Source organism: Schistocerca cancellata, chromosome 6 (genome assembly GCF_023864275.1).
Source record: "Schistocerca cancellata isolate TAMUIC-IGC-003103 chromosome 6, iqSchCanc2.1, whole genome shotgun sequence".
NCBI classification, from domain to species: Eukaryota; Metazoa; Arthropoda; class Insecta; order Orthoptera; family Acrididae; genus Schistocerca; species Schistocerca cancellata.
In genome coordinates, this window is record NC_064631.1 from 476,575,645 (window position 1) to 476,864,002 (window position 288,358).

A 288,358-nucleotide genomic window follows, 5' to 3' on the forward strand; every position below is an offset into this window, starting at 1 on the left:
AATAACAATAATAATAGACTAAAGGTAGAATTTAAGAAATATCAGGATTACTATAAAGATCTTCTGCTAGAAACTAAAAGTAAATATGTAGCCACAATGTTAAGAAACTCTACTAAGACAGGTTTAGCTGTTTGGAAAGTAATAAATAGCTTTAGGGATTGTAAGGACAGATCAACAAGTGATTTTACTATAAACCATAAAGGGCATATAATGAAATGTCAACGTCAGATTGCAAATGTTTTTAATGAGTACTTTTCTTCTGTTGGAAAATCTGTCAATTACCATTTTAAGAATCTTCAGCATAGATATAGGGGCATTCCAATCAAACAAAGAATATACTTGGCCCCAACGAATAAATCAAAACCATAGTAGTCATTAAAAAATATAAAATCAGCAGGCTATGATGGATTGTCTATCAGTACACTGTAAAGATGCACAGGCAACATATCTGATGCCATGGCCACAGCAGTAAATGATGTAATTGCATCAGGTTGTTTCCCAGATAGTCTAAAGACAGCACAAGTAACCCCGATTTACAAGAAAGGTGATAAATCTAAAATTGAACACTACCGTCCCATCTCAATCTTACCTGCATTTTCTAAGGTAATTGAGAAAGTTATTTATACTAGACTAATGACATTCCTGAGTCAACACAATTTAATATTTGAAAATCAGAATGGCTTTATGAAAAACAAGTCAACATCAGTAGCAGCAGCACAATTAATAGACAAAATAATAACGGCCATAGAGAACAAGGAGTATGTAACTGGAGTGTTCCTTGGCCTAGAAAAAACTTTTGATTGTGTCATCATCACCATATTACTTGACAAGCTGTGGAACCTGGGTATCAGAGGAACTGGCTATGAGCTAGTAAAATCATATATGAGCAATAGAAAACAATTTGTCTTGGTTAAAAGAAACAGTGGGTCTTACAAATCTAAAATTACTGATATCAAATATGGAGTGCCTCAAGGTTGTGTCTTGGGACCCCCTCTTTTCTTGATTTATGTTAATGATTTAAAGTATTATTCTCCTAACTGTACAAAAATATTGTATGCAGATGACACATCAATAGTGTATAAACACAATGACTATGAGAGTCTGGAGGTACTGTGCAACAGTGTAACTAATGAAATAGTCAAGTATTTTAATGAAAGCCATCTAAATGTAAGTGCTTCAAAGACTATAATGATGGAATTTAACACAAGGAAACAAATAGAATTTGACATGAAATTATCCATAGGAAATGACATTGTAATAAAGGAAAAATGGACAAAGTTCTTGGGAATTACAATTCAGGACAGCCTCAAATTGGACATGCGTATTGATTCCTTAGCATGTAAGCTGTCGAAGAATGTGTTTGCTATAAATATGATTAGCAAATATTGTAAGGACATGTGTGTACTAAAAACTGCTTATCATGCCCTATTCTCATCAAACTTAAACTATGCTGTAGAAATATGGGGTGCTACAACTCGAGCCAAACTAAGTACATTATTAATACTACAGAAAGAAGTTATCAGAATTATTTGTGGTGCCAAACCTCGAGAATCATGTCGGAATCTGTTCCCAAAATTAGGTGTGCTTACCATTATAGGTGTATACATATTGAAAGTTATATTGCTTATGAAAACAACTGTGACCTGCACCAGTACGATATAAGGCAAAAGTTCAGATACCATCTAAATAGCCACAGAACAGCTTTATATGAAAAAATACACTTCATGCTGGGCTGAAGCTAGCCAATGCCCTAACAAAAAAATCTCACAACCCTTCCTACTAACAAATTAAAAGATCAGCTAAAAAGAATTCTAATTGAAAACCATTTTTATTCCCTAGACGAGTATTATATCTGTATGGAAAGTGCTTCATAAGTATGTCAAGCTCATAGTTTTAAGTAACCTACAATTAATATAATGTTGATAAAAACAATATTTGTAATATTGTCATTGTATACTACCAAATGTAAAATCCATCAAAATGTGAAATTTATTAATACAAACAAATCTTTAGTTTGTAATTTATAAACTGACGTATTCAGAAGAACAACCTGTACGATGTCCTGAAACTGTATTATTTCTAGGGATTGTATTTGATTATTTGATGTTGAATAAATATTATTATTATTCCAGAATGAGATTTTCACTCTGCAGCAGAGTGTGAGCTGATATGAAACTTTCTGGCAGATTAAAACTGTGTGCTGGACCGAGACTCGAACTCGGGACCTTTGCCTTTCGCGGGCAAGTGCTCTACCAACTGAGCTACCCAAGCACGACTCACGCCCTGTCCTCACAGCTTTACTTCTGTCTGCGAAAGGCAAAGGTCCCGAGTTCGAGTCTCGGTCCAACACACAGTTTAAATCTGCCATGAAGTTTCATTATTATTATTATTATTATTATTATTATTATTAAAATCTTTAAAAACAAAGCATTCTAGTGGTTACGATGAAATATCAACAAAGTTAATTAAGGCATCTTCTTGCGAGTTTAGTACAATTCTAAGTTACTTGTGTAACCAGTCAATTATAACTGGGGCATTTCCTGATTGGCTAAAATATGCAGATGTTAAGTCTCTATTAAAAAAAAAAGGGGGGATAAAGAGATACCATCAAACTACAGACTGATTTCACTTTTGCCAGCATTCTCAAAAATTTTAGAAAAAGTAATGTACAGGCAGCTTATCAACCATCTGACCACAAATAACATATTATCAAGAACACAGCCTGGATTTCTTAAGGGTTCTGATATCGAGAAGGCTATTTACACCTACAGTGAAAATGTACTTAATGAATTAAATAACAAATTATAAGCAGCAGGTATTTTCTGTGATCTGTCAAAGGCATTTGATTGTGTGCACCACAACATCCTTTTAAATAAATTAGAATTCTATGGTGTCACGGGCAGTGCTGCAAAATGGTTCAAGTCATACCTCGCTAACAGGAAACAAAGGGTGTCAGTGCAAGGTACTAGTGAATTAAGTCATCAGTCATCATCAGAATGGGAAGAAATTACATGTGGTGTCCCACAAGGATCCATCTTAGGGCCATTGCTTTTTCTTGTGTACATTCATGATCTCTCATCAGTTACACTGCCAGAAGCAGAGTTCGTTTTGTTTGCAGATGACACAAGTATTGCAATAAAAAGTATGTTGAGTGTAGTTCAAGAAAGATCTGCTAATGATATTTTCATGGATATTAATAAATGGTTTAAAGCCAACTCACTGACATTAAACTTCACAAAGACTCACTATATGCCATTCAGAACCTGTAAGAAGTTACACCCAGCATATGCATAAAGTATGAAGAAGAGCAGATAGAAGAGGTTGACAGTCTTAAATTCCTGGGATTACAACTTGATAATAAATTCAGTTGGGAGGAGCACACCACAGAACTGCAGAAACGCCTTAACAAATCTGTATTTGCAATTCGAGTGTTAGCTGAGATAGGCAACATAAAAATGAAAAAGCTTGCATACTTTGCCTACTTTCATTCCATAAAGTCATATGGTATAATATTTTGGGGTAACTCTTCAAGTCAAACGAAAGTTTTCAGAGTACAAAGGTGTGTAATACATATTATTTGTGGAGTAAACTCATGGATGTCCTGTAGAAACCTCTTCAAAGAACTGGGTATACTAACTACTGCCTCTCAGTATATTTGCTCCTTAATGAAATTTGTCCTAAATAATATATCTCGTTTTCCAACAAACAGCTCAGTTCATACATACAATGCCAGGAACAAAAATGATCTGCACAAGGACTTAAAAGCACTTACTTTAGATCAAAAATGGGTCCACTACTCAGGAACACTCATCTTCAATAATTTGCCAGCAAACATAATAAATTTAGTTACAAATAAAGATCAGTTTAAAAGGAGCCTGAAAGACTTACTAGTGGCCAACTCCTTCTACTGACTGTCAAAGGCATTTGACTGTGTAAATCACAATATCCGTTTAAGTAAACTAGAATATTATAGTGTAACAGGAAATGCTGCAAAATGGTTCAAATCTTATATCTCTGGCAGGAAACAAAGGGTGTTATTAGGAAAGAGACATGTATCAAGCTATCAGGCATCATCCAAATGGGAACTAATTACATGTGGGGTCCCACAAGGTTCCATTTTGGGGCCCTTTTTCTTGTGTATTTCAATGACATTTCATTAGTAACATTATCAGATGCCAAGTTTGTTCTGTTTGCCGATGATAAAAACATTGCAATAAATAGCAAATCAAGTGTAGTCTTAGAAAGATCAGCCAATAAAATATTTGTTAATATTAATCACTGGTTCCTAGCCAATTCTTTGTCACTAAACTTTGAAAAAAACACACTACATGCAGTTCAGAACTTGTAAGGGATGTCCCAAGAGTATATGTCTAACATACGATGACAAGAAGATAGAAGAAGTGGACAGTGTTAAATTCTTGGGATTACAGCTTGATAATAAATTCAACTGGGGGGGAGCACACCACAGAACTGCTGAAGCTTCTTAACAAATCTCTGTTTGCAATGCGAATTTTGTCAGACATAGGGGATATAAAAATGAAAAAGCTGGCATACTATGCTTACTTTCATGCCATAATGTCATATGGGATTATTTTTTGGGGTAATTCATCAAGTCAAGCTAAAGTTTTCCGGGCACAAAAACGTGCAGTAAGAATTATATGTGGTGTGAACTCAAGAACATCCTGCAGAAGCCTGTTTAGGGAACTAGGGATACTAACTACTGCTTCCCAATATATTTATTCCTTAATGAAATTTGTCATTAAAAATATATCACTTTTTCAAACCAACAGCTCAATTCATGGAATCAGTACTAGAAATAAGAATAATCTTCACAAGGATTTAAAGTCACTTAGTCTTGTACAAAAAGGTGTGCATTATTCAGGAACACACATTTTCAATAACTTGCCAGCAGCCATAAAAAAGCTTAACAACCAATGAAATTCAGTTTAAGAGAAGCCTAAAGGATTTATTGGTGGCTAACTCCTTCTACTCCATTGATGAATTTCTTAGTAAAACCAACTGATTTGTATATAAGTACAACATAACTTCTGCACAATTTCAGTGCAGTGATGTGTTCATTGAAAATTTGTGTGTGTGTGTGTGTGTGTGTGTGTGTGTGTGTGTGAGTATAATCTAACTTCTGCACCATTTCAGTGAAGTAATGTGTTCATTATAAATAAGTATTGCAGTAGTTGTATTACATGTTTATTACCTTATAAATAAATAAAAAACTTTTTTATTTTAAATTCAGTGCATTAGTATTTGTAAAATGACTCTTAGTGTTCATTAAAAAAAGACGATCATTCCACTTGGGACCTGTGGAATGGTACATTAGCTTATTTGTTTTAGTTGTAAATATTTGTCATGTATTGTTTTTCTGACATGTTCCACATCCTGGAGGACCTCCTCACTAGGGATCAATTGGAATGAAAGTAAATCTAATCTAATCTAATCTACTCCATTGACGAATTTTTTAATAGAAACAAATGATGTATTGTATATATTCATACTATTAGTATTGTTATTTCAGCTTAAAAAAAATATTGACATGTTCCACATCCACAAGGATCTCCTCAGCACAGATCTATGGAACAAAAAACTAATCTAATCTAATCTAATCATGTTACAGCTTCAAATGTGTAACGCCTATCCATGTCTACTACTTACTAATGAAAGGAATATATTTTAAAGTTTGTCATTGCAAGTTTAACTGTGATTCACCAGTGAACTTTCCCAGGAAGCAATGGAAGATGATAAATTTACACCCCACTTCACATTCAGTGATGAGGTCACATTCCATATACACAGTCAAGCGAATCATCCCAACTTCCACATATGGGGCATGGCTAATCCCAATGTTGCAGAGGAGACTGAAAGAGATCCTCTGAAGGTGAATGTCTTCTGTGCTGTTTCAAATAGCAAAGTGCATGGGCCCTACTTGATTCCTAAGAAAACCATGACAGGCACAATATACCTACACAATTTATGAGACTGGTTGTCTCTGGAGTTGACAGATGATATCCCAGACTTTGTATTCCAAGACAGAGCTTTGCCTCACTGGCATCACTGTCTGAACAAGGAGCTTCCAAACCAGTGGATTGGGCACTGCACTCAGGATGGTTTGGCAATCTTTAAGTGCCTTAAAGTATCCTGACCTTATGGTTGTGAATTTTTTCTTTGGGTATACAAGAAAGACAATGTTTACTGCCACCTTTGCTGGCAACTCCATGTCTGCATCACCATTATATAATAATTTGTATGAAACCTGACTGTACTTTTCCATGCAGTGTATATCATTCCCTATTTTGTATGTAATAATTTGTGAAACACAGTTATTGAAAACCCATGAATCTTTTGTAAACACATTGTTTATACATGTGACACACTGTTATCTATATCTTGATGCCAGATACGGAATTACTGCATTTCTATTATTGTTATACAAATGCACAAATTGTTAAAATTATTCATTGAATAATCTGCATAAGACTGCTAAAATAAAGATTTCTTTACTTACTTGAGGGGGTTATTCCATTATCCTCTTGATCCATATACTTATTTAATGAATTTTTGGTAACTTAAGGTACTTATGATAGTCATTTGACTAAAGTAGGACAGCAGAGCCAAGGTGAATGAAGTTGCCAAATTGACTATGTTTTCTGCAGTTCTATTTGTGACAAATTAAACTGAAAAAAAACTGATTTTGCTACATGTATAACTGAATAATTGGATCAAGGTAGCTAATCAACCAAGAGTATTCATTGTATATATTTGAATTGTATAAATGTGATAATACACTCTAAAAAAATAAATTAAATAAAAAATGTGATCCACCACAAAGTAATTATCTGAATGGGACAGAAATTGATGTCTGTAATGTACATATGCAGACAACCAAATCATTACAATGTGAGCAATGTCTTTCATGGCATGTCGTGGAAATCGGGTTTTCTGCCGGATATCTGCATCTTCCAAACACGATATTTCGACGTCGTTACTTGACGTCTTCATCAGGTGTCCCCTGAGACTGGCTGCTTGCTGGACCGGGTTGCATATATTGCCTGTCTGGTGCCTGGTATTCTGTTTGCCATTCCCTAGTCGGTCCGCACCCGTTCTAGTCATTTGGCCAATGTAGGACATACCGCATTCACAAGGAATATTGTAAATGCCAGGCTTCCTTAAGCCCAGGTCATCTTTGACTGTTCCAAGTAAAGCCCTGATTTTGCTAGGTGGGCAGAAGACACTCTTGATGTTATGTTTCATTAGTATTCTGCTGATCTTGGCAGAAACAGGCCCGGCATATGGTAAAAATGCCAGCTTCTTGATTTCTTCTTCTTGCTCGTTCTCCGGTGTATCCTGACGTCTGGCGGGATGTAGAGCTCTGCGGATGTCCCTGGATGAGAATCCGTTATTAGCAAACACTTTTTGAAGATGTTCAAGTTCCCCTGCCAGGCTGTCAGAGACCGACAGTGTCTTGGCTCGGTGTACAAGTGTTCTAAGCACCCCGGTCTATTGAGCTGGGTGGTGGCAGCTATCAGCCTGTAGGTATAAGTCTGTGTGTGTTGGCTTTCGGTACACACTGTGGCTGAAGGTGCAATGTCTTTCATAACTGCACTGTTGATAAAACATTCTCAGAGTTCTTGTCACACCATTTCAGGGTAAAACCTTGAGCATTTAATGATTACCTCCATCGTCTCCATCAGGAGCAACTGACTGTCAAAACTAGTGCTGTGGTGGTCTTATACAGACCATTAGCAGTTACTGATGGGTCAGAAATTCCATCGTGCTGTCGCAGATGATGGCAACATCTGTGCTGGTGGCGCCCCTGCTCCCGTTGGAGCTTGAACATTGTACTCAATATCTCTGGCTCTTCTCTGCATCAAGAGCTCACTTCCATGCACCACTAAGATTATATCTGCTGGCATGGTTGAAGATTTTCTCACACATTTTTATTTCTTCAGCCTCTTTAATTACATAGTCCCAGTATGTAGGAGCCAGAGACAAAACATTTATTTGTATTTTATGTTTTTTTGTGAGACTGTGCTCAGCAACTGCAGTTTTTCCAGTTCCCAATTTTTAAGCTACTGATGTTCTGCACAGCAGTCAGAAATGGTGCAGATGGACTGATAGATGAAATTACTTCTGCAATCACAAGGGATGTTGTAAATTGCAGGGATCCTGGGGCCAAGACTGTCCTTAACAGGGCATAGCATCTCCTTTATCTTCTTATGAAGTCAGAAAATAGATTTTATACTTCATGTTCCCATACTCTGCCTATGTTGTTGGATGTAGTGCCGCAGAAAGGAAGGAATGCAATTGGTGGCTCATCACACGTGAATGTTCAACATTTTCACATTTCCTTTTCATGGAGAATCCTGACTTCATATCATGTAACCCATAGCAGTTTCTTTCAGAACACATACTTCAGATGATTAATTTCAGAACCCAGGTGGTCCTCATCAGAAACAGTTTTTGTTCTGTGTACCAGTGTGTTTAAAACTGCTCTCTTCTGGAGTGGATGGTGAAAACTCTGGACACTAAGATACAAAGCAGTGTGCATTCACTTAGAGTACTTTGAATGGCTGAGATATCCATTCAACTTTTGTATTATAAAAACCTCTAAAGTGGCAGCCTTTCCTCTTTCTCTGTCTTGGTGGTAAACTGGATATTTGTGTGCATACTGTCCATATATCCATGGAAGTGCTCAAGGTATTCTGTGCTGTGTAGTCAAACCATACTTGTATCATCAATATAATAATAAAATGAAGATGGATGAAGGGGTGCCAAATTTAATGCACATTCCTCAAAGTGTTCGATAAAGAATTGGCTATTGCTGGAGACAATGGAAAACCCATAGTCATTCCATCCATTATTTCATGAAATTTACCACCATGCAAGAGGTACATAGTCATCATAACATGTCAGAAAAACTTTATTGTTTCAGGAGGAAAATTCTCTGCCAACAGTTTCAGTGTGTCTTCCACAGGAACTTTTGTAAATAATGAGACCATGTCTAGGTTGACTAAAATATCATTTGGGCCAACTTTAATCTGTTTAATTTTCTCAATGAACATCTGAGAGTTTTTGATGTGATGTTTACAGTGGCCAGCTGTCGGGGTCATCAACTTAGTTAAATATTTGGCCAACATGTTGGTAGGACCAATAGTGCTAACAACTGGCTTCAATGGAATACCTTACGTGTAGCATCAGGTAATCTGTACAGGTTAGGAGGTCTAGAAGGTTGTGTTCTAAGATTTTTGATGACATGCTCTGGTGGACCAGAATTCTTCAGCAACTCCACCATTTTTCTGCTGTATGTCAGAGTTGAGATCTGTTTTATGCATTTGTATGTGCTATCTTCCAACAACAATTCCACTTTGTTGTGATATGCTGTAGTATTAAGAACAACTGTGGCATTTTCCTTGTCATCTGGAAGTACCACAAGACCTTCATCTTTCCACTCTGCACGGAGCCCCTCTTGCTCTGCTCTGCTGATGTTAAATTTAGGCAGCCTGGCTGGGACTAACAAGCAACTGGTCATAAGTCTTATGTTGTTGGTGTCATCTTGTGAGAGATGCTGCATCACCACTAATGACCTCCACACTAGGTAAAGTGTGTGGAGTAGGAGTGAAATTCAATCCTTTATTAAGGGCTGAGAGGCTCCTTCATCCAAGTTCTTCTCTGACAGATTGATGACAGGGTGTGCCATTCCATGGGATGATCCTGATCTTCACATGGTTGTAAGGCACTGAAAGAAAGGATATGGCATGCAAGGCGTGAATGGGATACTAATGCATACAGTTTATACAACTGCCATCTTTTTATATCTGCAGTTCTCACATCCTTCAAATGGGAGTGGGTTGATATGTTGACAGTGGCTCATCAAAGAGCTCACCATAGCAATGCAGTGGCCAAACAAACAAAGAAATTTGAGCAATTTGAGTGTCTGCCCATGGAATGGATAAAGGAGCCAGCTCAGCCCTTAATAAAGGATTGACTTTCGCCCCTACACCATGCTCTTTATCCATCACGGAGTTCATAAGTGGACTGCAGCATGTGGTGTGGCATCTCTCACAAGATGATCCTGACAATGGAAGACTTACCACAAGTTGCATTTTAGCCTCAGTCAAGCTGCCCAAATCTAACATCAGCGGAGCAGACAGAGAGGGGCTCCATGCACTGCACAAAAATGAAGATCTTATGGTACTCCTGGCTGCCAAGGGAAATGCCCTAGTTGTTCTTAAGATCACAGAATATCTCAACAAAGTGGAATTGTTGTTGGAAGATAGCACATACAAATGCATAAAACAAGTCTCAACTCTGACATACATTAGAAAAATGGTGGAGTTGCTGAAGAATTCTGGTCCACCACAGAATGTCATCAAAAATCTTAGAACACAACCGCCTAGACCACCTAACCTGTACAGATTACCTGATGTTACAAGTAAGGTGTTCCATTGAGGCCAATTGTTAGCATTATTGGTCCTCCTACCTACAGGTTGGCCAAATATTTAACTAAGTTGATGACCCCGACAGCTGGCCACTGTAAACATCACATCAAAAACTCTCAGATGTTCATCGAGAAAATTAAACAGATTAAAGTTGGCCCAAAGGATATTTTCATCCTGAAACAATAAAGTTGTTCCGACATGTTATGATGACCACATACTTCTTGCATGGTGGTAAATTTTATGAAATGATGGATGGAATGACTATAGGTTATCCATTGTCTCCAGCAATAGCCATTTTTTATCGAAAATTTTGAGGAACACACATTAAATCTGGCACCCCTTCATCCATCTTCATTTTATTATTATATTGATGTTATGTTGTAATCTCCCACTCCAAAATTCGTTGTCATTGTCGCTACTATTGCCAATTTTATGGTCTCTTTCTCAAAACATACAAGAGGAGTAAGGTTTACAATAAACCTTTTACTTATCTTCTTTTCTCATAATTGGCTCCAGTTCTTGATGTCTATGGGCTGCTGATTCTTGAAGCTGAAATTTTCATATTATAGGATCTCATGGTACTAATTGACATAATTAACTCTGAAGTAAGTCTGTGCTGTATTTTATTTTTTTCTTCACAAAAATTTATTCTCTTACTTTTGTCTATATCACACCGTCTTTTTAATTTTCACATTAACAAAACCAAAATTATATTGTTATTTCAAAATATAAAAGGATTACAAATCTTCTTGACAAATGAATTTCTATTAATTTATATTATTATTTTATAAATGAATCCAGAAATAATCATAATAAACAGTACTAAATTGTGTAATTAATTACAGAAATTTTAAGTGTGCCAAATACTTCGTAATTTCAAATGGTTCTAAAAAGAATAATTTCAACTGTACATTCAGAGATAGTACATATCAATTGCAACAAAGAAAATAAAGTAATTTCTTTTTGCAGATTTTAGCCTAAAATACAACACTTTGTGTACAAAATCATATGAACATTTTTTAGAAAAGCAGCGTAGATAATATTAACCTATACAAAATTCAAAAATATTTTTGGTATTGACTACTTCTGTTGACGAAAAGTAATGCTAGAGGAGATGTCCCTTTACAATATCCCACTCACAAAATTTGTAAACTATGTGTTTACAATATTTTGTGATATACTATAAGGTTTGCCAAATGGTGCACAAAATTATGCCCAAAGATAGAATACAGATGTATAGAAGTATCTGATACATAACATCTTACAGAAAAATATCTACAATGCAAGTCATAATTTATACATATATCAGAACATGGCATTCATATTTTCAGACCTGTGGAACATTATGTCACAAGACAAATGATACAAAATACCAGAACATGGCATTCATATTTTCAGACCTGTGGAACATTATGTCACAAGACAAATGATACAAAGTCAAAAATAACATTGCAACATTAAACTATAGAAATAAGTTCAGACACAACATAAATTACAAAAAATGGTTCAAATGGCTCTGAGCACTATGGGTCTTAACATCTGTGGTCATCAGTCCCCTAGAACTTAGAACTACTTAAATCTAATGAACCTAAGGACATCACACACGTCCATGCCCGAGGCAGGATTCAATCCCGCGACCCTAGCAGTCGCGCGGTTCCGGACTGAGCGCCTAGAACCGTTCAAGCACCGCGGCCGACTCATAAATTATAAATTGCAAGTTTGCATCCATAAATTCACAACTTCAAAATCTTCAAAAGAAAAGAGAAAAAAAATTCAGAGCGTAAAGATATACACCAGAGTATTTAAGGGTATGTCTCATAAAAGGACAACATAATGAAAAATATTAGGGCCTAAGCTTACGATGTGGGGACTGACCCATGAATCCAAACCACACTGGGTACAAACCAGCAAAAAATGTTTTGACACAACAAAATGAATAAAGTTCATAATCATGTCAATACGTTTAATCATATGTAAAGAGTAATTATAGGAAGCATTTAGCCTCAATCAATAGTTGCACGCTCTCCTTGAGTACACATGCACAGTCGCGATGACCAGGGATACCCAAAGCAGAGTTAAGCATGAGTTTGCCCACAACTCAAGTTCCAATGAGATTCAATATTGTAGTACTCAGGATAAATATAGGTAATCAGAGTCATAAATAGCTTTGAATTATGATATAATTAAGTAGCTTGGAGACCAAATTCAGTGTATGAAATCAGACATGTATACTTCTTGTTATACTGTCTGTACTAGTAAATGGCTTTCACTCTATTTGCTAATTGTTCATACAAACAAACCTATGTACACAGAGGCCTAGAAGATTCATTTACAATTGATAAAAAAACACACACACACTGATTTAAAGTTACATAATGTACTGGGAAGTTGATCCCCCTACTTGAAAAAACATACATTTATGTGGAATAACACTGTCTTTGGAAGTAACTGTTTTTTTTTTCCTAAACAAATAGTTCAACAAATTTTTCATATAGGATAATTTCTTGGCTAACAATTCACAAATCCCTGTCACAACACTGATGTAGTTGACAGATTCTTGAGTACATCCACCCATGATCTCTTGTAAGTCAACTGGACCAGCAGGGTACAGCCATACAGAATTGTGGAAGTGGATCCACCCAAATCTTTCAGTTTCCTCTCTAGATTTCTCACCACACAGCCCAATGGATAGGAAACTCCCTGTCTAGCATTCACATCAAATCCTGAAACATTGTTCTGTGTACTATATGTGCAGTTCAATACCTTCCTCACATCACATGGCATATGCTCTCCCTGTTTATATTGCAAAAGCAAGTTTGGCTCTGAGCACTATGGGACTTGACATCTCTGGTCATCAGTCCAAAAGCAAGTATATATGATTTACATCAGATAGGATTAAAAAGGGTTCACATATGAAACTTTTATACACAGAGTTAGATGCAATGAAAAAATGAAGTAGTAAGGTGATAAAGCACAAATATATTAAAGTTCAAGTCTTGGTCCAGCACACAGTTTTAATCTGCCAGGAAGTTTCATTTCAGTGCACACTCAACTGCAGAGTGAAAATCTCATTCTGGACACAAATATATTATAAAACATAATTATATAGTTGTATGAATCTGCAAATATAGTGTATCATAGATTCAAACTCAGTCAGTAGATAAGACAGAACTTTAGAAATCACATCATCTTACATACTACATTCCTGACATGGGAGAAAGAAAAGGAAACAAAAAAAAATTAGATACTTACTGATCATGTCTATAAGTTTTCAGTTCAGTGATACTGCGTAATCCAGACTACTTCTTAGATTTAGGATACACAAGTATGTATGCATTAGGATGTGGATTTTCAAGAATTTCGAATGGTCCTATATAAATATCAAAAAATTTCTTTATCTCAGCTGTCAACACTTTAGATTTCTCTTTGGCTTTCACCAACAAAAGATCTCCTACCTCAAACTTTAAAAATTTGCCTTTACCATCATGTGTCTGCTTTCTCCTCCCCCTACTTTTTCATCGTCTCCCTGACACACTCTTCCCTCTCTTGCAGTTACAGAATTTTACATGGAGGGAACTCAGCATTCTCAGAAATAAAAAGTTATTTGTTCTGTGATTAAACATGATTTCAGTTGGTGAAAAACCTGTTGAAGAATGTTATAACCTGTTCATAATATCCTCAAAATCACTGATGTAATCTATCTAACTGGTATGATTCTTACTACAATATATTCTAAACAGGCTTCCAATTTCTCTCATATATCTTTCTGCAGGGTTCTTCAATGGGTGGTTAGAATATGCCTTCTTTTGGGGTTACCAACAAAATCTTTCCAAGCTTGTGATGTAAACAGAAACGTAATGTCAGATAAAATTGTTTTAGGAACACCCATCTGATGAAAATATGTATTTTCAAACTTAGAGATGATTTGCTTACTGTTAGGTTTCTTAAGAGGAAACAGCTTTATGAACTTCGAAAATACATCAACCACCACAAAAACATAACAAAATCCATTCTCAGACTTAAGCAAAGGTCCATAAGTGTACAAAGACATGAGATCTAGATTACTATTAAGCAGTCTGTTTTGCATTTGCCCTCTACTTGTTTGGTTACTTACCTTCACTCTTTGACATCTGACACAGCTGGCGGTCTTCTTCTTGACTCTCCTTCGTATGCTATAAAAACAAATGTCTTCCTGAATATTTTATGTGCATTTGGTTGATCCACAATGACCAAAACTCTCATGTGTATAAGTAATTATAGTAAATATAATAGAGAGAAACATTCCACGTGGGAAAAATATATCTAAAAACAAAGATGATGTGACTTACCAAATGAAAGCGCTGGCAGGTTGATAGACACACAAACAAACACAAACATACACACAAAATTCAAGCTTTTGCAAGCAATGGTTGCTTCATCAGGAAAGAGGGAAGGAGTGGGAAAGACGAAAGGATGTGGGTTTTAAGGGAGAGGGTAAGGAGTCATTCCAATCCCGGGAGTGGAAAGACTTACCTTAGGGGGGAAAAAGGACAGGTATATGCTAGCACACACACACACACACACACACACACACACACACACACACACACACACACACATATCCATCCGCACATACACAGACACAAGCAGACATTTGTAAAGACAAAGAGTTTGGGCAGAGATGTCAGTCAAGGCGGAAGTACAAAGGCAAAGATGTTGTTGAATGACAGGTGAGGTATGAGCGGCGGCAACTTGAAATTAACGGAGGTTGAGGCCTGGCGGGTTACAAGCAGAGAGGATATGCTGAAGGGCAAGTTCCCATCTACGGAGTTCTGACAGGTTGGCGTTAGTGGGAAGTATCCAGATAACCCGGATGGTGTAACACTGTGCCAAGATGTGCTGGCCATGCACCAAGGCATGTTTAGCCACAGGGTCATCCTCATTACCAACAAACACTGTCTGCCTGTGTCCATTCATGCAAATGGACAGTTTGTTGCTGGTCATTCCAACATAGAAGGCTTCACAGTGTAGGCAGGTCAGTTGGTAAATCACGTGGGTGCTTTCACACGTGGCTCTGCCTTTGATCGTGTACACCTTCCGGGTTACAGGACTGGAGTAGGTGGTGGTGGGAGGGTGCATGGGACAGGTTTTACACTGGGGGTGGTTATAAGGGTAGGAGCCAGAGGGTAGGGAAGGTGGTTTGGGGATTTCATAGGGATGAACTAAGAGGTTACGAAGGTTAGGTGGATGGCGGATAGACACTCTAGGTGGAGTGAGGAGGATTTCATGAAGGATGGAGCTCATTTCAGGGCAGGATTTGAGGAAGTTGTATCCCTGCTGGAGAGCCACATTCAGAATCTGATCCAGTCCCGGAAAGTATCCTGTCACAAGTGGGGCACTTTTGGGGTTCTTCTGTGGGAAGTTCCGGGTTTGAGGAGATGAGGAAGTGGCTCTGGTTATTTGCTTCTGTACCAGGTCGGGAGGGTAGTTACGGGATGCGAAAGCTGCTTTCAGGTTGTTGGTGTAATGGTTCAAGGATTCCGGACTGGAGCAGATTCGTTTGCCACGAAGACCTAGGCTGTAGGGAAGGGACCGTTTGATGTGGAATGGGTGGCAGCTGTCATAATGGAGGTACTGTTGCTTGTTGGTGGGTTTGATGTGGACGGACGTGTGAAGCTGGCTATTGGTCAGGTGGAGGTCAATGTCAAGTAAAGTGGCATGGGATTTAGAGTAGGACCAGGTGAATCTGATGGAACCAAAGGAGTTGAGGTTGGAGAGGAAATTCTGGAGTTCTTCTTCACTGTGAGTCCAGATCATGAAGATGTAGAAGGCTTCCTCTAAGCGACCCATAAATACACTCCTGGAAATTGAAATAAGAACACCGTGAATTCATTGTCCCAGGAAGGGGAAACTTTATTGACACATTCCTGGGGTCAGATACATCACACGATCACACTGACAGAACCACAGGCACATAGACACAGGCAACAGAGCATGCACAATGTCGGCACTAGTACAGTGTATATCCACCTTTCGCAGCAATGCAGGCTGCTATTCTCCCATGGAGACGATCGTAGAGATGCTGGATGTAGTCCTGTGGAACGGCTTGCCATGCCATTTCCACCTGGCGCCTCAGTTGGACCAGCATTCGTGCTGGACGTGCAGACCGCGTGAGACGACGCTTCATCCAGTCCCAAACATGCTCAATGGGGGACAGATCCGGAGATCTTGCTGGCCAGGGTAGTTGACTTACACCTTCTAGAGCACGTTGGGTGGCACGGGATACATGCGGACGTGCATTGTCCTGTTGGAACAGCAAGTTCCCTTGCCGATCTAGGAATGGTAAAACAATGGGTTCGATGACGGTTTGGATGTACCGTGCACTATTCAGTGTCCCCTCGACAATCACCAGTGGTGTACGGCCAGTGTAGGAGATCGCTCCCCACACCATGATGCCGGGTGTTGGCCCTGTGTGCCTCGGTCATATGCAGTCCTGATTGTGGCGCTCACCTGCACGGCGCCAAACACGCATACGACCATCATTGGCACCAAGGCAGAAGCGACTCTCATCACTGAAGACGACACGTCTCCATTCGTCCCTCCATTCACGCCTGTCGCGACACCACTGGAGGCGGGCTGCACGATGTTGGGGCGTGAGCGGAAGACGGCCTAACGGTGTGCGGGACCATAGCCCAGCTTCATGGAGACGGTTGCGAATGGTCCTCGCCGATACCCCAGGAGCAACAGTGTCACTAATTTGCTGGGAAGTGGCGGTGTGGTCCCGTACGGCACTGCGTAGGATCCTACGGTCTTGGCGTGCATCCGTGCATCGCTGCGGTCCGGTCCCAGGTCGACGGGCACGTGCACCTTCCGCCGACCACTGGCGACAACATCGATGTACTGTGGTGACCTCACGCCCCACGTGTTGAGCAATTCGGCGGTACGTCCACCCGGCCTCCCGCATGCCCACATACGTGTGGTCCCGTACGGCACTGCGTAGGATCCTACGGTCTTGGCGTGCATCCGTGCGTCGCTGCGGTCCGGTCCCAGGTCGACGGGCACGTGCACCTTCCGCCGACCACTGGCGACAACATCGATGTACTGTGGTGACCTCACGCCCCACGTGTTGAGCAATTCGGCGGTACGTCCACCCGGCCTCCCACATGCCCACTATACGCCCTCGCTCAAAGTCCGTCAACTGCACATACGGTTCACGTCCATGCTGTCGCGGCATGCTACCAGTGTTAAAGACTGCGATGGAGCTCCGTATGCCACGGCAAACTGGCTGACACTGACGGCGGCGGTGCACAAATGCTGCGCAGCTAGCGCCATTCGACGGCCAACACCGCGGTTCCTGGTGTGTCCGCTGTGCCGTGCGTGTGATCATTGCTTGTACAGCCCTCTCGCAGTGTCCGGAGCAAGTATGGTGGGTCTGACACACCGGTGTCAATGTGTTCTTTTTTCTATTTCCAGGAGTGTAGGTTGGCGTATGAGGGGGCCATCCTGGTACCCATGGCTGTTCCCTTTAGTTGTTGGTATGTCTGGCCATTGAAAGTGAAGAAGTTGTGGGTCAGGATGAAGCTGGCTAAGGTAATGAGGAAAGAGTTTTAGGTAGGGTGGCAGGTGATCAGCGTAAGAGGAAGTGCTCCATCGCAGCGAGGCCCTGGATGTGCAGAATATTTGTGTATAAGGAAGTGGCATCAATGGTTACAAGGATGGTTTCTGGGGGTAACAGATTGGGTAAGGATTCCAGGCGTTTGAGAAAGTGGTTGGTGTCTTTGATGAAGGATGGGAGACTGCATGTAATGGGTTGAAGGTGTTGATCTACGTGGGCAGAGATACATTCTGTGGGGGCTTGGTAACCAGCTACAATGGGGTGGCCAGGATGATTGCGTTTGTGAATTTTAGGAAGAAGGTAGAAGGTAGCGGTGCGGGGTGTCAGTGGGGTCAGGAGGTAGATGGAGTCAGGTGAAATGTTTTGTAGGGGGCCTAAGGTTCTGAGGATTCCTTGAAGCTCCGCCTGGACATCAGGAATGGGATTACCTAGGCAAACTTTGTAAGCAGTGTTGTCTGAAAGCTGACGCTGTCCCTCAGCCACATACTCCCGACGATCACCCTCTCCAAACCTTCCAGGAATTTCTGACTTCCAGCCTTGCCACTCAATCCTTCTTAAAAAACCTTATTCCTACTCCCAACATCACCACTGCTGAAGCCCAGGCTACCTGTGATCTGAAGGCTGACCGATCCGTCGTCATTCTTCTGGCGGACAAGGGTTCCATGACCGTGGTACTTGATCGTCGGGAGTATGTGGCTGAGGGACTGCGTCAGCTTTCAGACAACACTACTTACAAAGTTTGCCAAGGTAATCCCATTCCTGATGTCCAGGTGGAGCTTCAAGGAATCCTCAGAACCTTAGGCCCCCTACAAAACCTTTCACCTGACTCCATCAACCTCCTGACCCCACCGACACCCCGCACCCCTACCTTCTACCTTCTTCCTAAAATTCACAAACGCAATCATCCTGGCCACCCCATTGTAGCGGGTTACCAAGACTCCACAGAACGTATCTCTGCCTATGTAGATCAACACCTTCAACCCATTAGATGCAGTCTCCCATCCTTCATCAAAGACACCAACCACTTTCTCGAACACCTGGAATCCTTACCCAATCTGTTACCCCCAGAAACCATCCTTGTAACCATTGATGCCACTTCCTTACACACAAATATTCTGCACGTCCAGGGCCTCGCTGCGATGGAGCACTTCCTTTTACGCCGATCACCTGCGAGCCTACCTAAAACCTCTTTCCTCATTACCTTAGCCAGCTTCATCCTGACCCACAACTTCTTCACTTTCGAAGGCCAGACATACCAACAACTAAAGGGAACAGCCATGGGTACCAGGATGGCCCCCTAATACGCCAACCTATTTATGGGTCACTTAGAGGAAGCCTTCTTGGTTACCCAAGCCTGCCAACCCAAAGTTTGGTACAGATTTATTGATGACATCTTCATGATCTGGACTCACAGTGAAGAAGAACTCCAGAATTTCCTCTCCAACCTCAACTCCTTTGGTTCCATCAGATTCACCTGGTCCTACTCCAAATCCCATGCCACTTTCCTTGACGTTGACCTCCACCTGTCCAATGGCCAGTTTCACACGTCCGTCCACATCAAACCCACCAACAAACAACAGTACCTCCATTATGACAGCTGCCACCCATTCCACATCAAACGGTCCCTTCCCTACAGCCTAGGTCTTCATGGCAAACGAATCTGCTCCAGTCCGGAATCCCTGAACCATTACACCAACAACCTGAAAACAGCTTTCGCATCCCGCAACTACCCTCCCGACCTGGTACAGAAGCAAATAACCAGAGCCACTTCCTCATCCCCTCAAACCCAGAACCTCCCACAGAAGAACCCCAAAAGTGCCCCACTTGTGACAGGATACTTTCCGGGACTGGATCAGATTCTGAATGTGGCTCTCCAGCAGGGATACAACTTCCTCAAATCCTGCCCTTAAATGAGATCCATCCTTCACGAAATCCTCCCCACTCCACCAAGAGTGTCTTTCCGCCGTTCACCTAACCTTCGTAACCTCTTATGGATAGTTTTTATGAGGCACTCTGTGATGTAGTTGTTAGAGCAAAGGACAAGGACAGCGTTCTGCTAATGGGTGATTTTAACGCCAGGATTGGAAATCGAACAGAAGGGTATGAAAAGGTTATGGGTAAATTTGGAGAGGATATGGAGGCCAACAGGAACGGGAAACAAATCTTGATTTCTGTGCCAGTATGGGCTTAGTAATCACAAACTCCTTTTTTAAACATAAGAACATTCACCGGTATACTTGGGAAAGCAGGGGAACCAGATCTGTCATTGACTATATAAAAACAGATCAGGAATTCAGGAAGGCTGTGAGGGACACATGTGTATTCAGGGGATTCTTTGATGACACTGATCATTATTTAATCTGCAGTGAAATTGGGATTGTGATGCCGAAAGTGCAGGAGGTCAGGTCCATATGTAGGAGGATAAGAGTGGAGAAACTTCAGGATAAGGAAATCAGGCACAAGTACATAACAGCGATCTCAGAAAGGTACCAGCTAGTTGAATGTAGTCAATTACAGTCATTGGAAAAGGAATGGACAAGGTACAGGGACACAGTACTAGAAATGGCTAAAGAATGTCTTGGAACAGTAGTGTGTAAAAGTAGGATGAAGCAAACAGCTTGGTGGAATGATACAGTCAAGGCAGCCTGTAAAAGGAAAAAGAAGGCGTATCAAAAATGGCTACATACCAGAACCCAGGTAGACAGAGAAAGTTATGTTGAAGAAAGAAACAAAGCCAAACAGATAATTGCAGCATCCAAGAAAAAATCGTGGGAAGACTTTAGAAACAGATTGGAGACTATGGGTCAAGCTGCTGGAAAACCATTCTGGAGTGTAATTAGCAGTCTTCGAAAGGGAGGTAAGAAGGAAATGACAAGTATTTTGGACAGGTCAGGAAAACTGCTGGTGAATCCTGTGGATGCCTTGGGCAGATGGAGGGAATATTTTGAAGAGTTGCTCAATGTAGGTGAAAATGCGATCAGTAATGTTTCAGATTTCGAGGTAGAATGGGATAGGAATGATGATGGAAATAGGATCACATTGGAGGAAGTGGAAAAAATGGTCAATAGATTGCAGTGCAATAAAGCGGCTGGGGTGGATGAAATTAAGTCGGAAGTCATCAAATACAGTGGAATGTCAGGTCTTAAATGGCTACACAGGATAATTGAAATGGCCTGGGAGTCGGGACAGGTTCCATCAGACTGGACAAAAGCAGTAATCACACTTTAAACATGGAAACAGAAAAGATTGTAACAACTACAGAGGTATCTCTTTAATCAGCGTTGTGGGTAAAATCTTCTCAGGTATTGTTGAAAGGAAAGTGCGAGTATTAGTTGAGGACCAATTGGATGAAAATCAGTGTGAGTTTAGGCCTCTTAGAGGTTGTCAGGACCAGATCTTTAGCTTACGGCAAATAATGGAGAAGTGTTATGAGTGGAACAGGGAATTGTATCTATGCTTTATAGATCTAGAAAAGGCATATGACCGGGTTCCTAGGAGGAAGTTATTGTCTGTTCTACAAGATTATGGAATAGGAGGCAAACTTTTGCAAGCAATTAAAGGTCTTTACATGGATAGTCAGGCAGTAGTTAGAGTTGACGGTAAATTGAGTTCATGGTTCAGAGTAGTTTCAGGGGTAAGACAAGGCTGCAACCTGTCTCCACTGTTGTTCATATTATTTATGGATCATATGTTGAAAACAATAGACTGGCTGGGTGAGATTAAGATATGTGAACACAAAATAAGCAGTCTTACTTATGCGGATGACTTAGTTGTGATGGCAGATTCGATTGAAAGTTTGCAAAGTAATATTTCAGAGCTAGATCAGAAATGTAAGGACTATGGTATGAAGATTAGCATCTCCAAAACGAAAGTAATGTCAGTGGGAAAGAAATATAAACGGATTGAGTGCCAAATAGGAGGAACAAAGTTAGAAAAGGTGGACGGTTTCAAGTACTTAGGATGCATATTCTCACAGGATGGCAACATAGTGAAAGAACTGGAAGCGAGGTGTAGCAAAGCTAATGCAGTGAGCGCTCAGCTACGATCTACTCTCTTCTGCTAGAAGGAAGTCAGTACCAAGACTAAGTTATCTGTGCACCGTTCAATCTTTCGACCAACTTTGTTGTATGGGAGCGAAAGCTGGGTGGATTCAGGCTACCTTATCAACAAGGTTGAGGTTACGGATATGAAAGTAGCTACGATGATTGCAGGTACTAGTAGATGGGAACAATGGCAGGAGGGTGTCCACAATGAGGAAATCAAAGAAAAACTGGGAATGAACTCTATAGATGTAGCGGTCAGGGCGAACAGGCTTAGATGGTGGGGTCATGTTACACGCATGGGAGAAGCAAGGTTACCCAAGAGACTCATGGATTCAGCAGTAGAGGGTAGGAGGAGTCGGGGCAGACTGAGGAGAAGGTACCTGGATTCGGTTAAGAATGATTTTGAAGTAATAGGTTTAACATCAGAAGAGGCACCAAAGTTAGCACTGAATAGGGGATCATGGAGGAACTGTATAAGGGGGGCTATGCTCCAGACTGAACGCTGAAAGGCATAATCAGTCTTAAATGATGATGATGATGATGATGATATATATATATATAAATGAAACACTAATTTTGAATTGAAAAGTAAAAACATTTTATTCAAAGTACTGACCATTGCTTTCTATACATTTTGACCACCTTTCAGGAAATTTGTGGACACCACACCAATAGAATTGCTCATCTTTTGAAGCAAACCAGTCAGACACCCAATTTTCGACTTCTACATCTACATCTACATCCATACTCCGCAAGCCACCTGACGGTGTGTGGCGGAGGGTACCTTCAGTACCTCTATTGGTTCTCCCTTCTATTCCAGTCTCGTATTATTCGTGGAAAGAAGGATTGTCGGTATGCCTCTGTGTGGGCTCTAATCTCTCTGATTTCATCCTCATGGTCTCTTCGCGAGATATACGTAGGAGGGAGCAATATACTGCTTGACTCTTCGGTGAAGGTATGTTCTTGAAACTTTGACAAAAGCCCATACCGAGCTACTGAGCGTCTCTCCTGCAGAGTCTTCCACTGGAGTTTATCTATCATCTCCGTAACGCTTTCGCAATTACTAAATGATCCTGTAACAAAGCGCGCTGCTCTCCGTTGGATCTCCCCTATGTCTTGTATCAACCCTATCTGGTACGGATCCCACACTGCTGAGCAGTATTCAAGCAGTGGGCGAACAAGCGTACTGTAACCTACTTCCTTTGTTTTCGGATTGCATTTCCTTAGGATTCTTCCAATGAATCTCAGTCTGGCATCTGCTTTACCGACAATCAACATTACATGATCATTCCATTTTAAATCACTCCTAATGCGTACTCCCAGATAATTTATGGTATTAACTGCTTCCAGTTGCTGACCTGCTATTTTGTAGCTAAATGATAAAGGATCTATCTTTCTGTGTATTCGCAGCACATTACACTTGTCTACATTGAGATTCGTAGGAATCGAAGTGTTTCTCAGCCAATGCGTGTCCCATTGATGAAAACAAATGGTAGTCGGAAGGGGCCAAGTCTGGTGAATACAGCAGGTGAGGTAGCAGCTCCCAGCCAATTGTTTTGATTGTATCCTGTACCAGTTTTGCTTCGTGTGCAGGTGCATTGCCATGTAAAAAAATTACTTTGCCATGTCTTCTGGCCCATTCTGGACTTTTTTTTCGATAAATGCATAGTTTAAATTGATCATTTGTTGTCTGTAGTGATTAGTATTCACATTTTCACTGGGTTTTAGAAGCTCATGATACACCACACCTTTCTGATCCCACCAAACACAGAGCATTGTCTTCTTGCTGAATCGATCTGGTTTTGCAGTTGATGTTGATGGTTGTCCCAGATTAACCCATGATTTTTCTCGTTTAGAATTCTTAAAATAAATCCATTTTTCATTGCCAGTAACAATTCAATGCAAAATTGATTTTCTTTCATGTCTTTGAAGCAAAATTCGACAAATGGTTTTTCGGTTTACCATCTGTCTTTCATTCAACTCATGTGGCACCCATTTTCCCTACTTTTGGATCTTTCCCGTAGCTTTAAAATGGTCAGAGTTTGTTTGTTGTGCAACATTTAGCATTGCTGCCATTTGCTTCTGACTCAAAGTATCATCTTCATCCAATATTGCTTGCAATTCGGCGTCTTAGAACTTTTTTGGTGGTCTTCTATGTTCTTCATTTCTTACTTCAAAATCATTATTTCTGAACCGTTGAAACAATCTTTTGCATGTTTCTTCTGATAGAGCATGATCACCATGTGCCTCGACAAGCATTCGATACGACTCTGCAGCACATTTTTCAAATGAAAACAAAAAATTAATGCTTTCCTCAAATCATCACTTTCTAGTACAAAATTCGACATTGTTAACACAATGAAAACATATGATGCTGTTTGTTCCCTGACTTGATGTATACTAAATATCATTGACAGATGTCATACCAACCAAACAAAAAAAAATTAAGGCTAATTCACAACAAATGTTCCCTATCGACACATTTGTATCTTAACGCTCATTTCACACCGCTACACCTGGTAATACAAAAAGGAAGAGACAAATCTGGTCTGAACAATATCTGACTTTGACACAACTGTCCTTTGATCTCATCAAAAGCATCCTGACATTCCTGATTCCAATCCCAAACAGTATTCTTCTTCAAAAACTCACACAGGCATGGCGCATTCAAAGATTTGCTGCTACAAAATTTTCTATAAAATCCAGTTAACACAAAAAGTGAAGTCGAAGTAGATACTCCGTGCGAATTGGTATGGGTGGAGGTTATACTTAACAGCCGAACTAAGTTAATAATTGGCTCCTTCTAATGGCCCCGAGACTCCGATGATATATTTGCTGAACAGCTCAGAGAAAATTTGAGTCTCATAACAAATAAATACCCCACTCATACGGTTGTAGTTGGTGGGGACTTCGACCTTCCCTCAATATGTTGGCAAAAATACTTGTTCACAACCGGTGGTAGGCAGAAAACATCTTCCGAGTTTGTCCTAAAAGCTTTCTCTGAAAATTATTTCGAGCAGTTAGTCCACGAACCCACGTGAATTGTAAATGGTTGCAAAAACACACTTGACCTCTTAGCCACAAACAATAAAGAGCTAATAGAGAGCATCATGACTGATACAGGGATTAGTGATCACAGGGTCATTGTAGCTAGGCTCAATACCGTTTCTTCCAAATCCACCAGAAACAAACGCAAAATAATTTTATTTAAAAAAGCGGATAAAGTGTCACTAGAAGCCTTCCTAAGAGACAATCTCCATTCCTTCCGAACTGACTATGCAAATGTAGATGAGATGTGGCTCAAATTCAAAGATATAGTAGCAACAGCAATTGAGAGATTCATACCTCATAAATTGGTAAGAGATGGAACTGATCCCCCATGGTACACAAATCAGGTCCGAACGCTGTTGCAGAGGCAATGGAAAAAGCGTGCGAAGTTCAGAAGAACGCGAAATCCCGAAGATTGGCTAAAATTTACAGACACGCGAAATTTGGCACGGACTTCAATGCAAGATGCCTTTAATAGGTTCCACAATGAAACATTGTCTTGAAATCTGGTAGAAAATCCGAAGAAATTCAGGTCGTATGTAAAGTACACAAGCGGCAAGATGCAGCCATACCTTTGCTGCGCAGTGCCGATGGTACTGTTACCGACGACTGTGCTGCTTAAGTGGAGTTACTGAACGCAGTTTTCTGAAATTCCTTCACCAGGGAAGACGAATGGAATATTCCAGAATTTGAAACATGAACAGCTGCTAGCATGAGTTTCTTAGAAGTAGATACCTTAGGGGTTGCGAAGCAACTCAAATCGCTTGATACGGGCAAGTCTTTAGGTCCAGATTGTATACCGATTAGGTTCCTTTCAGGTTACGCTGATACAATAGCTCCCTACTTAGCAATTATATACAACCACTCGCTCACCAATAGATCTGTACCTACAGATCAGAAAACTGCGCAGATCGCACCAGTGTTTAAGAAGGGCAGTAGGAGTAATCCATCAAACTACAGACCTATATCATTGACGTCGGTTTGCAGTAGGGTTTTGGAGCATATACTGTATTCAAACATTATGAATCACCTCGAAGGGAATGATCTATTGATACGTAATCAGCATGGTTTCAGAAAACATTGTTCTTGTGCAACGCAGCTAGCTCTTTATTCGCACGACGTAATGGCCACTATCGACAGGGGATCTCAGGTTGATTCCGTATTTCTGGATTTCCGGAAAGCTTTTGACACCATTCCTCACAAGCGACTTCTAATCAAGCTGCGGGCCTATGGGGTATCACCTCAGTTGTGCGACTGGATTTGTGATTTCCTGTCAGGAAGGTCGCAGTTCATAGTAATAGACGGTAAATCATCGAGTAAAACTGAAGTGATATCAGGTGTTCCCCAGGGAAGCATCCTGGGACCTCTGCTGTTCCTGATCTATATAAATGACGTGGGTGACAATCTGAGCAGTTCTCTTAGGTTGTTCGCAGATGATGCTGTAATTTACCGTCTAGTAAGGTTAACCGAAGACCTATATCAGTTGCAAAGCGATTTAGAAAAGAATGCTGTATGGTGTGGCAGGTGGCAGTTGATGCTAAATAACAAAAAGTGTGAGGTGATCCACATGAGTTCCAAAAGAAATCCGTTGGAATTCGATTATTTGATAAATAGTACAATTCTCAAGGCTGTCAATTCAACTAAGTACCTGGGTGTTATTAAAATTACGAACAACTTCAGTTGGAAACACCACATAGACAATATTGTGGGGAAGGCGAGCCAAAGGTTGCGTTTCATTGGGAGGACACTTAGAAGATGCAACAAGTCCACTAAAGAGACAGCTTACACTACACTCGTTCGTCCTCTGTTAGAATATTGCTGCACGGTGTGGGATCCTTACCAGGTGGGATTGACGGAGGACATCAAAATGGTGCAAAAAAAGGGCAGCTCGTTTTGTATTATCATGTAATAGGGGAGAGAGTGTGGCAGATATGATACGCGAGTTGGGATGGAAGTCATTAAAGCAAAGATGTTTTTCGTCGCGGCGAGATCTATTTACGAAATTTCAGTCACCAACTTTCTTTTCTGAATGCGAAAATATTTTGTTGAGCCCAACCTACATAGATAGGAATGATCATCAAAATAAAATAAGAGAAATCAGAGCTCGAACAGAAAGGTTTAGGTGTTCGTTTTTCCCGTGCGCTGTTCGGGAGTGGAATGGTAGAGAGATAGTATGATTGTGGTTCGATGAACCCTCTGCCAAGCACTTACATGTGAATTGCAGAGTAGTCATGTAGATGTAGATGTAGATGTAGATGTAGAAGCTGTTTTTTGTAGTGAGGAGTTGGAAAATTAGTAATAGCATCAAGTTTCTCTTTATCAGGTGCAATTTCTTTCTCAGATAAAACATGTCCTAAAAATTTAACCTCTTCCACACCAAATTTACACTTACCTATTTTCAGACTCATACCTCCTGATTCTAATTTTGAAACCACATCTCGTAACAGATTTATACTTTGTTCCCAAGTCTTTTCAGTGACCAAAATGTCATCAACATACACAATTTATTTTGAACTCATTTCACTTCCCAACACAGAATCCAGAACTCTTATGAATTCAGCTACAGATTTATTTAGCCCAAATGGCACCACACACTATTGAAAACACTTACCTCCATATAAAAATACCAATGTACTTTCTAGAGTTAGTTTACAGTGGGATTTGGTGAAATCCAGAGGTCAAGTTCAAACTACTCATGTTTTTTATGTAATAAAATTTGTCTAACAGCTCATCCATGTTCTCAGGATGGTCATTCTCTCTAATAAGAAACTTATTAAGATGTCTAGAGTCCAAAACAATTCTCACTCCACCATTTCTCTTACTTGCCACGACTAAAGGATTATTGTCAGCACTCCTACTTCTCTCAAATATCCCCCCCCCCCCTCCCCATTTCCATTTTGTGAATTTCTTTCTCAACAGCTTCCATTTTTGAAAATGGTATATTATATGGCTTGAGAAAGAAAGGTTGAGATTTCTAAGGTAAAGCATGCACTGATAGCCTTTCAACGCTTACCTTAGAATCTACTACACTTTCAAAATCCTGATCCTCAGTCTCATCAAAATCTATGTCTGCCCCTGGTAGCTGAGTGGTCAGTGCGATGGAATGTCATATCTAACGGCCCAGGTTCGATTCCCAGCTGGGTCAGAGATCTTCTCTGCTCAGGGACTGGTGTTGTGTTGTCCTTATCATCATCATTTCATCCCCATTGACACGCAAGTTGCCGAAGTAGCATCAACTCGAAAGAATTGCACCAGGCAAACGGTCTACCCAACAGGAGGCCATACCCTCAGGGCACTTCCATCAAAATCTGTATCATCATCAAACACCTGGTACTCGCCTTGGTTTACTATGTTTTGCAAATACTTACAACTTTTCCCACAGTTAAAAACACAGAAATTAGTTTTCACATAAGTATTACTTTTAGGTTCCAAAATAAACCATTTTCTAGCATTCCATTCACAACAAGCCTCAACTTTCCCTATCCAATCCATACTGAGAATCATATTTTCTTCCAGACTAGAGGTCACTAAGCATCCATGTTCAAAGGTTTTGTCTTCTATGCTAAAAGTTAAAAGTACCTGAGATTTTACCAATTTGCTTTTCTTGCCTGTAGCTTCTCTTTATCTTTACACCTACAATGGGCATTTCGACAAAATTCTATCTATGCTTAATCTTGTCTCTAAATTGATCAGATATACCACAAATCATGCTTCCTGTATCAATGAAACAGTTCCCTTCCCACTGATCAATCTTTATCTTAATGTAAGGACACCCAAAATCTGAATCATCTTCTCTGTTATCAGACACTTCATGTAAAAGATCACTTTCAGTTTCATCAAATGTTACATTCACACTGTCTTTACAGTGTTTTGTTAACTTTACTGGTATCATAGCATTACTTTGGTTACTCATGTTGTCAGGTAAAGATTGAACACAATAAATGGATTCCATGGCACAACTAACATCACTTGTTACAGAAGGAACACAAGACACATTATTGTCAAAATGACACTTCTTGCTTAGATCTTCTTTCACTTAATTCCACGAATTTGGATACAAATTTTGACTAACAACAGCTAACTTATTCCAGAATGTGCGTTTATCTATGTCATCATCAGTCTGATCCCAAACAAACTTCAAAAAGTTTTCACCTTTATTCTCTAATCTCACAGATAACTCACCTTTACTGTTTGGATCATTACTCTGCATGACATTAATGAGAAACTTTGTGACTGGACTGGTATTCCATGACACTCACTTACAATATCACATACATCACTTACCTTACCTGTGTTCTCAACATCATTCACAAATAACTCTGAAACTTCATTATTCTTAATCTCCACAAATACCTGATACTCAAAATAACCATATTCCTCCAAAATTACTTCATCAGCAACATCACTAACAACACAAGCCTCATCTCCCTTAGTCACTTACCTCACCTACATTCATTTGCAATAAGCTGCCAGTCTCAGACTTACCAACCTCAGTTACTTCACAGCTCTAATTCACATCTACATAAAAAATACCACCTAGTTCAGATCCAGTACAGTCGTTACCTGATTTACATACATCAATAACACTGTTTTCCAACCAAGAGAAGAAATCATTAGTACATAGTACATCAAAATTCTCACTACTCTCACATTCAGGTTTGTGATTAGTACCTACATCACCATAAACATAGTATCCCAAAACTTTTGATCAAAACATCAATGAGAACTTTGATATTCCTTCTGTTCAATTTTAGATACCTGTGCCACATTATTAATACTGTTATTATTGTCTAATTGTAAATGTAAATTGGGCATCCTGTCCTTGTTGTGCTTCCTTGCCCCAAAACTGTGGACTTTCATTGAGCCGAACTGCTGTTTCCCAAATAGTTACTCCTACGATTGCTTCTTCTATTAAAATTCCCACTGTTATCCCCATTATTCATATCCTGCTGATGTTCAAAATTTCCCTCTCTATTGACACTTTGATCCTGATAGAAGTTACTATTATCACTATTTCTGTAATTCTTCCCATTGTGATTTCTATCATTCCAATTATTATATCCAAAAACAAAGATGATGTGACTTACCAAACGAAAGTGCTGGCAGGTTTATAGACACACAAACTGTGGTGTCACTGCCAGACACCACACTTGCTAGGTGGTAGCCTTTAAATCGGCCGCGGTCCGCTAGTATACGTCGGACCCGCGTGTCGCCACTATCAGTGATTGCAGACCGAGCGCCGCCACACGGCAGGTCTAGTCTAGAGAGACTCCCTAGCACACGCCCCAGTTGTACAGCCGACTTTGCTAGCGATGGTTCACTGTCTACATACGCTCTCATTTGCCGAGACGATAGTTAGCATAGCCTTCAGCTACGTCATTTGCTACGACCTAGCAAGGCGCCATTATCATTCGCTATTTATCTTGTGATGCATGTACCGTCAGACCGATGTTCACCAATTATGGATTAAAGTTAAGTATTCCAACAGCTACGACCTTTTTTGCTAAAGTCTAACTCCAGACCTCATGCCAGCCTGCATGAGCTTAACGCGTGCCTTTTGGCTACCAATCATAGTGGCTTGGCTGTCTTGCCAAGTCACAACACAAACATACACACAAAATTCAAGCTTTCGCAACCAACGGTTGCTTCATCAGAAAAGAGGGAAGGAGAGGGAAAGACAAAAGGATGTGGGTTTTAAGGGAGAGGGTAAGGAGCCATTCCAATCCCGGGAGCGGAAAGACTTACCTTAGGGGGAATAAAGGACAGATATACACTCACACACACATACATATCCATCTGCACATATACAGACACAAGCAGACATATGTAAAGGCAAAGAGTTTGGGCAGAGATGTCAGTCGAGGAGGAAGTTCAGAGGCAGAGATGTTGTTGAATGACAGGTGACGTCTGCTTGTGTCTGTGTATGTGCAGATGGATATATGTGTGTGTGTGTGTGTGTGTGTGTGTGTGTGTGTGTGTGTGTGTGTGTGTGTGTGTGTGTGTGTGTGCGCGCGCGCGCGCGCGCGCGCGCAAGTGTATATGTGTCCTTTTCCCCCCTAAGGTAAGTCTTTCCGCTCCCGGGATTGGAATGCCTCCTTACCCTCTCCCTTAAAACCCACATCCAATCGTCTTTCCCTCTGCTTCCCTCTTTCCTGATGAAGCAACCGTTGGTTGCGAAAGCTTGAATTTTGTGTGTATGTTTGTGTTTGTTTGTGTGTCTATCAACCTGCCAGTGCTTTCGTTTGGTAAGTCACATCATCTTTGTTTTTAGATATATTTTTCCCACGTGGAATGTTTCCCTCTATTATATTCCAATTATTATGGTACATACTTCTCTCTACTAACGTAGCCAGCATATCAACATATTGTAAATATTGTTCAAGACAATCCTCAGGTCCATGTACTAAATCCCATTGCAACCTTTCTGGTAACATCCTTTTACATGCATCAAGCAAGATTATTTCATCAAATGGTTTGTCAAGGTGTGTTAATTTTTTAAGTAGGTTCTTACAAAACTCTTTCAAAGAAGCGTCCCTGTTCCTATAATTAGGACCATTCAAAAATTCACTTTTTATTCTCCCCTGTTCAGCTTCTGACCAAAATTCATTTAAAAAAACTTTTCTCAAAACTTTGATATGTTTCCCACTAACTTAAATTTAAATTTACCCATGATAGAACTTTGCCTTCAAGACATCTTTTAACAAATTTAATTTTTTTGATTGTCATTCATGCCTGGCACAAAACTCTCTCTACAGTGGTGCAGGAAATCCACTGGATGTGAATTGTCTGATGGAAAAATTTTGATAGGAGTGTTGGACAATGCAATACCGTTGTTTGCACACAGACATTAATTAATACATATATCCTGAACTGCTGAAATTTTTTGATCTTCTTCTTCATCTTCTTCATCTTGGACAGTTTCCAGCCACTGGCTGGGTCTGTCGGGAACACAAGCCTCTCCATCGTGTTCTGTCTTTTGGTCTAAAACAGTTAAATTAGTTTGCACTTTGTTTTCAACATTTAAAATTTTTTGGTTTAAACTGGGATGACTCTGACATCATCACAACATTCTTCAACTGTCTTACTGATTCAATCAATTCATTTTCCAAAACAATAAATTCATTTTCTAAAACATTGTCTTTTTCATTCACACTTTTTAACCCCTCTGACAACACATTTTTTAGCTCTGAAACTTGATTACTAAGTTGGTCCATTTTATCTTTTACCCTGCCCATTTTACAATCGTTTTCAGTTCTTATTTCAGTTAACTGATTATTAACTGCACTAAATTTGTTATTTGTCTTCATTTCCTCTAGTTTTACCAAAAGTAACTACAGAATATCAGTTTTTACTATTTCTTTGCTGACTACAATTTCACTCAGTTCAGACATGTCCTGAGTGGATCCTAAATCTTTCACTTCTAAATGCTCCTACCCTCATATCTATTCATTTTTTTAACAAGCACACAAGTCCACAAACAAATGAACTTCACAAATGGTTTGTACTTATCTTTACTTTTTGAAGTCCCTGGTTGTAGTTGTAAAGTCCTCTTTCATTTGATCAGGTCTGTCATTGTTGGTAATACCTCGTTGCTGTTGATACTATTTACTTTGTTGGGCAGCCTTCAGTCTTCTTTCTTTACGTGACCAGAAATCCTTTCATACATACACTGCAAATGTACAAATCACTTTCCTTTCTTCTGCAAACAGACAAAACTTCATAATTAGTCAATTGATCATGGACAATGCCACCACTTGTAATCTCCCACTCTTTCAAAATTTGTTGTCATTGTCACTATTATTGCTGATTTTATGGTCTCTTTTTTTAAAACATACAAGACGAGTAAGATTTACAATAAACTTTTACTTATCTTCTTTTCTCATAGTTGGTTCCAGTTCTTCATGTCTAGGGGCTGATTCTTGAAGCTGAAATTTTCGTATTTTAGGATCTCATGGTTCCAATTGACACAATTAACTTTGAAGTAAGCCTGCTCTGCATTTTTCTGTTTTCTTCACCATAAGTTATTCTCTCACATTTTTCTATATCACACTGTCTTTTGAATTTTCACATTAACAAAGCTGAAATTACATTTTTATTGACACAGAAACAAAGATAACAAGAGCAAAGAAGGCAATGAGATGACGTCAGCCAATAGCCCACCGAAAAGGACTGCACCACAACAGGAGCACCTTCTAGCTGATGAGAATATAAGCACTGCTCCTGCCTTGGCTGAACAGTATTAGCACAGTACTAGGAGAGCACTATGATAGCAATGATGTGTGACCCATATTAATTGCTTACAAGGTCCATGTATACAGCAAAGGACTTTTGATTGTTTGCATGTAGCCCATCGCTTGTGATACCACTGTACATTCAAAGTTAAGTATTGTCAATCTTCTTATTTGTAATAAGAACTATTAATGTCATTTGCTTGAATTGTTGTATAGCATTCCGAGACTGCAGTATCCTTTAGGCACCCTAATCCAAATGGGCAGGACCCCACATTTAGCAACGAGTATCTGCTGAACCCAGTGCCTGACGGCCATGGAATTTTCGTTTATATTGTGCTGGTGCCTTAATTCTCTCTTTGTCTTTACTTTGCAGGGGGCTTATTTGCTTTAACAGTTTCTTGTTGTTTTTGCTAATCAGTGTTTTCAGGTGGGCATTGCAGAAAATTTCTTTGCTTGCTTGCCTTGTCTGTTTGTTGCATTTGTGACTTCCAACATGCCCGTACCACCTGTCTCACCCCTGTTCAGATATCGCAGCCATAAGCATAGATGCCACACAGCTAATGCAGTTGTTTGAGTTCCACAACAGATCTCCACTTTACACAACACGGTGCAGCAGCTACTGGCCAACATTGCACGCCCAATGGAAAAAGCACCACCTACAGCAACAACTACTGCTATACTGCCTTTTTGACAGTTTAGTGAACAAGACGAGGAATGGCTTGATTGGTTGTCTCAGTTTGAAGCCCATGTCATCGCCCACAGTGTACCAAGTACTGTAAAACTTCCCTATCCATTATCTACAGTAGGAAATGACAAGTTCAGATTAATTCGAAAATGCCACTCCGAGTGAACTTGCATATGACAATGTTATCGACTCACTAACTAACTATTATGACCAACATGTGAATGTGATAGCAGCTAGGTATCAATTCTTTCATTGCAAAAAATGGTCAGACCAAACTTATCATGAGTGGGTAACAGATTTGCAGGATATTACAAGTAAATGCAAATTCAAATGTGCTTGCAGTGTTTTATATTCAGATGTCACGTTGTGTGATGCGATCATGTACAGTGTATGTGTTGTCACACTCAGAGAACAGATTTTGCAACAGTCTGATCCATCATTTCAGCAGGAAGTACTAATACTAGATCAGTATGATTCCGGTGCCTTATCGGTTCATACACTTGAACAGTCAGCTATTTGTCAGTTTGAGTCCCTCAGTTGCGATCGGCCCATTTGATGGCGGTAGCTGCTCACCACACTGAGTACACAACCTTCCACACCATGTAAGCAGTTTGCTACACAGGTGGCTACACAGGCAAACAGAATAAAGTCTTGCCCCGGGTGTTATTCACGGCACAAACACCAAGACTGCCCCTCCTGACAAGCTCAGTGTTACGCTTGTGGTAGGAAAGGACATGTACAATCCATATGTTTGCAACGGAACAAACATAAGAATTTGACTCACTCACAAAAATCTAGTCACAAGGCCCATGTCATTAATGCAGTATATTCCAAGTCTGCAACTGGCATTCGGACAACTAGCAAGTGTGCAGTTTCTTCAGTGATACGCCAGACAAACAAACATTTTTTTCATTTACTTTTTTGTGGGAAACATTTGAAATTTCAGTTGGACATGGGTGCCTCTGTCACATTGCTCAATCATCACACATATGAACTGTTAGGCTGAACTGTTAGGCTCCCCATGCCCGTCTAAAACTCGACTGTTGGCTCATAATGGACAAGACATTTCCATTCTCGCAACATGTACTTTGCTTGCCATGTATTGCTCGCATACACAAACAGTGACTTTTACAGTGCTACAGTCACATGAGTGTGAGAACATATTTCATCTTGATTCTTTTCATTTGTTTGGTTTTAATATTCAGGACAATAAGTTGTCAGTGTCTGCATTCAATGCAAAACACAGTGTAGCTAGCTTGCTAAAAGAATTCCCGGTACTCTTTTCTGAAGGTTCAGACAAGGCTAACAATTTTGTTGCACATATTACTCTGGAAGACATTGCTCAGTCAAAATTTTGCCGTGCCAGAACTGTTCCCATTACATTATGGGACAAAGCCGCTGCTGAACATAAAGAATTGCAAGATAGCAGAGTTATTGCACCCATCTCAGCTAGTCAATGGGCAAGTAACTGGTTTTGCTCCCCAAACCTTCAGGTTGCATTCACCTCTGTTCTTACTTTAAATCTATGGCCAACCGACAAACTGTGATTGATACTTATCCATTGCCATGCCCCGAGGATCTCATGGACAAATCAGATGCTGGATGCTACTTTTCAAAAATTGATTTGCGGGTGTGTATCTTCAAATACCACTTGATGAAGAATCTCGAAAAGTGTGTGTAGTAAATACTCAGTTAGGTTTGCTTAAATATTTGTGTTTGCCTTTTGGCAGTGCTTTCACACCTGCCATTTTCCAATGGTATTTGGAACAGCTGACTGCACAAGTGCCAAACTGTTTGGACAACATTGTCATAGCAGGTCATACACCTGAAGAACATATTGCAAATTTACGTGCTTTATTTTGTGTGTTGTTTGATGCAGGACTAAAGTGCAGACTGGACAAATGTGATCTTTTTAAACCTGAATTTCAGTATCTTGGTCAAGTCATAAACAGTCAAGGTATACATTCTCTGCAGTTGTATTTGTTGGCCATATGAGACTTGCCAGTTACTCGCAATGTCACAGCATTGCACTTAGTTTTAGGGAAAATGAACTATTATATTTGGTTCATACCAAATGCTGCACAATTGCAGCTCCATTGCATCACTTGCATTGCAAGAAAGTCCCCTTTGTTTGGACAGATGAGTGCCAAGTAGCTTTTCAAAAACTTAAAGATGCATTAATCAGTGATTGATGCTTAGTTCACTTTGATCATGACAACCCAGTTATATTGCAAGTTGGCACTTCCTCTTATGGAATCAGTGTAGTGCTTTCACACAGAATAGTTGATAAAGACAGGCCTATTGCTTTCACATCAAAACTGTTGTCCAAAGTCCAGTGTAACTATTCACAAATTGAGAAAGAGTCATTGGCTATTGTGTATGGTGTCACCAAATTTCACCACTATTTGTATGGCAGAAAATTCTACTTAGTAATGGATCACAAGCCTTTGCAGTCCTTGTTTCATCTGACAAAACCGGTTCCTTGTACAAACTGCCCAAAAATTGCAAAGATGGGCTTTGTTGTTGTCTCAATACCAGTACAAGATTGTGTATTGACCAACGGCTCAACATGGTAATGCGGATACACTTTCACATCTTCCAATTGGCCATGACACAGATTTTGACGCTTCTGCTGCATCTTGTTGTCACATCAATGCTCAGGATGCTGATTTGCCAGTCTTTTCCGCTGAACTACGGGAAAATTGCACAGGCCAAGGAAGCTGATTCCGATTTGAGCATTTTACTAAATTACATTTGCACATCTTGGCCTCACTCACTGAATAGCTTAAAGAACTCTGTTCTGCACCAATATTTTGCCCATTGACATAGCCTTGCTGTACAGCTGTACAGAAAGGTGTAATTCTTGTTCAAAATGACAGTGGACAGTCACGTGTGTTGATCCCTAAAGCTTTGCAAAAAGAAGTGTTGCAGTTACTTCACCAAGGACGCCAAGGGATTGTTCATACAAAATAGCTAGTGCGTCAACACAGTACTTGGCAAGGTATCGATGCCCAAATAGAACAGATGATGTCACAGTGTCATGCATGTGCAGGAAATCAGTCCACTCCACCACAAAAATTCTCCACTTGGCCTAAGTCACAATCACCATGGCAACGTGTGCACATAGACTTCGCAGAACCTTTTTGGAACACCCATTGGTTGATTGTGGTTGACTCATATAGCAACTTTCCTTTTGCTGTGCCACTGAACTCGATTATAGCATCACATAGCACAATTCAGGTGCTGTCATCAATTTTTTGCCTCGAAGGTTTACCTGAAGTCATAGTGGCAGACAGCAAACCTCCGTTCACATCAAATGAATTTGAAACATTCTTTGAACGTTATGGCATACGACATCTAACTAGCGCACCGCTCCATACACAGTTAAACAGGAGAAACAGAACATATTGTCAGAACCTTCAATCAGCAGATGGCCCAACTTTGCTCTGCACACACCAGGAATCAATCATTGCGGCTGCTTCTCACCTCATATCATTCACATCCACAAGAGCCGGCGGAACTGCTTCACTGCCGCCGCCATCAGACACTGCTCCACCTGCTCCACCCTCTTCAGCATCTGGCACCAAAGGAAGGCTGCAAGTATTGCTTTGCGCCACATGTTTTTTTTCTTCCCCCCCTGCAGACGATGGGTGTGAGGCAGGATCATCCATCGACTTGGCACTTGCAAGTATCTTATTTCAGGTCCAGAGGGTTTGCAGCACTGCCATCAAAATCAACTTCACCTCTGTCAAGTACACGATGATCTTTCAGTCTCTCTTCCTCCAGATTCACAAGTCCAGAGAGCAGCATTGCCACAACAGCTGCCAGAAGGTATCCTCACAACACTGCGGGATGACCCTGGGAGATGGACCCTTCTTCTCCTCCACCTCCTCTCATCCTACCAATGGGCCTGGATCCACCCACACCACGTCAATTGCTGCCTTCTTCATTTGGTTCAAGGCAGCAGGAGGTTGAAGTGTACCCTTCTGGTCATTTTCTGGGGGATGTTTCTGCCAGAGCGCAGGCCAGATGGCGGGGTACAACCAGAAGTTTGAAATCTCCTGCAGCCACAGTTTCCAGCCCGACGTTGCATCCACACTCCTGTCTCCCACACTGTGGTTGCACTCCCTACATGATGACAGTCCATTGCTTTGGGTGTGAGGAAAGTTCTGGCATATCGACAAGCGCTGGCACGAAGACGGAGATTGCAGGAGCAGAGGAGGTGGTGAGACGACATCAGCCAATAGCCCAATGACGAGGACCGCACCATGACAGAAATGCCCTCTAGCTGAAGAGAATATAAGCACTGCTCCAGCCAACCTTGGCCGGACAGTATTAGCACAGTACTAGCACTATGATAGCAATGATGTGTGATCTATATCACTTGCTTACAAGGACCTTGTATACAGCAAAGGACATTGATCGTTTGCATGTTACCCATTGCTTGTGACACCATTATAAATTCGAAGCTAAGTATTATCAGTCTTCTTATTTGTAATAAAAACTATTAATGTGATTTGCTTGAATTGTTGTATAGCAATCTGAGAACACAGCATCCTTTAGGGACCCTGTTCGAGATGAGTGGGCAGGACCCCACATTCCAAAATATAAAAACATGTCCAGTCATGTCAGAGGTATGCCCACTACATGGTAATAACATTCCAAAGGTATTATGAATTTTCTTGACAGTTGAATTTCTATTAATTTATATTATTATTTTATAAATGAATCCAGAAATAAACATAATAAAAAGTACTACATTGTGTAATTAATAATAGAAATTTTAAGCATGCCAAATATTTTATAATTTCCTATGTTCCTAAATAAAATTTCAACTGTACATTCAGGGCTAGTACACATCGATTGTAACAAAGAAAATAAAGTAATTTCTTTTTGCAGATTTTAGTTTGAAATACAACACATTGTGTGCAAAATCATGTGTACATTTTTTTTTAGAAAAACAGTTGAGATAATATTAACCTATTCAAAATTCAAAAACATTTTTGGTACTGACTACTTCTGTTGAGGAAAAGTAATGCTAGAGGAAGTTGTCCCTCCACAACATGTATGGCTTGACTACACAGCACGGAATCTCTTGAGCACTTCCATGAATATATGAACAGTATGCACCCAAATATCCAGTTTACCACTAAGATAGAGAAAGAGGGAAGACTGCCATTTTAGATGTTTTTGTTATACAAAAGTTGGATGGATGTCTCGGGCACTCAGTGTACTCCAAAAACTTGACACACACTGATTTGTATCTTAATGTCCAGAGTTTTCACCATCCATGCCAGCAGAGAGCAGCTTTAAATACATTGGTACACAGGGCAAAATCTGCTCCTGACAAGGACCACACAGGTTCTGAAATTAATCATCTGAAGTGTGTGTTATGATAGAATGCCTATAGGTCTGTGATATGAAGTCAGCATTTTCCATGAAAAGGAAGCATGAAAATGTTGAACATTCATGTGGTGAGCCACGAACTGGATTCTTTCCTTTCTGCAGCACTACAACCAATAACATAGGCAGAGCCCTGGGAAGACAAAGTATAAGATCTATTTTCTGACTTCCTAAGAAGCTAAAGGAAAACTTGAGATTTTATCCTGAATTGACATGGCAAGAAATCTGAGAATGTTTTATAGAAATCATTATAATTTCTGAAGAATTGTATGCCTTCTTCAAGAGAAAGAGCTTCACAAATTGAGCAACTCAGTAATGCATTGGCCCACCTGTCCCCCTTATGCAAGCAGTTATTTGGCTTGTCAATGATTGATAGAGCTGTTAGATGTCCCCCTGAGTGATATCATGCCAAATTCTGTACAACTGGCTTGTTAAATTATCAGAATCCTGATTTGGCTGGAGGGGCCTGTCCATAATGCTCTAAATGTTCTCAATTTGGGAGAGATCCAATGACCTTGCTGACCAAGGTAGGGTTCAGCAAGGATGAAGACGAGCAGTAGAAACTCTCACAGTTTGCAGGCAGGCATTATCTTGGTAAAATGTAAGCCCAGTATGGCTTGCTATGAAGGGTAACAAAACAGGGTGTAGAATAAGTCGACCTACCCCTGTGGTGTAAGGGACCTGCAGATGACAACCATGCTATGAAAAGAAATTGCTCCCCACTCCTGGTTGTCAGGCCGTACGGCGGTTGACAGTCAGGCTGGTATCCTACCACTGCTCTCTGCCGATCATCAGGGCATATTTCAAAGTGAGGCTCATCACTGAAGACCATTCTACTCCAGTCAATGAGATTCCAGGCTGGACACATACACTCTGACAGCCAGGAGTGGAAGTCTGGAATGCTATTTCTTTTCATAGCAGGACCCCTTTGGTACAACAATCTGTGGCGTCCTTACAGCACAGCAGTACAGTGATGACATTCTACATCCCTTCATGGCAAGCTGTCCTGGGCTTATAAATCAGCAAGATAATGCTCGCCTGCACAAGGCAAGAGTTTCTACTGCTTGTCTTTATGCTTGCCAAACCACTCCTTGGTGAGCAAGGTCACCGGATCTTTCCCCAACTGAGAAAGTTGGGAGCATAATGGGAGGGCCCTCCAACCAGCTTGGGATTTTGATGATCTAACACACCAATTTGTCATAATTTGGCATGATATCCCTCAGGGGGACATCCAACAACTCTAACAATCAATTCCAATCTGAATAATTGTTTGTATAAGGGCCAGAGGTGGACCAACATATTATTGACTTGCTCAGTTTGTGAAGCTCTTCTCTTGAATAAATCATCAATTTCTCTGAAATTGAAATAATTTGTTTGTCTGTAAATGATAATCACATCTACTTACTGATTTCCATCCCATTCAGATAATTGCTTCATTTCTTTTTTAATGCCCCTTATACATTCTGTCTTTCTTGTTGTTCTGTGTGAGTTACCTACAAGTTCAAATTTCTTGCAGTTCCCTTTCTTATTAGTGGCACTACCATAACTGTGTGTCCACACATCACTTGTATATTTTACATTAAAATGCATTCCTGCCTCATATTCTATGAGACATTCAGTTGTTGAAAAAACATTTACTGAGACTCAGTTTCAAAAAATGAAAAGATAAAGAATAATGACTTCAGCAGACCCCAATTTTGGGAACTGATGATGAATATACAGTTGTTCTAGCATTTCAATGCAATCTTACCATTTGAGCAAATTAGCAGACTACCATAAAGGCTCCAATGTTGGTAACCACCAGAGGACTGTAGCATTTACTGATATTTGTAAATGAATGATTTCTGACCAATCTAGAAATGTAAAGAGACTATGCAACTTTTTGAAATGATATTGGTACAGCACTGTTTTTAGAAATGTGGTTTTTTTCAAGGTTCTAGTCTGTGTGACACATAGAAAATAAAGTAAATAATTGCAACATTATGTTTCAAAGAAGTATATGTAGTAAGTTTAACTGCATTAAAGGAAAATTTAATAGAGAAAACTAATAAATTGTGAGACAGAATTCCTGGCCATTACTTACCCTCTAGGGGTGATTGTGTAGTACTAATGAAACACACACATAAAAAAGTGACAAACTATCCAGCTTTCGGAACTAGTAGTTCTTTTCTTGAGGATGAGAGAGGGATAAATTGGAGAAAGTTAAAAGGAGGAGTGGATCACTCAGATCCCAGGGTGAGAGGAACCTACCTGAGAGTAGACAAACGTGAAGTGGGAGGCCAAAAATGGTACATCGGTAAGGACATGGGAGGAAACGGTGCTAATGAAATAAGTCCAGGAGAATGTCAAGGATGAAAAGATGAAAAACTTCCTATCTTTGAGGATCAGGAATACTAGTATCAAGTGGAAGAATCCAAACATTAGTCATGTACCTTGAGCCATGCTTTGTAGTATGCCAAGCAACTGGATACAAGGTGCCCCCCAAAGTGGACAGCTCTTCTATGCCCATTCATGTGTTCAGCCAGTTTAGTGGTGCTCATGCCTATATAAAACGTTGTGTAGTGAACTGATGAAGGCTGTGGGCAAAAGCTTTCTGTAAGTGTCTTTTAATCATGCCTGCCTGCAACTTAAAATGTTTTCTTTGCAGTAAGTGGGAGTCTATCTTTTCCTACATTGTTGATATACAGCATTCAGGTTTAGAAAGAGAAACCAAATTGGTTTACAGCTCATGGGGATTACATGGTGAGGATTTCCAGGGGGCAATAGAAGATAACTCCAGTAGCTCTAGACCTATCATGAAGAAGAATGGAAGATTTGAAAGTGAAGTAAATATGCCATTTAGCATCTGCTCTTGGTGGTGGTTTGGATCAGAAGAGAGAGATGTTTTTTCGTCACAGCTGTGAGAGCCCTCAGTCTCACAAGTCAGGTGATCTTGTGATGTGATATGACTGGCAAGGCAGCTTTGCTGACAATGATTCGATCTATTCTGGCATGAACCGGTCAATTGTCACATCAGCTGAAAGGAGATGGACAAAATAGGTAGCCTCTTTGTAAAATTTAAATAATAAAAATTACTTACATTTGGCAACTGGGGGCACCTTCTACACTCCTCCACTCTCTCTCAAAGAGTTCACCACAGGTGAACTTGACAGTCTCAATGTGGCCACAAACCTAAGGGGTAAGAATATTTGATTTTCATTTAACAATGCAGTATTTTAAGTTCATCTAACTACTCAAATCTTGGAATGTTAATATAATTGTTATGTCATGATGCATGACTACAGTTGTTGACACAGGACAGTGATGGCTGTGGCATTACAAAGGTGGCTAAAGCTGGTTACAGAGACAGTTTTGAGGAGTACAAGTGACTGAAACATTTGTATGACAGTGCTGAGGATATAATGTAAAAATAATCAATGACAACTGGTAAACGAGACACTTCTAACTGTACTGACATGCATCTTATAAACAAATAATAAATCATTTACAATGAACACCTGAAGGGTGATTCATTTGATCCAAATTTACATAATTGCAAAATCAAGGTAATTCAGTCTGGTTTAACTGAATAGACAGATTGTAAAAATAGCCCATGACAGTGATTGAAAGTCACAAAAGTAAGCAAGTCATAAGACCAATACAAAATAATAGTTTTAACTAAATTAATAATAGTTTTAATTTTAAAAAAATACCAAAGTAAGATCACAAAATTATAGTTTGTGACAGTAGAAAAATAAAAGTTATCATTAACTTTTGCACTGGAACTTGGTTGAGACATATGGTAAACAGGATTGGCTGTATGTCTTCTACTACATAAATTGCACATGAAACACCAGTATATAGTCACAGTTTTCTACCTATATCTATCTCCACCAGATGCAATAGACTCTGAGGCTCTTACAGATCATGTGGAAAAACTATCATGATCATTTCTTCTACTGGAAGACTTCAATGCCCGTCATGTCTTGCAGGGCTTGACCTCTATTTGCCCTCGGAGTTGGGTTTAGGAACACTTCATGACGTCTCACAAGCTGTGCATCTTCAACACAGGTACTCACACTCATTTCTTCACTGCTACTGGGTCATTCTCAGTCATTGATCTCTCTTTCTGCTCTCCAAACCTTGCAGATTCTCTTCAATGGGAGCTCGCTGACGTTTTTCATTCCAGTGACCACTTCCCACTCCATGTTCACCTGCTGAATGGGCACTACCTGGAGTAACATCACTAACATGGTTGGGCAGCAGGAATAACTGGACACTGATCAGCCAGCTGGCTGTGTTTGAACAACGCAACAGCATCCATGGAAGGGTAGACCACATCATGCAAGTGATGCATCATGCCACTGACTTACTCATCCAAACGTTCTCAGATCATCTTAAGAGGCAACCTGTACCTTGGTAGACAGATAAGTGCCGTTCAGCCATCTGGGACAGATGTACAGCTCTTCAATGATTTAAATGCTGCCCTAAAGCAGTTAACCTCATAGCCTCTCAAGTTCCAAGGGCCAAGGCTTGACGTGTAATAAGGAGAGCAAAAAAGGTCATGGCAAGCATTCCTGGACTCCACCAGCCATTCCACTTGTTCTACAAAAGTATGGTAAGCCATCAGAAGGATTTATGGTAAACACATTCATTTACCAATAATAGCAGCAGTGATGAAACAGGGATGGCTCCAAACAGCTCCCAGAGACATCACTCAGACACTGGCAGAGAATTTTGCACAAACCACTGCCAATACCAGAGAGGATCCAGTGCTTCATCACTACCATACACCTGTTGTGAGGAGAAAATTGGACTTTAGATCCAATGATTTCGAGGCTTACAACCACCCTCTCTCCATGTGGGAGCTGGAATCAGCTTTGTCTGAGACTCATGATACTGCATCCAGTCATGGCCAAATCCTGTACTGTATTGATATAAGTAAGGCGTATGATTCTACTTGGAGACACTGTATTCTTGCACAGTTGCATCAATGGGGCTTCACATTTTTTATGGTTTTTCCTGTCTCACCAGCTTTTTATGACATGAGTTAGTGACTCACTGTCAGATCGATTTGAACAGAAGAATGGTGTCCATCAGAGCAGTGTTTTAAGTGTTACCCTCTTTGTCATTACCATAAACAGTATCAGTCTATGGTAAGGAATTCCGAATAGTGCTCATTTTTTGTGGACAGTTTTGCTGTTTACTGTTCCTCCACCACAGTTCCAACAGTGAGCTGCCAGTTGCAACTTACAGTGCAGCAGTTAGAGGAGTGGGCTGCAAAGATAGGTTTTCAATTTTCTGTGGAAAACTGTGATTGTGTTCATTTCAATCATTCTTGTCATATTTTTAATTTACCTTCCTTGCATATGGGGGACACCATCCTAGATTCTAGAGACTGGGCCTCATTTTTGATGCCATATTGTCGTGGTTGCCACACCTGAGGTACCTGAAAGCCAGAACCCTGAAGGCAGTGAATATCTTAAAGTGCCTTGCCACAGTTCTTGGGGAGCAGACAGTGTGCTTGTCATCCAGTTTTATAGGGCTTTCACGCATTCATGACTGGACTATGGGTGCAAGGTGTATGGGTCAACGAGGCCCTCTTATTTGTGGATCATTGACACTGTCCACCGTGGAGGATTCGGCTGGCCATGGGTGCTTATCGGACGAGTCCCATATCCAGCCTCTGTGCTGAGGCTGAAGAACCACCACTTACCGTCTGCTGCCAGTTCCTCATGGTGCATGAGGCGTGTAAGTTCTCTGCAGCTTTGACTTCACCTGCAGACCACACTGTTACTTGTCCCCCTCTGGAGAGTCTTTTTTCCAACCACCCACGCCAATGCCATTTTAGATCTTCTACTGGAATCACTTGGTAGGGAACCATTTCGACCCCAAATCCAGGGTTTTAACCATCTGCTGCCTTGGTTACTAGATTTTAAGTGATACAGAAGAGATAGCACTCCTGCTTCTGTTTTTAATGCGATACTTTCTGACTTTTATCTGAGACCCATAACTATGTCGCTGTTTTTGTAGATGGGTCGAAACAGGGATTCTGTTGGTTGCTTTGTTGTTTCCACAGATTGTGTCCTCATGGTCTGACTGCCTCAACCCTTTACTGTCTTTGATGTAGAATTGTATGCAATCTTGCGGGCACTGGAGTAGATGGGACTTTCTTTTTTGTCTGTTCCATTTCTGTGAGTGCCCTCCACTCTCTGAAACATTTTACTCAGCAGATAAAGTAGTCCAGACTAACCAGGATAGCCTCCAACTACATTGGCTGGGGAAGGAGGCGTCTTCCAATGTGTGGCACTTGTGGTGTACAGATCACTGTGTGCCACATTTTATTAGACTGCATTTTATTTTCTGACCAGCAGACCATGGTTGATTTGCCAATGGATCTGCTGCCTATTTTAGGTAATGATCAAATGACTGTGGTTTGAGTTTTAAAGTTTTGTGAATTATCCAATGTTTTCACCAAAATTTTAGGGAGTTGGTTTTAATATGTTCAAGAGGTGACTGGCTTGCCCAAATTTTACTTAAGTGGCCAGGCAGTGACATTTTCCTGTGCCTTTCTTTTAGTTCCTTTGTTGTTTTACTTGTGTTTTAGTCTCTTGTAAGGCATCTTTTAAACTTGTATTAATGTGCATGGTCACATTCATTACTTTTTATATGAATAAGGGCACTGATAACCTTGCCCAGAACACACAGTGCTGCACAGTGGTCAAACAGCATTAGCAATGTGGCTGATTTTGTTTAACAAAGTCCAGATGTCCATAACAGAAAGGCTACTGTCCATAGCAATAATTCAGTGGGGAATAAGTTCTGTGAAAGCAATAGTGACATCAAACTAAGATGTTTTAAAAAAACTATAAGGCACAGACTCAGCTTTACAATAAAGGCACATATGCAAAATACCAACTGACGTGAAAACACCACAGAATCATCAACATGGCTAAACAATAGATTGACATAGAAAATATTAACTCTATCTCCCATCTAAGATTTATGATAAAATTCATACTCAATCCCTAGATCATAAATTGTATGGAGGGGAGGAACATAAATAATAGGGATGTGAACTCATCAATTGCTATGTAACAGTTTTAATGTGCATTGGCATTTGCGCTGAACAGTTCTTTCTGAATTTTGCTAGAAGTCATTTCTTTTCTTTAATCAAGTTTACAAATTCACCTAGAATGAGGTACAATACTTCCCATCTGGCTCATGAAGATGTTCAATTTCAATTTCTACTTTTACAAGTGACATAACTGAGGTAGAATTTATGTAAACTGTTCTTTCAGGCTCTCCATTTTCTTGGTAAGCTGTTACCTTATCAGTATTTACTTCAGCACTTTGACAAGTATGGTAACCTGGGGAATTTTAATGTCTCTGACACAGGAATTATCTGTGCTGACTGGCAGAAACATACCCTCTTCTGTCGTTCTCATTCAAAATAAAGTGCACTTCAATGCATCTGTTTACTGTCTGAAGTTTCATTTCTAGTTAATAGCTCCACTAAGACTATGTCTCCCCTTAAAAAACTTTTTTGCACTTCTATTGAAACAATCTTCCTGGTACCATCTGATATTTTCTTGTTTTGTTGAACTTCAACACTGTGCTATGTGACTAAGTGGGTTGTTGGATCATGGTCATTCATACTGGACCTCTCAAATCCTTTTATTAGGAACACTACCAAAATGGTGGACATTTCCCTCAATTGGAACTCTTGCATTCAGAAGTTAACTACACTTTGAAAATGGTACAGGAAATCATTGCCTAAAATGATATCAGAATCATTGTCATGCTTCCAAACCACTTTGAATATGAATTTGTACTTACTTCTGTCTATTTGCAGTTCCACAGTCTGTAAACCTATTGGGTAAATTACCTTTTTCCCCGCTCCACTCAGTCTACAATGTAGCATTTTAATTCTTGACTGCAAGCAAATTTAATGAACAAAATGCTTACTTTCGTGCCTATATCAGTGATCAAGGTAGACTGTATACTACTGAATTTACCTTGTAAAGTTATGTTTGCCATCTGAGCAAATTCTAACTCTCTTACTGGATTCACTTTGCACAAGGGGAGTGAGGGGCTGTGGCAGAACCACTACCATACATGTTCCCTGTATTTACATTCCTTTGTGTATCCTGGTAACCTACTTCGTTACCCAAGTGATGCTGTGGAGACTGACACTTGCTCCCTCATGTCCAATCTTTCTACAATAAGCACATGCCAGTGCCAAACACTCATGAGCCTTGCATCCTGCTCATTTGCAGACTCCTGGTGTAGAAATGTGAGTCATACAAACTCCCTTAGTGCGCTCAGGAAAATACATTTTATGTCAAGATCTATGTGTGGGTCAATCCTGTGAACAAATGCATCTACACAATGAGTTTCTGCTTCATTGAGTATTATCTCCTTTCTTTTGTTACTCTCCCCTAGTATGTATGTACAACATGACACAGCCCTTATTCTGTCAACAAAGTGCTTTAAATCATCTCTGCAATTTTGGCATATGGTGGAAAGTTGGTCCCTATAATAACTAACACTTTGCTTATCTCCATATCTATCCACTAGCCCTTTTGCAAGGATGTCCAATATTCTGGTATTTCTGATTCCTTGCAAGGAATTTAAATTAGTGCATGCCTCTCCTTGAAACTTAAGGTTGGGAAGTCCTACCAATACTTCATAACTCCATGCAGACGGTTCCCCATAACTGTTATATTTCATATGAAAGTGTGGACATTTTTGCCTGTTTTACTCACAAAGGTGGGAACTAGTGAACCCATTGCAACATCAATTAAAGGCTGGGATAAAACTGGCTTTGAGAAACCTGAAAATGGGGAACTGAGGCTTTGTGGTATCACATTTACTAACCTTCATTAAGGTACCTTTGCTGGTCTTCATTCTCCACCCAGAGTTGCTCAAGCTTTGCTTGCATGTTAGGGTCCACCTCCAGCTGTTCCTGTGACCTGGTTGTGGCCATCACTTTAAACTACACACATCAAAACAAACAAAAAGTCTTCATCATCTGCTCTCAACAACACCTCAAGCAGCATCAGACTCTGGTGGCATCTTCTCCCAAAAACAAAGCTCGTAACTTAAATTTGTTGACTAACAAATGATGTGGCAGCATCAGGTCCCAACACAACAGCAGAGCATGCTGAGTCACAGCACCCACAATGTGGCCTTGTGCACAGCTGTAGTAGTGGTGGTAGCTCCAGGTAGACTGGGACAGACAACCTGGACAGAATTTGCTAAGTGCTCATGTGTTGTGTCACAGTTTTCAGATGCTTGTGGCTTTGTAATTTGTATAAGGCACCTTAAAGCTGACATCATGGTGAATTTGGCATCCTGAATCTGACATCAGTTTGTACAGCCTCTTGGAGGCGTAATCAGGATCAGAAAGCAGTGTGGTCTTGTAATTAATATACAGTACTCTGGTTTAGAGAAAGAAACCATATCGGGGGGGGGGGGGGGGGGGGGTGTTACATGGTGAGGATTGCCAGGGAGACAATAGAAGATAATTTCAGTAGTCCCAGACCCATCTCAAAGGAGAATGGAAGATTCAAAGGTGAAGCAACTAAACCATTTAGCTTCTGCTCTAGGCATCAGCTCGAAACAGAAGAAAGAGATGTTTTTTGGTTATGGCCCTGAGAGCCCTCAGTCTCACAAGTCAGGTGATCTTGCTACATGATATGATTTGCAAGGTAGCTTTGTTGATGACAATTAGACCAATCCAGACATGAACTGCTCAATTCTTATCAGCTGAAAGGTGATGGATAATATTGGTGAGCTCTTTGTAAAATTTAAATAATAAAAATTACTTGTAAATAATAAAAATTACAGCTGAACTTAATTGTTCGAGAAACTCCTTAATATGCTTCTTCTAGTTCAAGTTTTCATCAATGTGTACACCCAAAAATTTGAAGCATTCTATCATTCTTCCTCTTCAGGGGACACCGCCTTAATGTAGCACTGTCCATGAGCATGAGGAGGTTTGCGTGCTCCGGATCCGGAGGGCTATGCCGGTGGTAACACAGCTACCAGCAGGGTCACCCAAGCCAGACAGGCCAAACGGAAGGAGCCAGACAAAGTGTGTCCCACAATGACCAATCACTCCCCTTCCCTATCCCCAACCTGTCCTCAACTATTTGCTTTTTCCTGTCATTCCCAGGTATATGTACAAAAGGGCAGAAAGACCTCTATAGGTGTGGAGAAGCCAATCTTTCTACATGAGAAAACCTGATCCTCCAGGTTGGGGGTTGGTGACAGGATACCAATCTGTCCTAGAAAAAATAATCACCGGTACGAGCATCACAGAAGAGCCTCAGATAGACAGATGGAGAATCTAACTGTGGTGGTATGTGGTCCACTAGACCTGACAGCGTGAATGATGATGAATCTATCATTCTTACTGACTCCTGCTCGTATGCTCCATCAACTGTTGGTATGATACTATTTGTTCCACAGAACTGAATGTATTAGGTTTTTATAAAATTTGGGGAGAGCCCATTTTCAGAAAACTACTTAACAATTCTTTGTAAAATATCATTTACCAATCTGCTGCTTTCAATCTAATTGGATGTATTATAATACAAGTATCACCTACAAAAAGTTATCAGTTTTTCTTCTTGAAAGTTAAGTGACGGGTCATTCACATATATAAGGAATAGGAGTGGACCCCTGTGGGACTCCCTTTGTGATTTTACTGCCATCACTAAAATTTTCTGCCTTTCCGATATTGTCTGAATTACTCAGTACAACATTTTGCAGTCTGTCTGTCAAGTATGATTCAGACTAACTGTGTGTGAAACCAGCAGTTCCATAAAACATGAGTTTTTCTAAGACAGTATCATGATCTACACAATCAAATGCCTTGAAGAGACTGCAAAAAATACCAACTGGTGATATATTATTATTTAAGGCTTGTCCTATTTGATGAGTGAATGTATAAATAACTTTCTAGTTGAGCAACATTTCTCGAATCCAAACTGATATGTTAAGTACATTGTTTCCACGTTAGTCTGCAATTATTCTCGAGTGCATTACTTTTTCGAGTATATTGGAAAAAGGTGTCAGTAAGGAAAATGGACAATGACTGTTTAAGTCTGTCTTGTTGCCTTTCTTAATGAAGTTGTTTAATAATTGCATATTTTAATCTGTGTGGAAAAATTCCCTGTGCCAGTGATGCATTGCATATATCACTTAGGACATTACTTATTAAGTTGGAACAACTTTTCAGAATTCTGTTTGAAATTCCATCAATCCAATAAGGGCTTTTGTTTTGTAGAATTTTTATAATTGCATTAATTTCAGTAGAGTTTAACATGGAACAAAGTGAATTCTTTAATGCAGAAACTGAAAATTCACACATCTTCTGAACGCAATCTAGGATTGTGCTCTGGAAGTGACATAAGTACTGTAATAGATGATTGTTGATGTTTCATGTGAAGTAAATATTCCAATGGGCAATACTTCACATGCCCAAATAATAAATCATCCTGTTATCCAATTACATTACTGTTATGAAGTTTTCAAGCTTAGGAAGAAAGTATAAAAGATATTAAAACTTAACAACAAATGAACTTTAACAACGTATCACTGCAACCAAAAAAACAATCCAATGATTTAACAAAACTGACTACTAATTTTAACAGTTTATCAATGCAATGTAATGCCTTAACAGATGAAGTTTCACAACTTAAGACAGCTTATCATGGTCTTCAGGAAACCATATGTTCTCTATCAATGGAACTAACATAATTACAAAATACTGTAAGGAAGTTACAAACAAAGCTGATACACTTGTGGAAGAGATGAGGGCTAAAGTAAAAAACAATTTGACAATCAGTGCAAGCACACTGTTGCTGACTTTTCTTAAAGGATCTCACACAAAGATGTAGAACTCGGTAGCAAGCTTGACTCAGAATTAGAAAGTGTGGTAAATGAAACAGTCACAGTCACTATGTCCAAATGGGACAGTTCTGGTGAATCAAAGTCAGAATAAGCACATATAAAATCTACTTTAAGCAAAGATTTACCAGAATGTAATGACCAAGTTACAATGTTAATCACAACTGTGCAACAGGAATTCTTCCAATCCACATGTGGCATACAGCAAACCAGTGTTTAACAGTATTGATTAAAAACAATCTTGGTTGCAATTTTATTTTTTATTTTTTGATGCTTACTACCTCAGCCCCCATCTTACTCTGTTACTCGCTCCTGTGAACAGGAACGCGTTATGCAGATCTTGGTGCCTCTCGCATCCATCTAGAAAAGGTAATGATTTTACTATTTTATATTTCTAGTTTTTACCGAGTTTAACGAAGGTGATGTTGGCCTGATATATTTGATGATGCCCTTTGGCTACACTGACTAATGGACTCTTCTAATAAATACCAAATTAAGGTATTTGATCTGTTTGTACATGCTTATAGGTTATCCGAGTCTGTACAACGTGATCGTGATTCTTAAATAGATGTATTTGTTCTCTGTTTTCTATGTAGATAACCTCAAGATGCCTAAATAAGATGAAACGCATCATTGAAAAATAAAAAAACTACAATTGCATCCAAGACTGTTTTTAGCCAATAATGCAACAGAAATTGTCTGGCAGTCAGAAGAACAGTCCAAGTCATCCCACCAAAAGCTAATAAAACATATGATAATTACAATAGTCCTGCTGAGTATCATGCAACATATGGTAATGAAATGAATTCTGGTGATTTATCGCCAAACAGTGTACTGTGTGAAGTATGGGTTGCATCTTCACTATCCTCCATCCTACTTGAAGTAAGTTTACTTGAACACATATAAATCCAGGTCTTTTTGCCATGTAAACGTACCCCACGTCTAGTTGTGTTCATAAAGGCTTTCAAACATGTGCTACCTCAATCCTAGAGTGAAAAATAAAAGATTTGCACCACAGCTGGCTGTAATCAGGATTATGGTGCCTTTCGGGCAACTCAAATGACAGAATGTTGTCAAATGTTGTGTACTGTATGAAGTATGGGTTGCATCTTCACTATCCTCCATCCTACTTGAAGTAAGGTTACTTGAGCACATATAATTCCAGGTCTTTTAGCCAGGTAAATGTACCCCACATCTAGTTGTGTTTATAAAGGCTTTCAAACATGTGCTACCTCAATCCTACAGTGAACAACAAAAGATTTGCACCACAGCTGGCTGTATTCAGGATTATGGCACCTTTCGAGAACACAAATGACAGAATGTTGTCAAATGTATGAGCAGTCTGAGAGAGTATTTTTATCTAAGTATTGGTAAGGATGCCTGCAGGAAAGACTCAGCAAACAGATACTCAATCCTGAACCATTTCATGCCACAAAGGGTAGCTTCCACAGATATTTTGGGAAGTACTTAGACAAAGCACGCTATTGGGATGAGCCAGTTTCTCATAAAGATATGCTGACAATTCTAAAGGCAAAGTACATGTACCAGATGATAACATAGAATATTTTATGACCATACTTAACTCCACAGACCTTATACATGAAGATGTAAAGGCCAATCATAATACCAGCAACAGTTACAATAGCATACTACAGACAAATGAGCTGCATGCATAGATTCACATTTCAAGCCAAATGAACAGCTGTCGCTATGCCCATGTGGTGTCACATCCAATGTCACCTGTGTAATGATTCATGATGTACTGACCACTGTCCACCAAACCTGAATAATGACAAAGAAAGGTACAATATTCAGTTTCATCCTTGTTACCAAGGAAACAGGGCAGACAGTTCCATAGAAATAACAACGGTAACTGGAATTCATATAAAAGGAAGTAGAACCAGGGGAATATCAACAATACTCACCCACAAAGTAATCAGATGCACCATGGTCTGCCAGATACTAGTTGGCAAAATCGAGGCCCTTCAGTAAATATTACTGAAGTGATTAATGTGCTACAGCCTGCTACCATTCATCAAACGAATTTCAGCTACCTTAAGCCCTCCAATGATCAAAGTTTCACAGGTTGGGTGCAATCCAGGCAATCATGTTTTTATTACTATTGTCACTTCTTCTGGTGTAGGCAGCAGTCAGCAAAATATTTTCACATTTGGAGAAGAAAGTTTATAACTAAACTTCTGTGACCTGTTTTCGTTGCAATCAACAATGCTTTTGTTTTAATGAATGTCACCCCAACTCACATTTCATATCACTACAAAATGGGCTGTCCTTCTTTCAACATTTTCAGTGTCCTCCCTCAATCCAATCTGGTAAGGATCCCATACCAAATAGCGATACTCTAGAAGAGAATGAACAAGAGGAGTGTAGGAAGTCTCTTTAATAGAATTTGTGATGCTCTGCTTACCTAGCTCTTTTGTTGCACTCTGTTTTGAAAAATCTTGAGGCCTCATTTCACACTGAACTGTAAGGATACACTGAAAACTAATGTCAGGTAGAAAGTTTCCCAATGATGTAAACTGGATATGAAGTAATTTTTAAAAGTGTTTCACCCCAATATATTTGCACTGTGTTATATTTGCTAGGCAGATCCGGTTTCACAATTCACAGTACATGCAGGTAAATGGACATGCATCTCCTCCTTTGTAAACTGACAAATACGAAAAATCACCCATTTACCAAGCAACGACACAGATTTGGTTAAAGTTCAGTGTGGTAGAGTAAATGTATATTGACAGAAATATGATTGGAACATTGCACACAAAATATTTAGTAAGAGGATCACATAATTAATAAGACTGTCCCATTAATATTGTTAGCAGATTACTAGCACTCTGAAGTCACTAGTTTACAGTTTTACACAAGATATTCACGAGAGATGGTGTTTCACAATTTTATACACGTTACAAATGTATTTATTGCACATATTATGATGAAGTGCAGAATGTCACATTAACCAACATAGAAATGTGAGAACTGGGTGAGCAATATGCAGATTTTCATATGGCTTGACATATTGATACTATATGAGTAGGTGCTGATCACAAACTTTTAACGTGCACTAGCATAGAGATGTTAACTGTGTATGATTCAGATGGAGTCCCTCACATGATCCCACATAGAGATGTTGACTGTATATTGGTCAACTAGAAACTGGTGATTAAGGTGTCAACCATTTACAGAAAGGTGTAAGAACATGATGTGAATTTTGAAACTTGATAATCTTTTGAGAGTCTGTTAGCTTAGGTTCTAAAATTTAGTGTGAACTCTAACACTTTACTATTGTTTGGTTTATGAGAAATGTTTCAGGTTTTGTAAGTTAATCACTTTTATTTAATTTCAAATATGTTCTTTGAAAGTCAGGAATGTCTACTTTTCAGTGAGCGTTAATAATATTTACCCTGCTGCTTCTTGCTCACAAAATGTTTCCTTATTTGACACTGTTTTAGTTATCTGTGTCTTTTTAATTGGTAAGGCTTTCAGTAAAATTTATTACATTATTCTCTTTATGAACATAGATATAAATAACTGAGAAGTGAGTTCAAAAGTGAATGTGTATAAATAATAATTTTACGCAGTTCTGTACAGATGATGTATTACATGTGCACCTGCTTTATATACATAGCATGAAAAACAAGTTATTCTTGTGAGCAGAAAACTTAACAGATGGGTTAAATCCCAACTTGCTACAATTGTGTGTGTTGTGTCTTCTAAGTGGTCTGCCAGTGAAACGCAGTCTTTACTGCACCTCCTCCCTAACATTTTCTGTGTAATTGTAAGTCTAGGTATCTATGTGTTTAAACAATGAAAAGTCTAAGACAGGGCCGGCCAAATGCTGCACAGTGTGCAGACGTACGGTAGTGCTGCACATGTGCACACGTGTGCGACAGTGAGCGACAGCGACATCTGTTATTAGACATGTGTCCTCAATGAACAGCGGCAGCTCCACCTCCCTGTGGTACAAGCAAGAGCGCAACATATCCAGTCTCGTTTACCCCTGGTGACCGTAACCTTAACAGAGAAGTACTGAGAAATGGCAAGTACTGTGAAAAAGCAAATGACGGGAGATCTATGTTCTCAGTCGTTTAAAAATGACTGGGAACTACAATTCTTTTTTGCTTTTTTGCAGCCGTTGGTGAAAACTCACAGTGTTTGCTGTGCTGCCGAATAATAGGTGGCCAGCGTCAGTTTTCAATTGAAAGACACTACAATACATATCACAAAGACGAGTGTAGTGTACTCAACGGTGAAGAACGGCAAGTAAAATAAAAAGTCCTTAACAAAATGGATGAGACACATCAACTCGATTTTACTGTACGTCAAAGTAACTTATACTTCTTGAACTCTTAGTTTCTTGTGTTACATTTATGTCTGTTTTACTGTACACTGTACAATGTACTGTTTTCAATCTTCCAGAATGACAACCACACTAAATCTTCACTGCAAGCAAGTTTTAAAATCGCTTTAAGAAATGCACAATCTGGGAAACCCTTTTCCGAAGGGGAGTTTGTGAAAAGGTGTCTGATTGATGCTGCAGAACTTGTGTGTCCCACGAACGTTAGCAGGTTTCAAGAAATCAGTCCATCCAAACAAACAGTGACAAGAGGTATCAGTGCTATGGCTGGCAATCTGCACACCCAGCTAATAAATAAGGCTAAATACTTTGTTGCTTTCTCTGTCGCGCTCGATGAAGCAACAGATCTTACAGATACAGCCCAGGTTGTAATATACATACGAGGTGTCGATAACGCACTTTGTGTAACAGAGGAGCGACATCTGTGCGTAGAAACATGTACTACATGAACGCTGATAGTTGTGGCGTGCATGCTGTGACCCAGAAGTTGCACATGTGCAAGAGCACCGCACACGTGCAGAATTTCTGGCCGGCCCTGGTCTAAGATTTAATAACAACAGTATCATGAAAAGGTTGGATTGCTACTCGCCATGTAGAGGAGATGCCCAGTTGCAGATAAGCATGACAAAAAGACTGCTTTACATGGAAGATGTCAACCAAAAGGCCTTCTTCTGTAGTAGAAAACTTACAAATAGGCACACATGTGACCACTGTCTCTGGCTGCTGTGACTGGACTGTCATAGCTGCACCTGATGGGAGCAGCAATCCAGTGCATGTGGTGGTAGTAAGGAGGCGACCTGGGGTGAGGAGCGGGAGGGAGGGGAGGCAATAGCAGGGTGTGGTGAAGGAAGGTGTACTGCTGTTTGTGGGAGCATGCAGGAACTTGGGGCAGCCCTGTCTTGTTTTCATTAAGTTCCTGCACAATCCCATAAGTGCACTACACTCCCCGCCCCTCCAATCCCACACCTTGTCATACCCCAACCACCCACACTGGCTTGCTGCTCCCATCAGGCGCAGTTACGACTCAGTCTGGCCACTGAGGGCAGAGAGAGAGAGAGAGTGTGTGTGTGTGTGTGTGTGTGTGTGAATATACATGTGTGTGTGTGTGTTCTACTTCAGAAGAAGGCCTTTTCGGCAAAAGCTTAAATGTATATCAGTGTCCTTATTGTGCAGCTCAACTTTTCCTCTGTAAGAGAATAGCAAACTATCCTTTTCATAACAACATTGTTTAGCTATTTGGGTGAATCACAACATTCAAATTTTTGTGATTTAACTTTTTACTGAAATTTATTTATTTACTTATTTTGTACTCATACTGAGAACTTCACACATTGTATTGTATAGGTCATCACTTTTCATACCAGATGGATACAGCTATTATCCACATTATAGTTTTAAGGTCCAGACTGTACAGAAAAAAGTTAAAGTCTCTCTTTCCTGTACCTCAAAACGTTAAAAGTCCACAGCCTACGAATATGAAATTATTCAAATTGTTGATTTCACCAGATAACTCTTATTCCAAGTGTCTCACTCACGAAAAATCTCTAAATATGAAACCATCTCAACAAAATTCTACACCACCACTCACTCTCACGAAATTCTACAAGTATGAAATTCTATGTCCATGTATGGCAAATTTTTTTGGTCATTTATTATTTTACTAGATGGCCATCTGACATCATCATCAGCAAACAATCTCAGAGGACTGCTCAGATTGTGTTCTAAATCATTTACACATATTAGGAACAACAAGGGGCCTATAAAACTACAATGGAGGACCCCAGAAAGCACTTCTGCTTCATCTGATGACTTTCAGTTGGTTACTACAAACTGTGATCTTTCTGAGAGGAAATTGTGAATTCAGTCACACATCTGAGATGATACTCCATAGGCACGAAATTTGATTAGAAGTCACTTGAGAGGAATAGTGTCAAAAGCCTTCTGGAAATCTAGAAATATGAGTCAGCTTGAGATCCCATGTCAATAGCACTGATTATATCATCTGAACAAGGACCCTTTTGTGTTTCAGAGAAACAATGTTTTCTGAGCTCGTGTTGGTTATGTGTCAAAAGGTCATTTTCTTTGAGGTACTTCATAGTATTCAAACACAGTATACGTTACAAAAACTACAGGAAATCAATGTCAGTAGTATAGGTCTTTAATTTAGTATATTCTATTCCTGTATTGCGTTTGTTTAACCTGTGCAATTTTCCAGTCTTCAGGTACAGAGGTTTTTTAAGGGAATGGTTGCATATGACTGCTAAAAATGCTGCTATTTCATGAGCATACTCTGAAAGGAGTGCAACAAAATTCCGATAGGTTAATGATTTAGCATTCACCTAAGATACTTCTGATGGCATCTGCAGCAGTATCAAACCTAAGAAAACGTTTTTTCACATGTGCAGTTTTCAACACAGCAGGGAACATCTGCAAACACTAGTATTTTACACCTTCTCACGTAAAGGAAAAGGAATTCATCTGTCCTTAAACAAGAGAGATAGCAGTCATAAAAAAAAGTATTTTAATTGGGGAGTAAGGCCCTTATTGCTTTTGGAGCTATGTGAAGTACAGGATTTCTCACAAAAGAAGCCCAGGAGGGATCCGCGGGTCACACGGCACGGCCACTGGCTGTCGCCACCACATCTGCCGGCCGCCCCCACAGCCATCTCGCGGACGCAAATCTCCCAATAGTCAGCTGTGCATGAACTACCCCTGTGTTAAGCATATGCAATGTTGCCATTATTTACAGTAAGTGTTCAAAATGATGTCCCTCTGTACTAAGAGCAATCGGAAATCTCCTGAACACATTAGGAAACACTCTATGAATTTGGCTCCCAAAAGGTGGGAAATGACTAGCTGAACCCTATCTTCCAAGTCTTCGAGCATGTGGAGACTGGTTGCATAGATCTTGTCTCTTAATGCCCCCCAAAGTTAAAAATTGCACAGATTTATATCCGGAGCACAAGGAGACCAATCAACTATTCTATAATCAAAAACACTTCCTATTGCTGTCACAGAAGCACTGGTGATGTGTGGTCTCGCATTGCCCTGTATGAAATAACCACACATATTTTCATTAGAAGTTAGTTCTTGAGAGAGAGGAGGAGTGAAGGGGGGGGGGGGGGGAAGAAGTTTGCAGTATATTGTTCACATACCTGTCAGAACGTCCTGTTTCATGGAAAAAGATGGTTGCATAATTCATCTTACACTAATTGCACACCACACTCCTCTTTTCACATCATGCAGTGGATGTTTAAGTAATTCATAGAATTTTCGGATCTCCAACATCAATTGTTCTGAGAATTTATGTACCCTGACAAATACAGCTATTCTACATCAGAAAAAAAAACAAGCATATCAGAATCAACTTCCCCATCAAGCACAGACTGTAACAGCAAGCTGCAATAATGACATAGAGCAACAGTATCTGAATTCCTCAGTTGATGCACTACTGTTATTTTGTATGGTTTCAATTTCAGTTTGTGCACAGCTCAGTGAGCACATGCTCTTGACACACCAGTCTGAAGTGCCAAATACCACACAGATTTTCTTGGACTTCTATCCAAGGCCTCCCCTATCTCACCTAATTATTTCTGGTCAAAACAGTAGGTTCCGTAGGCGTTTGTTTGTGTAACACAGAGCTAGTCTCTTGAAATTTCTGCACTAATCTGGTATTGTTGAATCATTGGGAACATGCACAATGGGAAATTTTCGTATGAATTCAAGCCAACATTCCACATATGATTCTGTTTTACACAGTTCAATGCAAGAAATGCTTGTTGATCCTTCGTGTATACCATACCAAACAAAATGCCCGAACACTCAGTTGTGCAGTACAGAAGACTCAGGCATGGTGTTTCTGTTGCAATAAGAATGTCTAGCAACAATATTTGAAAAATTAAATGTGACAAAAAAACTAAAAAGAAAACACTCATATGTTCAGTCACACCGTGTAAGGGATATGCAAAGTTTTGGTGTCTGAGAACTACAAGAAGCGGCAACCAGCAGATGTAGTGGCAACAGCTGGCAAACATGCTGTGTGACCCACAGACCCCTCCCAGGTGTCTTTGATGAAGCACACTATACTCTGAGTGGTGACAGTTTAAAATCAAGGCAGAACATTAAAAAGGTCATAAACCTGATTACTGAATTTTAGTCCAGGATAATACTGTGCAACGAGAGGATTATTATGTTTGGAGCACACAAACATTCTAATTGCCTTTATTGTTAAATTACTCTTCTGGTGACAAATCACTGGAAACAGTAACTATTGTGAAAGACTTAGGAGTAATTATCTGGAATGAAAACACAAAACAAATTCTAGGAAAAGCATATGTAAGGCTGAGATCTGTTGGGAGATTCTTGAGGGAATGTATTCATCCACAAAAAAGTGGCTTGCAACACTCCTGGTTAACTGATTCTTGCATATTACTCATCAGACTGAAGCACTTACCAGGATTGATTAATAGAAGAGGCACAGAAGATCCAACAAATAGTGGTGCATTTTGTCACTGAATGTGTAGTTGCCACTACAGTTTTATGGAGATGCTCAAGAAACTCCACTAGCAGAAAGAGAGGCCTTGTGCATCACGGAGAGGTTTACCACTGAAATTCCTAGAGAGTATTTCCTGGGAAGACTCGTAATATTTTAGTTCCTCCCAAATATGTCTTGTGAAAAGAACATAGTGAGAGAATCAGAGAAATTATAGCTAATATGTAGATTGCCAACAAACATTCTTCCCATATGTCATCTGTGAATGGTACAGTGAAGGGAGAAAAACATGGTGCTATCAGAAGTACCCTCTACCACACACCTTAAGGTTGCTTGCAAAATATGAACAGAATCAAGATAGTCATGCTTTGTGGGTCCCAAAGTGGGTATTTGTGGTCTCTCATCATATACAAAGGAGAAGGGACAAAGACTAACAAAATGTATAGGGATATCCTTAATTAACTGAGACTGTAATGCCATTTATAAAGCACCTCTGAACAATCCCTGAACAAAGTAAGTGGCATTAATATAACCACAGAGTAAAAAAGTCATCATGGCACAAAATGGAACTGCACCAAGAACAAATTCTCCATTATTTATTAGGTAATGTTGTCATGAGAACTGGATCGTGCTGGATAATGAAGGTACTACTATTTAGACAAATCAATCTTATGGACATACGCTGACAAACTACAGTAAGGAATAACTGCAACAAGTTTTAATGCAGATCTGAGCTGCATCTAAAGTGTAATGACATAAATAGTACTCTCATTCTCATTCTGATAAATAGTGCTGTCCACACTAAGCATATATCAAATACAAAATATTTAAGTAAATACCATAATTTCATATTATTAGTGATAACTCCATTAGCCACATTTGATGCATGTATTCATAAAATTTTATTCTCTGTATCGGGTGATTTGTTAAAATGGGCAAAGTCTGAAATTTAGCCAGCTAATAAATTTATAGCAGATTTGGTGCCACCAATTAGGCAATGACTTTTCTTCAATATTTGAGTACTGCAAGATGTAATGAACTGAAAACATTTATAACAGCAGTGAAACAGATAGCAGAGAGAATCATATGTAGGTAGCTGGGAGGGCAATGTTTTTGGCTGTAGCTGCTGTAGGGATGGTGATGAGTAAGATACCGTAATCACATGTTATGTGTAAATAACAGCAATAAGAGGAGTAAAACAAATTTCTATATTTCCATCTATGATCAAAAACTTTTTAGGTCCTCAGACAGCTGGTTTTCGACCAGCAATGTTCTTGTTCAGATCTTGGTACTGATTTGCTGCTTTAGTTTACAGGGCCTTTTGATTCTGACATAAGCCTGACATGGTATTCATTTAAAATGCTGCGGCATGATTGCAAATCGAACCGTGATCCAGAAAGTGTAGAATAAATTTCTTTATTTCTGTCTGTGATCACAAATTTGTTAGGTCCTTAAACTATTGGTTTTGGGAGTGAAGACCATCTTCAGATCTCAGTATTGGTTTGCTGCTTCAGTTGCAGCTTATGAAACTAGTGCCATGTCTGGCTTACAACAGAGTCAAAAGGCTCTACAAACTGAAGCAGCAAATCAGTACCAAGATCTGAAGATGGTCATTTCTGACCGAAACTAGTAGTCTGAGGACTTAACAAGTTTGTGATCATAGACAGAAATAAAGAAATTTCTTTTATACTTTCTGGATCAATGTTTGATTCATGACCATGTCACAGCTTGTGGAATAAGATGAGAGATCAAGCCACACACCTGCAGAAAAATAACAAATTATCCAATTAATGATATGAATATAACAGAGGGAAACATTCCACGTGGGAAACATATATCTAAAAACAAAGATGATGTAACTTACCAAACGAAAGCGTTGGCATGTTGATAGACACACAAACAAACACAAACACACACACAAAATTCAAGCTTTCCCAACCAACGGTTGCTTCATCAGGAAAGAGGGAAGGAGAGGGAAAGACAAAAGGATGTGGGTTTTAAGGCAGAGGGTAAGGAGTCATCCCAATCCCGGGAGCGGTAAGTCTTTCCACTCCCGAGATTGGGATGACTCCTTACCCTCTCCCTTGAAACCCACATCCTTTCGTCTTTCCCTCTCCTTCCCTCTTTCCTGATGAAGCAACCATTGGTTGCGAAAGCTTGAATTTGGTGTGTGTGTTTGTGTGTCTATCAACATGCCAACGCTTTCGTTTGGTAAGTTACATCATCTTTGTTTTTAGATATAAATTATCCAATTAATCATATAAAATTGTAAGCGATGAATACAGATAAAATTTAGGTGATGCAATAAGCACTAATGGATGGACACCACTTATATCTTCACTATCGTTTGTATAATCTCTATAAAAGTGACAGAATTTAGTGAAATAATAATAATAATTATTATTATTTTTCACTATACTTTAATTCCCCCCAATGCTTTCATTATTACTTCCATAGTGTACCTTGCAACATTATGACAATCCGATGAGAAGTTTGTTTTGTAGTGTTCTTTGTCAATCTTGCCACATCTGCCAGTGTACATTTTTTGTTTTTCCATGCACGTAACCCTTTATCATAACCCCAAGCGTGTTCAATGGAGTTGAAGTGGCTGTGACATGATAGAAGTCTGAGAACCCTATAGTCCTCCTTTTTTTTCCCTTCATGTAGATATAAGGGTGTTTTATTTTGGACTGGGGACTCCAGTAATCTGCTATGTAGAAACAGCAGATGGGAGAGCTTTTTGTTATCGGTGGTCAATAATGTTTTGTTTTCTGGAAGTTACTGTAGGCACCTCATCAAGAATAATTGAATTATATGAGACGTGATCCACAACTATTACCAAAGTCTGTCAAAAGTGAGTCCTTAACCACCACTGAAATGTGTCCATTTATTTGTTTGTGGTAATCATCAGCTTTCTTTGATCTAGACAACAACAACAATAACAACAACATACAGTTTTACATGAACCCTTCTGATGTAATTGAATGAGAAGATCAGTCTGCAGCCTTTTCCAGTGGGTTGTGGTATGATACTAGTTACCGAATCTTCTCTACAGCCTGTACTCATTGAATAGCTTATATTTACCCATATTTTGTTGAACCAAACAATACCATCAAACTTTTCTTTTTATACTACCCTCAAAAATTGACACAGCAATAGAAACAGTTATGCCTTATTTGCATAAAAGTATAATAGTGCAGAAGCAAATGTGTGGAGCCATAGGAACAGCTGGGATTGGCTACTGTGCGGTCCCTACTACTCCACTCACTGAAGCATCAGTCACAATGTAATTTCAATTGGAATATAGCAAGCAATCCAGAAAATCAACAAGAGGAAAAAAACAGTACAAAAAAGTGTTTTCCCCCTTATAGAATTTGCTTTCTGAGTTGCATTTGTCCACTTCAATAAGCAAGGTGGTGGAAGAATATACTAGAGCTTCATATTGTTGTTATCAAGGAGACAATTTCAAAACATCAAATAGGATGAGTTCAGCACAAAAACAGCAGGTTTTTCATCTTCAAACACCAACCAAGGTGTCTGCTTGAATGGTATCATTTGCTCTACCTACTGTGAAAAAAAGAGACAGCAAAAATGTTTAAAAACTAAGATGAACAGAACGAAGAATGACAATATTAAATAACTATAACATGACTTTCACACAATTCTTATTATTAGTCTAAGTAATACAATGATAAATCAAGACCACCTTATGGTAGCAGCTCAGTCAAAGAAAAAAATAGTGAAAGATGATACAGAAAGTTGGAAAATAGTCTTCAATTGTTTCTCAAACAAAACCAGGATGACTAACACAGAGTATAAGACTTTGTTAGGCTGAATAGACTTTTTACATATTTTGTTCTACTAAGCAGCCATGGAATGGTGTTGGCACAATTTGTGCAACTTGACTGTGCCATTCAACAAATCATCACTTGATATCCAAACTTGGTTAGTTGGGTTTTCAATTTTTCCTCACTCGATGTTATAGCCCATTTACATTCACAAATAATGTAATGTACCTATCTCTGGATTTAAATCATTCAGTAAACACATACACACACAGACGGTGTATCTGCCTTGTTGACATGTGTAAAAGAAAGGTACATTTAAGGTGATAAAGTTTCTTTCAGAGTCCACAGACCTCTTCACTTCCATATTTCTCATTTTTAATTCAATATTAATCTAAGAAGTACAGGTAAACAGTTGGTCAACTTTTTCTCCACTAAGCGATTAAATGTTAATGTCACTGTTCATTTTATAAAAGATTCTGAAATCATTTTGTTAATGAAGAATACAATGTGGGTAGATGACAGGTGATGTCAATGGTTATCACATGATTCCAATTAGAAGGATAGGTCTCAGTTGATGAGTTTGATGGCTGGTCTGGTACAGGACATCTTGAATCAACTGGGTTTTCACTTGCTGAGGCATCAGGTGTTCAGCATGGGCCAGGTTTCATGGAACAATTGTACAGTAGGATCAGAAACATCCTTGTGCAACTCTTAGTGGCCATATTGAAATAAATGTTCTTATAACCAAATAATGCACTATCATCATGGGACATCATTTTATATATTTGTATTTCACAGTGATTTTTGTTGGATATTGTAGAGGATCTTACTAGTTCTTTAGTTATTCTGCACAACAATGTGTGTTTAATCTGTCTCACACATCACTAATGATCACAACAGGCACAACAAGTGTCCTGTTGAACCTAGCTTCAAATTGAATATCTTTTAGTAGGCTGTGGGCATGACACACAGCTCTAACAATCGAGTTTGTCTTGTGTCACTTGGAACGTCGAGTGGGCAATTTTAACACCCAGTTGGGAACAGAATAGTGGCTACTGCGTTCATGTGTCTGTGCATCTGGTACATCTTGTTGACCTGCTCACAGATATCCCTCTTCTACACATCGAACCACAGGCAACTAGCTACTCACAGGGTTGAACCTACGTAAGTGAAGTTTTCACTTTTGTAAAGCTCCTGCAGCAGAAAAATTATCCGGTTGCACTACGCAACACAACCATATCTCACGATCCCACTCACACATTAATCTGTCTGCCAGTTGCCTTATCCAAGTCACAAATGTTTAATTGTTCATAGGTACTCGCATAAATTTCACAACAGTTTTAACGCTTTTCACTATAAAATTCTGCCATTCATATTACAGAGACATGTTTCTAGGTCTTCCCTTAGCAGATCTAGCTATTTTTTAATGAGACACAGACACCTTTTTGTGATATATACATGAAGAATATTAGTTTTACATTTGTCTTTACAGTAGTTTTTTGTAACAGTATTATGAAAAGGATAGTTGCTACTCGCAGTTGGGCACAACAAAAAGACTGTCAGAAAGTGTACACGCGCGCGCGCGCACACACACACACATGCACACGCGCGCGCGCACACACACACACACACACACACACACCTGGATGACTACAATCTCTGGCTACTGAAACCAGACTGCAAGCAGCAGCAAATGATTGGAGAAGCAACTGAATGAATGGTGGGGGTAATGAGGAGGCTGGTGAGGAGATGTGTAAAATAGCTGCCATTTACTATTTGTTTTCCAGATTGCAGAACATTTTAGATGTGATATGGACGATACAGTTTCCACAACTAAATATTCCTGCAATGTCCTAACTTTCTATCACTGGTGTTCATTCTAATGCTGACAAGTTCATCGAGTGCATTTAGTGTATTCCTTGCCCTCTCCTCCAGCTTAGATTCTTCTCTAGGCAGGTGTGGCAGTGGATGCATCCAATCATTAACTTCTTTACTGTTAGTTAATAGATCTGAAGAGGTGTAAGGGACTGTGGAAATTGGCAAATTATTTAATAAGTGTTCAAAAGGTTCAATAAATTCCACCCAGCAAATATTTTCTGCACTTGCATATGTTTGTATAAATCAATTAAATTCTCTGAAAATACTTTCAGTGGGATTATTTTGCAGATGAGAATTATTGATATCAGAATGAGTTTAATGTCACAGTATTGTAGAAAGTCTTTCCATTTTTTGCATTTGAAGCTTGACACAGTATCTGTTAGGAGTGTGAAAGGTTTGCTAAATATCAGTATGTAGAGTCCACGAATTCTTCTCAGGATGGGAGATGCTGCTGTCGACTTGGTGGCATATAGCTTTATATATTTTGAAAAAAGATAATTAAGGGCAAACTAAGTACTTTATTCCATTTTTTACAAAAGGAATTGGATCAGCATCAACAGATACTATTTGTAAAGACTGTGTTGATCATACAGAATGCAGTTCTGTGCAGCAGCATTTGCTTGTGGGTTTTGTTTTCTAAAGATCAGACAAGTTTTCAACAAACATTCTGCGTATCTTCACATATTCATAAAATAACAATAAAGGTTTAGCTTTCTTAGACATTTCACTGCAGCATAATGTCCACAAACATAGTGCTTATGCAAAATTAAAGTGTTCCTGCAAGCAGTAGGTACATACACACACCAGTTATTGTTCTGAGCATTTTGTTTATAGAACAATATGTTAATTCTGAAATTTTTAGTGTTGTAGAAGTTTCTTAGATGAATTTTATGTGAGTAATGTCTTTACTTTGTTCCACCTAGGATCTGAAACTTGTGATGTGGCAATGATAGCACACATGTCTAGAGAGTATTGCCTATGTTCAGTGTCTTTCATTAAGAGAATCCAGAAATAAGGAATTTTTTCAGGTAAGTCCATAAGATCAGTTAAACATTGTGGTAGATGTGACAAGGCATCTGCTATTATATTGTCTTTACCTTTCATGTGCGTTATTTCAAAACTACATCCCTGAAGGAATGTTTTCCAACTTTTGATTCTTGCATGGAGTAACTTGCAGGTTAATGAAAAGCTCAATGCCTTATGATAACAAAATACTTTAGTATGTTTACTATTAATGTAGTATCGAATTTATTGGACACCCACTTTATGGCAAGAGCTTCCAGCTCAGTAGCTGAATGTTTAAGTTCACATTCTTAAAGTGCATGGCTTGCAAAAGTGATCAAGTTAACTTCAACTTTATTGTTCTTCTCAGGCATCTGAAACAGACAGACTCCAATTCCAGAAAAAGATGTCCCCGTTGCAGTACGAAAGTCCAAATTCATGCCACAATGACGTAAGATCTCAGAATTTACCAAAGCAATTTTTGTAAGATCAAAATCTGATTAACATGTCTCCATCCAAGACCATAACACATTTTTCTTTAGTAAATTTAACAGTGCTGGCCTATTGAGTGATTGGTTAAGAACAAAGTCGGGGGGGGGGGGGGGGGGGGGGGAGATAAGAAAAAGAAATTAACAGTGGCCAATGAATGTATTTAGCTGCCACTTTGTTCTAGGAGTTGGTAAATTCTTTATTATACTTACTTTACTAGAATCAGGTGTTATTCCTGAAGGGAATATAATGTGTTCTAGAAATTAAATTTTTTCCTGGTAAAATTTTGGTTTTTGTATGTTGGCTCTCACTTCAATCTGTGGAAATTTATAATGTTCTATCAAGATGTTCATCCCCTGTAGCAGTATAAATTAAGATAGCATGTACATACAGTGTCAGATCCAAATTATTATTAGTGTAACTATTACAGTGTAACTAGCACAGCAATAAATACACTGAAACATTTATCGAATCCAAAGGGTAATACACAAAATTGATGACTTCTGTCAGTATAGACAAAAGCCATATACCTCTTGCATTCTTAGGTAGTGTATGGACTGGCACAATTATTTTGTTAATAGAATGTGCTTTCAAGACTAACTTAATCCAGCCAATACACTTATCCACTGCTAGTAATTGTCTATGGTACAGGGAGTGAATTGGTTCATTCACATTCCAATGAACTAGTCATTTTATTTCTCGGGCAGCAGCCTCCCATTTCGTCTATGAGATGGAGTAAGATTTTCTGCGTCATGTGGTATGATGTCCATATGGTACACATATGTATTTATTATATCTTGTTTGCCATCAAATGTATGTGAATACTTTGTAAGTATGTTGCTTAATTGTAGACATTGTACTGAACTGTGACAGAACAACTCTGTTACTTACTGTAAGTAGCAATGTGTCTTTTCCTACATTGTTGATATTCCTACCTATAGTTTCCATTGTTTAAGGCGAAAGATGTGCTTACAATAATATGACTGAGCCTATTGTTGGAATTTTCAGTTCAATTTGCATGTATTTGGCACATATGTGTGGTCATTATTCTGCTATGAGCAGATGATACTATGTTTGCAGAATAGACAAAAATCTGTCGTCCAAGAATGATACAGAGCTGAGGCCATACAGAAACAAATCCCTAAAAAAAAAAAAAAATTGGCCTAAGCATTACCTAACCAGTCGTTCACTGAGACAAGTGTTGTTCTGTGCAATGTAAATATTTCTGTAAAGACAAAACAATGGAAAATCCAAGACAGAATGTAACTATACTATAAAAAGGGTAGCTGCTACTCACCATATAGTGGACATGCTGAGTCACAGATAGGCACAATGAAAAGACTGTCACAAAGTGAGCTTTTGGCTGACTTGGCCTTCATCGGAAATAGACTACACACGCACACACACACACACACACACACACACACACACACACACACACACAGTATCTGTCTACTGAAGCCAGACTGTGAGCAACAGTGCACGATGGGAGAAGCAATTGGGTGGTGGAGCTAAGGAAGAGGCTGATGTGGGGAGGGGGAGGGATAACAGGGTAGGGGTGGGGAACAGTGAAGTGTTGCTTGTGGGAGCATATAGGGATGAGGTGGAGAGAGGGTAGGGCAGTTAGGTGCAGCTGGACGTCAGACAAATGGCAAGGGGAGAGGGGGTTAGCAGAAAAGGAGAGAAGTAAAAATACTGTGTGTGTGTGTGTGTGTGTGTGTGTGTGTGTGTGTGTGTGTGTGTGAGGGTGGGTGGGTGGTTGGGTGTGTGGGATAAAGGTATGTGTAGTGTTAGAATTGGAACAGGGAAGGGGCTAGAGGGTAAGAAAAATGACTAATGAAGGTTGAGGCCAGGAGAGTTACAGGAATGTAGGACATGTTGCAGGGAAAGTTCCCACCCGCACAATTCAGAAAAGCTGGTGTTGGTGGGATGGATCCAGATGGCACAGGCTGCAAAGCAGTCATTGAAATGAAGTATGTCATGTTGGGTGGCATGATCAGCAACGGGGTGGTCCAGCTATTTCTTGGCCAAAGTGTGTCATTGCCATTCATGTGTTGGTTGTCACAGCCACATAAAATGAAACACAGTGGTTGCAGCTTATCTTGCAGATTACAAGACTGGTTTCATAGGTAGCTATGCCTTTGATGGGATAGGTGATGCTTGTGACCGGGCTGGATTAAGCGGTGGTGGGAGGATGTAGGGAACAGGTTTGCATCTAGGTCTATTAAAGGGATCTGAGCCGTTGGAAGCAAGGGTTGTGTAGGGATGGACAAGGATATTGTGTAGGTTTGGTGGGCAGCGGAATACCACAGTGGGGAAAGTGGGGGGGGGGGGGGGGGGGGGGCTGGGAAAAAGAATAGATAGGACATTCCTCATTTCACGGCATGATGAGAGGTAGTCAAAACAATGGCGAAGAATGTGATTCAGTTGCTCTAGTCCTGGATGGTAATGAATCATGATGGTGAATGCTCCTCTGTGGCTGCATGGTGGGACTTCGGGGATGTGGTGACCGGAGAGATAAGACACAGGAGACCCATCTTAGTATAAGGTTGGGAGGGTAATTATGGTCGGGTGAAGGCCCCCATGTGACCATCGGTATATTTCGAGAGGGACCGCTTGTCACTACAGACGTGATGGCCACTGCACTGCACTAGGCTGCATGTAAGGAACTTCTTGGTATGGAATGGGTGGCAGCTGTCGAAGTGGAGATATTGCTGCTGGTTGGTAGGTTTGATATGGATGGAGGTACTGATATAGCCATATTTGACGTAGAAGTCAACATCGAGGGAGATGGCTTGTTGGGTCGTGTAGGGCCAGGTGAAGTGAATGGGGAAGGAGGTGTTCAGGTTCTGGAGAAATGTGGGTAAGGTGTCCTCACCCTTGATCCAGATCATGAATATGTTATCAATGAATCTGAAGCAGGTATGGGTTTTGGGATTCTGGGTGTTCAGGAAGGATTCCTGTAGATGGTTCATGAATTTGTTGCCATAGCATGATGCCGCTCTGGTCCAGATAGCTGTACCTTGGATTTGTTTGTACATAATGCCTTCAAAGGAGAAAAAATTTTGGGTGAGGATGTAGTTGGTTATGGCAACTAAGAAGAAGGATGTTGGTCTGGAATCTGTCAGGCACTGCAAAGGTAGTGTTCCATTGCAGTAAGGTCATGGGTGTTAGTATAAAGGGATGCGGCATCAATAGAGACGAGCGAGGCACGATGTGGTAAAGTAACAGGAATTGTGAAGGTTCAATGGAGGAAACTGTTTTATATAGGAGGGTAGGCTGTGGGTAATAGGCTCAAGAGGTTGGTTCTCTCAATGGGGGCACAGAAACTGGCTGCAATGTGGTGTCCTAGGTGGTTGGGTTTACGGACTTTAGGAGGCATGCAGAAGGTAGGAATGTGGGGATTGGTAGGGGTGAGGAGAGTAATAGACTACGGAGAGAAGTTCTGGGATGGGCCTACGGATTTGATGAGAGACTGGAGGTCCTGCTGGACTTCTGGAATGGGGTCACTGTGGCAGGGCTTGTAGGTGGATGAATCTGACAGCTGGCGTAGTCCTTCTGCCAGGTAATCCTTGCTGTTCAAAGGACAGTGGTGGAGCCTTTGTCAGCAGGTAGGTTTACAAGGTCGGAAACAGTTTTTAAGTGGTGGATTGTGTTGTTTCTGCAGATGTAAGGTTAGTTCACATGTTGAGGGATTTGTGAAATGATGGCGAGGCAAAAATCATCCTATCTAAAAGATACCAACAATTTTCTCCACTAACTCTCCACAGTTCCTGTTCCTTTACCACATGGTGCTGTGATTATCACTACTGATGCCCCCTCTCTTTCCACTAACATCCCTAATGCCCATGGCCTCACCACTGTTGAACACTACATCTCCCAACACCTATGGTCTTCCCACTATTGAACATTACCTTTCCCACTGCCCGACAGATTCTAAACCTACAACCTTCTTCCTAGTCACCATGACCAACTATATCCTCAGCCAAAAGTTACTTCTCCTTTGAAAGCATTACCTATCGACAAATCCGGGGTACAGCTATGGGCACCTGCTTGGCAGCATCATATGCCAACCTATTTACGTGCCATCTAGAAATACCCAGGCTCAAAAACCCCTTTCCTGATTCAGATTCACTGAAGACTTTGTGATCTGGATCGAGGATGAGGACACCTTATCCACATTCCTCCAGAACCTCAGCAACTTCTTGCCCATTTGCTTCACCTTGTCCTACTCAACCCAACAACCCACCTTCCTTGATGTTGACCTCCACCTCAAAGATGGATACATCAGTACCTCCATCCGTATCAAACCTACCAACCAGTAGCAATACCTAAACTTCGACAGCTGCCACCCATTCTATAGCAATAAGTCCTGCACTTGGCCATTGCATCTGCAGTGATGAGTGGTCCCTCTCAAAATATACTGAGGGTCTCATGTAGGCCTTCACATAGTGAAATTACCCTCCCAACCTTGTACCAAAACACATCTTCTGTGCCTTCTCTCTCCAGTCACCCACCACCTCTCAAAATCCCACTGTCCGGCCACAAAGAGCGCTCCCCTCATGGCTCAGTACCACCCAGGATTGGAGCAACTCACTCACATTCTCTGCCACAGTTCTGACTACCTCTCATCATACCATGAAATTAGGATTGTCCTACCCACTATCCTTCCCACCTCCCAGCCCCCCCCCCCCCCCCTCCACCCACTGCTTCCACCACTGTGGTATTATCCATCGCTACTCAAACTTTGCTCCCAACCCCTTGCCTCATGGCTCCTATCCCTGTAATAGACCTAGATACAAGACCTGTCCCATATATCCTTCCACCACCACCTATTCCAGTCCAGTCACAAACATCAGCTATCTCATCAAAGGTAGAGCTACCTCTGAAACCAGTGATGTACTGTACAAGCTAAGCTGCAACCACTGCGCTTCATTTCACGTTGACATGACAACCCACAAGTTGTCTGTCCACATAAATGGCCACCAACAAACTGTAGCCAAGAAACAGCTGGCCCATCTGAGTGTGAAGCGTGCCGCCCAACACAACGTTCTTTTCAATTACTGCTTCACAGCCCGTGCCATCTGGGATCCTTCCCACGAACACCAGCTTTTCTTAACTGCACAAGTTGGAACTTTCCCTGCAATATATCCTGTGTTCCCATAACACTTCTGGTCTCAACTTTCATTAGTCATTGTTCTTACCCTCTAGCCCCTTCCCTGTTCCCATTCCAGTACTATGCAGCCCTCTATCCCAACGCACACACAGTCTTTTTACTTCCCTCCACTTCCACTATCTCACTCTCATCTTGCCCTCCATCTAACACGCCAACTGCACCTAGCCACCTTACCCCGCTACCCCTCCCCATCCCCAGCCCAGCCTCCTCCTTACCCCCACCATTCAGTTGCTTCTCCCTTCATGAGCAGCTACTCACAATCTGGCTTCAGTAGCCAAAGACTGTAGTCATCTAGTTGTGAGCTGCTTTTGTGTGTGTGTTTATGTAGTCTATTTGCCACAAAGACCTACTTTGCCAAAAGCTCACTTTATGACAGTTTTTTTGTTGTACCTACTCCACTATATGATGAGTAACAACTATCATTTTCGTAATACTGATAGAAAAAAAAATGTGAAGACAAATGTAAAACTAATATTTTTTATGTATATGTCACGAAAAGATTTTTGTGTCTCATTAAAAAATAACGAGATCTGCAAAGGGAAGAGCTGGAAACATGTCTCTGTAATATGAATGACAGAACTTTATGGAGAAAACAGTTAAAACTATTGTGAAATTTTTGCGAGTACATATGAGCAATTAAACATTTGTGGCTTTGATAAGGTAACTGGCAGACAGATTAATGTGTGAGTGTGATCTTGAGATATGTGTGTGTTGTGTAGTGCAACCGGATAATTTTGCTGCTGCAGAAGCTTTACAAAAGTGGAAACTTCACTTCCCTAGGTTCAACTCTGTGAGTAGCTTGTTGCCTGAGGTTCGATGTGTAGAAGAGGGATGTCTGTGAGCAGGTCAACAAGATGTACCAGATGCGCAGACACATGAACACAGCAGCTACTATTCTGTCACCAACTGGTTGTTAGCCCTGCCCGAACAACATTCCCAGTGACACAAGACAAACTCGATTGTCAGTGCTGTGTGTCGTGCCCAGAGCCTACTAAAAAATATTCAGTAAGAAGCTAGGTTCACAGGACATTGCCTGTTCTGATCAATAGTGATGTGCAAGGCTGATCAAACACACATTGTTGTGCAGAGTAATTAAAGAACTAATAAGATTCTCTACAATATCAAACAAAAATCATTGTGAAATATAAATTATATAAAATGCTGTCCCATGATGATAATGCAATTTTAGGTAATAATAACTTTTATTTCAACATGGCCAATAAGAGTTGTGAAAAGATGTTTCTGATCCTACTGTACAATTGTTCCATGAAACCTGGCCCATGCTGAACACCTGATGCCTCAGCAAGTGAAAACCCAGTTGATTCAAGATGTCCTGTACCAGTCCAACCATCTAACTCATCAACTGAGACCTATCCTTCTAATTGGTATCATGCGATAACCACTGACATCACCTGTCATCCACCTACATTGTATTCTTCATTAACAAAATGGTTTCAGAATCTTTTATAAAATGAACAGTGACATTAACATCTAATCGCTTAGTGGAGAAAAAGTTGACCAACTGTTTACCTGTACTTCTTATATTAATATTGAATTAAAAATGAGAAATATGGAAGTAAAGAGGTCCATGGTCTCTCAAAGGAATTTTATCACCTTAAATGTAACTTTCTTTTGCGTATGTGAACTAGGTAAATCCACTGTGTGTGTGTGTGTGTGTGTGTGTGTGTGTGTGTGTGTGTGTGTGTGTTTACACTGGATGATTTAAATCCAGAGATGGGGAAATTACATTATTTGTGAATATAAATGAGCTATAACAACAACAAGCAGTGAAAAATTGAAAATCCAACTAACCAAGTTTGGATATCGAGTGACAATTTGTTGAATGGCACTGTCAAGTTGCAAGAAGAACTATGCCAACATCATTCCAGGGCTGTATAAGAGAACAATATGCAAAAAGCCTACACATCCTAACAAAGTCTAACTCTCTTTGTTAGTCATCCTGTTTTTATTTGAGAAACAATTGAAGACTATTATTCAACTTTTCGTATCACCATTTCACTGTTTTTTTCTTTGACTGAGCTGCTATTGTAAGTTGGCCTTGTTTTATCAGTGTATTACTTTGACTAATATTAAGAATTGTGTGAGAGTCATGTTGTAATTATTTAATATTGTTATTGTTCCTTGTCTTCATCTTAGGTTTTAAAAATTTTTGAGCTTTACTGGTGAGCCTTGAGCTAAGTTGGATGTTTCTAATACATTGATGCTACTGAATGGGCAGTACTGCTGCAAATTTGAAAGTGTATCACACAGTCAATAAAAGAATGTGTATTTCTCCTACATTCCTGTGATGAAGTCCAGTACCTTTTAAACGAACTCTGAAATGAAAAGCAAATTCTGGCCCTTAATTACTGATATTTATCCTCACAGTCATGTATCACGCTGTTAGTGACCCCGATTTCTGGCTCAGCTTCCACCATTAACATAATTCTGCTTTTTATTCTTGCCAGTAATCAAATAAATTAATCTTTAATATTAAATTGAAGAGAATGAGGAGTTACTGGTGTCTCCTTCCGAAATATCAGTAGTTGTCAACGTCACCTAGCTGCATTCCCGTAAGGAACACTTTTTGGAGATACAAAGTAAACTGCAACATGAACCATGTATTTGTCAATAATTTAAATGTTTGTAGCTATGTATTTGCATGAAATCGAGGAATAATGTCGAGGTTTACATCTAACTATCCTCAACAGTAATGTTTTTCTCTGCTAGTTTTCTTTCATCCAGCATCGTGTACATGCCGCAGATCAATAAAGTTCTCATTGGTATTTGTTTTTTCACAGTAGGTAGAGCAAATGACGCCATTCAAGCAGACACCTGGGTTGGTGTTTGAAGATGAAAAACCTGCTGTTTTTGTGCTGAACTCATCCTATTTGATGTTTTGAAATTGTCTCCTCGATAACAACAATATGAAGCTCTAGTATATTCTTCCACCACCTTGCTTATTGAGGTGGACAAACGCACATCAGAAAGCAAGTTCTATATGGAGGAAAACACTTTTTTGTACTGTTTTTTCTTCTTGTTGATTTTCTGCATTGCTTGCTATATTCCAATTGACATTACATTGTGACTGACGCTTCAGTGAGTGGAGTAGTAGGGACCGCACAGTAGCCAATCCCAGCTGTTCCTATGGCTCCACACATTTGCTTCTGCACTATTATACTTTTATGCAAATAAGGCATAACTGTTGCTATTGCTGTGTCAATTTTTGAGGGTAGTATAAAAAGAAAAGTTTGATGGTATTGTTTGGTTCAACAAAAAATGGGTAAATACAAGCTATTCAATGAGTACAGGCTGTAGTGAAGATTCAGTAACTAGTATCATACCACAACCCACTGGAAAAGGCTGCAGACTGATTCTTCTCATTCAAGTACATCAGAAATGTTCACAGAAAACTGTATGTTGTTGTTGTTGTTGTTGTTGTTGTTTAGGTCAAAGAAAGCTGCTGATTACCACAAACAAATAAATGGACACATTTCAGTGGTGATTTAAGAACTCACTTACAGCCACCTTAAACAACTTTGGTAATAGTTATGGGTCACACCTCGTATCATTCAACTATTCTTGATAAGGCACCTACTGTAGCTTCCAGAAAACAATACATTATTGCCTAGTGACAACAAAAAACTTTCCCATACTAGACGACTGTAGAAACAGCACATTACTGGAGCACACGGCCCAGAATAAAACACCTTTACATCCACATGAAGGGGGGAATATGGCCGAAGGGTTCTCAGATGTCTACCATGTCACAGCCACTTCAACTCCTTTGAACTCACATGGGATTAAGATAAAGGGTTATGTGGCTGGCAGAAGTGGCATGATTGACAAAGAATGCTACAGACCCAACTTCATCAGATTGGCATAATACTGAAAGGAATAGTATGGAAGTAATAATGAAATCATGGGGGGAATTACTGTGTAGTGAAAAACAACATTGGATGACTTATTATTTCACTAAATTCTGGCACTTTTATAGAGGTCATACCAACGATAGTGAAGATATAAGTGGTTTCCATCCATTAGTGCTTATTGCCCTACCTGTATTTCATCTGTATTCATCTCTTACAATGTTCTATGATTAATTGGATAATTTGTTATTTTCTTGCATGTGTGTGACTTGATCGCTCATCTTATTCCACAAGCTGCGACATGGTCATGAATCAAACAATGATCCAGAAAGTATAGAAGAAATTTCTTTACTTCTGTCTATGATCACAAACTTGTTAAGTCCTCAGACTACTAGTTTCGATCAGCAATGACCATCTTCAGATCTTGGTACTGATTTGCTACTTCAGTTTGTAGAGCCTTTTGACTCTGTTGTAAGCCAGACATGGCACTAGTTTCACAAGCTCTGACTGAAGTAGCAAACCAGTACCAAGATCTGAAGATGGACACTGCTGATCAAAACCAGCTGTCTGAGGACCTAAAAAGTTTTTGGTCGTAGATGGAAAAATAGAATTTTGTTCTACTCCTCTTACTGCTATTATTTACCTACACCATGTGATTACGGAATCTCACTCATCACCATCCCTACAACAGCAGCAGCCCCAAACATTGCTCTCCCAACTACCTACAAAGATGTTGGCAACAGTCAATATGAAGAAAACTCGATTCTTTTTTGGGCATGTGCAACTTAAGATTGTACGAGCATGTGGAATGTTGTGTGTAGACAGAAACTCTACTCCCCACTACTGCCATCTGTCAATCACAAAATAATTATGATCACAGTATAGATGCTTATAAACCTTACAAACTCTTTCCCTCAAGTCACTGCATGTTGAAAATGCTATTGGCTCTGGCAACACTTGTACTTACAGTCTTTGCTCACAATTGTGAACCATGGACAAGATACATATGATTCTCTCAGCTACCTATTTCAATGCTGTTAGAAATGTTTTCAGTTCATTACGTCTTGCAGCTCTCAAATATTGAAGATAAGACATTGTCTAATTGGTGGCACCAAAGCTGCTATTAAATTATTGGCAACTAAATTTCATACTTGCCCATTTTTACAAATCACTCGATACAGAAAACAAAATTTTATTTGTAGATGCATCAAGTGTGGATAATGGAGGTATCAGTAATGATATGACCATACTGTATTTACTTAAATATTTTGAATTTGACATATGCTTGGTGTGGACAGTTCTATTTATTTATTTAACCTGATCACATTAGGGCCATCAGGCCCTCTCTTACATCGGACCAGTGTTTCACACATGCAGCATTTCACACATCAGAGTTACATCATGACAATAGTTTAAATAAGAAAATTAGATTACTCTAGTCACAATATGAATAAAGAGTAATGACTAAGACCTAATAAAGTAAGTACTGGCAGTATTTTTACAACAGGTGCTATACATACAAATTATGATAAAAGCAATAATAATAACAGTAAAAAAATCAAATAATAATGATAAACATGAGAAAAATTGGCAATAGTAACGAAGATTTGTGCAGATGTACATTAATATCTTGGTGTGTAAGGTAGATGTTTACTAGTATAGCGAGTTTTGGGGAAGGGAGATTTAAGGAGGGGGAAAGTGGGGAGTAATGAGGTGAAGTGCATTCATGTACAGAGGAAGGCATTACTGTTGCTTAAGTAGATAAGTCATTAACTGTTTTTTGAAGCTGGACATGTTTTTAAGTTCTCTAATATAACGAGGGAGGTTATTCCAAGAGTCGGATTCCCGCTACTGTAAAGGACTTGGAGAAGGTGACTGAGCAACGCAGTGGAACAGAGAGGATTTTATTATGATGGGAACGTGTGTTTCTGTCATGTTGTTCCGACATAAGCGTTAAGGATGAGCAGAGATATGAGGGACAGTGTACATTTATAAGGCAGTAAATGAGACAGAGTGTATGGAAATCTCTTCGTTTGTCTGCATGCAGCCAGGACAATTTTGCATATGCTGGTGAAATGTGATCAAAAAGTCGAACGTCACAGACATATCGGACACAGGCATTCATGACCAGTTCCAGAAGTCAAGAGTTTTCCTGAGAGAGGCCTTGTAGGATAATATCACTGTAGTCAATGATTGGGAGTATAAGCGTTTGTACTAGTTTCTTTTTCAGATCTAAAGGGAAAAGTTTTTTATATTTTTGTAGGACATGAAGGGATGCTGATGCTTTTTTGCACACTGTAGTTATTACGTGCTCTGTCCAATTTAGATTTTCATCTATAATTACTCCCGAACTCTTTGCTGAGGGAGAGAAGTTAATATTTGTTCCATTTAGGATAAGAGACGGTACAGATTCCCGATGGGCTAATGAGCTTAGAGTGACCAACCAGTACCACTTGGGTTTTAGATGGGTTTAGTTTTAGTCCTATGTCCTGTGCCCATTTTGATAGTGCATCGAGATCAGTATTGAAATTTTCAATAGCTTTCTTAAGATTGCTTGGTTTCACACTTCGATACAACTGAAGGCATCAGCATACATATGATATTTGCAATAAGTCAGAACCGATGACACATCATTGACATACAGGGAGAAGAGTATGGGACCTAGTACTGAACCTTGGGGAACGCCTGACACTACCTGCCGCCATTGTGATTTTATATTCCCGGACAGGACGCGTTGCTGACAAGATGTCATGTATGAGTGAAACCATTGCACTGCACTTGGTGAGAAATTTAGACCGCTAAGTTTGGCTAGTAAGATGTCGAAGTCGACACTATCAAATGCTTTGCTGAAATCTAAGAAGCAAATAATAGTCACTTCTTGTCCATCCATGGCAAGTTTCAGGCCATCTGTCACCTTTATCAGTGCGGATATTGTGCCTCAATGTTTACGGAAACCTGATTGGTATTCGTCTAGTAGGTTGTTACTAGTTAGGTAGTTGGTGAGCTGGTCATGGACTATAAATTCTAAGGCTTTTGATAGTGCAGGAAGAAGGCAGATGGGGCGGTAGTCAGAGGGTGCTGTGGCGATGTCCTTTTTAGGCAGTGGCTTAATTTGTCCCAGTTTCCAGGCCTCAGGGAAAACACTTGTGATTATTGAATTGTTGAAAATGTCTGTTATAGAGGGCAGTAGTTGATCAATAATAAGTTTTACCATCTGGATAGTAATGCCATCATGTCCAGTAGATGCTGATCTAATCCGCATTATGGCTTTCTTGACAGTATTGCAAGTGACGTGCCGTAGATAGAATTTTTCTTTGCTACAGCAGTCGTTCATCCCCATGAAGTAATCAATGATTCTCTGTGGTGTTTTTTTTTTTTTTTTTTTTTTTTTTTGCGGTTCAATTGTGGTTGCAGGTAATGTGAAGAATCAGTTTAGTTCTTCAGCTGGGACCATGGGATTTTCTGCAACTTTTATTTTGCCTAAATCGAGACTACGGAGATTTTTCCACAGGATAGCTGGTCTACATCTATTGTCAGCTAATGTACGGGCACGCCTGAGCTTAGTGTTTCTCAGTGCTTGACTGACTTTGTTTCGCTTCTGCTTCTATACAGTGTGATTTTCAGGTGTAGGGTGTATCTTGTATGCTCGATGTTCAGCGTCTCTGAGATTCATGAGCTGTTTTAGTTCATCAGTCAGCCTAGGTGCAGGTTTCCTTTTTACTTTTCTGGTCTTTATTGGAACTTATTTGTCATATAGTTGAGTAATTTTGTTAGTGAAATCTTGGAGTTTGTCGTTCATGACCATGAGGGGAGTAGGGGTTATCCCCCAAACTATTTCTTGTGCCTCAGTTTCGAGTTCAGGCAAATTTATGCATTTGAAGTCTCGGTATGTAGACAGTTTTTGTTTCTTTCTAGGACATTCTAGTGAATACGTCATGAAAACGATGTCAAGGGCAGACATGCCAGGCGCAGATATTTGAGAGGAGTGGATTATTCTGTTTGGAGATTTTGTTGCGAATATATCTATGAAAGTGTGACTGGTAGTCTTGTGATGAGTAGGTGCCAGCTGAAGTAGAGTCATATTTGAGGAAGAAAGCATCCTCTTAAATTTCCCAGTGGAAGGACTATTGCGCAGAAAATTAATGTTAATGTCACCTGCTATAATTACATGTTCATATGACGATTAGAGACTAGAGAGGGCAGTTTCGAATCAGGCGAACCCGCCTACTTTAGGAGGTTTGTAAAGGACACATATTAAGCACTTTCTGTTAAGGGATTTGATCTCTATGAACATATATTCCTCTTGTTTACCTACATTGTTGTCGGATGTGTGTAGTACAGTAGGTGACAAATCAGAGCGTATGTATGCCCCTACTCCGCCCCCTCGTCTGTTGCATTTTCGTGCCTGAGAAAGATATAGCCATCTAGGTTTACGGAAGTTGTAGGAATACTTGGTTTCAGCCAAGTCTCTAACAAAAGTATTACGTGCATATCAGTAGTCTGGAATATATATTTGAACTCGTCGAAGTGAGCTGGCAGAGATTGGACATTTGCATGTGCAATACGCAGCTTGGTGTGTTCGGGTGGGGATTGCCCGAGGAGACTGCCGACAGATGTTTGCGGGTCGTGGTTAGCGGTGACAAGAGGGTCTGGCATGAGGAATGCGGAAGGCATGTGAAGGAGAGGGCATGAGGGAGTGTCCTCCCAGTTCTGAGCACTGAGAGCGGCCGAGAGGGGGAGGGGGTGGGTCCCCGGGGAGGTAACGGGAACTGCGGCCAAGGTCAGCGAGGTCTGCAACGGGAACTGTGGCCAAGGTCAGTGAGGTCTGCAACGGTTCTGGAAGTAGCTGTGGGCTGGCAGGGGAAGGAATTTCGCTAAACGCAATGGAAGTAATCTGCACATAACGGTAGAGTTTGACATTAATTGCATTTATGAGGATAACAGCTAAAGTATGATGGTGGGTTGCTAATCAAAGATGGAAGTGAGACTACCTTATGTAATAATTAACAAAATTACATGAGAAAACAATTAGAGATGAAAATAGTTATGTGGAGAAACGAAAAGTTGATAATACAAATAATAACAAAATTACATTAGAAAACAATTAGAGATAAAAAAATGGTTGTGGAGAAACGAAAAATTTGATAATACATTAGTTAAGTTATGGTTGACAGTGTAAACAATATAAACATACAGGTTAGTGGCAGCAAGATTAGACATGATTTCGCTTCTAAAGCACAGGCTTTCGAGTTCATTAACACTGCAAATTGTTCTCTTTCCGTTTTCAGTTCTAACCATTATCCTGCCGTCATTTGTCCATATGTTCTGTAGCCCAAATTTTGAAATCGTTCTCTTCAAAATGTTTAGTCTTTCAGATGTCAGAGCCTCGCATACTGTCAGACCCGACTTTGCGAGATTCTTCTTTGCTCTGAAGATTTCAGATCTTTTCCTATAGGACACAAATTTCACTATTATAGGTCTTGGTTTTGTAGAACCTGGCGACCTATGACCCACTCTATGACTTCTGTCAATGTCACTCAGTGTCACCTGCACACCTAGCTTTTCTTGGACAAGGTTTATCACTAGTTCATCTGTGTTCTCTCTGCTGCTCTCTGGAATGCCAAACAGTCTGAGATTATTGCGTCTCTGATATTGTTCGAACTCGTCCATCTTCTCGATCAATTTCTGTTCAAGCAGTCGTGCTTTCTCCTCACTTGCTTTTAATGATGTGTCCAGTGCATGGATCTCGCTCACATTCACCTCCAGAGTTTTCTGTATTTTGTCCGTCACTGCTGCAGTGACAGCATCAGTGATGGTTTGAACAACGAGCCCGAGTGTCTCCTTAGCCTGCAGCGCGGCACTCACCTCAGCCTTAATGAGTGCGGCAATGTCAGCGATGCCGGGCAGAGCGCCCGCAATTCCCGGTGTAGATTCCACGCCTGCGCTGTCTCTGGCCTGGCTGTTTGCTGCACTGCGCGTTGTTCGACGATTTTCCATTTTAAGTGCGATTCCATGTAATTGGTGCTCAGTATGTGATGTAAAATACGACACTTGGCAGTAGATATATGGCTTTAGTATATGTAGACTAGCCTAACTGCTTAAAACACCTCCAGATTTCACGTAAACTTGCGAGCCAAGCTAACACAAATCACTCACTCGCCGCCATGTTACTTTGTGTCTTCATATCGTCTGTCATTACACTTGAGATGCAGCTCAGATCTGTATTAAAACTTGTTGCAGTTATACCTTACTGTAGTTTGTCAGTGTATGTCTATAAGATAGATTTGTCTTAATAGTGGTACCTTTATTATCCAGCATGCTCCAGTTCTCATAACAACATTACCTCATACATAATGGAGAATTTGTTCTTGGTGCAGTTCCATTTTGTGTCATGATGGCTTTTTTACTCTGTGGTTATATTAACATCACATACTTTGTTCAGGGATTGTTCAGAGGTGCTTAATAAATGGCATTACAATCTCAGTTAACTAAGGATGTCCCTATACATTTTGTTAGTCTTGGTGCTTTTTCCTTTGTATATGGAGACCACACATACCATCTTTGAGGCCCATAAAGCATGAATGTCTTGATTCTCAGCCTTACTCTTTCTAATGGTGGACATTACATCCATCCTCATCTATCTTGGTACAATATTGAATCTCTGTTGATTGTTACATATTTGTGTGGAGTGCACAAACACCTGAATTTTTTGTTGAAATTTTCCAGTACACACAAACTTTTGTTGAGCTCTGGTTGTTGATAACCTATAGGATCATAAGTGGGACTCTCAGAAAAGTGAAAGCACTCTTTTAGTATAAACAAACATGAAAAATTTAGAATCTATCAAAGTATCGGTGTAGCCATTATCGGGTGTTTTATCCAAAACATTTGGCAGTTTAGCCTCCTTACAATGCTTTGAAGTAATTTAGCAGCAATAAATACTCAAATTTTATCACTGGTAGTGTCTCTTCAATTAGAAATTTGATTATCTTTGGGGTAACTGTTTATCTCTGTAACTGTGATGGACACCAAATCATCATCAGTGAAGTAATGAATATAACCTTAAGGCATGCCATCACTAACACAATTGTGTTTCAGATTTTCCTGTGAATGTAAATCATGGAAGAGCAGGTGGTGGCATACCAGACATACTAAACTGATGTCATCCCTCGAGTATTCTCACCATGATTAATTAATGGTGTCATCAGTATCCAGGCATTGAGAACACGTAACAGCAAAACTCGCAGCACCTGAATATGATAACTGTATCAGTCACCAAAATATTGTGCATAAAATGAAAACAACAGCTCAGCAGAACACCCAGATGCACACCATTAATATACCTATTTCATGGCAATAGTGGTTGTGTCGAACAACCAGCTGGTGAACTGTTAAGGTTTTCACTGTCCAATATAATATCACAGCCTTTGTCATTTTCTAAGTTGTTACATTTAATATCAAATGCTCCATGACTATCCATTTTCAAATGCACTACATAAACATGAATACAAGACTAAAATCTTGCCTCTTACTGTCAAGTATAATAAACATGCAAATTATCAGGCTGATGTCTAGTGGCAACCACCGTAACAACACTCACTACTGAGCAAGAAGCATTAAATTGGATGCTCTCTCTACAACTATATTTTGCAAGCTACCTTAAGGTGTGTGGTAGAGGGTACTTCTGGTAGCACCATGTTTTTTCACCCTTCACTGTACCATTCCCAAATGACACATGGGAAGAATGCTTGTTGGTAATCTCCATATTAGCTATAATTTTTCTGATTCTCTCAGTATGGTCTTTCTGCAAACCATATTTGGGAAGAACTAATATATTGCCTGATCCTTGCCAGAACATCCTCTCTTGGAATTTCAGTGGTAAACCTCTTCATGATGCACAAGGCCTCTCTTTCTGCTAGTGGAGTTTCTTGAGCATCTCCACAAAGCTGTAGTGACAACTACAAACCCAGTGAGTGACAAAATGAACCACTATTCGCTGGATCTTCTGTGCCTCTTCTATTAATCAACCCTGGTAAGTGCTCCAGACCGATGAGCAGTACTCAAGAATCAGTTAACCAGGAGTGTTGCAAGCCACTTTTTTGTGAATTCCCTCAAGAATCTCCCAACAAATCTCAGCCTTACATATGTTTTTCCTAGAATTTGTTTTGTGTTTTCATTCCAGATAATTACTCCTAAGTCTTTCACAATAGTTACTGTTTCCAGTGATTTGTCACCAGAAGAGTAATTTAACAATAAAGGCAATTAGAATGTTTGTGTGCTCCAAACACAATAATCCTCTCGTTACACAGTATTATCCTGGACTAAAATTCAGTAATCAGGTTTATGACCTTTTTAATGTTCTGCCTTGATTTTAAACTGTCACCACTCAGAGTATAGTGTGCTTCATCAAAGACACCTGGGAGGGGTCTGTGGGTCACACAGCATGTTTGCCAGCTGTTGCCACTACATCTGCTGGTTGCCGCTTCTTGTAGTTCTCAGACACCAAAACTTTGCATATCCCTTACACGGTGTGACTGAACATATGAGTGTTTTCTTTTTAGTTTTTTTGTCACATTTAATTTTTCAAATATTGTTGCTAGACATTCTTATTGCAACAGAAACACCATGCCTGAGTCTTCTGTACTGCACAACTGAGTGTTCGGGCATTTTGTTTGGTATGGTATACACGAAGGATCAACAAGCATTTCTTGCATTGAACTGTGTAAAACAGAATCATATGTGGAATGTTGGCTTGAATTCATACGAAAATTTCCCATTGTGCATGTTCCCAATGATTCAACAATACCAGATTAGTGCAGAAATTTCAAGAGACTAGCTCTGTGTTACACAAACAAACGCCTACGGAACCTACTGTTTTAACAAGAAATAATTAGGTGAGATAGGGGAGGCCACGGAAAGAAGTCCAAGAAAATCTGTGTGGTATTTGACACTTCAGACTGGTGTGTCAAGAGCATGTGCTCACTGAGCTGTGCACAAACTGAAATTGAAACCATACAAAATAACAGTAGTGCATCAACTGAGGAATTCAGATACTGTTGCTCTATGTCATTATTGCAGCTTGCTGTTACAGTCTGTGCTTGATGGGGAAGTTGATTCTGATATGCTTGTTTTTTTTTCTGATGTAGAATAGCTGTATTTGTCAGGGTACATAAATTCTCAGAACAATTGATGTTGGAGATCCGAAAATTCTATGAATTACTTAAACATCCACTGCATGATGTGAAAAGAGGAGTGTGGTGTGCAATTAGTGTAAGATGAATTATGCAACCATCTTTTTCCATGAAACAGGACGTTCTGACAGGTATGTGAATAATATACTGCAAACTTCTTCCCCCCCCCCCCCCCCCCTTTCTCTTCTCCTCTCTCTCAAGAACTAAATTCTAATGAAAATATGTGTGGTTATTTCATACAGGGCAATGCGAGACCACACATCACCAGTGCTTCTATGACAACAATAGGAAGTTTTTGATGATAGGATAGTTGACTGGCCCCCTTGTTCTCCAGATATAAATCTGTTTGATTTTTAACTTTGTGGGATGTTAATAGACCAATCTCCACATGCTCGAAGAGTTGGAGAATAGGGTTCGGCTAGTCATTTCCCAGCTTTCGGCAGCCAAATTTGCCTACTACTTGCAAATGTGTTCAGGAGATGTCACGTTGCTCTTAGCACAGTGGGACATCATTTTGAGCAATTACTGTTAATAAAGCAAGCTTTAGTTAGTCAGATGGCAATGTTGTTTATGCTTAACAGAGGGGAAGCATGCGCACAGCTGACCACCGGCAGATAAGTGTCTGCAAGCTGGGCATGGGGCGGCGGCAAATGCGGTGGTGACAGCCAGTGGGTGTGCCGTGTTACCCCCCCCCCCCCCCCCTCCCCACCACCGGGCTCCAGGCTTCTTTCATGAGACACTGTACTTCACACAGCTCCAAAAGCAATGAGGGCTTTACTTCACCATTCAAATACATTTTTCATGACTGTGACCTCTCTTCCTTAAGGAGAGATGAAGTCTTTTCTCGTACATGAGAAGATGCACAATACTATTGTTTGCAAATGTTTCCTGTTGAGTTAAAAATTGCATATGACAAAAAAAGTTTTCTTAGGTTTAATACTGCAGCTGCCGTCAGAAGTATCTTAGGTGAATATTAAATTGTTAACCTATCAAAATTTTGTTGCATTAAAAGCTTCACTTTGTTATAGACCACTGTTAGGACATTAGTACAACTAAATACTAAACTAGTGACAACTTGAGTCACTCAACAAAGGCAAGTGTTCTGGTCCAGACTGAGTACAATTACACTCCTTTCAGAGTATGCTCATGAAATAGCAGCATTTTTAATAGTCATATACAACCATTCCCTTAAAAAACCTCTGTACCTGAAGACTGGAAAATTGCACAGGTTAAACAAATGCAATACAGGGATAAAATATGCTAAATTAAAGACCCATACCACTGACATTGATTTCCTGTAGTTTTTAAGATGTATACTGTGTTTGAATACTATGAAGTACCTCAAAGAAAATGACCTTTTGACACATAACCAACACGAGCTCAGAAAACATTGTTCTTCTGAAACAGAACTGGGTCTTTATTCACATGATATAATGAATGCTATAATATGTTTCACTAACTAACCAGAATGCAAGCTGATATAAATGTTTATAGATGGTGGCAGGTTGTCAGTCAACAACAGTAGATTACACTAGCTGTACTGAAGTCCAGTCACTGCTCAATCTAATATAAAAGCCTATTTGTACACCTATGAACGTCCAGCGGTTGATAGAATGCTGCATTTCACTAAGTCTCATCAGACAGAAGAGCAGCATTTAGTTCAGAAATAATAACAAAGTTCCACAAAGGTTAGACTCCGCCTGAGTTCCACAAAGTATCTCACAAATAACACAATTCCAACAGCAACCATTCACGTTGTAATTTTAAGGTCCTGACTATAGCAAAAAAAGTTAGTCTTTCTTTGCTATACCAAAGAACATTAAAAGTCAACAGCCCGTGAATGCAAAATTGTTTTAATTGTGGTTTCATCTCATAATTCTTATTCCAAGTGACTTCACTCATGGAAAATAAGCTCAACTTGACGAAAATCTACATCAACATGACTCACTCACGTGAGATTCTCTAAATATGGAATTCTACATCCTGGTGTTGCCTTTTTGTCATAGAGTGTCAACTTCTGCATCCTTTCACAGAAAAAATTTGAAGATGCCCATGCTTCCATGCTCTGGAAGTATATATTCTCGTTCGCAATACTTGTTAGCAAACTGACAATTTCTGCTAGGTAACTACTTTTTTATAGTGATTATTACACCTTAGGTCCTATATAAAAACTCAAACTACCAAAATATTGGCACTGATATCATATACTTAATATCTAAAGTAGTTATTCATTTACTGCATAATTGGTTGTGTTCATGTTCTTGCTACCCCCAAATAGTTTTGCAAAAGAAATTTCTAGTTAGTAATAGTACATAAACATATAAGACATCTACCCCATTTGATTCTTTTATTTTCTTTTGGTGGATGCCCATAGATGCATGGTATCTAGCATCACCTATTAGTTAATTACGCTGACAATGATTTCTAGTTTCTGGAGTTTTATATAACATGTTTAATCAACTTTAATCAGCCATAACTTATAAATAGGATAGACTGGGCATATATATATATCATTAAATCAGAGTCTAAATTTCTTTTCTTTAGCCAGCCTTCCATTTTGAATACTTCAGCTAGTTCAGTCTCCATATTGCCCCTTTCTACTAGAAAATATCGAAACTTGCCGTTTTTCAGTGTCTAGCTCGAGTGACCATAACTGCCCTCGCCACCAAAAAACCCTGAGTCCTTGCCCCTCTGGCTTACCTCCTCATGGTGGTTGCAGCATCTCAGATCACACCTTCTGATAGCTGTTATTCACCATATGACCTAACTGAAACCAGCGTGTGTCTACATTCTGGGTAATGCAAAACGGCCACTCTTAGACACACACAGAATCCTCGCATTTCACCACCAAGTCCGAAAACTTGTCACATCACAATTTTCCAAATTAACATCTGATTAGTCCAATTTTCTCCATATCTTTCCTCTGGTTTTGGTTCTAATATCAAACAATTTCATGGCTGTTGGTATGTTATATCTCTGCTCCTGTTTGATCTATATTTAAATGAATATTTCATTCATCATTGTGTGTGTTATATAAACAAATTTTCATTGTATTTTATTCACCAACACAGCATACACACAACAATATAAATTAACAAACATTTGGGACAAGCACTGATTCATGTAGGAAAAGCATGTATTAACAGTTAAGAGAAATAACAGAAATTTGATTTCCAAAATTACAAAGATAAAAAAATATGCTTTTCTTCTAAATATTTTTGCTTACACTTACATAAGCATTCCTAACATTTAACAGCAATAGTAAAATGTCAAGTTCCACTATTCAGAATCACGTTTTACAAAATAGTGGAGTGCAGCCAATCTTAGAACATTCAACTAATATGAGCAGCCCCAACAAGTTGCATAGTATAGTATGAATGCTCTGAGTCACTACTTATATGCCACATAGAACTGTGGCGTATAAAGTGGAGGATACACGATACCAAGATCACTCCCAACTTACAGTAAATCCTTATTACTAAAAAACATAAACATATTTAAAACAGGTATCAAATGATATCACAGCCTGACAAGAATGTGTAAGCTCAGGTTTTGTTGTTTTCCGAGAATCGATTACTTTTTGTTTCCTTTTAGGAAACTAATCATTTCTTGTGCTGCTATATGTGTTATGAATTATTTCTCAAACCTGTGCGCCTCAAGAATGACTTTGCCCATGAAACATTCAATTTTATGTTCCCACCATTTTCTTCCAGAAGACTGGGGTCATACTGCATTAACACTTGCCTTGCTGTCTCAATGACAAGGTAAGATGACACAGGTTCACCTGTTTTTACTATTTCTTGTATACACCGACGAACTTCCTCATCATATTTCCCCAACCTCATTGGCCTTCCACGTTGTCCATATCCCAATGATGTTACCTCCTTATTCAAAACCTTCTGATCAAATGTACAATGTTCACATTTCAATAAATATTTGTCTCTAAGTGTTCTCATTGTACTTGATGGAATCTCAACTCCGAGAACATGTTTGAAATACATACACGCCTGCTGACTTCCATGTTCTGCAGCGTATCTACCCATTTCAGCACGTAGTTCAGGGCTATATACACAGTAATTTCCTCGTTTACAGCCTTTAAAACTTCTTGACAACACTTTTTTTTGAGATTTTTTAGTAGCAACAGGGTTAGGTTTATCATCACCTTTGGTAACATCAGGAGCCTCTAAACCAGTCGACAAGTCTTTACTAGATGGAACTCTGACTGTACTTTTCAGTGAGTTATTAGCAGAGAGTGGTGTAGCCTTGGTACTAGACAAATTTTTTCTTGAATATGTTGTGTCTGTATAACTTGCTGCAGTACAGCTTAGGGATCCTTTACTTTTATACGAAAATGTTGTGTCTGTAAAGGTTGATGAATTTTTACTGTTTGATACTGGATTGGAATGTTTCACAATAGTTCTACTAGAGCTTATTTCAGGCAGGTTGTCCAAGAAAATGTGAAGTGCAGCAGATGTAGCTGTTGTAGTTGCTGAAGTATTAGTTAAGGATACTTCAGCCAAGTAGTCTAAAGAAGTACTCTTTGATGCTAAACAGTTTTTATTCAAAAGTGAGGGGCTTACAACTGTGGCAGTTGCTGAGGCATTACTAGAAGATATAATGGCATTATCTGATAAATTATTAGTAGAAGGTATTCTGGTATCACTACCTATGGAGCCTGTATAGCATGGGGATGAATTCCCTGGTTTTGGTGTTGTCAAAGAGTTTGAAGTGATGCAAGAATCTTGTGTAGATGTACAATTTGATCCAGTGTTGTTGCAAGGGACTGTAAGCTTATGACTCATTACTGGTGTGTTTGATGATGCCACAGTAATATAATTTAAATTATGTATTGTTGGAAGTGTCACAACTGGATTGTGTACCTCACCTTTACTTCTGCATGTAGTTAGATGTTTCGACTCTGTCGGAACCTCAGATCTACTTTCCATACCCTGCTTTTGTTTGTTGTGGTATTCAATGATGATGGGGATTTCCTCAGTACTTGATTGGACATTAATAGAGGTTAAATCTGGTAAAGAATTTACTGGTATTGCAGTGTCCACAGATGTTGAGCTTAATACTGTTGACACTTTAGGCCTGCATGCAGCTGCAGACTGTGAGGACATAACAATTACATGTGAATTTGTGGAAGCAGTTGTCACAGTGTGTTTAAAGTCTGATACAGCTGTCAAGGCCTGCACTGAAATTGTTGCAGCTGATGGTCTTGTGTCTGTGACAGGTGAGTTTGCTAACTCAGGTATCTTTGATGATGAGCCAGTTTTTGGACCACCAATATGAGCAACAGAACATGCTGGTCCCAAGAGATTCAGTTTTGCAGCTAACATGTTGGTATTTTGGACTGAAGAAGATACAGAGGTACTGTGATGAATGTTTTCTACAAAATTTGGTTTTGTTTGTGCAGTAACTACATGCATAATGGCACCTTCAGGAATGAGAGTCATTTGATGTGATGCCACCAAAGATGATAGTGGTTGTGAAACTGTGCCATGATTTTGCATTATTATTAAATTGTTCACAGAATGCAATGAAGATGAGGACCCTGCTAAAGGTGAAATTTTCTTCTGCATAGAGTTGAATTTGTTTTTAGCATGATCTGTATTTGAACCCGATGACACAGATGACATGACTGCCTTATCTATTGGATATACCAAAGAATCCCTGTCTGACAATTTTGACTGATTATCAGTGCTCTGATCTAGTGTTTCCTCTGAACTAACTAATGCCTTTAACGTTTTCACTTTTTCATGCTGGGAAACTGTATGTGCTGAATCAAGTTGATACACAGGAGACTGTTTTCCAGATGAGTGTGAATGACCAGTGATGACTGAGTTCTGTAATGGAGTTGATTCACTTAATTGACTGGGAGTAGGGTGGGATAGCACTGCAAGTGGGGGAATTTTCAGTCTTGAGTCCACTGTACAAAGTGTTTCTGTTACAGATGTTACTGGAAACACAGTCACATGTGAAGGAGACTGTCCAAGAGATATTTTTGACTGGGTAATAGCAACAAGAGGTGGTGGTTCCGTGAGCTGTGATTGAGAAAAGTACCTGAGAGGTAGCTTTATTTTCTTTTTTTCTTCTTGAGCAAGAGTTATTGCATAAGCAGATGCTACACTTTTTGTTGTAGTCCTTGAAGATGTGGTAGCTACAGTATACAATGGTGTTGCCCGGTTGACTGGTGATTGTACTAAAAAAGGGTGACTGGTGCTAGAAGACATGCTTTCCTTTAGCACTGATACAGAGCAGGAAGGATACATAGTAGCTGATGTATCCATTTGCTTCTCTTTGAACAAAGATGAAGATAAAGGTGTTGCAGGCTTCTGAGGAACATCAGCTGGCAATACAGATGGGTCTGATGTAACTGGTTTTATATTTTTTATTACCTCACATATCACTGATGATGCAGGTGTGATAGGTGTTTTTAAAGTTTTTTGAGTGACTGGTGCATTAGTGCTGCTTATTACAAAAGATAATGGTGATTGCTGCTCAGAGTTTTGAGAGCTCAGAGTACTTAGCGGTGGTGATGAGTTTAATGTGGCAGTTGTCTCATGTATTTGCAAGACATTTGTTACCTCTGGCTCTAGTGGTTGAAGTGTATCTGGTGTACACTGGACTGAATATAAATGACTGTTAGTAACATCAGAAGCTGGTACTGGAGATTTGGCACCTTTATTCAACAAAAACATTGATGAATTGGTGGAATTAGCTTCATGAACTGTCGACGGTCCAGATGGATATGGTACGTTGAGTGCTTTAACCTCATTACATTTGTTATATGTTGAAATATTACAATCTCCCCTAGGTGGCAGCAAAAAAGTGTTATTCTGGTCATCGAACAAGGTGTTCACACTATATTCAGTTGATGCTTTAGTACAAACATGACTGACAGAGAAACACGATGGACTGGCGTGCAACTGACAACTGTCACCTGAATATTTAGTGGTTGATATTGTGTCATTTGTATTTTCCCCTCCAGCTTGATCTGAATTTAACTGAATGGTAGCATTAGTCTCAGTCAGTTGTGGAATACCCTCTTGCTGGAAAAGGACATCTCCAGTTTGTGACAACACAGAATGAATTTGTGATACAAGTCTATCAGTGCCATGACTGCTGCAGTTTGATAGATGAAAACTCTGTTGTTTTCTGGGATGTGCTGGCATTCCATCGAGAGCAGATATTGTCTTATTAGCAAGCTCAGCATCAGAAAAATGTGACAATGGTGGTAGCTGCAATGAAGAAATGTAGTTGTTTCCTGAGATTGAGTTTATGTCTTCTCGCTGACTGTGTTCATTATAATATGAGTAAAGCTCATTATGCTGATACTCTTGGACAGAAATATTAGGATCATTTGAAACTGGGGTACTATCCACAATATGATTAAACTGGCTAGGGAATACTAATGATGATGAAACAACTGAGCCACTGCACTGGGTGTAAGGCTGTATATCAAGAACAGAACTAGTGTGTTGATCGAAGGAGGCACAGTTGGACGACGCAGCAGCTGGTGATGGAAATATAGCGTTAGGAGAGTCACTGAACTGAGGGTCATTTAGAACACTCATAGAACTTTGCAAAATATTTATAGTCTGCATTGCACTGACTGTGTCTGCACTTTGTACACAACTCTCATGAATGTGGTTTTGTGGAAAAGCCTGTTCCATCTGATGTTTAAAAGTATTTTCTTGGATGTTCAAATGTATTTGTTGTTGTGCTCTTTCATTCTGCAGTTGTTTTCCTTTCTGTTGAACTGCCAACTGCTCCTGTTTCTGCTTCCATTGAGACTGTTTTTCAAAAGTCTTTTGCAAATACATTTTTCGGAATCTACGAACTACAGTTTCTGTTATGGGATGACCAAATTTTCTTGAATAATGCTGTATAGCAGCACCAACAGTATATTTAAAAGCATAATTTCCTATCTCTTCTTTAAGTTCGTCACTGTAATGTCTTTTACGACTCACATTAGACCTTTTCTTGTTGATTTTCTTCTTTAGTTGTGTTGGAATTTGACTAAGATATAATCTTTTAAATTTGTGTACTATACCCAATCTTGTGGCACGTCCCAATTTCTGAGTGAAATGATCTGATGCAGCCTGAACACCATATATCACGGCATATTTTCCAATTTCCTGTTTCAGCTCTGGTGTGTAACTATTATGAATTTTAAAAATATTACGTATAGTACTTTCACTTACAACTCTGCCAAGTTTCTTTGAGAAATAGCGAGCAGCTTCACTAGCACCTTTTTCAGTAACATACTGGGCAATTTGTTCACGTATTTCTGGTGAATACTTATGGTATCTACCCCGTTTTCTTTGTTTCTCTCTGGCACATTCAAGCAACCTCTTAACACAAACAATTGTACTTGCACGTATTTCAGATGGTTGGCTGAATTTCACTACTTTTTGCAGCTGGTTTCTGTTTACAAGATGGGCTCTCCTTTCTGTGCCTGGAGCAGAACCTAAAGCAAAACAAAACAAAATACTGATCACATTCAAGGATTCTTACATTAAACATATTGCAGGAACTTCCAACTGTACAGAAGAGAATTTAGCAATACAAATGTAAAACTAATATTCACTGAAAACTTTGGAAACATGAAAAAGAAGATCAGGTGTTGATAGTTGGGACAGCTGGAAATATCCTGACTAAAAATGAAAAATACAGTATTAGTGGTGCCAAACACAAAATAGGAGCAGCTAATGAGCACACAAATTTAAGTTCTATGGAAGTTATGTGGCACCATGATAAGTCCTGGCTTAACTCTGTTGTTAAGCAAGTAAACAAGGAGCTGAGGCTCCTTCAGACAAATGCCATATCTTATATGGTTGCTGTTCTGGTAGTTGGTATAGGAAGATTGGGGTTGTACTTCTTATGGGTTACAACTGAATAGCAGAGGTAAGAACAAATTAGCAGATCTATTAGAAGACACAAGGGTGTCCAACAGTACACAAAGGCATATCCTTGTGGTTTTGGAATCAGGCGAGACACCAACTTTAGATCAAAATTCAGAATTCACCAAGACAGTATTAAGGGAACAAGCTGACAGAGAGTCCCATTTAGTCTTATAATAATAGAATGAAAAGAGAAATCAGTTTGCTTCATCAGAATATTATGTGGTAAAAAACAAAGTAAAGAAGTTGCTAATTTGCTTGCAAGCCCTTAGCAGCTGAAAAAATTGATGTCAATTGTCTGTCTGAGCAACAACAGGCACAGAAAACCTTCTCATAAGTGGTTATAAATTAGATGCATATTCATGTAGAGACAATGTGGATAATGGAGTTATCATCACATTAATAAAAAAATCAATGTAATACAAAAATGTAGAAATAAATAATTGTGTACAGATTAGGATAGAGAAGCATGTGCTTGTGGGTTAATATTGGGAAATATAATAATGTAATTGTTACAATATTATAAGAGGGAAAGTTGATACCATATAGCAGAGATGCTGAGTCGCAGATAGGCACAACAAAAAGTTGGTCATTGTGGCTGGTCACTGTGCCCCTGCTGAGAGAATCTCTGCTCTCTGCCTCCACTAATCTCTGCTCTTGTAGACTAACACCTTCAACCTATTACCCGGAACCTACCCTCCTATATAAAAGATACCTACTATTTCCTCCACTGACTCTCCACAGTTCCTGTCCCTTTACCGCATGGTGCCCTGCTCATCACTATTGATGCCAACTCCCTGTACACTAACATTCCTAATGCCCATGGCCTTACCGCTATTGAACACTACCTTTCCCAATGTCCGACGCATTCCAAACCAACAACCTCCTTGCTAAAAACACAGAATCCTAAGCCCTTCACCTGGTTCAGATTCATTGATGACATCTTTGCTATCTGGATCAAAAGTGAGGATACCCTATCCCATTCCTCCAGAACCTCAACAACTTCTCCCCCATTTGCTTCACCTGGTCCTACTCAACCCAACAAGCCACCTTCCTCGACGTTGACCTCCACCTCCAAGATGGCTAAATCGGTACCTCCATCTATATCACAAACCTACTAACCAACAGCAATACCTCCACTTTGACAGCTGCCACTCATTCCATCATTCCATACCAAGAAGTCCCTTCCATACATACATATGCTTGTGTGTGTGTGTGTGTGTGTGTGTGTGTGTGTGTGTGTGTGTGTTGACAGAGGCCACTGGCCAAAAGCTTTAAGTGTGGAAGTCTTTTTGTTGTGCCTATCTGCAACTCAGCATCTCTGCTATATGGTGAGAAGTAACTTTCCTTCTCATAATATTTTTCCATTCCATCCTGGATTTTCTATTGTTTGATAATGTGACTGTCATAATACACACATCTCCACTGGGTAACTAGGAAATATTCATGAAAAATTTTGATAGATTATCATGCTCTCTGTCATAGAAAAATAAGGCATTATTAATTTCCGGTGATTTTAATGTAAATTTTGTAACCAATCTTATAAGGCTCCCTAATCCAATTACCGTATTTACTCGAATCTAAGCCGCACCTGAAAAATGAGACTCGAAATAAAGGAAAAAAAAAATTCCCGAATCTAAGCCGCACCTGAAATTTGAGACTCGAAATTCAAGGGGAGAGAAAAGTTTTAAGCCGCACCTCCAAATCGAAACAAAGTTGGTCCATTGTAATATGAGACACAATTTAGGTTGAATGAATGACGATACAGCTACAGTAGTTGAGTTCGAGTCGTAAGCTTAGCAGTTAAGCTTTACCACATAGCCATTGCTATGCGTCAGGCGCTCCGTCCGTATTTATACGGGTACCCTTCCTTTTTCACGTGCTTCGTCTGGTTTGAGTCGATTGCTTATTTTGCTCTGATCTGATAAGTGTCGTTTTCTTTGTTATAGGTGTTTGCGTGTCACTCTAAGCTGAAAATGCATTACTGCACTGTGTCATGCATTGTTTGTCGCATTCTGATAGTGCGTGTTTACGGCCTGTCGCGGCTCGCGGCATGGCTTGCTTTTGTGCGCGCTACCGCCGCGTACAATTTAAAAAAAAAAAAAAAAAGAGGAATCGTCTCATTAGCGAAACAATGGCAAGAGACTGCTATTTTTTGTTACTTACACTGCTGCTTTCTTTGATAATGATCAACAAGAATCAAATAATAGACTGCGTATGATAGAACATGTTCTGAATGAGAGTTAGGCGAAAATTTTTCTCTGTTTGAAAATCTTTGTGGCCGCTTCTTTATTACATCAAATTCTGCACAGAAATTAGAGTCATCTTAGATTTAAAAATCTAGTCACTTGCCGTGCTTAATTTCTGACTGTATCACTATTAGGCATAAGAATAATACAAATATAAACATGACACGATACGTATATTCTTCCACGTTTGCTGTTGTCTCACTCTAGTTTCGTAGTTTATTAGGCAGATAGGATTTAAATGAGATAGCAGCAAACACGAAAGAATACATGGCAAAATGTTTATATTCATATTATTCTTATGGTGAAGAAAATACTGTATGTGATTCAAATTTCATCGGGTTCCTATTAGCAACCATCTCTTCTCACAGATAGGAAAAAATTCAGAACGTAGAGTTGGCCATATTGACAAACATCCCAAACAGTCTTGCCAGTCAGATTTTCGTAGTACACTGAAATTGTGCTACATTCGAAGATGAACAATACGGAATTTGTATTTACTTCATTGGATTATGTATGAAAATGCAGTGGTCGAAACTCGCGGCAGAGAAAAAAAGCTCGTCTTCCACTTTTTTTTTAAATTTATTTACTGATGCAGAGGTTTTGGCGCCAATATTTATCTTTGTGCCTACAAAGCATGCCTGCGTAGCGCTACATATATTCGACGGCAGAAGTTAGTTGTGGCAGCACGTACCAACATTTTTCATAACTTCCGCTTCCTTTGCACTCAATTCTAAGCCGCAGATGGTATTTTGGATTACGAAAACCGGAAAAAAAGTGCGGCTTAGATTCGAGTAAATACGGTAGTAAAATTACATATGACAAAAAAAATTTTTTATATCAAACAATGGAAAATCCAGGCTGAAATAATGACAATATTATGAAAAGGATAGATTGCTGTTCACAACGGAGCAGAGTTGTTGACCTGTAGATAGTCACAACAAAATGGCTCTGAGCACTATGGGACTTAACTATTGAGGTCATTAGTCCCCTAGAACTTAGAACTACTTAAACCTAACTAACCTAAGGACATTACACACATCCATGCCCAAGGCAGGATTCGAACCTGTGACTGTAGCGGTCACACGGTTCCAAACAGAAGCGCTTAGAACCGCACGGCCACACCGGCCGTCAGTCACAACAAAAAGACTGTCAAACAAGTAAGCTTTCGGCCAAAAAGGCCTTCATTGGAATCAAACACACACACACACACACACACACACACACACACACACACACACACACACACACTACACTAACATTCCTAATGACCATGGTCTTATTGCTATTTAACACTTCTTTCCCAACATTTGACAGATTCGAAACAAACAACCTCCTTCCTGAATGAGATTTTCACTCTGTAGCGGAGTGTGCGCTGGTATGAAACTTCCTGGCAGATTAAAACTGTGTGCGGGACCGAGACTCGAACTCGGGACCTTTGCCTTTCGCAGGCAAGTGCTCTACCATCTGAGCTACCCAAGCACGACTCACGCCCCGTCCTCACAGCTTCACTTCTGCCAGTACCTCATCTCCTATCTTCCAAACTTTACAGAAGCTTTCCTGCAAACCTTGCAGAAATAGCACTCCTGAAAGAAAGGATATTGTGGAGACATGGCTTAGCCACAGCCTTGGGGATGTTTCCAGAATGAGATTTTCACTCAGCGGCGGAGTGTGCACTGATATGAAACTTCCTGGCAGATTTTTCACGGGAAAGTGCTCTATCATCTGAGCTATCGGGACCTTGGCCTTTCACGGGCAAGTGCTCTACCATCTGAGCTACCCAAGCACAATGGCTCAGATGGTAGAGCACTTGCCTGCGACAGGTAGGGGTCCAAAGTTCAAATCTCAGTCTGGCAAACAGTTTTAATCTGCCAGGAAGTTTCACACCAGCGCACACACTGCTGCAGAGTGAAAATCTCATTCTGGAAACATCCCTGAGGCTGTGGCTAAGCCATGTCTCCGTAATATCCTTTTTTTTTCAGGAGTGCTAGTTCTGCAAGGTTCCAGAAGAGCTTCTGTAAAGTTTGGAAGGTAGGAGACGAGGTACTGGCAGAAGTGAGCTGTGAGGACAGGCGTGAGTCGTGCTTGGGTAACTCAGATGGTAGAGCACTTGCCCGTGAAAGGCAAAGGTCCCGAGTTCGAGTCTCGGTCTGCACACAGTTTTAATCTGCCAGGAAGTTTCAACTTCCTTCCTAGTTGCCATGACAAACTGTATTCTCACCCTCAATTATTTCTCCTTTGAAGGCATTACCTACAAACAAATTCAGGGTATAGCCATGGACACCTGCGTGGTACCATCCTATGCCAACTTATTCATGGCCGATCTAGGGGAGTGTTCCTCTTATGACTCAGTACCATCCAGGATTGGAGCAGCTGAATTACATTCTCTGCCAGGATTTTGACTAGAATGGTACAACAGCAACTGATGCAAGAAATCCTAGAAATGGGTACAAATATGTGGGAAATAATATTTTCATCGTTGCAGTTGTATCATGTAAGGGCTGTTCACAATAACATTATAAATTTTATTTTCATAAAAGTTACGATCAAGAAAGAAACAAACAATTTAAGGTGAGATCACATTGACCCCAGTGGTACTCAGTGGAAAAACCATGAATAAATTTTAATGTGCTGAAAATATGAGAATGATTGAAACATCACTGGATACAACTGACTTAGAGGGAGAATGACATATATTTTGAAAATAATATCTCTGAACAGAATTGAATAGACTTGCTGGCTTCTTTTGCCATATGGATAACTGCCTAATTTGTGGATACAGAAGTCAGTAAGTTTGTGTATTTTCACTTACTCATGTCTTATGGGATGCCACGCTATTCTGGGGTAGCTCCTCACTTAGGCAAAAAGTATTCACTGCACAAAGGAAAGTAATCATGTGTAGGGTTCTCACATGTACATCTTGCAGGCATCTCTAAGTGTTGTTGTTGTTGTTGTGGTCCTCAGTCCTGAGACTGGTTTGATGCAGCTCTCCATGCTACTCTATCCTGTGCAAGCTTCTTCATCTCCCAGTACTTACTGCAACCTACGTCCCTCTGAATCTGCTTAGTGTATTCATCTCTTGGTCTCCCTCTACGATTTTTACCCTCCACACTGCCCTCCAATGCTAAATTTGTGATTCATTGGTGCCTCAGCACATGTCCTATCAACCGGTCCCTTCTTCTTGTCAAGTTGTGCACAAATTCCTCTTCTCCCCAATTCTATTCAATACCTCCTCATTAGTTATGTGATCTACCCATATAATCTTCAGCATTCTTGTGAAGCACCACATTTCAAAAGCTTCCATTCTCTTCTTGACTAAACTATTTATCGTCCATGTTTCACTTCCATACATGGCTACACTCCATACAAATACTTTCAGAAACGACTTCCTGACACTTAAATCTATACTCGATGTTAACAAATTTCCTTGCCACTGCCAGTCTACATTTTATATCCTCTCTACTTCGACCATCATCAGTTATTTTGCTCCCCAAATAGCAAAACTCCTTTACTACTTTAAGTGTTTCATTTCCTAATCTAACTCCCTCAGCATCACCCGACTTAATTCGACTACATTCCATTATCCTCGTTTTGCTTTTGTTGATGTTCATCTTATATCCTCCTTTCAAGACACTGTCCTTTCCGTTCAGTCTTTTGCTGCCTCTGACAGAATTACAATGTCATCGACAAACCTCAAAGTTTTTATTTCTTCTCCATGGAGTTTAATATCTACTCCAATTTCCCCCCCCCCTTTACTGCTTGCTCAACATACAGATTGAATAACATCGGGGAGAGGCTACAACCCTGTCTCACTCCCTTCCCAACCACTGCTTCCCTTTCGTGCCCCTCGACTCTTATAACTGCCATCTGGTTTCTGTACAAATTGTAAATAGCCTTTCGCTCCCTGTATTTTACCCCTGCCACCTTTAGAATTTGAAAGAGTATTCCAGTCAACATTGTCAAAAGCCTTCTCTAAGTCTACAAATGCTAGTAACGTAGGTTTGCCTTTCATTAATCTTTCTTCTAAGATAAGTCATAAGGTCATTATTGCCTCACGTGTTCCAACATTTCTACGGAATCCAAACTGATCTTCCCCGAGGTCAGCTTCTACCAGTTTTTCCATTTGTCTGTAAAGAATTCGCATTACTATTTTGCAGCTGTGATTTATTAAACTGATAGTTCGGTAATTTTCACATCTGTCAACACCTGCTTTCTTTGGGATTGGAATAATTATATTCTTCTTTAAGTCTGACGGTATTTCGCCTGTGTCATACATCTTGCTCACCAGATGGTAGAGTTTTGTCAGGACTGGCTCTCCCAAGGCTGTCAGTAGTTCTAATGGAATGTTGTCTACTCCTGCGGCCTTGTTTCGACTCAGGTCTTTCAGTGCTCTGTCAAACTCTTCACGCAGTATCATATCTCCCACTTCATCTTCATCTTCCTCTTCCATTTCTATAATATTTTCCTGAAGTACATCACCCTTGTATAGACCCTCTATATACTCCTTCCACCTTTCTGCTTTCCCTTCTTTGCTTAGAACTGGGTTTCCATCTGAGCTCTTGATATTCATACAAGCGGCTCTCTTTTCTCCATAGGTCTCTTTAATTATCCTGTAGGCAGTATCTATCTTGCCCCTAGTGAGATAAGCCTCTACATCCTTACATTTGTCCTCTAGCCATCCCTGCTTCGCCATTTTGCACTTCCTGTCGATCTCATTTTTGAGGCGTTTGTATTCCTTTTTGCCTGTTTCATTTACGGCATTTTTATATTTTCTCCTTTCATCAATTAAATTTAATATTTCTTCTGTTACCCAAGGATTTCTACTAGCCCTCGTCTTTTTACCTACTTCATCTTCTGCTGCTTTCACTACTTCATCCCTCAGAGCTACCCAATCTTCTTCTACTGTATGTCATTCCCCCATTTCTGTCAATTGTTCCCTTATGCTCTCCCTGAAACTCTGTACAACCTCTGGTTTAGTCAATTTATCCAGGTCCCATCTCCTTAAATTCCCACCTTTTTGCAGTTTCTTCAGTTTTAATCTACAGTTCATAACCAATAGATTGTGGTCAGAGTCCACATCTGCCCCTGGAAATGTCTTACAATTTAAAACTTGGTTCCTAAATCTCTATCTTACCATTATATAATCTATCTGATACCTACTAGTATCTCCAGGATTCTTCCATGTATACAACCTTCTTTTATGATTCTTGAACCAAGTGTTAGCTATGATTAAGTTATGCTGTGTGCAAAATTCTACCAGACGGCTTCCTCTTTCATTTCTCTCCCCCAATCCATATTCACCCACTATGTTTCCTTCTCTCCCTTTTCCTACTCTCGAATTCCAGTCACCCATGACTATTAAATTTTCGTCTCCCTTCACTACCTGAATAATTTCTTTTAGCTCATCATACATTTCAGCAATTTCTTCATCCTCTGCAGAGCTAGTTGGCATATAAACTTGTACTACTGTAGTAGGCATGGGCTGTGTGTCTATCTTAGCCACAATAATGCGTTCACTATGCTGTTTGTAGTAGCTTACCCGCACTCCTTTTTTTGTTTTTTTATTCATTATTAAACCTACTCCTGCATTACCTCTATTTGATTTTGTTTTTATAACCCTGTATTCACCTGACCAAAAGTCTTGTTCCTCCTGCAACCGAACTTCACTAATTCCCACTATATCTAACTTTAACCTATCCATTTCCCTTTTTAAATTTTCTAACTTACCTGCCCGCTTAAGGGATCTGACATTCCACGCACCGATCCGTAGAACGCCAGTTTTCTTTCTCCTGATAATGACGTCCTCGTGAGTAGGCCCCGTCCGGAGATCCGAATGGGGGACTATTTTACCGCCGGTATATTTTACCCAAGAGGACGTCATCATCATTTAACCATACAATAAAGCTGCATGCCCTCGGGAAAAATTACGGCTGTAGTTTCCCCTCGCTTTCAGCTGTTCGCAATACCAGCACAGCAAGGCCATTTTGGTTAGTGTTACAAGGCCAGATCAATCATCCAGACTGTTGCCCCTGCAACTACTGAAAAGGCTGCTGCCCTTCTTCAGGAACCACATGTTTGTCTGGTCTCTCAACAGATACCCCTCCATTGTGGTTGCACCTATAGTACGGCCATCTGTATCACTGAGGCACGCAAGCCTCCCCACCAACGGCAAGGTCCATGGTGACTGGACCTATTAACCACAGCAGCACAGAGCATTTATTCATGTGTGAAATTTGTTATCAACAATCCCTTTAAGTTTGAGATTGACAGACATATTGACACGTACAGCAGCAGTGGGAAAAATTAGTTGCATTTCCCTATAATGAATCTTATTTTGGCACAGAATAGGATGAAATATGCAGCTGTAAAACTGTTTGTTAATCTATCCATGGAAACGAAAACATCTGACAGACTAGTCATAAATATTTTTTCATTTTTAGATATGTGATGTGTTTTATGTTTGTTTTATTGGGCTGTTCCACAGCCTAACAGTTATCATGAATATGATATATGGAATTAGTAACTAACTAACTACTAACTGGGTGTGGGAGTTAATATTTTTAGTCAATTGTGTCGAATAACAAATCTCACAACATTACAATGGCCAAAGACAACACTAACAAGTCTCCTAACTTGCAATTGCAAGGGCACTTGCAATCAGCACTCAATCAGTTGCATGTGAAACTGATGTTTTGCCGAGTACTGAGTGGCAAATATTACTGAAAATGAAGGTATACCCCTACCACCCACAGAAAGTGCTTGCTTCGATACCTGTTGACCTCAGATGTCATGTCATCTTCCATCAATAGTTCTTGCAGCACCCTACAGTCGATCCTCACTTTCCTGCATATGTAGAAGCTTTTCATGGATGAAATCTGTTTCACCAGAGACAGACTGCTAAATACAGGGTTATTACAAATGATTGAAGCGATTTCACAGCTCTGCAATAACTTTATTATTTGAGATATTTTCACAATGCTTTGCACACACATACAAAAACTCAAAAAGTTTTTTTAGGCATTCACAAATGTTCGATATGTGCCTCTTTGATTCGGCAGACATCAAGCCGATTATCAAGTTCCTCCCACACTCGGCGCAGCATGTCCCCATCAATGAGTTCGAAAGCATCGTTGATGCAAGCTCGCAGTTCTGGCACGTTTCTTGGTAGAGGAGGTTTAAACACTGAATCTTTCACATAACCCCACAGAAAGAAATCGCATGGGGTTAAGTCGGGAGAGCGTGGAGGCCATGACATGAATTGCTGATCATGATCTCCACCACGACCGATCCATCGGTTTTCCAATCTCCTGTTTAAGAAATGCCAAACATCATGATGGAAGTGCGGTGGAGCACCATCCTGTTGAAAGATGAAGTCGGCGCTGTCGGTCTCCAGTTGTGGTATGAGCCAATTTTCTTTATTTGTCGACTTCCGCGGGCTACGCGTGGAACTTGCCCGCACGCGTTCAACCGTTTCTTCGCTCACTGTAGACCGACCCGTTGATTTCCCCTTACAGAGGCATCCAGAAGCTTTAAACTGAGCATACCATCGCCGAATGGAGTTAGCAGTTGGTGGATCTTTGTTGAACTTCGTCCTGAAGTGTCGTTGCACTGTTATGACTGACTGATGTGAGTGCATTTCAAGCACGACATACGCTTTCTCGGTTCCTGTCGCCATTTTGTCTCACTGCGCTCGCGAGTGCTCTGGTGGCAGAAACCTGAAGTGCGGCTTCAGCCGAACAAAACTTTATGAGTTTTTCTACGTATTTGTAGTGTGTCGTGACCATATGTCAATGAATGGAGCTACAGTGAATTTATGAAATCGCTTCAATCATTTGTAATAGCCCTGTACATAAAGTAGTCATGTTTGGGCCAATTAGAATCCCTGTACTACACTTCTGAAGAACTGTCAACACTCATTATCAATTAACATAAGGGCAGCATAGTAAATGATTATATACTAGACCTGTTTCTCCTTTCTCTCAACTTAAATGCACCAGTGTACACAGTATGTCTCAGATAGAGACATACTACCCAGGTTCCTGGACCATATCGCACTCGTTATTTGACAATATTATGAATGAGATAAATCGCTACTCACTGTAACAATGACACACTGAGTTGCTGATAGGCACAATGAAATGACTGCTACATACTGAGCTTTCAGTCAAAGCCTTCTGAAGAAAGGGAAATATACACAGATTCACACAAGCAAGCACACCTCACGCACACATGACCATCAACTCCAGCTCCTCCAGCCAGAAAGCAAGTGCATTGTGTAGAATCGAAGTAGCAATACAGAACAGGGCAGGAAAAGAGACGTGATTGCAGGGTACTGGTGGGGACAGAGAAGTCAGCACAGCCTGATGGACATACAGGGACTAGAAGATTACAGGACAAGGCTGCCATGCACAGCATCGGGAGGTTGTGGGGGAAGGGGGCGGATGGGGAGCAGAAAAGAAGAGAGGCACAGAAGGGGAAAAGGTTGGGGAGGAGGGGAGGGCGTTGGCCGAGAACGGTGCACAATGAAGGTGAGGAGACACGAACTGGGAAGAGGCAACAGTACAGAGGGGGCGGGGACAGTAGTTTACCGCAGGTTGATGCTGGGATGATTTTGGGAGCAGAGAACGTATTGTAAGGATAACTTCTGTCAGTGCAGTTCCAGAAAGCTGGTGGTGGAGTGGAGGATCCAAATGGACCGGGTTGTGAAGCACACATCAAAATCAAGCATTTTATGTTCAACCTATTTCATGGCCAGCAGGTTCACCTGATCTCACCCCACTTGATTTCTTCTTGCAGGGCCATGTGAAAAGTCTCATGTACAAGACACCAGCTGAGACCAAAGAAGATCTCTTGACAAGAGTTCTTACTCCCTGTGACACTGTTTGAATGACACCAGAGATATCAGAACAGCTATGACATAACTTTGTGTGATGACACCATACCTGCATTGACAATGACATCTCGAACAACTGTTGCAAATGCAACAGCTTGTGAAACCTGTGCAGGTAAATGGAATCCATAATTACTGTACACAGGCTTAGAATTTTCAGTCTCTCTGCCATCAAATTAGACACACTGTTACTAGTCCATCAACAGGGGAAATTATCTGAGAGGGTATTCAGCGGAAATTTTGTACATCATGATCAGGATTTGGAAGCTGGGGCCCTTAGTTTGAGCACTGCCCAAGGCTAAGTCAGAACTTGAGTAAATCGATACAACCCACATTATAACACTTGCATATATGCTCCATGGATCAAGTAACTAAGTGGAAACTGCTGAATAAGAACTACAAAGCATCTCCAATTTCACCAGCATATGTCAGAGCAACTCAGGCACATATAAACTCCCCAAAATGATTTTCTCCCCATAAAATGAGTCTAAACAAGATTCGGAACAATGACAAAGGAGAGATGATAATGGTACAAAGAATATGAAGTAGGAATGGCTGTTTTGGATTGTTTCTAACAATGCCATGTAAAGGCAAATAATGTTTTAAAATGTGAGAAATGAGTATGCTACAAATAAACCTCTTTTATCCACAAAACATTTCTTTTTCAAATATCAGAACTATTTAAATGTTCATCACCTTCACAGAGCACAACACACAGCATCCATTAACTTTCTCTTTAAACATCCAGAAGAAAATCACATTTCTGTCCTGTGTAAAAAAAGTATTGTACATGCAATTCATCATTAGTAACAGCATAGGCAGTTGTGTACACTATTTAGAGTTGTTCTACTATGAATCACAATGCCACCTGATAATTTATACATTACTGTGAATAAGAACATCATGATTAACCTGGTTATTTAAATCATTTGTGCGACCATGGAACAGCTCCTCTCTATGGGACATTCTCTATTTTCTATTCAACACAGTTCAACACAAAATACATGTGGATATGGGACAATTGTTTTTATACGTATTACGTCTCACCAGTTGCCTTCAAAGCTCATAACTTAACACACAATGAAACACAAATGTTTGTGTGATGAACAGTTGATACTGACCAACTGTATTCTTTGTTTTGTGATTCCACAGTATGGACAACTCTCACGAGCAAAAATATACTCTTTGTTTCATCAATAAGTCAAAAATTATGTGAGCAGTACAATCACTTACTTGTTTGCACACCTGATCCAGCATTATCTTGATGACCTTCTGCAGAATTTTTTCTTCTAAATTTTCTATGAAATAATGGACAGTCCTCCCTCATCTGTGTTTCAGATTGTTGAACTCTTTCAATATGATTCTTCTGATGAATCTGCTATGACATTTTAGACATGAAAAGCTGATTACAGAGTTGACACTGAAATAATGGCACATATGAATTACACTATTCACTAATCTCAGCTGTAGTCAAATCAATACATGTACAATCTCAAAAGGTTACCTAGAACTCCCATTTCACATATTTTTAATAAAAAAATATAAACAGAAGTTTTTGAAACTTCGTGATACAGAAAAATGTTGAAGATTAAATGCTTAGATCATATCTCTAATGCAGAGATGATGATTCAAATAGAGAAGAAAAGTAATTTATGACACAACTTGACTAAAAGAAATCAGTTGATGAACACATTCTGATGCATCGAAGAATCATCAGTTTGGTGGCGGAGGGACATGTATGAGGTAAAAGCTGTAAAGGGAGACCAAGATTAGAGTACAGTAAGAAGGTTGAAATGTGACGCGGTTGCAGTTGTCGTGCAGAGATGAGGCGGCTCGCACAGGATAGTCTAGCATGGAGAATTTTAAAAAAGAACCTTGCCTATTGTGGGCAATTCCCTTACTGACAAAGCTATCCAGGCAAGATACATGACTTAATTCGGCACAAAACTTTAATTTATCATTAAGTTTCAAAAAAGTCACACTCAGCTGCAGAGTGAAAGACCAATTCTGTAACCACAGTGACATATTCTGCCTGAATAAATAACTCCGTGTTTGAATACACATGCCTATACCAATTTTTATATTACTACTTGAAAATACAGCTCTTCAGTTGCACAGGTAAAAATTTCCAACTTTACTTAGGTTTCAACTGCTCTAAGGCAGCCTTCATAAGAAGTAAAAAAATTTTACATTAAAATTACATCATAGCTAACTGCTATGGTACAGTATTTGGAAACAGCCTTTGACGCCTGAGCAGGCAGAAATCTTACAATTTTGAACATGGCCAATAATGCAGCAACTGTAGACAAAATTTATAATATTACTTGAAAATTTCTTTGGCTCTTCAGTGTATAACACAATCAAGCAGTTTATGTGCAGCCTCACGAAAGTTATCTTGAAATCTTCTGCCACTATACCTCATGACGCATGCATCTATAAAAACATCCAATTACCATGTTAAAAAACACTCCTACTTTCAACCAAATTACAGCACAATCAGAATCTAAAGTCAACTCACTAGATATTATCATATCATTGACATCTGTGAGCTTCTACATATACATTCCACAAGCTACCTTATGGTGTGTGGTGGAGGGTATTTTGTGTAACACTGTCACTTCCCCCTTTTCCTGTTCCAGTTACACCTGATTTGTAGAAAGAACGATCGCTAGTAAGCCTCCATGTGAGATCGAATCTCTCAAAGCAATACATACACTATGTGATCCAAAATATCTGGACACCCCCAAAAACATACTTTTTGTGTTAGGTGCATTGTGGTGGCACCTACTACCAGGTACTCCATATTAGTGACCTCAGTAGTCATTAGACATTGTGAGAGAGTAGAATGGGGTGCTCCGCGGGACTCACAGACTTCGAATGTGGTCAGGTGATTGGGTGTCACTTGTGTCATATGTCTGTATGCAAGATTTCCACACTTCTAAACATCCCAATGTGACAGTGAAGTGGAAACATGAAGGGACACGTACAGCACAAAAGTGTACAGGTCAACCTAGTCTGTTGACTGACACAGACTGCCAACAGTTAAAGAGGGTCCTAGGCAGACATCTATCCAGACCAACACACAGGAATTCCAAACTGCATCAGGATCCACTGCAAGTACTATGACAGTTAGGCAGGAGGTGCAAAAACTTGGATTTCATGGTTGAGTGGCTGCTCATAAGCCACACATCACACCGGTAAATGCCAAACAATGCCTTGCTTGATGTTAGGAGTGTAAACATTGGATGACTGAAGAGTGGAAAAACGTCGTGTGGAGTGACGAATCACAGTACACAATGTGGTGATCTGATAGCAGGGTGTGGATATGGCGAATGCCCGGTGAATGTCATCTGCCAGCATATGTAGTGCCAACAGTAAAATTCGGAGGCAAAGGTGTTATAGTGTGGTCATGTTTGTTATGGAGAGGGCTTGCACCCCTAGTTGTTTTGCATGGCACTATCGCAGCACAGGCCTACATTGATGTTTTAAGCACCTTCTTGCTTTCCACTGTTGAAGTGCAATTCGGGAATGGCGACTGCACCTCTCAACACGATCGAGCACCTGTTCATAATGCACAGCCTGTGGTGGAGTGGTTACATGATGTTAACATTCCTTTAATGGACTGGCCTGCACAGAGTCCTGGCCTGAATCCTATAGAACACCATTGGGATGTTTTGGAACGCCGATTTCGTGACAGGCCATGCCGACCAACATCATATCTCTCCTCAGTGCAGTACTCCATGAAGAATGGGTTGCCATTCCCCAAGAAACCTTCCAGCACTTAACTGAACATATTCCTGCGAGATTGCAAGCTGTCATCAAGGCTAAGGGTGGGCTGGGCCAACACCATATTGAATTCCAGCATTGCCAATGGAGGTCGCCACAAACTTTTAAGTCATTTTCAGCCAGGTGTCCAGATACTTTTGATCACACAGTTTACATAGGAGAAAGCAATAAAGCAATGAACTCTTCTGGGAATTAACACTTTTGGAATTTTAACAGTAGACTACACCATGGTGCAGAATGTCTTTTTTTCAGTGTCTGTCACTGGAATTGGCTGAGTATCTCTGTGACACTTTTGCACTTGCGTAACAAAAAGTACTGTTCTTCTTTGGATATCCTCTATCTGGTACTGATCGCATACTGACAAACAATATTCAAGTACTGGTTGAATGAGGGTCTTGTGAGCTACCTCCTTTGCTGATGGACTACACTTCCTGTGGATTCTTCCAATGAATCTCAGTCTGGCATCTTCCTTAAGCACAAATAATTTTATGATGCCGTTCCACTTCAAACTGCTCTGTACACACACTCGTAGATAGTTTATGCAAGTAACTACTTCCAGTGATTGTTCTGCAATTGTGCACTCATACAATAAAGAGTCATTCTGTCTATGTATTCACAGTACTTCTGCAGGACTTCCTGCATTTTGTTACAAATTTTCTAGTGTTTCAACTGCTTTGTATAGAGCAATAGGACAGCATCATCTATGAAAAGCCCCACTGAACTTCCGATGATATCGCAGAAGGTAACACTCCCTTGGGGCATGTCCAAAGTTACTTTTACATCCAAAGACTTCTCTCCATTCATAATGACATGTTGTGTTCTGTTTGCCACAAACTCTTCAATCCAATCACAGTGTTGCTCTGATATTCCATACGCTCACATTTTGTTCATTAGCAGCAGTGTGGAACTGCACTGAATGTCTTCCGGAAGTCAAGGAGGATGGCATCTATCTGGGCACCTGTATCTACTGCTTTCTGGGTCTCAAGGGTGAAAAAGAGTGAGCTGGGTTTCACACGTTTGTTGATTTCAGAACTCATATTGGTTCCTATATATCAGAATTTTGGTCTCCGGAAATGTTATAATATGCAAGGATAAAACATGTTACAAAATTCTACAACAAACCAATGTCACAGATATATGCCTATAGTTTTTGCATCTGTTCAACGACTCTTCTCAAAAATCGAGATGAACTGTGCTTTTTTTTTCCAATCATTAGGAATGCTTTGCTCCCCAAGAGGCCTATAGTGCACTGCTGCTAGAATAGTGGCACTTTTTTCGCACACTCTTATGTAGAGTCAAACTGGTATCCTGCCAGGTATTTCCTCTGTTGTGCGACTTCACTTCTTCTGTACCCTGGTCACTTATTTTGATATCTGTCGTTTTATTAAAATCTACAGGAGGAGCTATAGTGAAACAGTTTTGTGTAAAAGACATATAGTATTCTGGCCTTGCCTGTTTAATACTGTGTTTCAATGCCATTATGTTCACAGAGTATCTGGAAAGATAGCTTAGATGCATTTGATGAAATATATGCCCAAACTTCTTAAGATTTTCTGTCAAGTTGGTAAATAGAATTTTACTTTCGAATTCACTGAATACTTCACACATAGTCCTCCTTATGCTAATTTTGGCTTTCTTTAGTTTTCGTTTGTCTGTGAGGCTTTAGCTATGTTTAAATTTGCAGTGAAGCTCCGATTGCATTTGTAGCAATTTTCTATCATGGTCGTCAAACCACGGTGGATTTTTTCCGTCTCTCAGAATTTTGCTCAGCTCATATCTGCCTAAAGTGTATTGTATGATGCTTTCAAACTTTGTCCAGTGATCTCCAACACTGTCAGTGCTGGAGATTAAACTTCCACACTGATCTGTCACGTAATCTGAAATCTGTCTCTTGTTGCTCTAACCAAACAGAAAGATCTTCCTACTTTTCTTTGTATTCCTATTTACAGCCATGTTCAGTGATACTATAATGGCCTTATGATCACTGATTCCCTATTCTACACTTATGTAGTTAAAATGTTCAGATATGTTTCTCATTAGCAGATCTAAGATGTTATGTCCACGAGTCAGTTCTCTGTCATTACTAACCATTCTAACTGCTTGAGGCACCCAGACAATAGCTGATAGGTTAAAATCTCCAACTAAAATTATAACTTGAATAGCAAATTTATGCAAAATATTCTAGAAGTTTGTCCTCAGATATCCCGACACTACTGCTGCTGCTGCGGCAGCGGGTACATAAAAACATCTGATGACCATGTTTGAGTCATCTTTAACAATTATCTTCACCCACATCATTTTGCATTCTCAATTGGTACTAATCATTACATATTATCAAAATTTTTATTGCTATACGCATACCTCCCTCACCACATTCAACCTATCTTTGCGATTCCAGTTAAGAGTCTAGAATTTCACTGCTGCTGACATCTGGTTTGGGCCAGCTTTCTGCCCATAGTACTACGCTGGCACTGTTACCATTTGTATGTGTTAAGGGCGGCCCTAAATGTCTCTACCAGATAATGGAGGTCAAGAAATCCACATCCAAGACTGTCACAAAATTGTCTGAACCTCTGGTTCAAGCCCCCAAGAAACATACTGAGTGGACATTGGACTTCCATCCTGACCTGCCTGCTGTTCATCCACCTAATATCAGAAAAGGAAGGAAAATCAAGTTTAATATCCCACTAATGACAATATCATTAGAAACAGAGCACAGCCTCAAATTGTGGAAGGGCTAGAAAGGAAATGTCCTTTTCAAAAGAGGCATCCCAGCATATGACTTGTGTTACTTAACCCTTTCCACTTGGCTCTTTTTTTTTCCATCCTGTACTGCCACTGCACCCATAATATTTACACTGCAAATAACCTCTATTACATAAAATGCAATTACACCAAGGCTAACTATCGACTAAACAACAACAAAAATTATACATACATTCTAACAATGAACATGTCATATTTTGTCTTTTATTTCATATATTTCATCACTTAGGTCCTATATTTCTTCAAGGTATGGTACTTTTAAAAGCATTTACTCAGAAGGAGTCCTGGTTTTCTGCTACATGTGTTACAGTAGTAAAGTTTCCCTTCTACCACCTTTTATCTTCCTATTACTGCAAACAGCACAACTCTTACTGTAACTCCTTTCATTGGAGTAAATGATATATGGCTGCTTTGATAGTCTCTTACTGTCAGTAAAAGTAGATGAATTTCCCCTCTTTTGCTATTTGTGTTTTTTTCTTCTCCAACCAGTGTTCAGAAGTGCCACTCTTGCATGTCTTGTGGCTCAGCTTGGGTTTCTGGTTGGAAGTACCATCCAGATTGTAGAGAAAGAAGCTAGTGACTACTGCTACCTCAACAGCCAGGGAAACATCTTACACCACCACTTTCTGATTTCCTGATGAAGCTGTAGGATGTACAATACTGGTTGGTGTATCCACTCCACCCATGTTTTTATTACAGTCACAAATGACTTTGGGCTTTAAGAACTGCTCTCACTTTTGGCCCTTCATGTCACTGGTATAGTTTCAGTATTGTGCCAAGTGTTTAGCATGACAACACTGCATTCATTTTTCCACAGCATTGCCATTACTTTTCCATCTTTTCTGTAGGCAGTAACTTCATACTCTTTCAATTCCAATTTCTTCTTGGTCAGTCAATTCAACTGGTAATTCTTTCCTCCTCTGTTTCTGTTGAATCATATCAGTTATGTAATAGCCTATGTCCACCAGCTGCATAACATACACAGTGTAGAAATTGTCCATATGGAGATGGTAACCACTGGCATTACCAGTAGCATTTGTAAGTTTGTCACACAAATGCATAAACAATCCCTTTTTTAAAGTGGGATTCCTGGCCTCAGCAATGCCTGTGTAGTAGTTGCTTCAAAGTATGGTTCAAATCCTTCAAGCTATGCTGTTTCACTGTCAGCCAAAATATAAACCGACATGGCACAACTTCATTGGCGTGTTTTAATTGTAACACCTGAAAACAGCACACCCTTTGAATCCAATAGTGCTCCCATCAATGCTTATGTGCCTTCCTGGAATGTAAATTTCTCTAAAGTTGTTGTCAAGGTACTGGCCGCACTACGCTTTTTGTTGTAGACCCCTTGTGACAGTTCCAGCTGGAGGTCATCTTGCAGCATGGAACATCCAAAAAACTTTAACAAAATCTTTCTCAGCTGAATACATCTTTATAAAATGAACATGTTTGTGTTCATTCTTCAGTGAAGTCATTCTGAATATTAGGCTCAGGACTCAAATGCCTAAGAATGCTTTCATTTCATCAAAAGTAATATCCTTCAGACCAATCTCTGCCTCAGTAGTTGCTTTTTTTGTTAACCTTAGCATACTCACTTGTACTTTTTGTGTAAAAAATCCAGAACTTCATTACAATGCTGAAGAGTTGGTTTGAATCCATTTACAACAGTGAAATTGGTTTTGGTAAAGTCCAGCTGATTTCCATATTTTTGGCATCCGTCAGAAGCAACTGGTCATCCATGTCATTAAAACTTATAGACTCTGCATGTCCATTTGTTAATTTCCATATTTTCACCTTCAATGTCACTGTTTGCAAACTATAATTACTGTTGTCATCACTCCAATCACTTATATCACTCACACTTTCATCCAACATCTCCACTATTGCTTTAGAATTATCATGTAAATCCATCAATTTTGTTGTTATAGTTACAAATACCAGCTTTGGAGTAAACTAGAAACATGAAAACAAAACAATAATGTGACAAATGCATTTCCTCATAGTTATATCGCAAGCCGATAAATGTCGGAACACTTCAGTTCATGAAATACAGCAGTGAGAGCCCTGACAAATGAGTTACAGTAAATTAAAGTTTGTGATGGGGAACAACCAACATGTGAGTCTATTGTGACTTTTACTTGGTCGGGACTACCCGCTGGTCAAGCACTAGGGGTTAATAAAACTGTGGGAAACCTAAATCTGGATGGTTGGATGGGAATTGGACCCAGCAACTTCCTGAATGAAAGTCAAGTTTCGTAACCAATTTGCCACCTTGCTCCCAATAACCAGCAAACCCACAAAGGCACCCAATGCACTTGTCTACATCTTTCATATACATCTACATCTACATTTATACTCTGCAAGCCACCCAACGGTGTGTGGCGGAGGGCACTTTACGTGCCACTGTCATTACCTCCCTTTTCTGTTCCAGTCGCGTATGGTTCGCGGGAAGAACAACTGTCTGAAAGCCTCCGTGCGCGCTCGAATCTCTCTAATTTTACATTCGTGATCTCCTCGGGAGGTATAAGTAGGGGGAAGCAATATATTAGATACCTCATCCATAAATGCACCCTCTCGAAACCTGGACAGCAAGCTACACCGCGATGCAGAGCGCCTCTCTTGCAGAGTCTGCCACTTGAGTTTGCTAAACATCTCCGTAACGCTATCACGGTTACCAAATAACCCTGTGACGAAACGCGCCGCTCTTCTTTGGATCTTCTCTATCTCCTCCGTCAACCCGATCTGGTACGGATCCCACACTGATGAGCAATAATCAAGTATAGGTCGAACGAGTGCTTTGTAAGCCACCTCCTTTGTTGATGGACTACATTTTCTAAGGACTCTCCCAATGAATCTCAAACCTGGTACCCGCCTTACCAACAATTAATTTTATATGATCATTCCACTTCAAATCGTTCCGCACGCATACTCCCAGATATTTTACAGAAGTAACTGCTACCAGTGTTTGTTCCACTATCATATAATCATACAATAAAGGATCCTTCTTTCTATGTATTCGCAATACATTACATTTCAGGGAGATGGGTCCAAATTCCAACAGACAAGGCATCCCATGCTGGCTCAAATGTATCCTTTGCTATGGGTGATGCCTACAATCTGGTTTTTAAGGTGTAAGAGAACAGCCATCCAGCCAGTACCAATTCTCACTTTGCACTCAGAGATTCATAACCTCACTACTGTCATTCAGTTTCAAGCCAGTGTGAACACACCAGTTACGCATATTAAAAGGGAATGTAACATCAGGTGTCCCAGAAGATGACAGAGGCACCAAGATGCAACATTTCATGGCAGGTTGTTCGAACTGACTTCAGCATGGGCAACAGACTTCATGTTGTTAATGAGCTTACAAACATTTTTGGGCAGTGGTCACTTCACCCACTGTATTCCCAGATTCATTCTTCTTGGACTGCGTACAAAGGAGGCAATATATATGTCCATGAAAGACAAGCTGATTTACAATTCTACCTAAGTACACCCTAGAAAACTAACATCAGGTGACAAATGCAACGTCACATACGCTAAGTAATAAGAAAAGCAGGTGGCAGACTGCAGTTTATTGGCAATATACTACAGAAATGGAAGACTGAGATCCATCCTAGAACATTGCTCAAGTGTGTGGGACCTGTACCATATAGGACTAACATGGGGTACTGAGCATACATAAACAGAAGCGGCACTAAGGATCAAAAATTTGTTGGATCCTAGGAGAGGGTGTTGAAATAACTCAACTGCATGCTCTTTAAGAGCAATGCAAACTATACTGTCAAAGCCTACTTAGAAAGTTTGTGGAACCAACTTTAAGTGATAATTCTAGGAATATATTAAAACTCCCTGTGTATCACTTCCACAGGGATCATGAAGGCAAGTTTAGACTAATTACAGAATGCACAGTGCCGTTTAAGCAATCACCCTTCCCATGCTCCATACATGAAAATAATGGACAAAAGCCTTAGTAATTGGCACAATGGCAAGTATCATTATCCATACACTTCACAGTGCTTTCCGTAGTATAGAGACAGCTGTAAATATAAGAATTCTCAACAAAAGCCCTAATGCAGGTCTCATATGGGAAAGAATTTTTGTTCAGTTTCTGGTCACAGTAACAACTGACAGCAACACTGGTGGCTTTGCATGTACAATGAACACCACACCTCAATTCCCAGTGAGACTCTTGATATGGTGGCTTCATCCTTTCGCTAGCAACACTGCTGTGCATGCATGACTTCTGGGATTGGCCGTCATATGAACACAGTAAAAACAACACAACATTAGCAGTTGCTATTTGCCAGCAACAACATTAAGATGTCAAGCACCAGCCTTGATGAAAAACTGTTGGATTTACACAATGAACACTGGCAGCAGACTAGAATTGTATATTCAAAAGATGTGCCATAAAATTCTGAAGAGTCATAATAAAAATTTGCTTTTCTTTAACCCTGAGGCTGAAATTCCTTGATTTGCATAACTATTTCAGTAAACTCTTTAATATTATTGTTCAATTACGTGTTTTTGATGTGTAGTATGTATTAGCAAAATGTTAACTAGTACTGAGTTATTTAATTCGATATTGTAACTCTACTGAAATACATACCTGTAGAACAAAATTTTGTGATTTTCCTCTTGCTATAGAGCACACTGCAGATACTTCGTTGATTGGTGAGTCTTTTGTTGTATTTTCTTTATTTTCCTCCAGAATAAATTTTGGATTTCGCCCATGTAGCTTGTAGAATGGAGACAGTGAATCACACCCAAAGGAAACATGATAGGTGAGTAGAAAAGACTGGATCTTTTTGTCCCAGTCAGAAGGATAACAGTTGACAAACTCATTCAACAAATTTGTACTCCAAGAACATTCATCAGCCCCATGTTGTTCCGTCTCTGCTCTTTTTGTAGTTTTATTGCCAAACATACATGATGTCAACTCTGATTCAAACATGCCTCCTTTATAATGTTGTTGGACTTTCTCTAACTCCTGAGTTGTAAATCCAATGAAGCAGCATTCAGCAAACCCCAAAAGACAAAATACTTTTATGATGAAAGTTGCTACAGTTTTTATGTTTCTCTCACTTGTTGTAGGTTTCACACAAATCCACATTGATACTGGGTCAACTATTGTAATCAAATATTCATTATGATCAGCTGTTTCGGGGTAAGGACCACACACCTTCACAAGAACCTGCAAAATAAAAGGCAAGTTAATGGTTTGTGAGCAAGAGCAATGATCTTCTTTTCTAGTCAACATAGTAACTACTCCTAACAAAGAAAAATATTGGGTACAATATAGAGAATATAATAAAACACACACACACACACACACACACACACACACACACACACACACACACACACAGAGAGAGAGAGAGAGAGAGAGAGAGAGAGAGAGAGAGAGAGAGAGAGAGAGAACACTGTTCTGTAAATATTACTCAGTTCTGATGAATTTATAAGAGCATTGGACATCTGTACAAGACACTAAATTACAAGTAACCAAACACACCAGAATATTTCATTTCTATCTACACACATAAAAAGTTTTGCATCACCCCAGTTCCCACAACTCCTGAGAATCGACATTGACTGTAGATATTGTATCACAGACACAATCCCTTCCACTGTTCAGAGATGTCACTAAACCCGCCCAAAGATGTAAACAACCATGCATGAGCAGCGCCTGTGAGACGAAATGGGTCCAACAGCCAATCAGTTCCAGTCATTCCACCTGGAAGGAGGTACACAGCTCGTGTTGTCTGTAGTTCAACCATGCCTAGATGGTCAATACCACAGTTCGATTGTGTCCGCATTGTTACTTTGTGCCAGGAAGGGCTCTCAAAAAGGGAAGTGTCCAGGCATCTCGAAGTGAACCAAAGCGATGTTGTTTGGACATGGAGGAGATACAGAGAGACAGGAACTGTCAATGACATGCCTCGCTCAGGCCGCCCAAGGGCTACTACTGCAGTGGATGATCGCTACATACAGATCATGGTTCGGAGGAACCCTGACAGCAATGCCACAATGTTGAATAACGCTTTCTGTGTAGCCACAGGATGTTGTGTTACGACTCTAAACTGTGCACAATAGGCTGTATGATGTGCAACTTCACTCCCAACATCCATGGCAAGGTCCTTCTTTGCAACCACAACACCACACACCTTGGTACAAATGGGCCCAACAACATGCCGAATGGACTGCTCAGGATGGGCATCACATTCTCTTCACCGATGAGTGTCGCTTATGCCTTCATCCAGACAATATTTGTAGATTTCTCACACAATGCTCTTTCTTGAGACTTGGTAAGTACTCTTTTGCATGATAGTTGGTGTCTATTTTGAAGTGTCTGCCAGTTCAAGCCTTCCAGCATTTCCATAATACTATCTCTTGGATCAACCAAACCTGCGATGTGCTGCAATTCCTCATATTCATTCAGTATCCCCTGATTGTCCTATATGGTATGTATTCCACATACTTGAGGAATGGTTTAGGCTGGGTTTCTTGAATTTTTGTTAAGCAATCTACTCTGTAGGCTGATCGCATTTTCCCAGCATCCTGCCAAATCTGCCATTTGCTTTACCAAATTTCGCGGCTAAAAAATGATGAACACCATCCATTGCTAGATTGAATGATACCGTGTGGTCCTGCAGAAAAGTGACACTATAAATAAAATATACATTCAGAGCAGAGATGAAGAGGAATCTTTTTGGAGTTTCATGCTGGTTGGCATGGAGAAGAACATTCTGTTTGAGATACTTCATTCTGTTTGAGATACTTCATTATGTTTGATATACTTCATTATGTTTGAGTTCAGAATATATTCTAAGTTCTACAGAAGATGAATGTAAAAGACATCAGACATTAGTTCTGTGGGTCATTCCTGTTGGCCTTCTTGTAAATGTGTTTGACCTGTGCTTTCTTTCAATCACTTGGCACAGTTTTTTATTCAAGAGATCTGCAGTATATTATGATTAAAATGAGAGCTAAGAAGGTTGCAAAATCAATATAATCTGACATAATATTACTTTGAAACACATATAATTTTAGTGATTCTAGCTTATTCACAAATCCACCACTGACTCTAATATCTATGTCACTTATCCTAGCAGTTATACAAAAATTGAACAGGGGCAGTACTCATAGCTTTTTCTTTATAAAGGAATATTTGAAAATGAAGTTCAGTGCTTTTGCTTTGCTACCCTCCATTGTAGTTCCTGTGCCATCTACTAATGTGTGGACATTAAATTTGGTACAACTGACAGCCCTTACACAAGAGCAAAATTTCACTTGGTTTTGTGCGAAGTGTTTTGATATTCTGGCAGGGCATTTGTTAAAGGTTTCCTGTACAGCCACACACACTTCAGTTAGCATTTCAGCAACTTGGAAAGGATGGATTGCAATCTTTTCTTTCCATGTTCTTGTATTCCATCTGGGATTTTTCATGTTTTCATTTAGCTATATATATGGCTCTATGCTTTGTTTTACACCCACTCTGCAGTATCTTTTAAAAGTCTGTTTACAGAAACTGTATATGATGGAGGCTCCCTCTCATCATAAATTGTTCTACTAGGTACGCACGTATCCAGCTTGGTCAACTATTCTAATTTTCTGCCAAAGTTCATCTACATGCTCCTGCACAGAGCAAAATGTTTAAAGTACAACACTATTACCTCTTAATACAGGTGTATGAGTTTTTGTGTGATGCTTTGTCACTAAATGAACCTGAGATGAAAAGTGCTGCTCTCCTTCGGATATTCTTTATTCATGTATCAATACTTTCTAATATGGATCCCAGGCTGACTACCAGTCGAATGAGGGTTTTGTAAGATATCTCTGTTGTTGGTACGTTACGTTTCTTGAGGAATATTCCAATGAATCTCAGTCTGGAACATGCCTTTCCTGTAATTTGTTTTATGTGGTAATTCACTGTAAATTGCTTTGTATGCATATTCCCAGCTATTTACTGAAAGTAACTGCTTCCAGTGCTTGTTCTGATATTGTGTAGTCATACAGTAGTGGATACTTCCATACATTTATGCACAATATGTTACATTTGTTTATTTTGAAGGTCAACCACCAATCCCTGCACCGAGCATCATTCCTCTGCAGGACTTCTTGCAGTTGCTACAATTTTCTAGTGTTGCAATTTCTTTGTATACAACAGCTTGTCAGTGAACAACCTTATAGTGTTTCCCACACTATCCACTAAGTCACTTACATGCATACAAAGTGAACAGTAATGTCCATACCTCCCTTGAGGTATGGACAAAATTACTTTCATGTCTGAAGACTTCTATCCTTTTAAGAGTGACATGCAGTGTTCTTTCTGCTAGGAACTTCTCATTCAAATCACAAAGGTGGTGTGACATTCCACACCCTCATATTTTGTTCATTAGGCTGTATTGTGGAACTACAGAAGTCACAGAATATGGCATCAATCTGATGGCTGGTATCTACTGCCCTCTGGGTCTTGTAGACAAATGAATCAGTTGGGTTTCATGCGAGCATTGTTTGCAGAATTCATATTGAATCTATAAAGAAGATTTTCAGTCTTCAGAAATGTCACAATAAAAGTGCATTAAATATGTTATAAAATTCTACAACAGCCAATGTCAGTGATATAGGCCTAATGTAATGTGTGACTTTTCAATTATCCTTCTTGTAAATGGTATGGACCTATGCTTTCTTTCCAATCACAATGATTACGTTTCCAACGATCTACTGATGGCTGCTGGTAGATGAGAAGCAAGTTCTTTCACATACCCGATCTAGAACTGTATAGTACTTCATCTGCTCCAGTCATTTTTCCTCTGATGAGCTATTTTTGTGGATTTTGTATCTCACAGACATTTATCTTGATATCTGCCATTTTGACATCTTTGCGACAATTGAGAGGAGGAAACTCAGTACGATTCTGCTCATGAAACAGTGTAGGAAAAAGGAATTTGGTATTTTGACCTTCCTACTATCACCTACCCTTTCAGTACCATTAGAGTGTCTTTGATCTTTTACTGATTTAACATATGACCAAAGCTTAGATCAGTAGGTAGAATTTTAGTTTCAAATTCATTGAACACTTCTTACATTACTCTCACTTTGTTTTCATTTAGCTTTTTTAGCCAACAACTTTTTTACTTCAGTTACATCTGTGATGAAGTTCTCTTTAATTTTGTAGTGACTTTTAAACACAGATATTGAGCCATGGTATTTCTTTTCCCATCCCTCATAACCTTGCTTAGCACACACACTAACAAAACCAAATCATTATGACCACTGCTCACCATGACAGTGGATGCCACCTAGTGGCATTGAGGGTAAGTGATGTGGTAACAAAAGTATGTAAATGGAACAGACACAGACAGGTGATCTCCTTAGTGAAGATATGGGCTGCACATGGGGAAATTGACTGAGATAAGCAAATCTGACAAAGGGCAGATTATTATTACGCAAAACCTGTGAACGAGTATTTTGAAAACAGCGAAGCTGGTCAAATGTTCTTGTGCTACTGTTGTGAGCATGTATGTTAAGAGATAGAAGGACAGTGAAACTACCATTAGGCGCTCACTGGTTGGATGTCTACGACTCTTCACAGAACACAGGGTTCAGAGGCTTGTCTGCTCTGTAATGTAGGATAGATGGTGATCCGTGGCATCTCTGCCGAAAGAGTACAAAGCTGGTGCACACACAAATGTTCCAGTGCACACCGTTCACCGTAGATTGTGGAACATGGAGCTCCACAGCAAATCACCCTACGTGTCCACATGTTGACCCAATGACATCATCAATTATGATTGCAGTGGCCACTGCACCATCAGGATTCAACCGTTGACCAATGTAAATGTGATGACTCTTTGGGTGAATCACATTTTTGCTGCATTAGGTCCCTGGTCGTCTCCACCAACACTGTCATGGAGGTGAACGGTGGCTTGAAATGCGCAGTGCGCCACGTACACAGGCTGGTGGGAGCAGTATTAGGCTATGGGAGACATTCTCCTGCACTTGCATGGGGTCTTGGGTAGTAATCGAAGACAAGCTGACAGCTGCAAACCACCTGCATCCCTTCATGCTTGATGTCCTCCTCCCAAGGTGATGTCATCTTTCAGCAGTATAACTGTCCATGTCTCAGAGCCAGAACCATGCTAAGGTGGTTTGAGGAGCACTATAATGAACTCACATTGGTGTCTCGGTGACCAAATTTCCCTGATGTAAATCCTATGGAACCCAACTGGATCGCTATTGGGCGCCATCACTGCATACGCAAATCAGTGGCCCATTATTTATATGAATTCATGACCTGTGCAGAAATATCTAACACCCCATAATGTCACAAACCTACCAACAAACTGTCAGATTCCTGGTATGCAGAATCAGTAATGTATTTTGTTCCAGAGATGGACAAACAGATTATTAAGCAGGTGTTCATGTTTTGGCTCATCAGTGTATAGATCTAGGGCATATTGTACAATGCTTTTGAATTTTATCCATTTTTTCTTATCTCTGTCCCCAGAAGTGAATATTTGGTTTCAACTGCTCAGATACTCTACAATGTGTTTCCCGTCATGTTTACTAAATACTATCTTAACGTTCCTTGTAATATCTGAAGTCACAGTTGCAACAATTGCTTTATGCTCAGCGAGTCAGCTCTCTACTTTAACTGTTTTGAACAGTTCAAGTCTGGTAGTTACTAGCAGGTCTAAGATGTTACCCTCACAATTCGGTTCTCTATGTAACTGCTCAAAGTATTTTTCATAACAAAAGTAAAAAAATAAAAAATATTCAGAACTACTTCACATCCATCTGACACCATTTCCAATCACATGACTCTTCCTTTCAACATCTGGCAAACTGAAGACTGGCAATACAATGAATAGCATATTCAGAAAACTTAGTCTTGATATTCTCCAATTTTCTCTGGAATGCTCTACCACTGCAGCTCCTGAGGCAGATAGTCTATAAAAACACCCAATTAACATGTTTGACCCACCTCTGATGTTTATCATCATGCAGATTATTTCATATTTGAAATCTGTGATAACCTCACTAAATGCTATCATCTTCAGTATGGCAATAAATGCGCCAACACCATTAGTACCTATCCTGTCCTGTGATACATTTTTTAATCTGAATTTTGTGTTTTGCTGCAATTCACTTCTGGTTCCCATCCACTTTCTGTTTCTAATATTACATGGTCATCGTTACATTTCATAAATAATACTAATAATGGACACATTGTGGATTCTCCTGCCATTTACTAATACCACATAAAGGGGTTCTCTTATTGCTCTGCAGAGGCATATATTCACTTCCAAGAGTAACATGACCGGTCTTTCAGCATTTGCTGAAGGTAATTCGTTGATGATCTTATGGAGAAGTTTCTGCAGCTCAACAAACTCTCGTGGTCATACCACATACTCTGGCACTCAAGTAGCTGCTTCCTTTGAGTAGTGTGCAAGCCTTACCTATTGAGGGAGCCCTACAATGCTCCATCAGATAACAGTGGATTAGAAATCAAGAAACCAACTTTTAAGATCACTGCAAAATAAGCCTCCAGTTTAGATCTTCTAATCAGCAACAAACCAGAGGATTGTGCTTCATTTTGGGTAAGCTACTACAAAAGATAGACATGCTTCCACCCCATGTGTGAGGCTAGCTGTCTTCACAGATTCAGCCAACCATTGAAAGGTACCAAAGACATGGTCTTAGAATTCAGTGGGGAAACAACATTTGGGCAAGTATGAGCCACAATTTGCTGTCATGAGCAACCTCCCAGTAAACATGAACTATATTTCCTTCCCAAACTGCCTGCTAGTCCTCTGAGGGGCTCCACTACATGCATAATGATAAAACTCCCAATAATAACGTAATGCCACCCCCCCCCCCCCTTCCCGTGCTTCTCCAGACCTGGCAGAAAAATCAGTGACTTGCCCAATAAGAAAAGCATGTCATGCTGGCTCAGATGTGCTATCAACGTTGGGCAGCATGCCATACATGTTACTAAGGCATAATGCGGCAACTGTGTTGGTGAAGACAATGCTGCTGGATTTGACAGTGAAATCAACATTGCAAAAGATGATGTAACTTACCAAACGAAAGTGTTGGTACGTTGATAGAGACAATAACAAACACAAACAAACACACAAAATTCAAGCTTTCACAATCCACGGTTGCTTCATCACGAAAGAGGGAAGGAGAGGGAAAGACGAAAGGATGTGTGTTTTAAGGGAGAGGGTAAGGAGTCATTCCAATCCCGGGAGAAGAAAGACTTACCTTAGGGGGAAAAGGGGACAGGTACACACACACACACACACACACACACACACACACACACACACACACACATCCATCCGTAGCTATACAGACACAAGCAGATATATGTAAAGGCAAATACATATATTCTCTCTACTGGCCATTAAAATTGCTACACCAAGAAGAAATGCAGATGATAAACAGGTATTCATTTGACAAATATATTATACTAGAACTGACATGTGATTACATTTTCACGCAATTTGGGTGTGTAGATCCTGAGAAATCAGTACCCAGAACAACCATCTCTGGCCGTAATAACAGCCTTAATACGCCTGGGAATTGAGTCAAACAGAGCTTGGATGGCGTGCACAGGTACAGCTGCCCATGCAGCTTCAACACGATACCACAGTTCATCAAGAGTAGTGATTGGCGCACTGTGATGAGCCAGTTGCTCGGCCACCATTGACCAGACGTTTTCAATTGGTGAGAGATCTAGAGAATGATTTGGCCAGGGCAGGAGTCGAACATTTTCTGTATCCAGAAAGGCCTGTACAGGACCTGCAACATGCAATCGTGCATTATCCTGCTGAAATGTAGGGTTTCGCAGGGATCGAATGAAGGGTAGAGCCATGGGTCGTAACACATCAGAAATGTAATGTCCACTGTTCAAAGTGCCGTCAATGCGAACAAGAGGTGACCGAGACGTGTAACCAACCCCATACCATCAAGCCGGGTGATACGCCAGTACGGCGATGACACATACACCCTTCCAATGTGCGTTCACCACGATAATGCCAAACACGGATGTGACCATCATGATGCTGTAAATAGAACCTGAATTCATCCAAAAAAATGACGCTTTGCCATTTGTGCACACAGGTTCATCGTTGAGTACACCATCGCAGGCGCTCCTGTCTGTGATGCAGCGTCAAGGGTAACGGCAAGCATGGTTTCCGAGCTGATAGTCCATGCTGCTGCAAACGTCGTCGAACTGTTCATGCAGATGGTTGTTGTCTTGCAAACGTCCCCATGTGTTGACTCAGGGAATGAGACGTGACTGCATGATCCGTTACAGCCATGCAGATAAGATGCCTGTCATCTTGACTGCTAGTGATACAAAGCCATTGGGATCCAGCACAGCATTCAATATTACCCTCCTGAACCCACCGATTCCACTGTAGCACGTCATTTTCGTGGTGTAGTAAATTTAATGGCCAGTAGTAGTAGTAGTAGTGTGTGTGTGTGCGTGTGTGTGTGTGTGTGTGTGTGTGTGTGTGTGTGTGTGTGTGTGTGTGTGTGTGTGTATAATATAGCGTTGGTATGTTGATAGAGACACTAACAAACACAAACACACACACATAAAATTCAAGCTTTCGCAACCCACAGTTGCTTCATCAGGAAAGAGGGAAGGAGAGGGAAAGATGAAAGGATGTGGGTTTTAAGGGAGAGGGTAAGGAGTCATTCCAATCCCGGGGGAAAAAAGGGACAGGTATACACTCACTCACTCACACACACACACACACACACACACACACACACACACACACACATCCACCCGCACATATACAGACACAAGCAGACATATGTAAAGGCAAAGAGTTTGGGCAGAGATGTCAGTCGAGGCGGAAGTACAGAGGCAAAGATGTTGAATGACAGGTGCGGTATGAGCGGTGGCAACTTGAAATTAGCGGAGGTTGAGGCCTGGTGGGTAACGGGAAGAGAGGATATATTTTAGGGCAAGTTCCCATCTCCGGAGTTCTGATAGGTTGGTGTCAGTGGGAAGTATCCAGACAACCCAGACGGTGTAACACTGTGCCAAGATGTGCTGGCCGTGCACCAAGGCATGTTTAGCCACAGGGTGATCCTCATTACCAACAAACACTGTCTGCCTGTGTCCATTCATGCGAATGGACAGTTTGTTGCTGGTCATTCCCACATAGAAAGCTTCACAGTGTAGGCAGGTCAGTTGGTAAATCACATGGGTGCTTTCACACGTGGCTCTGCCTTTGATCGTGCACACCTTCCGGCTTACAGGACTGGAGGAGTAGGTGGTGGTGGGAGGGTGCATGGTGGGAGGGTGCAGCAAAGGACTTTGAAGAGCAGCCGAACGGCATAGACAGTGTCTTGAAAGGAGGATATAAGATGAACATCAACAAAAGCAAAACGAGGATAATGGAATGTAGTCGAATTAAGTTGGGTGATGCTGAGGGAATTAGATTAGGAAATGAGACACTTAAAGTAGTAAGGGAGTTTTGCCATTTGGGGTGCAAAATAACTGATGATTGTCGAAGTAGAGAGGATATAAAATGGAGACTGGCAATGGCAAGGAAAGTGTTTCTGAAGAAGAGAAATTTGTTAACATCGAGTATAGATTTAAGTGTCAGGAAGTCGTTTCTGAAAGTATTTGTATGGAGTGTAGCCATGTATGGAAGTGAAACATTCACCCTGCCGCCACCACCTACTCCAGTCCTGTAACCTGGAAGGTGTACATGTCTAAGGCAGAGTGTAGTAGCCACCAGAAAGATCGCGGGAGGCGCACATTGGCACGGCGCGTCACGAACGGTAGTCGCCGCCAGTAGAGTCCCGTCCACCAGAGGGCACGCGAGAATTCGGACGCGACCTCTGCCGGCGTAACAACAAGAACAACAACAACAACAACTCCGGAGGACAGGCCGTGCGCAGTCAGTCAACATCGGGCATGCCTAGGACACAGTCCCGGTCTACGCTAAGTGAAGTGCGACGTAACGTGAACAGTGTTACTACACAATTGGCGACGAGTAGGGTCGTTCTTTCGCGTGTTGCGTCGTTGTTCCGGTTTCGCAGTTTCTCCACGGCATGGAGGATTTGGTGCGGGTTTTGGTTGCGCAGCAGACGGAGCTCATGGCCACCATGAAACAAGTGCTTCCGGCGTTGCTCTCACCGCCGTCTGCTCCGGCGCCGTTCCCTCCTCCCTTTCCCCCGTATGACGAGACGGCGGAGGATTGGGACGCATATGAACATCGCCTTCGGCAGCATTTCCAGGCGTTTCATGTTGCCGATGCGGAGGTATGTCGTGCTCTCTTCTTGTCTTGGATATCTCCCTCGCTGTATCAAGTTTTGCGGCAGCTGGCGCCGTTGCAGGAACCCTCGTCCTTGTCTTTTGACGCATTGTGTTCATTGCTGTCTTCATATTATCACCGCCGCACGCATGTTGTGGCGGCTAGGGTCGAGTTCTATCAATGCAAGAAACAGCCCCATCAGTCTTACCGGGCGTGGGCCGCAACCCTGCACGGTCTTAGTCGCAAGTGTCATTTTGTCACGGAGCAGTCGCGGGAGTCGTATGCCCATGTTATGGTACGCGACGTCATTGTTCGTTCGGCCCCTGATAGGGAGGTCCGGCAACGGGCCCTGCAGTTAGAAGACCCTTCCCTCGAAGAAGTCCTGTCCATTGCTCAATCGTATGAAGTCTCTCACGCAGCAGGTCAACAGCTGGAAGCGTGGTGCGACGTCGCGGAGGTTCAGAGCGGCGCGGCCGCGTCCACTGTGTCCGGGGTGGACGACGTGCGAGCGGTACAATCCGGCCGTTACGGCCGCTCCCGCGCGGCGCGTAAACAGAATTCCGGCCGCCGGTCCCTGTTGCCGTCCTGTGCGTCGTGCTATATACATCACGATCGGTCAAAGTGCCCCCAGCGTTGGGCCGTTTGTCGCAAATGTCATAAAAACAGTCACATTGCTAAAGTTTGCCGCTCAGCCTCAAAGGAATCGAAGGAAGCAAGTACAGAGGACATGGACGTTGACATTCAGGAAGTTTCATCGGGCCAGGCTCCCGACGCATCGGCACGCAAACTCTTTATCGAGGTGTCGGTTCGGTCGCGCCGGTTACAACTGCAAGTAGATACGGGCGCGGCAGTTTCGTTGTTGAATGCACAAACGTATTCCGACCTTGGATCGCCCCCGTTGGCGCCAGTTTACCGGCGTCTACGCGGTTATGGTAAACAGTTCATTCCCCTACTGGGTCAATTCACTACCGACGTGACTTACAAATCAGTCACTCGGCCTATTACTTTTATTGTTGTCAGTGATGCGAGCTCCGCTAACCTTTTTGGCCTGGATGCCTTTCAAGCTTTCGGTTTTTCTATCGCTGACACCATACAGTTGGTCTCCGAAGACGTTCCCTATCACTCATTAGAATCTTTGATCTCAGACTTTCCAGACATTTTTGAGGAGGGCCTGGGGCGTGTTTCAGATTTTGAAGCTCACTTAACGTTGAAGGCGTCGGCTCGCCCGCGTTTTCTACGCGCGAGGCAGATCCCCTTGGCTCTCCGCCCTCAGGTAAAGGAAGGGCTAGACCGGCTGACAGCCCTAGGGGTCGTTCTTCCCATTTCTTCCAGTGAGTGGGCTTCGCCCCTCGTTATTGTCAAGAAGCCCTCTGGAAAATTACGTCTTTGTGGCGATTTTAAGGCCACCGTTAATTCCCAATTGGTGGTGGACACCTATCCTTTGCCTCGTGCTGATGAATTGTTCTCCGCCGTGGCGGGAGGCCACTATTTTTCGAAAATCGATCTGTCAGAGGCTTATCATCAGATACCACTTGATGAGGACTCCAAACGGCTGGCAGTCGTCAACACCCCGTTTGGCCTTTACCAATACCAGCGGTTGGCTTTTGGAATATCCAGTGCCCCGGCGATATTCCAGCGTTATCTTGAGCATGTCACGTCGACGATCCCTCATTGTATTAATTACCTGGATGACATAATTGTCACGGGCCGCAGCACGACGGACCACTTGCACAACCTTCGCACCCTCTTTCTCAAATTCAGGTCTGTGGGCTTGCGTTGCAACCTGCAGAAGTCAACCTTCTTCCAACCGTCCATTGAGTATGTGGGCTACACCATCTCTCGGCATGGCATCCAGCCACTAGGAAGTTTGGTCCAAGGTATCGTCAACCTTCCTCGGCCCACATCGCTGAAGGAGTTACAAGCTTTTTTAGGCAAGATAGCCTATTACCACCGGTTCATTCCCAGGGCTTCCACTATAGCCCACCCCCTGTACTGCCTTCTGCACAAGGGTGTTCCTTTTGATTGGTCGCCTGCATGCGAGCGAGCGTTCACCTCGTTGAAGGGCCTCCTCACGTCAGCCCCTTGTTTGGCTACTTTTGATCCCCATAAGCCGTTGGTCCTGGCTACGGATGCTTCGCAGTATGGGGTGGGGGCGGTCCTGGCCCATCGCAACGCAGATGGTTCCGAGCAACCACTGGCGTTTGCGTCGAAAACGCTTAGTCCCGCGCAGGCCCATTACTCCCAGGTGGAAAAAGAGGCTTTGGCCATTGTCTACGCTGTTACCAAGTTTCACCCTTTCTTGTATGGCATGAAGTTTCAGTTAATCACTGACCATAAGCCTTTAATATCGTTATTTGGCCCCGCCTCTCAGATTCCGGATAGGGCAGCCCACAGACTCCAGCGCTGGGCCTTGTTCCTCTCTAAGTACCATTATGACATTCGTTTTCGCCCTACAGGCCAGCATGCCAACACCGACGCTCTTTCCCGTCTTCCGGTGGGCCCGGACCCTACATTTGATCGAGAGGAGATTATGTGTTTTCATTTGGATGTGGCGTCCCGCCAAGCGGTTGATGGCTTCCCGATCACTAGTTCTCGAGTCGCCAGGGAAACGGCGGCTGACCCGGTTCTCCGGCAAGTAGTTCGCCTCATTCAGCAGGGGTGGTCGTCCCGCCCTCCGGGCCGGGCCTCGGACCCTCTTCGTAATTATTTTCTTCTACGAGACCGTCTCTCGGTCTTGGAAGGAGTTCTCCTTCTGGCTACCGATGATACAGCTCCTCGCGTGGTTGTTCCTGCAAGTTTACGAAGGGAGGTCCTCAAGTTATTACATGCGGGGCACTGGGGTGTTTCCCGTACTAAAACCTTGGCTCGCAGACATGTGTACTGGCCCGGTATTGACAGAGAAATTGAGCACTTGGTGGCCGCCTGTTCTCAGTGTGCGAGCCAACAAGCATCTCCCAGGGCAGCGTTCTCTTCATGGCCGCCGGCAACCCAGGCATGGGAACGTGTTCACATCGATTTTGCGGGCCCGTTTCTCAATGGCTTTTGGCTAATTGTCATTGATGCTTATTCCCGATTCCCATATGTGGTTCGCTGCTCCTCAACCACTTCAGAAGTTGCAATCCAGGCACTAGCAAAAATCTTTTCTGTGGAAGGTCTGCCAATCACCCTGGTCTCGGACAATGGACCGCAGTTTCTTTCGCAGACCTTCCGGGATTTTTGTAGGCGTTTCGGTATTCGGCACGTTTGCTCTCCCCCCTTCCATCCACAATCGAATGGGGAAGCTGAGCGCATGGTGCGCACCTTTAAGACACAGATGAAAAAGTATGTGCACGAATTTCCTGCAGAGGAAGCATTGACGTTTTTCTTGACGGCATACCGGACCACACCAATGGGAGACCGCAGCCCCGCAGAGCTCCTCCATGGGCGTCAACCTAGGACTCTGCTGCACCTCCTCCAGCCTGGTCCTCGCCAGTCTTCACAAAACGGAGTACCTGGCTTTCCACTGGGTATGTCAGTCTGGGCCCGTGGGTTTGGTCGCAATCCACGTTGGATACCGGCGGTGGTCCTGCACCGCCATGGCCGCCGGCTCTATACCTTGCAGGCGGGGGACCGGGTGGTACGTCGTCACCAAAATCAGCTCCGTCCACGTTCGGGCACCCACCCTCCGACCTCTCGGACACCGGCTTCCCCATGGCCGGCACCTGTCTTGGTTTCACAGGGGACGTTACCTCCTCTCCCCGCTGTGACTCTGCCACACTGCGATGGTTCTCAGCCTTGGCAGCCTCCAGTGGCTCCAGCACCGGCATCGCCGTCATTCCAGATGCCCCAGCGAGAGCCGGCCCCCCTGGCCGGCCCGGTTTCGCAGGGGGCTAGTTCCCCTGTGGTCGTCCCTTCCCCTTCGTCCCCGCCACTGGGTCTTGCCCCTCCTGAGGTGGAACAGGATCCAGACTTCGACAGCTTGTCGCCTGTGCTGTCCCGGGCTCCGGTTGTGGGACGACGGGGGCCTCTTCGTGTGGGTCACTTCCAGCCGTATTCGAAGGTTCCGGCTCGAGGGTTGGCAGATCCCCTCGACTCCGGCCATCCAATGGATGTGGAGGTCATCGCTCCTGCCCGACGCTCCACCTTCCGACGCAGTGGATCACAGTGGCTTCACCCCCCGAAGGAGGAGGAGTGTAGTAGCCACCAGAAAGATCGCGGGAGGCGCACATTGGCACGGCGCGTCACGAACGGTAGTCGCCGCCAGTAGAGTCCCGTCCACCAGAGGGCACGCGAGAATTCGGACGCGACCTCTGCCGGCGTAACAACAAGAACAACAACAACAACAACTCCGGAGGACAGGCCGTGCGCAGTCAGTCAACATCGGGCATGCCTAGGACACAGTCCCGGTCTACGCTAAGTGAAGTGCGACGTAACGTGAACAGTGTTACTACACAGAGCCACGTGTGACAGCACCCACGTGATTTACCAACTGACCTGCCTACACTGTGAAGCTTTCTATGTGGGAATGACCAGCAACAAACTGCCCATTCGCTTGAACGGACACAGGCAAACAGTGTTTGTTGGCAATGAGGATTACCCTGTGGCTAAACATGCCTTGGTGCACGGCCAGCACATCTTGGCACAGTGTTACACCGTCCAGGTTATCTGGATACTTCCCACTGACACCAACCTATCAGAACTCTGGAGATGGGAACTTGCCCTTCAATATATCCTCTCTTCCCGTCACCCACCAGGCCTCAACCTCCGCTAATTTCAAGTTGCCGCCATCATTCAATAACATCTTTGCCTCTGTACTTCCGCCTCGACTGACATCTCTACCCAAACTCTTTGCCTTTACATATGTCTGCTTGTGTCTGTTAAGTGCGGATGGATGTGTGTGTGTGTGTGTGTGTGTGTGTGTGTGTGTGTGTGTGTGTGTGTGTGTGTGTGTGCGCGCGCGCGAGTGTATACCTGCCCCTTTTCCCCCCCTAAGGTAAGTCTTTCTCCTCCCGGGATTGGAATGACTCCTTACCCTCTCCCTTAAAACCCACATCCTTTCGTCTTTCCCTCTCCTTCCCTCTTTCCTGATGAAGCAACCGTGGGTTGCGAAAGCTTGAAATTTGTGTGTGTGTTTGTGTTTGTTATTGTTTCTATCAATGTACCACGCTTTCGTTTGGTAAGTTACAGAATCTTTGTTTTTAGATATATTTTTCCCATGTGGAATTTTTCCCTCTATTATATATAAACTGAAAGTTTGATTTCATTGTCAAATCCAGCAGCATTGTCTTCATCAACACAGTTGCCCCATTATGCCTTAGTAACACGTATGGCATGCTGCCCAATGTTGATAACACATCTGAGCCAGAATGACATGCTTTTCTTATTGGGTAAGTGGCTGATTTTTCTGCTGAGTCTAGAGAGGCATGGGGGGGAGGGGGTTTTTATATTATTATTGGGCATTTTATCATTATGTTATGCATGTAGTGGAGCGCCTCAAAGGAGTAGCATGCAGGTTGGGATATATGTATGCAAGCTACAACAACAGAATTTTCGCAAAAACAATATATTTAACACAGACTTTCAGTGATCAGTATGTAACTGCAAGAGTAAATTTTAGCAGACAAATTACTGGGCTGTACTAAAATTTGATAAGATTGAAAATACAGACATTCTTAATTTTTTTTCTTTTCCTTTTTTCACTTGCATCATCTAACATGAATTTTTTAACACATTGCAGTGAACCTTGTTTAATATTTGTCAAATGGTTAATTTCATATTGATTCAGTAACTTTAATTTGTGCCTGAAATGCAAAAAAAATGTGTTGAACATTAACAAAATAAATACTGTGAGTGGTAACAATTCAAAACACATATTTTAAAAGCAACATTTTTTAGATATTTCAGTGAAATAAATGCTACTGCCAGACAGGATCTGGCTTAGCACCACTACTGAACAACTGCTGAGAATATGGGTTGGGACTTTAGTTTCTTGAATAATGCAGTATTTTCTCCAAGTAGTAGCTAGGCACTTGATATGGCATCAGTTCACATCCAAATACATTACATTTTATTGCGGCACCTCATCAGAGGTGGTTAGGAATTCTTACTTGGAATTTTTAACATAATATGAGAGACATGACAATTTCGCAATTCAATGAAGGAAAGCTAGAGTGAAAACTATTTAAAATGAATCTGAAGAAACAAACATTTGTGTGTGTTAAAGGCATTTTATGTTAAACAGTATAAACAAACAAATATATATGCAAACAAATCCCTGATGAAACATCACAATGTTTCAAATTAAAACAAAATAAACAATGACTCGCTGCAGTACAGAACACACAATTTATTCTAACATTAACTGGATCTATATTCAGCCCTTATGGTCACTGTTAATAATGTCTTCTTTGTTGATCAGGAAATTTCCCTATCTCACTGCATCATTAATATGGTGTGTAGCACCCGACCTGAAACCTCCCATACCTGTTGGTTTAGTGGAAGCGTTTATAGTATTCATGAACTGTTACCACAGTATTTTGTGTTTTTTCTTCCTATTTCTAACTTATTAATCAGCTCCTATTACAATCAAAACTGCGCCTTCTTAATTCCAGATTGCTATTTTATCCTCTCTGCTATTTACTAATACTTCTGCTCTACTGGTACATCATTTTCCAACTATTCTCTTGACATCATGTGCTTAGAAAGTGTCATATTCTACTGACATACACAATCATCCACCAATATTCTGATAAACTACTTTAATATCAGTAATCATATTATGCCTTGACTGCCCTCCAACCACTGAAGTTGTGGAACTGTCTGATTATTAAGCAGTAAACAAAAGCAACTAACTAATACAAAACTTTGAAATGTAAGTTATTTTCAGAGAATTGTTTTATCACTTACAACTTCTCTGCAAAAAAGTTTTATTGTAATAAGATTTTTTAAATCACAGAATATAACTGACCTTCTGCCAAACTCTGTTTCGAATTTGCAAATCAGTATCTAGTGAGTTCTCATTATTTGCAAAGAGATCATCTTCATTGTCATTTTCATGTGTTCTGTCAAGTTTATGCTGTGCAGAAGAATGTAAATGACTTCCACAGAATGACTCAGAGCATATATGGCAACCTCTTACAAAACTGATTATATCCACATACATGCCTCGCCAAAAGTAAGTCTTATTGAGTGTTTCATGCATTCGTTTGGCACCAAGATGAATTCCTATTAAAAAAAATTACACTATAAGAAAAAAGAAATGTCACTTTGATTTAGAAACTAAAGCCATAAGCATGAAACAAGTATTGTAAATATATTTAGATGATGAGACACTGTGTTTATCAGATCACACTAACAAAGAAAAATAATGATCACAATCAAAGATTAAAAGAAAAGAAAAAGGTTTGCAAAATTCAATATACAATCGAAATATTATCTGGCATACATAAGGGAGGGAGGGGGGAGAGAGAGAGAGGGGGGGAGGGAGAGAGGGAGAAGAAAGATAGGTGCAGGGAATGGAAAGTAGAGAGATTCAGTACCAAATGACACAAGATTTCTAGTTTTTAGAAGATAAAACAAGTGTAGGGACTAAAAAAACCATGAAGAACCTTTTTGATTAATTGGTCTTTTTAAAAGAAAATAGTTACCTATATCTTCAAATGCTGAGTCTTCTTTACAGTACATTATTACATTACAATGAACATTACTGTATGTCATGTAGCTTCTTTTCAATCCTTGAATCTAGATATTTGGTTAATTTATACAAAGTGTGACTCTTAACATATCCAAAAGCCATTAAATTCTGATAAGACTTGGAACTTTTGTTTGGTACTTCTCACAGAATGGCAGAATGTACTACAATGAAATCAAAAACATGTATACAATCAGCCTCTGGGACTACAAATACATCACAGTCTGAACTGTAAAATCATACCCCAGATTTAATGTAGCACTTTCATTGTGCTAAATCTGGAGTATATATGATTACAACTAGAAGTGATTTTACATTAAATGAATTAGTTTATTCTTCATATTTCCACTTGCTAAAATCATCATCATCATCATCATCATCATCATCATCATCTGGCATTGACAGTTGCGAGTCCCCACCTGGCAAGTTCAGCTGCTGAGTTGCAAGTCTTTTCAATTGACACCACATTGGACAACTTGCTTGTCAATGATGAAGATGAGGACAACACACTAGCCAGTCCCTGAGCATAGAAAATCTCCTACTCTGGCAGGAATTGATCTTGGACCTGATGCATGGCAGTCAGATGTGCTGACCACTAAGCTAAGGGGTCGGACTCTTTATGGATAAAAAAGTGTGATATGAAAATCAACTCTCTGACAGTCCTAGACTGCCCTGCACAGATCTCTTTAAAGCACTTGGTATTTTGACAAATGTTTCATAAGACATAAATTCTTTCATGTTACCAATATTTTTTTTCCTCAAAAATAGTACAGGACATTATTACACTACTAGGACTAAACTAAACACCATCTTTACCAATATTCGAAAGCTTTAACATAAGCACAGATGCAGGCAAATACATGGGTACAAATGTGTTCAAGAAAGTATCAGAGGCTATTAAATGTACAGAAGCAAATTTAGTGGCTTTAAAGAGCGAATTAAAGAATTTTCTAATCACCAAACCTTTTCTATTACATTCAAGAATCCACCCACATGTATTCTTAGCTCACATTATTCAATATTATTTATAATAAATACTTCAACTGGTTCCACTAATAAATTTGTCAATGGTATAGGAGCTGACCACCAGTAAACCATCTGGTCTCTTCTTAATATGAAGATTATTTGTATCTCAACCTTTTATGGCTGCTGGCGAGTCATTCACAATGTGTCTTCTTGAATAGTGGACACCTTTCTAGACCAAAGTAAATGACTATAAATCTTTATGCATATCATTCTAGTGTCTACTGATAGTACTGATTCCATGAACTGAGCTGTTGGTTTGTGAAAGATATATACTATAACAAATTTTATTAATGAACAAATATACTGGGATAAATGTATTGGGAAGTAGGTAGTAGTATCTCCAGTTGAGTATCCAACTGTGATTCAGATTTCCTGCTCGGCCCACATATCAATATGGAGGACAGGTCAGAGGTATTCAAAGAGATTTCGGGATTATAGCCAGTCATCATAAACTTCACTCCACAATGTTTTGACTGGACACCTGCCAATCATCATCAGGTGAGCCATCAAAGACTGATGAAGAAGTATTCCCTACATCTTATACAGTGCATTGAGAGCATTGCCACACATCCGTCAGTCACGGTGACAGAAGCAAAAGGCATTCAGCAAAGAGTAATACAATCAAACCCAGGTACTGCAAATACTTGCCTCCATTTTGGCTAGTTTGGGTCCATCTCAATCTACATCACCCCTTGCACCTCCTGTTTTGCCTTTCATTACCTTGGTCATTTATCTCTGCCATCTATATTGACTGATGTTACCTTATGCTGTGCTTTCTTTTTGTCTTGGTTATTGCCTCACACGTATCAGCTCCTTTCCCAACTGTCTCTGCTCAAATGTCTTATACACAACTCGACTCTTCATGCTCTGAATTTTCTGCCCAATTTTCACCGGGTTTGGGTTTTGCCAACAATTTCATGGCCCGCATTACCGTGAAACCTCCGGTCACACTCCGTTTCTTTTGGGCTCACCAGGTGCCAATGGCACTCCATGACCAGGCCAAGGCAGAGCTTGACCCCCGTTGGGGTCATCCAACCAATCACATCCAGCAAATGGGCTAGCCCCTTAGCCATTGTCAAGAAGCCATCAGGACATTTACGCCTTTTCAGTGATTTCAAAGTTTCTGTCAATTCTCAGTCTATCATTTACATATATCCTTTGCCGTGCCCTGATGAACTTTTTGCTAAGCTTGCTGATGATCAGTATTTTTCCAAGATCAACCTCTTTCAAGCATATTTACAGCTTCCTGTTGATCCTGAATGAAATGGAAAGAGTTCAAAAAAGTCACCCAGAACCCTGGGTTGGGGGTGACTTATTGGATGTGATGCGAAGGAAAGACTGATTGTTGGGGACTGCACTAGATGATTACCCAATCTTCCATTTTTAAGCTCTCAGGTTCTCGAATGTTACCCAGTGCAGCCCCTAATAAGCATTTAATGACTTTAATACTGACAATTCTTGGTTTTCAGTTTTAATATATACTGCCATAGAATATATCAGACCAGTTACTCCAAATGATATCCATAGCATGAATATGATATTTAACACACCTGAGGACATAACATCCACCATAAAATCTTTAAAATAAAAAAAAAACTGTTGTAGTTAAATTAAAATATAAATAAAGTTAATTAAAGAGAGTTCTTCTGAGATTAGTAACATAGTGAATTATTTGTGCAACAAGTCATTTATTACAGAATCATTTCCCAGTTGGCTAAAGTATGCTGAAGTTAAGCCTCTTTGACAAAAGGAGATAAAGAAATACTGTCAAACTTTTGCCTTGTTTCATTTTCATCAGCGTCCTTGAAAATATTAGGTAATGTAATGTACAAGTGGTTTCTTATCCACCTTTCTGCATCTACACTCTTTATTAACAACCACAACACATACAAAAATTACGTAGGCTGATAACTGCAAGCCAAATAATGACAAGGTTAGAGAAACGTTACCAGAACTATTAACTGTCCAAGTACAGTGTCCTATCACTGACCGCTGAATGCACATTGGCATGGAGCTGGTCTGCCTCAAGAACATTTGTGTGGAGAAGATGGAAGAGGATGAAACCTCGCTGGCAGCAACCTGATGTGACGAAGCAAGCTTGGATATTTTTACTTCCCCTCTTGTTTTGCCATCTGCCTCCTCAAAATTCATTTTTCCACTTTTAACTAATTAACATTAACATACATGAGTATAACTTGCATCTTCATAAAAGAGAAAGGCTGGCACTCAGTTTTTAAAGAAGATAACACCAGATCTAATTTTGTGCTTAGTTTTATGTATTAATTAATTCCAAAGTAATTAACAGTTTTGTCCAACTTATTTTTGTAAATTTCATGATTTAAACAAATAATTCAGCCTAACTCTTGTAGTAGAAGAAACTGTTAAAAAGACTGAATTTTTCGATGTACTCAAGTTAATTTAATGAGTTAAGTTTTAAATGTAATTTCTGTAAATTAAACATCGAACAATGTGAAGTTTCAGTACCTATTATTGTGAGGACACATAAGGGCCCAATCTTTGGTCCCGAGACAGTCAGTGCATAGCCGAGTTTCAGACAAGGAACCTGTATTGGTCAGATCAACAACAATGGATCCATGAAATAAGTGTAACACAACTAGGCCGTGTGTTAAAACAATGACAGTGTGTTTCCATATGTACCTTTCTATTCTTCAAGAACTGTGAACTTTGTGATGGGGTTTTTCTTGCTCGTAGATGTTCAACTGGAAACTATTGTAGCAGTATGTGGATGTTCGCATGAAAACTATTAATGAGGCTTATGGAAAGTTTAAACAATAGTGTACTGACCATATATAACTGTGTATTATTGGGAGGTTGTAAACAGTGAAAGTAAAGTACTGTGAAACACAAACGTGCACCTGTCGGCTACATCATTCAAAGTAGTCAGCGTTGTACTTCCACAACCCATTTTTCAGCCAGTGTAGCAACGCAGTATGTTGACACCTAGGAAAACAAACGAAGAAACAAATAAGGCGAAACTGTCACAATGCGTTCATGTTTGCCAACCAGGCAGTGGCTGCAGATGAATGCTTGCTTCAACCAGTCGCTGCTGCTGCCAGATACAAATACTGTGGTGGCCGATTGCGTGGGCACACTGCCACACATCTGACTACAAATAAAGTGTTGTCAGAGTCAGAGGTTGAATTTCTAAATGGTACACATAATTCATTGGACAGTAAATTACAAGCTATTAATATATTCTATGTACTGTCAGAGGTGTTTTGCTGTAAAAATAACAATATATTTTTGAGTAAATGAGAATACTGTGGTGCAACCTGCCCAAATAGCCACACTTGTTAGCACATCGCTTCAGGGATTTGGGTAGGCATGCCGGTCCATGGCTGAATCCACCTGTCAGATTATCAATCAGGGCTGGTGTGCCAGCCAGCCTGGACGTTATTTTTAGACAGTTTCCCACAATGTAGTACCAACGTGCTGTCTCACAATTTACAAACATTTGGAAACGATCTCACTATTTCAAATGGGATAACACTAGATAAAGATAGATAGGGTGCACAAATTCTGTCCCGGGGGAGGGGGGGGGGGATGTGATGACAGGAGCAGCATCTGGTCCCCTCTGCTACTAACAGTGCCAAAACCAGATTAGCATGCTGGACTTGTGAAGATATGGAATATGGCCAGGAAAAGAAGAGGAAGAAGAAAAATATTTTGTTGTAACGGAAGATGTTGCAGAACAGTTCAAGTTCTGACAGGAAACAATGGGTGTAAATAGGAAGAAGACCAATATTAAACTATGAGTTGTAATCCAACTGGGAATTAGTTATATTTGGTGTCACCCAAAGTTCCACCTTAGGGCACTTACTTTTTATTGTGCATACTAATGACTTTTAATCAGCAACACAACCAGATACCAAGTCTGTTTTGTTTGCAGGCGATACAAACATTGGAATAAAAAGCAAATAAAGTACAATTTCAGAAATAGTGTTTGGTGAAACTGTCATGGAAATTAATGAACAAATCCTGGCAAATTTTTTTGTCACTAAAGCTATATGCGTTTCAGAACTTTTCACCGTGTACAATGATTGCTAATAAATTCAATTGGGAGGAGCATACTACAGAACTGATAAAGCACATCATTCCATAATGTCACACAGTATCATTTTTTGGGGGGTAACACATCAATCCAAGCCAATATTTTGTGAGCCGAAAAGTATTTTGTTGCAACTTGGACACACAACACAACCAAGAATGTTAGTATGACTTTATTAGACTGTAGCATGTATACCAATCACCATTACATACACTGAACACATAAAATAAGCAAATGCTTACAAGCAGTAAAACAATAACTGAGTGCAAGCATAGTGTGGCAGGGTTTAAATAGGCCCTCGCCTGTGGTGGGCTCTATTGGTAGTTCACAGTATTGCTCTTTTGTGGATGATGACACATTACTAATGCACACAGCCTTCAAGTATGTGCGCATTACTTCATTCTTCGTCCCTTTGGCAACAGCTCGGATTCGTGAGATATCCATGGCGTCTTCCTCCGCGAGGCTCTGACTGAGATGACTTGCTGATACTGGGGCATTTGGATGAAAAGTTTCACAGTCCGCCATCCCGTGTCAACATGTAAAGTAGGATGGGTGACGTCAGCCCAAGTTCCATGTCCACATCATATCCAGGGCCTGGTGGTGATGGTGTACCCGCAATTGGTGGCTGAGATGGAGGAGACAGCTCCGACATGAATGGCAGCTGCATTGGCATTGGTAGCGCTATTGGAGAAGCTGCACCAGGTTCAACCACCAGTGATGGGGGACCCTCATATGTCATTGCAGGGACCCAGCTGCATCAGGCGATCCATCGAGCAATGCAGACTGCCATGGTGATGTTGGTGTCCTGGCCAGGGTTGTCCAGTCATCCACACACAGGTGCATCTGGTTGAAATGATGTTCACAGAGGCCCTCTTCCTTGTGGACGTTGCAGAGCGAGCAGCTGCAGAATCGGGGATGACAGCGGGAAACATTTTGGGCGACGACCAAACCCACATGCCCAAGCAGCCACCCCTGGCTGGAAACAGGACGATGGCCGCATAGGTTGGTGTACATGCAGATTGTAATGTAGACTTAAGTTTGGAAAACCCCGTTTCACATGCCTGCGACCAGTGAAAACATGTTTCCTTATGCAGCAAGGCATGTAATGGTTGTGAAGCCGACGCTGCACCCAGCAAAAACAAATGATGATAAGCAATGTTACCTAAAAAATACCTGGAGTTCCTTGACTGATGTATGGCGCAGAAGAGCCATAATACCAGAGACATTCTAACAAAGAGGTTTGATATCAGCAGTAGAGATCCTGAACCCAAGATAAACAATAGAAGACTGAAAGAAGTGGCACTTTTCCAAATTGCATTTTAACCTGGTGGCCTGTAACACCAAAAAGAGCATTTGTAAGTTGTCAAGATGTTCAGCAGTGGAGGAGCCGGAGACCACAATATCATCAAGATAGCTGGCACAGCCACACCTCATGAGTTGCTCGAGAAGCCGCTGAAAAATCACCAGGGAGCTGGCCATGCCAAACGGTAACCACAAATATTGATACAAGTCATAAGCTGTGTTGATGACCAAGAGCCATCTATACAGACAACACCATGCATGTATTTGTTATAAGCCAAATATCAAATGCCAGACATTTTGGTACAAAGCGTGTTTTAATCAAACGCAGGAAGTTTCTTCACTCTGTGTGTAGTTTCACACAGTTCTTCATATCCAACTAGGAGAAGATTACATGGCTCTCATAGACATACAAAGATACACTGTGAACAAATATTTTCAAACAAATCAAGAAACTGGGTATTATACGAGAGTAATAATAATAATAATAATAATAATAATAATAATAATAATAATCAGAATGAAATTTTCACTCTGAAGCGGAGTGAGTGCTGATATGAAACTTCTTGGCAGATTAAAACTGTGTGCCGGATCAAGACTTGAAATCGGGACCTCTGCCTTTCACGGGCAAGTGCTCTACCAACTGCGCTACCCAAGCACAACTCACGCCCCATCCTCACAGCTTCAATTCTGCCAGTATCTCGTCTCCTACCCACCAAACTTCACAGAAGCTCTCCTGCGAACCTTGCACAACTAGCACTCCTGGAAGAAAGGATATTGCGGAGACATGGCTTAACCACAGCCTGGGGGATGCTTCCAGAATGAAATTTTGGAAGGTAGGAGACGAGATACTGGCAGAATTGAAGCTGTGAGGACGGGGCGCGAGTTGTGCTTGGGTAGCTCAGTTGGTAGAGCACTTGCCCGCAAAAGGCAAAGGTCCTGAGTTCGAGTCTTGGTCCAGCACACAGTTTTAATCTGCCAGGAAGTTTAAATAATAATAATAATAATAATAATAATGTTCTGCCAGTTGTAAAAGGCGACGAAAAGAACAAATCACTAATAGGGCTAACCCCCCTTTTAGTGTGATTAGTTGGTTCAGGACAGAACTAATAAAGCCTCGGACAAGCGCTGTCATGGCCGGGGATGATGCTTGAACCCTATGCCCGTCCACAATGATAACGACACTGTTAGCCACACAGAAAATGATTTAAATCCAAATAGAGGTGTTTTGCAGGATATGCTTCCTGCAACCACTCTAGAAGGAAAACAAAGACAGAGGATGAGATGGTCAGATGAAGTTAACCTACACCTCATGTTCTGTTATTACTAAGCAACAAACTTAGGAACCAACACAGCTGGATACAGATCACAAGTACACACAAAATTTATTAACACATACCCAGAATTAAAATTTTTAACAGAACAACGACTAGCTGATCAGATCTGTGTAATAATAAAAAAATAACAGGATACCCCAGTCAGAATTAGAAAACATCAAACAACAAGTACAACAAATACTGGAACAAAATAATGTGCAATCAGAAGAAGAAGAAAATACAGTAATTGACTCAAACATCCCAGAGCAAACAAACAAAGAACAACACACATCAATTAAACAATCAGAGGAAAACGAAATCTTAAGACGGCCACCAGAACAAGCGCAAATAGAACATGAAGTGACACACATGTTAGACATAGAAGAAAAATTTCAGCTAACATATATAGAATACAGACACAAATACAGACATTAGACCATTCTTGCATAGACCACCAAATAACCCACAAGTCGAAACAACAATAACAACTATCAACACAATCATACACAACAAAATAAATGAAAATACAACTATGGAAGAGTCACAACTACTGGTTTATATAGGAGCACTCATTACACTAAATATACACACTAGGCAGAGATCAGAGCCAACCAACACACAGAAGAAACCCACAAAACCAGCATGGCAACACAGGTTACAGATCAGAATAGAAAAACTGAGAAAAGACATCAGACAGCTAACACAATTTATAAGAAATGAAATATCAGACAAAAAACGAAAATGGTTAGGTACAATCTCACAACAAGAAGCGATAGAGCAATTAGATGAAAAGAAGTAGAAATTACAAGCATTCGCCAAACGACTTAGAAGATACAAAAAAAGTGAAAATAGAAGGAAACAAAACCAAACATTCAACACAAACCAAAAGAAATTTTATCAGACAATAGATAACACACACATTAAAATAGACAACACACCAAACATAACAGACATGGAACACTTCTGCAGCAACATATGGTCAAACCCAGTACAACATAACAGGCATGCACGGTGGATACAAGCAGAAACAGACATATACAAGATGATACCACAAATGCCTGAAATGATAATTTTGCAACATGAAGTCACCTGAGCAATTAATTCTACGCACAATTGGAAAGCCCCTGGAAAAGATAAAATAGCAAATTTCTGGCTAAAGTAGTTCACCTCAACACATTCACATCTAACTAAATTATTTAACAGTTACATTGCAGACCCATATACAGTCCCTGATACACTCACAAATGGAATAACTTATCTGAAACCTAAAGATCAAGCAGACACAGCAAACCCAGCAAAATATCGCCCCATATACAAAATATTAACTTCAGTCATTACACAGAAATTAACGACACATACAACACAGAACAAAATTATAAATGAAGAACAAAAAGGCTGTTGCAAAGGAGCACGAGGATATAAAGAGCAACTGATAATAGATGCAGAGGTGACATATCAAGCTAAAACTAAACAAAGGTCACTCCACTACGCATACATTGATTACTGAAAGGCTTTTGATAGTGTACCCCACTCATGGTTACTACAGATATTGGAAATATACAAAGTCGATCCTAAATTGATACAGTTCCTAAACATAGTAATGAAAAATAGGAAAACCACACTTAATATACAAATAAATTCAAATAATATCACATCACAGCCAATACAGATTAAGTGTGGAATATACCAAGGAGACTCATTAAGTCCTTTCTGGTTCTGCCTTGCTCTGAACCCACTATCCAACATGCTAAATAATACAAATTATGGATACAATATTACTGGAACATACCAACACAAAATCACACATTTGCTATACATGGATGATCTAAAACTACTGGCAGCAACAAATCAACAACTCAGCCAATTACTGAAGATATCAGAAGTATTCAGCAATGATATAAATATGGCTTTTGGAACAGACAAATGTAAGAAAAATAGCATAGTCAAGGGAAAACACACTAAACAAGAAGATTACACATTGGATAACCACAGCGACTGCATAGAAGCGATGGAAAAAACAGATGCCTATAAATATCTAGGATACAGACAAAAATAGGAATAGATAATACAAGTATTAAAGAAGAACTAAAAGAAAAATATAGACAAAGACTAACAAAAATACTGAAAACAGAATTGACAGCAAGAAACAGTACAAAAGCTATAAATACCTATGCTATACCAATATTGACCTACTCATTTGGAGTAGTGAAATGGAGCAACACAGACCTAGAAGCACTCAATACACTTACACGATCACAATGCCACAAATATAGAATACATCAAATACATTCAGCAACAGAAAGATTCACATTAAGCACAAAGGAAGGAGGAAGGGAATTTATCGACATAAAAAACCTACATTATGGACAGGTAGACAATTTAAGAAAATTCTTTATAGAACGAGCAGAAACTAGCAAAATACACAAAGCAATCACTCATATAAATACATCGGCTACACCATTGCAATTTCATAACCACTTCTACGACCCTTTGGATCACATAACATCAACAGCTATGAAGAAAGCAAATTGGAAAAAGAAAACACTACATGGCAAGCACCCATATCATCTAACACAGCCACACATCGATCAAGACGCATCCAACACATGGCTACAAAAAGGCAATATATACAGTGAGACGGAAGGATTCATGATTGCAATACAGGATCAAACCATAAACACCAGATATTACAGCAAGCGTATTATTAAAGATCCCAATACCACAACAGATAAATGCAGACTTTGCAAACAACAAATAGAAACAGTAGATCACATCACAAGTGGATGTACAATACTAGCAAATACAGAATACCCCAGAAGACATGACAATGTAGCAAAAATAATACATTAACATCTTGCCATACAACATAAACTAATAAAACAACATGTTCCCACATACAAGCATGCACCACAAAATGTACTGGAGAATGATGAATACAAATTATACTGGAACAGAACCATTATAACAGATAAAACACCACCACATAACAAACCTGACATCATACTCACCAATAAAAAGAAGAAATTAACACAACTAATCGAAATATCCATACCCAATACAACAAATATACTGAAGAAAACAGGAGAAAAAATTGAAAAATACATCCAACTGGCTGAGGAAGTCAAGGACATGTGGCATCAGGGTAAAGTTGACATCATACCAGTTATACTATCAACTACAGGAGTCATACCACACAATATCCACCAGTACATCAACGCAATACAGCTATACCGTACAGTTAAAAGGAAGTCACGCTTCATCAAGGTCCGCGTCACTTCCCATTTTTAACCAGAAATAACGTCTGAGACAGGAAAGAAAAATAATAATAATAATAATAATAATAATAATAATAATAATACATAAAAGCTATAATCCTCAAAAGTTGCAAAAAAGCAACTTATTTTCTACAAAATGTCTTAGCCGCTTTTATTTTAAATCATTACCTGTTTCACTTTCTATGTGTGCATTCTGCAATATCTTCTGCTGGTGGTGCTTTTTGACGATGACTTCCCTGGGTTGTTTATGATTATAATATAAGGTTCCATTGATAACCTAACAGACACACAAACAAAATCCATTACTACAAGAAACTGACAATTTACATTCGTGATTTCAAATAGTCTAATCTACATACAGTTTTAATGGTAAAAGTAAGTATTTGTCTAAAACATCCCCAAGTTAAACTTCACAGCATATATCACGCAAAAAACCTATATTCAAAGAAAGATAGGGCTGTTCAAACAGCAATTAGAAATGAAAACTCAATGTCAGCTTTGCAGAACTGAAAGAATTTTCCTATGTTACTGGCAAGAATGAAAAGTAAAACGGCAGGTAGACTGTATATTTGTGTAAGGTAAAAACATTACTTAGGTACTCAGCTGAAGACAGAAAAAGTATAGGAGAATGAATTACAACTGATTCAAAAGCAAGAATGAACTAAGATTTAAGAGAAGTAAATAAACACACACAGCAGAACAAATACATTTATAGTACATGTTGATGCTCATATATAAACTATATGCACTTCAACTGAAATTCTGATTAAAATAAGTAGTTCATGGTTAGGAAAAGCAGTACACAAGTTGAATGTGTCTGATACCTTTATAATCCAACACGACACTGTGACTTGAGAACAACTTAAAAAAAAAAAAAATTATTAGTCACTCCGTGTGCACATCATCTGATGTTCTACATACAAGGACTGAAAATTCCTGTTAGCTACATTGGAAGTAGAAGTGTCCTTTGTAAAAATGCAAGAGAAGCAGCTGTGTCTCATAAACAGTATTGATGTTACAGACATGTGTAACTACATTCATTAAAAAATACCAATGCATTTAAATAAATATTCGGCTATCATTAGAAGATATACATCAGCTATTTAATTTAATTGTGAAATCAACCTCTTTTCTCTAAAGTTGCAGTTTTTCTAATAAATCACTGGGTTACATTTAGCTGATGCATGCACAGTGTTAACAAAAAATGATACTGTGTTATAATGCAGTAAACAGATTCAGTTATTAGATCTCTTTGTCTTTTGTTAATAAATACCTAGCATCGTTCAACATCTCTGAACGTCCTCTTTCAATGTATGATCTCTGGAATATGATAAACAAATGAATGAATGAATGAACAAGAATCTTAGTCTATCATGGACTACATGGGACCAGCCGCGTATGTAGGAGAACCTCTTGGAAGCTGCGACAGTAGAAGACAGCTATGTCAGACTGAAATTTTGTACTGCATTATCAAAGTGCTAATATAGTAGTTAAGATACACTGAAGTGCCAAAGAAACTGATATGGGCATGCATATTCAAATACACAGATATGTAAAAAAAAAAGAATACAGCGCTGTGGTTGGCAACAGCTATATCAGACAACAAGTGTCTGGCGCAGTTGTTAGATCAGTTACTGCTGCTACAATGGCAGGTTATCAAGATTTAAGTGAGTTTGAGTGTGGTGTTATAGTCGGGGCACAAGCAATGGGACACAACATCTCTGAGGTAGCAATGAAGTGGAAATTTTCTTGTATGACCATTTCACGAGTGTACCATGAATGTCAGGAACATGATAAAACATCAAATCTCCAACATCGCTGCAGCTGGAAAACAATCATGTAAGAACGGGACCAATGACAACTGAAGATAATCATTAACAAGACAGAAGCACAACCCTTCTGCAAATTCCTGCAGATCTCAATGCTGGGCCATCAACAAGCATCAGCGGGCAAACCATTTAACTCCCAAACAGGACGAGGGAAAAATGACTGCCTATATGCCTCTGTATGAGCCCTAATCTCTCTTATCTTATCTTTGTGGTCTTTCCACAAAATATAAGTTGGCGGCAGTAAAATTGTACTGCAGTCAGCCTCAAATGCTGGTTCTCTAAATTTCCTCAGTAGCCATTCATGAAAAGAATGCCTCCTTTCTTCTAGAGACTCCCACTCGAGTTCCTGAAGCCTTTCCGTAGCATTCGCATGATGATCAAACCTATCAGTAACAAATCTAGCAGCCCGCCTCAGAATTGCTTCTATGTCCACCCTCAATCCGACCTGATAGGGATCCCAAACACTCGAGCAGTACTCAAGAATAGGTCATATTAGTGTTTTTATAAGCGTCTTCTTTACAGATGAACCACATCTTCCCAAAATTCTACCAATGAACTGAAGACAACTATCCGCCTTCCCCACAATTGCCATTACATGCTTGTCCCACTTCATATTGCTCTGCAATGTTACGCCCAAATATTTAATCGACGTTGTAACCTCCCCCTCACTTATCGACCTTAATGACAGTGAAAAATTAAACCGCGTGTACCTAATATAAATTTGGGAAAAGCAATAGTCACTGAAGTTAATTTGTCGGTAAAGAGGGAGGAAAGGGTTACATCTAAATGAAAGGAAAAATGCTAATGAAACTGGTGGAAATTAATTTTGAAAAGGGGTAAAGTTAATAAAGAAAGTAAATGTGCGGCCGTTACGTTAACAATCAACTAGCGGTAATTAGATATTTGAGATTTGGGGGAAATTACGGTCACCAGTCCTAAGGACAATTACTATAGTAACTGAAAAAGAAAGATTATTACACATATAATTAGCACTAGAAGCGTGGCAACTGAAGGTTGACAAGTGTAGTGTGAAAACTGAAAGTTTGTCAGAAGTAATAAATTTCGCTACACTCTGACTTAATTTAGCAAAAGAATTAATAAAACCGGAAAATCGAAAGTTAATTTAGTGACTGAAGTTAATAGTGAGCTTTCTTTCTGAAGCACATCGAAATTCAGTAAAATACGGTTAGTCTTGGACTACCTCAACAATCATTTCAAAAGCTACTTGAATCTACGCAATTTAGAAATAGAATAAACTTTGAACTTGAATTAAATGATTCTGAACAATTAACGATAGTAAAATTTAGTACGTACCAAGCTGAGCTGCAGTCACAGGTAAGCTAAACTATTGTAACAAAACTCGCACTCTTAATTTGTGCTTGTGTAATCTAAGTATTGTAGCCAGCTGTGAATACTTTAACTGAACTTTGAAATTAAAGTAGTGAAATGGAATGACTGTACTTTAATGCTGGCGTCTGAATTTGAACGACACTCGGGTTCATTCTGGAAAAGGAAGGGACCCTGCTTGGTAATGCAATTGGGACAATGAGCAACAAAGGTTCATGCTAAGTTGCTGTAATTTTGTGATGCAACAATTTTAAAAGATTGAAAAGCTGAGGTCTGCCATACAGTTCTAAAACTTTACGTGCTTCCAGTCTTCCTTGTTGGTTGATTGAAGGTTTGAAGCCGTCGATCGAGGAGGTGGCGACAGTCACTCATTGTCGGCCGTCGCTGTTGCAGAAGCTGGATGTTGGCGCGCCTTCTTCTCGACACGGTCACCAGACGAAACGGGCTCTTGATGTGCGCCGGCTAATGCTTCCCGTCCGTGACACCATGTCAGAAACTATCATCGCAAGTCGAGTGCAATTACATGCTGCCAAACCCCGAAAGCGCAGCAACTCGCAGGAGCTTCACACAACACACCAGCTCCACTCGCTACTCCAGCCAGACTCTCTCTCACTCAGCCCGCGCTCCACGCGGCAGAGTTAACACTAGCAAAGATCCTAAACACTTTCGTTCTCCACACGACCTATCGATGTATTTGTTCGATAGTATAGTTTTCCCTAGGCCAGACCCAGCGTATAAATACAAATAACATTCACAAAACAAACTAATTATACATCGACATAAATGCATATATATACAAATAGTAAAACAATTACAATATACAAAGACACAGAAGTGTTATATCTTCAGGTAACAAAATAAGGAAAAAATTTGCAGTGCAATAGATGGAAATAGGAGGATATGCATTTCCGGCGTTACAACGTGACTGTGTCAAACGCTACACCACTAATGGAGTATTCAAACATTACGGGATTCTTTTTCCTATTCATCTGCATTAATTTACATTTATCTATATTTACAGTTAGCTACCATTCTTTACACCAATCACAAATCCTGTCCAAGTCATCTTGTATCCTCCTACGGTCACTCAACAACAACACCTTGCCATACACCACAGCATCATTAGTAAACAGCCGCACATTGCTATCCACCCTATCCAAAAGATCGTTTATGTAGATACAAAACAACAGCAGACCTACCACGCTTCCCTGGGGCACTCCAGATGATACCCTCACCTCCGATGAACACTCACCATCGAGGACAACGTACTGGGTTCTATGACTTAAAAAGTCTTCGAGCCAGTCACATATTTGGCAACCAAACCCATATGCTCATACCTTAGTTAGGAGTCTGCAGTGGAGCACAGAGTCAAACGCTTTCTGGAAGTCAAGGAATATGGCATCCGTCTGATACCCTTCATCCATGGTTCGCAAGATATCATGTGAAAAAAGGGCGAGTTGCGTTTCACAGGAGTAATGCTTTCTACAGCCGTGCTGATGCATGGACAGCAACTTCTCTGTCTCAAGGAAATTCATTATATTTGAACTGAGAATATGTTCGAGAATCCTGCAACAAACCGATGTTAAGAATATTGGTCTGTAATTTTGAGAATCCGTCCTTCTACCCTTCTTATATACAGGTGTCACCTACGCTTTTTTCCAGTCACTTGGGACTTTACGTTGGGCAAGAGATTCTCAATAAATGCAAGCTAAGTAAGGAGCCAATGCAGTAGAGTACTCTCTGTAAAACTGAATTGTAATCCCATCAGGACCTGGCAATTTATTTATTTTCAAACCATTCAGCTGCTTCACAACCCCAGGGATGTCTATCACTATGTCCTTCATACGGGAATCTGTACAAGACTCAAACGGAGGTATGTTTGTACAATCCTCTTGCGTGAAAGATTTCTCAAATGCTAAATTTATTCAGCTTTCGTTTTGCTGTCTTCCGTTGCCAGGCCAGACTGATAAGTGAGTGACTGGATGGAAGCCATCGACTTACCGATTTTACGTAAGACCAGAATTTCCTTGGGTTTTCAGCAAGATCTTTTGCTAAGGTATGACGGTGGTAGTGGTTGTATGCTTCACGCATCGCTCTTTTTACAGCAGCATGAATCTCTACTAACTTTTTCCTGTCCTCATTCTCCCGATCTTTCTTGTACCGCGAGTGCAACTGTCTTTGCTTCCTGATCATTCTCCGAATTGCGCTGTTTAACCACAGTGGGTCTTTTCCGTCCGTAACCCACTTTTTCAGCACATACTTCTCCAATGCGTGATTTACAATGTGTTTAAAATTTGCCCTTAATTCTTCCACGTCCATTGTACCGGAAGTAAATGAAGTCAATTCATTTACTAAGTGAGATGCTAACAACTGCTTATCTGCTCTTTCTAGTAAGAATACTCTCCTAGCCTTCTTGACCGACTTTTTAACTTTTGTAAACACAGTCGTAATGACATCATCATGATCACTCCTGTCTCGATGCTGACACCGTCGATGAGGTCTGGTCTGTTCGTGGCTACCAGATCTAAAATATTTCCATTACGCGTTGGCTTTCGATTTAGCTGCTCAAGACAGTTTTCGGTTAATGTGTTCAAAAGTAATTCACACGACGGCTTGTCTGTACCACCTGTAATGAATCAATAGACATCCCAGTCTATACTAGGTTGAAGTCGCCTCCGACTAATATAGCATGATCCGGGTACTTCTGCAATACAGTGTAGACTACCTTTGAATGATTCTAGAACTGTCACGGTGGAACCTGGTGGCCGGTAATAACACCCAACAATTAACTTTATTTCTCCTAGCCCTGTTAAACGTGTCCAGATAACTTCACAATCACACTCTACTTGGACCTCAGTAGGCACAATATTTTTGTCAACTGCAATGAAGACACCACCTCCTACGGTGTCTAATCTGTCTTTCCGATACACGTTTCAACCCTCACTAAATATTTCAGAACTTCCTATCTCAGGGTTCAGCCAGGTCTCAGTCCTGAGAATAATTTGCGCGCCACACGCTTCCTGGAGGGCAGTAAATTCAGGAACTTTATTCCGAACACTCTGAAAATTTACTGCTAATATCTTGATAGCTGAATTGTCTTTACACTGAGCGCGTCCTGATTTCCCTGCCTGCACGTCGACTGGTGAGTGTTCATCAGGACACCTCGCACTATTGCCTAGCCTAAAAAAAACCCAATGTGCACACTGCACAAAGCTTTACGCATCGTCTGGGCCCATCAATACCGCCACTGGACTGTTTATGACTGGAAACATGTTGCCTGGTCTGATGAGTATCATTTCAAATTGTATCGAGCAGATGGCCGTGTACGGGTATGGAGACAACCTCATGAATCCATGGACCTTGCACTTCAGCAGGGGACTGTTCAAGCTGGTGGAGGCTCTGTAATGGTGTGGAGCATGTGCAATTGGAGTGATATGGGAGCTCTGATATGTCTAGATATGACTCTGATAGGTGACACACACGTAAGCACCCTGTCTGATCATCTCCATCCATTCAGTCTCTGTACATCCATCTTCTCAGAGATGGTGGCGGGACTCAGCTGTACAATACAGAATGTCAAATTAAACACCTTTCAGCCATCTAGTTTCCAAACTTATTTTATTTGGCTACCAGTTTCAGTGATTTACTATGCCATATTCAGGCCCCTGTCCAGTGTATAGGAAGATATCATCTCAATTCTGATCAAAACAGGAGCCAGCAATACTGCTATTTGTAGATTTCTGCTTGCTCTAGTGACACTAGCAAGACAGAATTGCTGGCCCCTGTTTTGATCAGAACCAAGGTGGAATCTTCCTACTCGTTGGTCAGGGGCCCGAAGATGGTGTAGCAAATCGCTGAAGCTGGTAGGCAAATAAAATAAGTTTGGAAACTTCACGGCTGAAAGGAGTTTAATTTGACATCCTGTGTCCATTCATGTCCATTGTGGATTTCGATGGACTTGGGCAATTCCAGCAGGAGAATGCAACATCCTACACTTTCAGAATTGTTACAGATTGGCTCCGGGAACACTCTTCTGAGTTTAAACACTTCCGCTGGCCACTAATCTCCCAGACATGAATATTATTGAGCATATCTGGGATGCCTTGGAAAGTGCAGTTCAGAAGAGATCTCCACCCCCTTGCACTCAACAGATTTATGGGCAGCCCTGCAGGTTTCACAGTGTCAATTCCCTTCCGCAGTCGAGTCCACGCTATGTTGTGTTGCGGCACTTCTGGATGCTCGTGGAGGCCCTGCACAATATCACGCAGGTGTACCAGTTTCTTTTGCTCTTCAGTGCATAAGGTTAAGATCATGGTTCAAGTCCTTGTACAGAACACTGTCAGTAATTCGGATTACTGGAATATATCATGTATTCCAGGAGAACATTGCTTCAGGGGAAATATGAAGCATTGAAATACGTGAACAATAAGGTGCAAAAAGTTGAGATGGACATGCTTTCAACTCCAGATACTCCCAAGATATAGATTACACAAATAACTAACAAGGAAGGGCAAGGGACAGGGCTCAACAATTTCACTGAAACTGTGTGAGTAGAAACAGATAAGTGTCTCACCTGACTGGGCCATAGGAAAAGGTAAAACGCTCTCTAAAGGGCAGTGTGTGGGATTTTTTCCCTAGTAACTATCAAGTTAGTGATGTGATGAAGTGGTCAGGCACACTCATTAATATATTTAACTTAATTAAAATTACTTTAATTTAATTCATCTACATATTTAAAAGTTAATTTCCATAACTGCGTGAAGTACTGAATGAAAGAAAATTTTATGAAAATTCTAGAAATTATCAGCTTTTTGTTTATTATTAGAGGGTATATTACTTTTTTAGAGTACTGATCAGAAATATTTAAAATTTAAATACTGTTCAAACCATGCACATTTTGTGAAAGCATTTTTCAAACAAGAACATTTTCCAAAATATTCCTCAATGGACAACATTTTTTGTTGAAGTGTTTAAATGAAGGTCTTCCCTCTGTCAATTTTGAATTATACCAAGCATATCAAATCATTGGGGTGAAAACAAGAGTACTGAATTGATGCTGCATTACTGAATGTACTTTAATTGCATGTTCTCTTCTCAAAAATTCTCACTGTTGTTTTTGGAATTCATGGGCACTTAGTAGTCTTTTAATTTGATTTTTCCCTTTGTGATGGAAATATGCATCACAGAGTTGAAAAGAGGTGCACATTTGGGTGGAATGATCTTCATAGTACACGTTACTTCATCTTTCACATTGATAAACATCTCATGACACAATGTCAAATCTGCTTGGCCACCCGTCAGACCCACCAACACAATGTATGACTTTAATATTGTTACCAAAAACTTAGCATAAAGCTCTTTTGTTAGTTTTCCTGACTTCGAGCAATTAACAAAAACATTCTTATAGTTTCCTTCTAATTTCTTTACAGTGCCAGCACGCAGAGGACCAAATTTAATGGCAAGCTCCTGCATACATAAAAATATATGAGGTAACAGTCTCCCTGAAACAGTGAAACAGTGCTGTGCTGTATAATAGTGGCTAGTTTTGGAGAGATTGAGGTTTTTCACCAAAATGGTCATTACACCCCAGCAATCCAGTAACCTATTATATGCTGGCATCCTGTCTAGTCAGTGTTAATTATGTAAGCAACATTGGAATTTGACACTAAGTGTCTTCTTGTACACAAACTTATTTCTGCTTCCAACATTTCTCCAAAGCCATAACATTACATTCGCTGATGAATTTGATGATTTTTTGTCGTCTTACTGAATGTTTACATTTCAAGCTTTTTACCCAGGCACCAACAGCAATAAATTGGTGATGAGACTTTGGTTCACTATCACCACTTTGGTCGACTATCACCAACCAGAAACGAAAAGGTCAATCAAGGAACGGTGCCACAGCTCATCGCTAAAATAAATGCTCAACTGTCTGCTGGAAATGTAATGGTCATTCTCTTCAAGTGTATGAGTGGTGTAGGAAGTTTAAAAGCAGTGTAACTTCTGTAGCGGATGACCCAAGACCGGGGCAGGATCACCACGTAGTGACAGATGAGAACATTGTATTACTAGAGGACCTGGTAAAGGAGAACAGATGCATAACTCTTAATGACATTGTCAAAAGTTTGAAGATAAGTACTGGTTCAGTGCAGAATATTGATCACAATGTACTGCACTTCAAAAAAGTGTCTGCAAGATGGGTGACACATCAACTGACTGTCAAATTGAAAGGCATTGATGCCTGTGAAAAACTTTTGCCTCGTTTGCTTGTGTGCTCACTACCACCAACCAGAAACAAAAAGGTCAAGCAGAGAATGGTACCACAGCTCATTGTCAAAACAAAAAAAATAATGCACAGTCTGCTGAAAAAATCATCCTCATTCTCTTCAGGGATGCAAATGGTGTAACTTTGGCGCACTACAAAGATAGGGGTTTGACACTAACCAGTACTTCTTATTTAGAGATGCTGAAAAATCAGCTTCATTCTGCAATGAGGAGTAAACAGTGGGGTCTTCTTATTTCAGGAATATTGCTGTAGCATGACAACACCCGACTGCATACAGCCAGTAAGACAGTTTTGATTATTCAGAAAAGTAATATGAATGTTTGGTACATCGTCCTCATTCACCAGATCTTGCGCCTAGTGACTTTATCTGTTCGGTGCTGGCAAAGAAGCAATAGGAGGCAGGAGATGAAGAGGTGAAAACCGTGGTGCACGACTAAAAGAATTCTTTCATTGTGGTATCTACGCACTTCGGAAGTGGTGAACTACGAACATACTATGACATGTAGGTTTCTTGTTCACTGTTACAATTAAAAATATTATACCACTTTTAAGTTTTTCATTTGAATCACGCTTGTATATTATCTTTTACAAAACTTTTGAGAAGGTTGTTATACTGTAACAGATTACTTAGTATCTGTCCTACCACCTTTCTTAATAGGGTGGTCTAACAATGGAGTACTTAGTCTGGAAAGATACTTTGTAAAATATATGCACGACTGAGTATAGTAGTTACCTCAGAACAACAACCTTTCAAAATTTTGCTTGAAATATAATCAATCCCATGAGAAGTTCACTTGTAAGAGTGATATCCCTGCAAGAAACTGGAGTGATCTGAAATTGACTGAATGCTTGTGGTACTGACTGCCATATATACTGGAATGCTTTCTTTGGCTGACAGTTGATAGTGGTCTATGCTAAGTCACATAAAGGCTTTGATTGAGCAATGTAGTATAAGAGCAAGAACAGAGGTTTTTTTCGTTCAAAAATGCTATTTTATGTACAGTAATACAGGAGTAATTTTCATAGCTAACAGTCTAAATACAGTTGCACTGATCATAATTTGATGTCAGCACTTTACACAAGAAACCAGAATGGGCTGCTTCTGTTCATTCCCCATCCCTGAAGCCTCTTCTTTGTAACAAGATTTGTAAGGACAGTGTGTGACTGAGAAAGATGAGTTAATTCATAAGGAAGAGAGCATACACAATATTCTGTTGAGTGACATATATAAATAGCTCCATTATATAATGCACATTGAATGCTTAGACATTACGCTGTAACAAGTTCAAGTTCAGAAAAGGTACAACATTCTAAAGTTGCTCATATATGCCTCTAATTACTTCACTGTTGTTGAAAACCATTATCGGCACTTGTGTTAATGACCAGGAACTGTGATTAGTGTCTGAAATTTTGAGTAAACCTAGTTTCTGAAATAATTATGGATAGTGACACACCATTTATCAATTAGAAGACAGATGCAAAGCAGACAAAATGTGTTGCACTGTTTAGCATGTATACAACTAACTAATGACCTCAATTCAAACTATTTGCTTCCTTTTTCTATAATGTACATCCAAAGGTTAAATCACAAATTTATAAACTACGTGAAGTTTTCACTATATCTCTCGCAAATTAGATGAGATTTTAGTTCTCATGGAACTCTGATTTCAGTACACACAGAGACATGCCACAAATGGTAAGAAAAGTGTAAGGTTATAACATAACCAACAGACTGCTTATTGCTCTTTCCCCTCAATCCACATCTAGTCCATCCAATACCTTCTTCCTCTCTATCTACTTCTGTTGCTCCCTCAATTCAGTCTGGTGGAGGACACATAATGTCATAATATTACTGACAATGAAATTTTAAAACCGTTAATGGGTGACTGGAGTTTCCATATTTAAAATTAATTAAATTCTGTTGCATCTCATCATAATCTTAAAAAGGAAAATGAGAGCACAGTATAACTCAAAACAGTGTAGTTAAAAATGCTGGAGTAGTGTTATTGCAAAGCATTATTTTGAATCATATGACTGTTGTTGACGAGTTTACTTGTCATACTGCCTGCTGGCCACCAGTTTTCCCCTGGACACTGCTGACAAGTTAAGTCGCACCCATTTGCTGGCCCCTGAGTGCTATATGAGTGCTGATGACGAGATAACTCACACAGCGGACCTCCCGCCCTGTGCCTCAGTAGCTTTTCACTTTTCTGGATGATAGCTTGTTGTCCAATTCTTTGTCTGTTGTGAGCCTAGGCTTTGCAATACAGTTCACTGTTCAGTGGAATTTACTTCAGTGTTCTTTGGGTCCTGTATTTTACAAAGAAAATGGCAAGATGTCATGGGTGCATTGAGGAAGAAATCATGGAGATTCTTATGAGGAGCGACAATGAGGATGAACTACTTGATCTTGAGGAAATTGATAGCTCTTCCACAGAATCGGGAAACTGTAGTCATAAACTGTCCAAGCCAGCAGGGGTGTCAATGTAGTCTCGTTTTTCAACAAGAGATGTTGGCTGATCTAAATCTGAAGATGCAGAAAGTGATGGTGAAATGCCTATGAAGAAATCACGTCTTAAGAGATAAATTTGACTGGAAAGAAAATGATTTTCACCCAGTTGATCACACACATTTGATGATACATTATCGGGACATGTGTAAAAAAGAGAATGAGCCAAGCATTCTGTCAGTTTTCATGTTATTTTTTTGGGAGTCTCTAACTCTGCCACCTCAAATATCTCTGGCACAACAATAGATATTCACAAACGGTTTTCACAAGCATGAGTGTACAGCAGGGACTTAGGAAACCAAATACTGTGCAAAATTTTAAAATGTAAACACATACTATTTTCAACATAAATTTGAGTATTTTTAAATGGACACTCCCTATTATTTCATATGCAATCAATAGCATAAAAAAAATCACAAAAATAATGACATTGGTTGCATCGCAATATGTCAATTACATCCCAAGAAATTATGAAGCTAAGTTGATGCTTGAAATAAATGGAGCGCACAGCTACCGCAAGTCCTGAGACTCAAGTGTGCACATCACGCTGCCGTTAACTGTGACGTGATTGATGTACTATGTCAGTGGAGTGTTAATGTATGGTGTGGTATTGTATGACAACACATCATTGGCCTGTATTTCATTGATGGCACTCCAAAAGGGTGATAGTTTAGCCCCTTTTTGAGCTGTACCTTACTTGAACTGGTACACCTGTGTGTGTCAAATAATGCGGTATCAGAATGATAGATGTCTTGCGTATAATGTTTATTGTTGCGAAATGACAGCTAGAGGTACAATTAGTGGTAACACACTTGGCTTCACATTTCTAAACATCATACATTCTGAAATATGTGGCTACCGCAACCGTGTCACAGTTTATGACATACTGCATCACATGCAGTACTGTGTTCAGAGCAGGGGTTGCCTGCACTGATACCTGTATCCTGCCATTAACATACCAGTATCACCACGGCACGTGGTACACCTTCAGTGTACAAGTGTCTCCTAATCTGGTCTGCTGAACTGCTCTCATACTGTAACATAATTCACATATGTTGCCACATTAAAACCTGTTTTCTTGTAGCTTGTTACAATTGTCTTCATCTAGTCGATATGCCAGCCTTCAGTAATGAAGAAAAACTAGATATTGTTTTAATTTATGGCGAATGTTACAGAAATGCAACTACAGCTTTGACAATGTATGCTGAACGCTACCCAGATCGGCGGTGTCCATCAAGTTGAACCACTGGCAACATCTGCAAGACACTCACGGAAATAGGAAGCTGGGCTCCCACAAAATGTCGACGTACAATGCCAGCGACTGGCAATGGAAACGAAATTGCCGTTCTGGCTACCATAGCGCACAATCCTCAGGTGGGTGTACGAGAAATTGCATGAGGTGTAGGTATAAGCCACAGTAGTGCGTGCAGAATATTGCATGGGCATCAGTTTCATCTGTTCCATATCTCACTGCACCAAGAACTGTATGGGAATGCTTTGAATCCTGAATTCATTCTGTCATTTTGCACTTTAGCAGTTGCAAGGTAATCCAGTATTCCTAAGCAATACGTTGTTTACGGATGAGGCTTCATTTACAAATAATGTGAATCTGCGGAACATGCACTACTGGTTCGTGCAGAATCCCCGTTGGATTCGCCAAGTTGCTCATCAATGATAGTGGAGTGTCAATGTTTGGTGTGGTATCATTACTAACTGTATTGTAGATCCCTATTTTTACCATGGAACATTGAATGGACAGTGAATCCATCATTTCTTCAACACACACAAGCACTCCTCATGGAGGATCTACGATTGGAAACTCGTCTATCGATGTGGTTCTAATATGATGGGTGTCCCGCACACAATGCCAAAGTTGCCAGAGACGTTCCAAATAGGTGCATGGGGCAGGGAGATACTGTGCAATGGCCAGCATGGCTCCCCAGCTTGACCCCATTGGACTTCTTTCTGTGGGGTGCAGTGAGAGACAGAGTGTATCAAGAACCCTCAACAACAGCAGAGGATATGCAACATCATATTACTGCGGCGTGTGCAGAAATATCTGTAGAAACTCTACAATCTGTGCAACACTCTCTCGTTACCCATCTGCAAACGTGTATTGACGCAAATGGAGGGCACTTTGAACATATGTTGACTTGACACACTTTCATTGGCCAAGATGTGGGTGTATTTCCTATGCTGGATGTAATGAACAACAATACAGTTTCTGCGTGTGACAGGGCACTAGTAAATGTGTTTAGCAAAGTGAATTCAAGTGTGTCATCTCTAATTGTAGCTCTAGTTGTCATTTTGCTAGAATAAACACACATTTACAATTTAAAAAATGTAACTTTGCATTGGACGTGTTACTTGTTTATTTTTGTGTATTGTGCATACCTTCCCATTGTGAGAGCCCCTGACACAGGCAGCATAAGGTGCACACTTGAGTCTCAGGACGTGCATTAGCTGTGCGTTTCATTTATTCCAAGCATCAACTTCACTTCGCAATTTCTCGGGATGTAACTGACGCATTGCGATGCAACCAATGGCATTATTTTTGTGATTTTTCATGCTATTGATTGCATACAAAATAATAGGGGGTGTAAGTTAAAAAAAAAAAAAAAAACAATTTTGTGTTGAAAATATCATTTGTTTACATTTTAAAATTTCGCACAGTATTTGGTTTCCTAAGCCCCTGCCATACGTTCATGTTGGTGAAAACCGTTTTTGAATATCTATTGTCGTTCCAGGGATATCTGAGGTGGCAGAGTTAAGTGAGACACCCTGTATAGCCGACAAAACAAATCGGTTTTATTTATTCACCAAGGAGAAACTCCAGAATCATTGCATTCTGGAATATCAGTGTGGAAAGATACTGGATATGAAGAAATGTATTGTTTCATAGCTGTTTGTCTCCTCATGCATCGCGTGAAAAAACCGAAAATTAGCTAATCCTGAACCAGAGATGGTTCTCCTAAATACTCCAATTTTTAGTGAACTGATGTCAAAAGACAGCTTTTTGTTCTTATGAGAATGTTACATTTCAGTAACAGCTCTGCCAATACTGGAGGAGACAGATTATTAAAAATTAGGAACATTGTCGATAAAGTTCGTACATCTTTCCATTGTGCATTTAATCCACATCAGAAACTCTGCATTGATGAAAGTTTGTTGTTATTCAAAGGATGCTTATCTTGCAGACAATTCATTCCATCAAAACAGAGTAGACTCAGAATAAAAACATTTGTGTTCTGTGAGTGTAAGACTGGCTATGTCTTAGATTTATACAGGGGCATCAACAGAAAACGAGTTCCACAATTTGGGGAAAAGTGGTAACATAGTGGCTACACTATAAAGCCCTGTTTAGAATGTGAACATGTCCTCTACCTCACTAATTGGTACTCAAGCCCAGATTTATTTTCCTGGCTTCACAATCATGGGACAAATGCAGGCAGTACTGTCTGTAAGAACAGGCAACTTGCCAAAATTTCAGAAGAAACTGAAACAAGGAGATATTCAATTTATGTGCACTACTACAATGCTTGCTATAAAGTGGTCACAAAAGGAAGTGTGGATGTTGCCCACTAGTAGCACCACAGAAAGGGTTGATACGCAAAAGAGAAATACTGGAGAGAGAATACTGGAGAGAAAATGAAAGAAATCACAAAAAATGGTAGACTATGACTCAAATGTGGGAGCAGATGACGGTAATGATAGGCTGCTTAGCATCTGTCAGATGTATATGAAAAACAATGAAGTGCTATAAGAAGTTCGTTTTTCACGTTCTTGATCTGTGTGTTTTAAACACTCATGTCCTACACAGGTCACTAACACATCATGAAATGTTGACAGCAGTGTTTAACCTGTCACTGGTAAGGGAACTTACACAAATTTATGCATCAGAGCACTGAAAAGCTAGCAGCAGAAGGCTTTCCGATAATAATCCTCTACAGTTTGTCAGAAGGCATTTTTCACACATTGTAACAAGTGAGCATTCTAAGAAAAATGTGCTAACGCATAGATGCTTTGTTTGCTGGAAACAGAAAGTGCATCAAAAAAGCATGTACGAATATAAAACTTGCAAGGTACCAGTGTGTGTCGTACCTTGTTTTGAAAATTACCACACAAAAAACAAATTACTAGTCACAGTACACAACAAATACAACAATGCTACCAGAAAAAAAACTTTGAAAATGAAAAAAACATATAAAAAGTAAAAAACAAGATAAAATATATTTTTAACTTCACCAGTGCTGGCTCAAATCCCAATCAAAAAGAAGGATGGAAAATATCTTCACAAAGTGTAAAAGGAACTCCTAAATTTAGAAAAGAGAGATATTTCACAGCTTTCAAATGTTGGAATATCTGTTGAGTACTTATGTGCAATGATTAAAGTATGGCACAGGAAAAAAGTATTTGTGGCAGACAGTCAGTCATTTCCAGCGATTCCAAATTATAACAGCACTGATTACCATCTGCAATGGACAGCTGCATCTCTAAGCCTGGATGGAACACATTACACAGTGTACCTATAACAGGTAAAGAATCTGACAGCAGATGAACAACTCAGTTTGTTGTATTCTCAGAAATAAATAGTAGGCCATGTAAAATTTCCAAACACATTACAAAATTAATTTAACGAAGTGAAGTATAATTGTTCTTGCCATTGCTCACAGTAAATTCTGATGTTGCAGTGCGATATGAATGAAGATATGTATGTCGCTTTCTCCTATAAATGACATAATACAATATTTCGAACAACAAAAACAATGTACTGTTATCTGTGGATTATTTTATTCGTTCTTGAGTTAGTACAGTGAGGAACCCATAGAGAAATTCAGATGTTATAAATGGTTATGCAAGAAAGAACAATAAACTATTGAGGTAAATCTAACAAATCACGTCGCTTTCAGCATAAGCTACAAAAATCATGTAAAAAAACTACAAGCAAGATATAATTCTTAGTGATGGAAAACAGTTTTAACAATTTAGTTAGCTTCTGCAGTAATTCATCTGAGAAAACTCTGTAGTGAGAGCATTTATTCTGTATCAGCCTTGAGAGGGCACAGTGCTTCACCTGGAGTCCCAGTCACTCCAGAAATATTCAGCACAGGGCGGGTGAGGCAGAGCAGGCCGCTCTGGCCCCAGCGGCAGCTCAAGGAACAGGCACTTAGAGCAGGTAGTCAGATTACACTGCAGGCCACAGCACCTCAGTGTGGCAAGAAGATAGTGCGCCTCTAGCAGTCAAAGGAAAAATTTATTATTTTTCCATCAGCTATTTCTGTGACTTTTAGAGAACAGCTACCAACGTGACATGGTTACCATGTCCACTGATGGAAGAGTTGAAACCAAGTAATGTGGCACCATGCTTACAACACTGGACTTGCATTCAGGAGGACATGGTTAAAATTATTGGCCAACCAAAAAGATTTACGCTTTCCATGACTTCCATAAATAGCTCCAAACAAATGCTAGGATGGTTCCTTTGTAAAGGACATGCCCAATTTTCTTCCCCTTCCTTCCCCACCCCCAGCTTCAAGCTGCATCTCTAAATGACTTCATAGTCAATGGGATGTCAAAGTCTAAATCTTCCTTCCGCATGAGTTAAAACTACCATAATATACAATACCAATCACACATTTACAATACACCATACTCATGAATCGTGTGATACTGGAGGGAATAGAATGTGTTGGATGTTCCCACATACCACAGCCACCTCATAAAGTTTGACACACTAGCATCAAATGTCAAAGTACACTACAACTTACAAGGCAGAAATAATTCTTAAAACCTATGAGTGCTTTGCTTCAGTAACTACAATCATAACACCTACCTTAGAAGCACTAACATTACTCAAAAGTTATTAAGGTTTTGATGAACAACTAAACTGACTAGAACTTATAAAGATCCAACATGCATGCAGTTCAGGAATACAGTCCTTACTCACACAATAATTCCTAGCTCTCTTCTTCAGTGCTGTGTAGTAGCTCTCAGAATAGTCTTCTGGGTAGGTATCACTCACAATGCAATTGTAAATATGTGAATAATAAACTTCACTAGCATCATCATTTTTTGCTGTTATATCAGCAGGCCGAGAATTACTGTTACTGCAGGAAGCATCTGTAGTCTCTCTTAGATTAGATTCCACATTATCACTAGCAGAGACTACATATTCCACTGTTTCTGAATTTGTGTCCTAGAACAGAAGTAATAGTATTAACTGTGATTTTCAAGTGAAATTACTTCCACCCATATGTCACCAACAATACAAACACAGGGGAGAAAAATAAAAAATGAAATAAAGGCTATCAGAAATGGTTTGTAGTTGATGGAAGTTTTCACTGTGTGAACACTTCTTTTTTCTTTCAAAGTAGCCACAATTAGCATTATAGCCTATATGAACAGTGCAGCTTACAAGCATTTGATCTTAATACTCTTTATTTGTTTCTTAATATTACATGCCCACTGCAAACACAGGGGTTGATGAAATGGGTAAGACACTTTTGATGGACAGAAAACTTGAGATGAGTGATAAGAAGCCTGATGCCTGCCAAACAATCATCACTGTTCCATTCAATCTCTGTGATGATAACTTTTTTATTGCGTAGTAAGGTAAAACATCAGTTTTTGGAACATGGATGGATCCATGCAGTCTTGAAACATACAGGTAAATGGAAATTGATGCTAGTGATAAAGAGGTCTTTGGCCAGCAAAAGACCAAGAAGCAGTAATTCTGTGGCACAGATGTTTCCTACTCATTTTTTTTTCTTTTTTTTCGATTAAATTCTTCTGGTTGTGTGACCAAATATTAAGTCATAAGACTACCAACATCTTGTCTAATATTGCATGCAGCCTCCGTAAGGCTCACCCTGATGCAGTAGGCAAGAAATCAGTAGTTTCATCACATAGAATGCTGTCACGTAACCAGAAGAATTTTATTGAAGTTGCCTTGACAATGAAAGCTTACTCTTTTATATTCTCAACTGATTCTCTTTTCCCACTATAGCAGTAGATCATCATGTTATAAGAGTTTATCTGCCTGATGCACTTTGACAAGAACACAATTTAGATAGCTGTAGAAACAGTTCTTACAATCCTCATCATCCTGTAAGATGGGGGCTGGGTGGGTCTTGGGGGGTGCTAGAAATTCACTGCCTCTTTTCCTACCTCTCACTGGTCACATGAAAATATCATCCCACTGGCTTGGTGAAACTGATGCATTGCCAATCTTCCAGCAGTAGACGGCCACGACTAGCAGTGCCCCTTACCTAGACTTTAGCCAAATGAATGTCATAAATTTGTATACGGAGAAGGTAAGCAAAGGTTCATGAGCCATTAATAGACAGTATCAGGCGCAATGTGGTGTTCATTCATCAAACTGGTCTTCGCAGCAAAATGAAGACTTCAAATGTGGCATTCTCTTCTGTGTAACTATTGCAAAGTATGACATAACTTGTACTGCCCTCAATGAACTTTCCTTTATCTAGGAACCTGGTTTTGATCAGAGCAATAACCAACATTAATGTGTGCTAGCCAGTAATATTCTTACATTTTATGTTCCAAATTCATGCTAATTTAATTATTTCATTTTATGATTACTAACCGTGATGACCATGTGGGTGCAGATGTGCAATTGGACTTAAAATGTGGCATTTAACTCACATTTCCTAGGACCATCCATGTGTGAGGTGGCCACAAGCATTCTGAACAGGGCTGCCTGGACACCAAACCAAATCTGAGTCACAGGAGGGAGATTATCATACATCTGCCACCTGCATGCACTTTCAAACTAGAGACTTCCAGTTTCCCCTAAAATCAGTTTCCCTCATCTTTATCCATTATCCTTACCCACCACCAATGGACTGGACAAATACAGAAAGAGTAAGTGATGGAAAAAAAGAAAGGAACACTAGCAAAAAATGCCACTGGCTTGACTCTGTTTAAGGCAGTTTTCAACTTGCCAAGAAATTACCAAGACATTTGATCAGTTGACCACAGTTCGTAAACAGGCTGTCAGAGTTAAACACATAATAATATGAGAAGTAAGTGAGGTATTTATTTGCAGTATGGTAACTTATGATGCTTTTTTACACACCCAATACACCTCAATACACACACCATTACTGGCACTACCACTGTATTCCACTTTTCTCCATGTTTTGCAACATTGCTGGCATAACATTTGTGATACCTGCACATAAGTGATGGCACAGATTTGGTAGATCACAAACTGGCATCTGGTATGCCTGATTCTTAACAAATCCCCACAGAAAAAAAAAATCAATTGGCTTACTGTCTGGGTTTCTAGGGGACCAAGCAACTTGATGGACTACCTCTCCCAATCCAGCGATCTGACGACTCATGGTCCAACAAATCCCTCACAATGTTCACAAAATGGCATGGTGTGCCATCATGCTGAAAGATCACATCACGAGAGAAGTTGTGGCACAATATACAGCTACAACATGTCTACGTATGTTCTTGCATTAACTGCTGGCTCCACGATGAAGAATAGACCTATAACCCTGTCCTTCAACAATCCACACCATACACTTATTTTGGGAGAGTCATGTTTACACTCTACAACTGTAAGGGGGGGGGGGGGGGGGGGGGGATGTTCAGTTCCCCATACAAGGCAACTGTGGGTGTTTACCATGCCAAAGTGCAAAATGTGGCCTCATCCAAGAAACAGAATAAATCAAGGAATACCTCATTTTCATCCATTTTTGCCAGAGTTGTCTCTGCAAATGCCTTCCATCACACATGTCCTCAGGCTTGATTTTGTGACTAAACTGCAGTTTGTACACTCATGGGTGCAACCTTTTATGCACAAGATCACGTACTGTCAAATGAGGTAACCAACAGCTTAATTTCTTGTCAGATTGACTTATGAGGGATCCGCTCGAAGGACATACAGATTAATTCAACAGTAGCCTTTGAAACTGTGCGCTTGATGTGGTGGCCCAATATCAAAGGCAAACTCCCAGTTTCCCAAAGCAGATTTTCTCATTTCTTGATTGTTACATAAGTGGTAACATCATCAGTTGTTCACAGTCCATACTCATGCTGAAAATGACATTGTACCTGTGTAACATACATTAGCTTTGTGAGAGAAAGCACATGGAACACTTTCTACTGTGGAGTCCATAGGACTACTATGTGAACGAAGCATTACGTGAATGCACACATGGTACCAACTGCCGCAAGTAAACCCAAAAAACATTTCGAGCTGCCATACTTCTACAAACAAATCACCAACAAATATCAATTATATCTCAAGTAATTACGTTTCATATTGTTATATGTTTAACCTGGGCATCCTGTACATTTATATCCATACACTGTCAGCTATGAACAGTTGCATGCCAGAGGATTCTACCCAGTGTCCCAAATATTGAAAATTCATTCCAGCCCACACGCAGATGGACCGTAGGAAGAAATGGCTTCTTAAATGCCTCTGTGTGCACAGTTCCGATGGGAACAATAAATAAGGCGTTGTAGAAAATATATGACTGCACAAGAATTATAAATTTACAAAACTGTCATAGACTGGAGTGAACTAAAATTATGCCTTTGTACCAACGATAATATGAAAAGGATAGTTGCTACTCACCATATAGTGGAGATGCCAAGTCGCATATAGGCACAGCAAAAACACTGTCAAAGTGAGCTTTTGGCCATCGAGGCCTTCATCAAAAACAGACAATATGCACACGTGCCACCCCCCCCCCCCCCCCCCCACACACACACACATACACGACTATTCTCATTCTTGTCTCCCATCCTGTTTATTTGCCGCCCTCTGCCAATGCACCTGCCTGTCTTTCCCCATTCCTCTTCTTTTTTCCCCAGATCCCTGCCCTACAAACTCCTGACACTTTTCCTGTAGGCATTCTAGTCCCTGCACACTTCACCACACAGCATTCGTTTCTATCCTCACCCGTACACTACATGCAATACTATCCCTTCCGCTCCCCCGCCCCCTCCAGATTACTGCTTGCATCCCACACGATAGCTGCATTCCAGCCCGAGATGATGCAGTTGGTGGTCATGTGTGCATGAGGTGTGCTTGCTTCTGTGTATGAATTGTGTGTGTTTCTTTTTTGCTGATGAAAGCTGTGGTCGAAAGCTATATGTTAGTGTCTTTTAATTGTATCTGTCAGCAAATTAATGTGCCTTCTTTACAGTAAGAAGCAATCTGTCTTTTCCTACATTGATATTCTTACCTGGAATTTTCACTGTTTTACTTTTGAATATATTTCACATAAAACAATAAAAGCCACACAGTATTTGAAAAAACAGATATCTATACAAAGAAAAGTAGTTAGTGAAGTATAAATATTAACATGAGTATTTGGTAAAATTAAAATTTGAAAGACCAACCACTCAAAGCTAAAATAATAGATGGGCAAGATTGGTTGATCACTCACTCACAATGGACCAGCCACTGTATCTCAAATTAAAATATCCTAGTTTGGGCACAAATCTATACAATGCATAAAATGATAAAAACTTCTCTCCACAAAACAAACATAATGGACATGTTGTTACCAATGCCAACTGTTGCCCTCTTTCCAAAACACAAAACATAATTAGCTACAATGTGCCATATCAAAACTGGTGGGCCTCCTGCCTGATGAAGGTGACTGTGTGCTTTAGGGCAATGACTCTTTCCATTAGAACAATGAGAGTGACATTCAGCATGACCCTGAAGCTGTCATCGTGCAGCACATTTTATTTCTCTACATTTCCAGACACTATCCTATTGAGCCTTGATGATTCTCCTATGCCATGAGGTAAAAGCATACCACTGTATCACTGAGAGGGTCTACATCAGTGCCTCTGGCTGCCAGATTAGTTTGTTCGCCATTACTACTGCCTGGTACCCAGAAAACAATGTATTCTGTCCATGTCATTGTAATAAGAAATTGTGTTCCAGAAAATTTTGTTTGCTGAGTACTTCTGTTGAATACTCTGATGAGCTCTTAAGGAACCTGTGCTGACGAGAAACTGCTTATACTGTTCATGTGTAAATGAGTTGCCACCTTGACCAGGAATGAAGCACTGGCGGTCAAACCAAAGTTAGGACTAGTACATAAGGCAATCTTCAACTTAAGTTTACTTATATGACAACCTTTGCTTGTAAGAATTCGAAAAATTATGTTAGATATGGAACAGACCTGTGGCGCACTATGAGAAAATTGTCGCAGCTGATCATGTGTTACAAAATCATCAGGATTTAACTGCATAAGATCACTCAAAGTTTGCTGTAGATAGTCTGAGCAATGTACTTGAGCTGGTAACTGTCCCACACGTGTAGCCTCTCTACTAGAAATCTCATTTTCTGGAATAGCATCATAGACACTGGTTGTTTTTGAAGTGACATCATTTTCTGTGGAAAAAATTAACTCAATTTAAGTAAGCAGACATAAAAAAAATCTCGGTATTAGTACCAATATACTGTATTTGCCAGTGCATAAGAGACACATTTTTCCTTAAAAAATAGTCTCAAAAACTGGATGCATCTTAGATGCTGGTAGCAAGTTAACGTAGATACTACAAGCTCCATTTCTTCAAAATTTCTGTTTTTCAGCTTGAAGCAATTCATTGTTAGCTTCCTTGTGAATTTTGAGCATTCCTGCTGTACAGAGTTCAGTGGATGCACATGTCGCACTGTTGATGGTTTTTATATTGTTCGTTCAACTTCAGTTATTGTTGTGTTTAATGTGGAGATACACTTGTGTTGTACCTATGTTGTGGTCATATTTGCAGACTATGGCTGAAAAATAGCATTGCTATACAACTGCATTTAGGGTGCAATTGATTGCATATCCTAAGGAACATGGAACCAGGTTGGCAGAAAGGCATTTAGGGCCATCTCCAACTGAAATACTGACAAGAACTTAGCAGAATCAGAAACATATTTTGAAGAAAGCACCTTGCAGTAAACATAATCCAAGAAATGTAACAGTTAAATGGCCAAAACTGGAAGCAGAACTTCATAATTGCATTTTATGACAAACAGGAACTTCTCATCAAGCAAAATCAGTATCTACTACCAAAAGAATCACTGACTTTACTGGATCAACATCATGGTGTTCAAGATTTATGAAGAGGTATTGGCTTTGTATGTAGACCAAGAGAAAAAATACCACAGAAGATACCAGCCAAATATAAAGAACAAATGGTTGAATTTCACTGATCTGTCATTAACGCAAGGAAAAGAGAAAAGTTTTTACTTTCACAAACTGGAAACATGGATGAGACTTTGCTAACCTCTGATGTGCCTTCTAATATACCTGTGGAATCCGAGGACAAAAAGTGTTAATGTCAAAACTTCAGGGTATGAAAGGAGTCACTGCAAAGCCATTTTATCCTGCTCAATTTGTATCAAGTGACAATTCCTGAGGAACAATTGCCAAAAGAATTATTTGTCCATGTACAAAATAAAGGGAAGATAGATGGACGAAAAATGAGGTTGTGTATAGATAAAATTTGGTCTACGCAACACGGAGGCCTACTGAAGAAGCCTGTCCTGTTAGTATAGATCAGTTTTGTTCTCACAGAACAGACGACATTAAAAACAGACTGAATGAATTGAAGACTGTTAGTTGTAATTCCGGGTGGGGAGAACTAGTTTACTTCAACTGTTAGATGTATGTATCTACAGGGTGTTTAAGGGACTTATGAAGGATGAAGTGGAACAGATGGGTGCAATCTTCAGATTTTGAAACTACACTGTCAGGGAGGAGGAAGAGACCTAGCATTTCTCTAGTTTGGGAGAGGGTGAGAGCATCAGTGGACTATTTAAAAACTGAAACAGTGATTAAATTGTTTATAATGTAGGGAATCACTAATGCACTGGATGGATTCAAAGTCTGACAGGGCGGCTTCAAGTATTTCTTCCTTCAGCCCTGAGGATGAATTTTGCAGATCTGAGGAGAAAAATTAAAAGGTAAGCACTTTTCTCTATTTATATTGCCTAGATATTTGATGTACATGCACATATGTGTTAAAATTGTTTTGCAGCAGATGTAATAAGTGAGAAATTTTATCCCTCAAAATAGTCTTAAAAAGTGAGCAGTCTTTTACCTTGGTGTGTCTTATATGCTGGCAAACACAGTAAATGACAACAATGCACCTCATAGCAAATCTGAACACAATACTTACAGTAATTGGTTATGTTCACCTAATTACACCAACATAAATACTACTACATTTTATTTTATTCTTCTCTCTTCTCTCTCTCTCTCTCTCTCTCTCTCTCTCTCTCTCTCTCACACACACACACACACACACACACACACACACACACACACAGCACCTGTTCAGTTCAAGAATATACAAAAACAAAAACAATGCTCCACAAAGGAATTATTCAAATGGGACAGGAATTTGTAAATGTGATGTACATGTGTAATCAAATAAATGATTACAATTTCAGAAAAAATGAATGATTTATTCAAGAGCTTCACAAATTGAGCAAGTCAATGATGCATTTGTCCATCTCTGGCCCTTATGCAAGCACTTATCTGGCTTGGCATTAATTGATGTAATTGCTGGATATCCTCCTGAGTGATATTGTGCCAAATTCTGTCCAAGTGATGCGTTAGATCATCAAAATCCCGAGATGGGTGAAGGTCCTGCCCACAATTCTTCAAACATTCTTCATTGGTCAAAGTAGTGTTTGGCAAGCACGAAGTCATGCGGTAGAAACTCTCCAACCAAAGGGGTCCTACTATGAAAAGAAATGGCACCTCGGGCTTTCACTCCCCGTAGTCAGGATCGCTGATATTGTGAAGTGCATTAGTTATCACAAGAACGTGAGGTTGACACGTATGTGTGTGTGTGTGTGTGTGTGGTGGGGGGAGGGGGTTGGTGTGGCCAACCTAGTTTGCAGTCTGGGAATTATTTATTTGTGGTAAGTTTTTTTTTTTTTTTTTTTTTGTTTTTTTTTTTTGGGTCTATTCTTCTATTCTTCTCGAGTTGTGATGTTTTGTGTATTTAAGGTGTATTGAATGTGTTTTAATTTATGTAGGGATGTTTGGTTTTTGGATTTTTGAGGTGGTGTGGTTTTGCTTTTATTTTTCATAGTTGCAGGTGTTGGTTTTTTTGGCATCAATAGTTGCAGTTGATCTATATAAGTGAAGGGAAATAATCGATTCCAATTTTTGCAGTTTTAGTTCAAGGTGCATCAGGTGTGGTTGACCTATATAGGTCAAGGGAAGTGTCGGATTCCCGTAGTGGAATGTTGTAATTTTTTTCATCATTTTGTGTGTTTTGAGATCATGGTGTGTGACTTTTTTTAGATTATTTATTTATTTTTTGCTATTATATTTAGCTTGTCCCCACTCTTAGGTTTTAAACCCCCAGTCTCCCACAGTTGTCCTGTTAGTCTGATTGTATTTCTGGAGGGAGATGTTATTGTCTTATTTATACGTATTTTCGTGTTTGTTGCATGGTACATAGTTACATCATAGGCACCATAATGGAGACACTTAGAATAGCCATTTCCACAATACTGATGACGTCATGGGTCAAAGCAGACAGGTGGAATCTGACACTTCTGTAATCCCAAAGATTGCATAGACTGATAGCAAAGTACTATGAATAATTAATTTGGCATCAAAATCTAAGTATTGCTACTGAGCTCCCTTCGGATTTTTCAGTAAATTTACCATATTCTTGGAGTTTTCATGAGAGGGTTGTAAGTGCAAAGATGCTTGAGAACATTAATTACATGCTTCCTCAGAAAAATGGGATGATGACTTGATAGGTTGTCAGATAGCAGTAACTATACGTACACTGCCACGGATAAATAAAAAAATGGCAGTGAACTGCTGGAACACCAAAGCATTTAAAGTAACTGGCTTACCTTCAAGAGGTACAATTTCTGTACTGTCAATAAATACAATTTAAAAAAAATATTCCTAGGTTTCAGAACTGTAAGTTCTTTCTTCAGGGAGTAAAGAGGGATTGGTTGGGGACGGTTAAAAAGGAAGGGAAGGTCATTCAGACCCCAAAATGAGAGAAACCTACTTGTTGTGACGGTGACAGGAAACAAAGATGATGGAAGAGGCATCAGAGAAAGAAGGTGGTAAAAAGACTAGTAGTAAGAGTAAGCATTGTGCCAGATATGACACAAGGAGAGAATGAGATACAATGAAAACACACACACACACACACACACACACACACACACACACACACACACACAGAGAGAGAGAGAGAGAGAGAGAGAGAGAGAGAGAGAGAGAGAGAGAGAGAGAAACTCCTCAAGGAAAGAACTAATAGTTCTGAAAGCTAGGAATAATGTTTTCACTTTTCAATGCATCTATTTGCACTACTGGAATTCTGCACCCTGAAAGTAAGCATTGGCTAGCCTTTCTGTTTCTCTAATTTTGTAGTTTTCTCAACTAGATCTTCCTCCTGAAACAATGAAGAGAATGTAACACATAAATTAAAATCAAGTTTCCTTTTCCGCATTCTGAGACTGGGCCTGGTGCTGGATATCTATAGCTTGTTGTTGAAGATGTAGGGCTTGTAGTGTCTTGAAGAACATAATTAATCTTATTAACTAGTAATGAAATGAAAGAGCCAAACACAAATGTGTTGCAGAAAGATATTATCCATCCAATTCCCGTTCTTCATGAACATTAGCATACCTCTGTTTCTCTGTCTTTAATCCATTTTCTCTGTGCTCCTGATATCATTTTTTCAGTTATTACCTAGTGATCTCTCCCCCTACCCTGCTTAATAAGTTTGTATCCCAAGCAATCATAGATCCCATTCTGCACTATCACATCACAGATGTACAAAAGTGTACTTGCTATGGGTCAACGGAAGCCTCCAGTACTAGATGTCTTCTTCGATTTGTGATGTAACAAGAAGATTTTGTCAACGAAATTCGTCTAGAAAATCTGCAGTCCCAGTTTCCCAATAATTTCAAATATTTTCACTATAAGGAAACCAGTGCTGTTTTGTGTTTATTATTATTATTCCTTTCCTTTCTCATACGTTATGTCTGGTTAAAAATGAAAAGTGATGCGGACCTTGATCAAGCGTGACTTCCTTTTAACTGTATGGTATATGTTACATTGCATTTAGGAACTTTCTGGTAATTGAACATGTATCAATAATTACAGATTTCTGTAGTTGTATATACATGTTTGGATGTAGCTGTATTGCGTTGATGTACTGATGGATATTGTGTGGTGTGACTACTGTAGTTGATAGTATAATTGGTATAATGTCAACTTTATCCTGATGCCACATGTCGACTTCCTCAGCCAGTTGGATGTATTTTTCAATTTTTTCTCCTGTTTTCTTCTGTATATTTGTTGTATTGGGTATGGATATTTCAATTAGTTGTGTTAATTTCTTCTTTTTATTGGTGAGTATAATGTCAGGTTTGTTATGTGGTGTTGTTTTATCTGTTATAATGGTTCTGTTCCAGTATAATTTGTATTCATAACTCTCCAGTACATTTTGTTGTGCATACTTGTATGTGTGAACGTGTTGTTTTATTAGTTTATGTTGTATGGCAAGATGTTGATGTATTATTTTTGCTACATTGTCATGTCTTCTGGTGTATTCTGTATTTGCTAGTATTGCACATCCACTTGTGATGTGATCTACTGTTTCTATTTGTTGTTTGCAAAGTCTGCATTTATCTGTTGTGGTATTGGGATCTTTAATAATACACTTGCATGAATCCTTCCGTCTCACTGTATATATTGCCTTTCCTTAGCCATGTGTTGGATGCATCTTGATCGATGTGTGGCTGTGTTAGATGATATGGGTGCTTGCCATGTAGTGTTTTCCTTTTCCAAATTACTTTCTTAGTATCTGTTGATGTTACGTGATCTAAAGGGTTGTAGAAGTGGTTATGAAATTGCAATGGTGTAGCCGACGTATTTATATGAGTGATTGCTTTGTGTATTTTGCTAGTTTCTGCTCGTTATATAAAGAATTTTCTTAAATTGTCTACCTGTCTATAATGTAGGTTTTTTTATGTCGATAAATCCCCTTCCTCCTTCCTTTGTGCTTAATGTGAATCTTTCTGTTGCTGAATGTATGTGATGTATTCTATATTTGTGGCATTGTGATCGTGGAAGTGTATTGAGTGCTTCTAGGTCTGTGTTACTCCATTTCACTACTCCAAATGAATAGGTCAATATTGGTATAGCATAGGTATTTATAGCTTTTGTATTGTTTCTTGCTGTCAATTCTGTTTTCAGTATTTTTGTTAGTCTTTGTCTATATTCTTCTTTTAGTTCTTCTTTAATATTTGTATTATCTATTCCTATTTTTTGTTTGTATCCTAGATACTTACAGGCATCTGTTTTTTCCATTGCTTCTATGCAATCGCTGTGGTTATCCAATATGTAATCTTCTTGTTTAGTGTGTTTTCCCTTGACTACACTATTTTTCTTACATTTGTCTGTTCCAAAATCCATATTTATATCATTGCTGAATACTTCTGTTATCTTTAGTAATTGGTTGAGTTGTTGATTTGTTGCTGCCAGTAGTTTAGATCATCCCTGTATAGCAAATGTGTGATTTTGTGTTGATATGTTCCAGTAATATTATATCCATAATTTGTATTATTTAGCATGTTGGATAGTGGGTTCAGAGCAAGGCAGAACCAGAAAGGACTTAATGAGTCTCCTTGGTATATTCCACACTTAATCTGTATTGGCTGTGATGTGATATTATTTGAATTTATTTGGATATTAAGTGTGGTTTTCCTATTTTTCATTACTATGTTTAGGAACTATATCAATTTAGGATCGACTTTGTATATTTCCAATATCTGTAGTAACCATGAGTGGGGTACACTATCAAAAGCCTTTCAGTAATCAATTATGCGTAGTGGAGTGACCTTTGTTTAGTTTTAGCTTGATATGTCACCTCTGCATCTATTATCAGTTGCTCTTTACATCCTCGTGCTCCTTTGCAACAGCCTTTTTGTTCTTCATTTATAATTTTGTTCTGTGTTGTATGTGTCGTTAATTTCTGTGTAATGACTCAAGTTAATATTTTGTATATGGGGCGATATTTTGCTGGGTTTGCTTGATCTTTAGGTTTCAGATAAGTTATTCCATGTGTGAGTGTATCAGGGCCTGTATATGGGTCTGCAATGTAACTGTTAAATAATTTAGTTAGATGTGAATGTGTTGAGGTGAACTACTTTAGCCAGAAATTTGCTATTTTATCTTTTCCAGGGGCTTTCCAATTGTGCGTAGAATTAATTGCTCGGGTGACTTCATGTTGCAAAATTATAACTTCAGGCATTTGTGGTATCATCTTGTATGAGTCTGTTTCTGCTTGTATCCACCGTGCATGCCTGTTATGTTGTACCGGGTTTGACCATATGTTGCTCCAGAAGTGTTCCATGTCTATTATGTTTGGTAGATTGTCTATTTTAATGTGTGTGTTATCTATTGTCTGGTAAAATTTCTTCTGGTTTGTGTTGAACGTTTGGTTTTGTTTCCTTCTATTTTCACTTTTTTTGTATCGTCTAAGTCGTTTGGCCAATGCTTGTAATTTCTGCTTCTTTTCATCTAATTGCTCTATCGCTTTTTGTTGTGAGATTTTACCTAACCTTTTTTGTTTTTTGTCTGATATTTCATTTCTTATAGATTGTGTTAGCTGTCTGATGTCTTTTCTAAGTTTTTCTATTCTGATCTGTAGCCTGTGTTGCCATGCTGGTTTTGTGGGTTTCTTCTGTGTGTTAGTTGGTTCTGATCTCTGTCTAGTGTGTATATTTAGTGCAGTGAGTGCTCCTATGTAAATGAGTAGTTGTAACTCTTCCATAGTTGTATTTTCATTTATTTTGTTTTGTATGATTGTGTTGATAGTTGTTATAATAATAATAATTATTATTATATGTGTGATGTCACAGTTGTCATTTTGTATTTACATGAGTTGCTTATGCTCACCATTCTGATAACATTGTGAATAAAATGTGTTGCCGGTATTAAACATTTCAGTATTTCCCTTTCCTACTGTTCTTATTGTTTTTGTAAAACATAATCCCCAACTAGAGGAACTATTAACACTGAACACCATTTCTCCTCATAGTTCACGATTCCTCAGTGGTGTACGTAATGGCCTATTACCTTCCATATTAAAATTTTATCTGTAGTAAGTTTTTTAAGTTGTTTTGGACATTTCACTGTAAAATACAAGAAAAAAGATACAGCACAGGCACAAGTAAATTATTTTCTCATTATATATAACATTCTATGACGATACTTCTTGAAGACTATAACACAAAACAGATCATGCCAGTGAGTTCAGTGGGAAATAAATATAAGAAATAAAAATAAAATGTTTGTGAGATATCACAACAGATATCAGGTGAAGTGGGCTTGGGAACAGCACTTGCTGGAAGTATTACCTTTATGTGCATGTAATCTGCTTTCTACTGGTCTTGTAACTTTCCCAGGAATATCCATATTGTTTACGTGTCATTTTAACTGAAGTCTAGCTTCTCTGAACTACAGTTGTGGTAACTCTGAAAAAGACATTTGAAGTGGTTACTTAACCCTTAGTTATGGTGACATATAATAAAATTACAGGCATAAAATCTTCATGTTACAACAGCATACAAAAACTATGAATACCTTCCAGTGAATCTTTCTTTTACCATAAAACCACACTACTGGACTTCCAAAAGGTTTTTGACAATTTACCACACAAGCAGCTTGTAGTGACATTGTGTGCTTATGGAATATCGTCTCAGTTATGTGACTGGATTTGTGATTTCCTGTCAGAGAGGTTACAGTTCATAGTAACTGATGGAAAGTCATCAAGTAAAACAGAAGTGATTTCTGGCATTCCCCAATGTAGTGTTATAGGTCCTTTGCTGTTTCTTATGTATATAAACAATATGGGAGACAATCTGAGCAGCCGTCTTAGCTTGATTGCAGGTGACACTGTTGTTTATCAACTAATAAAGTCATTAGAAGATCAAAAGAAATTGCAAAACTATTTAGAAAAGATATCTGAATGGTGCGAAAATTGGCAGTTAACATATGAGTGCTAAAAAATGGCTCTGAGCACTATGCGACTTAACTTCTGAGGTGATCAGTCGCCTAGAACTTAGAACTAACTAAACCTAACTAACCTAAGGACATCACACACATCCATGCCCGAGGCAGGATTCGAACCTGCGACCGTAGCGGTTGCTCGGTTCCAGACTGCAGCACCTAGAACCGCACGGCCACTCTGGCCGAAAATGAGTGCTAAAAAGAATTCTTTAAACTTCCGTTACAAAATACATCAGTCTAATCTAAAAGCCATAAATTCAACTAAATACCTAGGTATTACAATTACGAACAACTTAAACTGGAAGGAACACACAGAAAATGTTGTAGGGGAGGCTAACCAAAGACTGTGTTTTATTGGCAGGACACTTAGAAAATGTAACAGATCTACTAAGGAGACTGCCTACACTATGCTTGTCAGTCTTCTTTTAGAATACTGCTGCGCAGTGTGGGATCCTTACCAGATAGGACTGATGGAGTACATCGAAAAAGTTCAAAGAAGGGCAGCACGTTTTTTTGTATTATCGCGAAATATGGGAGAGGGTGCCACTGAAATGATACAGAACTTCGGGTGAACAGTATTAAAACAAAGGCGTTTTTCATTGCGACGGAATCTTTTCACGAAATTCCAATCACCAACTTTCTCCTCCGAATGTGAAATTATTTTGGTGACACCGACCTACAGAGGGAGAAATGATCACCACAACAACATAAGGGAAATCAGAGCTCGTATGGAAAGATATATGTGTTCGTTCTTTCTGCGCGCTATACGAGATTGGAATAACACAGAATTGTAAAGGTAGTTCGTTAACCCTTTGCCGGGAACTTAAATGTGATTTGAAAAGTGTCCATGTAGACGTAGATGTACTACTACTGACAAGAAGCAGACAAAAACTAATGAAATGTATAACATGGAGAAATTTTTCAAGAATTTGACTTCTTCTTTCTAACCATTCATCATGTTCTACAGATCATACCCTAAAGATACCTTTTCATCTCCAACAAATGAAACAGAAGTTAAAAAACTAATCAGATTACTGCAAAACAAAGACACAGGGAATATAAAAGGGATATCTGAAAAAGGAATCAAACATTGCTCACAGTATCTAGCAAAGCCCCTGACAGTCCTATTTAACTTCACAAAGGAGAATGGTTGGTTCCCAATGTGTATGAAAAAGAGTAAAGTAGAATCAATTTATAAAGGTGGTGACAAGGGGGTGATCCTGGAAACTACAGATTTATAATGATTGTACCAACCTTACAAAGAATTATAGAAATAGGCTATTGAAAACTGAGTTTTATAGAAAAACGTAATGTTCTGTATGACACACAACATGGATTTAGGAAAGTAAAGTCTACAAAAACAGCAGTGGCAAGCTTCACGACAATCAGAACATTAGAAGAACAAAAGATAGTTTGTACTGTATTCCCGGATGTCTCAAAAGCCTTTGATTGTGCTGATTTTCAAGCGGTGAACTATGGGGGTAGTACAAGATCCAACACTCAATACACTAATATTTATATTGTATGTGAATGATATGTCAGCATCGGTAAAAGAAAAGGTAATTAACTAAACAAACACTGTCTTTTTTTGGCTTGTTTCACAAATTTTATTATGGTTACTGCACAACCTTGGCTTAATGCAAAATTACTTAAATGACCATTTTTTGACAAATTACATACTGACTTACTATAGTTAAGCAGTTACACTAACATGACTAGATATACCTCGGAATAAAGTTATGTATCGCCCTAGAACTTTTTATCTACTTATGGGCTGCGGCCCAAAGTTCTACTTTTATCTGGGATTTGTGATATCATCTAAAAGATGCGTTTGCTCATTTATTAACATGTGTCAGGATATACGCATCTGTTTCTTAATTTCTAGGATTTCAAACTGGCTGTTTTGGCCACATTTCCTCTATGTGTAACACCTGTACATCTATTATGTATTTGTGGTTTTTGTTAAGGGAATGTTCTGCAAAGGCTGAATCGGGCATCTTCAATCTCCAGATTCTATTATGTTCTTTGAGCCCGGTGCTGACTGAATTCCCAGTCTGTCCAGCGTAGCAAAATTGACACTCCCAGCATACGATCTTATAAACCCCACTTTTTGCGATGGCTGGTTGTTTGTCTTTTGCACTGAACAATCAGCTACCTATTGTCTGAGAGACGTAAAAGCACAGAGTAACCATTTGCCTTCAAAATGTTACTTATCCTATGAAACTTCGTGGCAGATTAAAACTGTGTGCCAGACCGAGACTCGAACTCGGAACCTTTGCCTTTCGCGGGCAAGTACTCTACCAACGGAGCTACCCAAGAATGACTCACGCCCCGTCCTCAAAGCCTTACTTCCGCCAGTACCTCGTCTCCTACCTTCCAAACTTTACAGAAGCTCTCCTGCGAACCTTGCAGAACTAGCACTCCTGAAAGAAAGGATGATGCAGAGACATGGCTTAGCCAAAGCCTGGGGGATGTTTCCAGAACGAGATTTTCACTCTGCAGCGGAGTGTGCGCTGATATGAAACTTCCTGGCAGATTAAAACTGTTCTGCCCCCATTTGCAAAGGTCCCGAGTTCGAGTCTCGGTCTGGCACACAGTTTTAATCTACCAGGAAGTTTCATATCAGCGCACACTCCACTGCAGAGTGAAAATCTCATTCTGGAAACATCCCCCAGGCTGTGGCTAAGCCACATCTCCACAACATCCTTTCTTTCAGCAGTGCTAGTGCTGCTAGGTTCGCAGGAGAGCTTCTGTAAAGTTTGGAAGGTAGGAGACGAGGTACTGGCGGAAGTAAAGCTTTGAGGACAGGGTGTGAGTCGTGCTTGGGTAGCTCCATTGGTAGAGCACTTGCCCACGAAAGGCAAAGGTCCCGAGTTCGAGTATCGGTCCAGCACACAGTTTTAATCTGCCAGGAAGTTTCATATCAGCGTACACTAAGCTGCAGAGTGAAAATCTCATTCTGTTACTTATCCTGTTTGACATTTTCCCTATAAAAGGTAATCTGCACAATTTCTTTTCCAGTTTGTCTGTGTTGTTTATTAGGGAAAATAGGGATCTGGTTCACTTCTTCATCTTTTAACTTAGAATTTCGTCGGTGATGTTGGGAATCAAATTCATTATCTGTGGCTATTGTATTAAGTTGATGGTCAAATCCTTCACACGGGTATAGAAAGGTGGTGGTCGATCATATGGTGGAATGTTGCTTGTTTACAGGCTGTAGAATGTTGGGAGGAAACTGCGATAAATGTATCAACAAAGGAGTCTCTTCGGTAATTTTAAATTTATGATTGCTGTTTTCTATGTTTACGCTAATGTCCAGGAAATTTTTGCAGGGTCTCTCTAACTCCTTGCTGATATTAGTGTGCCTCTGGTTCATATTTTCCACAAATTTGTGATTCCAATACGCAAATCTGTAAAAATATGAAACAGTGGAATACTAATTAAAAATCAGCAAGGAGTTAGAGGGACCCAGCATAAATTTCTGGACATTAGCGTAAAGATAGACGGCAGACAGGTGCTATGATCTACATAAGTGTCGCATAATACTCATGATATTAAACTTCGAGAAATTCGGGCTAGTACAGCTCTCGATATAGCCTAAATAGAACTTCTCTTTAGGAGCCCTGCCGCCGTAACGTTCATAACAGTGTCAGATTCTTTTCTGTGTAAAATATCACAGCAGTAATGAAACTACAGCTTACCAGTTTTCAGTATTTCAGGATTGGTGCATACTTAACAAAACGGAATACATCTTTAACATTTAAATATGCAATTCCTAAGTCCATTCAGGATTCGGTTCGCTGGTCAATGAGAATATTTCTTTGAAAGACCGTACGGCATTCTTTTAATCTCTTGTCATTAACCTGAAACATTCGTCTTGAAGCTCGCTGTACATCAAATGAGAATAGTTGCATTATTCTATAATTCTAGGTGCCATACACATAATCTCCTACACACTGCAATCAGAACTCTGCGTCTCTAGTCTCTACTACTAGTGTCCAACAACACCAAAACAAAAACAAGTCAAAGATCTGTAATATTTGGCACAGATACTACTAACGAGTTTAAATTAATGCCGTTGGATTCTACCATAGATGATGTATATCTATGTTCTTTATTTACTTAATTTTGGTCTTGTGAAATTTTGTACTGATATAGGACAAGTCAATAAAGAATACCGAGAGGATAATGATACTATGTATATTGCACAAGCTTACACCCTTTAATAATTAGATGTTTTTAGGAAGGCCATTATATAATTGCGTACCTCTATGAAGAACATTTTTCTGGTAGGTTGATGTCCTGGCATAGGAGAAATGAATTTTCTTGTCATTTCTTGTCCTATGACTATGCACAGTGCTGTTTTGCTGATATGCATTGGAGGTTTCTAAATATTCTCTGGTAAAGACTGTTGTTTGAAATATGTACAACTAACAATAGTCTTAAGTATATGGCAATTAAAACAAATTGTCTAAAAGTGCGTCAATCAAGCCTGATTAATTATTTAAAGAAAATGTGCATAGCTTCTTGTTAACTAATCCATTCTATTCATTAGAAGAATTTTTAGAAATGCCCAATATCAACTTACATATGTAAAAATTTATTTTGTAAAATTAATAGGTTAAGTGAACTGACAAAGTCTATTGCTTGTAATAATGCTGAATGACCAATAAATAATCCGAATCTGACATGGAATATTCAGTATCTTTAATACTGGGAAAAAAGTGTAACATGATTGTTGTTTCTTTACATTGCATATGATTCTGAAAGCTCATTTTTGGGTTTTGAATATGGATTGACTACAAGGTGCATCCCACAGAATATTATTCCATACAGACGGCTGATTGTAGGTGTGCATGAGATGCCTGTATTACTGTTTCTCTGTTACTGCTTATGCTAAGTATCTGTAGCATATAACAGACTGATGACCATTTAGGTGTAAGAACTTTAACATGTATGTTCCATTTTAGGTAATTCTGCAAAGCTTTTCCTAGCAATTTCACATCATCAACCAATTTTAAACTTTTGTTATTTGTTTTTCAGTGAGGGAACATTTATTGCTTAGTGTGGGATATATGGAAGTTCACAGCTATCATATTTTCAATGTTTATGATAAGTTTATTTCTTCCAAACCAGTGTGTTAGCTCCAGCGATGATGTGTCTGTAGATATTTGAAGGTCTTTTTGGTTTAACTTGTAATCAAAATATTGGTGTCATCAACAAATAAAGTTTCTTGTTTGGTATGCACCATTTCATTTAGGTCACCCATATTCAAAAGAATGAGGATTGAACCTAATGTTGATCATTGTGGCACACCGTATTTCGTTGTAGCTTTTTATGATGCATATGTTGCTGTTCTTATTACGTTTCCAGTGATCTTATCATGTTTAAGAACAGTTTTTTTGGTATCGATTAGTAACATATGAACTAAGCCACTCATTTGGAATACCTCCAATTCCCTGTTTCCAATTTACGTAATAGAATAGTGTGCTCTGTAATATAAATTGGTTTGGATAGGTCTAAGAAAGTTCCAGTAGCCATTCCCTTTTCATCTACAGCTTTTAAGATCACATGTAGGAATTCATAGACCGCTATGGATGTGAACCTTGATTGGCTGGAACCATGCTGATGATTTAACAGAAAAGAGTTTTTGTTAATGAACTCTAGCAATCTATTGGAAAAGAGCTTCTCAAAGATCTTTGAGAAGCCACTAAGCTGAGCTACAGTCCTGTAATTGTTAACAATGACTGTGGCTTCCCTTTTGTTCAAGGGTGTTACTTCACAACCTTAAGAGGGTTTGGAAATGTACCGATGGAGAAAGAGTGATTAATAATATGCTTCAGTAGTTCTACAACATAATATCCAGCTTGGATTATAAAACAGCCTGGAATATCATCAAAATTACACGATGGTTTCTTTAATGATCTAACTCACAGTATTTGTTCATTGTATGTGACCTGTTTCAGAAACAGATACCCACTTGGGGATTTGTGGTTTTCAATGTGGTGCATATTATGGACTTGAAAACTACTTTGGATGAGATCATTTGCTATTTTGCTAAAGTACTCCTTGAAGGTATTAGCAACAGAGCCTCATGGTCACTGTAGCCCATATTTACTACTTTATTATTGTATGGAGAGTGGGTTTCATGAATAAAAATTTGGTCTAGTGCTGTTTCACAATGGTTAGGAGTTCTTGCTGGCACATTCACTATGGGGATTTGCCATACTCAGTAATCTATATCTGCAGTTTGAAGGTTTCAAAAAATCAATGTTAAAGTCACCACAAATTATTTCCTTTTTTATTGGATCTAGACTACTTAACATCGTTTCAGATTTACCCAGGATGTCCTCAAAGTCGCCATCAGGTGATCTGTATGCAGTTAGAATGGAAAGGTGGATGTCTGTAAGTTCAATAGCTGCCATTTCAAATACTTTTCCCTTAATAACATCAGAATGTATGTGGATTTCTTTATACCTTAGATTCTACTTTGCAAAGACAGCTGACTTACCATGTTTATCGTGAGACCTCCAGAATGAACTGTCTAGGAGAAAACCAGATATATTTACAGTTTCTATTTGTTATTTTTTTATTCAGTGCTCAACTTTTATTTCAGAGTCTAGTATTATTTCTAGTACTTGTAATTTGTTGGCTAGAGATTGAACATTATGATGCATTATATGAAATGGGAAAAAGTTTGTTTTGTTTTCTTTATTCCTACTACTTTTAGACATTTCTGATAAACCACTTACCTACATCCTTATTCTGTTTAGCTTATGTACTTCCTTGGTCTGCTTTCTTCTAAAAAATCGTTCAGATGGGAAGGAGGCACTTTTTTCCTTCCACTCACCTGACTGGACATTGCTGCTGGTGCTGTTTCTTGTATATTCGTTTCTATAGAAATGGTTGGAACAGATGTCGCTGTCTTCAAAGTACTATGGTTGGAGTCACGAACGATGGCGATCGAAGTTAGGCTTGTTCTGCACATCTACATCATGCATACTCTGACTGCCAATGAGTGTTGAGTAAATGTTCTGAGCGCTCTGCTCTGAATGCTGTAGCTAATGTGATCATTAAACTTCACCACAGCGAGTTATTTAGAGAACTTCTATTACATTTGTTGCGATTTGTTATCCCTGATGATTGTGGTAAACGATAAATTGTGCACAAGCAAGTGAGAGATATATTCTGAAGGATACGTGCTTCCTTCAAGCGGGAAGCATGTTCATACTCATAAAGCAACTGTTGCTGGAATCATCAACAATGCCATCCCCATCCAGACCTCGACATGCCCGAACTGGCATCGTTCATGGATCAGACTATAGCATAACTATTTCTGGGTCATATCCAATGGGAGGTATCTGGTGTTAACACTGCTTGTGTACTTTCAGTCTGAAAGGACTTCTCTGATGATGTTCTTTAGGTATGGGAACTTCACTGTGCTTAGTATGAACATGAGTAGCACTTATCAGAACTGCTGGGACTGTCTGGGATAGAGGAATGGTAGTTGAACTAGATGTACAAAGAGTACACTTCATAATTTCCACAATTTTTTTATAGCTACCAGCTTTTCCCCTCCCACTGAGATGTATACCATGTCTGGTAAAACGTCGACGGTTCATATCCTCTGTGTGTAGCAAGCATGTTTTATGAAAGGCTTGGCAAATTTTGTAATACAATCTGTTTGCTTTCTCAGTTGTTTTGTTAGCACAGGAAAAATTTGGAAGATCGTATCTGAGCAGAATTCCTACAACAATCGTTGTTTGCTTCTCAAGTAACATCAGTGTTTTCCTTAAGCATCTTGTGGCTCCTTTGAGATCATTTTTATAAACATCGTTGGCACCTGCTATTAATATCGTGCACAATCTGCTATTGGAACAGTTCTAAGCTATTTCACATATAGAAGTTCCTGGTTTAACGAAACTAGTGGCGTTTACTTGCTGATCATTTTGTAAAACGTTTGCGATTTCTTTGCTATGACTGTCAGAATATATGCAGATTTCATAATTTTTCGTCAGCTCATTACATAAAGATGCCTTGTTACTACTAACTTCTTTAATCTTCTTTGCTTTAGGAGGAATAAATAAAGGTTTATTGGCAGCATTTTGTGACTTCAGTAATTGTTGTATCTTGCTCTTGTGTTTATTATTTACTTCCACTATGATATTTCCATTCTTAAGAATCTTTGAATTAGTTATATTTGGCATGAGACTGTCATATTTATTAATTGACAGCACATGGTAGTTCGTCCTAGGCATAGTATGGAAAGCTGCCCTGCACTAATTGACTTGAAACAGTTCATATTTTTTTGACTTCATAGGAGATTGAGTAATATCCCTTAGCGAATCTATGACATAACTTTTGGAGTCCATACATTCACTGAGGAGTGATTCTGTCACAGAAAGTTCCACAAATTTGATGCGCATTTAAACTGCTGATTTACGACCGTTACATTTTAGTCCACAATTACACGTTATTTTCCCTTTTTCAGCCTGTGTGAAACATTCGGAATGGTACCATTTCTGGAATGTTGGAAATATTCGGATTCCTTTAATCTCGTTTCACAACATAAAAGACACTTGGTACTGATAAAATTATTATTAAATGCGGAGCATTTCGCCACAACCTGTATACCTACCATCATCTTGTATACGATCCATCTGAAGTGAGTGTGGCTTACTGGAAGTGTTTCCAAACAGGGATAATCACATGATTTTGGGACGACGCTGCTTATCTACAATTTGTGGTAATTTCAGAACTTGAATGTTACACGTAGTCCCTTATTTTATACACATTTCTGGGCGTTTCAGTTTTAGCAATCTCTATGGTGTAGTATAGTCATTGCTACAGAAGTAAAGAGAGTATGTGAAAGGAGGACCAGTAGGTTTTTATAAGTATGTACAACAAATGTATAATTTTTGAATCTCATATTGATATGAGGCGTTTCATATTTTGAAATGTGAGACAAGTGATAAATAAATTTGCAAGTCTGTTTGAGTAAACTGCAAATTAAAGAATACATATCAGTGTTATGTTCATATGCAGATGAAATTTATACATGACAGTCTGATTAATTTCCTCCAGCTTATACAGGCTCTCAATCTTTTGTTTGTATCTAAGTATTTCTGTGTGAGAAATTTCCCCATATAGTGTCACTGCAACATAATTACTTAGATTCGACAACTTGAAACAGAGCACTAGAAAGTATTAAAAGTATTGTTGTTGACTGGCACTTCTTTTTTTACTCCAAAATCCGAGCACTGATATTTTTTATTTTTATTTGTTTTTTGTGTATAGTGTACGGTTTTGCTTTTCTGATAAGATGGCGAAAAAATATGAGATATTTTACTTGTCTATAGAAAGCAGAAGGATAAATAAAGAAAAACTGAAAACAATAATGGGTAGGCAGGTGGTGCAGATCGCCTAATGTGTTTACAGTAAAAATTTCATGGTTCAAAATGCATTGCTTTTCCATGACATTTTGGTGCCCTCTACAGTGTTATTGTAACATAATTATTTAGAACAGAGATTCAACAATATGAATAAGTGCAATAGAAAACCTAAAAAAATATTGTTGGCTGTCACTACTTATCCAGTTACCAAAACCATGTAAGTAAAGTGGACTCTGGAGCTATGACAGTGTGGCGAAATAGCACAGTACCATTCCTCTTCACATCTGTAAGCCAACTTCAGATTCTGTTATCTAGTTGTTAAGATGTCTGTAAACTATACGAAGTTTCACAGTACTTCTGAAAGTGATCTATCTGTAGCAGCAAAGTACTAGCACTTAAAATATGCGAAGCACTATATGGGCGAAAACGCGACATACCAAAATCACATGAGATTTCCTCCATTTCTAGTCAGGAATACGTCTCTGCCGTTTGTCAGTTTTATTAATATTCATTGTGTGTACATGATAACTGTTTACAATGTGCCACATTGACGTAGATAGTTTTATGTAGGAGATTTATGTTATATCAAACTGGGAAACCATCTCAAATTGGCTTACAAAAGTCAGCTAAGTTACTGCACATGTGTACCACATGATAATTTGAATATATTCTCACCCTCTTACACCATCAGCTACATCAATCTTACTAGTTTGAAGCTCATTCCTTTTCCTCATTAAAATCGTCCTCGAATATTTTCTTGCACAGTGAAATTGACATTTGTGTAAATTTTATCTCAACAGTTTGTGAGTTTTAAGAGTACAAATTTAACAATTAAGTCGTTTTATTCTTTTGGCCTTCACACTACAAGAATTTTGTGCTTATAAGGGCTAAGCTGTCAAAACTCACAAAGTTTTGTGCAAAAATTTACACAAACGTCGAATTTACAATTTCATAATAGTTTGCAGAGAACAGCTGTAGATTCTAGTGAAAAAGAAGTAAGCTTCAGTCAGTTAACACTTCTAAGCTGGTGTCATTAGACAGTGAAGTGATATTCAAAATCTCATGTGGCGCACATCTGCTGTAGCTTAGGTAACTTTTATAAGCATGCCTGAAGTTGTTTTCCAGCTTGATGGAGCACATATGTCCTGTACCAGATTGTTGGTATCGGCTTCCCCTACACCACCATTGAATGTTGTAGGCAGCTATCGTTTACACTCTGTACACTGTATGCCATTAGCAGGCACAGTTTTTTTGAATTAAAATGATGAAATCGTTAAATTAAAATAAGTACAGTGTTCATCCCAGACACTCATAGTGAGGAAATGAGACCTGCTAACAATGAGAGTCATCTTTAGAGAGCTCCAAAATGATCACTTGGTGTTGTAGCTAGAACTGCAGCTGCCTGTGTAGGAGGAATAAAGGAAGTTACTCTCTAAAACATATGAGGGACTCTGAAATCGTATTTTGCAACAAATGAAATGCCAACTTACATAAAGACATTGGAACAAGAAAATAAATTAAGAAAAAAATTAAAAACTTCATTTGAGAAATTATTTTATACTGTGAGTGAATGTGTTTCTATGTACTTGTTGAGGTTGCTATGTATATTTACATACAGATACTGAATGCCCCCAGTACTATTTTTAATAGTGTTTCTACATAGTATGTTTATGCCATTTTACCTATTCTGAAGACCCTATGTATTTAAGTCATTCCCTGTTATTTTTAGTTAAATGAAAGATTTCTTGTGTGTGAACAAATTTCTTTCTTTCAGCACAACTTCTGTGAGTCATAAATTATACGTTTTTGATTCCCTTGTACAATTGTTACATGTAATTTGATTATGATGGGCTACCTGTTGCCTCCCTGAGATGCAATCAAACTACACTGAGACATCCTATCTTCTGTTCTGATCATCAGCTTCACTGTCCGAATCTTTGTGCTTCCAACAACTGTTGTCTACATCCTGTCCTTAGATCCATCTTACATTGTCTTCGTCAGCTGAACCTTTTGACAACCACCACAATCCAACATCTCCTAACTTCTGATATCGATTCTCATAAAATATGAACTAAATTAATTTTCACATACTATTTATACTGAGCGTTGTATTTTACTTATACCATGCCATATGAGTCAGTAAACAAACTCAAAAACAAAGAAAATATCTAAAGATCTATACATCTATGATGCTTTCATAAAATGAGAAAATATTCAAACGAGTATAAGCCTAAGGTTGCAGTGGTGAGTTAGTAGTAGGTGAACCAGAATCCACACCCCAAGGCATTGCTGATGCCTCAGTGGTGGATGACCAACAGTAGAGGGGGTGGGGGGATGGAGTGGTTATTGAGGTCCATGGGGCTGGCACTGATGACCTGACCAACGACTGTCAGTAACAGCAGAATGCTGGAAATCATCTGAAAAACATCAGGATCACTGCATTCAAACGCCCATACAGAACTTCGAGCTTGTTCAAAAGCATGAACCACGAATAAACAATTATGTAAAGTGGGTTACTCCAAGTGAAAAGGTCGTTTTTGAGCCCCGAGTCTGATGTGTGAACAAGCAGCATGTTCTTGAGTGTGGAATCTGTGTAAGATAGGGCATAGTGTGGATTTTCGCATCGAAACTAACAGTCACGATTTAGACCTTGCAAGGAGGCCATACCTTCGGTATATGATGGCGCAGATTGTTTATATGTAAGGAAAAACTGCCACCAGAGCAAGGTTATCCTGAAAATATTTGTCTATTTTACGTTTTATGCGTGTAAAACTCAAGCCACTTGGTTTCTTATCCAGAAAAAGAGGTTTGACAAGATCAAACACAGGAAAACCAGTGGTGAACAAGAAAAATTTACACCTCCTTACATCACCAAAAAATTTATAAGCACCAAATTGATGATTCATGCAGTCCACATACTCAGTGACGACCTTTTCAGAAATATACGAATGGGCTTCAGTGTGATTGCCTGTAGCCTTTTGACTTACAAGGGTAGTAACCGTAACTAAATTGATTATATTAGTTTCACATGTAGCAACTGAACTGTCTAGATATATTCAAATTTTATCATTAGCACTTTAATATTACAAAAAAATAAAAAAGAGATCAGGCTATCAAATTGCTAGTATGAGCCTGAGACTATCTACCTATAGTGCCATCACGAAAGTGGCACTTTAAGAATACCTCATACCACATGCTTGCTCAATATGCAACATGCAGTTCCAAAGAAAAATACTGACCTTTTAAATTCAGTATTCTGCGGCAAATGATTGACTTCTGATTAAACACTTGTCCAGGACATGATCTGCCCATCCCAAAACCACCTTGATATTCGCCTAAATTACTCTATAATGTTGTTTCTACTCTGTTTAGTAGGATCTTGCAGAGTATGTTATAGGCAACTGGTTGCAAAGCAATTCTTCTGTAGTTGTACACATCTTGTTTATTGCCTTTGGTGGCCTTGATACATCCACTCTCATGGCTCTAGCAGTGTCTTCTCCACTAGTGTCGTCCTGAGCTATAAGGAGTGTAGATGTCAACAAACTGCATGGCATTGCCTGTAAAGCCCATGCCCCTCGCATTCTGCAGATATTGTACATCGGTGCCATCAGTACTTCATGGATAAGGATGGCAACCTTTCTGTCTGCAGGGCACACATGTGCGACACACGCCTTCAATTCAGAGAAGTTGGGGAAGCTTGCTACATGGATTTCTCGTAAGAAGGAGGAATGTTGACATCTGGTGCAGTGAGCGTTTGTTGGACAAAGGCTAGCTTATGTCATGTCTGTATTGTATTGATGCCAATAGTGGCTATACAGAAAGTCTATTGTCTAAGCACAAAAGCTGGAGGTGTCATTATAGCAGACAACTCTGAGAGAGAAAATCCCTGAAATTGACAGACCACAACCACGGTTAAAGGAGATGGTGGTCAGAAGTGGCAGACAATATGCTATGACCTTTACCACCCCCAACACCACATCATCCACAACCTCAACGTTATCAGTACACTGAGTAAGAGCTGGTGTTAAATGGATGGATGAATCCCCATTCCATTCCTTGTGGGCTGCTGTTTCATTGGATGGATGGGCAGTAATGTGACACCAGTATCATGACTGAGGTGGGGAACTAGTCATCTAGTATCGTTGTTTGGCATATCTTCCAAATCACCATCATCATCATTGTCCTCTTCCAGGTCACATGTGTGAAAAATGCGTGTATCTGAAGAAGCCCACTGCTGTTTCTTGTGGCACTGAGATGATCACTGTTGCAGGACTTGGATTTCAGTATTGTTGTCAGCGGACACTCCACTGGTACTTTGTTATACACAAGGAAGGCTGATGCTAGCATGAGCCTAGCATCCACACCAATCTTCTCTTGAGACACAACCACAGGCAGCTTGCGGCCTATGGTCACAGTAGATGTCATCAAGTTTGTTGGAAGCTCCAGTGCTGTGGTTTCCTGCCCTCCTGTGGCTACTGTTTCCTTCAGCACACCGCAACGGTCATCACCTGCCAAAGGTGGTGTGAGAAACTTGATGTAATGGAGGGGAAGAATAGTGGTCTCTATGGGTACGACTACACCCTGTTGTGGAGAGTTCTTAAGACAACACAGAAGGCATGCTGATCTAACATGAATTCTTGTCTGCACATGGAACACATTTGAAGTTGGCCATTATACACGATGATGGCATTACATTGTTCTACATTCAGGTATGACAGGACATGCTTTGAGAGGTCGATTACAGTTTTAGGGAGATGGCAGTGCTGGTACACTCTTGATATCAACTTGATATGCAAATTAAATTTATCAATTAATTACCCCCACCTCCCGATGACGTCACGTGTTTTCCAGAGCTGCCACATGGGACCCTGCCCCGTTCCCTCCCTCACCTACCCTATTGGCGGGAGTTTCGAATTTTGGCAGGAATTTCTTTGTCCCAGGGCTGAGCTGATGTCCCATCCCACCCCTTCCCCCCCTGGAATTGGTGGGAAATTTACAATGGCAGTGCCATTTCTGGGACTCCAACCCTGGTCCTAGACAGAAAGCCCAAGTGTACCCCCCAAACACATGGAAACTAACTGGGTGCAGAAGAAGAAGGTTACATTAGAGTACTTTATTTATTTTGGTAGGGAAACTGAAGTAATAACCTGTCCTAATTAAGTAATTAACGAAAAGATCGGCCCTAATCACACAACTGTATGCATAGCGCTACACAAGGACTGCCTAAAATCGCAATACAGCTCAAAAATTGACGATGCAATACAAATGGTGTTATCCTGCTGGAAAAAACTTCACAACACCGCTCGAATCTAGAGGAATATGTACTCAAACTCTACCCTTCACCTATGAGCTGGCGGAAAAAAAAGGCTAGGATGTAAGGTACTATCTTCATTTTGTTTGGTGGGAAATATGTTCAACTGACAAGATGCTGGCGTTGGACAGAGAGGAGTTTAATGAGTGTATCACCTGTAAGCATAAAGCTGAGCACTGTATCTATTGCTGTTTGACGACAGAGTTCACTACAGAAGCTTGCTTGACAATCACCCTGCAGTGCAGGTAATTGAAGCCAATATACGCTACCACAACCGATAAAAAATGCATCCCTGTTCCAATTACACACTGACATTATTGTGAAAAAAGCAGCATTCATAATGAACATGTCACAATGCAACGTATGTATTGGGGAAAATCTTCATCCCAAAAGACTGCAGATGAGTGGTAGTTGGAATTGCATTCTTCTCGATGTACAGCCAGGCACTAGCAAAATTACACTCCCTCTTACCTCCCCTCTTCCCTCCTGCTCCCTCCCTCCGTCCTTCCCCAGCGGATGAGTGGACATGCCATGAGCTCGTGGTCTTGTTGAGGGGAAGGTTCTTTGCCAACACAAAAGGTAAATTTAGTGGCACTGCCCCATCCTACACGCTGCACTCCTGGTCGGGCACAGACGCGTCAGTGATTTAGTGATTTCACACACACTGAACCATCCCCCACAAGCCCCCCCCCCCCCCCCCCCTGCAAGCGTCTGCTGTTCTGTGATGGAGAACAGTGCACTGTAACAATTGTATTTAATGTCAATGCATCTCTTATAAACAAGCATCTTTTAAAAAGGAAAACACAGTATTGACGATTATAGATGTCCTCCTTCCACGAAAATAGGCGCAGTCCGTTTTCTTTCAGTTTTACCAGCAAAATCGGAATGTTTTTTACGTTCAGCTGCAGGATACAATTCACATCTCATTAATTTGTACCGCAGCCGTTTACAAATGATCAGACTGCATGTCCACTATTTTTCCGTGAGAACTACTAATCGCCGTAGAATGTCCTCATTCTTTAAAAAACATATTCGAAGTAAGGAAAAAGCGAGAATTTAAACTCTGAAGAAAAAACATCTGTGTTAAGCAGTTTCATTCAGCTTGATGGACAAATTACACAACCTGAGAGCGCCTCTCACGTTCAAATCAGTGTCTGTAAATAGAATGTCATGCATGTGTGTATTATAGACATTTCAGACATGTGAAATAACATTAGAGAATACAATCTTTCACACCATTAGCTCACGTGTCGGAAAAAAAGCATAAACATTTTACGTTCGGCAACAAGAAGCTGTAATTCAAGAGGATGTTGCTGTTCTGCACACTATGGCAGGTCCTATTTAACCAATGCAATGCTATATCACAACTGTATCTATGAAAAAAATTGTGAGAGCCTGTCTTGTAATAGAACCTCCTATGAGATTTTACCACGTGTCTCTCCCTTTCATTACATCGAAACCAATTACCTTCTACCTGCTTACATTTGACAATTTTTGCTCCATAACTCCCTTCTTCAGACATGTCTGTAACGCTTCTATCATACAACAGATTCTTGCATTCCACTTTTGTAAGACATATGATCATCACAGCGTTTCATGCAATCTACCCACCTGTCGGGAAAAACACTATCATTTCTAGTTTTCACGACAAGCTGTAATTCAAGATATGTCTACATACAGAAAATAGAGCAAATATACTGCATCTGTAGAATATATGGTTGTTGATGACTGAACACATTCGAGTATTGTACTATACCGCTCGACTAATGTGCTCTTCTGCACTGTACATAAACACAATACTCACGGACTGTCTCCCTCCATCCAACAGACATCCAACACACAAAATAACGGAACTGGGATGATTATGTGTCGTCATCATGGGTCTTTAAGAGTACAAAAAAAGGTGTGATAGGCTCAGTAGAATGTCTTGGTTTGTTGTTATTTCTGGAGAATCTAGACAATATTGTTGCGAAATATCGGTAACATAACTTGCATCAAAGATGTTACTCTTTAGCAGGAAGAATTTAAATGTGCTTACATCCCCTACAGAATCGTTTTGCGCAGACTTTTTCGCTATTTGCGGGGCTGTAGCACTGTAGAAAATAAAGTGCAAGCGGTTGAAATCGAGACTTCGCGATTGGTAATATGCATGTATAGTATCTATATGTATATGTGTAGAGCTGTCGGCGGCGGATGTTTGCGGTTCGAATGCAAAGTTTGCTAACTGTTCGTCTATGTATTACGTTGCTGGGAGTGCACACATTGTAGGTACGGGGAGAGGACACTCTCACAGTCCAGCATGCTTAGTGCAGTCGACATAGTGTCAACTAACGAATAACTTATTACTAAAATAAGAAAAATACCCAAAGTCTTCAGGTTGTAGATGACCTGACATACACTCCTGGAAATGGAAAAAAGAACACATTGACACCGGTGTGTCAGACCAACCATACTTGCTCCGGACACTGCGAGAGGGCTGTACAAGCAATGATCACACGCACGGCACAGCAGACACACCAGGAACCGCGGTGTTGGCCGTCGAATGGCGCTAGCTGCGCAGCATTTGTGCACCGCCGCCGTCCGTGTCAGCCAGTTTACCGTGGCATACGGAGCTCCATCGCAGTCTTTAACACTGGTAGCATGCCGCGACAGCGTGGACGTGAACCGTATGTGCAGTTGACGGACTTTGAGCGAGGGCGTATAGTGGGCATGCGGGAGGCCGGGTGGACGTACCGCCGAATTGCTCAACACGTGGGGCGTGAGGTCTCCACAGTACATCGATGTTGTCGCCAGTGGTCGGCGGAAGGTGCACGTGCCCGTCGACCTGGGACCGGACCGCAGCGACGCACGGATGCACGCCAAGACCGTAGGATCCTACGCAGTGCCGTAGGGGACCGCACCGCCACTTCCCAGCAAATTAGGGACACTGTTGCTCCTGGGGTATCGGCGAGGACCATTCGCAACCGTCTCCATGAAGCTGGGCTACGGTCCCACACACCGTTAGGCCGTCTTCCGCTCACGCCCCAACATCGTGCAGCCCGCCTCCAGTGGTGTCGCGACAGGCGTGAATGGAGGGACGAATGGAGACGTGTCGTCTTCAGCGATGAGAGTCGCTTCTGCCTTGGTGCCAATGATGGTCGTATGCGTATTTGGCGCCGTGCAGGTGAGCGCCACAATCAGGACTGCATACGACCGAGGCACACAGGGCCAACACCCGGCATCATGGTGTGGGGGGCGATCTCCTACACTGGCCGTACACCACTGGTGATCGTCGAGGGGACACTGAATAGTGCACGGTACATCCAAACCGTCATCGAACCCATCGTTCTACCATTCCTAGACCGGCAAGGGAACTTGCTGTTCCAACAGGACAATGCACGTCCGCATGTATCCCGTGCCACCCAACGTGCTCTAGAAGGTGTAAGTCAACTACCCTGGCCAGCAAGATCTCCGGATCTGTCCCCCATTGAGCATGTTTGGGACTGGATGAAGCGTCGTCTCACGCGGTCTGCACGTCCAGCACGAACGCTGGTCCAACTGAGGCGCCAGGTGGAAATGGCATGGCAAGCCGTTCCACAGGACTACATCCAGCATCTCTACGATCGTCTCCATGGGAGAATAGCAGCCTGCATTGCTGCGAAACGTGGATATACACTGTACTAGTGCCGACATTGTGCATGCTCTGTTGCCTGTGTCTATGTGCCTGTGGTTCTGTCAGTGTGATCATGTGATGTATCTGACCCCAGGAATGTGTCAATAAAGTTTCCCCTTCCTGGGACAATGAATTCACGGTGTTCTTATTTCAATTTCCAGGAGTGTAGTTGTGGTGACATATCAGAGTTGGAAGGTGCAAACAGAAGGTAGTGAAGCTCATCTGGTAAGTAATTTGGGCATATACGTATGGAAGAAAATATAAGAGTGGCACAGTAATGTCAGCTCACTGTTTCAGATCCCTTCATAGTAGAGTGGCAGTCAAATGAATGTGTAGAACTGTTCCAGACTTTCAGTTTCCATCAAGTACTTCCCGACTTGAGTCTGCAGGTAACCTCTCTGATGTGCCATAGCAGTACACGGATTTGTTTCCAGACTTCGAGTTTCTAATCTGCACCACGCATTGAGTTTTATCTAGGTGCGAGAGTGTGTTACTTTCCAAGATCTTCCTACCCAAATTGCATGCATGTATCATCGGAAAGAGGCGAATTCTTAGGATTTTTTGGTATGCTTGTTTATAGGACATGCAAATATTCTCATATAATATCAAACAACGCATGGGTATGCCAGCAATATGTTCATATACAAACAGAAAAATATCGAAAACTACGAAAAAATTACATAAAATCGATGAAAATTGAGGAAAGCCTGGTATAATTACGACAAATAAATGGGAAATAAGTAAAATTGAGGGAAATACCATGACACGTGTAAAATCGCGAAAAACGTGCAAAATTACACTAACTGACTGAGAGTACATAAAATTAGAGAAGAAGTACCATGAAATGCGTGGAATTCAGGTGGATTGGTGATACTCAGAAACTCGAGACCGAGAAAAGCTTTTTTTTATTCTCTGGCTGCATTCAGTTTTAATACTCTCCTTAGGTGGGTTTTCATAACACGTACTTCAACAAAGGCAACATAAGTATTACACAGAGGCGCCATGTTAAAGCATGCAAAACATATGTATCTCAATCCATAATTGTGTTCTCATACACGCAGTCGAATATAGATGTTAACGAATTATGGTTGAATCTCACAAGTAGTGGTATTCAGTGCTTTTTTTCTAAAAAAAAAAAAGTTTGAGGGTACTCCGACATTGGATATAATGCAACGAAAATTACTTATAACTGAAGCATGGGATACCACCCGTCTGCTTTTATCCATGACATAATAAACATGTCGAACTGCAAAAAAAAGTGGTATCGGACTCTTCAGCTTAAAGGACTTTCAGCTTAAAGGAAGCAGGCGATACCGAGAAACACCTAAACATACAAGTGAATGTGTTATCGAACAATTCAGTTTATATCACCTCAAATGGAGCATGCGATTCAACCCCTCAACAATAAAAGAAAATTGTATCGTACACTTCAGTTGACCCTTAATACACCTGAAATGAAACAGGTGAGTCCAATCAACCCTCCGACATACAAAACAATACAAGTAAATATTACCGAACACATATTTTAACGTATAAAACACCACTAAAAGACACAATACAACAAAAACCATTCACACATATCATCAACAACACTAGAAATTACACTACAAAAATCTTTTGTAACCTTGTTTGGCTCCCGAAATGGCATAGATGATGCGTGGTATCCCGTGCTTCAACTGACCCAATTTTTAATACAGCTGAAAATTTATTTAACTATAAAACTACAGTGTAACTTACATTAATAGCATTTCATTGACATCGCTCTTCCAACACGAAAAAACGAAGTAAAAAATTTACGTCCGCTAAATAAATCTTTGGCACCCTTCCAAGTTCTCAACATCGTAAAAAAATTACTTTGTTGACGAAAAAGTTTAGGGGTACGCATCCCCCAGCGTTCCCCCAGAAAAACAGCACTGGTTATGCCTTAAGTATTAAGGAGAAGAACCAATGGGTTTATCAGACTTCAGCCATTCCCTAGAGTGTTCTGTAGGAGAGTGGACCGAAGCCACATATATCACCTTTAATAGCTTTAATAGTGGTGTACTCGAGAGATGCGGTGTTAGGACGAAATTAAATTGCTATATAATCCTAGATATGAGCAAAACTACGTAACATCGGACCTGGACTTCTTCGTGCAAGAGGCCTGCGACCACAGCTGCGGTGATACCACTGTGAACAGCAATAAGACTGTTACCTCTCCTTTGCCTACTGATCGTGGTGGTTACTCCCTCCTAAGAAGTTGCTGCTTCTTTGTGTGCGTTTTCATGCAGAAGGGCGTGGGTGGTACCTCAATAAGTATGATTGAGAGTATATACATTTCCGACTTAAAAAGAGATAGAATTTCCTAAGAGACAGAACAGAAGTCTCAAGACTTCATTCTAGTTGTTTATAAGCACACTGTCGATGCCTTCGTAGAACACCAGAATAGTGCAGAGGAAAGTTGTTTTATCATTTCAAAGTTTGTCACCATAGTGATTGGGGTAGGAAACTTGCTGAGTGGTTGTTTATCTGATGTTGGACAAATATATCTTGCATTAGAGTATTAAGAGCATTGCATTCTGCATGACTAATACTTCAGAAATCCTGTGACTTTAACAACATAGTATTTTTAAGTGCAGAACCATGTAACCACCGGAGTGTGTGTTTATGCCCTACAATCATTTCTCTTATGCCGGTACCTTCGTGTTACTGACTCCAGTCTAGAAAAAGCAGGTATCAAATTTGCTGTTGCAGAGTCTATAGAAGGGGAGGGAACACTAAATATACTCTTAATTTCCCCAAGTTACCCCTGTACTTGTTGTTTCTCAGCACACTGTATTTTTGCCTGGTTTTTGACATATTCTACTTGCCCAGTTTTCAATTCAAGTTCAACTTGTAACCAAACAGTCTGCTCTATCATAGAGGCAACAGAATCACCCGTATTAATGGTGTGTGATTCTACCAGCTTCTCGCATATTCTACTACTGCCCAAACCAGAAAGGAATATACAATACAAAAGGAAGTGAACACCAGATTCACACTACAGAGTATGCAGTACACAACAAGTTACTTTAGTTCTGTTGACGTGTCATAGCCTATCTGCATTCACTACAACCTCATGAGAAATGACCACAACGTCGACAAGTGAAACATATTGCTGGAACAGCTTTGTGCATGGCAATTCGTGTCCAGAAATACTGCACAACACACCTCACAGATGTAAAATACAACTCACAAAAATTATCCCAAAACTCAGACAGGTCAGAAGGTTCACACTGCTGTACAAGAGTTACCTTCAAATTAAAATGAACATCCCAATGATCCACCATGCCTAATAAATTATACAATGAAAAAATCAAATACAAGGTTAAAAAATGCTTCTCATTCACCACTCTGCGCTGTGTGAAGCTTTGACTGCAAGATGAGCAAAACTGCTGTGGTTATGACGTTGATGTCACAAACTGGCGCCATTCGTAACTGCGTCAGCGGCAGGATCATTTCTAACCGCAGGCAGTAGCGGTCATCCTCAGGTTCAGGATTTTAGTGGGCGTATAGGCTGAGTAGGTGAGGTGGTAGCACTACAGGTGCAGGATGTCGAGCTCAGGGTGAGGGTGGCTGTCACATGCCCAAAGGCATCAGTTAACCAGCATTGTTTGGAAAGGTATTTATTCTTCATGGTTCCGCACCATGGATATGCTTCTCTGGCGTGACAAAAGGTGTGCTAACATGCCCATGCGTGCATGGTGAGGAATGTGAATGCACCATTAAGCTATGGGCGTTGCCACAGGTCGGGACCCAGCAGCGATGTTGTGCAGGTAATATGGATCGGGTGTCTGCGGGCACAAGCCTACGGTGGCTCACCAACAATGAGTGCTGCACATGTCTGTACAAACGGCGTACCATTGGTGGCGAATGTCGGGAAGGCGGAAGCCCAGGACTCCAATCAGCAACAGAGCGTACAGCCGGGCAAGTGTTATTACGTACAGGTGCACATTGGGCCAGAATCCCGAAAAAGTGGTCATAAACTTTAAAAAAGTTCAGAGTTTAGAAGTTTCATTTAATAGGTTGGCTAGAGTAATAATGGGACTATTGAACTCCGGTGTTAGAACCTGCCAGTTGTGTCTTATGAAGGTTGAATTTCGTTGGGATGAAATACTTTCGTTCAGCATAATCAGAAGGAATTTTTTTAATGGAGGTTATTCCACTTAATTACGAACAATTATTTCATTTTTAAACGTTAATTAACAATTGATTTTTGTTAATTAACTTCTTAGGTGGAATTCAACCAAAAAATTCTAATATTCTTTATCATTCCGTCCTTAAGTATGTACTACTATCTTCTAGAATTAGCCTTAAAATCCAGCTGCTAGCCGCAACTCCGGCTATGAGCCATTTTTTAAGCGATAGTTGCAAAATGCCATTCTTTACACTAAGAAAGTAGAATTTAAAATTTTACTGAATTGGGAGTAAAACACAAATACACTCGTAATAATACAGTTGTTATTTCTGGAAAATTGCCAATAAGCTATTACAAAATAAAAATATAATTATCAAATGTAAAATTATATTTCAAATACATTAAAACTATAAAAAAGTACTCTTTACAAAATAATTACATTATTTCATGTCTGTAAGCTTTTCGATGATAAATTTAATTTTGTCAAATTGTATTTTTAAAAAATGGCTCTGAGCACTGTGGGACTTAACATCTATGGTCATCAGTCCCCTAGAACTTAGAACTACTTAAACCTAACTAACCTAAGGACATCACACAACATCCAGTCATCACTTGGCAGAGAAAATTCCTGACCCCGCTGGGAATCGAACCCGGGAACCCGGGCGCGGGAAGCGAGAACGCTACCGCATGACCACGAGCTGCGGACAATTGTATTTTACTACTGCATGTTCTTTTTTGTGGAAATCATATTTGAGGAAACTGAAAACTTTGTCATCGGAAACTGGTGCCGTCTTGGTATCTGCTGTAGAGGATTATGAGGAATCAGATGCTTGAGGACAATGCAGAGGATACAAATATCGGTCAGGAAGAAGATGAAGAAGGAAACGGCGATGAAGCACAAAAAGCACAAGAGGAAGAACTTTAAATTTTTTTTATTAGTGTAATTGTATTTTCTGTAGTAAAGGCATTAATAGAGGCAGATTTGTGATAAAGTTTACAATTAAAATCATAAACGTTCACTGAAAACATTTTTTGCCCACATCATTAATTTTTTCCAGATCCTTTTCGCAATAATGGATCTACCATTTTGAATTTATCAATTTTGTTTTAAAATTCGTTGCGGAAGGGTCATAAACCCCATTATATCCATTTTTGGCCATATTGGAGCAGATTTTTGCCATTTTGGTCAGGTTTTGTAGGTCTCTGGCCTACTATGAGTTGGTGAGGTGGTACTCAGTTGCCTCGCCTAACAGTTTGAAGGCAGTGGCACTTGGTACACCCCTTCGTCAGAGGAAGGCCCAGTTCGTCAACATTTTCTATCCATCACGGATGTGACTAAACAGCAGTGGCAGCCTGGAGCAACTGTCCCACCTCAGCAGAATGGCTGAGTGCTCAAAGGCAAAGTCTTCGCATAGGCTGCAGGTAGCACTTCACGATTCGCCAACCAAGATACCGGGTAACCAAACAGACTGTCATTCTTCCAGAATGAGATTTTCACTCTGCAGCGGAGTGTGCGCTGATATGAAACTTCCTGGCAGATTAAAACTGTGTGCCGGACCGAGACTCGAATTCGGGACCTTTGCCTTTCGCGGGCAAGTGCTCTACCAATTGAGCTACCCAAGCACGACTCACGCCCCGTCCTCACAGCTTTACTTCTGCCAGTACCTCGTCTCCTACCTTCCAAACTTTACAGAAGCTCTCCTGCGAACCTTGCAGAACTAGCACTCCTGAAAGAAAGGACGGGGCGTGAGTCGTGCTTGGGTAGCTCAGTTGGTAGAGCACTTGCCCGCGAAAGGCAAAGGTCCCAAGTTCGAGTCTCGGTCCGGCACACAGTTTTAATCTGCCAGGAAGTTTCAGACTGTCATTCTGTCGGAACCAGAGATGCAGGTGGTAAGATAAAACGCTGAGTCTAAAATGGGGTTATTTAAGCTGGACATAATATCATCCCTGCCTTCGCGCTTTCCATCAGTGCTAGGATGCCGTGGAGCGGCTGAGCTCGGATATTACATGTTATTACTCCCTACTGTGTGACTTGATGAATGACATATTGGGTGATGTCATACTGCGCCATTTGCACTCCTCGTAGTGGTAATAGGTCGTGAGCGGCCCCCTGCCTTCCGTAACATTGGCATTCTTTGCGTGCTCCAGATTTCGATTGTGACACAAAGTATGAGCCGGACATGGTTGTCTGTCGTATGCGCCAAGTAATAATTTTAAAAATTTGTATGTGAAACCGGGAACTGAACTGGATCTGTCGTGCAACAATAATTAGCAAAGATCTTGATATACGGTCGTATTATCTACCACTTCTGATCTGTTAATCATAATGTTGGACTTGGACAAAGAAAGATCTTAGCAGAATATGAACGACAGATATGCGCTTTGTGCTAGGGATCCTGTCTGAGACGAGAGGGGATGGGATGAGGAATGAAACAATACAAAAAATGTTTCAACTCAGTCCCATAAATGAAACTATGGAGAGAAATAAGGTGAAATGGTTTGGTCTTGTTAAAAGAATGGGAAAAGAAAGACTACCAAGAAGATCTCTGGAATGAATACACTCCTGGAAATGGAAAAAAGAACACATTGACACCGGTGTGTCAGACCCACCATACTTGCTCCGGACACTGCGAGAGGGCTGTACAAGCAATGATCACACGCACGGCACAGCAGACACACCAGGAACCGCGGTGTTGGCCGTCGAATGGCGCTAGCTGCGCAGCATTTGTGCACCGCCGCCGTCAGTGTCAGCCAATTTGCCGTGGCATACGGAGCTCCATCGCAGTCTTTAACACTGGTAGCATGCCGCGACAGCGTGGACGTGAACCGTATGTGCAGTTGACGGACTTTGAGCGAGGGCGTATAGTGGGCATGCGGGAGGCCGGGTGGACGTACCGCCGAATTGCTCAACACGTGGGGCGTGAGGTCTCCACAGTACATCGATGTTGTCGCCAGTGGTCGGCGGAAGGTGCACATGCCCGTCGACCTGGGACCGGACCGCAGCGACGCACGGATGCACGCCAAGACCGTAGGATCCTACGCAGCGCCGTAGGGGACCGCACCGCTACTTCCCAGCAAATTAGGGACACTGTTGCTCCTGGGGTATCGGCGAGGACCATTCGCAACCGTCTCCATGAAGCTGGGCTACGGTCCCGCACACCGTTAGGCCGTCTTCCGCTCACGCCCCAACTTCGTGCAGCCCGTCTCCAGTGGTGTCGCGACAGGCGTGAATGGAGGGACGAATGGAGACGTGTCGTCTTCAGCGATGAGAGTCGCTTCTGCCTTGGTGCCAATGATGGTCGTATGCGTGTTTGGCGCCGTGCAGGTGAGCGCCACAATCAGGACTGCATACGACCGAGGCACACAGGGCCAACACCCGGCATCATGGTGTGGGGAGCGATCTCCTACACTGGCCGTACACCACTGGTGATCGTCGAGGGGACACTGAATAGTGCACGGTACATCCAAACCGTCATCGAACCCATCGTTCTACCATTCCTAGACCGGCAAGGGAACTTGCTGTTCCAACAGGACAATGCACGTCCGCATGTATCCCGTGCCACCCAACGTGCTCTAGAAGGTGTAAGTCAACTACCCTGGCCAGCAAGATCTCCGGATCTGTCCCCCGTTGAGCATGTTTGGGACTGGATGAAGCGTCGTCTCACGCGGTCTGCACGTCCAGCACGGACGCTGGTCCAACTGAGGCGCCAGGTGGAAATGGCATGGCAAGCCGTTCCACAGGACTACATCCAGCATCTCTACGATCGTCTCCATGGGAGAATAGCAGCCTGCATTGCTGCGAAACGTGGATATACACTGTACTAGTGCCGACATTGTGCATGCTCTGTTGCCTGTGTCTATGTGCCTGTGGTTCTGTCAGTGTGATCATGTGATGTACCTGACCCCAGGAATGTGTCAATAAAGTTTCCCCTTCCTGGGACAATGAATTCACGGTGTTCTTATTTCAATTTCCAGGAGTGTAGAATCTGGAAGAAGACCAATCGGATGACTAGTAGTAACTAGATGGAGAGACCAGGTCAAGGGTGAGGTGAATCGAAGATGACTACAATGGGAGGAAATGCTGGGATGAAAAGAGAAGATTGTGAGATCGACCTGCATATGGAGAAACGTTTCAAGAAGTAGAAGACGAAGAAGACTTACGCATGACGTCAAAAACCAGCGCAATGCCGCATAGTCGTGACTCGTCTAGTGAATAATAAATGACACATAATCACAACATTGCAGGTGTAATATCCGATATATGCCAACAAAGGTCGCTTTCTTTTAGTTGCTACCTTTCTAATTTTGATCAATAGCACAGAAGGTTTGTTACGAATCACCTTGTGAGTTAATGTCGTAAAGTGCGAAATTTTATGCGTTTTCAGGATGATCAGGTAAAGTATATTGTGTAGCTTCTTTCTCTTCGTAAGCGACGACCCATTTTACATTCCTTCAAAGAACTAGGCGAACTTGGCGGAAAATGCACTTTATGCATTTACGGAAAAAGGTATGCACTTAAAATCCAATACATGACTGTACATAGATACGCAGAAATCCACGAATTACCAGTTCACACAACACACAGCCAAAAGGAAACATTTCGCAAATGAAAAACGAATACAGTTTGGTGTGTTTTTGGCTTACATCACAGAAACAACGCAATATCCCAAAAAAACTTCTCAGACAAAAAATAGTCAACTTCAATCAGCGTTATAACTGCAGACACATCAATTTTGTATTCATTAAATGTAATAGCCAGTGGTTCTTGGATCGTTTTGTAGTAGAACAGAAATGCATGCGTCAAGGAATCTGGGAAGTTCCACATATGGTCGCAATTCCAATTGAAAAACACCAACGCAATGTAACTAATGCAATGCAGGACAACTTTGCTTCAAGTTTAATTAGTAATTTCGCCGTTACTGAATATTATGTGTGCGAATAAACTTTTGCTGAATGTGCAAAGACACATATTTATATTTATTTTAAGGGAAATAATTCGTGGGAAATAATTCATATCATTTGAAGGATACTAGATATAAAATTACCTGTCTTTTTTGTAGTATTGTTGGGGTGTTTGATATCCAGGATTGCAAGTCTAGGAAAACAGTATAATTTACATAACTAAGGGTGAATCAGAACCATTTACAAATTGTAACAAAAATTCACTTTCATTTAATGTTAGTTTGGGTAGGTGGGCTAGTCTAGTCTAATTAAGGAGGGTCATTACACCTTTTTTTTGCTGAAATTGGGTTCGTTTGATTGAGAAGTACCATGAGTCACGTCAAGTCAAGCATCATAAAGTAAAGGAACTGACAACGTGTGACTTGCTGTAGAGTAGTTGGGCTAAAAAAAGTTGTCACGTGGTATATACACATCAAAAAAAGTTTTGTATCACCCCAGTTCCCAGAACTCCTGAAGATGGACGTTGACTGTGGATGTTGTATCACAGACACAATCCCTTTCACTGTTCAGAGATGTCACTAAACCCGCCCAAAGATGTAAATAACCAATGATGAACAGCGCCTATTAGACGGAGGGGGTCCGACAGCCGATCAGTTCCAGTCATTCCACCAGGAAGGAGGTACACGGCTCATGTTGTCTGTAGTTCAACCATGCCAGAGAGTCAATACCGCGGTTCGATCGCGTCCGCATTGTTACTTCGTGCCAGGAAGGGCTCCCACCAAGGGAAGTGTCCAGGCATCTCGAAGAGAACCAAAGCGATGTTTTTCGGACGTGGAGGAGGTACAGAGAGACATCAGCTGTCGATGACATGCCTGGCACAGGCCGCCCAAGGACTACTACTGCAGTGGACGACCGTTACCTACGGATTATGGCTCGGGGGAACACTGACAGCAGCGCTACCATGTTGAATAATGCTTTTTGTGCAGCCATAGGACGTCTTGTTACGACTCGAACTGTGTGCAGTAGGCTGCATGATGCGCAACTTCACTCTTGACGTCCATGGCGGGATCTATCTTTGCAACCAAAACACCACACAGCGCGGTACAGATGGGCCCAACAACATGCCGAATGGACCGCTCAGGATTGGCATCACGTTCTCTTCACGGATGACTGTCGCATAAGCCTTCAACTAGACAATCGTCGGAGACGTATTTTAAGGCAACGCGGTCAGGCTGAACGCCTTAGATACACTGTCCAGCGAGTGCAAGGTGGAGGTTCGCTGCTGTTTTGGGGTGGCATTATGTGGGGCCAACGTACGCCGCTGGCGGTCATGGAAGGCGCCGTAACGGCTGTACGATACTTGAATGCCATCCTCCGACTCATATTGCAACCATATTGGCAGCATATTGGTGAGACATTCGCCTTCACGGACGACAGTTTGGGCTCCCATCGTGCACATCTTGTGAATGACTTCTTTCAGGATAATGACATCGCTCGACTAGAGTGATCAGCATGTTCTCTAGACATGAACCCTATCTAACATGCCTGGGATAGACTGAAAAGGGCTTTTTAAGGACGACGTGAGCCACCAACCACTCTGAGGGATCTACGCCGAATCGCCGTTGAGGAGTGGGACAATCTGGACCAACAGTGATTTGATGAACTTGTGGATAGTATACAGGCATGCATCAATGCAAGAGGACGTACTATTGGGTATTAGAGGTACCAGTGCGTACAGCAATCTGAACCACCACATCCCAAGGTCTCTCTGTATGGTGGTATAACATGCAATGTATGGTTTTCATGAGCAATAAAAAGAGCGGAAATGATGTTTATGTTGATTTCTATTCCAATTTTCTGTGCAAGTTCCGGAACTCTCGGAACGGAGGTGATGCAAAACTTTTTTTGATGTGAGTATAATGAGGCGTTTTAGTCCACGAAGGCAAGAAAGCGACAACTCTATTTGTTTGGTGACACTAATGTTACTAAAAGTACATTCATTGGAAAACTTCTTTCGCGGCAGCAAGATATTTATTTACATGCCTTATTGTTCGGAATTTCGTTTCGGTGACTATAATTCGAGGGATAATCAAATTATACTGTTTGAAGAATGAGAATTGGCTACGTGGTGACAGTATTTTCAAGTACTGAAGCGAACCTGTTTCTCTTAATGTAAACGATAAACCAGGCCTAATAATTACTCATTTGGAGGTGTCTAGTGAAATAGCTATTACTGACGAAGCGTTGTTGCGGTTTGTTAACTGAACTTGCTAATTGTCATATTTGGCATTATCGGTTTATTAAGGAGACAGACACGTCGGGAGGTGTAGTGGCTAGTTCGCACCGATCCATGATGTATCGTCGGAGGGTGCAAAGAAACATATTGTTCGTCGAGTTATCGCTTGACCGTACCAATACTCGGTTTTATGTATAGGCGGAGGAGAAAGTTTATTGATAATTTTAACTTGTCGTTTGTGTATGGGGAAGGGGATTCTGAAGGTGTATGTGATACTTATGACAAAAACTTTTCTCATTATAACGTAAATGATGATATGTCTTTTTTGCTAACAAGTGTAGTAATGTAATAATTAATAAGGTTTTAACGTATGTGTCTTAGCTTCGCGTTCGTATTGAAACATGCACGCACAGAGAAAGTTTTTTGAAGAACAAGGACAGCTGGAGAAAATTAGAGTTGCATGTCGAAATAAGCTTCGGAATTGATACTAATTTCTTATTATCTTACCTTACTAAGTTGCTTTTGTTCGATTTAGTTTCCAAGGAATCTAAGGTGCACCATTCAGTTTGTCATTAACTGTTTCCTGTGACTTATTAAAGTAATGAAACCGCATACGTTACAGTTAAATACCGAGAGTATTATTAGTACAGCGAAAGAGCTTGGCCAGCGAGACGCTGCACACTGTACTGAGTATTCTTTAGCTCCGTACTCGTATGAATTGCGTAGAAATTCTTCTTCAGTAGCTCTACAGCCCTTGGTGAGCCTTGGCTTCTTCAACAATCTTCCTCCACACTTCTCGGTTATTTGCTGCTCTTTTCCACCCCCGAACTCCCATATTGCTGATATCCATTATTACCTCATCGATCCATCTTCTTCTAACTCTTTCGCCTAACTGAATGGACCATACCTTTCATCATTTTCTTTGGAATTCTATCCTCTGCCATTCTCTCCAAGTGTCCTAGCCATCGTATTCGCTGTGATTTCACAAATTTTACTATGTCCCTGCCTTGCATTAACTCTTGTAATTCAGCATTGTAGCGTATTCTCCAGCCTTCTTCCTCCCTTATTGGCCCATAGATTTTGCGTAGTATTTTCCGCTCAATGCTTCTTAGAGCATTTTTATCGTGTTCTGTCAACGTCCATACCTCTGAGCCGTATGTGATAACTGGGCGGACTAGGGAATTATATATTAGCAATTTAGTTTTTCTTGTAACAAGGCTACTTTTGAAAAGCTGCATATTTGCAAAGTAAGCTCTGTTTCCTGCTTGTATTCTTTCCCTTATAGCCTTTCCAATACTGTTATCATTTGTTATTAGGGCTCCCAAGTAGTTAAAAGAGGACACTCCATTGAAGCATTTCCCATTGATGTTTAGGTTTTTAGGGGTTCTTCTGGCCTCAGATTGTGACATTACCATATATTTTGTTTTGTTTACATTTACTATGAGGCCAATTTTTAAGGCTTCTGTTTCCATTTCCCGGTATGTTTCTAGGAGTGTATTGGTATTTCTTCCTACTATAGCAATGTCATCAGCGTATGCACATATATGGCTAGTTTTCATAAATATGGTGCCTCTTTTGTTGATTTTATTTACTGCACTATGCAGGGCAATGTTGAATAGGACAGTGGAGAGACTATCCCCTTGTTTCACACCTTTATTAAAATCAAAGCTTTCACTTGTTCTGCTAAGGACCTTTACTTTTGCTCTTGTCTCTGTCATTGTCATTCTGATTAGTCTTATTAATTTATCACATATACCAACTTCTTTCAGTACTCTGTATAGTTCTTGCCGATTAATGCTGTCAAAGGCTTGTTTGAAATCGATGAATAAGAAATGCAGATGTATATCATATTCATAGAACTTTTCCATCATTTGCCTTATCACAAATATTTGATCAGTTGTTCCTCTGCCCGGTCGAAAGCCACACTGATATTCCCCTAGTATGCCTTCTGCACACTTCCGTATCCTTTCGTTTAATATACTTGTGAAGATCTTATAAGCTGTACTTAGGAGTGTTACACCTCTATAGTTTTCACATGCTGTTCTGTCCCCTTTCTTATAAATGGGGACTATTATTCCAATTTTCCAATTATCTGGCATAGTTTCTGTTTCCCATATATCTGATATTAATGTGTGCAGATCCTTTATTACAGCCTCACCAACAGTTTTTATTAATTCAGCAATTATGCTGTCTTCCCCAGGGGCTCGATTGTTTTTTGACTTGTGCACAGCCTGGGAGACCTCTTGTAGTGTTGGTTTTCTTGCCTCATTGGTTTCATTGTCTACTTCCAGCTCCACTCTTCCCTCCTGTGCAGCTGTCTCTTCATCTTCTAGGCTGGTGCTTAGTGTATGTTTGAAATATTCTGCCCATCTTCCCACTATCTGTTCTTCCTCCCTTATCATTTTCCCATCTTTACTGGAACAGGCCATTGTTTTTGGTTGCAATCTATTCTTCATTTTGCCTATGGCATGATAGAACTTTCTTATTTCACTCTGTTCCTTTAGTTCTTCTAGTTCTTGAAATTTCTTCTTATTCCACTCTCTTTTCTTTCTCTTGCACAGTCTGTTAGCTCTTCTCCTTAATTCTCTATATTTTTCCACATTATTTCTGGTTTCTTTCTGTAGCATTTTTGTTCTTGCCCTGTTCTTTTCCTCTATTGCTGACCTGCAATCTTCATCAAACCACTCCTGGGTTCTTCTGTTCCTTCTTATGCCTATTATTTCCTCTGCAGCATCCTTAATTGCGTAGAAATCGTGCAGATATAATTCGACAAATAAGAGTGCATTCAAAGCCACAAAGTCATTATTCCCACTCCCCATCCATGAATGCAACGGGTAGAAAACTAAGGACATGTCACGATAAAAAGTACCACCTGTCACGCACTTCACACTGATCTGCAAGTATAAAAGAAGGCAGAGAGTGGTGTCGGGCATAGATGTCACAGGAATAAGTGCGCACTCTTTGGCAGTTAGCAGTCAGACGTATGTGTGACCGGAGATTGTTGAGATTCCTGTAAAGAAGCTGGAAATGCACATACGTGTGTAACACTCTAGATCAGTGGTTCCCAACAAAATTTTCTCGAGGACCCCCTCATCGAGTATGATTGGTAACTTGTCATATCACAGTATCAAGTACCTAAAAAAAGCCAAATTAAGAGTCTTTTTTATACGTTTTCTATTTTTGGTACTTAGAAGAAACATTGACATATTCATTATTGAAAAAATATTGAGACTGAAACTGCTCATGTAGGAAGCGACCAAAACAAAAAGTCTGTTATCATACGAAATATATTTAATATATTTTTTATTCTGATAGCATCTTGCGGACCCCTCTGGCATAGCTCGCTTACCCCTGGGCGTCCGCGGACCACCTGTTGGGAACCACTGCTGTAGATGATGCAGCTAGCAGTGTTAAAGAGCCAAATTCTTCGGAAGTTTATGGTGGGTGCAGCGCCATTCAGGTAGGGCTGTCACGCACTACAAAAAAACGCTGAGCAATACATGGCGATGTATTTGACTCCCACATTTTTGGTGAACAAAAAATCAACTCAACACTGAAAGCAAAGGAAGGAAGATCAAGGTCCAGTGTTGAGTCAACGGCCGGTTCATTACAGGTGGAAACCAAACTTGGACTGTGCAAAAAGTGGGAAAGGATATAGGTCGTGCCCCTTTCAGAGGAATCACCATGGCATTTGTCTTCAATCGTGTATATCTTGCACCACCTGAATGCAAGTCCAGCTGACGTAACGGCTGGCGTCACTTCTATAATTAGCAGCCAACTTACCAGGTCCGTACCGAGCTGGTCGTGTGTGCACCTGAACAACTGTGGAAACTGTGCCCCCTCCCCTCCTCACCCTCCCCCCTCCACACCAGTCAAACTACTTTTCCGAAATTTATTACTACACCGATTTACCATATTTTATAACTTTGCGACTAGGTTTAGTAAAAAAGAAGCGTTACTCAAATGAACTATAAACGGATGAAAAGTATTGGATACGGCAAATGAAATACACAGAATGAGATTTTCACTCTGCAGCGGAGTGTGCGCTGATATGAAACTTCCGGCGGATTAAAACTGTGTGCCGGACCGAGACTCGAACTCAGGACCTTTGCCTTTCGCGGGAAAGTTCTCTACCAACTGAGCTTTATTTATCGTATCCAAGACATCACCATTTTACAACAAAAGATTATATTACAATGCAAGAGAAGCAGTTATAATACAATAATACATGGTTATAAGGTAAATTAACTACAATAATATAGGAAAGTATGTAACATATAATGATAAGCGCTAAGGATGCGAAACAGAGCGATTTTCATACCCCACGTGAAGCCCAATACACTGCAGCTTGAATAGCCTTGTCATTTGCTTCAAATAGGTCTTGAGTCGAACACGGGTTGTTTAGTTTCCTGCAGACCAGTAGGTGTTGTGGGTCTTGCTGTTCTTCACACTCGCAGGGCTCGTCTGCACTGATGTAGCCCCATTTTTCCAAGTTTGCTCTGCATCTTGATACGCCTGTTCGTAGTCTATTCAGGGCTTTCCAGGTCGTATATGGGAGTTCAGAGCCAGCTGTGGGTTCTTCCCTGGGGCAATTCCCTGGTCTCCTGGGTCCACATTGTTCCACAGCTCTTCTCGTCGTGCTCTAGGCGATAAAAGAGTTGCTTCAGTTGTTCGTAGGAAACTCTTCCTTGATTTAAGTCGGCGAGGTTGAAGATTGTATCCGAACATTGGATGCCTGGGATCTGTCTCCTGTTTATGTTTCTCGATTTCTGCGGCAGTCCTTCTTCTGATGACTGGCGGGGCTATGCCCATGAGGTGGTACAGCTGCTTTGTGGGAGTTGGGCGGAGGCATCCTGTCACGATGCGTCCAGTCTCATTCGATGCTATATTTACTTGTTAAGCGTGGGTGGAATTTTGCCAAACGGGTGCCGAGTACTCCGCAGTGGAGAAACATAAAGCTAAAGCTGACGTGCGGAGAACTGTAGGTTGCGCTCCCCATCTGCTATTTGTTAGCTTGCGGATGATGTTGTTCCTGGCACTCACTTTCATCTTTGTGGCCAAACAGTGTTCCTTGTAGGTGAGAGCACGGTCAAGTTTAATCCCAAGATATTTTGGTGTGTCGCAGTGAGATAGATGTTGTCCCTTCCAGCTTATGTTGAGTTTCCTTCTTGCTTCCTCATTGCGTAGGTGAAAAGCACAGACCTGGGTTTTTGCTGGGTTTGGTTTAAGGTGGTTATTATCATAATAGTCACCCAGCTTTTCAATCGCTAAAGTTAATTTACTTTCTACCTCTTCAAAGGTTTTTCCCTGGGTGGCAACGACTGTATCGTCTGCATAGATGAAGGAGCGAGCGTCCATGCTGATCGGTTGGTCATTGGTATAAATATTATACAGCAATGGGGCGAGGACGCTACCTTGAGGTAGGCCGTTTTTCTGGGTCCGCCATCGGCTCTTCTTCGGCTGCAGCGTGACATAATACCGTCTATTCTGCAACAGGCACTGGATGAATTGCGCCAGTCGGAAGTCCTTAGTGGTGTTATATATTTTTGATATTAACTTACTGTGGTTTATGGTGTCGTAAGCTGCTGTAAGGTCGATAAAGGCTGCACCTGTAATTTGTTTCCGTTCGTATCCATCTTTTATGTACTGTGTAAGGTTGAGGATTTGTCCACAGCATGACCTTCCTGGGCGGAATCCTGCTTGCTCTTTAATTATATTCTTGTCTACATGTTCTGAGATGCGGTTAAGGATCATTCTTTCTAAGACTTTATAGAGCTGACAGAGCAGGGAGATAGGCCGAAAATTTTTAGGGTCTGTGGGGTTTTTTCCAGGTTTTGGTATAGCTACTATATTTGCCCTCCGCCAAGTCTTGGGGATTTTCATTTCAAGAACACATTTGTTCATCATATCTAGTAACCACCGTCTGGTAACAGGTCCGAACATTTTTATTTGTTCTGGGCGTAGATCATCTATGCCAGCGGCTTTATTAATTTTCATTATGGAGATGGAATCTTCTAATTCTTTCAGAGTAAAGGGGGTGCCTAAGTGGTCTTTTTCTTGAGTGTCTCTCTGTAGTTTCTTTCTTGGGTGCTTCCTGTTGGTTTTACCATTAAGTAGAAGTTGATTTGCTATTTGATTTGGTGTGACCTTCTACAAATTTTGTGTATTAGATGAGGGGTCATTATTGATGTTTTTAAGGAACCAACTGAGCTACCCAAGCACGACTCACGCCCCGTCCTCACAGCTACTGGCTCCAGATACTGGCAGAAGTACAGCTGTGAGGACAGTGCGACTCTCGCAGCCGAGCGAAGCAGACGTGCGGTGTGTGCTCTCCGCTGTCAGAGAGGGCCCGCGCGCCTTGTTTACTTTCTTCGGCCGACACTAACGTGGCGCCGTAGCGCTACAAGACCATGGCAAACCAATACAGAAGATCAACCTTGAAATTCACATTTCGGAACGACTTTACCCGACCAAAGGCGCTCGAAGTCGAACGCTTTTTAAAAGAGGAAGCCAAGATCCCGGCTGCCGACATTGTCGGCATTCACTTTTCGATCGTCAGTAGCACGGTCTATGTAAAGCTCATAAACGAAACTACATGCGACAAGGTGCTTCGTGAGATGAAACAAGAACTCCGCTTCTGCCACGCAGATGGCAATGTTGGCAACGTCGAGGTCGGCCATGCCGCAATGGGACTGCGGACTATACGCATATTCGAACTTCCATTTGAACTCCCGGCGGCAGAAGTTGTAGCGGCGCTCCGCCCCTACGGCACGGTACACGAACACGTGGCTGAAAAATGGACCCAGTTTAAGACGTATCCAGTACTCAATGGAGTACGCCAAGTGCGCATAGATCTCCAACGACACGTGCCATCCTATCTACAGATAGGAGGATGCCGGGCCATAGTTATTTATGACGGCCAGCCGAAGACGTGTTCCGGATGCGGCAAGGAAGGTCACCTTCGTTCCGAGTGCCTCCAGCGTCGGATCACACAACTCCCACCGAAGGACGTTGCACCACCAGCGGCGAAGACTATTCTATCCGTGACTTACGCGGCGGCGCTCACGACGTTCTCCACACAACAGACACGGCCGACCGCTTCAGCGGTACAAGAATCACTTTCCACGGACAAAAACCTGGATGATCCGCCGACCTGGCCAGTGGTGGAAAATAGTACTACGACTCTGGAGCTACCGAACACGACAGACATTGACGCCGGCAAGATGGCAATTGATTCCGTTATTGTACCGACCGAAGCGTTTGTTCCGGTGGAGCGTGAGTCAGTGCCGTTTTCTGACAATGAAGGCCATCTACGGAAACAGCGATCACCGAAACGCCGAAAGCGCCGTCGTCGGACCGTGTCGGAACACAGCGGTTCGCATTCGGCCGGGGAAGAACAACTGACCACTCAAGAAGCCAGCCGCGAAGCTGAGGCTGTTTCCACTGACTCCAACCTTGCAGAACAGACAGAAAAACATGCAGCTTTCGACCATCAGCCCGTTGACAGAAACAGTGAGCAGCGGGAAGGTACCAGTGAAGGCAGCGAAGTCGCCCGGTCCACTACTATCAAACATTCCGAGGCTATGGAACATGAACAGACATCCGCGCCCGCTTCGTGGGCCGAGGACGTCGAGACACAAGATCCCGATCCGCGGCCAGCTGAGGCGCCGCCGGATCATGCAGCATAAGCAGCACAAAGAGGACCGCGTTCGGCGGGGGTGACATCACTTCCGATGTTCGCTCCTATCCAACTTCAACATGGATAACCTCGCCCAAACAACGCGCTGCCAGGCTTACCGCCTGGCGACAATGAATATCAAAATGATCAGTTCTCCTGTCAAGATCCAACTTTTGAAAGAAACCATACGAGCCATGGGAGTTGACTTTGCTTTCCTACAAGAAGTGAAAACGACTGCACTCCCGCACTTTTACGGTTACGCCACACATGTGACGCCCGGTAGCCCTGCAGACACCGGAGTGGTAATATTAGTGCGTGAAGGTATTGAAGTTACCGACGTCACATTTCTTCCCTCCGCGCAAGGAATAGCATTTACGGCACTCAACACCCGATTCATTAATGTTTACGCGCCGTCGGGTACCACAAGACGTCACGACCGCGCCAGATTCTACTCCACAGATGTCGCTCCCCTTTTCCTTGGACGATACGACCACAGCGTCTTCGCCGGCGATTTTAATTGCGTACTTCACCCCAAGAACCAAATCCCACATTACATGCCTTGTCCGGAACTGGGTGCGATGATCCAAGAACTTCACTTGTGCGACACGTGGGAAAAAGTCCACGGTAACCGCTCTGGCCACACTCATTTACCAGTCATTCGGCCAGCCGACTTGACCGCATATATGTGTCACAAGGTCTCACACAAGGTGTGGTGGACGCCGAATTATGGCCTCAACCCTATTCAGATGACAGTGCCTATATCTGCACTATACACCTACGCCCCTAACAAGTCTGGCGCAGCAATGGCTTTTGGAAGCTCAACATAACTCATCTCCAGGACCTGGATTGCCGTCGGCAAGTTGTAGCAACGTGGACTGACTGTGAACGCCGCCACCCACGATACACCTCGACCCTGGAGTGGTGGCTCCTCTGCGCCAAACCAGCAATCCGTAGGACACCTATGCAATATGGCAAGGACGTGACTGCGTGGCATCGACAGACCCTCGATTTTTACTACGCGGCACTCAGGGACCTCGACGCCTTACCCCCTTCCCCGGAGAGACAACATGACCAAAGCAGAATCAAGGCTCACATACTATCATTGACGAAGCGCCGACTAGAAGGTGCAGTAGTCCGCTCGCGACGGCACGACCGAACGGTTGCAGAGGAACCCACTATGCACCACGTTGTGGCGGATAAGCGCCGACAACGCCAACATTTAATCACACAACTCAGGACACATGACGGTCGCTTATGTACGACCCAAGCAACCATAGTAAAGGCGGTGGAGGCTCATTTTCGTCATCTTTACAAGGAAAGAACCGTCGATGACGAGGCCACTACTAAAGCGTTACAGCAGGTAACACGTACTATCGACGAGGCTACCGTGAATGCACTAACAGTGGAAATCTCACTCGTAGAAGTCGAAGACGCCGTGGACAAAGGTGCGGCCAATAAGTCTCCTGGACCTGATGGATTGCCCATCGAATTCTACCGGACTTTCCGTGACATCATGATGCCTCGCTGGGTTATAATGTTCCGCGAACTTATGTCTCCAGACTGTGTTGTGCCGACAGCGTTTGTAGAAGGTCTTCTCATACTGGTACACAAGCCAGGTGGAGGGCTGTCGGTTAACGACTATCGGCCGCTTACAATGCTGAACGCCGATTACAAGATTTTCACCAGGATTATGGCGAGCCGTATTAAGACGACTTTGCCGATGATCCTCGCTCCAGAACAGACGTCGCAGGGGGGAGAAGCCAACATACACATGGCCACCGGTGACTGCAGGGACTTAATAGCGATCGCTTCTGCGTGCCGTCTGAGAGCGGCGATCGTCTCCGTCGATTTCAACCGCGCCTTTGATAGAGTGCACACAACTTCCTCCTACGAGTGATGGACTGTATGGGATTCCCCCCGGGCCTCATCGACACCCTATGGCGTCTTTGGACCGCAGCCAGCTCACATGTCCAGGTCAATGGAAGGACGGTAGGACCAGTACCCATTAAGAGGTCTCTACGATAGGGTTGTCCCCTTTCTACCTACCTTTATGCAATCGCACTCGAGCCACTCCTAGGGGGCCTTAACCACCGCCTATCTGGCATCACGCTGCGGGACGTCACCTTTCGCTATAGGACATACGCTGACGACCTGCCACTGCTGGTTCGTTCCAATGACGAAGTTCAAAGCGTACTAACCTGGATTGAGCGATACGGACAGGCCGCAGGCAGTCTTCTGAACATCAACAAGTCGGCGGCGTTAGATATTGGGCGTGGTCTCGGACCGGAAGCCCTCGCTCCCCTCCCACCAGTTTCTGATCTGCGATATTTGGGAATCACGTTCAAGAAAGATGTACGTAAAACAGCTGCAGCAAACTACCGACGGTTATTACAGATCATACGCGCAATGGTGCGACAGAACCTGCTCCGGGACTTGAATCAGCTACAACGTGTTGAATACCTGAACCTCTACGTAGTATCAAAACTGAACCACGTGGCACAGGTCCTCCCACTACCGCTGCAGATAGGTCGCCGGCTTCAGGCGGCCTTCAGTTACTACGTTTCCGCAGGTCATATCTTTAAAGTACGATACGACACTCTTACCCTCCCAGTGCACAAAGGAGGGCTGGGATTGGTCAGCGTCAGGGCGAGAGCAGCTGCCCTTTGCATGAGCAACATGAGGAAACGATGGAAAAGTCAATATACCTCTCTCACGGGTCGTTTACTACAGGTTCTGATGCCAGTCTCTACCGTCCCGCCGGTGTCGGTTGCGCACGTCGCACCACAGCTCTCCCATATGTCGACCTTCATTCTTGATTACAGCTATGTCATCTCGAACCTCTCCGCCACACGTCCACCAAAGGCGAAAGATTTTTATACCAACCTTCTGCGGGCTGTTCCCCATAACGTGGTGGAAAACAAGTACCCTACGGTTCACTGGCCAAGAGTGTGGAAAACGATAGACCACAACTTTCTGTCATCCACGGTGCGTTCGAAGTGGTATCAGATCGCCAACAAAAAATATGCCACACGACAGCGACTTCACACTATTGGACTGGCAGACTCCCCTCATTGCCCACATTCTCACCTTTTGGATACCGATGAACATCGTTTTTCTTGCGCATCATCGTCCGGAGTTTGGCGACTAAACACAGAAGATATTGGCTTGTTACCTCTGGGTCACACCTGATATGATTGACCCTCAGACCCTACTCTGTCCCGATGAAACTTACTTTCCGGCTGCAAAATATCATGCGCTTACATGGTTCAAAGTACTTACCGTCGCCTACATCTTTAGCGACGGAGAGAAAGAGCAGCTTGATTACTGGTGGTTCCTACAAAATGCTCACAATGCCCTCGAACGCACACCGAAATACCGTACGCTCTTCGCAAATTATTTACGCAGCGTTTTCGTTAAATCCCCACTCAGCTGGGGAGTGCCAAGCTGCGGTTAATGTTCTGTGTCGCATCACACTAACGGCTCAACGTTCTGCCTTGTCAGCCATGAGCGAAGGAAGAGACAAGCTGCTGCAAGGATGCTGTTTTCCTTGAGGCACTAGCGAAGTAGAATGCCTCCGTTGCAAATGCCCTTCAAAGGCGCTATTGGAGATATCAGATAACGATGGCGAGGCTCCAAGTGGAACCAGTTACATTATTGAAGAACCTTTTAGTTGGAATTACATCAGTGATTTATATTTTTATTTTTTGATTACTCTCTTATGCCACCTCTGTTGTTGTAACACTTACTTGTAACACTTAGTTACTAGAATTCTCATTTGTACACGTTCCCTAAATGTAATCATGCAAAAACAAAAAAACAAAAAGTGGCAAAGGGTAGCCCTAACCTTGATTTCCCATATTTCCCCCTGGTATATAGGCAGCTCTCTGGGGTGGGTTAACTCAGGAGCCAACGCCTGAAGTGGATGAGATTTTTTGTTATAGGATGAAAAGTGGCGGTGGCACTTAGGTTTTTTTTTTCTTAGTTCCATTTTCCTAAGGGGCTTTTTAAGGGGAAAAAAAGTTCGTAGAGCACTTGCCCGCGAAAGGTAAAGGTCCCGAGTTCGAGTCTCGGTCCGGCACACAGTTTTAATCCGCTTGAAATACATCGCTTTAATAAGTCAATTACAAATTGTATAGATTTTCTAAAAAAATTGAAAGTAAAACGAGATCTGTATGGGCTGCTTTTGTATAATGCCCTTTCGATGCTTTACTGTGGGTCAGAGTCTTCATTCGCGTTACAATAACAACAAATGCATACACAAGTAATGTCAATTTCCAGTGCACTTACGGGACCAAACTCTTGAGCGGTGCAACCCCTTAACTTAAAACCCTGAGTTATCTAGTTTCTATTATTTTGACAGAAACTTAAAATTCCAAGTATACTCGGGCAGCTTAAGAACAGACCTTCGAAGAAATAAAATCCCGCTTATATCTGTTTCACCACTGATAGTTAATTGTTCGGCCGCTAGAGAGCTTTCGGTACTACACTTGTAGCCTGACTGTCGTGTTTTGGTTGAGATGGTTGCTCTAGGTATCTTCTTTACAGTGTGCAGCTTCGGATACTTGACAACAAAACGCGCTATTTCAGACTCTCTCGTGTGTTGTTGTTCAAGCAATGCATTCAAAAAAGGGTGGGTATAGTGATCCTGAGTTTGACATTGAATTTAGCTGCTCAGAAAATGAAGAAGAATGCGATGGTACTCCATCAGAGACTGAAAGTGACGATATTTAGTCATTTGAGTGGCAACTGATCGCCAGTGATACAAGATTAAAACATCCACTGTGCTCCATCCAGCTCCTCCAAGTTCTATGTTCGCAGAAAACCGTTGTCAAACACATGGTTAGATTTCATAGCTACACAGAAGCTAAAAAATGACGTCCAGTTAGTCAACGTTCAGTGCACAAGTACACTTGGGATTTTATTATTGGCGAGCTTCAAGATTTTGTAACTCATTATTCTGAGCTTTAAAAGCTGTATTTATGTATGTAATGCCATTCATTATAGGGGGATCAATGACCAATGGCAGAGCATACGTTTGTTTACACTAGGGTTAAACTTAGACGATCAGCGTATGTGGGCACAAGTAATATTATTAATCACGGGCATCCGTCGCAGGGTGGAGCAGGGGGTGCTGTGTGGAGGGTGAGATGGCCTTCCCCCCCCCCCCCCCCCTTCGGAAATCTGGAGCAAGGAGTTTTTATTCATTACAGAATCTACTTATGAGAAATATTGTATGGATAACAGTCAATGCTCTGTGTCCTATAAAAGTTAGTTGTTGTGGCTCAAAGCTGACCAACTCATTTAGTAAAAAAAGCATGCAACTACAGAAAAGTGTCTTTTCGTCCGATACACGTCTCGCTTTATTCGTTTAAAACATCGCCAATTGTTCGTTTATTGTTTTTAACCCATAACGTCCGAGGTGCTTTCTCACAGACCGCTAGCGTTTTCTGTTATTCTGCTGCTGATACGTAAGGTGGGATAGGAGAGTATAGCGTTGTCTAGTTGTTCTTTCCCGAAGTTCACATGGTTTCCTTAGTTAGTAGCCACCTGAATGTGACGTGGACCTTACTGTTACTGCTTCTTTCGTGCTAGCGGTCTCTGAGACCGCACCTGGGACTTTGCGCTATGGATTCAAAGCCAGGTCTTCGTCGACTGTTCATGTTTAACGGACCCTTGACTTTGAGGATACTGTTTTAAAATGGTTTGAGGGCAGTATAGCAAGCGCTGTTCGATCAGATAGCGACAACGAAATTGAAAGTGAACATAATACAGTATATGAATAGCGCGAAAGTGAAGATGAATTTATTTGGCCACCCATGAATTCTTTGAATGAAACAAGTGATAAAAGTAATGAAGACGGAAGTGTGGGGGCTGCATCTTTAGCTGGAGGTGCTGCTAGAAATAGATTTGGTCGAAATAAATATCACTGCTCTTCAAAGCCTCTTCCAATGATGGCCAATGGCATTATTTTTCCGCATGTTGGACATAAGTGGGGTGAACGCGTTTGTCCTTCACAATTCCTACAAAAACAATACTCAGGTGAACACTTTAATTTTTGAAGAAGCTTGTAAACTCGTTGGTGACACCACAGATAAAAAGCGAGTCAAAAAATATCACATACCGCATGAACTTCGTGCATCCTTCTCCGTGTTTTTGGTGTAGAACCACGAGTAGAAGCCGTTATAGAACGATTGGAAAAACGCAGAACATGCTCCACCTGTGACGCAAAAAAGAAGAGAAATATATCTTGTATTTTCCATTGTTGCAAGAAGCCAATCTGACTTGAAATCTCTACAAAAATTTCCAGCGAGTGCAGAGAAAACTTCTGAGAAGGAAAAAACTAAGCACCTGAAAAGTACTAGTGTAATTTTCTGGGTGTTTCTCACGTTTTTATTATTACATGTGTCATGAACAATAAAAATATGTCAAAAAGTAAAATATGTAGTTGATGGTATTTGAGTTTTCATAGTATTAATATTTTTATCACGTACTATTATGCTCATTTTGCGTAGTTTTCTTTTTATATGCGTTTTTTTCGTGAAAGTAAACTTTAAAATTGATTTGAATACATATGTTTTGTGTGGTATTGATGTAAACTTTTACACAAAATCTGAACTGTTCCACTGAAATTGCTGAATTTAATCTTTATGGCTATTTAAATAGAGCGGTCACTCAGACCGCACCTGGAATAATGTGTGACCAAAAAATGACCTGAGAAACTAAGGGTTAATGTGTATATTATGTCTGATTACACGTTTAACTAGAATGTTTTCCTTTGGGCCTGGTCTTATGCAAGAAATAAAAGAAACATTGAGTCCACGAAAGGCAAACAATTGCACACAACAAAACTGACAAAGAAGTCCATATGCCTCCTAACTACAAAGTTACACCACACAAGAAAGATGACAAAGAAGTCTACATGCGTCATTACGAAATTACGTCACAATCGACGGTTTTGGAAAGTCTGCAACTGCGTCATTCGCTGTTTAAACAATGAAAAACTGCAGTAACTGGTGCAGTTTTCATTATTTAATTGATGAAGTCTATATGGGTACAGCTGGCTACACATGCAATTCCATGCTTGACAAACACGCGTGCGCTGCATGCTTGACAAACACGCATGCGCTATCTTCTTTTTCTGGGGATGGCACTGACTTCTCTTTTTTCCTTGCCGGGGGGGGGGGGGGGGGAGGATGACGCTATCTTCTCCTTCTGGAGATGACTCTGTTTTCTCTTTCTGAGGTTTAAGGATGTAAAGCATTTACTGCAGCTACAGTGTGTATTCCTTTTCATTTATTTCTCCAGTGTATTAGTGTGTCGTCTCATGAACGATAGTGACATGGACTGCAGGGTCGATCTGAGATGACCTTACTGTCTTGTTAAGTAAGACCACAGACCGCCGAAAGCAGCCTCTGTCGTCATTTCGTCAGCCGAGTTGGTGAATGAGAAGGAAGGGGGATGTCCTTGTCTTGTACATCCTGCGGGCGTAATGTTGGAATGTGGCAAGAACTTCTTCTTGTTCCGCAATGTGCAGGGGTTGAGCCAGAAATCATCAAGGTACATGAAAGACGCTCCATGGTGCGACATTCTGCGTCTACTGGAGAGAGCTATGGTGCCCCATGGCTCGTACGCATCGTCCATGCTGGGCTGGACATAAGCCTGGAAGAGTGTGAGGCCACAGTCCACTGTCAGGGTAGATCTTTCATGCAGGAGTGGGTAGAGCGCGCCGGGTTGTTGCTGCACCTTCCATTTAACATTGCACATGTACTTGTGCCACATGAGCGTGAGGTCAAGTGTGATGCCAAAGTACTTTGCGTCATCAGTCCACCGTATAGGCTCGCCGAAGAGCTGCAGTTGCAGCATTGCTGGACGACATCCTTTGGTGAATAGTACAGCATCGCTCTTAGTCGCATTGAGGCCTGTCTTCCACTTCACTACTCAATCCTCAAGGTCGGACGACGCGACCTGCAAGCGTCGGTTATGACTAGTGGTGGTCGACTTATCGTAAGAAGGGCAGTCCGTCCACTTAAATTATCCAAGTAACTTGAAGCGTCTTGGGTAGATCTGAGGCGTAGAGTGAATAAAGAACCAGTGCAAGGACGGATCATTGCGGAACACCACACTCGACACGTCGGATAATAGAGGTGCCCTCATCTGCTTGGACTATGAACATCCTGACCTGGAAATAGCTTTCCAACAGCTGAACATAGTGGCCATCAAACCCAAAGGCGAGAAGTTTGTACAGTAATGCCAAACGTCAAACTGCCACTTCACATCCAAAAAGAAGGCACCGCAATATTCCCTGTAGTTGGAGGGAGTCGTGATTTCTTCAACCACTCAAACGAGTGTCGTTGAATGTTTGTACCCAAATTGTTCTTGGGGTATAAGTTCATCTTCCGTAATTTTCTGAGAAATCCGTAGCAGGAAGATCAGAAAGGGATCACGATAGTTCTCAGAATGGCTCTATTTTTGCCTGGCTTCAGAATGGCAAAAATGAGAGCTTGTTCGACGGTTGATGGTACGTCCTGGTTTGGGTGATCAATGTGAATGTATCTGTAATCATGGCGTCAGCCTCTCTCATTAGTGCCGCCAGGGCCTGACTCGGTACTGCATCATATCCAGGGATCTTGGACATGGGCAGAGGCTGAAGACAGGGGAAAATTTCCTGCAGAGTAACAGACAGGACGAGGTCCTCAGCATCAGTGTCGGCGACATCCGCTTCAGCAACGTATGTGGGCATTTGGCGTCAACCATTTGTACGTGCAGAACATCCTGTGGCTCGTCCATATTGACTTCAAATATGTCCGCAAGAGCATTTGCCTTGTCCTGTGGCTTGTAGACTGGGCCAGCCAGCCTCTCACGTGGCGGGAGGCGTGGGCGTGAGCGCAGCAAGTAAGCCCACTACGCCCTGCCAGGCTGTGACCAAGTCTAAGAAGAAACTGCGCAGGCGTGAACGCGCCAAGTTCGGTGACCAACTTCGCAGATATCCTGATCAGTAACGAGAGAGACAGCTATACCACCTGTCCAGTGAGGAACCAACAGCTAACAGCTTCGACGCACGCTCAAAGGCCGTCAATCGTACTGTGCGCTGCCGTCGGCCGCCCCAGAGATCTCTGCCGATAAACGTGTCCGCGCTGACGTGGGCCCATCCTTGCTGCAAAAACGAATCTACCGATGCAGTGCCACGGGGCCAGATTTTCAAAGGTGCCCCACCACATATTGCCAAAAGCCCATAGGTTTCAACTCCTGGACGTGATGTGGAGAAAACAGGATGGTCCTAGGGGTACACTGTATACCCTAAACCTACACACACGGAGGTGACATAAGTCATGGAACACCGATATGCATATAAGTAAGCGGCGGCAGTATGGCATACGTAAGGTATAAAAGTCAGTGCATTGGCGGAGCTGTCATTTGTACTCAGATGATTCATGTGAAAAGGTTTACAACGTGATAATGGCGGCAGGACGGAACAGACCCTGAACGCGGAATGGTAGTTGGAGCTAGATGCATGAGACATTCTATTGCGGAAATCGTTAGGGAATTCAGCATTCCGAGATCCACATTGTCATGAGTGTGCTGAGAATACTTCCCAACAGAAACCAGTTAACAACCGAGAGAAGAGGCATTTGCACAGAGCTGTCAATGCTAGCAGACAGGCAGCAGTGCGGGACATAACCGCAGAAATCAATGTGGGACGTACGACGAACGTATCCGCTAGAACAGTACTGTGAAATTTGGAGTTAATGGGCTACGGCAGCAGACGATCGATGCGAGTGAGTTTGCAAACAGCACGACGTCGCCTGCAACGCCTCTCCGGGCGTGACCATATCAGTTGGACTCTAGACGACTCAAAAACTGTGGCCTGGTCAGGTGAGTTTCGATTTCAGTTGGTAAGAGCTGAAGGTAGTGTTCGACTGTGCCACAGACCCCGTGAAGACATGGACCCAGATTGTCAGAAAGGCTCTGTGCAAGCTGGTGGTGGCTCCATAATGGTTTGGGCTGTGTTTACATAGAATGGACTCAGTCCTCTGGTACAACTTAACTGATCCCTGACTAGAAATGATTATTTACGGTTACTTGGAGACCATTTGCGGCCATTCAGGACTTCATGTTCCCAAACAACGTTAGGATTTTTATGGATGACAATGTGCGATGGCACCGGGTCACAATTGTTCACGATTAGTTTGAAGAACATTCTGGACAATTGGAGCAAATGATTTGGCCACTCAAATCGCCCGACATGAATCACATCGAACAGGTATGGGACATAATGGAGAGGTCAGTTCGGGCAAAAAATCATGCACCGGCAACACTTCTGCAATTATAGACGGCTATAGAGACAGTTTCATTCAATGTTTCTGCAGGGGACGTCCAGCGACTTGTTGAGCCCACGCCATGTCAAGTTGCTGCACTACGTCAGGCGAAAGAAGATCCGATGCGATATGAAGAGGTACCTCATGACTTTTATCACCTCATTGTATACTTACAGACCACCAGCTGTCACCGTCCTGCACAATGAAGTGGGGTGCTTAGGACGTTAGTCCACAGAGCACAAGCCATATCAGATTCATAGCTTATCCAACGAACTACGCCATCTCCGTACCGCATTCTTACGAAATGGATATTCTGAACGGGAAATTCGCCATGCCTTGCACCTGGCGCGTGTTAGACAAAGTGAGGAGCTGGAAGAAAGTGAAGAACAAAGAGGAATGGTCGTTTTGCCATACATCTGCGGTGTTTCTTCCAAAATAGGAAGGTTATTTAAGAAACGTAAAGTTAAATGCGTCTTCCGTCCCGAAAGATGATCCTGATTTAAGAAGGCCTGGTGTCTGTAAAATAAGCTGTAACTGCGGGTCGTCATACACTGGAAAAACTTGTCTCACCCTGAAACAGATCCGTCGAATATCGACGACACACAAGTCTGGACCAGCCAGAGAAATCTGCAGTGGCTGAGCATTGTCTCAGTATATGACACAGCATTGACTACAAAACATCAAAATTCTCCTGTCGGCGTCTTTGTACTGGGACAGCGTTAATAAAGAATCTGTGGAAATTCACAGCTCGACTAATCTGCTGAAGCGAGACACAGGATTCCAGGTTAGCACAGCATGGAATTCAGCACTGGCCGCGTTAAAATCACAGCGACACCAAATAGCAACTGTGGGTCGCACAAGGGTTGACGCCGCGGAGGCAACATACCAGGTGTAGAAGTGTGAAACCGGAATTTGACTGCAATAATTACAATAATTACACGTCTGTTGTTTGAAACTGACAAACAATATTTTATTCAAAATAATCTCCACGGCCATTTATACATTTCTCCCACCTTTCCGGCAGGCTATGAATGCCAAGCCAAAAAACAGTTCTTCTTTTGCAGCGAACCAGTCAGCGAGCCATTTTCGTACGTTCACATACGAATTAAAGCGTTGTTAGCGAGAGCGTGTCCCAGTGATGCAAATACACTCCTGGAAATGGAAAAAAGAACACATTGACACCGGTGTGTCAGACCCACCATACTTGCTCCGGACACTGCGAGAGGGCTGTACAAGCAATGATCACACGCACGGCACAGCGGACACACCAGGAACCGCGGTGTTGGCCGTCGAATGGCGCTAGCTGCGCAGCATTTGTGCACCGCCGCCGTCAGTGTCAGCCAGTTTGCCGTGGCATACGGAGCTCCATCGCAGTCTTTAACACTGGTAGCATGCCGCGACAGCGTGGACGTGAACCGTATGTGCAGTTGACGGACTTTGAGCGAGGGCGTATAGTGGGCATGCGGGAGGCCGGGTGGACGTACCGCCGAATTGCTCAACACGTGGGGCGTGAGGTCTCCACAGTACATCGATGTTGTCGCCAGTGGTCGGCGGAAGGCGCACGTGCCCGTCGACCTGGGACCGGACCGCAGCGACGCACGGATGCACGCCAAGACCGTAGGATCCTACGCAGTGCCGTAGGGGACCGCACCGCCACTTCCCAGCAAATTAGGGACACTGTTGCTCCTGGGGTATCGGCGAGGACCATTCGCAACCGTCTCCATGAAGCTGGGCTACGGTCCCGCACACCGTTAGGCCGTCTTCCGCTCACGCCCCAACATCGTGCAGCCCGCCTCCAGTGGTGTCGCGACAGGCGTGAATGGAGGGACGAATGGAGACGTGTCGTCTTCAGCGATGAGAGTCGCTTCTGCCTTGGTGCCAATGATGGTCGTATGCGTGTTTGGCGCCGCGCAGGTGAGCGCCACAATCAGGACTGCATACGACCGAGGCACACAGGGCCAACACCCGGCATCATGGTGTGGGGAGCGATCTCCTACACTGGCCGTACACCACTGCTGATCGTCGAGGGGACACTGAATAGTGCACGGTACATCCAAACCGTCATCGAACCCATCGTTCTACCATTCCTAGACCGGCAAGGGAACTTGCTGTTCCAACAGGACAATGCACGTCCGCATGTATCCCGTGCCACCCAACGTGCTCTAGAAGGTGTAAGTCAACTACCCTGGCCAGCAAGATCTCCGGATCTGTCCCCCATTGAGCATGTTTGGGACTGGATGAAGCGTCGTCTCACGCGGTCTGCACGTCCAGCACGAACGCTGGTCCAACTGAGGCGCCAGGTGGAAATGGCATGGCAAGCCGTTCCACAGGACTACATCCAGCATCTCTACGATCGTCTCCATGGGAGAATAGCAGCCTGCATTGCTGCGAAAGGTGGATATACACTGTACTAGTGCCGACATTGTGCATGCTCTGTTGCCTGTGTCTATGTGCCTGTGGTTCTGTCAGTGTGATCATGTGATGTATCTGACCCCAGGAATGTGTCAATAAAGTTTCCCCTTCCTGGGACAATGAATTCACGGTGTTCTTATTTCAGTTTCCAGGAGTGTATATGGTAATCGGACAAGCCTAGTCTGGGGAGTAAGTCGCATGCCATAGTATTGCCCAACTGAACGCATCGATCGTTTCCCTGACCAGTTTTACTGTGTGTGATGGGGTGTTATCGTGGAACAATATGACTTCGTGATGCCTTTTTCCATATTCCGGTCGTTTTTCACGTAATGCTCGATTTAAATCGATCATTTGCTGTTGGTAGCGATCAGTGTTAACGGTTTTACCAGGTTTTAGCAGCTCACCCTTCTGATTCCACCAAACACAGAGCATTGTCTTCTTTCCAAAGCGATTTAATCTTGCAGTGGATTTCGATGGTTTGTCTTGATTCAACCGTGACTTACGGTTTGTCTGGATTCACCCACGACGCTTAGGATCTATTTTTCATCAACTGTCATTATTCAACGGAAAAACGACTTTCTTTTGCATCCAGCGAGCAGCGTTTCACAAGTGGTCTTTCGATTTGTTTGCTGTCTTTCATTCAGTTCGTGCGGAACGCATTTTCCCACTTTCTGCACCTTTTCCATAGCTGTCAACCGAAGAGAAACGACTTTCTGCGTCACATTCAACTGTTCTCCGAGTTCCTGTTGAGTCTGAGTATCGTTTTCACCCAAAAAAGGCCTGCAATTCATTGTCTTCGAACTTTTTCGATGGTTTCCTGCGCTCGTCGTTTCTCACGTCAAAATAACCACCTTTGAATTTTTTTGAACCACTCGAAACACTGTATTTTCCCAAGAGCATGTTCGCCGGAAACTTCCACAAGCATTCAATGCAACTCTGCAGCAATTTTCTTTAAATGATAACAGAAAACCAATGCTGTCCGCAAATCGTAGTACGTAGGCACAAAGCTCGACATGTTTACGGGTTTGAAACAGATGCCGATGTGTGGAACTTTGGTTACTTTGTGTTGACATTCGTCGTCAGCCGTTGCAGGAAACAGATGGCGCTGCAGACGCGGCCTCACTGGCCTACACTGACCGCTAGCACCATCTACAGGGAAGTTCCGGTTTCATACTTCTACACCTGCAGAAGTTCGGAGGAAACCGAGGATGGACACACGCTTGCACGGACACGTTTATCGGCAGGAGGCTTCCGTCACAGGGCGACAGTGCACAGTATGATTGACAGTTTCTGCGCATGCGTCGAAGCGTCATTGTCCGACAGGTGACGTAGCTGTTTCTCTCGCTATCGATCAGGATACCTGTGAAACTGGTCACCGGATTGAAGCGTTCACGCCTGCGCGATTTCTTCTTACAGTGGCATAAATAGGCCACAACCTCAGCAGTATGTTCGCCACACCTGACGACGATTTTTGAATAGTGAAAAAAGTTTAACAACGACATCCGACATCCTGCCCAAGAACCATATCTGCGACTTGATGCTTGATCGAATACGGGTTATGCATGGTTGTGCAAGCGTTGAAGTGTGTGCATGCTTGAGCGTGTGTACCAAGACCAGGCTGGCTTGTGAAAACATTCCTCATTGAGTTGTTTTGATTTAATTTTTATTTGTTCCTGTTGAATTACATTCTGTACAAAGGTTGTACTGTCATATAGGCAAGGCCAAAGAATACGGTATTACATGGAGAAAAAGAGAAGAAAAGTAGCAATGCTGTGAGATACTTTCGGAAGCATATCCACCGCGAATAGTTAATTTGGAAAACAATACAATGAAGAGCCAAAGAAACTGGTACACCTGCCTAATATCGTGTAGAGCCTCTGCGAATACGCAGAAGTGTCGCAACATGACATGACTCGACTAATTTCTAAAGGAATTGTGGAAGGAACTGACACCATGAATCCTGCAGGGCTGTCCACAAAACCGTAAGAGTACGAGAGAGTGGAGCTCTCTTCTGAACGGCACGTTGTACAGTATCCCAGATATGCTCAATAATGTTCATGTCTGCGGAGTGTGGTGCCCAGCGGAAGCGTTTAAACTCAGAAGAGTGTTCCTGGAGCCAGTCTGTAGACTTTTGGAGGTGTGGGGTGTCGCATTGTCCTGCTGGAATTGCCCAAGTACATCGGAATGCACAATAGACATGAATGGCTGTAGCTGATCAGACAGGATGCTGACGTACGTGTCACCTGTCAGAGTCGTATCTAGATGTATCAGCGGTCCCATATCACTCCAACTGCACACACCCGCCACACACTTGTCTTATATACGCGTTGCTGACAGCAGCGCCGTATTCTGCCCGTTTACATATCTCTGTATTTGAATACGCATGCCTATACCAGTTTCTTTGGCACTGCAGTATATTTTCTTTTCTTTAATCACTCTTTACCTCACTTATCACGTTTCCTCTTTTGTAATTTTCTGGTACAGTAATTAAACTGATGCTCCTAAGAGCATGCTTGAGCAGTGTGGATGTTGGAGGAATTTGTGCAATATTTTCGGACAGCCAATATCACGGGCAGTCGGCAGCCGCGAGGCGGGTGAAGTGAGAGTAAGTACTATTTTCCTCTCTCTCTCTCTCTCTCTCTCTCTCTCTCTCTCTCTCTCTCACACACACACACACATACACACACACACACACACACACACACACACACACACACACTCCCCCCCCCCCCCCCCCCCCCAGGCATTCTCAGTTGACTTAAAAGCAAGTTTTAAATACAAGCAATGGTTTTCTACGGATAACTTTCTTTTTTTAATTTGAAACTTGAAATCTGCTTTTAAGGAACCGCAATAGCAGGGTTGAGGCTTCCTTCATGGGTACTACAGACACAGAAAATTCATTCTAGTCAGATTGATGCTTTAGGATTTGGAGCGAGCGCACACGATTTTCCGGTAGTGATCCATTTTTTATGGAAAGTAGTATGAAACATGCCCGTTTACCGTAGAGATTTCCGACGACAGCTTTGAAATACTGCAATTTTCAAACTAGACTGTCTCAAAAGTACATTTTTTGACAGAAGACCTCCTTCCAACCATGTCGTCATATATTGCTTTTGCAACGGGATGTTTTCTTAAACTCTTTTCCGTACCTGAAGCATTTCGCGAAGATTTTTTAAACAGATTTTGCCCCTCATTTCATTATTATCGAGTTTATCAAAATAATCACAAGTTTCATTTTTTACTAGGAGCCATTCTGTGTGCTGATTCAGAAACTCTCGTACTTCAACTGTTTTAAACAGTGATACACAAGAGGCACGTCGAATTGTGAAGAGAATGGGTTTTATTCCCCAATGTGAAAGAATTTGAAACGAAACTTTGCCAAGGTGACGAAGTGTCGCAAACGACTCCCTACACTCGCTCTGTCTCTCGAACACACGCCGGTCATTAATAATATTGTTGGCCTGTTGGTGTTCGCACGTTCAATTGTTGAAAGTGTAGGAACTGAGTCATGCGGCCAAAATGTTGGGTAAATAATGAAAATATAACTAATCATTACTAGGGTCAGTCGATACGTCACCTGTTATGAAGTACTGCTATGAATAAAAGTATCGAGTAAGAAAGTGTGGTAGTGAGATAACAGTATTCGATATTCGGAATTCGAGCCCGGTTTTGCGGGAACTTGAGCCAGACGGACCTGAATGCGTGGTTATGGCGACTGTTTGCTGCAAGTAGGAAAGCTGGGTTCGCGTCCAGGTCTGGCACGGACTTTCAATTGTTACTACATACTGCTTAGATTTACAAGTTCAGCATATATGGTCAGTTTGCACTGAATCGTTTCGACTGACTGCATCTTCACTGATTTCGTCGACCCATTCTCGCGTTTCATTTGAGTGCATTTAATTCGGCTCACTTACTTTCGCGTTTCTCTCTACCGTATTTTTAGTTATTTTTGTCTTATTCTGGTAGCTGTTATTAACAAGTACTTCCTATAGGCAGGGATACTATGCAGAATATTTACTTTCTTGGGTCTCCGTACCGAAAAATAACAAAAGTGACCGCTGAGACTGCTGTCTGCTCATCAATTGCAGATTACTTACAATACACGTAACGTTTCGAGATGTAGAACACTACTATGACTCTTACATGCTATGGATTGGCTTACTACAGTGTATCAAATTTTTCTTGCCGATACAGATATTACACAAAAAGAGAGAACGTAGTTTACTAAAGCAGAAATGGATCAACCTGCGGCAACAACGAAATATGGCTTTCTTAACGATTTATCGAGACTCGTCCGGCTTTAATACGAAGCCATTCAAGTTTGAGCTAGATAAATTAGTTTATCTGGAAGCCAGATTAAGACGAACGCCGTTTTGTGGGCTGTGTAGCCTTCTAGTTGCTGCAAACGGGGATAGAGCCTCGTAAATGGATATATCAAGAGTTACACATATAGTTTCGTGTGACTAATTGATGTAATGCCCAGAATCACAAAACCTTTACAAATATTTGCAGGGCGTTACGCAACTGCAGTTATTTCTTGATCCATATATGATATAACCAAAATCGAAGAAACCGTGGGGTGTAATCAGACACATATGAAACAATAACAGATGCATTGAATAAAGAGAGATATGTAAGACAGTCATTTTCTCTCACGATTTTTGTCAATTGGTACCAATAACAGGAACCAAACTTATCACAATAACTTCTGACATTATATTCAGCATTACCAATTACTATATTCTGAAGTAGCTTGTGATTTTGTCTCTGTGTATTGTGAGGAATGCGGAGAGTAATGGTTTACTGTCATTGCAACTGATTTACTTAAATTCATTTAAAAATCGCTTTATGTTAATCTCATCGTGAATGAGAACCTTCATGGATGTTGAAGAGTCAAGCTGTACGTTGACAGGCTACTTCTACACAATACACACACCATAAAAAGTTTAGCATCACCTCGGTTGCAAGAGTTCCGGAACCTGCACAGAAAATTGGAATAGAGATCAACATAAACACCATTTCCGCCCTTTTTATTGCTCATGAAAACCACACATTGCATGTTGTACCATCATACAGCGAGACCTTCAGAGGTGGTGGTCCAGATTGCTGTACACACCGGTACCTGTAACACCCAGTAGCACGTCCTCTTGCATTGATGCATGCTTGTATTCGTCGTGGCATTCTATCCACAAGTTCATCAAGACACTGTTGGTCCAGATTGTCCCACTCCACATCTGCGATTCGGCGTAGATCCCTCAGAGTGGTTGGTGGGTCACGTCGTCCATAAACAGCCCTTTTCAATCTATCGCTGGCATGTTCGATAGGGTTCGTGTCTAGAGAACACGCTGGCCACTCTAGTCGATCGATGTAGCTATCCTGAAGGAAGACATTTACAAGATGTGCACGATGGGGGCGCGAATTGTCGTCCATGAAGCCGAATGGCTCACCAATATGCTGCCGATATGGTTGCACTATCGGTCGGAGGATGGTATTCACGTATCGTACAGCCGTTACGGTGTACATAATGCTACCTTAAAACAGCAGCAAACCACCTTGCTGAACTCGGTGGACAGGGTGTCTACGGCGTTCAGCCTGACCAGGTTGCCTCCAAACACGTCTCCGACGATTGTCTGGTTAAAGGCATATGCGACACTTATCCGTGAACAGAACGTGATGGCAAACCTGAGCAGTCCATTCGGCATGTTGTTGGGCCCATCTGTACCGCGGTGCATGGTGTCGTGGTTGCAAAGATGGACCTCGCCATGGACGTCTGGGGTGAAGTTAAGTTCCATGCAGCGTATTGCGCACAGTTTGAGTCGTAACACGATGTCCTGTGGCTGCACGAAAAGCATTATTCAACATTGTGTCGTTGCTGTCAGGTGTCGTCCGATCCATAATCCGTACGTAACGGTCATCTACTGCAGTAGTAGCCCTTGGGTGGCCTGAGCGAGGCATATCATTGACAATTCCTGTCTCTCTGTATCTCCTCCATGTCCTAACAACATCGCTTTGGTTCACTCCGAGATGCCTGGACACTCCCCTTGTTTAAAGCCCTTCCTGGCACAAAGTAACAATGCGGACGCGGTCGAACCGCAGTATTGACCCTCAGTCATGGTTGAACTACAGACAACAAGAGCCGTGTACCTCCTTCCTGGTGGAATGACTGGAACTGATCGGCTGTCGGACCACAATATCCACAGTCAATGACGATTCTATGGAGTTCTGGGAATCAGGGTAATGCAAAACTTTTTTTGATGTGTGTATATCATAAACTAGTGTCAATAAGTGTTTAAACTACTCAGTAAATTACGAGAATTATTTGTATGGCATGTGTATCAGTTGAAAAGCAGCTGCTTTCGAAAAAGCCACTGTTCTTCATCTTTACACTACTCAGCTGCTCTGTTTATCTACTTCTAAATACTAAGCATTTAAATACTTCTACTGCCTTCAAAGAGTGGTATCAGCTATATGTAAGATAAAGAAAAAAACCGCCCTCCGAGATCGGCATGCGACTCCTAATCCAGAATCAAGACAAAAGTTTATCTAGGAAAATCACATCGGGTGCGTTTTTTAAAACACATGTATGAAAACGAGGAGCCGGCAACACTGTCACATCTTGCAGCTCGTCGGAATGTACAAACAAACGTGTATCAGCTGTTCTAGCTCACTGTGTAGACTGCTCGGACATTAAACCCACATCCACCATGGAGCTATGGTTCCAATACTTGCTGGGTTCCTTTTTCTTATTTTTATTTTTTAGACATCCATTCCCTAGTTCTTATCGCTTGTAATCAGGACATCATTTCGTCACATGACAATAGCCTATCGCATTACAGTGGGATCCATTAAACTGGTTGCATGTGCGTACTACCCGTGCAGTGCTCAACCACAACTGGTCGAGTCGACTTCATATACGTTGGCTTCCCAATGGAGTACACAAAATACGTCGATATGCTTTAGGTGCTGGGTGCATCCAATAACCAATCTGTAGCTGCTCGTGCGTATGCTTCACGATACCCTCAAAGACTCCATCCCAATATGAATATTTTTCGTCGCCTGGAGCAACGCCTTCGGGAAGCTAGTGACCTTCGTCCACAAGTAATGGACATAGGCCGAGTAAGGACTTCACGTACTCCACAAACAGAAAACAAGATTCTTGTAACCGTTCACCAATCACCTCAGTGAAATACCCGTGATACTGTAACGCAGTTCCAGATATCTCAAAGACTGATTGTTCAAGTGTTGCGCGATGATGAACTGCATCCGTATCATTACAAGTTAACTGAACACCCGCAAACCTGGTTTTCAGGCACGCCATGACATAAACCAGTGTGTTTGAATCGTGGGAGGAGTGTTTTTGGGCTCTTATGTGTCCCTGTATCGAACGTTTCTTTGTAGTACTTTGCCTGAATCAGTAGAAAACGTTCCATTTTGTGTACGGCGACAGCTGTGGTTTCAGCATGGTAGTCTTCCGCCATACATTTGAATTAATGCGCCTAACTATTTAAATGAAGCGTTTTCAGGGAAATGGATTGGTCGTGGAGGTCCCTGTTCTGGCCTCCACGTTCTCCGGATCTTGTTTCGCTAGATTTTTATTTGTGGGGACACTCCACCCATGGATGTGCACGACCTAATAACTCGAGTGCATGCTGCATCGGCAGTGATGGATGCAGGTGTCCTGCGAAGTGTGATCGAATGGCGGTGTTTTGACAAATGCAAAGCAGTCGCTTTGAACATCTCTAAAGTAAGTGTTGCTCGTACGTATATGTACCTGCTCTGTGAAGATAAGCCTGGACGTCAAATATACAGCATTGAATTACTGTGCGTAGCATGAAGTGCGATCTAGTGTAGCCCACCTATTGTGTTTTTTGTACCTCAATGGATCCAGACGGTGTTCTGTACCCACTGTTACTTTCTCTAGGCTCTGTTTGTATCATGAACGACACGAAGTGGTCGTTTACGTCTGTAAGAAGTTTATGTTGTGTCTTAATGTCTAAATAAAGGTAGCAGTAACAGAAAGAAATAAACAATATATCACATTGTACAGGTGTAAATTGGATAAAGTTTCATGCTTTTACTGAAAAAAAGAAAGTTTGGCACAAACGCCACTCGAACATCGGCGAGCTTTCCCAGGGCACTGCCTTGTCTAATATTCTTTTCTTTTTTTGAATCTTATTTTGTTCTACATTGTTTGTTGAATTCCTTCAAGCCGGACGTCTGATGACACCCGTCCGGGTTCTACGTTGATCCCTTCACGCAGTTAGTTCATTAAAGAAGGTAGCTACCCGTCTGACCGAACACGCCGATCTACCGTGCCGGCTAATGAGCTAATAGGGCAGTTCTGGACAGTGTAGAGTTCACGGTACGTGTTCTTGGCCACGCTGGACGCAGATAAGCATTTCTAAAGCCTTGTTTTTAAAATCTTTTTTTATTGAATCTATTAGCGGGACTAGGTTTTGCTATATACACTTCTGTTTTGAAACGTGAATGAGGAATGGCGTGCCGACCGCCGAGTGTGACATTTTTTCTTCGCCCTGTATACAAAGTAAAAGTTAAAATCTGTTTGATGTAAACCTCCGTTTTAATCTGACTTGACATATGGAAGTCCATAAAACTGTTAATTACAGGAGTGATTAATGATGTGCTCTTTTACTTTATCTGTGTTACTAACCCACTAACGCGGTTCTTGGTTCACTGTCACAGTTGCAGGTCGCCTGTCTAACTTCTTCCAAGGGCAACAAAAATTTGATCTTCAATATTTCATATAATTATTGACTTAATTTAAAACGCTATCATGATCAACTCATTAAGAGGTATAATTTTATGTTACAGGTTTTACACGAGACAAGTATTACATTTAGAAAGCGTGTTACGCCCTTCATTACGCGCAAATTACCCAGAATATATTCATACATTATTTGACAATGAGAGCACTTTAGCGAGTTCCAACAAACTTAAAACATAATTTCAAACCTATATGAAACTTTTTCTCGCTGACACCCTCCACGAAATGACGAAACGAAAAAAAATCTCATACTATATTTTCGCTGGTTGGGTTAGATTCAGTTTTCGTTCCATAGCCCCTAAAATGAGATGATTCCACCGCGTGTGGAGCATGTCAGAAGGTATACCATAATAACCATAGAACATTTGAATATAATACTCACTCCCTTGATCATTTTTCAAGAGACTGTCAAGGTATTACAGTAAACTGGAACTGCTTTTATTTACAAAATTAATACACTGTCAGAATGAGACTTACTTATGCACTTTAAATAAATTTATCGTATACAAAATCTTGACTGTTGTGACTAAGTGCTGTCAAAATTGAAAACTAATAGAGACTTTTACTTAAGCTGGTCTAACAGTTCCTGTTAAGATATTCGTCCATAGAATAGAAGTTGCCTACCAAAAAGTCTTTCAAACTCAGCTTAAACTGTGCTTAAATGGTTGCTGGCAATTTTTGAAACTATTTGTTCCTGAATATTGGACCCCTTTCCGGACCTACATAAGTGATTTTTGGTCTTTATGTAGATGTGACAGAGCACTGAAAGACCTGAGTCAAAACAAGGCCCTGGGAGTAGACAACATTCCATTAGAATTACTGACAGCATTGGGAGAGCCAGTCCTGACAAAACTCTACCATCTGGTGAGCAAGATGTATGAGACAAGAAGAATATAATAAGTCCAATCCCAAAGAAAACAGGTGTTGACAGATGTAAAAATTACCGAACTATCACTTTAATAAGTCACAGCTGCAAAATACTAACGCGAATTCTTTAAAAATGGTTCAATGGCTCTGAGCACTATGGGACTTAACTTCTGAGGTTATCAGTCCCCTAGGACTTAGAACTACTTAAACCTAACTAGCCTAGGGACATCACACACATCCATGCCCGAGGCAGGATTCGAACCTGCGACCGCAGCGGTTCCATACTGTAGCGCCTAGAACCGCTCGGCCACCAAGCCGGCAATTCTTTACAGATGAATGGAAAAACTGGTAGAATCCGACCTCGGGGAAGATCGGTTTGGATTCCGTAGAAATAATGGAACACATGAGGCAATACTGACCCTACGACTTATCTTAGAAAATAGATTAAGGAAAGGCAAACCTACGTTTCTAGCATTTGTAGACTTGGAGAAAGCTTTTGAAAATCTTGATCGGAATACACTCTTTCAAATTCTGAAGGTGGCAGGGGTAAAACACAGGGAGCGAAAGGCTATTTACAATTTGTACAGAAACCAGAGTCGAGGGACATGGCAGGGAAGCAGTGGTTGGGAAGGGAGTGAGACAGGGTTGTACCGTCTCCCTGCTGTTATTCAATCTGTATATTGAGGAAGCAGTAAAGGAAACAAAAGAAAAATTCGGAGTAGGTATTAAAATCCATGGAGAAGAAATAAAAACTTCGAGGTTCGCCGATGACGTTGTAATTCTGTCAGAGACAGCAAAGGACTTGGAAGAGCAGTTGAACGGAATGGACAGTGTCTTTAAAGGAAGGTATAAGATAAACATCAACAAAAGCAAAACGTGGATAGTGGAATGTAGTCGAATTAAGTCGGGTGATGCTGAGGCAATTAGGTTAGGAAATGAGACACTTAAAGTAGTAAAAGAGTTTTGCTATTTGGGGAGCAAAATAACTACTGATGGTCAAAGTAGAGAGGATATAAAATGTAGACTGGCAATGGCAAGGAAAGCGTTTCTGAAGAAGAGAAATTTGTTAACATCGAGTATAGATTTAAGTGTCAGGAAGTTGTTTCTGAAAGTATTTGTATGGAGTGTAGCCATGTATGGAAGTGAAACATGGACGATAAATAGTTTGGACAAGAAAAGAATAGGAGCTTTCGAAATGTGGTGCTACAGAAGAATGCTGAAGATTAGATGGGTAGATCACATAACTAATGAGGAAGTATTGAATAGAATTGGGGAGAAGAGGATTTTGTGGCACAACTTGATTAGAAGAAGGGATCGGTTGGTAGGACATGTTCTGAGGAGTCAAGCGATCACGAATTTAATATTGGAGGGCAGCGTGGAGGGTAAAAATCGTAGAGGGAGACCAAGAGATGAATACACTAAGCAGATTCAGAAGGATGTAGGATGCGGTAGGTACTGGGAGATGAAGAAACTTGCACAGGATAGAGTAGCATGGAGATCTGTATCAAACCAGTTCAGGACTGAAGACCACAACAACAACAACATGTAGATTGTTATTGTTCCTGGTATTAATACCATGTATTGAACCATGGGTTTAAAATCTGGACATGTTATTTGCTACAATTTTCGTTAAGGAATAAAAATATTGAAAAACATTGGTTAGAATATCTTGGTCCTTGAATAGTTCTGTATATGACGTTCTTGAATTTACACTAAAAATGAAGTTTTTTACACGCTTTTTCACTCAAAAAACTGTTGCTCGGTTTGACGTGCTATCCCAAAATACTATTCCATATGACATAACAGAATGAATGTAACGAAGTATGCAAGTATGCAGTAAAACGTCGGCATCACGCAAGAAGTTTTAATTTATTACTTCTTTAATACCAACTCTGTTTGCAAACACATGTTGCAGGCGGTATCCACCTATACCACTGAACGTACCAGGTAAATGACATTATGAATTATTACTAACTGACAACCTCAGCTGCCGACAGGTGTTGTTGATATACCTCGATGTGGACAGCAGAAAGTGTGTGCCCCGACCGGGACTCGAACCCGGAATCTCCTGCTTACATGGCAGACGCTGTATCCATCTGAGCCACCGAGGACACAGACGAACAGCGCGACTGCAGGGACTTATCCCTTGCACGCTTCCCGTGAGACTCACATTCCCACCTGTCCACAATTCTACATATGTATTGTACCTTATAGACATTTGCCCACCCACTCATTACTCGCGCCCGCTTTGGTGATTCCCGTAAGAGTTTGGGCAACCTGTGCGCATTCGCACAGACGAAGGTCAATGGCTGGGTAGCCTTTAACTAAATATACGAAGACAGTAACTTGTTCTCGAAAGAACAGTTACTGTTGATGACCGTGCAGCTTTTCCCTAGAATAAATGATGACTAACTGACAACCTCAGCTGCCCAAACTCTTACGGGAATCGCCAAAGCGTGCGCGAGTAATGAGTGGGTGGGCAAACGTCTATAAGGTGCAATACATATGTAGAATTGTGGACAGGTGGGAATGTGAGTCTCACGGGAAGCGTGCAAGGGATAAGTCCCTGCAGTCGCGCTATTCATCCGTGTCCTCGCTGGCTCAGATGGATAGAGCGTCTGCCTTGTAAGCAAGAGATCCTGGGTTCGAGTCCCGGTCGGGGCACACATTTTCAGCTGTCCACATCGAGGTATATCAACAACACCTGTCGGCAGCTGAGGTTGTCAGTTAGTCGTCATTTATTCCAGGGAAAAGCTGCACGGTCATTAACAGTAGCTGTTCTTTCGAGAACAAGTTACTGTCTTCGTATATACAGGGTGATTCAAAAAGAATACCACAACTTTAAAAATGTGTATTTAATGAAAGAAACATAATATAACCGTCTGTTATACATCATTACAAAGAGTATTTAAAAAGGTTTTTTTTCACTCAAAAACAAGTTCAGAGATGTTCAATATGGCCCCCTCCAGACACTCGAGCAATATCAACCCGATACTCCAACTCGATCCACACTCTCTGTAGCATATCAGGCGTAACAGTTTGGATAGCTGCTGTTATTTCTCGTTTCAAATCATCAATGGTGGCTGGGAGAGGTGGCCAAAACACCATATCCTTAACATACGCCCATAAGAAAAAATCGCAGGGGGTAAGATTAGGGCTTCTTGGAGGTCAGTGATGAAGTGCTCTGTCACGGGCTGCCTGGCGGCCGATCCATCGCCTCGGGTAGTTGACGTTCAGGTAGTTACGGACAGATAAGTGCCAATGTGGTGGCGCTCCATCCTGCTGAAATATGAATTGTTGTGCTTCTTGTTCGAGCTGAGGGAACAGCCAATTCTCTAACATCTCCAGATACTGTAGTCCAGTTACAGTAGCACCTTCGAAGAAAAAGGGACCAAAAACTTTATTGGCTGAAATGGCACAGAAAACGTTCACCTTAGGCGAGTCACGTTCATACTGAGTTGTTTCCCGCGGATTCTCAGTGCACGCTGAACAACTGTCGTCGATTCACTTCTGCCGTACTCAATAACACAAAAAGCTTTCTGTTGAGCGGTCGCCATCTTACTGTTAGCATCAACTGACGCTGACGCCTAGTCAACAGCGCCTCAAGCGAACAAATGTACAACTAAATGAAACTTTATAGCTCCCTTAATTCGCTGACAGCTCTGCCTTTTGTCGCTGCAGAGTTTTAAATTCCTAAAGTTGTGGTATTCTTTTTGAATCACCCTGTACAATGATATTATAATTAGAAGCTTAGTTCAGGAGATTTGACTTCATAAACAATGAGATGCGTGAAAAGCTAGCTTTGCAATAAAACTTCAGTGTCAGGCATGACGTTTCAATTTGCTACTTCTTTACTGCTAACTCTATTCTCAACACACTTTGCAGATAGCATTTACACGTACCACTGAATGTACCTGCAAAATTATATAAGTGTACGACATATAGTTCAGGACATATGAATTCATAAACATTGAGATGCGTGAAAGACTAGCTTTTGCGCGAAATGGAGCGGAAAGTACCCAGCATATATTCATCTGGTGTTTCACAATGAGAGCACATACAGATGTCGAACAAGCTTTAAACAAAATGTCATATCTTTTCTAAACTTTTTCTCGCTTACATGCTTTGCGTAAAATATTTAACACCTTAACTCATTTGTAAAGTAAACAGACTTTTAAAGCTTTTTTATACATGGGGGTTAAATTCTTCAAACATTCCATGGTTTACTGGATTTTGACTACCCGGGGATTTCTACCCAGTGTCTGCCCGCAAACTGTTAAGGACTTTTGCAGCGACGAATCAGTTCTGCCATTAGGCAGTAAATGCATTCGCTCGTAAATGAACGAATCCCAGGGGCTCCTAACAAGATACTTTGTTAGTACGTATCTTACACAAGAAAATACCGAGTTCCCAGTTGCTCATGTGCATACATAGTAAAATTATCAGCAATTGGTCAAGGTGGTTGTATGAGCTGATGTACTGCTCTGAACCCAATAACTCTTTTGAAAAACAATAATAAAATTAACGAAACCTTTAATAATGACAGGGCGTTGTTAAAAATTTTAAGATCCATAAGTTGTTGTCATTTTTATGCTTTCTGAGGGAGCATGAAGGGAGTTGAGAAAAGGTGCTCCACGAAACGACTCTTCAAAGGGCGGAAAGGGACATCTCAGAATATTTCACTAATGTCTGCCAACACTATTAATAGAACCTGTTTTGAGCGTCCTGCCGGAAATGCAGATGTGGCGAACGTTGCATACGAATCGACGCCGAAACTCTTCCTGGAGGTCTGATTCTGAATGACTCCCGGCACAGAAGATTTACGTCACTGTTTCCGCTCAGAATACGAGTTTGTTTGCTAACGTGCTGTATGTTTGGTTGCAGACGTTGGGAAATATGCTTTTTTGCGCAAAGTCTTGTCTGACCAAATTTCAAAGAGAAAAACACAAATGTTTGTGTTTATGGGTAACTTTATTGCTACATTTACGCTCACATTTTTCGTCAGCTTTTGTGATATTTTGAAATCGATACTAGGCCTAAGACGATGCAGCATGTGGAAAATCCATAGCAAGCATTTATCTTCATTTTGTGAGTTCGAAAGGAATAAGTAGGTACATTACACATAAATAAATTTCTGTTCTTTAGAAATAAAAAAGACGCCATACATTTTTCGTTGTCTTGGCCCGGATATGATTTCTGCAATATTTAGTCACTTACTAGGTACGTCGATACAATTTGCTAAACATAGAAACTATGTAATGTTACCAGTCAGTAATCAGATACATATTATACATTTCATACTAAAATTTAAATATTTCGTTTGACTGCAGACTATGGGGCAAGTATACATATATGCGAAGTAATATTCAATAAACACTGTTAACACAAGCCGCATCGCACACATTCTTCGTAAAATTAACTTCAACGTGGCTGCAGTCTCGTTAGGAGAAATGGTTTAAGTGATGTACCTTTATACCTCTTTTGGTTTTAGTTTCACTTGTCTTGAGGGCCATAAAGTGGAAGGTCGGCACGTTACGAGGCTTTTCTTTTCAACGTACCTCGTACTCTTCCTTTAGGTACAAGAATAGTTAAATGTGTTTAAGTCTATAGGAGGTATTGTAAAAATATGTATTTCTATAACGTTCTATGATTAGGAAACTAGTTTTTCACAAATATTTAATTAAATGAGAATATTATTGAACGTATTTTGTTTCTTGATTACAAACCGGGACAGCTGGGTGTGCCGAATGATTTTATACGAGGGCAATTATGCGAAAACCGGCCTGTACCGGCAAAACCGGGACGTATGGTCAACCTAGCTGTCCTAATTTCTGCAGATTCGTAGCGAAGGAGTCGAGAGGTAGAGAAAACGTAAATGGATAATACAGTCACTTGAATAATGTTGCACATAGAAATGACGAAGCGAAAATAATGACTTTTTGCATGGAACATCAAGAGTCTTTGTTAGCAGCGAGAAGTGTAGTGCTGCAAGACGTTTGAAATGGGAATATGGTGGGGGATGAGGGCAGAGAACAAGTGCGGTAATTTGCAATGTTTTAAATGAGAATTGAGAATCACACGAGGAAGAAGTGTGTACTCGACAGTCCATGCTCGTAATATCAACAGTAACAGATAGATTGAGTTGTGTTTCATTCAGTTCACTTAATGTTTTACAGTTGTATAAAACATATTTTATTTAAGAAAATCAGAGCTTTAATCGTGTTTTGAAACACACTAATGTACCAGCTGTGAAAATGAAATTCTTTTATTACCAATTTTAGTACTGATATTCCCTACTGTTCCGCAACAGAGCATCCTCCGAATTTACAACGCTCTTTGTTACTTTGTAGAACGACAATATGGACGTTAAGATGCCAGTACCGTATAAAAAAGTTGGCATGAGTAACGTCGTTCAGATTAATTTCAGTTAAAGGGAAAATATGTGCAAATTTTAAACTGTGTACCCTAGGTAGAAACGGACTGATTTTGTGCTACAATTTTCGCTTGATACCCATGAAGACCATATGTGTATTCCTTTAGATTATTATTCAGAGAGCGACGGTACGCGAACAGGCTATCTTGCTTGTAAAGCACAAAACATAACGGTGTCGTAGAGAAAAAAATCTTAATTCCTAACACAATCAGATGGAGACAAGCGATCTAAATTTTTCAAAGATTAAATTTTTTTTCCAAACATTTTAGTAGTCAAGATTGTAAATAAAACACATTAAATGATAACGTGTTTTTACTTTGGATCTTGACTCTTAAAAGATTTTGGGAAAACATTAAACATTTTTGGAGAAAAGGAAAGTGTGAATGTGTAACAAAGTATGTAGTAATTAATATCTGAAATACTTATTTCTTACATTACGCTTCCTATTAATACTATACCTCATACTACGGTATTACTGTCATGTAAACGTCACAGCAGACAAATATGTATTCCTGATAACACAAGGGACATGCATATATCTTCAAAAAGATGAATAATAATAGGAACATAATTTTTCAAATATTTCGTTAAAGATGTATTTCCTGGAACAAACAGGTGCGTAGCATATGCTTCGTTGTTTGTGCTAAATATGGTCCGTCAAATCAGAAACTTCCTTACACAGAGATGACATTGTGATGAAGAAAGTAACCTTACTATATAACTAATACCTGGTATATTACTGTTAGTCTTTGGATCAGGCATGATAAAGTTATGTAAAGTCCAGACGTTAACTGAACGTCAAAATGTATGGCACATATGAATTACGACTCATAAAAAGGCAAGTTACGAAAATGACAGGTCCATTTCAACAAGATATTATTTCAGAAAAAGCTTATAGAACGTTTAATAATAAAAGCGTTAGTATATTTTCGATACCTGAGAAAACATAAATCGTATTAATGATTAGAAATTGACACACTTTCTCCAGGGTTCCACACACGTAAATTTAAGTATTATATAGTACACTAATAGAAGACAATACATAATGATTAACAGAACTAACCGAGTACACGTAATCCTACATCTTCAGTTCCTCTGCTGAAGTAACAGTAATTACGTTCTGTGACAAGACAAAGTTAACAATTCACCCAATTTCTTTGTTAGTCACCCATATGTATTTTAGAAGTTAAATAAACTCCAACAATCAGACCAAACAATCCAATTGCACTCGCAAATATCTCAATAATAAGCATTCTGACGAATACTATTGGAAAGGCGGCGTCTGCTAATGCTGCTCCTGATCCAACAATCCCAACGGACAAACCGGAAAACAAATTCACCAGCCCCACGCTGAGCCCAGAACCGAAAATCAAATAACCAGAAAACCAGTTTCTTTCTTTAAATGCTGGATTACTTTCTGCTTCATCCAGTTGGAATTCCTTCATTGCGCCACTAAGAATTATAGCTGTGATGATGCCATAAATAGCAACTGCTTCACAAAAAATGATCGAGATGAGATTCCTTGTCTGGATGCGCGGAGCCTTCACACTGCCACCAACGATGCTGGTTCCAGTCGTATAAATGCCCAATGCCGCTCCAGTTATGGACACTGCCACAGAAGATACTATGCCGGTTATGGCCCACATGTACGGGCTTGTCGCTGTCAAAAACCAGAAAATGTCTGGAGCGTGAGATGATGCACCCATCATGTAGAACAACGGTACAGCGATCACGACAGACAACAACAAACAAAAACTAACATAAAAAAGAACCTTCCTTATCGTTCCCGTCATGTCAGACGTAGATAACTAACTTCACTCAAAGTCATAGATTAACATTCACACTTGTGAATCAGTCTAATACATACAGTCACGACACTCTCTGGTGCTGAAGTTGTTACCAATCGACAGCAGGAGCGACACTAGCGCTCCAAGTGGTGAGAAAGCACACAGTCACATGGGTCGTAAGGACAATGTTTTTAATTATTTTCTATTTAATTAACGAAATACATGTCACATTTTTGCTTTCTATGCGTTCGGAAATTACCAGGCTACATGAATTATATGTTAAAACAGCTGAATCACACTGACTCAATGACTTAAGGTACAACTTATTCATGAAGAAATACTTCCGAATTTCTGTACATCTGCACCTTATCCCGCTTAATGGAAGAAAAAAAAATGTATACTATGTATGAGAAGCTTAATATTTCTGTTGTTGTCTGCTTTTATTATCACAGACATTTTCATCGGCACTTAAAAATTTTCATGGATTCTAACGGTTTGCCTATTCAGTTCACTGAATTTTTTTAATTTGCTTCAAAAGCGAACGAGTTAAATATTCAACCCATTTGTGGCTCAAATTTAGCAACAATTGCGGATTTGGTTTCTTCTGTATTGAGAAACAATTTTATTGTTTTTGATAATTTATTACCAAGGCTGCTTGGTTTTCCCTTAAGCTACAGTTGTGGTGGATTATTTGGTACGTTAAATAATGCAGATGTTTTCCACGTTCCACATTCACTGATTTGCTGCAAAGTGTAGAGAACAAAACTCCGCTTTTTTAGTTGGCTATACGATTTTTGCAAAAGATCAGGTCTTCTGGTTTTTACCAAGAATTGTTCGTTATTGAAGGATAACGACTTTATTCAGTAAATCCTATTAGCTACAAGAGAATCGTAAATGAACTGTTCTGTAATGTACCTATTCGTACATCCCAAGATCCTTTGGAAACTAAATAATGACAAATGTGGTGACATTCTGTAGTTATTGTCGATTTTTATGGCACTACGTAGGCTCCCTATTTTAAAAACTATGTTACAAATCAATATAAAGGTTAATATACGATATCGTATTTTGAAGTGTCGCTTACTGGCCATTTGGAGCGCTGCTATCGCTGTAACAAAAACGAGGGGGCGTGTTGCGACTTATTTTAGACTGTGGCCGTAACTACATTCCACCCCAATGATAACCTGTTCAGTCTTAGAGAACTTACTCTCTGCATTCGTTTATTTTCATGACCATCAGTAGTGGCTGTTCGCTTACGACGCATACAGGACGCATACTTATAAATTTAGCAAGAACCGCAAGAAGCCCTGTTTGGTGTAATGATTAGCAGCTGGCGCTCAATATACCCTAAATTATGCAACGCGCATAAGTAGACCAAAAATGATACGATACTGTTTTATTAACCCATCACCGAGCAGTCATTAAAATAAGTCACAACTGTCTAATGTCTAGCTGCGGCCATTTTGAGGCGGAATAATAGCGTGATTACAGCTGTGGATAAAGCGAAAGCAAGATAGATTCGTTGAAAGAATGCTGAGTGATGTCTAAGCCATCCACGAAACTGTTTCCCGGATGTTGCTGGTACGACTTACCAAACTGGAAAAGAATAAAAATACAACGCACAGACTGTCGATGCGTCACGGCATTGTGACGCCCAAGAACGCCACAGAAATTTTCATAATCTCTAGTTGCAACCGAAACTGCTTCAGAGCCGAGTAGGGTGGCAAAGACACTGGTTCGCATTCGGAACGATCGAATTCGGACTCTTGTCTACTCATCCAAATTAAGTTGGTGACTTACATGAATACACTATCGAAAAAAATCACAACACCAAAAAATAAATAATCTAGAGCAATGATATTTCGGGAATAAATTTGTCTAGGTAACATAATTAAGTGATTAACATTGCAAGGTCATAGGTTAATGTAAGTATGAGAGGCCATTCATTGCAAATGCCAAATGCTGGTACATTAATAACCGGTGTAACTGCCACAATAATGAAAGCAAGAATGCAAACGTGCATGCGATGTGTTGTACCAGTGGCGGACGTTAGTTCGTGGGATGGAGTTCCACGACAGGGACGGTTCATGCTGTTTGTGGATAACGTTAGAGTTGCTGTCAGATGCGATGTCCCACATGCACTACTGGCCATTAAAATTGCTACACCACGAAGATGACGTGCTACAGACGCGAAATTTAACCGACAGGAAGAAGATGCTGTAATATGCAAATGATTAGCTTTTCAGAGCATTCACACAAGGCTGGCGCCGGTGGCGACACCTACAAGGTGCTGACATGAGGAAAGTGTCCAACCGATTTCTCATACACAAACAGTAGTTGACCGGCGTTGCCTGGTGAAACGTTGTCGTGATGCCTCGTGTAAGGAAGAGAAATGCGTACCATCACGTTTCTGACTTTGATAAAGGTCGGATGGCAGCCTATAGCGATTGCGGATTATCGTATCGCGACATTGCTGCTCGCGTTGGTCGAGAGCCAATGACTGTTAGCAGAATATGGAACCGGTGGGTTCAGGAGGGTAATACGGAACGCCGTGCTGGATACCAACGGATCGTATCACTAGCAGTCGAGATGACAGGCACCTTATCCGCATGGCTGTAACTGATCGTGCAGTCACGTCTCGATCCCTGAGTCAACAGATGGGGACGTTTGCAAGACGACAACCATCTGCAGGAACAGTTCGACGACGTCTGCAGCAGCATGGACAATCAGCTCGGAGACCATGGCTGCGGTTACCCTTGACGCTGCATCACAGACAGCAGCGCCTGCGATGGTGTACTCATCGGCGAACCTGGGTGCACGAATGGCAAAACGTCATTTTTTCGGATGAATCCAGGTTCTGTTTACAACATCATGATGGTCGCATCCGCGTTCGGCGACATTGCGGTGAACGCACATTGGAAGCGTGTATTCGTCATCGTCGTACTGGCGTATCACCCGGGGTGATGGTATGGGGTGCCATTGGTTACACGTCTCGGTCACCTCTTGTTCGCATTGACGGCACTTTGAACAGTAGACGTTACATTTCAGATTTGTTACGACCCGTGGCTCTACCCTTCACTCGATCCCTGTGAAACCCTACATTTCAGCAGGATAATGCACGACCTCATGTTGTAGGTCCTGTACGAGCCTCAGTTCAAAAATGTTCAAATGTGTGTGAAATCTTATGGGACTTAACTGCTAAGGTCATCAGTCCCTAAGCTTACACACTACTTAACCTAAATTATCCTGAGGACAAACACACACACCCACGCCCGAGGGAGGACCCGAACCTCCGCCGGGACCAGCCGCACAGCCCATGACTGCAGCGCTTTAGTGTATGGGCCTTTCTGGATACAGAAAATGTTCGACTGCTGCCCTGGCCAGCACATTCTCCAGATCTCTCACCGACTGAAAACGTCTGGTCAATGGTGGCCGAGCAACTGACTCGTCACAATACGCCAGTCAGTACTCTTGATGAACTGTGTTATCATGTTGAAGCTGCGTGGGCAGCTGTACCTGTACACGCCATCCAAACTCTGTTTCACTCAATGGCCATGCGTATCAGGGCCGTTATTACGGCCAGAAGTGATTGTTCTGGGTACTGATTTCTCAAGATCTATGGACCCAATTTGCATGAAAATGTAATCACATGTCAGTTCTAGTATAATATTTTTGTCCAATGAATACCCGTTTATCATCTGCATTTCTTCTTGGTGTAGCAATTTGATTGGCCAGTAGTGTATATTCGATAGGAGACAAATCTGGTGATCGAGTCAAGGCAACATGTTGACACCCTGTGGAGCATGTTGGGTTTCAACACGAGCATGTGAGCAAGCGTTACCCTGTTGGAAAACAGTCCCTGGAATGCTGTTCATGAATGGCAGCACACAGGTCGAATCACCAGTTTGATGTACAAATTTGCAGTCAGGGTGCTCTGGCTGTCACACGAAATCTCATCCGAGACCATAATTACAGGTATAGGTCCAGAGTGTCTTGCACCCAGACAGATTAGTTCCAGGTCATCAACTGGCCTCCTGCTAACCAACACGCAGCCATCACTGCCAACGGAACAGAAAACACAACACACCTCTGTCCTGCCCTGTAGCGAACTCTCGCTTGACACCACCGAAGTGGGAAACGGCGGTGATGTGGTTTCAGTGGAATGCGCAGAACGGACCGTCTGTTTCGGAGCTGCCCTTTGAGCAACCGATTTGTGACAGTTCGCTGTGTCACTGTGGTACCCACTGCTGTTCAGATTGGTGTTTCAGATTCAGTACGATGCGCCATAGCCATACGCCGAATTCGATGGTGTTCCCTTTCGGTAGTGAGATTTGGCCGTCCGGAGCCCGGTTCTCTTGTGACTGTACATTCTCGTGACCGTCGCTGCCGGAAATCATGTACAGTGGCTACATTCCTGCCAAGTCTTTCTGTTATATCTCAGAAGGAACATCCAGTTTCTCGTAGCTCTATTCCGTGACCTTGTTCAAACTCAGTGAGGCGCTGATAATGGCGACTTTGTCGTCTTAAAGGCATTCTTGACTAATATCATGTCCAATCTCAAAGGTAGCTAATGTTTGCGACCGTTGCAGTATGTATTTAAAGCGAACCTGATTTGCATCCTCATAATAACGCTACTAGCTCCACTCTTATGCGACTGGCGCGAATTTTGAAGAGAGGCCATTTTTCAGATGTAGAAACACGCCTGTCGTACAACTACTTGATGGTGCTAACATTTTTCCGCCAGCGTAGTGTTCGGTGACCGCCAGTGTGGTTTTGTAGCGGCGTCGGGCGTCAGCCTTAACAGATGTCAGTTGATCAGCTGATCTGCCGGTGCATGTCAACAGGGTTCGCGCGGTTACCTACAGGAGCGCTGTAAGACGCTTTTTGCTGCACCGCGCGCTCCATGAATTTAATCATTTGCTTTGACTTTTCTAATATTCCTGTTACTGTTACTGTGCGCCTCACTTAGTTACCGAAAATTGGTAATATTTGTTGAACTGGAAATGTTTCATAATGTTTTTCCTGCTGTTATATGTACTTAAATGAAACTTCTCGTCTAAATAAAGTGTTGAACAGAATTATACGTCGCGCGTATCTTATTCTCACTGTGGACAAGAACACGATAACGAGATCGCAAGTACAACAGACACAACTTGCGACAGTTTCTTTAAAAAATACAAGGCCCTCTCCCTTACCCATTCTTATGGAATTCGGTGTCTTGCTTCGTCTCTAGGGAACATAAAATATCATCCTTCCTTCTCTCCTTCGTTCTTTGTGCTTCATGTAAAGAATTACTCTTAGAACTGAAGATCGTGAATTTCAGGGCAAGCCAAGAAACAGTCACTTCCTCCGTACTCCTCATAGTATCCAGTGGGTGCGCTAGAGAAATTTGAGCTTACAGGGAGGCCTACAGAGGGTGGATCTGATCTTACACGATCTGCGATAGGAATTAAAAAAAAAAAAAGAAAATGAAAAACGACGCTATGATATGGCCCCTACCAGCTGTCATAGATTGCACTGTAACTTGCTAAATACAAATGCAGACAATGCTAAAGCCAAACTGCATATTTAAATATGGCTTTCTTACCGCGTAACATTTCATGCGAATAATGTGGTGAAATCAGTTAAACGAAAGTCGCATAAAATTGTTGCTAATGCTATCTATGACTCAATGGAATGATGTCGAAAGTGTAGGAATTGCTGTCTTATACTAAATATTTATATTTCAGAAAAATAAAAGTCAGTTCAATGGTCCACCGTTATTCATATGAGACCCGTGGTACACATGAACCGCCAGCACAATTGTTACAAATTGGACGTGTATGGTGTTCCCACATCTCTGGCTTAGAGACTCCGAGGTTTGAAAGATTATCTTTCGTTTGCAAGTGGAAATATAATTCCCCTGGGAAGAAGAACTGAAATGTTTGGGCCAAAGCACAGTAGAAACGTTTTCCAGCACTCCATGTTTGCTGCGTGCATAAAAGATACATACACGCATACTTTTTCTGAATGTGTTCCATGTCACACGTACATAATCGCCAACACTCCATGAAAGGGAATGTATTTCACTGTACTCCACTATACAGTGCAGAATTCTGTTCCATACGAAATAAACAATAGAACAGAAACAAACCAGTCGTCTACAACCAACTACTAATGCGCCACCGTCAGGTGGCTTGCGGAGTATGGATGTAGATGTAGATGTAGTGTAGCATATCTCTTGGCGACATTGATACACGTTCATAAGCACGCACAGGGTAGGGGCGCTGGAGGGGGGCAGGGAGCAATATGGGGTATTTTCCACCTTCTGGAATCTTTAGAACCTTCTTTAATTTCAAAATTCTCACGTATTGCTAGAAATGACTGTCTCTGATTCTACTCAATTGCATGCAAGGGGTAACACAGTGGCCTTGGTAAATACTATATTATTTGTTTGTAAGGTTGTTCACGGGCAGTTGTACCATTCTCTTGTTAAGGTAGCGGTTTCAGCATTGTTTTACCATACAGGTTTACCATACAAGTTACCGAAATAGAGCACCCGATCTTTTTTCTGCCAATTTTTTGTACAGGCGTTAATGAGCTACAGAAAGAGTCAGTTGAAACACCTAGCACAGGGTTGCATTATATTAGCCTGACACCCGTCCAGAATTCCCACAAGAACGTACCCTTCGCCTGCGCACATGTTATAATCCAGTCAACGAGGGAAAATTAGAGGAAAAGTAGTGTAGTCGTAAATCTTGGTGCAGTGATAGGCGGGGGCGTCATGAACAACATACTAAAAATCCCCATCAGTGTGATGTGAACGTGAAGGAGAGGGCAATTAAAAAAATATGTTTTTTTTCTGGAATAACGCGAAGATCGCGGCTTCTGGTGAAAATGTTACCTAGTACAAAATTACATTCACTTCCTTAGATGAAAATAATATTAAATTTTTGTAGGACTAATTGCTTGGATAAATTACGCCCTGGGTATGAAACAGAGTGGCGTGGGCGCAGGTGCACGGTAGAAGCACAACGGAAGGCAGATCGCCAGATTGTTGTCTTGCAGCCGGCCAGTGTGGCCGAGCGGTTCTAGGCGCTTCAGTCTGGAACCGCGCGACCGCTACGGTCGCAAGTTTGAATCCTGCCTCGGGCACGGATGTGTGTGATGTCCTTAGGTTAGTTAGGTTTAAGTAGTTCTAAGTTCTAGGGGACTGATGACCTCAGAAGTTAAGTCCCATAGTGCTCAGAGCCATTTTTTGTTGTCTTGCAATTTCCTCTTTCATAGGTCTAAGAACTGCAGGGCTAGCAGATGTTTCTCCTCCCGCCCCTCTCCTCGCCGCTCTTATCTAACGCACTACGCCACAAGAAGCAACTACAGGATGCTTTACAAAGGGTGTTTATCCTCTGCAGTGTGGCTTACGAATCGCAGTGTGCAGACGTGCCCACGGTGTTTATTTCCCATAAAGTGCCTGAACAGTACATGGAATACAGATGTGAGTTGCTAGTAATATTAACTCAAGAAACGCCTATGCAGAGGATCTATGTAAATCTCTGCACACTCTTCTACATTACTAGAGAGGAAATTGATTCTTAGTCATCCTGTACGGCAGCAGTAATGTTCTTCCGAGAAAGGCAACTTTCCCCACCAAGAGCGCAGCTTGCTTTTCAGTTTACAGACAGACTATACGTTCACATCATTTGCTGTCCAGTTCTTTTATGTGAGCAGACAAAATAACTTCACTGAGATCGTGTTTATACACTACTGGCCATTAAAATTGCTACACCACGAAGATGACGTGCTACAGGCGCGAAATTTAACCGACAGGAAGAAGATGCTGTGGCATGCAAATGATTAGCTTTTCAGAGCATTCACACAAGGTTGGCGCCGGTGGCGACACCTACAACGTGCTGACATGAGGAAAGTGTCCAACCGATTTCTCATACACAAACAGCAGTTGACCGGCGTTGCCTGGTGAAACGTTGTGATGCCTCGTGTAAGGAGGAGAAACGCGTACCATCACGTTTCCGACTTTGATAAAGGTCGGATTGTAGCCTATCGCGATTGCGGTTTATCGTATCGCGACATTGCTGCTCGCGTTGGTAGAGATCCAATGACTGTTAGCAGAATATGGAATCGGTGGGTTCAGGAGGGTAATACGGAACGCCGTGCTGGATCCCAACGACCTCGTATCACTAGCAGTCGAGATGACAGGCATCTTATCCGCATAGCTGTAACGGATCGTGCAGCCACGTCTCGATCCCTGAGTCAACAGATGGGGACGTTTGCAAGACAACAACCATCTGCACAAATAGTTCGACAACGTTTGCTGCAGCATGGACTATCAGCTCGGAGACCATTGCTGCGGTTACCCTAAACGCTGCATCATAGACAGGAGCGCCTGCGATGGTGTACTCAACGGCGAACCTGGTTGCACCAATGGCAAAACGTCACTTTTTCGGATGAATCCAGGTTCTGTTTACAGCATAATGATGGTCGCATCCGTGTTTGGCGACATCGCGGTGAACGCACATTGGAAGCGTGTATTCGTCATCGCCATACTGGCATATCACCCGGCGTGATGGTGTGGGGTGCATTGGTTACGCGTCTCGGTCACCTCTAGACGGCACATTGAACAGTGGACGTTACATTTCAGACGTGTTACGACCCGTGGCTCTGCACTTCATTCGATTCCTGCGAAACCCTACATTTCAGCAGGATAATGCACGACCGCATGTTGCAGGTCCTGTACGAGCCTTTCTGGATACAGAAAATGTTCGACTGCTGCCCTGGCCAGCACATTCTCCAGATCTCTCACGAATTGAAAACGTCTGGTCAATGGTAGCCGAGCAACTGGCTCGTCACAATACGCCAGTCACTACTGTGATATCGTGTTGAAGCTGCATGGGCAGGTGTACCTGTACACACCATCCAAGCTCTGTTTGTCTCAACGCCCAGGCGTATCAAGGTCGTTATTACGGCCAGAAGTGGTTGTTCTGGGTACTGATTTCTCAGGATCTATGCACCCAAATTGCGTGAAAATGTAATCACATGTCAGTTCTAGTATAATATATTTGTCCAATGAATACCCGTTTATCACCTGCATTTCTTCTTGGTATAGCAATTTTAATGGCCAGTAATGTACGAGTACTGTCGACCTATTTTCAGTCAATTCAACGAGTACTTATTTCCAGTTGTTAAGTGAACTATTATGTAAAATACATTTCCGTAAGGATGGCTGAGAAGTGTATAATTTGTATTCCTGGTGTTGTCAGTGGCCTTTGTAGTGGTGATGGGAAAGGAATTGGATTGGTAAATTTTCCACCTTGCTGCTGTCTATTGCTGACCGTATTATAAAGCTACGTAATTGTGTTGCAGTCTTTTAGTGGTGAACTGATGAATGAAAAGAAAGGTACTGCACTTCACTCACGATTAATTGTGTTACTGTTACATTCCATAAATCTCTTCCATTAAGTTGTAGAGTGGGCTGCACTGAGCGGAACTACTTAACACACATCGACAGCGAATCCTCCAGGTGAGACATGGATATGACTGATGGACTGTGGATGATTGTGTTCAAATCTGGAGTCATAATCTGCTGACCTAAGTTGAAATATCTGAAGTTCCATAACACTTGGGTGTCCTAATTCTGTTGCAGGGGGAGACAGTTTAAGCCTCAGGGGCCTGTTCAGATGCTGGGAGAGCTGAGCCTTGACAGCCCTCATGCTGGAAAAGTATTCCAGCCAGTGATACTGGTGACCATGAAATCGTCGTTTTCAAATACATACTGACAGCTTGTTACTTTTTGGGCAGGCTCCTCGGTGTGGTAGACAGCTGACAGCTCCAGCTGTTGAGCTATTTTACATAATAGCTCACTTAAAAACTGGAAATAAGTACAGACAATAACTCCACTATATTCAAATAAACACGCTCTCAGTGAAGTTATTTTGTCTACTCAAATAAGAGAACTGAACGGCAAATTCTGTGGACGTAAACAGAAAAGCAAGCAGCGCTCTTGGTGGGGAAAGTTGCATTTCTTGGAAGAACATTACTGCTGTCGCACAGCATGACTAAGAATCAATTTCCTCTCTAGCAATGTAGAAGAGTGTGCAGAGATTTAGGCAGATTCTGTGCATTCTTGCGTTAATATTACTAATAACTCATATATGTATTCCATGTACTGTTAAGGCAATTCGTGGAAAATAAACATCCTGGGCATAGAATGAGATTTTCACTCTGCAGCGGAGTGTGCGCTGATATGAAACTTCCTGGCAGATGAAAACTGTGTGCCGGACCGAGACTCGAACTCGGAACCTTTGCCTTCCGCGGGCAAGTGCTCTACCAACTGAGCTACCAACTGAGCAGTTTTAATCTGCCAGGAAGTTTCATCCTGGGCATGTCTGCACACTGCGTCACCAGCGATTCTTTAGGCGCACTGCAGAGGGTCGATATAACTTTGTAAAACAACCTGTCGTTGCTTCCTATGAGGCACTGGGTTAGGTAGAGTGATGATGACGATGATGTTTGCTTTGTGGAGCGCTCAACTGGGCGGTCATCAGCGCCCGTACGAAGTCCCAATTTTTACTCAGTCCAATTTTTTTTCTACCCCAATCCAATCTAGCCACTGTCATGAATGATGATAATGATGATGAAATGATGAGAACAATACAATCACCCAGTCCCTGGGCAGAGAAAATCCCCAATCCGGCCGGGAATCGAAACCGGGACGCCGTGATCCAGAGGCAGCAGCGCTCGCCACTAGACCACGAGCTGCGGACATTAGATAGAGTGGGGAAACACCTGCTCGCTCTTCAGTTCGTAGATCTATGAAGGAGGAAATAGTAAGACTGCAATCGGGCGACCTATCTTTCCTCGCGCTTCTACTGTCCACCCCGCCCCCTCCACACTGTTTCATCCCCAGAACACTATTTACCCTTTAATACAATTATAAAGCACTTAGAAGTGGTACATAGATTACATATTTATTCTTATCCCATTTCATTTAACAGTAATCAGTAATTTTGTTCCATTGAAACGCTATTATTAATGATTAGCGATTTTTCCATCCCCTGCAACACGGGAACTGTTAGTCCCAGAGAAAAAATGAGTGTGACCTTGTGCTGTAGGAAACTGACTATAGTTTGATTTTGTACCAGAAAACATTTTCGCTAGAAGCCGCAGTATTCGAGTTATTGAAGAAAAACATAAAAATATGTCCTTTAAACGCCCCTCCCTCCACGCTCTCATACCACCGATGGGGATTTTTTGTATGTTCTTCATACCACTCCTTCCTACCACAGTACAAAAATTTTTTCGTGCACGAATTTTTTCTCCTGTTCGAACTTTTTTCATCTTACAATATTGCAGTACCGGCGTTATTCCGAATTGCGATTCAGTGTTCCTTTGTGCATGCATGGATGTCCAAAGAAACAGAACGAGTCACGCCCACGCCCAAACTTCTATTTGCCGTCAGTCATGTGTCTGCAGCCTGTACTCCTACATCCATTATGTATATTCTCGTACCGGCGAGACACTTTTCCTTGAGTCGCTTGCCCAGAGTTAGCGGATAAATATGATATTGCAGTGCTTGTGTTATCCGAATTACGACGCAATGTTCCTTTGGATATGCATGCATGTCCAAAGGAGCAGGCACTTCGGCGACTACAGCTGTTACGAAATACATTAAATGTATTCGCAATTGTATCAAGTACCCAGACTTGAATTTTTGGGCTAAGTATAACTGAAACATTTATGGAATCTTCATTAAAGCCAATACATATATTTTTTTTAAATTTTCAGTGCCTGACTGGAATACACTATTTTCAACGGTGTGGGTATAAAGCACCCCCGCCACCTGCCTGCCGCCCCCCTCCCCTTGGTGGTATTGTAGGCAAGATATAATGTGTTTTGTGTACTTCTTGTCAAATTTATTCCTGTGTGTGTGACACGTTCTCAAACTCGACTGATCAGATGTATAAAAAATGGGACGTTTGAAATCTTGACCCCTCTTTGATAAATTTTTGCGGGCGCCCATGTTATCATGTTGACCGCCACTTCAGGTTAGCCTCTTAAAATGTGCTTGAGTGCAACAATAACCGAATACAAAGTTCCAACAGGTACGCCAGTTACATGGAAAGGGATTTCATATCTTGTGAGGAGAAAAGTAGAATACGTTAAATACCTGAATAAAGGAAGTATGACCAACTCTGCCATTTTGGACCCAAGCGGCTATAGCAGCGCTATGGGTAGAATTATTATATTCTCATTTACTAGGAAATGAACGGGACTATAAGTGAGCGTAAGAGCCTGCTGCATAAAGTAAAAAGTGCATAAATATTCAGTCAGATGCAGTTATCTACACTACTGGCCATTAAAAATGCTACACCAAGAAGACATGCAGATGATAAACGGGTATACATTGGACAAATATATTATACTAGAACTGACATGTGATTACATTTTCACGCAATTTGGGTGCATAGATCCTGAGAAATCAGTACGCAGAACAACCACCTCTGGCCGTAATAACGGCCTTGATACGCCTGGGCATTGAGTCAAACAGAGCTTGGATGGCGTGTACAGGTACAGCCGGCCATGCAGCTTCAACACGATACCACAGTTCATCAAGAGACGTGACTGGCGTATTGTGACGAGCCACTTGCTCGGCCACCATTGACCAGGTGTTTTCAATTGGTGAGACATCTGGGGACTGTGCTGGCCAGGGCAGCAGTCGAACATTTTCTGTATCCAGAAAGGCCTGTACAGGACCTGCAACATGCGGTCGTGCATTATCCTGCTGAAATGTAGGGTTTCGCAGGGATCGAATGAAGGGTAGAGCCAAGGGTCGTAACACATCTGAAATGTAACGTCCACTGTTCAAAGTGCCGTCAATGCGAACAAGAGGTGACCGAGACGTGTAACCAATGGCACCCCATACTATCACGCAGGGGGATACGCCGGTATGGCGATGACGAATACACGCTTCCAATGTGCGTTCACCGCAATGTCGCCAAACACGGATGCGACCATCATGATGCTGTAAACAGAACCTGGAATCATCCGAAAAAATGACATTATGCCATTGGTGCACCAAGGTTCGTCGTTGAGTACACCATCGCAGGCGCTCCTGTTTGTGATGCAGGTTCAAGGATAACCGCAGCCAAGGTCTCCTAGCTGATAGTCCATGCTGCTGCAAACGTCGTCGAACTGTTCGTGCAGATGGTTGTCGTCTTGCAAACGTCCCCATCTGTTGACTCAGGGATCGAGACGTGGCTGCGTGATCCGTTACAGCTATGCGGATAAGATGCCTGTCATCTCGACTGCTAGTGATACAAGGTCGTTGGGATCCAGCACAGCGTTCCGTATTACCCTCCTGAACCCACCGATTCCATATTCTGCTAACAGTCATTGGATCTCGACCAACGCAAGCAGCAATGTCGCGATACGAGAACCGGAATCGCGATAGGCTACAATCCGACCTTTACCAAAGTCGGAAACATGACGGTACGCATTTCTCCTCCTTACACGAGGCATCACAAAAACGTTTCACCAGGCAACGCCGGCCAACTGCTGTTTGTGTATGAGAAATCGGTTGGAAACTTACCGCATGTCATCATGTTGTAGGTGTCGCCACCGGCGCCAACCTTGTGTGAATGCTCTGAAAAGCTAATCATTTGCATATCACAGCATCTTCATGCTGTCGGTTAAATTACGCGTCTGTAGCACGTCATCTTCGTAGTGTAGCAATTTTAATGGCCAGTAGTGTATTTTCTTCACGATCCCTATGTGATCCAGACACTGAAACACATGTGTTGTGATAAAAATCAAAGACTACTCCCAGTAGTAGTGATAGTCAAGCCCTGAACCCTTCGAACCATGCGAAAAGTATACTTCTCCTCCCCCATAAAATCAATTTGGAAACTCTATCTAACTTGTAAAGATGAACACAAACAATAACACACACACGTACTTTCATCAGTCAGTGCAATGGAAAAGAAATGGGTTTGTGCAGAAAATACTTGAATATTGTATGGTGAGTACCGACATGTGAAGGACTGTGAATTCAGTTGAACATGTGTTAGCTTTCTGCTCATAGCATCCAGCGGGGCGAAAAGGACGTTCCATCACTTTTGTAGTTGTTGCCTGAGTATTTAGAGAATCTGTAAACCATCGGCCTCAAAATGTGTTTGATGACTATCACTTCGACGTACAATCATAATAATTTGCGAACTCTCTCTGCATGATATATAATAAACAGCAATCGGCGAAATAGCTCCTGTTCATCTGTCTTGAGTGGACCTAGAACCTAATAGCATGCAAAGAAAAGTCGCTTATTACTAATATCTTGTGAGATCAGAAATGAGTGATCGGTTTCCGATACACCCTGAGTGGTTGTAGATCACTAAGTGATGCCATACGGTTTAACATGATGGCCCCCATTCAATGTTGCAACCTCTAGTCCTTTAATAAAAAGATTGATGAGCCACATAAGGTGCCCCACAAACGGTTTACACTAAACCTTAATAACCCGAAGAAAAATAACAAAAACTAAAACTATGTCACATAGGTAGTCGCAACATTACTGATGTTTTCCTGTCGCAGATTTTTAAAATGTCCGCCATCGCCACTGATACAGCGTTTTCAACGCTGAGGAAGAAATCAGCACTCATGTGTTATGGTTGCCATTGGAATGGATTCACAGGTAGCTACCACAGTCTCTTCTCTCGTGTCATCCAGCGTATGTGGCTTTGTGGAGTAGCCGTTGTCCTTCAGTGTTCCCCACAGAAAGAAGACTTCCTGTATTTCGCTATAATCTTCTGGCGCTGCAATCTTTCTACAGACAACAGATTCACTCGCGACCAGCAATACGCAGCTTCCTACGCTATCCGTCGATCATTACTATGAATTGTAAACAGTAAGGACGCTACCGTACTCCGACGGGTTACGCCAGAACTTATTATTACCTCTATCGATTTTGTAACTTTAGGAAAGTACCCGTGGCCTAGGGGTAGAGTCTTTGATTCATAATCGGTCCCGAGTTCGATCCCCGCCACTGCCTAAATTTTGATAAATAATCAGCATTGGCGGCCGAAGACTTCCGGCATAAGAAGTCAGCCTCATTCTGCCAACGGCCTTGTCAAAGAGGGCGGAGGAGCGGATAGAGGTTCAGGGGGAAATTGCCCCTAAAGGCGGAGGAATCAGCAATGATCAACGACATGAGGATGCAGAAGGCAATGGAAACCACTGCATTAAAGACACGTAACGTGTATCCACAGGACATGTGGCCTGTAATTGAAGAGGTGTCATGATGATCTCTCCATTGGCAAAAGATTCCGGAATAGTCCCCCATTCGGATCTCCGGGAGGGGACTGCGAAGGGGGAGGTTACCATGAGAAAAAGATTGAATAATAAACGAAAGGATAACGTTCTACGAGTCTGGGCGTGGAATGTCAGAAGCTTGAACGTGGTAGGGAAACTAGAAAATCTGAAAAGGGAAATGCAAAGGCTCAATCTAGATATAGTAGGGGTCAGTGAAGTGAAGTGGAAGGAAGACAAGGATTTCTGGTCAGATGAGTATCGGGTAATATCAACAGCAGCAGAAAATGGTATAACAGGTGTAGGATTCGTTATGAATAGGAAGGTAGGGCAGAGGGTGTGTTACTGTGAACAGTTCAGTGACCGGGTTGTTCTAATCAGAATCGACAGCAGACCAACAGCGACAACGATAGTTCAGGTATACATGCCGACGTCGCAAGCTGAAGATGAACAGCTAGAGAAAGTATATGAGGATATTGAAAGGGTAATGCAGTATGTAAAGGGGGACGAAAATCTAATAGTCATGGGTGACTGAAATGCAGTTGTAGGGGAAGGAATAGAAGAAAAGGTTACAGGAGAATATGGGCTTGGGACAAGGAATGAAAGAGGAGAAAGACTAATTGAGTTCTGTAACAAGTTTCAGCTAGTAATAGCGAATACCCTGTTCAAGAATCACAAGAGGAGGAGGTATACTTGGAAAAGGCCGGGAGATACGGGAAGATTTCAATTAGATTACATCATGGTCAGACAGAGATTCCGAAATCAGATACTGGATTGTAAGGCGTACCCAGGAGCAGATATAGACTCAGATCACAATATAGTAGTGATGAAGAGTAGGCTGAAGTTCAAGACATTAGTCAGGAAGAATCAATACGCAAAGAAGTGGGATACGGAAGTACTAAGGAATGACGAGATACGTTTGAAGTTCTCTAACGCTATAGATACAGCAATAAGGAATAGCGCAGTAGGCAGTACAGTTGAAGAGGAATGGACATCTCTAAAAAGGGCCATCACAGAAGTTGGGAAGGAAAACATAGGTACAAAGAAGGTAACTGCGAAGAAACCTTGGGTAACAGAAGAAATACTTCAGTTGATTGATGAAAGGAGGAAGTACAAACATGTTCCGGGAAAATCAGGAATACAGAAATACAAGTCGCTGACGAATGAAATAAATAGGAAGTGCAGGGAAGCTAAGACGAAATGGCTGCAGGAAAAATGTGAAGACATCGAAAAAGATATGATTGTCGGAAGGACAGACTCAGCATACAGGAAAGTCAAAACAACCTTTGGTGACATTAAAAGAAACGGTGGTAACATTAAGAGTGCAACGGTAATTCCACTGTTAAATGCAGAGGAGAGAGCAGATAGGTGGAAAGAATACACTGAAAGCCTCTATGAGGATGAAGATTTGTCTGATGTGATAGAAGAAGAAACAGGGGTCGATTTAGAAGAGATAGGGGATCCAGTATTAGAATCGGAATTTAAAAGAGCTTTGGAGGACTTACGGTCAAATAAGGCAGAAGGGATAGATAACATTCCATCAGAATTTCTAAAATCATTGGGGGAAGTGGCAACAAAACGACTATTCACGTTGGTGTGTAGAATATATGAGTCTGGCGAATTACCATCTGACTTTCGGAAAAGCATCATCCACACAATTCCGAAGACGGCAAGAGCTGACAAGTGCGAGAATTATCGCACAATCAGCTTAACAGCTCATGCATCGAAGCTGCTTACAAGAATAATATACAGAAGAATGGAAAAGAAAATTGAGAATGCGCTAGGTGACGATCAGTTTGGCTTTAGGAAAAGTAAAGGGACTAGAGAGGCAATTCTGACTTTACGGCTAATAATGGAAGCAAGGCTAAAGAAAAATCAAGATACTTTCATAGGATTTGTCGACCTGGAAAAAACGTTCGACAATATAAAATGGTGCAAGCTGTTCGAGATTCTGAAAAAAGTAGGGGTAAGCTATAGGGAGAGACGGGTCATATACAATATGTACAACAACCAAGATAGAATAATGAGAGTGGACGATCAAGAACGAAGTGCTCGTATTAAGAAGGGTGTAAGACAAGGCTGTAGCCTTTCGCCCCTACTCTTCAATCTGTACATGGAGGAACCAATGATGGAAATAAAAGAAAGGTTCAGGAGTGGAATTAAAATACATGGTGAAAGGATATCAATGATACGATTCGCTGATGACATTGCTATCCTGAGTGAAAGTGAAGAAGAATTAAATGATCTGCTGAACGGAATGAACAGTCTAACGAGTACACAGTATGGTTTGAGAGTAAATCGGAGAAAGACGAAGGTAATGAGAAGTAGTAGAAATGAGAACAGCGAGAAACTTATCATCAGGATTGATGGTCACGAAGTCAATGAAGTTAAGGAATTCTGCTATGTAGGCAGTAAAATTACCAATGACGGACGGAGCAAGGAGGACATCAAAAGCAGACTCGCTATGGCAAAAAAGGCATTTCTGGCCAAGAGAAATCTACTAATATCAAATACCGGCCTTAATTTGAGGAAGAAATTTCTGAGGATGTACGTCTGGAGTACAGTATTGTATGGTAGTGAAACATGGACTGTGGGAAAACCGGAACAGAAGAGAATCGAAGCATTTGAGATGTGGTGCTATAGACGAATGTTGAAAATTAGGTGGACTGATAAGGTAAGGAATGAGGATGTTCTACGCAGAATCGGAGAGGAAAGGAATATGTGGAAAACACTGATAAAGAGAAGGGACAGGATGATAGGACATCTGCTAAGACATGAGGGAATGACTTCCATGGTACTAGAGGGAGCTGTAGAGGGCAAAAACTGTAGAGGAAGACAGAGATTGGAATACGTCAAGCAAATAATTGAGGACGTAGGTTGCAAGTGCTACTCTGAGTTGAAGAGGTTAGCACAGGAAAGGAATTCGTGGCGGGCCGCATCAAACCAGTCAGTAGACTGATGAAAAAAAAAAAAAACTTTAGGAACGAGATGTTGATTTGTATTTGTAGGGAAGTCCTGTATACAGTCTCAAATCTGGTCCGAGTCTCGGCAGTCATATTTTGTTCAGTAAACTACAGTGCGGAACTGTACCGAATGCCCTGTATCGAATGCCGGCCGCTGTGGCCGAGCGGTTCTACGAGCTTTAGTTCGGAACCGCGCTACTGCTACGGTCGCAGAAGGTTCAAATCCTGCCTCGGGCATGGATGTGTGTGATGTCCTTAGGTTAGTTAGGTTTAAGTAGTTCTAAGTCTAGTGGACTGATGACCTCAGATGTTAAGTCCTATAGTACTTAGAGCCATTTGAACTCTGTATCGAAGGCATTCCGGAAGTCAACGAACGCGTCGTCAAAATGGGCGTCTTTGTCTACGGCGCCCAGGTTTTCGTGGATGAACAGAGCGAGCTCTATAAGCCATTATAAATTTAACGCACGTGCATTGTTGTTCGGCACATTTATTAGCACTGCTGTAGCCTGGTAGACACGTTTCAACGCCACTGGGCGGAGACAGCATAGATAACAGGAGAAACGAGAGCGGTCGACATCCGTCTGACTCAGCCCCCAGCCTAGAGAGCGTGTCTGGCACGGCCCTGTCTAGCTGCGTATTCTGCTGTTATCTCCCTGTCTCTTGTAATTAAAACATCGCTCGCGAGAGACTTGCACTACCGCTGTCTGCTGACAAGATCTCGGGCTATTATCTCGAGTTGGTTGCCGTAAAGTAGTTGCTTGTTTCGTTGCAGCGGGATGTACTCTGAGCACGACAGTTCTCTCGTACTTAGCTGCAACGTTAGTCACTTTCTGTCCAATTCCGTAAACAGAGATTTTGCTAAACCCAGCTCGCTCGGTTCGTCTTCGAGATGTAGACGAAGGCGCCTATTTTAGCGGTGCGTTCTTGAATTCCGCGAGGCATTCGATACTTAACAAGCTACGAGCTTACGAGATTTGTGACTGGATTCAAGATTTTTTAAGAGGCAGAATTTCTCAACTGGATAAAATACACAATTTCTGGAGAACCAAAAGCGAGTGTTATGTACGATTACTGTTTACAGAATGTATAAATGATCTGGTGAATAACTTCGAAAGCTATATGATGCTTTTTGCAGACAATGCTGTTATCTACAGGAAGGATGCAACGCTAAGAAGACTGTAGTGAAATGCAGAATGACCTGCAGACGATAGATGAGTGGTTCAGAGACTTCCATCTACTGGGAGGTACTCCATATCAGCGACCTCAGTAGTCATTATACATCGTAAGATAGCAGAATGGGGCACTCCGCGGAACTCACGGACTTCGAACGTGGCAGGCGATTGGATGTCACATGTGTCATACGTCAGTACGCGAGATTTCCACGCTGCTAAACATCCCTAGGTCTTTTTTCCGATGTGATAGTGAAGTGGAAACGCGAAGGGACACGTACAGCACAAAAGCGTACAAGCCGACCTCGTCTGTTGACTGACAGAGACCGCCGACAGTTGAAGAGGGTCGTAATGTGTAATAGGTAGTCATCTATCCAGACCATCATACAGGAATTCCAAACTGCATCAGGATCCACTGCAAGTACTATGACAGTTAGGTGGGAGATGAGAAAACTTGGACTTCACGGTCGAGCGGCTGCTCATAAACCACACATCACGCCAATAAATCCCAAACGACGCCTCACTTGGTGTAAGGAGAATAAACATTGGACGACTAAATAAAATGTAAGTGTCGTGTGACTAGGGCCTCCCGTCGGGTAGACCGTTCGGCGGGTAAAAGTCTTTCGATTTGACGCCACTTCGTCGAGTTGAGCGTCGATGGGGATGAATTGATGATGATAAGGACAACACAACACCCATTCCCTGAGCGGAGAAAATCTCCGACTCAGCCGGGAATCGAATCCGGGCCCTTAGGATTGACATTCTGTCGCGTTGACCACTCATCTACCGGGGGAGGGGAGGCGGACATTGGACGACTGAACAGTGGTTAAACGTTGTGTGGAGTGACGAATCACGGTACACAATGTGGCGATCCGATGGCAAGGTGTGGGTATAGCGAATGCCCGGTGGACGTCGTCTGCCAGCATGTGTAATGCCAACAATAAAATTCGGAGGCGGTGGTGTTATGGTATGGTCATGCTTTTCATGTAAGGGGCTTGCACCCCTTGTTGTTATGCGTGGCACTATCACAGCATAGGCCTACATTGATGTTTTAAGCACTTTCTTGCTTCCCGCTGTTGAAGACCAATTCGGGAATGGTGATTGCATCTTTCAACACGATCGAGTACCTGTTCATAATGCACGGCCTGTGGTGGAGTGGTTACTTGAGACAATAACATCCCTGTAATGGACTGGCCTCCACAGAATCCTGACCTGACCTTTGGGATGCTTTGGAACGCCGACTTTGTGCCAGACCTCACCGACCGACATCGATATCTCTTCTCAGTGCAGCACTCCGTGAAGAACGGGTTACCATTCCCCAAGAAACCTTCTAGCACCTGACTGAACGTATGTCTACGAGAGTGCAAGCTGTCATCAAGGCTAAGGGTGGGCCAACACCATACTGAATTCTAGTATTTTCGATGGAGGGCACCACGAACTTGTAACTCATTTTCAGCCAGGTATCCGGATACTTTTAGTGTTTCAACAGGCACCATATTGAAGACTTGGACCGAATACAAGGAAAGCGGAAAAAAAAGTCACCCGATACGTCACGACGCGGACGAAACTGTGTGTTGAGTGATCGTGGTAGACAGCCGATGAAGAGGATTGTGATGGAAAATACGAAGGCGACAGCTGCCAAAGTAATTGCAGAACAGAATGTCTTCTGTACTAACACAGTACGAAGGGAGCTCCATGTACTGGAAATTGAAGGGCGAACTGGAATTCCAAAACCACCCATCTACATCTACATCTACATCCATACTCCGCAAGCCACCTGACGGTGTGTGGCGGAGGGTACCTTGAGTACCTCTATCGGTTCTCCCATCTATTCCAGTCTCGTATTGTTCGTGGAAAGAAGGATTGTCGGTATGCTTCTGACTGGGCTCTAATCTCTCTGATTTTATCCTCATGGTCTCTTCGCCAGATATACGTAGGAGGGAGCAATATACTGCTTGACTCTTCGGTGAAGGTATGTTCTCGAAACTTCAACAAAAGCCCGTACCGAGCTACTGAGCGTCTCTCCTGCAGAGTCTTCCACTGGAGTTTATCTACACTCCTGGAAATGGAAAAAAGAACACATTGACACCGGTGTGTCAGACCCACCATACTTGCTCCGGACACTGCGAGAGGGCTGTACAAGCAATGATCACACGCACGGCACAGCGGACACACCAGGAACCGCGGTGTTGGCCGTCGAATGGCGCTAGCTGCGCAGCATTTGTGCACCGCCGCCGTCAGTGTCAGCCACTTTGCCGTGGCATACGGAGCTCCATCGCAGTCTTTAACACTGGTAGCATGCCGCGACAGCGTGGACGTGAACCGTATGTGCAGTTGACGGACTTTGAGCGAGGGCGTATAGTGGGCATGCGGGAGGCCGGGTGGACGTACCGCCGAATTGCTCAACACGTGGGGCGTGAGGTCTCCACAGTACATCGATGTTGTCGCCAGTGGTCGGCGGAAGGTGCACGTGCCCGTCGACCTGGGACCGGACCGCAGCGACGCACGGATGCACGCCAAGACCGTAGGATCCTACGCAGTGCCGTAGGGGACCGCACCGCCACTTCCCAGCAAATTAGGGACACTGTTGCTCCTGGGGTATCGGCGAGGACCATTCGCAACCGTCTCCATGAAGCTGGGCTACGGTCCCGCACACCGTTAGGCCGTCTTCCGCTCACGCCCCAACATCGTGCAGCCCGCCTCCAGTGGTGTCGCGACAGGCGTGAATGGAGGGACGAATGGAGACGTGTCGTCTTCAGCGGTGAGAGTCGCTTCTGCCTTGGTGCCAATGATGGTCGTATGCGTGTTTGGCGCCGTGCAGGTGAGCGCCACAATCAGGACTGCATACGACCGAGGCACACAGGGCCAACACCCGGCATCATGGTGTGGGGAGCGATCTCCTACACTGGCCGTACACCACTGGTGATCGTCGAGGGGACACTGAATAGTGCACGGTACATCCAAACCGTCATCGAACCCATCGTTCTACCATTCCTAGACCGGCAAGGGAACTTGCTGTTCCAACAGGACAATGCACGTCCGCATGTTTCCCGTGCCATCCAACGTGCTCTAGAAGGTGTAAGTCAACTACCCTGGCCAGCAGGATCTCCGGATCTGTCCCCCATTGAGCATGTTTGGGACTGGATGAAGCGTCGTCTCACGCGGTCTGCACGTCCAGCACGAACGCTGGTCCAACTGAGGCGCCAGGTGGAAATGGCATGGCAGGCCGTTCCACAGGACTACATCCAGCATCTCTACGATCGTCTCCATGGGAGAATAGCAGCCTGCATTGCTGCGAAAGGTGGATATACACTGTACTAGTGCCGACATTGTGCATGCTCTGTTGCCTGTGTCTATGTGCCTGTGGTTCTGTCAGTGTGATCATGTGACGTATCTGACCCCAGGAATGTGTCAATAAAGTTTCCCCTTCCTGGGACAATGAATTCACGGTGTTCTTATTTCAATTTCCAGGAGTGTATTATCTCCGTAACCCATCAGTGACGCAAACGCCCATAAGAGGAACACGTGGACTAAAAGCCATAAAAGCTGGGCTACGGAGCAATGGAACGAAGTCAGTTTGACGGGTGAGTCTTGTTTTACACTGTTCCCGGATTTCTGGTTGAGGTTACGTCCCAACAGTTATACCTGGCAGAGGTTCTGTGTTGATTCGGGTAGCCATATCGCGGTGTTCCATGAGCCCCATGGGTACTCCGCAAGGTCACATTCCTGCCAATGATTATGTGACCATTTTAGCTGATTAGGTACAGTGTTTGTTCCCCAATGGTGAAGCTGCGTTGCAAAACGGGAGGGCCCCTTTTCACACAGCTCGCATCGTCCTGGACTGCTTTTGTGTGTATTTTTTGCATCTGCCCTGGTCATCCCGGTCGCCAAAATTCAATGTTCTTGAGATCTTGTGGTCTACTTTGGAGAGAAAAATGGGTGATCGCTATCCCTCTCCATCATCGTTACCTTAACTTGCCACTATTTCGTAAGAAGAATGGTATAAGTTTCCCTTGAAAACCATATAGGATCGGTATTTATCCAGTCCGAGACGACTAGAAGCTGTTTTGAATACCAATGGGTTGTTGTTGTTGTTGTTGTGGTCTTCAGTCCTGAGACTGGTTTGATGCAGCTCTCCATGCTACCCTATCCTGTGCAAGCTTCTTCATCTCCCAGTACCTACTGCAACCTACATCCTTCTGAATCTGTTTAGTGTATTCATCTCTTGGTCTCCCTCTACGAATTATACCCTCCACGCTGCCCTCTAATACTAAATTGGTGATCCCTTGATCCTCAGAATATGCCCTATCAACCGATCTCTTCGTCTAGTCAAGTTGTGCCACAAATTTCTGTTCTCTCCAGTTCTGTTCAATACCTCCTCATTAGTTATGTGATCTACCCATCTAATCTTCAGCATTATTCTGTAGCACCTCATTTCGAAAGCTTCTATTCTCTTCTTGTCGAAACTATTTGTCGCCCCCGTTTTCTTTTATACATGGCTACACTCCATACAAATACTTTCAGAAACGACTTCCTGACACTTAAATCTATACTCGATGTTAACAAATTTTTCTTCTTCAGAAACGCTTTCCTTGCCATTGCCAGTCTACATTTTATATCTTCTCTACTTGTTTATCATTTATTTTGCTCCCCAAATAGCAAAACTCCTTTACTACTTTAAGTGTCTCATTTCCTAATCTAATTCCCTCAGCATCACCCGATTTAATTCGACTACGTTCCATTATCCTATGTTCATCTTATATCCTCCTTTCAAGACACCGTCCATTCTGTTCAACTGCTCTTCCAAGTCCTTTGCTGTCTCTGACAGAACTACAATGTCAGCGGCGAACCTCCAAGTTTTTATTTCTTCTCCATGGATTTTAGGTTACCTACACTGTATTCGGCCTGGGAAGCTGTATTTTTGGTATGTTTTTGTCTTCGGAAAGCAACCGCGCACAAGTCGTTACACATTAAGAGTGGCACAACAACATTTGCGCATTGTCAGAAGAGAGTGCGCGTTCTCGGTTTCCTATGGACAGCGTTGTTCTGCGCTTCGAACAACATGTGCACCACAGCACTCAACTCAGACTGCTCGGCAATTGGAAACGTCCTCCAGATTTGAAGTACGAGAGGCAGTATGATTCTTGCGGGCAAAGCGCATTCACCGCGAAATTTTGGCAGCATATGGATCAAATACAATGTTGCGTCCACCCTTAGTAAAATAAAAGAAAATCTGTGAAGGGTGGGGGGAATGGGGGGGGGGGGAAGATTTTACAACGATGAAGACCTTCACACAGAGGGTTTCAAGTAGCTCCATGACCAAGAAGCGGATATCTATCGTCGAGGAATGGAACAAGCTTTAAAATTGAATTAAAAACGGTCTTGACCGTAATAAAATGTTTATTGGCAATTGTAACCGGTTCCGGTTAAAATGTGCCTATATTCAGACTTTATACACCATGACGGCAGGCACTGGTGGCTAATGGAGCAGGTATCGTGAATCCACGGTCTTCAGCTGCCATCACAGTGTTTATGATCTGAAGATGTCACATTTTGACCTGAACCGTTTACTACTGCCAATGAATATTTTATTGTGGTTAAGACCGTTTTAATTCAATTTTAAAATGTCTTATCGAGACCAATGATATTCTCTATGGGAAATGTTCTCAAAAATTACTAATAGAAAGGGTGGCAGGACGTTCCGGTCGTTAGTTGCAGAGATTTGGTGACAATGTTGAAAATTAATGTCATGCATCTGCTTAACTTCGAGGTGTAGTGCAGCGTTCAGTAAAAATTACTTGGTCTCCCATAATAATGTATAACTTACTTTTTGAAGACACCTCGTGAATGGGAAGTAAACTTCCGTACAATGCCTCAAACTGGTACGATGGACGCAGGTAGAATTGTGGTGCACTTTTCATCTAACCATAGCGCCAGCGTCTTCACGGCCTTCTTCGAAGTGCTTATGCCATTCGTAAGCCTTGGATTTAATGGTAACAAAAACCCACTAACAGCAATATTTAAGATTTTTAAACTTGACTGCACTTCTTTCCGTTCTTATAGCGAAAAGTAATAGGAATGCTCTGATACTTTTAAACAAAATAAATAATCGCCATTACTACCAAAACATTTTTATCATTTTTGGCAGCGGCAACAGACGAAACATGCTATATAGCTAACACGGTAGAGACACTTTTTAGATTTATTTACCAACGCAACAACGAGTAAAATCGCCTAAATCCGCCAAATACTACACACGAAATTACAGGATTTTCGTTCCTTTTTGGACACATGTCGCAGGTAATTTGCCCAGAAGGATTTTACGAGGACAACATTGTCTTGTTTAGCAGCGTTTCAGCCTACTGGGCTCGTCTACAGGCACTGGACAAAACAATTTCAACATCTGAGAAAAGAGACATAATCTTATTAGTAGGCTATTGATCCTCATTCAGCATGAACTGAAGCTTGTATCCGACATGCCATGGATAAATACAAGTCAAGCGAATCTGTCATAGGGATACATACCGACCCATTCTGCAAAAAGGTGCCTAATTCAGAAAGTGTTCTTCCAGGTGAAAACGATGGCACAGCTTGTCCTTTAAAATACCTCAAGAAGGTTCAAAAATATTTTGACCAGGGAACGGAGGGGGGGGGGGGGGGGAGGGGCGGGGATGGAGGGGGGACCATAGTAGGTATTTTACTTCTTTGCCGTGTCCGTATGTTTTTAAGTAATTTTTCGAAGGGGGATAGAAACGATACAGCCCCCGCAGTTTCCCCCCTCCGTTTGATTTTTAAGTGGGGGTTCTGTAGACGAGTATGTTTAAAGTGATCAAGATAAAAATAAAATAATGTTTTAGGCATGGAAGTACTTAACTGCTTACGAGCAACACCCTCTATTTTATAAAATAAATAAATATGTATAAATAATTCTTCAACTCAAAAAGACCCATTTCTTTAAAAAACTCTAAATAACGTTTTTTCAAAAATTTACAAAATAAAGGGTTAAGTGCAATGCCAAATGAAATCGGTTGTTAACCGAGGAACAGGTGTTCGTTTACCTGATGGAAACTGTGCAAGGTATACATGAGGTGGAGAAGTTACTTAAACGAAACAGCCAAAAATTTCACGTTTCTTACTACTGCATAAATTAGTTTAGAGCTTGGCTGTACTTCGGACGGCGACAATTCAGCCAGAAACATTTCATGATGACTTCACAGTTTACATTTGTTTGTATTCACAGATGGGACCCACTGACTCCCATATATCGCCCTGCCGAGTTACAAGTGCCCACTACACATTTTGGATGGGACCAGGGTCGTGAACCACGATGAGGTCCACATGTGAATCCTCGTTCATTGCAACAAATGGTGCTGAACAGTTGCTGTTGTGAAGAAAATGGTTACAACTACGTGCTAAACTAGGACACTGACATGGAACCTGTGAGTGGACAGCTGCTGACAGAATTGAGGATGGATAGGGTGGGGGGTGGATGTAAACTGTCCATGGATATCTCAACCGAGAGGAGCATTTCCCGCAAATGACAAGGTTCCAGATTCGAGTGCCAATGCGGCACACAGATTTTACTTTCCGCGCCAGATATCTGAAAGCATGGCTGACGTCACAGCGGAGACTGCTGCGGAGCTCGCAGCAAGCGTATGCACGCCGAAACGAGAACATTGACTGCGCTAGGCTGAGCAGACGTCTCGGCTTTCACGTAAATGTCCCGGTATCTCGAGATAATCACTCTGGACACGTAATTGTCCCGGTTTTAATCGAGAAACAAAATGCGTGCAGTAAAATTTCTTACTTAATTAAAAAATGGCTCTGAGCACTATGGGACTTAACTTCTGAGGTCATCAGTCCCCTAGAACTTAGAACTACTTAAACCTAACTAACCTAAGGACATCACACAACACCCAGCCATCACGAGGCAGAGAAAATCCCTGACCCCGCCGGGAATCGAACCCGGGAACCCGGGCATGGGAAGCGAGAACGCAACCGCACGACCACGAGATGCGGGCACTTAATTAAAAATTATGGGAATTACATTCCCTCGTAGTAGGACGCTAGAGAAATGTAGTTCACAATATTTACCGTATTAATAATAAAATACCTTCTTTCTAACGAGGAACTGCTAAAATCAATCCATTCATTCTTCTGATAAATACTACTAAGGTAAATCTTAGGATAAATTATTTACTTTGTGTCTTATTACAGGTTAGTAATATTTACATTTCCCATCCCAATTCACAACTTGAAGATACACTCTTGTTTTGAGTTCTTCAAGTGTAGCATCATCATGGGCCTATTATCAGCTTCAAAATGTCACGGTCCCTGGCAAGAAAAAGTAAGACGTAAATGCAGTAATGAAGTTAAGTATAAACTACACTGCTGGCCACCGTAAATGCAGCACCAAGAAAGACAAGAGGTAGCACAACAAAATTTATTTTGTAGATAACATGTTGACCAAGTATCAAATGATTACGTTTACAGACGTCTGTGACATGTGGTTCCTGCCAGAATCAGTAGCCAGAGTAGCCGCCATTGTTGGAGATTACCGCTGCCACACGTCTCGGCATTGAGTCAAAGAGACGTTGGATGTTTTCCTGGGGTACAGCAGCCCAAGCAGCTTCCACACGTTGCCAAAGATCATCTGGTGTGGCAGCTGGGGATGTAATCTGGGTCACTCGTTGAGCAACCGTGGACCACATGTTTTCTATCGGCGAAAGACCCGGAGAGCGAGCCGGCGAGGGAAGCAATTCAATCTGGTTATTGACGAAGAACCTTTGGACAATGCGTGCCACGTGTGGTCGCGCATTATCCTGTTGAAATATGGCTGTGGCCGAGCCCTGAAGGTAAGGAAGGACAACTGGCTCCAGCACCTCGGATATGTAGCGCCGGCTATTTAAAGTACCGGCAATGCGTACTAGAGGCGTGCGAGAGTAATATCCAATGCCGCCCCATACCATAATACCCGGTGCAAGACCAGTGTGGCGGTGCATAATGCAGCTGTCCAGCATCCTCTGTCCTCTCTCCACACTCGAATCCGACCATCGTGGTGCTGCAGACAGAAGCGTGCCTCGTCAGTAAAGACAACGTCATTCCATTCTGCCGTCCACATCCGTCTGTCATCACACCATTGGCGACGGAGACGTCTGTGGTTCTGCGTCAATGGTAGACGAAGCAATGGACGTCTTGCGGACAGACCACTCTGCTGTAAACGGCGTCGAATGGTACGCGCAGACACTGGATGATGCGTTACAGACGCAATGTGCTGTGCTATGGTTCGGGATGTCACTGAGCGATCCGTCACTGCCTTGCGCACAATTTGCCTATCAGCACGTGCAGTGGTGCACCGAGGTGAACGCGATCGACCACGTCGGTCCGTCGTACCCTCCTGCATCCAACGGTCACATATCCGCATTACAGTTGTTTGGTTTCGTCCAACACGACTAGCGGTTTCTCTGTATGATAATCCACAATCTCGGTAAGCCACTATCCTTCCTCTGTCGAACTCGGATACTTGATCAAAAGATGTTTGATGTTTTCTACGAGGCATAACTGATCGTCTTGTGAAACAACCACAAGGTAAACACACGTGCCGAACGTACACTCGTCGAAATCGCCAAGCCTTAAATGGCGCTATGAGGTGGCGCCACAGGCGCGCGTGATGTGCGTCTGCGCTGAAATTCTAATCAGTTGCATATCTCATCGCTGCAAACCCATGGTGTAAATTTCACTTGATTCGGATGCTTCCTTCAGGGTGTTGCATTTACGGTGGCCAGCAGTGTATAAACAAGTGTCCTGGCTTTTTCTCTTTGAAATCTGCTCAGCTTAGAATGCGAGCACTTACCTTCAGTCATCATCAGGTAGCACAGCTACTCCTTCCAGTTCTCCGTCATCTTCAGAGCTAGAATCACAGTAATCAGTTCCGTTATCACTGTCTGCACCACCTAAATCTATGATTATTTTATTTATTTCATTGTCGATAAATATTTCTTTCTGCATGTATTCAATTTTTTTGACGAGTTCGCGCCACGGAATCCAGTCTTCTTTACTCATGAATTTAAATTTCTCATCACACAAATTTTTCACAGACGTTTCATTGCAGAGAACGTTCCTAGAACCTACCCAACCTTTTACAATCGACCAAATATTTTCTATTAGATTTAATTCTGGATGGTAAGGAGGAACGCGTAAAGCAACGTGACCAGCAGTTTCAAGGATTTTATCGACGGAATACCCGACGGTCGTTGCCTTGGTTCATAGAACGAGCTCATAGAGAACGGACTTCAACATGTCATCCGACAATGGGATATGTTCCTTTGTTAGGCACTTTCTGATATCGTCTTTAGTTGAGTGAGATGTTGGAACTTTGTTTATGTTAACATTGTGATATGGCGCATTGTCGAGAACTATTACAGAGTTAGATTTTAAATTGGGAATCAGCTTTTCTGTCAACCGCTTCTCATAATTTTGTTGGTTCATTTGGTTGTGGTAATCTCCCATTGCTTGATTTGACTTCCACATAACAAGCGCATTAGGAATAAAGCCATTTTCGCCGCCTGCATGAGTTATTATTAAGCGTTGTCCCTTTGATACCGGTTTGAGGAGACCGTGAGCATGATTTCCCAGTTACATGTGACAATAAAATAAAAGTTTCATCAACGTAAACAATTTCTCTGTTTTCTTTCCTACATTTTTTGTTTGCTTCAAATACGATATTATTTTTTCTCCAATATCGTTTCTTTCTAACTTTATCAGCCTACTTGATTTTTTTTTTCCAGCGGAAACCGAATTTCTTTAGCAGTTGCCTTACACTAGTGTTGCTACCTTGAAAGTCTACTGCTTCTTTCAACTTCTGTTTAATTCCTTCCACTGTAGGCACACATTTTTCAGCCAGTAAAAGTTGTAAACAATTCTCCTAACAACGGCCTCATCAAAACTGTCAACATCTATAATTCTTTTGCGTTTATGTTTTTTTTTTGTCTGGAGTCTCAAATTTCCTTCTCCCGCGATATTCCGATAGCTTGCGACTTCAGCTCTCAGCTGAGCTTGCTCCACCGGAATGTTCATCCCCGGAGAGGACTCAGCATCCAGAAACATTAAAACGTTATGTATAATCACCCGTGACTGACTCTTCAGTTTTCTGCCTTTTAGTTTTGAAGTACTAATAGACATCATATTCAGTATGAAGTCACTGCGCACTAGTAATACAAATACCGAAAAAGAACACAAAGGTGGAACTTCTACTGTACGCACAACGGACACACTGGCACACTAAGGGCAGCCCAATGTATCTGGGCAGAGCTACACACTTCTGCGCATGCGCAGTGGCTATCCGGCTGTTCAGAGTAACGGCCACGAAGCTCTCAGATACCTTCAAAATGGCTCTGAGCACTATGGGACTTAACAGCTATGGTCATCAGTCCCCTAGAACTTCGAACTACTTAAACCGAACTAACCTAAGGACATCACACAACACCCAGTCATCACGAGGCAGAGAAAATCCCTGACCCCGCCGGGAAGCGAACCCGGGAATCTCAGATACCTGGCGCGGACTGTACTCATCAGGAAATTACAAAGTAGCGCCCACGCCAATGTTACGTGAAAGATTCATACCCGAGAGTAGCCCCTTCTTTCCTTTAAATGCCATGGGATTTGTTTTGTGGCAGTAATTTTGTAAACATATACTGCTGCTGTATGATTTTAAAAAAAATCTCTATGCGGTAGTTCGTCTTAATAACCTTATATAGAGAGTATTCCATTAAGTGAAATGTTTTCGCTATATTCTAAGCATATCATTCGAGCATACAGGGTGTTAAAAATGTATTCACATTTTGAGAGATGGTAGTATGGACCAAAACAAGACAACATGTCGAGTAAATGTGGGCTCTAAAATGCATGCTTTAAGAATTAGAAACATTTGTTCAGTAGAGGAGCCGTGTTTCACGGTCCCGAAGACGAACCACTGCTCATAGCTCCCGTATGCACTTTAGAACCCATCTAAAGAGGATATATTTACTTTTTTTGTCCATATCACCTCTTCTCAAAATATGGAGTAATTTTTCTTAACACCATGTGTACTGAATAGTATTTACAGTAGGCTGCACCCTGGTCTCTCTCGTTTATTTTCGGGTACCAGTAACACCTATACAAACCGTTCTTTCGTCATAGGGGTATCTTACAGCACCTATCAGATAACTTTTCCTTTTTTTTTTCAAAATCTTCTACAACGCTATCCTGCTTTCATCGTCAAAGGCTTTCTCAAAATCAATAAATGCTACATGTATTTTAGAAATGGATTATTTTCTTTTTCTGTTACTTTTTTAAGTTTGAAGACTGTATATATACACGACCATTCTTTTTTAAAACCTGTATATTTGTTAGGGATTAAAACGTCTGCGTTAGTTTCTAGAGTTAGATTTAAAATTTACGGATATGTTTTATCAGACACATCCAAAAGTGTTACTCATCGGTAATTACTAGCCTTTGATTTGTTTCCTTCGATAAAAATGGAGGGTAATGTTGTTTAGCACCATTTTTTGTGGATTTTATGATTATTCTAGCACATGATATAAAAATTTTAACAAACGTTGATGGAATAATATTTCAGCATATTTGAGTAATTTTGTATTTATTCTGTGGCACCAATAAATTCCCCCGATATGACGTCAAAGCTGTCGTCCACCCGAAGATTGGTTTGAAAGCCTCACTGCCTTGCGACGTGTGACCCTACTGGAAAGCATAGTAGTTGTCCAGACGGCGAGCAGTAGGCCATGCTCCCATCAAGTACACTGCTTGATGGGAAGTATTGTCTTATGACGATTTCTTGATGTACAACCCACACATTTTTGTATCATTCAATGCATGCGTGTGTGAATTTAAAAAAGACGTCAAATTTTAACTTATTTCGGAAAATATTTTCATGATATTTTACTTTTTCGTAAATTTTTGAGGCTCTGAAAATAAAAATTGCTATGAACTTGAAAACTGCAGACCAGTTGTGTTTTAACATGGACCATTTACTAATATTTTCATTATTTCCTGCGCTTTACGCAGACGCCATTTTCTGCTACAAGCTCTGAAACTATGGTATATCGACTAACTTTCAAAACTGAACTAAATTTACATTTTTCAGCACCATTTACAGGACATGAACTGATAACTTTTTAAATTTTACAAGTGCTATTTTGGGGCACAGTAAAGGTTAATCGTACTCTATGACTCAGCACCTACACTGATGGAAGTAGAAGGTGTCACACACTGAAGCACCAGTCCGATATTTATCAAACTTCGTGAAGATGTTCCTCATATAGCATGCACCATTTGCGACTTCAGTAGTGTCAAGCGAGAGCGGGGTGGAGGTCTGTGGTGTTTTCTGAAGAAAGCTGGTTCTAACCAGTGCCATTGACAGTTGTGTGTTGGTTAGATGGAGGCCAGTTGAGGACCTGCAACCAATCTGTCTGCGTGCTAGACACACTTGACCTGCACCTGGAGTCATGGTCTGTGGTGCGATTTCGTATGACAGTGGGAGCACTCGTGTGGTTATCCCACGCACACTGACTGCACACGTGTTCTTCAGTCTGGTGACTCGACCTGTTGCGATGCCATTCATGAACAGCATTTCAGAGGTGTTTTCCAACAGGATAACGCTCAGCCACATACCGTTTTTGTAACTCAACAGAGTATCGACATGTTGCCTTGGCCTGCTTGATCACCAGATATTTCTCCAAGAAAGCACATATGGAACGTCATCGGACGACAATGCCAACGTCATCTGCAAACAGCTTTAACCGCCCCTGTATTGACCGACCAAGTGCAACAGGCATGGAACACCATCACACAGACTCACATACGGCACCTGTACAACACAATGCATGCACGTTTGCATGCTTGCATTCAGTATTCTGGCGGTTACACCGGTTATTAATATACGAGCAGTTCACATTTGCAATGGGTTATCTCGCGCTACACTGACCTGTGGTCTTGCAGTGTTAATCAATTAAAAATGTTACCTAGACAAATGTATTCCCGAAATTTCAGTACTCTACATTAATTATTTTTTTTGGTGTTGCGATTTCTTTCCACTATTGTCTTTTACTAATGTTAATACGACAGACAACAGAAAAACAAAATACGGAAATATCCTAAAATAGCCCCTACCGGAGTACAATGTGAGCACCTCGGTCTCTCCCACCAATCTCTCCACAGGTCGGATTCATATCAATCGCGGGCCGGATCCGGTGCACCAGTTGTCCACCCGTGCTCTGTACATTTGCAAGTCTCTGTTGCCTGTGGTATGGCGCCAGCGGTGAACAACGTTTCGGAACTCTAGATATCAATTCAGCTTCCGGTGCTCTGTTTCCAATGGTCTGTGGTAGAACTCTGCCTGTATCTTCTGCCCGTGTTTCAGCTGCTGTCATTCGTCTATTCGTCAGAGCCAGTATAGCAGTCACACCGTCTTCTCGTGGCGTAATCCTCGTGGAACAGCCCGTGCCTTTTCTTCCTGACACACTGTTTTCTGGTTCCATTTTGTTGCCCCACAGCTAAGTATCTGTACGACCTGTCGGCATGATGCTCCGTCATGAACCTTTCTCTGAGCCTGGAAAGTGGCTGTAGGATACACGTGCACTTCCTCTGGTCATGCTACGTTGTGATCTCTGCCTGAATAATTCCAGTAACGTTATACACATACAGTAGCCATCATGAGCAAACAAAAATTTCTTCATCTGTGGGGATGGCTTTATTTAACAAATAACTATAACCATAGACCTTGCTGAAGTGGGGTGGCGTGTCCAGGGATGGTTAGAGAACACACATCTGCACCCGAGTGATTTATCATTCCCCCCTCCCCCCCCCGCCCGCCCCTCCATCTCTCCGACAACCCCCCTTTTCCGTCGTGCACTTTCAACTGTGTCAAGTTTTGCTGTTGGGTTGTTGCTGTTGTTCGGGGGAGGAGACCAAACAGCTAGATCATCGATCTCATCGGATCAGGGAAGGACGTGGGAGGAAGTCGGCCGTGCCCTTTCAAAGGAACCATTCCCGCATGCCTGGAGTGATTTAGGGAAATCACGAAAAACCTAAATCAGGATGGCCGGACGCGGAATTGAACGGTCGTCCTCCCGAATGCGAGTCCAGTGTGCTAGCCACTGCGCCACCTCGCTCCGTCAATTTTTTCTAGTAATTGTTGTATGCACTATATACACATCTTGCCAGAGGCCCCCTTCTGATCTGGTTAATAAAGACAGGCACCAGCCTTTTTAGCAGTTTCAGGGGCAGCCAGCAGTCTGGATAATTGATTTTCCATGGTAACATTAGCCATTGTATGTAGACCCTGCAAAAGCAAGGATAAACTTCAGCTATTATATTTCCCCGAGGAAATGCAGTTCTACTATATGGCTGATATCCTCTAGTGTACAATATTCCGGAGCTTGTATAGTCCCCCATTTCTATCTCCATACGGTGACTACTCAAGGAGGATTTCGTCATCAGGAAAAACAAAACTGGCCTTTTACGGATCAGAGCATGGATCCCTTAATCGGGTAGGTGGGCTAGAGAATTTAAAAAGGAAATTGGATAAGTTGAAGTTAGATGTAGTGGGAATTAGTGAAGTGCAGTGGCAGGAAGAACAGGACTTCTGATCAGATCTGTACAATGTTATCAACACAGAATCAAGTAGGGGTAATGCAGGAGTAGTCTAATAATGGTTCAAATGGCTCTGAGCACTGTGGGACTTAACATCTATGGTCATCAGTTCCCTAGAACTTAGAACTACTTAAACCTAACTAACCTAAGGACATCACACAACACCCAGTCATCACGAGGCAGAGAAAATCCCTAACCCCGCCGGGAATTGAACCCGGGAACCCGGACGTGGGAAGCGAGAACGCTACCGCACGACCACGAGCTGCGGACTCTAATAATGAATAAGAAAATAAGATGGTTCAAATGGCTCTAAGCACTATGGGACTTAACATCTGAGGTCATCAGTCCCCTAGACTTAGAACTACTTAACCCTAACTAACCTAATGACATAACACACATCCATGCCCGAGACAGGATTGGAACATGCGACCGTAGCAGCAGCGCAGTTCCGGACTGAAGCACCTAGAACCGCTCGGCCACAGCGGCCGGCACGAAATAAGAATGCGAATGAATTACTATGAACATCACACTGAACGTGTTATAGGAGCCAAGGCAGATAGAAAGCCAACTACCACTGCAGTAGTACAATTTTACTCTGACGTGACAAAAGTCATGCGATACCACCTAATACGCTGTTGGACATCCTCTTGTCCGGCGTAGTGCAGCTCCTCGACGTGGCATGGACTCAACAAGCCGTTGGAAGTCCCCTGCAGAAATATTGAGCCAGGATGCCTCTATAAACGTCTATAATTGTGGAAATGTTGCCAGTGCAGGATCTCGTGCACAAACTAACTTATCTGTTACGTCCCACAATGTTGGAGGGGATCTGAGTGGCAAAACCGTTCGCTAGAACTGTCCAGAATGTTCTCCAAACCAATCGTGAACAACTGAGACCCAGTGACATGGAACATTGTCCATAAAAAATCCATCACGGACATGAAGTCCACTCCAAATGGTCTCCAAGCAGCCGAGTATCCAGGGACCCAGTCCGTTCCACGTAAACATAGCCCACACCGTTAGGGAGCCTGCACCAGCTTGCACAGTGCCTTCTTGACAACCTGGGTTCTTGACTTCGTGGGGTTTACGCCGCACTCGAACCCTACCATCAGTTATTACAACTGAAATCGGAACTCCTCTGACCAGGGCACCGTTTTCCAGTGCTCTTGGGTCCAACCGATATCGTCACGATCCCACGAGAGGGACTGTAGGCGTTGTCGTGCTGTTGGCAAAGGCACTCGCATTGCTCGTCTGCTGCCATAAACCATTAACGCCAAATTTCGCCGCACTGTCCTAACGTATACTTTCGTCGTACGTCCCATACTGATTTCTGCAGTTATTTCACGCATTGTTACTTGTTTGTTAGCACTGACAATTTTACGCGAACGCCGTTGCTCTCGGTCTTTAAGTGAAGACCGTCGGCCACTGCGTTGTCCATGGTAGCAGGTAATGCCTGAAATTTGGTATTCTCGACATCACTCTTGACGCTGTGGATCTCGGAATACTGAAACCCCTAACTATTTGCGAAGAGGAACGTCCCATGCGTCTAGATCCAACAACCACTCCGCCTACAAAAGTCCGTTAATTCCCGTTGTGCGACCATAATCACGTCGTAAAACTTTTCACATGAATCACCTGAATACAAATGACAGTTCCGCCAATTCACTACCGCCACCTGTATATGTACATATCGCTATCCCATGACTTCTGTCACCTCAGTGCGTGTTGGGTTTTGATTCTCTGCAGTATCTTCGGCGTAATTTCTAATCAGTTTAGCTGTACCACTTGGAAGGAAACCAAATTTATCCTCAGGTTTCGAGTATGCTATCTTCTTGATAAAACGGCAATCAAGCGGCCAATAAACAACAAAAAAATTTCAGTTTGGAATTTTTAAATGGTTTCTATGTTTTGAAACATTATCATTCGAAGTTTTATGAGAAATGTGAGAGAACAGTATGGAGCAAAGAAGTCCCACATAAAAGTAAGAAAGTGATATACCAGACATATTGTGTTACCAATTCTGTTGTACATTGCAGAAACCAGGGTCATGGAGTAATGGAAAAAGTAAGTAGCGAGCAAATGAAAAGAAGTTTTTGACGAGTATGATACGTGTAACAAGAATGCAAAATGATGATGAGTGAAAGAAGGGACATAACAAATGAGGAACCTGTACAAGGAAAGAGTGAGGAGAAACGATTGAAACATTATGGGCGAAAAAGAGCATGGATGATGAGAAATAGATGCCTAAGAAGATGCACGAAGTGAATATGTATGGCAAGAGACTAAGGGGAAGGTTCAAAATGGTTCAAATGGCTCTGAGCACTATGGGACTCAACTTCTTAGGTCATAAGTCCCCTAGAACTTAGAACTACTTAAACCTAGCTAACCTAAGGACATCACACACACCCATGCCCGAGGCAGGATTCGAACCTGCGACCGTAGCAGTCCCACGGTTCCGGACTGCAGCGCCAGAACCGCTAGACCACCGCGGCCGGCCTAAGGGGAAGGCCAAGGGACAAGTGGCTGAAAGCATGAGAACAAAGAATCCGGAACAGAGGAGAAAACTGGGTCGCAGGAAGACAAGAGAGGATACACTTGTTCCAGGCAGACCCTGCTAATGGGCTGTTACTGTACAAGATGATGATCTTCGAAATAATGTCTTTAAAATCGCCAGGCTTTCGGTTTCATTGCTTTTGCCATGATGCTTTCTCATTAGTGATGACTGTCCGCCTCGATAGCTGAGTGGTCAGCGCGGCCGAATGCTGTGCAAAGGGGCCCGGGTGCGATTCCCGCCTGTCTCGTCTATTTTCTCCGCTCAGGGACTGGGTGTTGTGTTGACTGCATCATCATCATATCATCCCCATCGACGCGCAAGTCGCCGAAGTGGCATCAATTCAAAAGATTTGCACCAGGCGACCGGTCTACCCGACGGGAGGCCCTAGCCACACGACATTTCATTTCATTAGTGACGACTGTCAGTGAAGGCTTTCCATTTAATCTCAAAATTAGCAATTGCTTGAGGCAAACATTTGGGTAACACGGACGGAATGCAAGCCTTTGTTTGAGACTGTTATGAACCATTGGTGGTCAGAAGCTTCTGCAGTATTTTATCCCGTATCTTAACATGTATTCCCGTTTCCAGCATTTTCACTGTATGCAACAACTGTTGTCTTGTCTCTATCTTCAAACCAGTACCCGCGGAAATATCTACGAAAACATCATTATGAGAGAATATCCATGTTTGTACAACAATCAAGAAGGAACAGTAAGAATGGACGACAAAGAATGAAGTGCCCGGTTTAAAAAGAGTATAAGAGTGCAGTTCTTCGTCCGTGCTGACAATCTGTACATCTAAGAAGCAATGACGGAAATAAAACAAAAGTTCAACAACGGGATTAAAATACAGGCGAATGTATATCAATGATAAGATTATATGATGACGCTATACTCAGTGAAAGTGAAGAAGAATTATAGAAGCTGTTCGAGGGATTGAACAGTTTAATGACTACAGGATACAGACTGAGAGTAAGCCGGAGAAAGACGAAAGCAATGAGAAGTAGCAGAAATGAGATTATCGATAAACTTTGCATCATAATTGGGGATCGTGAAGTAGCTGGAGTTAAGGAATACTGCTACGCTGGAAGAAAATTATAGCCGGCCGCGGTGGTCTTGCGGTTCTAGGCGCTGCAGTCCGGAACCGCGGTACTGCTACGGTCGCACGTTCGAATCCTACCTCGGGCATGGATGTGTGTGATGTCCTTAGGTTAGTTAGGTTTAAGTAGTTCTAAGTTCTAGGGGACTGTAGACCTAAGATGTTAAGTCCCATAGTGCTCAGAGCCATTTGAACCATTTTGAAGAAAATTATACATGGCGGACGAATCAAGCAGGACATAAAAAGCACTTCAGTACAAGTAAACGGAACATTTCTGGCCAAGATAAATCTGTTAGTATCAAACATCAGCCTTTATCTGAAGAAGAAATTTCCTGAGAATGTAGATTTGGAGCACAGCACTGTTGGGTAGTGAAACATTAACTTTAGGAAAACCGTAACAGAAGAGAATCATAGTATTTGAGATGTGGTGCTACAGAAGAAAGTTGAAAATCAGGTGAACTGAGAAGTTAAGGAATGAAAAGGAATCCTCAGACTCGGTGAAAAAAGGAACATACAGAAAACGCTGTCAAGAAGAAGTGAGAGGTCGATAAGCCGTGTGTTAAGACATCAGAGAATATCTTTGATGGTGCTAGAAGGAGCTGCAGAAAGTAAAAACTGTAATGGAAGACAGAGAATGGAATACATCCGATAAATAACTGAGGACCTGAGATGCCCGTGTTATTTGAAGAGGCTGGGACAAGAGAGAAAGTCGAGGAAGGCTGCATCGAACCAGCCTGAAGGTTGGTGACTCAAAGAAAAATAAAGAGATGGGCCAAAACCTAATGTTTGACAATATTTTCGCCTGAGGAAGATGATATTTGCTTACATAAAAAAGTGGACATCTTATGAACAACATTTGATTGCGAATTTTCCTACCAAGTTTGAAGCAGTGTGTGGTGTATATATTTAAAATATAAATGTTTTTCTTCGATAATGGTCACATCTTCTGACATTGTAATACTTTCAATTATAGAATCTGTGGTGTCACCGCCAGACACCACACTTGCTAGGTGGTAGCCTTTAAATTGGCCGCGGTCCGTTAGTATACGTCGGACCCGTGTGTCGCCACTAGCAGTGATTGCAAACCGAGCGCCGCCACACGGCAGGTCTAGAGAGACTTCCTAGCACTCGCCCAGTTGTACAACCGACTTTGCTAGCGATGGTTCACTGCCAAAATACGCCCTCATTTGCCGAGACGATAGTTAGCATAGCCTTCAGCTACGTCATTTGCTACGACCTAGCAAGGCGCCAGTACCAGTTACTATTGATACTGTAATCATGTACCGTCAAGAGCGACGCTCATCATTAATGGATTAAAGTTAAGTATTCCACCAGCTACGTCCGTTTTTCTAAAGTCTAATTTCCTTGTCCTGTTCCAGACCTCACGCCAGCCTGCGTGAGCTAAAACGCGTGCCTTTCGGCTTCCTCTAATAATACGGTGTTGGCTCTCCTGCCAACCCACAACAGAATCTATTATGTAGGTTTCACTGTATTTTAAAACCTCTACCACGCTGTGGGCAGGCGAGCAGTTCTAGAATTCCAAGATAACTGTTGGCAGAGAGTCTTCCAACTAAAATAAGACCACGTTTTGATAAAAACTGAATAATTTGAAGTACACAGTCAAATATGTTTCGCCTGTATTGCTCCAACCTTCCTTCTATTTGACAAGTGCAGAATCGAAGCACTCATCTCTCTTGTTTAGAGTTGACAACACAACTGCATTTTTCTTGTGCACCAAACTTTCTTCACGTAGGGTTAGATTAATATTACTATACTTACACTCTTTAATGCTTTCCATTTCAGTGAGTCCATTTGGTGCCATTTCTGGTTTTAGATATTTCTGCAATACCTACGAAAACCCACTGATTCCACATGGCACCATTGCATTCTAGTGTGTAAACTAGATCACTAGATGGCAGCACTAACAAGACAATGAGAAAAAACTGCACAGATTTTAAAAAACTGAAATCATATTTAATGTGTTGATAGAAGAATTTACAAGTCAAAAATATTTTAATTTTTTTTCTAATGCATCATGATATTTCGGCTTTAAACGGCTAAAACCCTTTTCGACAATGACAAATGTGTATTCGAGACCTGTAACTTTTCAAAGAAAGCAAAACACACAACCTTTATCTTGTGGATAGAGAATAAGTTCTGTTCGTGTTTAAAATTTGTGAAATTGCGAGTCTAAGACTTCAAGCCACACATCGTTTTAGTTTCAACTTTTTAGTACTTATTGGAGGAAGTTAATTCTGATAGCTGTGTTCTGCAGTCCAACACTGTTTTGAATTTTAATTTCATTTTGAAGGCCATTCTCAAATATCGGACGATAAACAGTGAGACGTCGCAAACACCACACACTTTGTGCTAACGTGGAAGCTAGAAACCGTCGCTGTGGCATTCGGCGGGCGAGAATGAGCACTCTGGCGTATCTGAAATGCGTAAACATTAAACGAAATGTTCGTGAAAACTTGGCAGTATTGTAACATGCTAATGTAAAAGCACACTGTGGCTAAACATAAAACAGGGTCGAGAAAAAAAGGACTAAATGAGCTATCAGACTTTTGGTGGATGTTTGTTATGCAACTGTCTCCCTTGTGGCCAGGACCGGTTCGAGAACATTTTTTCTACACAAGTGACATATCATTTGCCGGCCTGTGTGGCCGTGCGGTTCTAGGCGCTACAGTCTGGAACCGAGAGACCGCTGCGGTTGCAGGTTAGAATTCTGCATCGGGCATGGATGTGTGTGATGTCCTCCGGTTAGTTAGGTTTAATTAGTTCTAAGTTCTAGGCGACTGATGACCTCAGGAGTTAAGTCGCATAGTGCTCAGAGCCATTTGACATATCATTTGCATCATCCCCCTTTTCCTCAGACGTTAGTTGCCTTTCCTTGGACTCTTAGTGAGGTATTTAAAATAAATCTAAATCCAGTGATCGTTGAGTAAGCTCCACACATACATTCCTCCGTAACAGCAATAAATTTCTGAAACTTATTCCAGTGCTAAATATTAAGACCCCCGCTTTCTATGCAGCCACAAATATGTTTTGGTGAAAGTAGTAGAGCAATAGTTGCCAACCTTTCTGAGACCATTACCACTCGGTGTAATGAAATAATTAGCTAATACTCCCCTCCACCTACGATCATCATCATCAGCGCCTAACTAAACGTTGGAATGCAAAAAATTTTCTTTGAACACTTATTTTTAAAATGACGACATGTAAATGATATTTAGTGTCTGTAGGTGTTTTGTTAAATCACAAACTCAAGAGCCAATGAGACAATTGGCACTGCTTATTTCTAACAACCTTTTTTTCTTATTGAATGACTATCTGCAGTGCTTGGAGTTGCCCAGTGTGTTTAATATTTGCCATACAAAGTGATTTGCCCTGTGCCTATTAGCTTTTTTTATTCGTTTTTGCAAGCAAATATTCATAAACTCTATATTTTCACGTGTATATGAAAAGATCGTTAATTGCATCATCTGTTGTTACATTTTGCGGTTAGTATCTTAGTGTGTTTTTG

At 41.3% G+C, this 288,358-nt stretch overlaps 2 protein-coding genes across 5 annotated transcripts; both read right to left on the reverse strand.

Annotated features, from left to right (window-relative positions):
- Window positions 1–11,315: 11,315 nt before the first annotated feature.
- Window positions 11,316–182,165, reverse strand: LOC126190886 (uncharacterized). 4 transcript variants are annotated; one of them, XM_049931496.1, is made up of 13 exons: window positions 181,884–182,165; window positions 177,531–177,647; window positions 169,306–169,517; window positions 164,073–164,321; window positions 146,323–146,431; window positions 134,447–134,703; window positions 116,820–117,404; window positions 106,889–107,033; window positions 93,821–94,086; window positions 42,535–42,626; window positions 14,566–14,623; window positions 11,852–13,174; window positions 11,316–11,784 (listed from the first exon to the last, which is right to left on the reverse strand). In XM_049931496.1, exons 2-12 carry the CDS (start codon window positions 177,586–177,588, stop codon window positions 13,163–13,165), a joined length of 2,043 nt encoding a protein of 680 aa, XP_049787453.1. In that variant the 5' UTR covers window positions 177,589–177,647; window positions 181,884–182,165; the 3' UTR covers window positions 11,316–11,784; window positions 11,852–13,162. The 4 variants fall into 4 exon arrangements, with proteins under 4 accessions (XP_049787453.1, XP_049787451.1, XP_049787450.1 ...); XM_049931494.1 differs by lacking the exons at window positions 11,316–11,784; window positions 11,852–13,174; window positions 14,566–14,623; window positions 42,535–42,626 and having other exon boundaries at window positions 88,676–94,086; window positions 106,889–107,030; XM_049931493.1 differs by lacking the exons at window positions 11,316–11,784; window positions 11,852–13,174; window positions 14,566–14,623; window positions 42,535–42,626 and having other exon boundaries at window positions 88,676–94,086.
- Window positions 182,166–245,482: 63,317 nt separating this feature from the next.
- Window positions 245,483–246,028, reverse strand: LOC126088389 (V-type proton ATPase 21 kDa proteolipid subunit c''-like). Its single transcript, XM_049906529.1, has one exon. The coding sequence runs from the start codon at window positions 246,026–246,028 to the stop codon at window positions 245,483–245,485; it is 546 nt and encodes a 181-aa protein (XP_049762486.1).
- Between the last annotated feature and the right edge of the window lie 42,330 nt (window positions 246,029–288,358).

Bases quoted from the DNA above. Each gene is read 5' to 3' on its own strand.
- LOC126088389 (XM_049906529.1), bottom strand. From the start codon at position 246,028: ATGGGTGCATCATCTCACGCTCCAGACATTTTCTGGTTTTTGACAGCG.
- LOC126190886 (XM_049931493.1), bottom strand. From the start codon at position 177,588: ATGGATATTCCTGGGAAAGTTACAAGACCAGTAGAAAGCAGATTACAT. The intron at 169,518-177,530 runs GTAATACTTCCA...TTTTTTCCACAG, and splicing joins CAGATTACATGCACATAAAG to AAAATGATGTCACTTCAAAA. The intron at 146,432-164,072 runs GTGAGTAAGGAC...TGTGTCTGTTAG, and splicing joins AGAGAGCTAGGAATTATTGT to GTTATCAATGGAACCTTATA.